Source organism: Lissotriton helveticus, chromosome 2_1 (genome assembly GCF_964261635.1).
Source record: "Lissotriton helveticus chromosome 2_1, aLisHel1.1, whole genome shotgun sequence".
Classification (NCBI taxonomy): Eukaryota; Metazoa; Chordata; class Amphibia; order Caudata; family Salamandridae; genus Lissotriton; species Lissotriton helveticus.
In genome coordinates this window covers 31,899,378-32,187,735 of record NC_136059.1, presented here as the reverse complement: position 1 = coordinate 32,187,735, position 288,358 = coordinate 31,899,378, and the positions used below count along the sequence as shown (strand labels likewise).

At 47.5% G+C, this 288,358-nt stretch overlaps 1 protein-coding gene across 1 annotated transcript; it reads right to left on the bottom strand.

Moving 5' to 3' along the window:
* Window positions 1-63,374: 63,374 nt before the first annotated feature.
* On the bottom strand, window positions 63,375-200,568 carry LOC144817684 (protein mab-21-like 3). The gene is made up of 5 exons (XM_078674429.1): window positions 199,972-200,568; window positions 140,116-140,344; window positions 136,793-136,943; window positions 92,204-92,450; window positions 63,375-63,562 (listed from the first exon to the last, which is right to left on the bottom strand). The coding sequence occupies exons 1-4, from the start codon at window positions 200,492-200,494 to the stop codon at window positions 92,214-92,216; spliced, it is 1,140 nt and encodes a 379-aa protein (XP_078530555.1). The 5' UTR covers window positions 200,495-200,568; the 3' UTR covers window positions 63,375-63,562; window positions 92,204-92,213.
* Between the last annotated feature and the right edge of the window lie 87,790 nt (window positions 200,569-288,358).

Here is a 288,358-nt window from a genome sequence, read left to right as displayed (position 1 = left end):
CACCCGCGCCAAAAATGAGGAAACGGGGGATCCCCACGCCGGGGAATCCCTCAAGATTACTACTATTTGGTATTCACAGAATGCACTTACTACTTTCAGGATTCACAGAGTGAACTTACTACTTTCGGGATTCACAGAATGAACTTACTACTTTCGGTATTCACAGAATAGATTTAAGACTACTAACTTTACGTCCGCATTCTGGCCCGAAGGCGGAGTTTCTGGCCCAGAGGTGGAGCTTCTGGCTTGGGGGCGGAGCTTGTGGCCCAGAGGCGGAGCTTGCGGCTTGGAGGCAGAGCTTCCGGCTCAGAGGTGGGGATTGCAAGCTTCGCCTCTGGGCCGTAAGCTCCACCCCCAAGCCAGAAACTCCGCCTCCGGGCCGGGAACTCCGCGTCCGGGCCGGAATTTCCTTCCTGAGTGCGGACGTAAAGTTAGTAGTCTTAAATCTATTCTGTGAATACCGAAAGTAGTAAATTCATTCTGTGAATCCCGAAAGTAGTACGTTCACTCTGTGAATCCCGAAAGAAGTAAGTGCATTCTGTGAATACCAAATAGTAGTAAGTTTAGGATTTATTCTTAAATTCATTTTGTGAATCGGGCCCTCAACACACTCCTCAAAAAATTGAACATAATTAACATATTAATACATTAATTATTAATAATTAACATTTAATTAAGTACTAATTAATATAAATGTACACTATTTACATATTTATCAATTAATTAAAACGTTTATTAATAACTTGTTAAATATTTAATAATAAATTAATTAACTTAATTAACAATTATAATTATTTACCATAAAATTAATAATACATTATTATCTTTTTTAAATTTAAACTAAATTACTTCCCACCCTATTCCCCTATAAACCCACAACCCGCTACAGAACTAATATACACAAAAATGCATTATCAATATTAATTATTAACCATAAATTATTAATTATAAAAGTATTTTTTTAAATTTAAAATAAATAAATAACTTCCCACCCTATTCCCCTATAAACCCACAACCTGCTACAAAATTATTATACACACAAATGAATTCCCAGTATTAATTATTAAACAATGAATTATTAATAAATTCATTATTATTATTTTTTTATTTAAATTAAGTTACTTCCCACCCTATTCCCCTATAAACCCACAACCCGCTACAGAACTAATATACGCAAAAATGTATTAACATAAAATTCATTATCTTAAAAAGATTGTAACATACATTAAAAAATTATTGTATACTTTTAACATATATACTAACATATAATACAATTTTAAAAAAATGATATAATGACATTCTGTATAATGACATTTGATATGACATTCGATATGACATTCGATATTACTTACCTATATGATGATATTATTTCCAACTATATTATATCTATTCTAGATTTTGTCCTCTCGATATTTTCGATTCGATATTGTGTCCTTTCGTTATTTTTGATTCTATATTTTGGGCGTTTACCCTATATAGAGAGCTAAAACGTGTGTAAGGAGATGCCTCTTTTTGTATGGTCACCCCAAAGTTCTTTGACTGATGCTGCTGGTTTTTTTGACTCTTGTGGGAGAGGTGTGGCGCCGCGGCCAGGGCGACTGACGCTGGAATCTGGGGATCAGGGTTCGATCCCCGGCTCCGGCGGCAGGTTAGCCCAGCACCATGCGACTCTGGGCAATAGCTTGCTTAATCTTCCCGACGGCCCCCAGCGCCTAGAGACCCTAACAGGTGATTGTGCGCTATACAAATGTGGATTATTATTATTATTATTATTGACTCTGAGCGTGATCTGAGGCCTGCTGTTCAGACCTCAGTGTCAGTTCCCTGATCCTAAAGTGTATGTCAGTTTAACTGTACCCAATTGGAAATTGCCAACTTACATGCAAGTCCCTAGTATATGGTATCCTTGTACCCATCGTATGTATGTTAGAGGAGTACCTCAGGGCTTTCAGCACTGGTTGTGATATCCTTGCAGTCCCCCAAGTAAAATGACCCCCCCGCCCCCCGTTTGCCACTGCAGACCGGTAGAGCAGTCATGTACTGCTTGCTCGTCTTTGCCATTGAGAGCAATGGCAAAAGCCACCACTTCCCCTGCAATTTGTGTAAGTCAACCCTATGAAAGACCTTCTGAGTCCTAAAGGCAGGGAGCAACATGTGACACAGTCAGGATCTGTACTTTACAAGTCCTGACAGAAAAACATGCAAAACTATAGTTGTTACTATGGTAAGACCTGACTTCTCAGCTGTGGGAACTCCAGAACGGTGCAACCAAAGTAGTCACTCCAAGTTATCATGATTGTAAGTAAATGGCTGGATCCTGTTCGAAAGGCGGCCGCATCAAGGGCAGAACCCAATATGTGTTTTGCACTTTCTCCTCAAAGAGCTGCACCCATGAGCTCCTTGTTCAACATGTCTGCCAGGGTTTTTTTGCGGTGAAAAGATGCATTCATATTCGTAGTGTTAAAAATTATGTCATCAAAAAAGCAGACAGAGGAAAGGAAGAAAACAAACAGCCGACACGTGTTTCGGTCATGACACCTAATTGACTGAGGGCTTACTCAAGGCAATGATTTATCCATATCCTACTTATCAAAGTCGATACGTGTCTGGTCTCGTCCCTGCGGTCCCGGTAAATGAAACTAAGGCGCAAGTCTCTACCAACATTTTTGATTATATAATTTTTAACACTACGAATATGAGTGCATCTTTTCTCCTCAAAAACCCTGACTCCAAGGTATCAAACAACTCGTTACATTAAGCCTGACTTATATCTCAAGTCGAATTTAATGTAACATGTTGTGGTGTGCACCTTTAGCAAACCTTCCACTTTGTTGTCTTTAAAAATCCTTACCTTTCTTGGGAACACATGGAGCCTACTGAACGAGACAGTTTTCTGCCCTCCTAGAGAGACGCGCCAATGACTCTCAGGAAGGGGATCAATGAGGGATTGCGGGCCTGGGAGGTGTAACATCCCTCCTGCACAAAGCTACTTGGGTGTTAGCCCCAAAAGGAAGCCTTCAAGGGTGAAGCCGCTTTTGAAGGGCAGGTACATAAAACCAGGGCTGAGGGCTGCCCCACTGTTAAGGAGACAGGCTGGCACATAAAGCTGAGAGGGGAAACCAATTGCCAAAATGGTTTCCCCTGGGGTGTATAGTTCACATCCCGGGGGTGGGTAAGGAGGTCTGAACACCGAGAGAGGGGTCTCGCCATCTTGAGAGTGGGCAGAATGGTGCATCGTGGGATAGCCAGATTCCACACTTCAAAGCAAGTGGTCACCTGGTGGGAAAGAACCTGGTAGGCCTTTGGGTACCAACCACATCTTGCCCTGAGGGCACTTTCCGAGCATAAAGAGGGCACCACTGGTAACCAGACTTCAGATCTAAACTGACTTGAAAGAAGGACCGAAGAATGACTGCTAGGCTACACAGAGGGACCCGCAAAGAGAGGCTGACCTGACAAGAACTGAACCTGCTGCACTTGGTGGCTAGCGGAGAGAGGGACTGTGCATTCCGTGTCCTGCTCAGGGAGAAGTTGTCTCCAGAACTCGGTCAAGCAAAGAGATCTCCAAGGGCCAGCCGACTAGCCTCCTGTTTGCAGCACAGGGACACAACAGCTGAAATCGCAAGATTGTACAAATTTGTACCACGGCCATCATGCAGCACCGAGGACCAAGACCCAAAGCACTCAGCAGCACCTGGAGTGCTACTAGATAGTTGCTGGGACCCTCAGAAGGAAAGTTATCAACCCAGGAAGCAATGGCCCGGTACTATTACAAGGGGCAACTGGACTTCGGCCGAACCAGAGAGGATTTTGTGGGATGTCAACCTACAAATAGGATCCCCTCACCATCTTTGTGGAACGAAGAATCTCTGCAAGAAGACCCCTGTCGACCACGTCACATTTACAACATCTTTAGAGCATCTTCACCATCCTTCAACTTTTGCATCAGGACCACTCCATAGGAATCCATTGCAACGTGGATAAAGTGCCTGGAATTCCTGAAGGGCCGCTTCTTCTGGGAAAATAATTCTTCTTGAGGACCTTGCTGGTCCCCTGACTAGCTGCCTGCCAGAGTTGTTCGGCACAAGTGATTGTAACTGACTACATTGGCACTTACCTCATATTTCTTTGAAAATGTTTCTAAGTGTCCGATTTGGTGACTTCACCAAGGCTTGTTTGCGGTTGAGTGAATTTGCTCTGATTTATTATTTCCAGTATAATCTATATCTTTGGATCCCTCCAGTGAATCTTTTTTGTTCTAGTGTCAACATTCTTAGAAAAATACAATCTATGTTTATAAATTGGTGTAAGATTTCTTGATTTTTTTCTTCAATTGTTTTGCTTTACACTTGTTCCTCTGTGTAAGTCTTGCTGCTCAGTGCCACGGCTCCCCAGGGTTGAGCTGAGGGTTTTACAGATGAAACCTACTGGACCTAAATGGGTTGGTGAGTGTATTACACAGTGAGTTTACATAGCTGCTACATATAAACACGCCATTTCCTCACAATGTGCACCGTCTCTAACCCTTCCTCACAGCGTTAGCAGCCAAAGGGTGCCGTCAGTCTGCACATGAACCCCTCTGTATGCAGAGCATGCGTCTGTTGACTCCCATCCAAACTTGCCAGCCCATCAAAGATGCAGGAGATGATATGAAGCCAGGGCTGATCTCTCAGAAGTCTCCAGGGCATTCTTGGGGCCACATGGTCTGCAGGATGTCTGCTGACATTCGGGGGCCCGTGTTCAGTGTCGCGAGAGGATGGGTTCAATGCAGAGTAGCGTCCTGGCCCCGGCGTTGACTGCCAAGGTTCATGGACTACTGTGAGGGTGAAGTGACTACTACTGGTCATATATCCACTCGTCACTGTGGATGCGGAGTCTTTTCTGTACAAGTCCTAAGCGTGTTCTGCTGTCTGGTCTTTGTGGCTATGACCTTTCACTTGGGGTATTATGAGGTTGTTGATCCCCTAAACCTCTGGAGTGGATGAGAACCATGCTTTAGTGAGGAAAAAGATTTAATGTGTGAGTCCAAAATCAGGCGTTTCCCTCGCGATGCTTCTGTATGTCCTCGGCAGTGTGATGTTTGGGGGGCACAGCTGGCCAGAGGTTGTGGGCAGACGGACCTTCCAAAGGTGCTGTGTTGGTGTTTCTGACTTTAAGAGTTGTCAGTTGTGAGAAACTATTGTCTACTAAGAAGGAAGGTCTAGCTGTAGGTGTTTGGGTCAGGGGGCTGAGTGGTGCTGTTGTTATCGCCATGCCAGTGGTTGGCAGCTGTGACTGTATGGGCGCTATAGATTATCTTTGGAACTGAGGGGCTTGCTTAAGAAGCACTTGTGCCGCCGATGCGTCACTTTTAAAATGGGAAAAAGTGACGTACTTGCGGCGCAAGGCCTTCATCAATAAGGCCCTAAATGCATACCGTCTTCGAGAATAGCGCATAGTTAGAGCTGGAAGAGAATCAGCGGTGCATATGGAATGAACTTGTAAAAAATAGGTCGATTCCGGGCTTCAAACGGCAACAGATTTAATAAAGGAATGAGTTTGACTGATAGTTTCCTCATGAGAATACTGAGTTAGTTACTGAAAGTTAACTATTGGAAGTTCATTCCTAGTGAATACAAAATTCAGAGCTTTAGGCAGTTTAATTCATTACCTTCATTTGAAAGGCCAGGTTGAATCTGCAAGCCCCACAGGATTCAATGTTTAGATCCATACTTCTTGTATTAATGTTAATGTTTCCAGTTGCTCCAAGTTAATCTTGGCTATAAATGGAGACAGCTTTATTTTTATTTTGAGCATTTTCAGTTGATCATCCAAGTGCTCTTATGCATAATGCAGTCCACAGACGTCACAGGTCCGCCGTGTCCTTTGAAGAAGCCCTTAAAGTGTGCTTTTGTCCTTGAAGTGCCAGCACCCCAACCTTTCTTGAAACCATAGTCTTAGCTCTTAGACTGTGCACAACATACATAGCGCCTCTAGGTTTGCAGGGTCCTCGCGTCTTTGACGCCTTTTCCTGCCGAATCTTGTCCGGTTGCGAAGATGAGTCATTGATGTCGGAAGCAGTGACATGAGGCCAGGCCCTAGCCCAGTTTTAGGTGCCAATCAATCAATCTGGGGTTTATAAAGCATACTACTCACCTGTGAGGGTCTCAAGGCACTGTGGGTGTTTGCATAAGCCATCAGCACACCATCACTGATACTAACTGGTCCATTGTAGCTGGTACTCACACCAGACGCCAGTAAGTACATTTAACTTTACCTCCGACCTATGGCACAGTGAGTGGGCAGTGTTGGCAGAGTACATTGAAGTCAATGATACTTGGGCCTCTCAGTTCAGATTTACATGAAGCCTTCCTTCAATTTGTTCATTATGTTTTAGCATGTTTGTTTCACCATGGTGCAAGGATACCTGCGTAGTGGGGAGTTTAGATTTGTGCAGGAAGGGGCACCTTCCTGCACAAAAACAATCACTACAGGCATTTTCCTCTTTCAATGCGTGCTGTGGAATGCAGCACGCATTGAAAGAGAAAAAAACTAGGAGAAATGAAAGCATTTCTCATCGTTGTGCCACACATTGACACGCATTTCCAGATTTACTATTCCTCGTGAATCTGGAAATGTGTCTCGTTTATGGGTGTTGCGCCGCAACACCCACAGCAACACCCATGGAACGCCCCTTCCAAGCAAAGTGATGCGTGTGAAGGTGCCGTATTTAAAAGGAGAGAAAAAGTCACGCAGGGTGGCTTTTCCTCTCCTTGTAAATATCAATCAGGCCATATAACTCTCACTCAGTTGCATTCTCAACCATGTGCAGCAAAGGGCGCTGCAGACCAACCTTTGTAAGCATTGACTGCACAGCCATGAGCAGGGATTGAGTAATAATTACAAAGTCCAGCACGTCTTCCGGTGATTTATTGATTCATTGAAGATACTTTGATTGGTGCTCGTCCTGGGGCATTGTGGATAATACAAGCTTCAAGCTTGTCTTCCAGGAAAACAAACAAGTACTTGAAAAAAGTGACATAATGGTGGTGCGGGGGGCTTGAAAATCTGCCCCCAAGACTGCAGTTCTTATTCAGAGGCTCTTGGTTGATCTCCTGTGAATATCTTTATCTTTAACAAGAGGCGAGACATAAAGATGACCTCTGACGCCAGCTTGTGAATTTAATCCTTGAGACCTAAATCAATCTTGTGCTCCTATATGAATGCAATTGCAATTACAAATGCAATCTTCATGAGTGTGGTGTAGAGATGTGTGCAGACGTCATCCAATCAAAGGGCGTATGAAATAATGTTGTGGGGTGAAGGCCTCATTAAATGTATTTTGAAGGACACAAGTGTGAGAAAAAAGCAAAGAAACAGAAACAGAAAAACCTTTATTTAGGCAAATGGCTTACATTATGAAGAAAGCCCTAACAAATGAGATAATGCAATAAAATGACTTCACTGCCTTTATCTTATAGTTGCACCTTCGCCGGTTCATCTCCCTGTGCCTTTCCATGGCCAGCGGCAGGGCACAGCAGTCTGCGAGCCCCGCGGTAGCCATGTTGTTCCTGCCTACATTTCACATGTTTTACTCGATCTTGCATTCCTTATAAGTGTTTGTTTTTTCCAGGATGTTCTTACTTTTTAATTCAGGGACCACATTCCTCGTATCTTCCCTCCCTCATTTCTTATTTACGGTAGACTCGTTATCCAGCGCCACAAGGTCAAACAATGGCAATAGCACAATGCAAATATCATCCCTCCACTGCAGATATAAAGGCAAAAGCAAATAAAACACTTTCAACGCCAACAGCTCTAACTCCCATGTTGTGAGTGTCACTAGATTTTTGTTTTCAAACTCCCGCTCTGAAAAAACAAAAATGTTCAAAGTTTAGTGAACGTTTTGGACCTTGAAAGGCAGCGCTGTGACGTCAGTTCCTTTCAAGGTCTAACGATGACCGCTGCATGGGGGGTCATCTCTAGATGTGGGGGGGTGGGGTCCATCAGTGAGGAGGAGATAAAGGCCTCCACCCCCTGAGGGATGGAGAACCGACCACCAAAGCCTCATCAGGACCCAGGCTCTCACTCAGATGCATTCTCAAACATGTGCAGCAGAGGGCGCTGCAGACCACCCTTTGTAAGCATTGACTGCACAGCCATGAGCAGGGATCTCACGATCCGCGCTCGCGCTCAAAATCATAAATATAACGCTCTAACCAAGATATTTTTTCTAAATCCTCATCTGCTTATTACTTCTTAAATAAACTCATTTAATAAATAAACCTCAACATTTTCATCGAAGTAAACTTGACTTCAAACTCGTGACTGTACTCTCATGAATACCTGAACTTACTCTCTTCACTATAATAATTTATTTAAACCCCTCTCAACACTTACCTTAATCTACTTTTTCTCCTTAAGCCTTATTAAAAAAAATATAAATGCTATCCTTAACATTTTAAATGCAAACTGTAACAGACAAATAGTTACATACTTCTCAAACACACACCCATAAATTAGGTTTCCAACATTCCTCTTCAATCATCATTAAAACTCTATATCAAAGAAATTATTTCCAAGAATACTTATCTGCTCAGAAGCAGCAAACAAGAGAGGAGGAAGATGATGGCCTCATGTTACTTATGTTTGTCAAAGTTATTCTTGATTGTGATGTTTTTAAAAGATTCCATGAGCTTTTAAAGGTGCTGCTCAGAAGTGGGAAATAAAATAATTATTCTTAATGCTAGCCTCCTGCCTTGACATAAAATTCATACTGGACAAGAAGCAAACAGTGCACACAGGTGACAGTGGGGTGCCAGGTACGGTGTCTCACAGAGGACAAGCACAGGGCGCACAGGTGAGAGGCAGCTTCCGTGGGGCGCACACTGGGACCTGTTTGTAGGGCAGGGACAGTGCCTCGCAGACACACGCAGGGACAGGCGGATTCAGACATAAGTGACAGGCAGCTTCAGTGGGGGTGCACACTGGGGCCCCCTTGGGGCCCCCTCTGTAAGGGGAGGGATGGTGTCTCACTGAGGACACACACAGTGCACACAGATGAGAGACAGCTTCAGTGGGGTGCACACAGGGGCCACTCTGAGAGCAGGGACGGTGTCTCACAGAGGACACCCACAGGGACAGGCAGCTTCAGGCATAAGTGACAGGCAGCTTCAGCTGGGGGTCCACACTGGGGCCCCTCTGAAAGGGGGGAGGGATGTTGTCTCACAGAGGACACACACAGTGCCAACAGGGACAGGCAGCTTCAGACATAGGTGACAGGTAGCTTCAGCGGGGGGTGCACACTGGGGCCCCTCTGTAAGGGGGGGATGTTGTTTCACAGAGGACACACACAGTGCCAACAGGGACAGGCAGCTTCAGACATAGGTGACAGGCAGCTTCAGTGGGGGGTGCACACTGGGGCCCCTCTGTAAGGGGGGGATGTTGTTTCACAGAGGACACACACAGTGCCAACAGGGACAGGCAGCTTCAGACATAGGTGACAGGTAGCTTCAGCGGGGGGTGCACACTGGGGCCCCTCTGTAAGGGGGGGATGTTGTTTCACAGAGGACACACACAGTGCCAACAGGGACAGGCAGCTTCAGACATAGGTGACAGGCAGCTTCAGTGGGGGGTGCACACTGGGGACCCTCAATAAGGGGAGGGAGTGTGTCTTGCAGAAGACATGCACAGACACTGCACACAGGTGACATGCGGATTCAGTGGGGAGCACACTTGAGCCGGACACAAGGGGGCCCGTCTGTGAGGGCAGGGACGGTGTCTCACAGAGGACACACACCATGCGCACAGGTGAGAGGCAGCTTCAATGGGGTGCGCACTGGGGCCCCTCTGTGAGAGCAGGGACGGTGTCTCACAGAGGACACAGACAGTGCGCACCGGGACGGTCAGCTTCAGTGGGGCGCACGCTGGGGCCTATCTCTGAACAAGGGACGGTGTCTCAAAGTACATGCACAGTGCACACAGATGACAGGCATGTTCAGTGGGGGGCACACTGGGGCCCTTCTGTGAGGAGAGGGACGGTGTCTCACAGAGGCATGTACAGTGCGCACAGGCGACAAGCAGCTTCAGAGGGGTGCAAGCTGGTGACCATCTGTGGGGCAGGGATAGTTGGCATAGGACCTGCGCCATTTTTGGACAACATAATCTTTGAGCGAGGTGCCTAGACTAATTCTGAGCACTCCCGCAGGAGACCAGCTAGCTCACAGTACCACCGTAAGCCCCCCTAAACATACCAGGCAGCGAATAGTTTCTGGCAACCACTGAACATGACAACCCTGACCCCTCAGGGATCGTGGTTATTTGTGCTCAGAGAAATATACAGAAAATACACAATGGGACGTTTTCAATATGTTGATTGAGCCAACGTTATTCCTGTATAGAATACAGTTGCTGTGATAATCTGTAGATAGAAGCAGATGAAAGTGATTACAATCACGAAAAGAGTAAACAGTAGAAACAGCTCTACCATAGTGCGAAAACAGTGTGTATATGCAGGCATATGAACAAGGCAGTAATCACGTGTACACCTACTATGCAAACCCTACTCTGAGTGTACATAGAGTGTGTAGATGTGAAGCGAAGAATCCTCCCAAGAGACGATTCAAAGCCATTACCTGGCAGGCGAGAATTTAGGACCCTGTCTTGGTCCCAAACTGGACACCCCTCACGAGGTGTCAGACCGCTGCGTGGTGAAGTCTCGGTGTCAGCTGAAGTGCCTCTTCTGCTAATCTTTCGGGATGCTCAATAGAAAGCATCCTGGTGATGTGCGTATAGATTAGCAATGTTATGGATATTTGTAGATAACCCTGTCGCCCCATGGATAAAGATAGAACGACATTTGTTCATAGTTCGAGGAAGGGCCTTGTAGATGGTGTTCGAGGTATCATGATAATGTAATGCGAAGCTAGATGTGTAACCCGAGTAGTTTCAGAAAAACGAATACAACCTAGTCTTACACGCAAATATGTGCAAAAAGTGACAACAGAAATGTCACTGAACAAAATTAGGACAAGGTAAGAAAAATAAAATGTGTAGCTCCGTTACTTGGGCCTAACCCGGGCACCCACTCTTTATACTAAGGGTCGATATATAAAAGCTATCTAAAACCCAATAGGCCATAATACATCTAAAATGGTCTAAAACCACTTTTAAAATCTTATAAAAGCAAGCATCCCTCTAAAATGTTCAAAAAGCCCTTAAAAGTCATTATACTATTTGAAATCCAAGCACACAGAAAGCCATGGTGCCTAGAAAAAGAAACCACTCTGTAATTTAACTGCATTTTGGGGACCTCACTAACCCTGAAGAGTCTAACAGAACTTTGGGGAACTCACTACCATGGACTAATTCAACTGCACTTTCAGGACCTCACAAACACTGCTTAATTTATCAGCACTTTGGAGAACTGACTACCAGTGGGTAACTTAACAACATGTGTAAACTTAAAACCGTTTGGGTAGATAATCCGTGAATTTCACAGCGTTGGAAAATGTCAAAATATTTGCAATTTAGCTGGAACATTGGAGAATTTAATACTACTGTGGATTGAAATGACTTTCAGGAATTTAACAGCATTAGGGAAGGACACAGAGGACTTGAAAATGTTAGAAGATTGTGGGATTTACCAGAGTTGCATGCAGTGTAATGTAATTTGGAAATTCGGGAACATACCAGAGCTTTGGGAATTGAATAGTATCAGCGAAATGTACAAAGAGAAGCATTTAACAGTATTAGGAATTTGAAAAGTATTGGGTAATCTAACTGCATGGTGGTATTTAACACATTTTAGAACTTAGGAAATGTATTTCATACAATATTTGAGAAAAATGGAATGTGTAAAATCGCTGTTCTAACGGTAATAAGGGAGCTTAGAAGCACTGGATAGTTGAATTAAACAGCACAGGCAAATGTATTAGTGTTTAGGAATGTAAGACTACTGGAGAATTTAACAGCTTTGAAAAATGTTGTACCGCTTTTGGCCGCCATAAGTGTGGCAGGGTTTGCTCAGACGTGAATCCCTTGCTCACTTTGCCACTGGATTCAAGCAAGCCCGGCTGAAGACGGCTGGAATGCCAGAAACCGGTCCTCGGAAGCTTGTTTCCGGTCCAGGGAAGACATGGCTTGGCAGTTCGGGCTGGACTGTTCCCATGAGGCACAGGGTCAGACTGATTTGCATATAGCCATGTCTGAACTGGGGTGGCAGAGTGGGCTAAAGAACAGTGATGGATTAAACCCAGATCCTTTGACTGGGTGTGAGTGTTTGATTGATTCAGATGCTCCGTCCATCACCACCCCCTTTTGTACCGCTTTTGGCCGCCATAAGTGTGGCAGGGTATGCTCAGACGTGAATCCCTTGCTCACTTTGCCACTGGATTCAAGCAAGCCGGGCTGAAGACGGCTGGAATGCCAGAAACCGGTCCTCGGAAGCTTGTTTCCGGTCCGGGGAAGACATGACTTGGCAGTTCGGGCTGGACTGTTCCCATGAGGCACAGGGTCAAACTGAATTGCATATAGCCATGTCTGAACTGGGGTGGCAGAGTGGGCTAAAGAACGGTGATGGATTAAACCCAGATCTTTTGACTGGGTGTGAGTGTTTGATTGATTCAGATGCTCCGTCCATCACCACCCCCTTTTGTACCGCTTTTGAAAAATTTTACAGCATTTGAAAATTCAACAGTACTGGGAATTTGAATACCAAATGGATACCTTAGTATTGTAGTAGGCAATCATAAGCAGCAAATATGTTTGGTTTCAGATATTACTAAGCAACTAAAACAAAACAACATGCAAGTCAAGCTGACCCACAAGGTGGGCCGCTGTTAGAAAGGCGCGAATGCACAATCTGATCAACTGAATAGTCCAGACTTAAGGTTGAGATATACTGGATACCAAAATGGCCATCTTCACAAATGGAATACCCACAAGGCCATGTCTCAGCCTGTTGACTTGTCTTGTCACCTCCCATTCTTAGATTACTCTCCCAAGCCACCAGGTATGGGGCGGCCACCTGTGCCAACAATGCTGAGCCATCTTCTGTGGTTATTCCCTCAGTAGTCTTGTTAAGACCACTGCATTATGTCCTTCAGCAAGATACTCTATTTCTCTTACCCCCTCTTCCCAACACATTTCCGTCTTCCCAAATGCATGGTCCTACCTGCTGCCCTTCCTAGCACCTCTAAACTGCAAATACAGCCATGTTGCTAGAGACAATATCTGACCCACCTCACAAGACCTGCTTTACTCATGGTCGTCAAGGCACCCCCTGCTTATGGAGACTACAGAAGAGACTTCTTTCAGACACATCAGGAGGTACCACACTCAACAATCTAGGCGGTTTCTTCATCACAGAGCCACGCCTCATCTTTCATGCATGTATCCGCTATGACATCCACAAAACGACCATGTGGTTCAGAACAATCACTCCACCTTCTACCACGTCCTTCCAATGCCTCTCCACCGAAAGAATGAAATGAAATGAATGAATGAAATGAATGAAATGAATGAAATGAAATGAATGAAATGAAAGTTAAACTTATATAGCGCGTAACTACCCTGAGGCCTCGCAGCGCTTTAACTAGAACCATTAAGGCGGCAGGGCAGGGCGCTAAGCTCTTGCAAACAAATGCGTTTTTAATAGCTTTCTAAAAGCTGTCAGGTTGTTATTTTCTCTCAAGACCAACGGAAGAGCGTTCCACAATCTTGCAGCATTGTGCGAAAAAGAGCGACCACCCCAGCGGGATTTTTTTACTTTTGTGGTGGTGGCCAGATGTAGCACACTGGAGCGGAGAGCTCTATTAGGGAAGTATGGAGTGACCAAAGGGAGCATGATGGATGGACCTGACTTACGAAGAGCCTTCTGAACCAGGCACATAGATTTAAATTGTATCCTGGACGCTACCGGGAGCCAATGCAACTTCTTCAGGGCAGGTTTGGCCGACTGCCAGCGAGGAATCTGAAAAAGTAGTCTGGCCGCACAATTTTGAGTAACCTGGAGTTTGGTAATTGTAGCAAGGGGGGCTCCAAGGTAAAGTGCATTGCCGTAATCCAGGCGTGAGAGAATCGGGGCCTGGACCATGACTCTCCTCGCCTGGGACGGCAATAGAGGGAGAACCTTCCGGAGCATTCTCATAAGTCCGAAGCACGTGGCAGAAGTCTTAGTAGCCTGAACAGTGAAGTCAAGTGAACTGTCTATCCAAACTCCCAGGCTCTTTATCTGGGGTTTGGGGGGAGGAGGGGGACCTAGACAGGAAGGCCAGATGGGGGTCAGGATGGTAGGGGATGTATGACGTTACAACGCATACTTTTACAATGCATACTTTTACAACACCTACCTTTACAACGCGGTTTTTACCACGCATACCATTACAACGCATAATGTTTTTAGGCGCTGGATAGTGAATAGTTTAATTTACTATTCCAACTCCAGTCCCCGTGGATAGTAGGGAAGGTTATTGGATAGTAAATTAACCTATTCCCTATCCTAGAGCGGCCCCCAGCGCAATGCGTTGTAATAGTTTGCGTTGTAAAAGTTGCGTTGTAATGGTAGTTCGTTGTAAAAGTTTCGTTGTAAAGGCTGTTTCCCGATGGTAGGTGAGGGATTACCCAACAACATGACTTCCGTCTTTTTCCAGTTTAATCTGAGACAGGAAAGTACCATCCATCTGGCGACAGCCTGAAGGCATGGGCTCAGAGTGCTAGACGACCCCTCAGCATTGTTCAAAGATACCACAAGCTGAGTGTCGTCTGCATAGGTGACAATACGGACGCCAAATGGATGGACAATCTGTGCAAGGGGCCTCATATAGACATTAAAAAGTGTGGGGCTCAGGGCAGAGCCCTGAGGCACCCCACAGCTGAGTCGCTGGTTGGCGGAGGTAGCTTTCCCTTCAAAAACTTGGAAGAAGCGTTCCTCTAGGAAGGAGGTGAGCCATAACAGTGCCGAGCCCGACACTCCCATGCCACTAAGACGGTGTAATAAGGTGGCATGGTTAACCGTGTGGAACGCGGCGCTGAGATCAAGTAATATGATGGCCGCTTTTCCTCCCTGGTCCAAAACTGTTCTGGCCTCCTGAGTCGCTGCTAATAGAGCTGTCTCTGTCCCATGTTGAGGACGGAATCCAGTTTGAGAGGCACATAACAAATCATTGGATTCAAGTGGAGAAGTGTGGCTCACTGGTTAGAGGAGGCAGACCCTGAAGCAGAGGTCAGACCGGGGACCAGGGTTAAATTCCCGGCTCGGCGGGGTCTTGAGCCCAAATATCCACGGACTTGATAATTCTCGTTTCGGTGCCTACTCGAATCACGGGTTCACACTCTGCAGCTCTGGGCATTAGCCTGCTTAATCTCCACTACGGCCCCCCCGCGGCGGGATGCCTGGCTTTAACCTTGGGGAAGCCAGGACGGGTTCCCAAGGCAAGCGCCGAGATGCCTACGGGTAATCGAGCGCTATATAAGAACGCATAATAATAATAATAATAATAATGTTCCACTAGGATGTTATTAATGTGCTTCTCCAGCAGCTTACTCATCCATGGCAACAGAGAGATGGGACGAAAATTAGCTAAATTATTCTGATCTAAATGAGGTTTTTTTAGTAAGGCCCTAACCATTGCACATTTCCAGGACTTTGGGATGGTGCTTGAGATGATAGAGGAATTTAAAACGTCCAAAATGGCTGGGCGAATTAACTCAATAGCCGAGGTAAGGACTTGTGGCGGTGCAGGGTCCTTGGGGGAGCCTGAGGTGACTTTAGAGATTATTTTGTCGAGCAAGACTGGGTCTATAAGGGTACATTTTTCTAAAATACAGGAAGGGGGTGTATTGGGGCTTGCTACTATCTCGGCCTCAAGCGTGGTCAGATCAGAAATAAAAGAGGAGTAAATGGTCTGAATTTTTTGATAAAAGAAGGTTGCTAGGTTATTGCAGCGAGCAAGTGCCCCATCTAGTGGCATTTGCTACCGGGGGCGGGGGGGTGATCAAAGACTTCGCTATCCGAAAGATTTCCTTAGGGGCATTGGCGGCTAAAGTAATTTTTGATTCATAAAACTGGACTTGAGTTGCTTTAATTTCAGTTTTATAGAGTCTGATGGCGGCTCTATAATCTGCCTTTTTTCCCTGTGTCCGATCTTGTCTCCAGATCCTTTCTAATTTGCGGCATGATAATTTCATATCCCTCAGTCTGGGGGTGTACCAGGGAGCTACTTATTGCCTTTTTATACAGTGAAGAGCTTCCTTCAGAAGAGCTCAATCAAGAGAGTTGCCAATCCAATTATCAAAATTGGCACTAGCTATATCGGGGTTAGAGGACCTCGGAAACTCGCATGCCGCAAGCATGGATTCCCACTTAATGGAGGGAAGTTTTGACCACTTCCTACCCAGGTGTCTTTTAGGTTCTTGTACAGGGGGGGAGCTCCCAGTGACCCAGTTAATGGGTAACAAGTGGTGATCCGTCCAGGGTAGAGGAATAGGGGGTTCAGTTTTTAGGGCATCAAGATTACTGAACACGTGGTCCAAGAGGTGACCTTTAACGTGTGTCGAGAGGAACCCCTTTTGAATCAGGTCAATTGCTCGAAGGCTGTTGGCTGCGGAGTCAAGTTGATCGTCTAAATGAAGGTTTAGGTCACCCAAGACGGTGAAGTTAGCCGATGTAATTGCTAAGTTAGCAGCTAAGTCTGCTAAGTTTGAGGTAAATTGACCTGACAATCCGGGTGGTCGGTAGATCAAAAGACCCGTGAAGGAATCTGTAGAAGATAGCTCTAATGAAAACAACAGGCTTTCGCAGGCTGGTATAGCTGTAGGTGTCAGACGGCATTTAAATCTTTCTCTGTAAATGATGGCCAGACCACCTCCTCTACCCTTATTACGATCGAGTCTCTTGATTGTGTATCCTTGTGGGGTTGCCCATACAGTAGCTGGATCAGCTTCTATATGGAGCCAAGTCTCCGTCAGGAAGAGTACGTCAGGGTTGTACTCCTCTATTAGAAGGACCAGCTCGGTGTGATGTTTGGGTAGTGATCTAAAATTGAGAAGGAACATCTTCCATGTCCTGTGGGTGGGGATTCTCTTTAACGTTTTTCCTGGTAGTTTCCAATTACAATATGCGCACTTACGTGAAGCATCAAAGGGGCGGGTGCGGTGCAGGCATTTGGGGTTAGGGACCTTTCTTAACTTATGCAGAACAACGGAGTTATACGTGATTAAATTCCTGGCCATTTTACCTGAAAACTTGGTTATAGGCACGATAGGCGTGGCTGGGCGCGGACTGGCTTCTCTTAGGCAACTCTTCGGCGCGATGAAGGCGCCCGCTTAACGCGTCCGCTGCGCGGAGAAGAAAGCCTCTAGTTATATAACTGAGCAGGGGAAGTGAGGAAGCCCGCCCCACTGGACCACCGACTAGCGTGCCTAGCTCCTCCTATGATGGCCGCTGGTGGTGTATGCAGCCTACAAGCCTACACGTCCCACAATGCCCCTGCGGCACTTAGTCTGCGGAACAGGTATGGGAACAGGAGGTAGTGTAGCGCAATACAATACCACCGGACAGAGGAGTGCAAGAAGGATCAGCAGGAATCGATAGCAGGAGATGATAGATCCAGAAAACACCCGGCTTCCGCCTCAGGTGTGGAAAATGAAAGGAAAGAAAGGTGCACAGAGCACGTAAACATGGACAGGTAAGAGCCTTCAAGCCAACATATGTGGGCCAAATATAGAAACCAGGAAGGGGAACACTGTAAAACAAGTATGCAGGCTGACACCACAGCGGTGAGGTAAGGCACAACCTACTGCTATCATGAAAATACTACCAAATGCTTGGAAAATTACATTTGCATTGTTTTACTGTATGTGGAACTCTTGAACTATCACTGATTAGGCATCCATGCTTTTGGGAGGAAATGTTAAGAATTCAGGTGATAAAAACTGGGAATGCACCAAAACTAAGCAAGCAAGGAGTCCAACCGTGTATGTGGGAAAATAAAACAACAAAGACTTGAAGAGGTGATAGCAAAACAGCCAATACCTTAATATTGAGGATAAGTGTGTTCCACAGTAAGCATTAGATAACTAAAAATTAATTAGTTAGTAACAGAAGAAGAAGGTAACAAAAGCAACTGATAAGTGTGAGAGAAGGTTAGTGAAGTGAAGCTGAGGCAAGAGAGCAGAAAGAACAACCTGAGGAGGAATAGGTAGTGGTGATAAACCATTGACGAGGTGCCAGAGTCAAATATTGGGTTTCGTATAACAGAAAAAGGGGTAAGGGAGAACTGAGGAACAGGTAATGCTCCGCGACATAGTACATAACTTAGAAACAAAGAAGATGATGTTTGAAATGGTGGATAGAATGTTGCACAATGGCAAAACATTCACCCCCAGTCACAGATCTGGGTTTAATCCATCATTATTTTGCTCACCAAGCCACTCCAGTTCAGACATGGCCATATGCAAATCAGTCTTCACCCTGTTCCTCAAGGGAACAGTCCAGCCTGAAATGGCAAAACACAATATTAGGAAAAGGTAATAAAAAACTGGTGTGAAATTATCATTGAAATGGATGCTATAGAATTTGGAACAATGACATGAAAGAGTTGTTAAAATAACTAAGGAGAGGGTGATAAGATTAACAAATGTTAAGCAGGCCGTGGGCGATGAAGCGACAGAATTGAAAGTGGAAGCAACTAAGGATGCCAGAATATATAAGAGTGCACGGGAGGCGGGGTTGTGGCAAGGATGAGGTGAGGATCTATGGAGGATCTATGCATATAACAATGTATTAATACAATTACCTAAAGTAGAGGTAAGGATGCAGTACTGGGATTGCAGGGCTCTGTGACAACATCTATGCACGGGATAAGAATGAACCGAGGATGGGAGTAAATCATGAGGGGTGTTCTGAAGATATTCTCCCAACAACTCATGGACATGATCACTTCCAATGCCGGTCGGCAGACCACTCAAGTCTACCTGGGGGACTTCAATCTCCACTGGAACGATCAGAAAGACACCGTGGTGAATAGCCTCAAATCGTTCCTCAATGCGCTTGACCTCAGCCAATTATGCGATAAACCAACACACGACAAAGGCGCGATTCTCGATCTCATCATTGCCAAAGAGAACGCTATTCAACTGGAGGCGATTCTACCCTGTGATTGGTCAGATCACCACATTATCACCTTCTTTATCAACAAAAAAGTTAAACCTAACCCTACTCAACCAATCAAATCCAAAATATGGAAAAGGGATCTGAAGAATCTTAACCCCTCAACCCTACCACCCCACATCGGCAACCTCCTCCTTCCCCCTTCAGGTGCCTCAGATGTTCAATCACTAACTGACCACTACCTTGACTCTATGAATACAATAGTCAATGAAGTCGCCCCTTTGCAACTGAAGAGAGTCTCTACCAAAATCTCTAACCCCTGGTATGATGACAGACTCAATGATGAGAGGCGTAATATGCGAATGGCAGAGCGCACCTGGAGATCGGACCCTTCAGCACTGCATCTCAAAAAGCTTAAGAACAAGAGAAATGTCTACTTTAGGAATATAAAGCGCACAAAGTCGGACTTCTTCAGCCGCCAGCTGGACCAAGCGAAGAACAGGCCAAGAAAACTGTTCGAGCTAATCCAGACCCAAACAAAGGCACAACCCACACAATCAAACAGCTCAACAAATGGCACCCCACACTGTGAAGCCTTCTCTGCTTTCTTTAAACTAAAGACTGACAACATAAGAAATGACCTCATCATGGATGTAAGCCGATACCCCAACCACACCAGAATGGCAGACACTCAACCTAAAAACAAGGCATCCTGGCAGTACTTCGACACCTATTCGGAAGAAGCAATACACAAACTGCTCTGCACCTTGAAGCCCTCTAATCACCTCACAGACCCTCTACCTGCTAATGCTGTAAAAGACTTTACCCCCTTGCTCCTCCCTCTCTGGACCAAGATCATCAACAGCTCTTTGCAGCAAGGCCACATTCCAGACTCCCTTAAGGTGGGGCAAGTCACGCCTATACTCAAGAAACCTACTGCTGATCCGTCTGACCTAAATAACTATCGGCCCATCACCAATATCCCCACCCTGGCCAAACTGCTGGAGAAATGTGTCCAACTCCAACTAACAAAACACATTGATCAATTTGACCTCCTCAACCCTCATCAATCAGGTTTCAGAGCGAAACATAGCACGGAAACAGCTATGACACACATAATTGATGACGCCCTCCAAATTCTGGATCGCAATGAGTCCTGCCTCCTCATCCTTCTTGACCTCTCGTCAGCATTTGACACGGTCAAACATGAGAACTTGCTGGAGCTGCTAAATACTCGAATGGGGCTATAGGGAACTGTTCTCAAGTGGTTTTCGTCCTTCCTTCACAATCGGTCTCAGAGGTTCAAGATCGACAATGTGCTATCTACACCTATGCCTGCAGATCTAGGTGTGCCACAAGGATCCACCCTCTCCCCTACACTGTTCAACCTCGTTATGGAACCGCTCGCCACCTTGCTTCAAGCATCCAATGTTCAATTCCATATGTACGCCGACGACACACAACTCTATCTAAAGTTACAATCCCCGGAAGATATCAAACATCTGAATTCCACGCTTATTAACACCCAATCTTGGCTGGCCAATAATCACCTCAAACTAAACGCGCTGAAAACTGAGTTCCTACTCATCTCACCCCCGGCGAAAACGTCCTCCACCCAAACCTGGCTCAACAACCTAACAGCACTCAATGTCCAACCTACCATCGTGGACTCGGCGAAATCCCTAGGCATCACACTCGACGCCAAGCTCAACATGCAGCAGCACGTCAGCAAAGCCACTAAAGCAGCCAATTTCCAAATTAACACACTGAGGAAAATTAAACCCTTCCTCCCGGCCAAAGACTTCCAAACTGCTGTACAAGCTTTAGTCATCCCTTGAATTGACTACGGAATTGCGGCCCTCAGCGGTCTCCCGCTATCCACAACAGCACCCTTAAGAGCCTCCCTGAACGCTGCCGCGAGACTCATTACTGGCTCTAGAAAGCATTCCCACATATCCCCAGACTTAAAGTCTCTAAAATGGCTGCCTTTTGAAGCCAGAATACAGCTAGAAATTGCAGTTATGACACACGCGGCCGTGCACCACAAGGCACCCAACTACCTCGCTCAAAAGCTGTCTATATCAGGAGGCTCGAGAACCAATAGGAGCACAAAAAATCTACTCCTGAAACCTCGTAGATTCCGGAAAGCGAAAACTTACAAGCGCTCCTTCTCAGGAATGGCACCCAGGATCTGGAATGCGCTCCCGCCTGAAACCAGGCTGATCTCCTCCACGGCACTCTTCAAGAAAGAGGTGAAAACCATCCTTCTGGCCAAGATCTCCTGATCGCCATAGATGTTGGTTCAGAGACTCCGCATTGTATCACTGCTCACCCTATCCCTTGGCACTACACTTTACCTGTAGAGTGGCACTACTACGCTACTCTCTTACTATCGACCAAGATATGATACACGTTGGTTTACTGATCCACCTGAACACCTCTGTATTGGGATCAATGACTTGTACTGTCCTATATTACTTCCCTACCTGATTGTATATGGATTGGTTTTATGTATGCTTTTTATTATCCATGTTATTACCATCTTATTGTTATTGTTATTGTCACCGTGTTATTGTTGCTTTACCCATGTTATCACCATGTTATTGACTTTTATACTGTTCCCAGTATCTCTGTTGACTCCTACTGCCCCTACACTGTCTTTGTGAAGCGCTCTGATATCTGTAAGGATCCTGTTCGCGCTATATAAAACTTTGAATAAATAAATAAATAAATAAGAAGGTAAGGCTTGTGGTGTGGAGACATTTGTTGCAGGCCAGGGTCCTGCAGTCCCACTCATGTCCTGTGTGGTCAATGAGAATTGGATGAGCTGGTCTAGATAAATTGTTTACACGCACAACATCTTTCTGATTGTTCTTGTTGTACTCCGCTGACTCCCTTTGCTATGACCCCCCTCTTCTGTCTGTGTATCCTTATCACTTTGAGCAGAAAGTGCTTGACGTTTTATCATTTCTTCCTTTTCAGTACCCAGCATCCTATTGACTTCCCCGACTGGTGTGAGGCCCATTTCGATGCCCGGACGTGCCAGATCTCAGTTGTACAGAAAGCTAACCCCAGCCTGCCCTGTGTTCACAGCATGGACTACGAATGGGGATCCGCTGACAGCCCAGATCCCACACTCGATGATGTCTTTGAGACCCGTTTGATGAGCTAGTGTCATGAAGATCCACCCGCCCACATGAGAAGGACCAGTGTCCAGGAAACCTTTCCTGCCTGCGCTCCCATCATACCACTCAGAGTGCAGCGCTGGCCCGAGGCCTGCCTGGGGCCAGGCAACCAGGGAAACCACTATCAAGTAAAGGACAGAGCAATACACATTAAGTTAATAATATTTACAACAAGAAGAGGGACTGGGGAAGAATATCTGGAACTAAGACATCAACATGATGTTCGGTGCGAGTGAGCGGGGGGGAATACACAAACATGGGTGCACCGATTGAGGCAGGAGTAACCATCAAAGGAATGCCATAGGGTAGACACATGTCCATCTGTCCAGCAAACGTCAATGGAATGTGCCTGTTTGTCATTGTTTCGTCAATAGAGCATGTCCAGTGAGCTGTAGCAGGACTTGAAGCGCCTGTCGTATCATCCGGTCAGCTGCAGACCCTACAACAAACAGAGCAGCTACCCACCCCTTGACAGAGATCACCTATTGTACAGTAATTGTTCATTATATATTGTCTGTTAGTGCGCCTTGTAGACATTTTGCAATAAAACAAAGAAACGTTTACAATTGTGAATACTAATTGACGTAAGCAAGGACATTTTTAACAAACTTTGAAATAAATTGAAGCAGTGTTATTAGCATTGAGAAACTTCATATTCCTCCACGACGTGTCACATAGCTCTGTGGCCACTCCAGGAAGCAAAATGTAGGTGCCCACTCCAGTCACCCCAACTTCACCCTCCCCTGATAACTCACCAACATATACAACATGTGAGCTGAGCATTGTACAAACCCCCTGGTTAACCACACAATTCAGCATTGTGCAAATGTGTACAAACAGATGAAAGAAATATAGAAGAGTTTGGGATAAAAGTATGTCAGGCCTGGTGGGGCTTACAAGTCGAAGAAAAGAAGGTTTTCAAAATGACATCACATCGGTGGCCACCTATTCAACCAAGGCGAATTTCCAACCAAGGCCAAGAAGCCACTGATTGACTGAGTTTCTCTAACTCCTGTGAATTGTTGCAACTACTGAGTTCCCCACTCCACCCTTAGACCCCATCTGCAACTGATTTCAACTCATAATTTGATTAATATCTACATCAAAGAACTGATTATGTAAAATATTGACTATGTAATCAAAGTTGTTGTTGTTTTTGAGCTTGTATAGCACACTGCTACCCGTCCACAGGTCTCCTGGCGCTGTATAACTCTGGGGAACCCGTCCTGGCTTTCCCTGTGGGATGGTCCCTTGCTGGGAGTCCCCAAGGTGGAGCCAGGCATCCCTGGAATTGGTGGGGCCGTGGTGGAGATTAGGCAAGCCAATGCCCAGAGTTGCCGAGTGGAACCCCTGATTAGAATAAGCACCGAAGCGAGAATTATCGAGTCCGCTGACCAAGGTCCACGACCCTGCCCCGTCGGGAATTGAACCCTGGTCCCGGGCCGTCTTCTGCCCTCGGGCCTGCCGCCTCTAACCTGTGAGCCACACCACTCCACAAGTTTATCATAAGGAAGTCTATCTTCGTTCTTCTTCTGCTTTTTTTGGTTGGTTGTGAGTTCTTCTGATCTCTGTAGGACTTCTAGAATGGTGCTTGCTGTCTTTCCATGGTCCGGATAAACCTAGAAAGAGCTGCTCCTTTCTGCCACTAATCCTTCTTCTAGGCTGAGTAACCATCCCCAGCTTGAGCCTCATAACTACAGTGTTTCCAATTCAACCTTTCAGAGCTTGAAAGGTCTTTTACCACTGACTTCCTATGGTACTTTTCAAAGTAGTTTGAAAGTTAACCGCACCCTTCCCCCGGGGTGGGTGGATTGTGGTTTCTGAAGATGCGTTGTCAGGGAGTCCAATGTAAAGCCAGGACCCCCTCATCTATGGGCTCAGGGACAGAACCAGAGTGATCTTCAGGGAGAGACTCTGAAGACAAAGTAATCATTCGTCGTTCAAGGGTGCCATGGATGCGGATGCCATGGTGAGACCTTAGCTTGCACCAGTCCTTCTGGGTCAGGAGACGAGAGGCAGACTCTAGGGCAAAGTGAGCAGCAGAACTCTGGGCTTTGCTTCCACATCTTCAAGCAAGTGAGGAATAATGGAGGTGGGACATGGAGGCCACCACCAGCTGCGCCATGTCTACAAGTGGCACCTGTGTATGCTCCCAGCGGAGCACTTACCAGATGGTAAAAGGGTGGCGGAGTACCTGCAGGTTTTGGGCAGTTAATCAATCAATCAATCATACCATTTGTAAAGCGCACTATCTACCCGTGGGTCTCATGGCACTGGGGGGAGGGGCGCTGCTATTGCTCGAAGAGCTAGGTCTTGAGGAGTCTTCTGAAGGGCAGCAGGTCTTGGGTCTGCCGTAGGTTGGTGGGGAGGGTGTTCCAGGTCTTGGCGGCGATGTGGGAGAACGATCTGTTGCTCTTCAGATGCGGGGGACTGTGGTGAGGGTGAAGTCGGCGGAGCGGAGCTGGCGATGGGGGTGTAGAAGCTGAGTTGTCTGTTGAGGTATGCTGGTCCAGTGTTACTGAGTGCCTTGTGTGCGTGGGTGAGGAGCTTGAAGGTTATCCTCTTGTTGACGGGGAGCCAGTGCAGGTCTCTCAGGTGGGGTGTGACGTGGCTGTGGCAAGGGATGTTAAGGATCAGGCGTGCAGAGGCGTTCTGAATGCTGAGGTTCCGTGACGATTTTACTCGTGTTTGTAACATTGTCGTAAATACGTAATTTTGGTATCAGTAGACCGCAAATGATCCATTTAGTATATCCTGGTGTTTTCGCTATGCTACGAGCAAGAGCACTCCTGTTACCAACACATTTGTGATTTACCCATGACATCCATCTTAGAACACGGAAGCCATTTTGTATTCCTTGCCCTCACATAGTCAATGGACACGCAATGACCTCTTTTTATTTAAGGATACGTAGGCCTTAACCGGCGATTCACCTTGCGAGTGACACGTGCACCTTAGGCCAGCAACGCTGTAGCAGCATGACTCGGCAAGAACTGCCTCCCCAGCCTAAGGCCAGTCCTGCTATACTGGTTCTTGTGTTCGTTGGCCTGATCATGATTAGGCGGCCGAAGCTGGTAACCGTGCCCATTTACGACCCACAAACATTTCTTATCCTGTCTTTCTATCTTCTGCACCTGGCTCTGCTCCTTTCCTTCTGGGCCTTTATTAGGGGGAGGTAACGAAATTTACGATGAGGCGGTCCGGGTCTTGAATGAAGAATTGACATGGGATTATGATGGACTAGTGGGAACCCCTCATTCGTAATGTTTTGACATCAGATACTGTTGACGATTCCTGTGCAACGCCAAATATTTATTGTTTAAGACACGAATGTTTAGAACTGTGGTAACATGTAAAGAATTTGCCTGAAGCCCAATATTTAGTATATAAGGAGCAACCCTCTTTGTACAAATTGAACAGGCTCCTAGATACTGCCCATGTGTAGTTTCTGTGACTTCTGTGTCCCTGCAGTAATAAACCTTTGGTCTTTGACGCCACCATCGAGAAGCCCGTGTTTCTGTTTGTTTGTGCACCGAGACAGGTGGAACTCCGGGGTCTTCGGGTGTTATCCCTGACACCTCTGGACGGAACCAAAAAGTCCAGAACTCCAATTGGCGCCCAACGTGGGGCGACGTCATTCGGTACCGGTCCAAAAGCCTGAAGAGTTCGAGGAGCTTCGTGTGAAGATTTCAGAGGGAGGCGCCCCACTTCATCGATCCCGGCATATCGCAAAAGTGGCCCCGACGTTCTCTTCCACGAGGGTTCCCGTTCAGACGGCTGCAGTGGTCCGTTGCCTTGACCGTCGCCCTGTCTTGGACCCGAGGTGCAGTCCTCAGTACGGCGAAACGTGACGGGTTTCTCCTTGGTGACGTCTTCAGTACCTCAGTTAAGTATTTTGTGAGGGTTGCTCCTATTTGGATAATCCTTTTAGTTCTCAGTTCAGTTCAGTTCTGTAAGGTTATCACTGGTTATTCTGGTTACGATAATCATTCTGTTCAGTTCAGGTATCGATACAATTGTCAGTTCTGGTAGGCCTAAAATTCTTGGTTCGAGTGCGCAATTTTTTATTTTGTGTTTTGTTTGTGTTGTGTTCCGGATTATAAAATGGTAAGTCGGAAAAATTGTATGTTGTCTTGTTTTAGTTGCAACAGTGATTCCCAGTTGGAGGACTCGTGTTTGGTTCCTCCGATTGGAACTCCCCTTTATGATCTATATTGCAAATTTGGTGTGGGCCTTATCTCTTATAACGAGATATGGATCCACTACACAGAGAAAGATGGTGTCCTTAGTTGGCCACTACATGGTAGTTTTGAACCTGAAGTTCTCGATAATCTAGAAAGAAGGTTGTTTAAGAATAAAGCCCGGCCGGCAATGTTTGATTCTTTTCGTTATTGGCGAAAAGAATCTAAACAGAGAGAAATTAAAAAGTTGAAGAAAGAACAGAAAGAGCAAGAGTTGACTTTAGAACAGTCTGCTAGGCAGCTGCAACTCAACGAGTCTGAGAAAGCGATGGAGGTGGCCGATAGAGAGCGTAATTTAGCGATAGACAAGTGCTATCCTGCTTTGCCATCGAGTACGGCTAAGATAGTAGAGGACCCTGAAAAGGATCCCCTGTTGTCTTACTTGTTACGATCACCCCCACCGTATGCACAGGGTGCTACGGCTCCACCTATACCGAATGTTCAATTACCGGTTGCTGGACAACCTGGTGTCCCTGTTCCCGCTCCCCTGACTCAAGTTCCTGTACCTCCTGTGGTCAATATTAATGTTCCTTCGACAACCCCTCTTCTAGGGTTGCCGGCTTCTTTACCTATGCCTGTGTCGCTTACACCTGCTACTTCACAAGCTATTTTGCCTGCTACTCCTACTGTTCCTGATCTATCTGTTCCAACTGCTACTCTATTTACTGCCTCTGCTAATATTATGACTCCGCTTTCTGTTCGTCGAAGAATCACTGATTCTGTCTCTAATATTCTATCTCCCTTCTATAAAACTCTGATTAAGACTCCTACCTCTGACTCTGTGCAGAGACGTAGTCAGCTTCCCAGTACTGAAGAAAGAGGAATATTAGATTCCACTGCTCTTAGATGGGTTTCGAAAGTTGGAAGATATAATGTACAAGATGTATTAGATACATTTATGCAATGGAACGAACCGACACAACGATATGTGTTCGATGAGATGTGTTTCCTTCTACGTGAGGAATTGGAAGAGGATGACCCTGAATCAAATCTAGGAGAATTAATTAATGTTCAGAAAGAGTTTGCTACAGGTATGATAGTTGGTCAAAATATAAAAGAAGCGATGGAACTGATTTTAAGTTATAGGAATGACCCATCCCTTCGTTCACCAAGAGAAGTAGAGAAACGTAGTACGAAACAAAATCGTCAATACCCAATGAGAGAGGTTCCACCAATTTGGCGTGAAGCTGTGCAAGCTAATGTAAACCTTGGTATTGCAGCCGCTCCGGCCCAATTCCAGAGAGTATGGATACATATTCCATGGAAGCGAGCTGAAGTATTAGCAGTAAAACAGGCCTTGCCAGATCCGCGTAAAAATCCTGCAGGATACTACAAAGAGTTGGCTCAAACAGTTGACGCTTGTGTATTGAATCTTGCTGACATAGATCTGCTATTTGGTAATGTAGTACCGCAACCAATTTGGGCTAAAATTCGTAAAGAGAATCATCCAGTTGCCCTAGGTGGTGATTGGGCAGCTATAATTGCAGCGGATGGTCAACAAATAGGTGGTTCCAAACCTGAACCTTTAATTGCTAATTTGCCTGGTAGAATAATCGATTTAATGAAAACCTTGATGCCAGCATTGCGCGTTAACTGGGACAAATTGTCCGCGTGCAAACAAAAGAAAGACGAAAGCGTCTCCGACTTTTTCACAAGATTCGAGGAGACTTTTGTGGATCATAGTGGTCAGGATATGAGCACAGAAGGAGGCCAGAGATTATTTGTTGATAAATTTGTGCACAATCTGTTGCCAGAACTTAGTAGTAAATTAAAGAATTCTGAAAGTGCGTGGGCTGTCTCTACGACTGCGCAAATACTTGCGACTGCTCAGTACTATGAAAATAGGGATAAAGAAGAGAAGGAAAAATCAGATAAAAAGACGAAAGATTTAAAAACTAAAGTACTTTTACAGCAAGCTTATCCGCCTCGCATGAATCAGACTAACATGCAGCAAGGGTCTAATCAAAGAACGGATTATAATTTTCAAAGGCCACAATACCAATGGAATCAATGTGCTTATTGCAAAATGGAAGGTCATTACAAAAATGAGTGTCCAGTTCGAACGCAAAATAATACTGCGGCAGCTCAGAGAGGTCGTGGTAGTTCTATGCAAAACTCTAGAGGTCGAGGACGAGGTGCTATGCCTCCACAGACAAGTGATCGCCCCTCTAATTATTTCGACCAGCGAAATGGACAATCTGCCCAACAGAATAGGTCTCCACAGTATCATGTTGAAGACTATTATGAAACTAGTGAGGAAGTTCAGCAAAGTGAATACTAGGACAGCCATGGACAAAGAGAGGGAGTAGTATCAGTACCAGTAGATCAGAGTGGGCCTTATGTCGCAGTAGCAACATCAGGTATAGTCGAACCGTTTCTGTTGGATACTGGTGCAGCAAAAAGTTCTATCATACATGCGAAACTCCCTGGCGCACCTTTGTCTGGCTCAACAAACGTTTCAGTAGGTTTTTCGGGCGCCCCTGTTCACAACCCTGTTTCTGGTCCTTTGTCTATTTCTGTTGGACCCCGTCAATTGAGAGCACCCCTGATTTTGACGACAGGTTGTAACGAAAATCTGCTTGGTTTAGACTTGTTAAAACGCCTGTACGCGACATTGTACTGTTCTCCAGCAGGAGTACAGCTTACGTTGGGTAAAAGAATAATCTCCCCGATGTACTTGTCGATGGATGCGCTCCCACCAGAGCTGCGTTTACTCCCTGATACTCTTTGGGCGACTGGTCCTAATGATGTAGGTCTATTGGAAATTCCACCCTATGTAATGACTTTGAAAGCAAATGTCAAACTTCCACGAATTCCACAATACAGAATCTCTAGTGAAGGTGAGCGTGCGCTCCTACTGATAGTACAAGACCTGATCAAGAAAGACGTTATAGAAGAAACTAGAGGTAATGTCTGTAATAGTCCTGTACTGCCTATTTTGAAACGAACTGACCCAACAAAGCCTCCAGTATATAGGTTCGTAATTGATCTTAGAGAGGTTAATAAAATTGTGATCCCACAGTTTCCTGTGGTACCAGACATTACTGCATTGTTAACGTTGATTCCTGCTACAGCAGCATGGTTTTCAGTTGTCGACTTGAAAAATGCCTTTTTCAGCATTCCGATAGCCGAGGAAAGCAGAGATATCTTCGGTTTCTCTCTAGGAGGACGAAGTTTCAGATTTAAACGCGCTCCACAAGGTTATTGTGAAAGCCCATCCATTTACAGTCAAGCATTAAAAAGCCAGTTAGATTCCTTCGTACTTCCTCGTGGTTCTGCTTTAGTACAGTATGTCGATGATCTTCTAGTGGCTGCCGATGACAAGGAAACTTGCAAAACAGCTACGATTTCTTTATTGCATCACTTGTCAGATTTGAATCACAAGGTGTCACCTTCAAAAATGCAATACTGCTGCCAAGAAGTGACCTACCTAGGTCATCTCTTGTCAAAGGAGGGAAGGAAGTTGACCCCAGAGAGAATAAAAGCAATTACACAGATGAATGTTCCTAGCACGCAGAGAGAAGTACGTGCCTTTTTAGGTATTACCTCATATTGTAGGCAATGGATCCCAAATTTTTCTCTTCTAGCAAGACCATTGGTAGCCTTGACTGGGAAAGGTGTTCCGAGTCCGGTACCATGGTCTGCTGAATGTCAGCAGAGTTTTTCTGAGTTACGAAATGCACTGTGTTCAGCACCTGTATTGGGTACACCCGACTACAGTAAGCCATTCACGCTCTATGTCCACGAGAGAGAAGGTTGTGCATTGAGTGTTTTGACGCAGAAATTTGGTGATAAACAACGCCCTTGTGCGTATTTCTCATCAACGTTAGATCCGGTAGCCAGAGCGTTGCCTAGTTGCTTGAGAGCTACAGCCGCAGCTGCAGCTTCCATTCGACAATCTGCTGGTTTAGTAATGAACAACATGCTAGTAGTTATGGTTCCTCATGCTGTGGATACACTCATGAACCGAACCAAGACGCAACACCTTACCAGTGCTAGATTATCAGGTTATGAACTGACACTGTTAGCTAGTCATATTCAGATCAAAAGATGCAATGTATTGAATCCAGCAACATTGTTGCCGACTAGCCAAGAGTCGAGTGATTCCGAACCACACGACTGTTGTTTCAAAACTGAGGAAGAAACAAAAGGACGAATCGATCTAAAAGACACTCCGTTATCAGATCCAGATGGCACGTTGTATGTTGATGGGTCTTGCTTCAAATTGGAGAATGGTGATGTGACTGCTGCTTATGCAGTAACAACTTTGAGTACGATTGTGGAGACTGCAAGAGTGAGTCAGAATTCTGCCCAGGCTGCAGAATTGATCGCGCTAACAAGAGCGTGCGTTTTAGCTAAGGGAAAGAGAGTGAATGTGTTCACAGATAGTCAGTACGCGTTCGGCGTGGCCCATAGTTTTGGCCGTTTGTGGAAAGAAAGAGGTTTCATTACGTCCCATGGGACTAAGATTCAACATGGTCAGCTAGTTAATGACTTGTTGGAATCTCTAACCTGGCCGACTGAAGTTGCGATTGTGAAATGCAGTGCTCATAAAGCAATCACGGATGATGTTGGTCGTGGGAATGCTTTTGCTGATGAGACTGCAAAACAGACAGCTAGAAATATGATGAGTAGAATGTATGTTGCAACGTCTGCAAGATGGATTTCTGAGTCTGGAATGTGTGAGAACACAGTGGAAAGCGTGAAGGAAATTCAGAAAGAGGCGACTGAGGAGGAAAAACTTGCATGGAGAGAGAGCACGGGTAAATTGGACTCGAGTGGGTGTTGGATTGATTTGTCGGAACAACAGCGTTGGATGTTGCCTGATGCGTATGTGCTTGCAGTAGTAACGATGGCACATGGAACAGCGCACATCAGTTCAAAAGGGATTTGTAAGATGTTGGCTCCGGTCTGGAAGAATGACGGGATTAGTAAGTGTGCAGAGAGAGTGGTGAGAAATTGTATGGTATGCTTGATGCATAATCCTGGCAAGGGAATCCCCACACCTGCAGGTCACTTCGCTCCTCCTTCCTGCCCCTTTGAGGTGATCCAGCTAGACTTCATTCACATGGATCGTTGCAATAATCTGAAATACGTCCTAGTGGTAGTTTGTGCTTTCTCCAGATGGATCGAAGCATACCCACTGAAGGACAATACTGCCTTATCCACTGCCAAAATTCTTCTTAAAGAATACTTCCCCAGATACGGAATGCCACGGATTGTATGGTCAGACAACGGAAGTGAGTTCGTAGGGAAAGTTATGCAGAGTGTGTGTGTCGGCCTAGGGATTAGACAGAAGTTTCATAGTGCGAATCATCCCCAGTCCGCGGGTTTAGTCGAGGGTTACAATGGCACCCTCAAACTGAAACTTGCTAAGATACAAGCATCCACAGGTTTGTCCTGGCCAGACGCATTGCCTTTGGCTTTGCTATCAACAAGAGCAACCGTACATTCTAGAGTAGGGCTTAGTCCTTATGAAATAGTTTTTGGCCGTCCTGCAAATGTTTGGGGGGTACCTAGACCGAAAGAATTTAAGCAGCTGGAATACCCAATGTTAATTGATTACCTTTTCGACTTGACTGCTAAATTGAGTCTTATTCACCAACAGGTTTTCGATGCATTGCCAAAGCCACCGGAGAGTCCAGGCCATCAGCTGAAACCGGGTGATCAGGTGGTCATCAGAAATTTTGCAAGAACAAAAAATCTTCAGCCCAGATTCATTGGCCCTTTCCAAGTCCTGCTAGCAACGAGAACTGCTATTCGTGTGGCCGGAAGGAAAAACTGGATCCATACGACACATGCTAAACGTGTGCCTCTGCCACTTCCTTACGACAACTGGGTAAAGAAAGGAATCGGTACCTCTGAAACGGAACAAATCCCCAGGTTCATACCTTTCAGCGATGCAGAACTGATCACGGATTCACCAAATTCTGACTCTCCTCCTGAAACTGCTCTTTTGAACCCTGAACATTTGTCATCCACACCCAATGAACATTTGCCATCTGCACCAAAAGAACATTTGCCATCTGCGAACGTGAACATTGCAACGTCAGCTGAAAATACATTGTTTCCAGATCAGACAGCTCCTGCAAAACTGAGATACAACTTACGTTCTCGCAATATGGACAAATAAAGCAGGAAACTGCCTATTTTCAGATTTGAATTTGCTATACATTGCCTCCAGCCAGGAAGTTTGCTAATACCTTGTATTGTTTCTTTTTATTTTAAAATTGCCTTGCCGTCTGGGTAGCCGTAGGGTCGTGGCTGTGTGCCTAGTTGAATCTGCGGGGGTCAGACACAAGGTCGATCTTTCTGTTAGTTCTGGGAACTCCCAGGGCTGATAGAGGCATTTTCATCTACGTACACATCATCAGTGGTCGCGAACGGTCGTAGAAGATGGAGCTTCCTGAGCTACAACGAGAAAATGTAATTTATGTTCGCAGAAATAGACTGTACAGAATACTTCACAGCAAATGCTTTCTAATGCAATGTGCAGTTACATTTTTAATTGTTTTGATAACGTTGGTGGGTGGAATCATCTTTGGTGTACATTTGATTTTTATGCCAGTAACTACAGTACCTCCCCTTGATCCTACTACTTCTACGGTTTCTTCTATGCATTCTTTTCACTCATTTCCTGAACACGAACAAGCTCGACGCTCAGAATTTATTAACAATACATTTGTACAGCTCTTGCATCAACACCAACTGATAGTTAATACTACAGACTGCTGGGTGTGTGGCTTGATACCTCACACTATGGATAAAGGCATTCCCTATCTAGTCTTGCCTTTCAGCTATAATGGATCATTTCAGGCCTTTCAGACCATTTTTTCATATGCCCTTGAAACCTATCCTCCGCGTCCACCACGGTCCACTAAATACAACTCAGCCAACAAAGCTTTAGTCCAGGGAATTATTGACATGATTAAAGACGTCAATAATACTCCATCTTATCCTAGAGATGAATTACGGGTGTATTTGAGTTGGAACTCTACAGAGTATCGCCTTAGTTTGGGAGAAAGCAAGCGTAAAAGCTCCACTTCAGTTTGGGTCGTGCCTCACCGAGGTCAGGTCTGTTTGCAAGGAAATGGGAGAAATCTGAGAGCTCAGCTAGGGAGGAGTGAGTGCGTTGAGACTTACGTATTTCCGTCTAACTCCTCCCCTGCCTTTCTGACTGCTAGGGGTACCTACTTCATCTGTCAGGACAGAGCATATACATGGCTGCCTGCTGACTTTTCAGGTTCATGTTATATTGCTCGATTGTTACCCCCGACATACACTGCTTCTTCAGATTATCACAAAACCAGAGTAGCAAGAGGTGTCTTCAGCAAGGAAGATACCGCTGGTCAAGAAGCTGGAGACTTTTTCAAAGGTTTCCTTCCGTTTTGGGGGCCTATGGCCAATAGTAGAAATCTTCGTCAACTAACACGGGTAGTTGAATCTACTATTACAGAAACTGCAGGTGCCCTTAGTAACTTAACAGCTGAGCTTCAGGCGGATCGTCTCATGACGTTGCAGAACCGTATGGTTCTAGACGTAATACTTGCAGATCGAGGTGGGGTATGCAGAATGATCCAATCGAGCTGCTGTGTCTTTATTCCAAATAATGCTCCAACAGTCTATGAAGCAATCTCTAAGCTACACAAGATTTCCGACTCTATACACGTAGACAAGGGAAACTGGTCCTTCATGGAGTGGTTTTGGACTCTGGTATCAGCGTGGGGATGGAAGGTTCTGATGGTCATTGGTGTCATCCTAGTATTTCTGTTCTCGTGCTGTCTTGTTATCCAATGTGGTCCCGCTCTGTGTAGTCTCTGTGCTGCAACCTGTTTCAGAAAACCACCTACATTAGGAGAAAAGGCACGAGACAGGATGATGACGCAACAACATGTTGCTGACCTAATGGGCATAGAATTAGACTCTGACTCTGATATAGACTGAGTAATTGCCTATGTAAGGGCAAAAGGAGGGTCTGAGGTTCCGTGACGATTTTACTCGTGTTTGTAACATTGTCGTAAATACGTAATTTTGGTATCAGTAGACCGCAAATGATCCATTTAGTATATCCTGGTGTTTTCGCTATGCTACGAGCAAGAGCACTCCTGTTACCAACACATTTGTGATTTACCCATGACATCCATCTTAGAACACGGAAGCCATTTTGTATTCCTTGCCCTCACATAGTCAATGGACACGCAATGACCTCTTTTTATTTAAGGATACGTAGGCCTTAACCGGCGATTCACCTTGCGAGTGACACGTGCACCTTAGGCCAGCAACGCTGTAGCAGCATGACTCGGCAAGAACTGCCTCCCCAGCCTAAGGCCAGTCCTGCTATACTGGTTCTTGTGTTCGTTGGCCTGATCATGATTAGGCGGCCGAAGCTGGTAACCGTGCCCATTTACGACCCACAAACATTTCTTATCCTGTCTTTCTATCTTCTGCACCTGGCTCTGCTCCTTTCCTTCTGGGCCTTTATTAGGGGGAGGTAACGAAATTTACGATGAGGCGGTCCGGGTCTTGAATGAAGAATTGACATGGGATTATGATGGACTAGTGGGAACCCCTCATTCGTAATGTTTTGACATCAGATACTGTTGACGATTCCTGTGCAACGCCAAATATTTATTGTTTAAGACACGAATGTTTAGAACTGTGGTAACATGTAAAGAATTTGCCTGAAGCCCAATATTTAGTATATAAGGAGCAACCCTCTTTGTACAAATTGAACAGGCTCCTAGATACTGCCCATGTGTAGTTTCTGTGACTTCTGTGTCCCTGCAGTAATAAACCTTTGGTCTTTGACGCCACCATCGAGAAGCCCGTGTTTCTGTTTGTTTGTGCACCGAGACAGGTGGAACTCCGGGGTCTTCGGGTGTTATCCCTGACACCTCTGGACGGAACCAAAAAGTCCAGAACTCCAATGCGTTGGCCGAGGCGCCTGCGTAGGGGACGTTTCCATAGTCCAATCTGCTGCTGATGAGGGCCTGGTTGACCGTTCTTCTCGTTTCGGTGGGGATCCACTTGTAGATCCTGCGAAGCATGCGGAGGGTGTTGAAGCAGTAGGAGGAGACGGCGTTGACCTGTTTAGTCATGGAGAGGGTGGAGTCAAAGATGACCCCTATATTGCGTGCTTGGCCGGTGGGTGTTGGAGCGGTTCCCAGTGCGGTCGGCCACCAGGAGTCATCCCAGGCCAAAGGGGTGGGTCCGAGGATGAGGACCTCTGTCTTGTCCAAATTCATCTTCAGTCGGCTGCTCCTCATCCATTCGACCACGGGCCTTCATTCCTTCGTGGAGGTTGGTTTTGGCGGTGTGGGGGTCTTTGGTGGAGGAGAGGATCAGCTGGGTGTTGTCGGCGTAGGAGATGATGTTGAGGTCATGTAGTCGGGTGACGTGGGCCAGTGGTGCCATGTAGATGTTGAACAGCGTTGGGCTAAGGGAAGAGCCCTGGCGTATGCCACAGATGATCTCGGTGGCTTCAGGGCGGAAGGGGGGAGGCGGATGTTCTGTGTTCTGCCGGAGAGGAAGGAGGTGGTCAAGTCCAGGGCCTTCTCATGGATCCCGGCGTCGTGGAGGCGTGTTTGTAGTGTGCGGTGGCTGACTGTGTCGAAGGCGGATGACAGGTCCAGAAGGATGAGGGCCTCTGTTTCTCCGTTGTCTAGCAGGGTCCTGATGTCATTGGTGATGGCGATGAGGGCAGTTTCGGTGCTGTGGTTGCTGCAGAACTCGGATTGGGAAGGGTCCAGGATTTTGTTCTCCTCGAGGTAGTGGGTCAGTTGTTTGTTCACGGTTTTCTCGATGACCTTCGACTGGAACAGGAGCAGGGAGATGGGCTGGAAGTTCTTGAGGTCCTTGGGGTCCACCTTGGGTTTTTTGAGTAATGCGGTGATCTCTGCATGTTTCCAGCCCTCTAGGAAGGTTGCTGTTTCGAAGGAGATTTTGATGATTTTCCGGAGGTATGGTGCGATGGCTGTGCTGGCTTTGTTGAAGATGTGGTGTGGGCATCTGTCTGACGGAGATCCGGAGTGGATGGAGTTCATGATCTTGGTGGTGTCGTTGTCGGTGATGTTGGTCCAGGTGAGCAGGCGGCTGGTGCGGATGGTGGTCATGGGGGCGGAGGTCTCGGTGGTTGTCGGGGCGGTCAAGGCATTGAAGCTGTCGTGAATGTTTGTGATCTTGCGGTGGAAGAAAATGGCCAGTGAGTCACACAGGTCTTGTGAAGGTGGGACATCGTTGGTGTTGGAGCTGGGATTGGAGAGTTCCTTCACGATGCTGAAGAGCTCTTGTGCTGTTGTGTGCATTGTTGTCTAGGTGGTCTTTGAAGGAGGCCCTTTTGGCAGATCTGATGAGGTGATGGTGTCTGTGGGTGGCGTTCTTGTGGGCTGCATAGCTGTCTTGTGTTTTTTCACGGATCCATTTCTTCTTCAGTTTTCGGCATATCTGCTTGGAGGCCTTAAGGTCTTCAGGGAACCAGATAGCTTTCTTGCTGGTGTGGCTAGGGAGTTGGTGCAATTATCGATCCACTGTCAGAGGTTGCGGGTGGCGGTGTAGGGGTCAGTGGAGTCAGCGGGTGGGCTCTGAGCGAGGGAGGAGGTTAGCTGGTCTTCGGTGACTTTGCTCCAGCAGTGGCGGGGCATCTGTTGGGTGATGTGGTGCATGGTGGGCTTCTTGAAGGTGAAGTGGATGCAGCGATGGTCGGTCCAGTGGAGTTCGGTGGTGTGGTTGAAGGAGACGTGGGGGCTTGCAGAGAAGATGGGGTGGAGCGTGTGGCCGGCTGAGTGGGTGGGTGTTGTGACGACTTGTCTGAGTCGGAGGTTGGCTAGGTTGTCGATCAGCGTGGTGGAATTGGTGTCGTTGTTGTTCTCGAGGTGGAAGTTCAGGTCACAGAGGAGGATGTAGTCCATGGAGGCGAGGGCGTGTGTGCTGACGAAGTCGGCGATAGAGTCGCTGAACTGAGGCCGGGGTCCGGGGAGTCTGTAGATCAGAGTTCCTCTGAGGATGGTGTTGGGATTGGTGTGGATCTGGAAGTGCCTGTGTTCGGCGGTGCTGATGGTGTCGTTGGTGTTGGTCGAGACTCTGAGAGTGTTCCTGTAGACGATGGCAATTCCTCCTTGTTAGACCTGGCATCATTGGCATGAGTCTCTCCTCCATTTTTTTCTGTTTGCCTCCTCTGTTTACGATGTTTTTGCTGGTATATTCTTTGGGCACTGTGCCACTGCTGATCAGTGCCACAGTGCAAGTGCTCCCTATGTGAAATTGATGTATTGATTTACTTCCATGTTTGGCTTATTTGGGTTACTGTCAGTCCCTAGTAGAGTGCACCAGGAGTGCCAGGGCTTGTAAATACAAATGCTGCTAGTGGGCTTGCAGCACATGTTGTGCCACCCACAAGAGCGGCCTAGTAAAAGTATGTCTGAAGGTCTGCCATTGCCAGACCACGTGCAGTCTGACTGTCACGAGGACTGAGCAAGTACACATACTTGCCAGTCCCTAAACCTTCCCTTAACTTCATGTTAGTCACCCCTATGGTAGGCCCACGGGCAGGGTGCATGGTAAGCATAAGGTAGGACAAGCCTGACAAGGTTGGCATGTCCTAATAGTGAATTACAGCCATAGTCGTTTTTCACTATTGTAAGGTAACCTGCTCTCCATCAGTTAGAATGGGCTGCCAGGATTATTAATGCTATAATCCTAGCAGGCTCAGGGAGCATGGTGCAATGTCGAGTTTGGTATCCCTGAACTCAGGGTTTAATAACGCATCCGTTTGTGTGGATGGTTTTTGGACTCTGTGTTTGAAAATAGCACTTTTAGAAAGTAGCTATTTTCTTGTCTAACTGTCTACCGGTCTCTGCTGGTTCTGGTGTGCGTGTGACAGGAGCTGGGTGGCTCCAGAGAGTCTGAATGAGTCAGTGTGGGATGAGTGGGGCATTTGCATTGAGAGTAGGGGAGAGTAGCTCTTGATAGCCTGCCCTGCCTGATACAATGTTGGCTCCGCCCCCCTGCCAGGCGACTGATGACTCTGTGCTTGCCTGGGACTTTCCTGGCCCGCCTCCTGCCGGGCAGCTGATGGCCCTGCCCCTGCCAGTGACAATGCTGGCTCCGCTCCTGCTGAGCGGCTGAGGACTCTGCCCTGCCCAGTGAATAGGCCAGGTGCTTCGGCCTGGCAACACCCACAACAAACCCAGGATGGGGGGAAGTTCCCCTGCATGGACAAAGGGATCAAAGCCAAAAAGGGGTATAAGAGAAGGACCCCTGAACCAAGAATTCAGATCACTTCTGACAAGGAAACCTGAACCAAGGACAAGAAGCCTGCTGATCTAAGGACTGCCTACCCCTTCTGCCAGAGTGCTGTTTGTTGGGGGAATCCTGCATTGCTTCTTTATTTTTGCCAAGGAACCAGGAGAGAGGAACTGTGTGTGTACTCTCACTCTTTGCTGAGAAAATCTCCAAGGGCTGGAAGAGTGCCAGTCTCCTGTTGAAGTCACAGGGCTAAAGGACTTCATCTGCTTAAAGTGCTATTTGTTGGAATTTGTGAATCCAGCACCTCTGAAAGAATCCAGCAATCTCGACGCCGACGGACGCCGCCGAATCCAGCTCGACATCGTGAGTAACGGCTCCAGTGTCCCGCTTCCTCGACGCCGGCCGCCGGGCCCGATCGACGCCAGCAGCAACGCCAGTGAGTAGTGAGTTCGGCTCCAGCTCCAATTGACCCCGTGTCTGCACCGCTGCTGATCGCATCGACTTCGAGCCCTCTCGACGCCGTGAGCGCTGCTCACTCTTGCAACATCGACATCGACGACGCCGTATCCTGCTTCATCCCGTGAGCGCTGCTCCCGCCTGACTTCGGTCGACGCCGCTGCAGATCGCCCGACTCCGAGGCCCGATCGACGCCGAAGACGCGACGCCGGACATCTCGACGCCGCTGATCTTTGAGTGCTTCACTTTTCCAAGGTACTGTGTTGTTGGGGTCTGTGCGACTCCGGGCTCGACGTAGCGCTCCTCGCGGTCGACGCCGAACCTTTGGATTAACGTTGCCTCGACGTCGTGTGACTCCCGTGTGGGTTACATTGTTGCCAAGAACTGTGTTTTAGAGAAGAAGAGTTGCTTTTGATACTAAAGACTTTTGTGCTAAGAAGAAACCGTGCTTGAACTATTATTTTTCCTTCCAAGAGTATTTATTAAGATTGTGGTATATTTTTGTCGTTATTTGGTCTTGTGCTAAACCTTATATAAAAATACTTATTTTTATAATACTACTGTGTCGTGTCCATTTGTAGTGTATTCACTTTATTACTGTATGTGGTCATAAATGCTTAACGCACTGCCTCTGAGATAAGCCTGTCTGCTTTGCCAAGCTACCAAGGGGGTGAGCAGGGGTTATCTAAGTGTGTGATCTCCTTGCCCTGACTAGAAGAGGTGTGTCCCTATTTGTCAGAAGTGTATACCTCTGCCAACTAGAGACAGCCGCTTCTAACATTGGTGGGATTTTGAACTTTGCATTTATGACCCATGTGCAGTGATTAGTGTGCGCTACATAGTGAAAGCAGACCATAGCGCAGCCACAATCTGTTTTGGTTGGATATTCTATTTTTGTTCTCCAATTTCCTGAAGCTTGATTTTTGAAACTGCCAGTTTTGACCATGAGTAATGCTGGAGGCACTACACCTGTTGTTGAGGAGGAGTTTGATAGGAGTAAGATAAACGACTATCCAGTAAGGAAGCTGAAATCCTTTTGCAAGCAGTTGAAAGTTCCTACCACAGGCATTTCAAAGAGAGCAGATTATCTCAAAGCATTGGAGGCCTGGTTAGCGGCCAGAGACCCCTCTGATCCGGTGGTGGTACCGACAGAGGAAGAGGAGGAGGAAGTGCCCGTGACTGGGCCTGTATCCCCTCCTGGCAGCAGTGTTTCCTCCAAAGGTCTTTCCCCTGAAGAAAGAGAAGAAAGGGCGAAGGAGCGAGCATACAACATGGAAATGGAAAAACTTAAGATAAATGGGCAGTTGGAATTAGAGAATGCAAGAGGCAGGAGAGAAGCTGATTTGGAGATCAAAAGATTAGAGTTTGAAAGAGAGAAGTTAGCTGTTGAGCGTGATACCAAGTTGAGGGAGTTGGAGCTCCAAGCTAAAAAGTTAGAATTGAATCCCTCTGGTGGCAGCATCCCATCTGTGCCTGCAGAAAGTAGGTTTTATTTTCCCAAAGATGTGATCAAAGATTTTCAGAAGAATGAGGATATTGGTCAATGGTTTAAAGCATATGAGTTAGCATTGTTGGCCCACCGGGTCCCTGAGAAGGATTGGGGAGCGGGGTTGTGGGGTCGCTTTGTGAATGAGGGAAGAGATACCCTGTTAGACATGCCTGTTGAGAATAGGACGTCTTATGCTCATATGAAAGATGCTTTAATGTTAAGGTATGGCCTAACCCCAGAAAAGTACAGACAGGCCTTTAGAGAATGTAAGAAGTTGCCTGGTACCACGTGGGTGGAGTATGTGTCATATTTTTGCAGAGCCATGGATGGTTGGGTAAAGGGCAGCAAAGTGGAAAGTTATGATGCTCTTTATGATTTGTTTGCTTGGGAGCACTTGTCTAATAACTGTTTTCCAGAGCTGCGCCAGCACCTTATTGATAGCAAGATATCTAACCCTAGAAAACTTGCTGAAGAGGCGGACCGCTGGGTCAGTACCAGGGTCCACAAGGGTCCAGTGGGAGACTCAGCCAAAGGTGGGCAGGGTCCCCAGCAGAAGAGTGGGGGGGACAAGGGTAAACAGAAAGAGTTCCAGAAAGGGCCCCAAAGTAATCCCCAAGGGAACCAAGGGAAGGGTTCCCAGCCTCCCCCAGATAAGAAATCAGAGGCCCGACAGGTAAACCTGGTCGTAGGGGCCCCATGACTTGCTTCGCTTGTAAGCAGGTGGGACACCGTTTTTATGATCCTCAGTGTCCCTTGAAGAACTCTAGTGCACCACCCGGTGCACAACCACGTGCCGCCCCCCGTCAGTTGGCTAGTGTAGCTCTGGGAGGGGAGGAGATGGTTGCCCATGGTGGGGAGGGTCCCGCAGAGATGTCCCTGGTCTCCCTAGGAGACATGGAATTGGTCCCGCCACCCCCTCTGCCTAGTAACACTAAGAAATATAGGCAGTGGGTGACCATTAATGGCCATAGAGTGGAAGCTCTCAGAGACACCGGAGCGAGTGTGACAGCTGTCAAGTGTCACTTGGTGTCCAGAGAGCAGGTTGTTCCCCACGCATTCTACCCTGTGATAGCTGCTGACAACTCCCAGAGAGAGTGTGAGGTAGCTCAAGTTTCCTTTGAATGGGGGGGAGTTTCAGGTACTCTTCAGGTTGCTGTGAGGCCCGCCATGCCTGTTGATTGTCTCCTGGGCAACGATTTAGAAGACTCCCCTTGGGCTAAGGTGGAGAGGGAGACACATTTGAAAATGTTGGGTGTGCCAGAGTGGGTGTGTGCAACCACTCGATCCATGACAGCAAGTAAGGGTGTTGATGGGGTTCTGGAGCCTGAAAATATGGCCCAGGACCCAGCTGTGAAGAGAAGAGGCAGGGGGCGCGGGAAACCGTCCCCCGTAGTTCCCGTGGTCCAGGAGGAGGCAGACCTCGAGGGGTATGCCCTGGAACCCACAGGTGAACAAGTTGCTGAACTGGGAGACCTGCCCGAGCTGACCCATTGGCAGCAGGATGGTGGTCCCTCCAGGGAGGAATTCTGTGCAGAACAGAAAGTGTGCCCTTCTCTTGTGGGTATGAGGCAGCAGGCCTCAGCCCAAACCTCAGGTGATCAGTCAGGGTCACATTTTGTTTACTGGGAGAACGACCTCCTGTATAGCGAGCCTAAGGCTGCTGAGCCTGGGTCAGCCCGTGTGCTGGTGGTACCCCAGCGCTTCAGAGCCTTCCTACTGGGTTTGGCTCATGATGTTCCTTTAGCTGGACATCTGGGGCAGGACAAGACCTATGACAGGCTTGTCACCCATTTCTATTGGCCTCAGATGCGAAGGGACACAGATGTCCATTGCAAGACCTGTCAGACTTGCCAGGCAAGTGGGAAAAGCGGGCGGAAGCAGAAGGCTCCCCTCCAACCTTTTCCCGTGGTCAGTACCCCCTTTGACCGGGTGGGGATTGACATTGTTGGGCCCCTGGACCCCAAGACAGCCCTGGGCAACAGGTTCATCCTGGTCTTGGTGGACCATGCCACACGGTACCCGGAAGCCATCCCTCTCAGAACAGTGACTGCCCCCGTGGTGGGACGGGCACTGATGGGTGTTTTTTCCCGAATGGGGTTCCCCAGAGAGGTGGTGTCAGACCGGGGCACCAACTTCATTTCCAACTATATGAAGTCTCTGTGGAAGGAGTGTGGGGTAACTTATAAGTTCACCACTCCTTACCACCCTCAAGGTAATGGGTTGGTTGAAAGGTTCAACCGTACCCTTAAAGGCATGATTATGGGTCTTGAAGAACCAATGAGGCGTAAATGGGACGTCCTCTTGCCATGCCTGTTGTTTGCTTACCGTGAGGTGCCACAGAAGTCTCTAGGGTTCAGCCCCTTTGAGCTTTTGTATGGTCACCCGGTAAGAGGACCTTTGAGTCTGGTCAAAGAAGGCTGGGAGCAATCTCCCAGGAAACCTCCCCAGGATGTATACAGTTACATGCTGGCCTTTAGGAACCAGACTAGGCGCTTCAGGGATCTTGCTCAGGCAAATATGGAGGCCAGCCAGGAGGAGATGAAGCGGTGGTACGACCAGAAGGCCACTCTGGTAGAGCTTCAGCCTGGACAGAAAGTTTGGGTCATGTCCCCTGTGGAACCTTGTGCGCTCAAGGACAGGTGGACTGGACCATTTGAGGTTGTGGAGAAAAAGAGCGATGTCACCTACATGGTGGATTTAAAGTCTCCCAGGAACCCCTTGCGGGTCCTGCATGTCAACCGTTTGAAGCCCCACTTAGAAAGGTCCGAAGTGGGCATGCTCCTAGCTACAGATGCTGGAATGGAGGAGGAGAGTGAGCCTCTTCCTGACCTCCTGTATGCAAAAGAGCAAGATGGGTCAGTGGATGGTGTTGTCCTCTCTGACACACTGACCCCTGAACAGCAGCAGGATTGTCGCCAATTGTTGGGACAATTCCCTGATCTGTTCTCCTTGATTCCTGGTGTCACTCAGTGGTGTGTCCATGATGTGGACACCGGGGACAGCACTCCTGTCAAGCACAAGGCTTACAGAGTGACTGACAAGGTCAGAGCATACATCAAGGAGGAGGTCTCCAAGATGTTTGCCTTAGGGGTGGTTGAGTCCTCTAGCAGTCCTTGGGCCAGCCCCGTGGTCTTGGTCCCAAAAGCTGCAGCGCCTGGTGCTTCACCGGAACTTCGGTTCTGTGTGGATTACCGAGGACTCAATTCAGTCACCAAGACTGACGCGCACCCCATCCCCAGAGCTGATGAGCTCATCGATCGGTTAGGGGCTGCCCGGTACCTTAGTACGTTTGATCTAACGTCTGGGTACTGGCAGATCGCCTTGACTGATGGGGCAAAAGAGAGGTCAGCATTCTCCACACCAGATGGGCACTACCAGTTCCGGGTTATGCCCTTTGGGATGAAGAATGCCCCTGCCACCTTCCAGAGGTTGGTCAACCAGGTCTTGGCTGGACTGGAGGATTTCAGTGCCGCCTACCTGGACGACATCGCAGTGTTCAGCGCCAGCTGGGAGGAACACTTGTGCCACCTCCAGGAAGTGTTGTTGGCCCTGCGCAGAGCAGGCCTCACAATCAAAGCCAGTAAGTGCCAGATTGGGCAGGGTTCAGTGGTGTACTTGGGGCACCAAGTAGGGAGCGGCAAGGTGGCCCCCCTACAACCCAAGATTGATACCATCCTGGCATGGGCACCGCCCAAAACCCAGACTCAGGTGAGAGCCTTCTTGGGTCTCACGGGTTACTACAGGAGGTTTGTCAAGGATTATGGTAACATTGTGCACCCCTTGACTTCGCTGACTTCCAGGAAGCAGCCACGACTTGTGAACTGGACTGACGCCTGTCAGACAGCCTTTGACACCCTGAAAACTGCAATGTGCACAGCACCCATACTCCAGGCACCCGACTTTTCTAAAGAATTTGTTGTCCAGACGGACGCTTCAGAGCATGGCGTGGGGGCTGTTCTAGCTCAGGTGAATGAAGAGGGCCGAGACTTACCTGTAGCCTTCATCAGCAGGAGGTTACTTCCCAGGGAACAGAGGTGGAGTGCGATAGAAAGAGAAGCATTTGCTGTGGTCTGGGCGCTAAAGAAGCTAAGACCCTACCTGTTTGGGACTCACTTCCGGGTGCAGACAGACCACAGGCCCCTCAGATGGTTGATGCAGATGAGGGGTGAGAATCCAAAGCTGTTGAGGTGGTCCATTTCCCTACAGGGTATGGACTTCACTGTGGAACACTGCCCTGGCACAGATCACGCCAATGCTGATGGTCTGTCCAGATTCTTCCGCCTTAGTGAGGAGGACTCCCTAGGGTAAGGGTAGTTCTCCCCACATTTCAGCTGGAGGGGACACGTGTTAGACCTGGCATCATTGGCATGAGTCTCTCCTCCATTTTTTTCTGTTTGCCTCCTCTGTTTACGATGTTTTTGCTGGTATATGCTTTGGGCACTGTGCCACTGCTGATCAGTGCCACAGTGCAAGTGCTCCCTATGTGAAATTGCTGTATTGATTTACTTCCATGTTTGGCTTATTTGGGTTACTGTCAGTCCCTAGTAGAGTGCACCAGGAGTGCCAGGGCTTGTAAATACAAATGCTGCTAGTGGGCTTGCAGCACATGTTGTGCCACCCACAAGAGCGGCCTAGTAAAAGTATGTCTGAAGGTCTGCCATTGCCAGACCACGTGCAGTCTGACTGTCACGAGGACTGAGCAAGTACACCTACTTGCCAGTCCCTAAACCTTCCCTTAACTTCATGTTAGTCACCCCTATGGTAGGCCCACAGGCAGGGTGCATGGTAAGCATAAGGTAGGACAAGCCTGACAAGGTTGGCATGTCCTAATAGTGAATTACAGCCATAGTCGTTTTTCACTATTGTAAGGTAACCTGCTCTCCATCAGTTAGAATGGGCTGCCAGGATTATTAATGCTATAATCCTAGCGGGCTCAGGGAGCATGGTGCAATGTCGAGTTTGGTATCCCTGAACTCAGGGTTTAATAACGCATCCGTTTGTGTGGATGGTTTTTGGACTCTGTGTTTGAAAATAGCACTTTTAGAAAGTAGCTATTTTCTTGTCTAACTGTCTACCGGTCTCTGCTGGTTCTGGTGTGCGTGTGACAGGAGCTGGGTGGCTCCAGAGAGTCTGAATGAGTCAGTGTGGGATGAGTGGGGCATTTGCATTGAGAGTAGGGGAGAGTAGCTCTTGATAGCCTGCCCTGCCTGATACAATGTTGGCTCCGCCCCCCTGCCAGGCGACTGATGACTCTGTGCTTGCCTGGGACTTTCCTGGCCCGCCTCCTGCCGGGCAGCTGATGGCCCTGCCCCTGCCAGTGACAATGCTGGCTCCGCTCCTGCTGAGCGGCTGAGGACTCTGCCCTGCCCAGTGAATAGGCCAGGTGCTTCGGCCTGGCAACACCCACAACAAACCCAGGATGGGGGGAAGTTCCCCTGCATGGACAAAGGGATCAAAGCCAAAAAGGGGTATAAGAGAAGGACCCCTGAACCAAGAATTCAGATCACTTCTGACAAGGAAACCTGAACCAAGGACAAGAAGCCTGCTGATCTAAGGACTGCCTACCCCTTCTGCCAGAGTGCTGTTTGTTGGGGGAATCCTGCATTGCTTCTTTATTTTTGCCAAGGAACCAGGAGAGAGGAACTGTGTGTGTACTCTCACTCTTTGCTGAGAAAATCTCCAAGGGCTGGAAGAGTGCCAGTCTCCTGTTGAAGTCACAGGGCTAAAGGACTTCATCTGCTTAAAGTGCTATTTGTTGGAATTTGTGAATCCAGCACCTCTGAAAGAATCCAGCAATCTCGACGCCGACGGACGCCGCCGAATCCAGCTCGACATCGTGAGTAACGGCTCCAGTGTCCCGCTTCCTCGACGCCGGCCGCCGGGCCCGATCGACGCCAGCAGCAACGCCAGTGAGTAGTGAGTTCGGCTCCAGCTCCAAGTGACCCCGTGTCTGCACCGCTGCTGATCGCATCGACTTCGAGCGCTCTCGACGCCGTGAGCGCTGCTCACTCTTGCAACATCGACATCGACGACGCCGTATCCTGCTTCATCCCGTGAGCGCTGCTCCCGCCTGACTTCGGTCGACGCCGCTGCAGATCGCCCGACTCCGAGGCCCGATCGACGCCGAAGACGCGACGCCGGACATCTCGACGCCGCTGATCCTCGAGTGCTTCACTTTTCCAAGGTACTGTGTTGTTGGGGTCTGTGCGACTCCGGGCTCGACGTAGCGCTCCTCGCGGTCGACGCCGAACCTTTGGATTAACGTTGCCTCGACGTCGTGTGACTCCCGTGTGGGTTACATTGTTGCCAAGAACTGTGTTTTAGAGAAGAAGAGTTGCTTTTGATACTAAAGACTTTTGTGCTAAGAAGAAACCGTGCTTGAACTATTATTTTTCCTTCCAAGAGTATTTATTAAGATTGTGGTATATTTTTGTCGTTATTTGGTCTTGTGCTAAACCTTATATAAAAATACTTATTTTTATAATACTACTGTGTCGTGTCCATTTGTAGTGTATTCACTTTATTACTGTATGTGGTCATAAATGCTTAACGCACTGCCTCTGAGATAAGCCTGTCTGCTTTGCCAAGCTACCAAGGGGGTGAGCAGGGGTTATCTAAGTGTGTGATCCCCTTGCCCTGACTAGAAGAGGTGTGTCCCTATTTGTCAGAAGTGTATACCTCTGCCAACTAGAGACAGCCGCTTCTAACACTCCTCTTACTCCGTTGGTTCCGTCCCTGCGGGTGATCTTGTAGCCTTCCGGTACAGCTATGGTGATGTTGTTTGCCGAGGAGGCGTTCATCCAGGTCTCTGTCAGGAAGGGGACGTCCGGGGAGGTAGAGTTGAGTAGGTCCCAGAGTTCAACGGCGTGTTTGCGGGCTTAGCGGGTGTTGAGGAGGATGCATCTGAGGTAGTTGGGTTCTTTCCTGATGGTGGCTTGGCGGGGCAGATGCCGGTGAGGCTGCAGTTCCGGCAGGGGAAAGTTCCGTGGGTGCGCTTCGGGGCGGCCAGATAGCTGGTGTGTGGTTGTTCGGTGTTGAGTGCGTGGAGGGTGCTGGCATCATAGGAGTGGTGGGCATCATGGCGGTGGCGGGGGCCAAGGGTTCTGGCACGGGGCGCAATCCAGGCACAGAAGGGCGCAGACGGGCTTGCCTGAGGCACGCCCGCTGCGAGCGCCAGCTGCGAGCGTCCGCTGCGTGGCCTCCATATAAGGGGAGTTGAGAGGGAGGCACAGCTGGGAGGCGGGAGCGGGGCGGCAAATGAGTAGCAGGTGGGCAGGGCCGCAGGGACGCAGCGGCGGAAAGAGCGGGAAAAGGGTGGGTGATGGACGGTGGGCAGGGGGAACAGAAGGCAAGTAGGGTACAGAATTAGCAGGGGGGAACAAGGAAGGAGAAAAAAACGGCATGTTACAACAGGGCAGATACAATCAAGGAAGGAGAAAGAACGGCACGTTACAACAGGGAGAGGAAAGAAGGCGGGTTACAGCAGGACAAGTACAGGTAAGCAGACTGCAGACCAATCAGTGCGGCAGAGTGGGCACCTGTACACCGAGGCAGTGCAGCGGCGTGGGGAGCGACCTGCCTGCGAGCAGGGTCAGAGGTTGAGTGTAAGCAGGGCTTGAGGAAGTACATAAAGGCAGAAGGACCGTGCCTGTGTCTGGGGCCCCCTCAGCAGCCCTCCCTAACTTCAACAGCATCCTTCCTCCACTGACCCGTGCCAAAGTCCAGCTCACCCACCTCCCAACCCCCCAGCAACGCTCTCCACTCAGGGGGTTCTAGAAGGCCTGGTTCCCCCAGAGCAAGCAGGGTCTAGATTCATTCTTACTTCAGCTGTGACAACCTTTTCTACAAGCGAATCCCTTTGCAGTGAGACCTGTTTCTGAAGTCCTGAATTCACTCAAAGTCAGTCCTGTGCAAAATGTATATTTTGCAAGAATGATGTGCAGCAACCTCTGAGTATCTTCAGCTTGAATCCCCTGATACTCTTAAAGCATTGCAAGCATTGACAGGATTCCTGGACTTTGCTCAGACACATCTTCCATCCTTTGCAGGGAGTACAGACCCTTTATACAACTGATTACTGCTCCCTTTCTGGCACAGATTGGATAGATTCTCAAAGATTGTGAGAGAGGCATGATAGCATCAGACATTTGCAAATACAAGACAATGCAATCAGTTTGGTTATAAGAATAGTCTCTAGCCAATCAGGGCTCAACCTGCCTTCTGTAATAAAGGACAAAGTCAAATGAAAACAAATCTGATATACTTCAGCAGACAGCAGTTCACTGCAGCAGAAACTATTCTCACTGCTGTCCAAAGTGAAATCAGTAAGAAGTCACCACTGCACAAGGAAAGAATGAACTGTAGAAGCGCATACGTAGATGCTGCCACCAAAGCATGCGGTCCCAGTGTTGTGTGTTACATGTGCGCAGGGTGCAATGCGCCACGCGTTAGACCATTTCAGATGTAGCATTTAAATATGGCCATGCACTGCAAATACAGGAGTGTTCACAATGGGGAACATCGTTTACAATGAAACTTTTACCCCGCACTACCATTACAACGCAGGAATTACAACAAAAGTCGTTACAACGACTTTCGCTGGAGGGCGCTATTAGATAGGAAATAGTTTAATTTTCTATCCAACACCTTCCCTACTATCCACGGGGACTGGAGTTGGAATAGAAAATTAAACTATTCCACTATCCAGCTGAGCTCGTCACGGCCACACCTGTTTTCATAGAACGTTCAGCACAGCAGGGGACTTAGCCCCGCGTGCGAGCGTTCTAACGGCTGTGACGAGCTGAGCTCGTCATGAGCACACGGGGATCGTGGCTCATGATGAGCTGAGCTTGTCATGAGCATGGGAGGGGTTAAAGACCAACCAATGCTCAAGCACAGATTAGCAGCCACTTAAATGGTTGATAATAAAGCGATATTGCCCTCCGCACACCCTCTAGAATTAAAAAATGAGCTTAACAAATATTTACTGTGGATCAGCATTGGTAACTCAAGAGATTCAGAATCAGACTTTTCAAAGACTGTTCCTTTGAATAAAAAAATGGCTGGAGAATTAAATAAAATTCAGCACGAAAAATGGAAGTCCCTCCCCAAATCACATGGGGACTTGAAAGAATAACCCCTCAAGGCTCAGTCAACATTTAAACCCCTTCTAGGCTGGACCTTTTGCTCTACAGATGAGGGTGTGTGGAAAAGTGCTTCACGGACTGAAGGACTGAGGTGGGGATGTCTGGAGAAGGGCATCCCCTGGAGGTGAAGAGGAGTAATTGCACCAGAAATGAATTTACTATCGGTTATTTATTTTAGAGGGACTGGAGGTCACATGTGTAATGTGAAGTGCTGATGTAAGGTGATGTCATAAGCAAAGTGGGGTTATGTTGTCAGACATTCCTGCTAGGGTGTCTGGCTGTATATGCGTAATCCAGTGATTTAATCTGTGATGCCTTTAGGGGCTGTAATTGCAATGCATTTTAATGATACAAAATGTTATGACTGTCGTGGTGAGCCTCAACAAGGCCTACCAGTGCTAGGGGTTCGCCCTTTTCTGCACAAGTCCTTAGACCAATAGGAAGAAGTTGGCATGGAAACTGGAATATAAAACAGAGTACTTTATTAACCTCATGAGGTGGAACTACATTCACACAACACCCTTCGGTAGTGTATGAAGTAGCACACTGAACCGAAGGAGCATGGTCCTTTTATACCCACACAGGGCTCAAAAGAAGGCGGTACAAGTACAAGAAGAAGGTTTTAGGTACATATAAGGTCTTACAGAAAATGTACAATCAGCAAGGGGGAGGAGCTAACATTTGCTAATTCTAGTAAACACATCCTGACAGTTACAGACTATAACAGCTGCAAAGACAGCTGCAAGCTCAACTGAGCATGTGCAAAGTAGAAGAGGCTAAATATACCTTGTCACTAGGCAGAATACAAGAGCAGACGACAGAAAGGTAGGACAGAGCACATGGTGAGCACGTGGTAGCACATGGCATACAAAATGGCCACTACATCCAAAAAGGCTTCAGATAGATGCTAACCCATATCGCTGCCAAATTACAACAGACGACCCTTTTAGCATTAGCTGAAGACATTTGTTCATTTGGGGTAATCTAGGATCATATCCTGTACATTGATGTTTATCATCTCAGTGACATCTTTATTTAACAATTGTTGTCTTTTCATTTCTGCAACATTTCTCTTAGTAGGTGTACAAGCAGTGATGCAAATGGAGCAAAGCATGGGGCCTCATTGTATACATGCACAGCATGTAAATAGTATCGCCAGCAGTATACAAAAAATAGTCAATAGTTTCCAGCCCCAAGTGACAAAGAGTGTCCAGAACCAGGTCTAAAAAGTCCATGTACCAGTCTCTGGGTGAATCGCTGCAGCAATCTTATGCAAATTTGATATTGCATCATATACCGAAGGTGAGTGATCCGGTATGAACACATAACAGCTGCTACCGATGATGCGACATCCACCACCTCGATCAGCCAAAATCACATCAAGAACCATACGAATTTGGAGTGCTACAATTCTTGCAACTTGTAGTTCTTTTGTAATGTTCCCAAGTGCCATTGCTGTCTGATTGGTAACAGCTTCCACAACACGAGTTAATCTCCTTATTTTTCTACTGTTCAATGCAGCACCCACAAAGAAAAACAAACCCAAATTAAAGTCGACATATTGTTACAAAGTGGTGTCAGGCTGATCAACCTCATCTGTACTTATGGTTCTTTTGTATCTGTTCTTGGAGATATCGTTGTACAGTTTCAAGTCTTGGTGATATGATGGAGGGGCCAGGAACACAGGTGGTAACAGAAATGATACATAACACACCCCAGACCATCCAATTGGGAATTAATAATATCCCTTATTACCACATAAAAAATACGTATTATGTGAGAACCTAAAACTACTATTATTAGCACCTTCAATAGTTAATGTCACAGTACACTCACTCCTTCCCACTGGAATTTTTCCAATACTTTCCATACATAAATCTGCTTTAGCTCTGGTCACAGAAATTACAAATGGTCCATTGTTCTTTAGAGTTCTAGTGTTGGTGAGTACATATGGTACAAAGTTATTATCCGGTCAATACTCCTCCCATTCCCATTTAGTTGCTTTAGCTTGCGGGTAACCATCTTCATTAGGGTAAGACGCTTTATTAAGATGATAGTTAATCCTTCCAACTGTCGCTTTCTTTGAAGCAATCAAAAGCGCAAACCAAGCATGACAAGAACCATTGTGGGAAAACGGAAGAGGAATAAAAGGTGTACCCCCTTTCTTTTGGTGAGTAGGTATCATCCCACACACCCAACAATCGGTGGTATTTGTGGCATTATGCGTATGATGCAACATCTGGATGAAGGTTTTATTTAGAAAGGATTGTCGATGCTTCTGCTCCTGGTAGGGAAGCGTAAAATAATGATGCTCAACTGGTGCAGGAGTAGTGACAATCAGCAATTGTCGAGCAGAAGCCACTTTCTCAACAAATCAAGTTATTGCTGCCATAGCCACCATAGCAACAACAAATCCTATGGCACAAATGAACTTCTTACTACAGATCTTCGCAACAGTTGATCTTTCGGCAGGCATGATTACTTCGTCCTTAAAAACAATCGCTGGAGCTCTTATCCCTGGGCAGCCGTTGATTTCTTCACGGAGGGCCAAGACCGGTGTCACTTCGCAGGACTGCCCCCCCCCCCTGCCACATCGGCACTCCGTTTCATCAACCCAGGGCGGTTGCTCAACCAGTCTTTTTCAGCACTGCAGATTCTTTCCTTGGTCTCAGTTGGTATCAAGATACTCCTGGAATCGTGTGATCCGGGAAGACTCCCTCAGATTAGTAAGGTGAGATAGCATTGCCCTTCACCGTTTCCAAGATCTCTCGATGATCAGTCAGCACAGCAGGTTCCACCAAGGCAGGCAACACTCGCCTACAGTGAGTGCTATAGACCCAGTTCTACCTGTTTGTCACTCGAACTGCTGTCCTTGTCGCTAGGAGCACCTGCTCCGGTACTGGCCACCTCGGCTCCAAGCTGTTCGACCTCTCGAAGACCTTGACCATCACATGGTCACCAGGACGGAGTTCGTGGGCCTCACCTGCAGATCTATCAGGAAGAGCTTCTCGAACCTGTTGATGAACAGAGATCAAACTGTCGGTTAACTGTGCCAAATAATCATTTATCAGAGCGCAAGGTACATCATGTACGGGGCTTGGCTTTGGGACTCCCCAAATGTTAATCGGTCTTCCAAATACCACTTCATATGGTGTAAGCCCAGATTGTGAATGTGGCACTGATCTTATGGACAACAATGGCAAGGGTAGTGCATCTGGCCATTTCAAAGACGTGGAAGCAAGTATTTTCGCTAACTTCAATTTCAACGTAGCGTTATACCTCTCCACCAATCCTGCTGATTATGTGTGGAAAACTGCATGGAATTTCTGTTTGATTCCTAATCCTTTCAGGACATGCTCAACAACTTGCCCAATAAAATGAGGTCCGTTGTCACTCCATAAAAGTTTGCCAACACCATATCTAGGGAAAAACTCTTTTAAAACACCTTCGTTGTAGTAAGAGCCGTATTATCCTTTGTAGGGTACGTATCTATCCATTTACTGAAGGCATATACCACCACTAGAACATACTTTAGGTTGTTACAGCGTTCAAGTTGGATGTAATCCATTTGCAAAACTTCAAAAGGTGCAATTGGTGTAGCAAACCCTCCTGTAGGAGTCTGTCTACCTTTTCCAGGATTATACTGCCAACAGATCAAACAGGATTGTACTATTCTTTTAGCTGTACCGGCAATCTCTAGATGCTCCCAGACTTGTGTGAGCAATTTAGTTATCGCTAGAGCTCAAACATGTGCCGGCCCGTGTGCCATTTGAACTATAGGCTGCAAATAAACAGGCAATTTCCACTTATTCATCTCTTTGTTGCGCCAACAGCCTTCATCGTCTAACATTCCTTCTTTAGACCATTGCTCAAGTTCTTCCACAGAGGCAGATCTCTGTATATCTAATTCTTCTTCTCTAGCATCATGCCATTGCTCAGCTTGTGATTTCACTACGTACATGGATATAGTGCTTCGTTGCATCGCAGTCTCACGAGCTACGCAATTTGCAAAGGCGTTGCCTTGTCCAGTCTTATCAATTACTTTCTTGTGTGCGCTATACTTAACAATAGCTATTTTCTTTGGATATGTAAGTGCAGTCAAAAGATTAGGCACCAGTTCCCCGTGCATTATCTGCATCCCATGGGATGTAAGAAAGCCTCTTTCCTTCCATAGTAGGCCAAAATCATGAGCCTCTCCAAAAGCATAGCGGCTGTCCATATAGATGTTCACACAAAAATCAGTGCTAAGTTCACACGCTTGTGTCAAAGCTATTAACTTAGCTGCTTCAGACGACTTCTGTGGTATACGAGCTGTCTCCACTACTGTCTCAAGTGTCGTGATTGCATATGCAGCTGAAGTCGTGCCATCTGGTAACTTCAAACAGGACCCATCAACCCACAGCTCCCCATCGACATCTGAAAGGGGCGTATCTTGCAAATCGACGCGACCCTTTGTCTGTTCCTCAGTAAGGAAGATACAATCATGAGACTCCTGTGACTGAGTTTGAGTCGCTGGATATGGCAACAAAGTAGCTGGGTTCAGTGTCGCACATCTCTTCAGTGTAATGTGAGGGGCTAACAGTGTCAACTTGTATCCTGGTAAACGGGCACTAGTCAAATGTTGCGTTCTAGTCTGATTCAAAAGGGCAGTGACCGCATGGGGTATTAGCACCAACAGTTTATGTGACAAAACTATCCCTTCACTCTGACGTATGGACACAGCTGTTGCTGCAACTGAATGGAAGCACCCAGGCAATGCACGAGCAACAGGGTCAAGAACCGCTGAAAAATACGCACATGGACGCTGCTTGTCACCGTGTGTCTGTACTAAAACTGACAATGCACACCCATCTTTCTCGTGTACATAGAGTGTAAAAACCTTTGTGTAATCTGGAGTGCCTAACACTGGTGCAGAACAAAGAGCTTGTCGTAGCTGACGAAAAGCATCCTGGCATTCATCTGTCCATGGAAGGGGCATTGGAGTGTCTTTAGTCAAAAGCGCTAGCAGGGGTTTAACAATGTTAAACCCCTGCAGGCTCCCTTGCCTGCCAACCTTTTATGTCATCTAACAGTTCAGAAGCAGGAGCAGCACTACGAACGGCTTTACGAGCAGCAGATCTGATGTCAGACGCACGCTCAGCGGTCAACATAGAAAGAGTTTCTCGTGCTTTGTCCTTGTCTGTAGGAGAGTCCTCATCTGACTCATAAGGAGCAGAAGGAAGGGTATACGGAGGTGGAGAATGATCTAATAAGAAAGAATCATCTTGGGGTTTATTAGGAATAGGATAAAAAGGTCTACGAACAGCGTATTGGCTATTTACCTGTAAATTACGCTCCCTATCTTCTCTCTCTTTAATTTCTTTATTTTTCATTTCGAATGCTTTCGCATGAATGCTCTTACGCTGTTCTTTTTCAATCATGGCTTGCTCACGCTTCATTCGCTCACGCACTTCTTTCTCCCACATTCGTACACAGTCAAACATATCTTATCTAGCCTTTTGCTTAAACATTCGTTGCTCGACATACTGAATCTTTCGCAAATCAAATGACCCATGCATAGGCCAACGCAACTCAGGAGCCTTACGAGTATATTTATTCCATAACGTGCTGTACATTAGAGAATAAATACCATACTTAATATACATATCCCTATTAGGCGTCCCCTCTAGGGGGGCCTGTTGTGCTTCATCGAGTCTCAAATTGGTACCTCTACAAAAGCAACACATCCAACGAAGTGTACTAGAAACAGGCATGCCAAAAATAGTGCAGAATATGCAGTATTATATCCAAAGTATCGCTTAAAGTACGCTTTGTATGGTGCGCCGTTCAAATCAATTCAAAGCAGAGAAAATTCTCCTCATTACCTGTCTATATAAATTGCAATTTATATATCAATCACATACAAATCCAAATTGGCCAATACAAATCCACAAAGCCACAGCAAGCGTCGCAAAATGACCTTACCAATCCCAGGCGTCAAACCAACAGCAAGTGTTGCATCAAAACAACGCTTATCAATCACTTGGTGCCAAAGATTCTAACTGCCAAGTTCTTGAATCGACCAAACGGTCACTGCACGGCGAATGACCAGAAGAAATCTCAGTCGAGGACCAGCACCACCTGGATGGTCAGATCAGAAAGAGAGGAAAAACGCCATGGTTTGCCAAGACGCGTGTTTTCTCGGGCAATGATCGTCCGTAGCGAGATTCCAATCCTTCGTTTCGACCACTCCTTTGGGCATCCGAGTCACCGATGAGCCCCATGTTGGGCGCTAATTTGTCGTGGTGAGCCTCAGCAAGGCCTACCAGTGCTAGGGGTTCGCCCTTCTCTGCACAAGTCCTTAGACCAATAGGAAGAAGTTGGCATGGAAATTGGAATATAAAACAGAGTACTTAATTAACCTCATGAGGTGGAACTACATTCACACAACACCCTTCGGTAGTGTATGGAGTAGCACACTGAACTGAAGGAGCATGGTCCTTTAATACCCACACAGGGGCTCAAAAGAAGGCGGTACAAGTACAAGAGGAAGGTTTTAGGTACATATAAGGTCCTACAGAAAATGTACAATCAACAAGTGGGACGAGCTAACAGTTGTTAATTCTAGTAAACACATCCTGACAGTTACAGACTATAACAGCTGCAAAGACAGCTGCAAGCTCAACTGAGCATGTGCACAGCAGAAGAGGCTAAATATACCTTGTCACTAGGCAGAATACAAGAGCAGTTGACAGAAAGGTAGGACAGAACACATAGTGAGCATGTGGTAGCACATGGCATACAAAATGGCTACTACATCCAAAATGGCTTCAGCTAGATGCTAACCCAGATTGCTGCCAAATTACAACATGAGTACTATCATTCTAAAGTGGTACTTAAACATGTATTCTTGCTGCTGCGCTTAGCTGAAGACCCCAGACTACTAGCCCTTAAAATGTAGAGGTGCATACTTCATGGTCTTTAGGAAATGCGCAGCCAGGGCTGTGTGTCACCAAGACAGTGTTACCTAATTTTAATGCTTGTTGAGATACTGGGGGGTGGGGTGCCACTGGGATGGTGCCAGTGCGCAGAGCCCTCCCTCCAGGTTATGTTCAACTAACTGCATTGGGGGCAAGATGAGGTGCATACATGGGATTGGTGGTTCAAGACCCCACCCCAGGGGGGTGGAGTTGTTATGTAATGTCACAAAGTAATTCCATCAGCTTACGTATATTTGTAAATTACTGCATAGTATTGAATAGTGTGTGTGTTTAATAAATGTACTCTAACTTTTATAAAGGAAAGTACAGACTGGACAATCAATGACTGAGTGTTATTTCTGCGCACTTGCACATGGCGATTACTAGCCCACATCACCTCCCTTGAGTAAGCCTCAGACTGCTCCGCAATGCTACCCTCTGAGAGTCAGGCGCTACAATTGGGTGTTTGGTTCCCAGTGAAAGACAAATGTATCATGTTATTTGTGCAGGCCTCACAGATGCTGCCTCGTTTTCCAACACCCATGCACAAGTGTTTCTGCTCCCGGTGGGGGCCACATAGGGGGTGCTTAATACTAATCTACCCCTTTGGAGGGAGAAAGCCCACTAGACACTAGCGTTTACTGACCATAAATGATGAATGGCGGAGGGAGAATTCTGCAGGTACCCACAACATCAAAATAGGTAATTTTTTTATGGCAAAAATGTGACCTTTCCTATCACGTGTGCGAGGCCAAGCCATGCAAGTGAATACTCTTTTTATCGTGAGAAGTATAAAACATAAAAGAACATTTGTTTTTATCAACTAGACTTTTTTTTCATTCCAAACTCAAGCCTGTGTGCAAGAAAGAATACATTATACCAAAGGCCCTCCTACTCATTCGATCGTATGGGTGGAGAAGTGTGGCTCAATGGTTAGAGCGGCACACCCTGATGCAGAAGGTCTGGTCCGGACCAGGGTTCAATCCCCGTCGCGGCAGGGTCTTGGGCTCAATATCCTCGGACCTGATAATTCTCGCCTCAGTGCCTATTCCAATCATGGAGTCCCACTCTGGGCAATAGCTTGCTTAATCTCCACAACGGCCCCCACAACGCTAAGGATGCCTGGCCTCCACCTTGGGGGTGCGCAGGAGTGGACACCTCACAGGGAAAGCCAGGATGGGTTCCACAGCGGTATTCGTACAAGCGCCTTGAGACCCTTGCGGGTGAGTAGTGCGCTATACAAGTATCAATTTACATTTTACATTTTATGGGTAACCTGAAATTCCGAGACCTACAAATAAGAACTATTTCCAAACTCATTATCTTGTGAACATTTCATAGGGTATCTTCATACCTACTTTCAAAGACTAACTTGTATTATATATAGTGTTGTCTGGTCAGTTCACAAAGAAAAATCATTACAAGCTACAGGTTAGTTGTTGGCTCCGGCTATCGTGTTATTGGACAACAATCACTATATGTTCCTGCGAACAGAAGGGTATAGTATTTTTGTAAGTCGGCCTTAAGGGCAAAAATGACATAAAAAGGCTCAGCATTGGGGTGGGAAAAGGCTCAGTAGTTAAGAGGCCATAAGAAGACGTTTTGCTATCGACCAGATGCTGCTTGGTACCTGCATGTATTGAACCATTCAATCAGGATTTATAAAGCGCTGCTAATCACCCGATAGGGTATCCAGGCACTCGCTGAATGCCACAGGGCCCAGATCCTGATATCAACAGAGGGAACACGGCAGAGCTCTCAATTTCAGATGCCCTTCGACACATCAGACTGACCGCGAGCCGCACTTTTACCGCTGACGCCTCTTCAACCACTCAAAGGTGCTGGAACCTTGATAAATATTTGCACCATTGCCTCTCTCAAGGCCAAAATCTTCTGCAGATTCAACAGGGGGCTTGGAAACTTAGGGACAGATTTATGAAGGCCTTGCGCCGCCGGTGCGTCATTTTTAACATGGGAAAAAGTGACGCACCGGCGGCGCAAGGCCTTCATAAATCTGCCCCTTAGGGTGAGTCAATTCAAGAGTCAGAACAGGCTTAGAGAAGAAGACACAGCCAGGGTCGCCCTCGCGGATGCAGACATCACCTCCCCTTCAACAGGAGCTTCTGGAAGGCGAGGAATCTTGTTTGTGGTTTTCTGCTTAATCTTGGAAAGTTTATCCTCTTCAGCTTCAACTGAAAAACATCCTCTTGGGGCAGGATCAGCCTTGTTGCTTTTGTTTGGCCTGTAAAATATGGAATGTGAGTCGTGTTTGACCCCAGACACCGCAGATAAGTGTCATGACGTGCAAATCAGTTTGGTATAGCGTTGGATATTGCAGCAAGGTGCCTTCCTGTGCTGCCCTACACCAAAATCCCATAAATGAGCGCCTCGGTCTTTAAGGTGGGTTATCATTAACCCAAGTGAAAGCACACCCATCGCTGTCATACCCAGGGCTTCAAGTGAGCCGGGTCCTGCCGGGGCTGATTATTGGGAATAAATAAAGAATGGTGATGGATTAAACCCAGATCAGTTGACTGGGGATGAGTGTTTGATTTGCTCAAACGCTCCGTCCATCATCCCCTTTTGTATCGCTTTGTACGCCCTAAGTGTGGCAGGGTATGCTCAGACGTGAGTCCCTTGCTCACTTGGCCACTGGATTCAAGATAGCCTGGCTGATGAGGATAATGAATCCGAAACCGGTCCCAGGATGCTTGTTTCCGGTCCATGGAAGACATGGCTTGGCAGTTCGGGCTGAACTGTTCCCATGAGGCACAGGGTCAGACTGATTTGTATATGGCCATGTCTGAACTGGGGTGGCCGAGTGAGCTAAAGAATGGTGATGGATTAAACCCAGATCAGTTGACTGGGGATGAGTGTTTGATTTGCTCAAACGCTCCGTCCATCATCCCCTTTTGTATCGCTTTATAGGGAATAAAAGCACTAGGTATTGAAAGAGGATCCTACCAGAACCGCCCTCTTGGACTCCCTCAGAGCAGAAAGAAAGTTAAATGAAAGGAAATGAGTGGAAAGCTTAGAAGCAGGGCTGCTGTTCTATTACAAGTACAGCAGACATGCAGGTTTGAAGGGTTGCTGGTTCTTCTGAGAGGTGTGGGTTCTGTGCTTTATAAGTCTGGCTGCCATACAAACAAGCACTGGTACTGTCCCTTTAAAGGCTGGCAGCCCTGCAGAGAAGGGCTGGTCATGTCCTGAGTACTACAGCATCCATGAGTGGCATCACCTTTCTGGCACTCAAGGGACCTGCCAAGCTTCCATCGAGGGGCACACTGGGAAAGCTCAGTGGGTGCAAACCTGTTTGTTTCTGTCTTTTGCTCACGAAAGACAGGGAAGGGTGGGAGGCTGTGGCATGTCGCTCTTGGTGGCCAATCGAAGGAGCTCTACCCAAAGGCTACAAACTAGCAAGATGGCACCTGGTAAGGTTCCACTTGTTGTTTGTCCCCCCTTGCTTTCACTCCACATTTGTTTTGTTCCCTCCCTCAGTCCGCGTTTCTGATAATAACAATCCCCATTTGTAACGCGCGGACATATCACCCCCTTAAGGGTTTCAAGGCACTTGAGTCCTTCAGGGAGATTAGTTGAGCTATTTCAGAGTCACATGATACTGAACGTAGCTGCTGCCAAAGCCAGGGATCGAACCGTGAGCCCCGCTAGGGACTCAGCCGCTCTGGCCGCTGTGCCACACCTCTCTTTCTGGTGCTGTGTTGTCTTATCTACGTTCCTGCTCCATGACCCTGAGGCACTTCATCCCCGCTGCTGCGGGCACTGACGGGTCTTTCTTGGCCTCAGGGTGGTTCCTGCTGCCTTCCTGGCTCGGTGCTGCTGCTGTCTCCTTTGAAGTGCCTGGTGAGCCCCAATGCCTCCCCTTCCTGTGTATGCGTCATGTCAAATCCTGGTGCACAGTTTGTTATTGTGCCTTTTATTCCTAAAGGGCTGAGCCAGACTTTGAGATCTCTTTTTTGAGGGCAGAGATGTTTAATTGCATGGGCAAAGCAGGGCCCGGCCCTAGCCTTTCAGGGGGCCCCTGATAGACCCACCTCTGTTCTGCAGAGTCTTGACTAATGACCTTGAATATAGCCTTATAGCCCGCCGTAGCGGGCTATACCGGCTATTAAAGGCCCGCTCCCGCGTTAAAGGCCTGAGCCGAAGGCGAGGGACTTTAACAAGGGGCGGGACTTTAATAGTCGGTATGGCCCTGCTACGAAGGGCTATAAGGCTATTATAAACATTCTGCCACTAGAGGGCAGAATTTTCTAACAAATAAAACAAAAGCCTTTTGAAGCTCAAGGGGATTTATATCCCCTCGAGCTCCGAGAGGCCTTTGTAAGAAATTGGAATGTTGCTCTGTGTGCCTTTACCGGCCGTAGAAGCCCAGAGCACTCCATTGTCTACAAAGGAGCTCCCAACATTCCAATGTTCTAATAATTCTTAACTCGTTTACTGCGGCGGCAATTCCGCCGCGGTGCGGGCGTTCTAAAGGGTGGGCAGGACTGCGTCGGCCAACGGTCGTTCGCAGCACAAGGGAGGGAGTGCTCCCGTCGGCCGTTGGCAGATAGGAGCACACAACGGGTTAAATAGACTGTTTTAAATACAGCTTTCCTTTAAATTATTTTTAATGTGGGTGATGTATGGGACTCACTTAAAGACATTTTCCAAAGAAATGTTGTGTTTATGTTTTATGCAACATCTATAATAAAAGTTTCTTGTAGATCATAGCTAGTGAGACGGAGGGGCCGGTGTAGAGTTTGGTGGTCGGTGGTCCATCCCACGGTATGTAGAAGTACTCTACTCCGACATCCACAGGGTTCTCCGCCAGTTGTCCGTCAGCCCTGTGGATAACTCTGAGCATCAGCACCAACGGCCATCAAAGTGGTTGCTGTTAATGTTGTAAAACTTTGACACACTGCTCCGCCTGCCCTTCAAACCTTTCAAGTGTTTTACTTTTTTCAACAAAAAAAACTCCCAAAGGTGGAGGCTGTTTTTGGAAAAAGTACAATTAATGGCCCCCACACCATGGGAGTTGTCTCCTATGGTGTGGGGGTCATCATTTGATTTTTATTGTCCCTGACTGCAGCTGAAAAACAGCAAAACAAAACAAATAACACCATTCACTCTACATCAGGTGAACGGTGTTATATGTGGACATCTGGGGGTCGATACTCTGTCGGAGGAGTATGTCAGTGACGTAGCTGGAGTAGGCTGACTTAACATCCCCATTCTGTAACTCAGGCGGCGGACCTTCAGTTTGGTGGAGAGGGCACTCAGTGCTGTTATGGGGGAGAATCCTCCCCCACAAACTGTAAGCAGCCCAGGAGTGCTCAGTACCTGGTAGGGATTTGACCACAGAGTTAAGTAAAGCCTAGAGGCCTGAGTCTCTGGGTTCTGGAGCTACTGATCCTGTCACGAGAGACAGAGGTATAGTCAGTGCTCGTGAGCCTGGCCAGGGTCTTCTATGAGCCCTGCCCGATCTCCCCTAAATGTATGCATCTCCCCAGCCTCCCCTCACTGCCTGCCCTGCTGCCAGCAGTCTTGACAGTCCAGACAGAACGTGTACATTTGTAAACATTCCAGGAAATAACAATGGGGCAGATTTACAAGCCCCTTGCGACACATTTACGACGCCATTGCGTCACTTCTGGGACGCAGCGGTGGCGTAAAACATGTGCCATGTTGCGCATTATTTACAAAGTGACGCATTTAGGGAGATGCGTCACGTTGTAAAGCCCTGCACTACATTAAACCTGCGTCAGATTTAATGTATGCAGGATGGGCGTTCCGTCATTAAATGCCTCGAGAAAGTGACGCAGTGAAATCAAGAAGATTTCATGGAGTCACTTTTCTGACGCCGCTGCGTCAAAACCCTGCACCTGCTTGAAGCAGGCGTAAGGCGTGATGCAGCATGTTAGGTATGGACAGCCCCTGAGCATTGCTGGAGTTGCGTCATGCTTGCAACACGACTCCATCAATGCGTGGCCTTAAGCCATCAGATGCGACACGCATCTGTCTATCCCTGCGCTACGGTGTTCTGCATTGTAAATGCGACGCATCCGTGGTGGCACAAGGGTGGAATTGCGTGTCGCATCTTTACTGGCGATCCCTGCTGATTTGCACGGATGCGCCAGTCCTTGTAATATGCCCCTTTGTATCCCTATCCACCGAACCACCCCTACAAGAGGTCAGGGTCCTACCCTCCAAAAAACAATTATTTCTTGTCTGGGAGGTTCCAACGATGCAAACCCGGGGGAGGTAAGGGCGTGTGGAGCAGGATTCTCCTCTTTCGCCCATGTCCAGAGGCGGGAAGTTTCAAACTTCAGCTCTACTTTGTTCTGTCCTGATTAGGTAATCTGCGCCTCGAGACCCATCTCAGGTCAGAGGGAGCTACACGTGTGTAGTCAGTTATGCTAGGGCCTGTAGACTGCCCTGCTACAGTCCTGACCGAGTTATCTTTACACTTTGAAGGTACCTTGCCTCTATTACTCATACTAAAAGGCAGTTTAACAGCTTTTACTTCATCACTGTTCGAAGAGACCACAATGAGGCAGTAAATGTATGCAATACTTTATTTTTTATCATTATACTTTGCCCATTGAATCTTTTTTTTATCAACATGGTCGCAATTTTATGTCAAGGCTTGATGACGTCCCAGATCTGGATCTCACGCTTCTTATTGGGTGATGTCTTCGTTCATTGGTCATCGATGACATCACATGGCATGACAGGCCGAAGGAGAGGGCGGAGCTGTGGATGGAAAGAGAACGACATTAGAGGTCATATACATGAGTGACATCACCATAAGCCAATGGGAGTGAGAGGGTGGGAGATGATAGACATCATACACGTGATACGTCACATCACCATAAGCCAATGGGAGTGAGAGGGTGGGAGATGATAGACATAGACATCATACATCATGCATGTGATACGTCAAATCAACGTAAGCCAATGGGAGTGAGAGGGTGGGAGATGATAGACATAGACATCATACATCATGCATGTGATACGTCACATCAACGTAAGCCAATGGGTGTGAGAGGGTGGGTGATGATAGACATAGACATCATACATCATGCATGTGATACGTCAAATCAACGTAAGCCAATGGGAGTGAGAGGGTGGGAGATGATAGACATAGACATCATACATCATGCATGTGATACGTCACATCAACGTAAGCCAATGGGAGTGAGAGGGTGGGAGATGATAGACATAGACATCATGCATGTGATACGTCACATCAACGTAAGCCAATGGGAGTGAGAGGGTGGGAGATGATAGACATAGACATCATGCATGTGATACGTCACATCAACGTAAGCCAATGGGAGTGAGAGGGTGGGTGATGATAGACATAGACATCATACATCATGCATGTGATACGTCAAATCAATGTAAGCCAATGGGAGTGAGAGGGTGGGTGATGAGTGTGGTACACACACAGGTGAGGGCGAAGAAAGAAAGTGACGCCCCTCCTCTATGTTCTGATCCCACTGAGTTGCAACAACTAAGGGCACCTGCATATTCGCGATGTGTTGTGTTATATTAGTTCTTTTGTTACTACATTATTGCACTTTTTAGCAGCCAAACCCCTCTTTTCAAGTATTTTCGACTCTTGGCGGCTTTGATGCCATGCACCATTTGCTCTTGCAGGAGAGTCTGGAAACCACAGTGGGGGTCTCCAACCAGAACCTTGGCTTGCCTGCTTCCTCCAGAATCATAGAAAGGGGTGAGTATAGTACAAGCCACTCCAAGGGATCCGACAAGTGGGAGTGGCCCTGCTTCAGGTCACTCAATCCCAAATATTAGTACAGCACTACAGGAATCAATACTATTTATCGCCGGCTATCGCTGGCAATTATCGCCATGCTATCGCTGTATCAACAACGCATAGCGCAATGGCGATAATTTTCCAGCGATAGCGTTTTTTTCCATGGAACATCGCTAGTTTTTCCGCGGATGTTCCTTGGAAAACGGCGATAACCTTGCTGATACGACCATGAGCTCGTATCAGCATATTCCACACCCAATGTTAAGTATACCTAAGTCAGCATTTTTGCAGACGTTAGTTTTAGGTGAAAACCGCGGTTTTCGCCTAAAACTAACGTCTGCAAAAATGCGTGGGCCTCCTTGTAAATATCACGATGTTCACATCAGCGATATTTTACAAGGAGTACTTCTCAGTGACGCCCACTTTTCATCTCATTAGAGATGCAAAGCGAGGCATCGGGAAAACGGGTGCTATCATGCGCTAATGTATGTTAGCATCCCCTTGTAGATCGGCCGCTGTCATTTTTTCAGCTTTTTTGGCTTTTAGAGCCAAAAAAGCTTCAAAATGGCCCTTAATAATATGCCCCTGAGTTTTTTAATAAACAGGAATTGTTCTTAGTTTACCAAGGAAAAATGTAAGATTTAGTTTTATATTTTTATCTGAATATATTGTATGTCTTTATGGCCATAGCTGAACCAAAGAAGTATTTACTGAGGTGCACAGAAACGTTTTATAAAACGAGGTTTTAGAATTACTGCCGCTTGACCCCGGGCTTTGAAGAGTACTGTCCAACTAAGTGAGTCGACTATAAACGACTTTTTTATTCTTTTTAATCTCGATGTAGATAAAGAGACACACACTCCTAGAGGAGATATCTTCCACCTGTACAAAACTGCTTTGAAGCATCTAAAAGCAGACTGTGTTTACATCAAACAATCACGAGTCCCAAGATTGAGTTAGATATGCATGGAGTAGACATCCAACTTGGCAGACACCTTTAGTCCAGTGTTTAGGATTTTGGAGGGTTTCTTTTGCTTCGAGCTCATTTCCCCCTCAGAGGACTTTATAAAATGCTTGAATGGACATTTATTGGTAATGGAAATGTGCACTTAGAATGGTGGCTATTTTTATGTACTGTATGTATGTATTGCTTTTGCACTTTTATGGTTATTTGACCGAAATAAAGTATTTTGATGACGATGATGAATATGCAGTACGATGGACTTCGATGCACATGGATTAAAAAGAAGTTTATTTTTATTGCAAAAAGCTGAGTAGGACAATTCTACCCTTTGTTAATAAACTACAATTAAGAGCATTTAAAGGAGCCGTGAAGGGGTGCCGCTTACTGTTTAAATGCAAGAGTAAATATCAAACATCTGAAACTGCAAGTAGCGAGTTCAGAAACCACAATGGCAGCAATGACGAAGCGCTACGCGAACCCCTTACAGGCGACAACAAAACGTGGCCCTGACGTTATTTGTTAAGTTGTGTCAGATAATCCTCACACTTACTCCTGTTGTGCAAATAATCGTTAAACATAAACTCAGACCCATCCTCTGATCTAAATCAGGGGCATTGTAGTAAGTGACCACACCACAATATAAGTTCAAATTGTTTATTGAGGTATGAAATCAACGACATCCATAACCCTGCCAGTCATGAACAACTGCAGGAGTGCAGCTTAGGATGTTGACAGTGAAAGGGTCATACCACAAGGGGCGGGAAAGAAGGGGGGGCGGAATATACCAACAACAGATTAGATATGTAATTACAACACATCTCCTACCCTATTAATGGAACTGAACAGGATGTTTTCTGTCACCACATTATTTAGTCTTTCTGCCACTCTGGTTTGTGTTCCCCCTTCCTGAGATCATGCTTGATCCTTGTGCTGTCCTTTTCCTGGCCATCCCTTCCCCCAACAGTGACACCTTTTGCGTCAGTTCCATTTGCATTGTCCCTCACAATGCGATCCATGCTCCATGCCTGACCATCATTAAGAACCACTACATTTTTCAATATTTTTGCAATTACTTTTCTCTCTGAGAACTTCGAGCAACCCGATTGTACTGATCTTGAAAGTTTGGCCTTTACTTTGTCTCCCACCTTCCATGTTCTGCCCAGCTTCCCTAGACCTTCATTGTGTTTCCTAACATACGCTTCCTGATATTTCCTTATTCTCTCTGCTACTGGTCTCTTGTCAACCTCTTCCTCATCCTTTCCCCTCAACCACAAAGGACTCATCTTGGTGTCTGGTTCTCTAACTTTAAGGGATTTGAATGGAGATATCCCAGTCATGCTGTGAGGAGTGACTCGGTATGGCCAGATCATGTCGTCCAGGGCTTTTCTCACATTAACTCCTGTACTACCATTCAACTGTATACACCCCTTAATCATGCGATTTACTCTCTCAATCATTCCGTTTGCTCTTGGACAATACAATGCAGTACGTTGATGGGTTATAGCAAAACTGTGTAAGAACTCACTCATTAATGACGAAACAAACTGAACCCCGTTGTTCGTCACCAATATTTGTGGTACCCCTTCAGTTCTGAAGGTTTCCTGGAAAAAGGCTATTACTGAACTGGTAGTCACATTTTCCACAATCTTAATTACCAACCACTTGGAATGATAATCTACTAAGGAGATGATGAATCTACCTCCAAAACCCTTTACTTCTAGAGGTCCTACTATCTCCATAACTATTTTTTCCCGCGGTGTAGTTGGTACTCTACTGCCGGTATGGGACCTTTCATGCTTTTTTTTGTTTTATCACTCATAGCACAATTGTTGCACCGTCTAATGTATCTCTCTACCATGGTGTCCATGCTTGGCCACCAGTAATGCACATGGACTTTGTTTTTTGTTAGGCTACAACCTAAGTGGCACTCATGAGCCAAACAAACAATCTTCTCTCTCATGTTCTCAGGTGGCACTAATTTCCTCCCTCTGTACATGTTCCCACCTTGGAAGTTTAATTCATGTCTGACCTCCCAAAATCCCTTTTCTTCCTCACCGAGTCCTAAACTTTTCTCTGGCCAACCACTAGCCACTAATACTTCCAATTTGGATAACACCACATCTTCCTCCATCGCTTTTTACCATTCTTTTCTATTAATTCCTTCTTTTATCTCTGCTACTACGTGTTCCTCAACATAGTCATCTTCTTTTTCATTACTCTCAATGGGTAGACGAGAAAAGCAATCTGCTGCCTCATTACATTTTCCTGCAATGTACACCATCCTGTCATTGAACCCTTCCAAGCCTAAAAACCATTTTGCTATTCGTGGAGTGGTTCTCTCCAGATTTTTTGTGCTGAAAGCATTTACTAATGGCTTGTGATCTGTGCGGATAGTGAAAGGCAATCCCGATACATAAACTCGGAAGTGTCTAACCGCCCAATAGCAAGCCAGAGCCTCCCTCTCAACTACTGAGTACCTTGATTCTGCTTCAGTGAGGGTTTTTGAAGCAAATGCGATAATCCTTTCTTCCCCTTCTACTCCCTGGCTGAGTGTAGCCCCAACTCCTTTTGTGCTAGCATCGGTAGTTATTACAGTGTTCCTTCCTGTATCAAATTGGGCAAGGAATGGTTCATTTATTATTTTGCACTTCAAATCTTCAAACGCCCCCCTACAGTCTTCGCTCCACTCAAATTTCACTACTTTTTTGAGTAGAGACCTCATGGGAGCAGTAATCTCTGCAAAATTCTTAATGAACTTGGAGTAGTACTCCGCCAGTCCGAGGAAAGATTTCACTTCTTCCTTTGAGCTGGGCTGGGGTGCAAATTTGATTGCCTCCACATGGTCAGATTTTGGCTTGATGCCATCCCTAGAAATCACGTGTCCCAGATACGTAACTGAAGTTGCCCCTACTTGGCACTTTGACTTCTGCAAGGTCAGTCCTGCATCTCTCAACCTCACTAACACTTCCCTCAACACTCTGTTGTGTTCTTCTGCATCTTTCCCATAGAGCAATAAGTCGTCCTGGAAACACAGAACTTGCTTCTGCCCTTCCAGGATGGCCTGCATCGCCCTTTGGAAGACCGCCGCAGCAGATGCCAACCCAAATGGCATTCTGCGGAATCTATAAGGCCCGAAAGGGGTGATAAAAGTGGTCAACGCCTTACTCAAAGGGTGAAGTTTTATCTGATGGTACGCCTGAGAAAGGTCTATCACCGTGAAGTATTCTGCCTCCTTGACCTGACTTATCATATCATTTATATTAGGCAAAGGGAATCGGTCCACCCATATGTTACTATTCAATTACCTTAGGTCAATGCAGCGCCTTATTTTGTTTGTATTTCCTTTTGCCGTTATCACGATAGGTGAAACCCATTTTGAGCTCTCTGCAGGTTCTATCACTTCCTGACTCAATAACTTTTCTAGTTCCTCCTTAAGCGGTTCTCTCGCTAAAAATGGAATTGTCCTGCACTTGTGCACCACCGGTTTTGCATTATCTTTGAGTCTTATTTTATGTTGATAATCTTTCAAACACCCGATATTTTCAGTGAAAACTTCTTTAAACTCTTCCACCACTTCTAAACCACACACACTTCTGTCTACTAGCATAACTGGCTCTTCTGCTGTTGGATCTAATTTCATCCCTAAGTCCTTCTGGTGTGCCCATCCTAGCAGGTTAGACCCCATCTTTACCACATAGACGTTCCCTACTGTGCTTCTTCCCTTGAAGGATATTTTCATGGCGACCATGCCTTCCAGCGGTATAGGGTCCCTGTTGTAACCTACCGGACATGCATCAGATTCTTCCAACCTTACCCCTTTTTTCTCAATTCTTTCCTTGTATGTCTTCAGATTGATAAAGGTAAAAGGTGAACAAGAATCTGCATAAACTTCTATCATTTCACCATTAAGATCTATATCACATTTGGGTAAATTAACCATTCTTACTAAGTTTTCATCCTTGTTATCTATGCATCGAACATATCTTCCCTCACTTACATCACTGTTGTTTACTAGATTCACAGCTTTCTTTGAAGTATCTTTACATACTCTTTCAAAATGTCCCTTCCTGTTACAATTTCTGCAAGTCGCTGTCCTTGCCAAACAGCGAATGCTGTTCGCTAAGTGTCCTGTGCTGCCACATCTGAAACATTTCAATCTGTTATCTTCATTGTGTTTCTCTCTGGCTTGTTCTTTGTAAAATTATTTTCTCTTTATATCCATTACAGCATAAACATCTCTATTATCCTCCTTCTTATCACCTATTTCATTTACTCTGCTCCCTTCATTTATGTTCATCTCTTTCACACATTCTGCTGTGTGTTCCACACTTTTTGCTATATCTATTGCATTTCTTAAATCTGGATTTCCCACCAACAATTTTTCCTGGATTTTCTTATGTTGGTACATCTCACCAACTGGTATCTTGTGAGTGACTCTGATAAATCATTACATTCACATGTATTAGCCAACTCTCTCAGACATGCAATGTATTTTCCAATTTTTTCATTTTTTCCTTGTACCCTTCCAAAAAATGTATGCCTTTCCAATACAACATTTATTTTGTCTGCAAATTGCAGTTCTAGTTTCTTTAGTCTTTTGTCATAAATATCCATATCCACTTCCTCTCCTACGCCCCCTTCCAGATCAGGTAGGCTGTCAAAAACTCACCTTCCTTCTGTTCGTAGATTTATCAGAAGTATATTCTGTCTCCTTATAGCTGAAAACCCGCTTGCGCCTATGGCAATCAGATATGACTCAAACCCCTTTCTCCAATCTTTCCATGGCAGCACCGGCTCTCCTTCCTCTGTTAGAAAAGGCGGCGGTTGATTCATGCTAGCAGCCGCCATCTCTATAATGACTTACTATGCTTAAAAGCAAAAGTGACCTGCTAAGAGGTACAATTACTACTCTGGTACACCTCCCTGCTTTTTAAACTGGCTATGTATTTCCCCTATCTTCTAATTTATCTATTTTCACTGCTGCGCATTTATCTAATTACAGTATGTTTGCTTTACTTTCACTCAAAACTCCTCACTTTTCACCTTTGTCACTCAACATTTCACTTTAGAGAATAATTAATATATTCCAAAAGTACAATCCTACTGTAGTACTTCCCTGTTTGTTAAAATAGTGCCTATATTCCTTGTGAGCATTTTCATACTATTGCATTTCAAACTGTAACCATTTTTTTCCTTCAATAATTTTTCCACAAAACAATCTCCTCACTTTACTCCAGTTTCAAAAATGCCAACTTTTATGTTATACTCCACACTTCCAAATCTCTTTGTCTGGAATGTGTGTTCACTTTTGTTCCATCTGCTTCCTTCGTCGACTTGCACTGCTTTCCAAGACTAGTTTTTGTTGAATCTGCCTTTAATATTCACGGACAGCTCTTTCCGTCGAATCTGCCGCTGACAGGAAACGATTTCCCCTCACCGCAATGCTCTCTCTCTCTCTCTCTCTCCTCAGAGCCGTTCCTTCGCTGCCTCACGCGCTTAAAAGATGTCTATGTCCGATTTTCTTTCAAGCCTTTATTCGCCGCATAGGTGTGTTGCGACGACCGTCGCCTCACAGATGAACAGCCGCTTGCTCCTGCTTACGCCGTCAGGTACGGTTCGCTTTATTCTTACTTTAAAAAACCACCCGTCAACTTCAGCTGATTAACCGCCTTGCGTTTGGCCTCCACGCCCCTTAATAGGCAAGCTGCCTAATCTCTTTCACCGCTCCACTTTGAAAGCTGCCTCACACTCACTCCGACATTTCAGAGGCACAGCTGCTTGTCATGTATTCTTTACGGATGTATGACGTTACAACGCATACTTTTACAACGCCTACTTTTACATCGCAAGTTTTACAACGCATACCATTACAACGCAAAATGCTTTTGGGCGCTGGATAGTGAATAGCTTAATTTACTATTCCAACTCCAGTCCCCGTGGATAGTAGGGAAGGTGTTGGATAGTACATTAAACCTATTCCCTATCCTAGAGCGCCCCCCAGCGCTATGCGTTGTAATGGTTTGCGTTGTAAAAGTTGCGTTGTAATGGTAGTTCGTTGTAAAAGTTTCATTGTAAAGGCTGTATACCACTCTTTACACTTCCTATCAGCATCGACCACCGATAGCTCCTGTGGCCTGTCACAATAATTACTTATCCTCAGTCCGCTAGGTATCCGTCACTGGGTATGTGCGCTTCTTCACATCTATGCGGAACCTTCACCACGCTTCAAAATTCCTCCTCCACGTAGTTTATTACTCAAATTACTTCTTCTGCTGTAATAAATGTCTAATTTCAGTCTACTCTTTACTCGTAAAAATCTTTTACTCACTCAGCGCTGAACTCTTCATCCTTATTCCTGCACTTCACTGGTCCTGGGTAACAAATGGAGGGGATGTCGTACGTTGGCCTCCTCCCAACGCTCGTCGCCAGTGTAGTAAGTGACCACACCACAATCTAAGTTCAAATTGTTTATTGAGGTATGAAATCAACGACATCCATAACCCTGCCAGTCATGATCAACTGCAGGAGTGCAGCTTAGAATGTTGACAGTGAATGGGTCATACCACAAGGGGCGGGGAAGAAGGGGGGGCGGAATATACCAACAACAGATTAGATATGTAATTACAACATACACGTTTTCACAAGAGTTTGACTGTCTCAAATGAAAAGTTAGATCATGGAGAAACAATTATTAACCTTCAAGTAGGTGAGATTTAGTTTCTCATTCGCTACCATTGGCAATTCTTTATGCCCATAAACCTCTGTGAAAAGGGGAAAAATGGAATTTCACTTTGCTTTTGAAAACTTTAGCAGTGTGTTTGATCCGGTGGAGCAGCAAAACAAACCCAGATCCCAGTTGCAAATCGCATAAAACAGGGATGTGTGTTGGCGCCCTTACTCTTTTCACTTTAGGTTTCTGACTTTTCACGTTTTATAACATATCTCAGCCCTTCCTTCCGAAATTGGGGAATCATTAAATTTCTGGACTAATGTACTCTGCTGACTTGGTGCTTGTAGAACGTGGGTGGGGTAGCAGAGACAGATGCATTAGCTAACTACTCAAACCCACAATCTATTGGATAACGACAATAAAACCAAAACTATGAACATGGGAACACGCGACTGTCAACTCTGGGAAGTGGTGATCCAATAACAAATGTCTTGAGGCAGTTAAAAGCTTTACTGACCTGCAATTCACAATGAATAACAACCTATCTTGGTCAAATCACCTCCAAATTCAATTAGCAAAAGCCAGTTCTGTTGGTTTGGATTTTGCTTTCTGGTCTTGGGGAAAAAAACTTGTAATGTTTTTAAAGAATCTGTAAACCTATAAAATGGGCCCAGTTGTGCTTCATGGAATTAAAGGACAATCAATGACTTCCATCACAAAGATGAACACATTGAGTCACAGGTGTGGGAGACCCAGAGACATGTCTTTGTTTGCGGTGCTCAACCCCAGCTGAAACTCTGAGATTAGAAATAAAAAAAGAGAGAAGTAAGATATCCAGCATTACCAAAGGGGACATCTCTCTAAGGCTGCATCACTTGTTAGGAAAAAGGTCATTTGGACCAAAATAGTAACAGATCAGGAGGATTTTTTTTTTTTTTCTAAGGTGCTTTATTTTTGTCTAAGATGTTACCATAGCAGATATTTACAAAGGAACTACCTCACCTAGTATAAAATTATAGTTGAAAATATATCTAAACAAATATATTTTTCTCATGGTGTAAATGTTAAAACGATATTTATTTTATTTTATTTTGAAAGTTTTATATAGCGCGAACAAGATCTTTGCAGATATCAGAGCGCTTTACAAAGCAGGGAATACCAAACCAGAGAATGAATACGTGAGGGAGCATAATAGTACAGGTAAATCAATAATGCAAGTAAATAGTCAGGTAAGTGATACAATAATACAGGTACAACACATATTCGTAGGGATCTAGCAGAATAATACAGGAAAAACACATAGTCGTCGGGATCGAGCTGGGTAATATAGATCGGTGCAGATACTTTACAGATCCAAGTTACAAGCTCAAGTGTATTTGGCCATGAGAAGAGCTTTTACTTCTTTCCTAAAAAGTGTGATGGAGGAGATGAGCCTTGTTTCAGGAGGGAGTGAGTTCCAGATCCTGGGTGCCATTCCTGAGAAAGAGCGCTTATACGTTTTTTCCTTCCTGAATCTTCGAGGTTTTAGCAGCAGATTGTTTGTGCCTCTAGTGTATCTAGAGCCGCCAGAGATTGACAGCTTCTGAGTGAGGTATCCGGGAGAGCTCAGGTGTACAGCCTTGTGTGTCATGCAGGCGATTTTCAGATGTATTCTGGCTTCAAAAGGCAGCCAGTTCAAGGATTTCAAGTCAGGGGAGATATGCGAGTGTTTTTTTGACCCAGTGATGAGTCTCGCTGCAGCGTTTAGAGAGGCTCTTAGTGGTGCAGTAGTGCTTAACGGGAGACCGCAGAGGGCGGTGCTACCGTATTCAATTCGCGGGATTACTAGTGCTTGTACTGCAGTTTGGAAGTCTTTGGCTGGTAGGAAGGGTTTACGTTTCCTCAGGGTGTTGATTTGGAAGTTCGCACCCTTAGTAGCCTTGCTGATATGATGCTGCATGTTGAGATTGGAGTCGAGAGTTATGCCTAGAGATTTTGCTGAGTCCACGAAGGTGGGTAGGACATTGAGTGCAGTTAGCTGTTTAAGCCAGGTTTGAGTGGTAGAGATCTTCGCAGGAGGTGAGATCAAAAGGTACTCTGTTTTCAGAGCATTGAGTTTGAGATGGTTATTGGCAAGCCAGGCTTGGGTGCTTCTGATCGTTGAGTTCAGGAGTAAAATGTCATTGGGAGATTGTAGTTTGAGATATAATTGGGTGTCATCTGCGTACATGTGAAAAAGTACATTGGATGCTTGTAACAAGGTGGTGAGGGGTTCCATAACTAGGTTTAACAAAGTTGGTGATAGGGAGGATCCTTGGGGGACACCTAATGAAACAGGTATTGCGAGGACATCAGGTTGTTACTCTTGAATTTCTGCGACCTGTTGTGTAAGAAGGACGTGAACAACTTGAGAACAGTCCCAGATAGACCCATTCTTGTGTTCAAAAGTTCGAGTAAGTTCTCATGTTTAACAGTGTCGAATGCTGATGAGAGATCAAGAAGGATGAGGAGGCAGGTATCATTTTGATCTAGTATTTGTAGAGCGTCATCAATTATGTGGGTCATAGCAGTTTCAGTACTGTGTCCTGCTCGGAAGCCTGATTGATGAGCGTTGAGGAGATCAAACTGATCAATGTGTTTAGTCAGCTGTAGTTGTGTGCATTTTTCCAATAGTTTGGCGAGAGTGGGAATATTGGTGATGGGACGGTAGTGGTTTAGGTCGGATGGGTCGGCAGTAGGTTTCTTTAGTAAAGGTGTGACTTGTCCAACTTTGAGGGAGTCAGGGATGAATCCTTGTTGGAGCAAGCTGTTGATAATTGTAGTCCACAGTGGAAAGAGCCATGGGGTGAAGTCTTTCAAAGCGTTGGCAGGGAGGGGATCCGTGAGGTGATTGGACGGTTTCAAGGTGCTGAGCAGTTTGCCTATTTCTTCTTCGGAGTAGGTGTCAAAGGATGACCATGTAGCATTGTTTTTTAGTTCCGTGGGTGTTATGCAGTTGGATGTGGTGTAGAGGCTTGCGTCAATGCTGAGATCACTCTTCATGTTGTCAGTTTTTTGGGTAAAGAAAGCGGCGAAGTCTTCACAGGAGGGTGCTTTGTCCAAAGAGCTGATAGGTTGGGGTTGTTCCTTGGCTTGTGTTCTGATTAGCTCAAATAGTTTTCTTGGTCGGTTTTTTGCTTGGTCGAGCTGGAGGCTGAAGAAGTTTGCTTTTGAGCGCTTTATTTTCCTGAAGTAGGCGTTTCTCTTTTTCTTCAGGGTTTTCAGGTGCAGTGCAGAGGGAGCTGTTCTCCAGGTGCGCTCTGCCATTCGCATGGCTCGTCTATCTTCATTGAGACTCCCGTCGTACCACGGATTGGATATTTTAGCGGAGACTCTTTTTAGCTGCATGGGAGCAGCCTCATTAATTATTGAGGTCATGGCGTTGAGATAGTGGTCAGTCAAGGATTGGACATCTGTAGCGCCCGTAGGAGGGAGCAGTAGGTTGCGGCTGTTCGGGGGTAGGGAGTCTGGGTTGAGTTTTTTCAGGTCTCTTTTCCATATTTTAGGTCTGGAGGATTGAGTCGTGTTGAGTTTGATTTTTTCATTGACAAAGAATGTGACGATATGATGGTCTGACCAGTCACAGGGTTGGATAGATTCAAGTTGAATAGCGTCCTCTTTGGCGATGATGAGGTCGAGGATAGACCCTTTCTCATGGGTCGGGCTGTTGCATAATTGTGTGAGGTCCAGGGCTTTGAGGAAATTTTTGAGACTATTTACCACCGCATCATTGTGATCGTTCCAGTGGAGGTTGAAGTCACCAAGGTATATTTGGGTGAGCTGTCGTCCGGCGTTAGTTGAAATCATGTCCATGATTTGTTGGGCGAAGGTGAGGTTGTCTCTGGGTGGGTGGTAAATACCGGGAAGAGAGCATATCGGTTTGCCTTCACTGCTAATATCTAGGCAAATGTATTCGCAGGAAGTTGAGGAGGGTAGGGAAGGTGCGGAGACTTTCAGAACAGAGAGGTTGTTCCTGTATATGCATGCAATTCCACCACCTATCTTGCCAGACCTGTCAAGACTAATGATGTGGTAGTTGGGGGGAGCCAGAATGTCCATTATAGGTGTAGAAGATTCGGTTAGCCAGGTTTCAGTCAAGATGATTAGGTCAAGGTCCAATGATAGGATGATATCGGCGATGGCGGAGGAGTGTCTAGAAGCCGATCTACAGTTGAGGAGAGTGCATTTGAGACGAGGTGTGTCAGGGGAGGTAGGGGGTACTAGAGAGAGGGGGACTTTTCTAAGGTTATTCGGGACGGAGATTCTGTTGTTCAGTGTGGGGGGTCTACGGGGTTTTGAGTGTATCGTGGGAATGGGGAGGTACGTGGCGGTTGTGTGGTTTAGGGGAGCTGGGCCGTAGGAGCGGAGGAGGGTGAGAATGTCGAGATCCGAAAGAGGGGTGCATGTGCGACGGGGGTGGTTGTTGCGATTGTGGGCAGGGATCGCGGTCCAATGTGGGCGGCGGGTGCGGTTGTTGCGATTGTGGGCATGGATCGCGGTCCTGTGTGAGGGGTGTAGCTTGGGAGCGTCATCGGGACGGGTGGGGAGCCAGTTGAGAGGGCGGGTGTTGGTGAGTGGGGTGTGTCTGGGGGGTGTGATGAGTAGCTCTTTGATGGTGTGAATGTCTTCTTTGATGGTGTGAAAGTCTTCTTTGAGCTGGAGGAGGGAGGACATAATCTATTTAGTCCTTCCATTGTGAAAATGGGGGAAATCCAGATTTACTTAAAACCAGGCCTTGGCCTAGATATTAGAAGTTTTTACATGAATTTTAAATATAGAAACCTTCCAATAGGTGAACATTTTTGGCTACCAATTAAAGACGGTAAAAGGACCTGGGCGGTCAATTATGTCATTCTGTAGCTAGGATTTGATTCATGTGCTTTGTCTCCGCCCAGGGTTAGTATTTTAACAAAATGTATGTATGATCCATATAGAGCTGGGGCTACCGTTTATTATGATCCATATAGAGCTGGGGCTACCGTTTATTTCTGACGTAATTAAGACTGAGCCCTTTCTCTTATGGCACAAGATTTGGACCACCACAGAGACAGCTTTTAACCGAGAAATAATTGTTGACACTCAAAAACTAGATGGGGCTAAACACATAAAATGGTTGTCATACGTTAAAAGGTTTTGCTTTGAAATTGGTCGCCCAGAGTATTTCACTGATCCTCTGAGCTTGGAGCATATTACCCGGAAAGCTTTGAGAAAGCTCCTAAGGGATCATCTAGAGGCAAAAAGGTGGACCATTCAAAAAACTCATAAAACTGTCTTGGATTTTCAAAGGATTACCTTGTCCCAGGGTCTACAATTATACCTTTTTTCTGACATCTCTTGCTTCTCCAGAATGCTCCTCTCTAGACTCAGATTGGGCTCTTTCTTTCGGCTTATTACTTTCCCCTCCTGCAATGAATGGTCCCGAAATTTGCCCCCTTGCCCATGCGATGACATTTCCCCCCAATCCAATATTCATTTTATATTGTTTTGTAAATATTACCTAGTCCCCAGAAAATCCTTATTGAGACCATTATTGAAGACCTGGGGTCTGCCGTCCTGTAAAGATGCTTTTGACCGATTACAACAACTGGAGAACAGGGACGTGATATTTACTATGGGAATATTTTGAAATTGCTGCTAAAATTCATAAATTTGTTAATTTAGGAATCTGTTACGATGGGACATATGGATTTGCATAAATATTTATTGTACTTGTATTGTTTTTATGGAAAATGTAACCCCTCTGTTCCTTGAAACTCATGCTTCTTTTCTGGATTTATATTTACTTTTTAACTTTTAATTATAAATTGATTAATGTAATGTACGCTTTTATGATATCCTTGTGATAATCGAATAAAGCTTATTTTGATTTGATTTGATAACAAAATGTATATTTAAAACTGATTTTTATAACAAAAAATGTTCAAACCTTTCTGAAGCTTTGATCGATTTGTCTACTCTAAAATAGTGAATATCTATTATCGATTGTATATATTTTTTACACCTTTTTTCCATACCCACAGGTTCCTTATGGAATAGACTTCCTTTCGACCCGCCTCTTTCACATGCCGCCGCCCCGCCGCACCAGCTGATCCTTTCCTTGCCGGCCCAGAGGAGGGGCCGTGATGAACTTCCACAGGCGCCGGAGCACCATTAAAACAAGGGAGGCGTCCCACAGGGCGAGACGAGCGGGGCGAGCCCCGGCTAGGCCCAGACGAAGACCATTCCAAGACAGGCCCATCATAGTCAGGCAGAGGCTGGGCTGAGCCACCCCCCTGAATTCTGCCTATGGAGATTTGCAAGGACACTATCTTCTGTTTGGTGTTACTATTTGTTCTAGAGGCCTAAGGACTATAGTTGTTTTTACTATTACTGACAAGACCCAAGCAATACTTGGGTATGGGCAAAAAGAAGGAAATTGTTGGTATCTCGAGCGCGCTACCACCACCACCACGCACTCGCTAGACTATCGATAACCATCTAACCCGGGCTGCGGACATGGTCCCAAACAAAATAAGATTGGTGGAGCGACACCTTTCACTCACTACAGTGGGAAATGCTCTACTCTCCCCTCAGCCTAACAATCAAAGTCCTTCCAGAGCCCCCTCGGTCGAGTACATCGGCCTAAATGAACATGTTCACACAGGGGAGATAGGCCAAGTTACCAATGTTACCAACCCGGCCTAAATTAACATGTTCACACAGGGAAGATAGGCCGAGTTACCAATGTTACCAACCCGGCCTAAATGAACATGTTTCACACGGGGGAGATAGGCCAAGTTACCAATGTTACCAACCCCGCCTAAATGAACATGTTCACACGGGGAGATAGGCCAAGTTACCAATGTTACCAACCCGGCCTAAATGAACATGTTCACACGGGGGAGATAGGCCAAGTTACCAATGTTACCAACCCCGCCTAAATGAACATGTTCACACGGGGAGATAGGCCAAGTTACCAATGTTACCAACCCGGCCTAAATGAACATGTTTCACACGGGGGAGATAGGCCAAGTTACCAATGTTACCAACCCCGCCTAAATGAACATGTTCACACGGGGAGATAGGCCAAGTTACCAATGTTACCAACCCGGCCTAAATGAACATGTTCACACAGGGGAGATAGGCCAAGTTACCAATGTTACCAACCCGGCCTAAATTAACATGTTCACACAGGGAAGATAGGCCGAGTTACCAATGTTACCAACCCGGCCTAAATGAACATGTTTCACACGGGGGAGATAGGCCAAGTTACCAATGTTACCAACCCCGCCTAAATGAACATGTTCACACGGGGAGATAGGCCAAGTTACCAATGTTACCAACCCGGCCTAAATGAACATGTTCACACGGGGGAGATAGGCCAAGTTACCAATGTTACCAACCCGGCCTAAATGAACATGTTCACACGGGGGAGATAGGCCAAGTTACCAATGTTACCAACCCGGCCTAAATGAACATGTTTCACACGGGGGAGATAGGCCAAGTTACCCATGTTACCAACCCGGCCTAAATGAACATGTTCACACGGGGGAGATAGATAGGCCAAGTTACCAATGTTACCAACCCGGCCTAAATGAATATGTTTCACACGGGGGAGATAGGCCCAGTTACTCATGTTACCAACCCGGCCTAAATGAACATGTTCACACGGGGGAGATAGGCCAAGTTACCAATGTTACCAACCCGGCCTAAATGAACATGTTCACATGGGGGAGATAGGCCAAGTCACCAATGTTACCAACCCGGCCTAAATGAACATGTTCAAAAGGGGGAGATAGGGAAAGTTACCAGTGTTACTAACCCGGCCTAAATGAACATGTTCACATGGGGGAGATAGGCCAAGTTACCAATGTTACCAACCCGGCCTAAATGAACATGTTCACACGGGGGAGATAGGCCGAGTTACCATTGTTACCAACCCGGCCTAAATGAACATGTTCACACGGGGGAGATAGGCCAAGTTACCAATGGTACCAACCCGGCCTAAATGAACATGTTCACACGGGGGAGATAGGCCAAGTTACCAATGTTACCAACCCGGCCTAAATGAACATGTTCACACGGGGGAGATAGGCCAAGTTACCAATGTTACCAACCCGGCCTAAATGAACATGTTCACACGGGGGAGATAGGCCAAGTTACCAATGTTACCAACCCGGCCTAAATGAACATGTTCACACAGTTAAGATAGGCCGAGTTACCAATGTTACCAACCCGGCCTAAATGAACATGTTCACACGGGGGAGATAGGCCAAGTTACCAATGTTACCACCCCGGCCTAAATGAACATGTTTCACACGGGGGAGATAGGCCAAGTTACCAATGTTACCAACCCGGCCTAAATGAACATGTTCACACGGGGGAGATAGGCCAAGTTACCAATGTTACCTCCCCGGCCTAAATGAACATGTTTCACACGGGGGAGATAGGCCAAGTTACCAATGTTACCAACCCGGCCTAAATGAACATGTTCACACGGGGGAGATAGGCCAAGTTACCAATGTTACCAACCCGGCCTAAATGAACATGTTCACACGGGGGATAGGCCAAGTTACCAATGTTACCAACCCGGCCTAAATGAACATGTTTCACACGGGGGAGATAGGCCAAGTTACCAATGTTACCAACCCAGCCTAAATGAACATGTTCACACGGGGGAGATAGATAGGCCAAGTTACCAATGTTACCAACCCGGCCTAAATGAATATGTTTCACACGGGGGAGATAGGCCCAGTTACTCATGTTACCAACCCGGCCTAAATGAACATGTTCACACGGGGGAGATAGATTTGCCAAGTTACCAATGGTACCAACCCAACCTAAATGCACATGTTCACATGGGGGAGATAGGCCAAGTCACCAATGTTACCAACCCGGCCTAAATGAACATGCTCAAAAGGGGGAGATAGGGCAAGTTACCAGTGTTACCAACCTGGCCTAAATGAACATGTTCACACGGGGGAGATAGGCCAAGTTACCAATGTTACCAACCCGGCCTAAATGAACATGTTCACATGGGGGAGATAGGCCAAGTTACCAATGTTACCAACCCGGCCAAGTTACCAATGTTACCAACCCGGCCTAAATGAACATGTTCACACGGGGGAGATAGGCCAAGTTACTAATGTTACCAACCCGGCCTAAATGAACATGTTCACACGGGGGATAGGCCAAGTTACCAATGTTACCAACCCGGCCTAAAAGAACATGTTCACACGGGGGAGATAGGCCAAGTTACCAATGTTACCAACCCGGCCTAAATGAACATGTTCACACGGAGGGATAGGCCAAGTTACCAATGTTACCAACCCGGCCTAAAAGAACATGTTCACACGGGGGAGATAGGCCAAGTCACCAATGTTACCAACCCGGCCTAAATGAACATGTTCACACGGGGGAGATAGGCCAAGTTACCAATGTTACCAACCCGGCCTAAATGAACATGTTCACACGGGGGAGATAGGCCAAGTTACCAATGTTACCAACCCGGCCTAAATGAACATGTTCACACGGGGGAGATGGGCCAAGTTACCAGTGTTACCAACCCGGCCTAAATGAACATGTTCACACGGGGGAGATGGGCCAAGTTACCAGTGTTACCAACCCGGCCTAAATGAACATGTTCACACGGGGGAGATGGGCCAAGTTACCAGTGTTACCAATATTGCAATGGCCTGTCCGCGAGGTGAGTTACATTTAGCAGCAATAGTAAAGGGAGCTCACTATAGCCCTATTGGTCTGGCGGGCAGCGACCAACATTGTGAACTGGACCCAGAGAGCAGCCCTGAACACAAACGCAGGAGAAAAATCACAAAAACCACAGTAAATAAACTTCCACTCGTAAAGGGCAAACTGGCACCCCAAAACAGGCATAGTAATGAGGAAGTGCTACCGTCAGCATCTTCTATTACTGAAGATACTTGGAATCAACTGAGTAGTCGTATAGGCGACTTATTGGATTCTAAATTACGACCCATTATTGATCGCCTAGCAATATTTGAAGACTAACTAGTGAAATTACCTGCCCCTAGGGCATTTACTTGCTCCCAGGAGAGCCAGTGCACCCTCATCAACTCCCCATATCAGATCTTCAACCACAGGGGGGGCAGTAAATCAAGCCTCTGTACCAGACATTAGTTTGGCTTGAAAAAATCTGCTCGGAGCAACAAAGTGTATTGCACAATGGATAAACAAGCTGTCAAACAACTGGAAATATGTAATTCGAGCTAATTTTCCCTTCCCATGATTGATCTACCCCACATCTGCTCCCTATGGTATAGTCCTGGCGAATGTTGCTAGACTTCCAGCTGAAAGCGTGGAAACCACTAGGGGTCTCTTAAATATAACTATTCAATGGTTGAATGCTAAAGTAACTGATTATTGGGATATATCTAAAGAGATACTGATGGCTAGACATGTGGGGGGAAGTGGCGGGAAGAGTAAAGTGTATAATGGTGATGATATTGTGGTTAATTTAGTAACCCCATGGTTGTAAAGTTTTAGAAAGGCGATCCCAGGGGAGGCAGAAGATGTCTGACTGACCACCCCGAGACCCACCTCTCCTTCTGGAGTTGGCCGAACGCCGTCGAGAGGCCTCCTTGGTGAGGCTCCTCTCCTAGAATCATAACAGCCGAGCAATCACACCACTACAAAGGGACACCACACAAGAGGGTAGATTCTCAGAGTCTTTATCAGCAATAAAGGTAGGTTCTCTCAGCATATGTACAAACGGATTGAGGGATCCTTAATGTCTCGGTAACTGTGGGAAGGGGGGTAGCGGGACAGTCTTAGTACCAGCCTGGCACGGGGATACCCTACGCACAGCTCTCAATCCTCGAGCTGGGGGGTTCCGCAAGGTCGAGCCGCGACGTCGTCAGCAGGGCTCCGAAGATGGTTCAGCGTGGTCGGGCCGCGACAGCGTCAGCAGGGCTTCGAGGATGGTTCAGCGAGGTCGGGCCGCGACAGCGTCAGCAGGGCTCCGATGTTCCATGAGGATTTCTTCTCAGCAAGTAGGGGGGCCGCGACCAGGTCAGCAGAGCTCCGAGGTTCCAGGGTTCAAAGTAGCGAGTTCTTCTCAGGGTCAGCCGCGATTCAATCAGCAGGGCTCTCGACTCCAGGATACAACTGCCAACCCATTCCAGAGCTTCCCCAGATATAGGTCTGGAGTCCTTTGATGTCCGGACCCTCGCGCCTGGGGGTCAGAGGGGCCGGGATGAGAGTGTCCAGACACCCAGCAGGGGGGTGGAGCCAGCGCCCAGGGAGGCCGGAGGGCGATCGAAACCAGGCGTCCGGGGATGGCTGGAGAGCCATCGAAACTCCCCTCCTCCTTGATCCGTCGAGTGGCCGCTTTACCACCTGGTCGGATCTTGGTGCCTCGATGTCGGGGCTTCGCTGGGGCCGCGGCTGAGGTCAGGCCGAGGCCACGTGGTCCTGACGTGGAGGGCCCAAGATGGAGTCGGGGCCTTAGATGGCGGCCCGGGGTAGGGGCCGGACCAGCAGAGTGGGGCGAGTAGGGGTCGCCGTGTTCCTGAGGGGGAGAGCCGGGGGTCGCCAGGAGTGGCAGCTCTCGTTGAAGGTTGGAGAGGGTAGCTGCAGGGGGGAAGACAGGAGTCGATGCCGTCCAGGGCCCGCCATACGGGAGGAGTGGGACCACGCCACGAGGCCGGGTCCAACACACGTCCCCCCCAGCTGAAGGCAGGCAGAGTCACCCATCTTCTTGGGGGTTCTCCTCACCGAGGCGGAAGAACCGGGACAGGCCGTCGGCGTTGGCGTGGTCGTGGCCGGGGCGATGTTCCACAGTGAAGTCCATCCCTTGTAGGGAGATGGACCATCGCAGCAACTTTGGGTTCTCTCCTCGCATCTGCATCAACCACCGCAAAGGCTGGTGGTCAGTTTGCACCCAGAAGTGGGTGCCGAAGAGATAGGGTCGGAGTTTCTTGAGGGCCCACACCACGGCGAAGGCCTCTCGTTCAATGGTGCTCCAGCGTTGCTCTCGGGCCAGCAGACGTCGGCTGATGAAGGCCACAGGTTGATCAACTCCTTCGGGGTTGATTTGGGATAGGACCGCCCCGACACCGTGCTCCGAGGCATCGGTTTGGACTACGAATTCCCAGCTGTAGTCGGGGGCTTGGAGCACGGGGGCGGTACACATCGCTGTCTTCGAGTCTCAAAGGCGGCCTGACACTCGGGTGTCCAGGGCACCTTCTGTGGCTGCTTCTTGGAAGTGAGTTCAGTGAGGGGGCCCACAATGCTCCCATAATTCTTCACGAAGCGCCGGTAATACCCAGTGAGCCCTAGGAAGGCTCTGACGGCTGTCTGGGTGACCGGGGGCTCCCAGGCCATGATGGCGTCGATCTTGGGTTGAAGGGGAGCCACATGGCCGCTCCCCACTTGGTGTCCCAGATAGGTCACGGACCCTTGGCCGATCTGGCACTTGCTTGCTTTTATGGTCAGTGCGGCCCGTCTGAGGGCTGTCAGTACCTCCCAGAGGTGCTTGAGGTGCTCGGCCCAGTGGAGGCTTTACACCGCAATATCGTCCAGATATGCAGCGCTGAATTCTTCTAGCCCTGCCAGTACCTTATTCACCAGCCTCTGGCAGGTTGCGGGGGCATTTTTCATCCCGAAGGGCATCACCCTGAAGTGGTAGTGGCCATCGGGGGTTGAGAAAGCGGAGCGCTCTTGGGCGCCCGGGGTGAGTCCGATCTGCCAGTAGCCGGAGGTTAGGTCGAATGTGCTCAGGTAGCGGGCCGCCCCCAGGCGGTCGATTAGTTCATCGGCCCGGGGAATGGGGTGGGCATTGGTCCGGGTGACGGCGTTCAGCCCCCGGTAGTCCACACAAAATCGCAGTTCGGGAGTGACGCCAGGGGCGGCGGCTTTTGGGACCAGGATGACGGGACTGGCCCATGGACTGTCAGAGGGTTCGACCACCCCCAGGGCCAGAATCTTGGAGACCTCCGATTGAATGCCGGTCCGAACTCGGTCGGGAACACGGTAGGCCCGGTGTCGTACAGGCGGGCTGTCCCCGGTGTCGACATCGTGGACGCACCACTGGGTGACTCCGGGGGTGAGAGAGAACAAGTCTGTGAATTGACCCAACAGCTTTTGGCAGTCCTGGCGCTGTTCCGGGGTCAGGGCGGAGGAGAGGGTGACCCCCTCTACGGAGCCGTCTTTCTCAGAGGTGCTCAGGAGGTCCGGTAGGGGCTCGGAGTTGTCTTCGGCCCCGCCATCAGTAGCCATCAGCAGGCTAAGTTCCGTTTGGACAAAGTGAGGCTTGAGCCTGTTGGTGTGGAGGACCCGGAGGGGGTTCCTGGGGGACTCCATGTCCACCAGGTAGGTGACAGGGCTCTTGCGCTCCACCACTTTGAAGGACCCAGTCCATTTGTCCTGGACGGCACAGGGTTCGACCGGGGACATGACCCAGACCTGTTGGCCCAGCTCGAACTCAATGGAAGAGGCGTTCTGGTCATACCAGCGTTTCATCTCCTCTTGGCTGGCCTCGAGGTTGGCCTCGTCAAGTTCCCGGAATTTCCGAGTCTGGTTTCGGAGGGTCAGGATGTACCGGTAGACGTCGGGGGAGCATCTCGGACTGCAACCTCCCAGCCTTCTTTGACCAGGCTGAGGGGACCCCGGACGGGGTGTCCGTACAATAGTTCGAAGGGGCTGAACCCCAGGGACTTCTGAGGGACCTCCCGATAGGCGAAGAGGAGGCAGGGCAGCAACACGTCCCATTGGCGTCGCAAGGGCTCTTCCAGGCCCATGATCATCCCCTTGAGGGTTCGATTGAAACGTTCCACCAGTCCATTCCCTTGGCGGTGGTAGGGGGTCGTAAACTTGTACGTGACCCCGCACTGTTGAAACAGGGACTTCATGTATCAGGAAATGAAGTTTGTACCTCGGTCACTGACAACCTCTTGGGGGAAGCCCACTCGGGAGAAGATCCCCATCAGCGCCAAGCCCACCACCGGGGCCGTCACGGTCCAGAGAGGGATGGCTTCGGGATAGCGGGTGGCATGGTCCACCAGGACGAGAATAAACTGATGACCTTGAGAGGTTCGGGGCTCCAGAGACCCCACAATGTCGATCCCCACCCGCTCGAATGGGGTGTTGATGACTGGGAAGCATTAAAGGGGGGCCTTGTGCTTCCCTCCGCTCTTCCCGCTGGCTTGGCAGGTTGGGCAAGTCCGGCAGTGATTGTTCACATCATTTCTCAATTTTGGCCAGTAAAAATGGGTCACCAGACGGCTGTAGGTTTTGTCCTGCCCCAGGTGCCCGGCGAGCGGCACATCGTGTGCCAGGTTCAGGAGGAAGTCTCTGAATTGGAGGGGGACCACCAGAACCCGGCTGGCCCCCAGTTCGGCAATCTTCTGTTCGCTGTAGAGGAGATCGTTGTCCCAATAGACCCCGATGGGTCTCCGCCGGCTTGAGCGGCGGCTTGCTGTCGGGTTCCCTCGAGGGAGGGACACGCTTTCTGTTCTTGACGGAACTGCTCTTGTGTGGGGCCACCCTCTTGGCACCATTGGGCTAGTTCCGGGAGGTCGCCGAGCTTGGCAATTTCTTCACGGGTGGGCCCCAGTGGGCCGGGCTCAGGGTCGGCGTCTTCGGGGACGGAGGGCGGCGGAGGCGCGGGCCACTCCGGTTCTTCGGTCGGGGTGGATTCAGTCGGGGCAGTGGCCCGGGCGGCCATGGATCAGGTGGCCGCACAGACCCACTCGGGAAGGCCTAGCATCCCCAGATGCTCTCTCCGCTCGACGTGGGCCCAGGGGGAACATTCTAGGTCGTTCCCGAGGAGGCAGTCCATGGGGGCATCGTCCCGGATGGTCACTTTCAGCATGCCCGACACCCCCCCCACTCGAAGGGGATTCGGGCCATCTGGCACAGGCTCTCTGCGTCTGCTGGTATGAAATAGTAGCCGTCGACGTTTCGACCCCAGAGTACACTGGTTGTGCTATAGGGATAACTAAGAAAAAAGTCATTACTATATATACAGACGTTGATACGTATTATTAAAATAGGGGGGGCGCTGATAAGCTCAATAATTGATATGAAGGGATAATATAATATTTTGTTTCCCTTCATATCAATTATTGAGCTTATCAGCGCCCCCCCTATTTTAATAATACGTATCAAAGTCTGTATATATAGTATTGACTTTTTTCTTACTTATCCCTATAGCACAACCAGTGTACTCTTGGGTTTTTGTTTGTCCTGATGAAGACCCCGTCGTAAGGTGTGACTTTCACCTACATGTGTAGTTTCTGGGGTCGAAACGTCAACGGCTACTATTTCATACCAGCAGACGCCACCATCATTTGAGTTATTAATTAGTAGCGTCTTGCGCATGGTTTTTTGTAAATTTTTGAATATTAGTTATTCTGCTCACTGGCTCAGGGATCTGAGACAAGTTGAATGATTGTATGATAAATTGTGATATTTTGCAATCGTATCTTGTTTCACTGGCACAATATCTTTCCACCCACACTTCCTTTCACCCCTTTCCCTCTCTACCCTGGGGCACTATGTTGTCTATATGGTTATTATGTATCAATACAATGTTTGAAGCCCATTGTGATTAAATGACAATGTACCTTATTATTGAAATTGTATTTTGATTCATTGTAAATAATAGTATATCTATTTTATGGGCTGCCAGCAGCTCGGCAAATTCGGTATTATGTTTAATTAAAGAGCGCCGTTCAGGAGCAGTCCTTGGAGGGACTTTAATAAAGCTGTTTGAGGATATAAGTCCTGTTGTGTACTTAAACCGCACTTTATTTCAGTAAAAAGAAAATCCATGTCACATGAAGGGCAGTTCTTAGACTCTTTCAGAGGATCAAGTTGAGGGCAGGAGTCTTTCAGCTGGCCAATAAGACTCAACAAAGTATCTCTAGTGTACTTTAGATAAGGTCCCAATAACCGTGGAGAATGAGCAGGGGGGCGGGTGGCCCTGGGCCAGGTCCAGGCGCGGACAGGCGCAGACGGGCTTGCCTTTGGCTTGCCTTCGGCGCGCCCGCTGCCCGCGTCTGTTCCGGCATGCTGCTTAAATAGCAGTAAGTCGAGCGTCTCTAGCACGCATCAGCTGTTCCTGACCCGGAAATGCTGGAAAGTGTGTTCGTTCGCTTAGCCCTCTGCAACAAACGGCACAAGCCGCCGCGGGACGGGGCGGGGACAAAAGGTCAGGCAGCTTATTTTCTAGAGACTGACATCATGATCTCACAGCATCAATTTGGTATGGCAGTGCTGGCGCATGTACACAGCCATTTAGCATCAAACGTGGGGTGCGCCAGGGATGTGTCCTAGCCCCAGTCCTATTTTTCCTTTACACTAACGATTTGGTATCTGTTGGGGCAGACGTTCCGTATGTGGCGAAGAAGGCTGTGCCCACACTATCCTATGATGACGATGCGGTCCTCCTGCAAATGACGGCCAACAGCCTCAAGAAGCTTATTTCTAGTTATGATAGCTTTATGAAAGACCTGGAGACCAACCTTGAGAAAACTTTCACCATCGTATGTGGCTCCAGAAATACGAAAACCTGTACCTTAAATACTGATGGTAAAATACTAGGTAGGGTCAGCACCTTTTCTTACCTGAGCATAGATTTCGATGACGAATGTACATGGTCAACTTGTACCAATAGTAGGATAACTCGTCACACCCAAGCTGTAGGTACCACTTCAGCGCTCGCAATGTACATTGACAAAAAACATATTGCCCCGATTTTAGATATTTATAATCAGAAATGCCTCCCAAATTTAACGTATGGAATGGGTATTTGGGGAGGCAGGGATGTTCATGCAATGCAGACGGAGGAGAATAGATTCTGTCGCCTCCCGCAACCTCACATTTCCCACTGCACCTGGAGCTAAGCATGGAGTATGTCGGAGATATCATCAATGTTGCCCCGTTAGCTCTCTGGTGCTCAATTCAGTATAACAACGAAGCCGCTCTTAATCGGGCAGTCATTAGAGATTGTTTATCCTGTGCCCACGGTCTGGCTATTCCATCGCAAAAATATATTAAAGATAGTTTTTTGGCCCTTGGTTGTGTCCAGATGTTCGAGCATCCAGAGTCCATCTAAAAAAAGGACAAAACATGGGTTCAGGATAGCTTTCGTAAGTATAAACTAGTGATGAGGGAATTAACAGAAGTTTCCAAACCTTTAGTCAGAGATAATTGTATTATCCAAATGTTACCAACAATCGCTCCATATTTATTATATGTGATCAACGTCCATGACGGCCTTCGTGTGGACTGATATTGACAACTCCTGCCGTAACTTATGGCAATTATATAAGATGTGGCCTCTCGTATAAAAAGTGTTTCCCTCGACTTTGGACAACAAAACAAAGCTAATCACGAGGATGGCAAAGTTTTTATAGACCTGAAAAATACAGAAAACAAGACATTTCTACTGAAGTCGCACAGAAGTTGAAAAAGTGAAGCCGTTTTGAGAATAGTTTTGAATAAATAAGTCAGTTATGATATGGGGAGTGAAAACCAATACGAATATCCCTTTGGATATTGACAGACCCCGCAACTTGTAGCAACGCTAGCTTGAGGATACCCTGCATCCACATGATAATCAAAAAATAGCGGTTTTGAGGTCCTGAGGAAGGTGGTACAAGTCCGCCGAAACGCGCGTCGACCTAGCGTGGAATCCCACATAACATTCTGTGGTTGCTACTCAGTCAGAGTTTCTTTCTCTGTCAAAACCTTACATACAGAAAGAATATTTAGTGGATAAATGGATAGTATGCAAGTGTTAGTATGAACGACTGTTGAGTGTGATTTAGGTGTGGGCATCAGGATAGTTTTTTACATTTTGTGGATAAAAACTTGAAACAAATATGTAAATGATGAATTATGTGTTAATTGTCCAAATGAATTTATAAAAAAGAAATGTTATAAATGTTATATAAAAAAAGCATCTAAAAAGGAAAAAAAGCTCTTTTTTGATATACTCTTTAAAAAAAGAAATAAAACTTGATAAATACAAATCTAAAAAATGTGTTATTAGCATATTTTGAAGGACATGAGATATTGATGTGAACTGAGACACAATGTATAAATTATGTAAGCCATAAGGGAAATTCTTTATTCATGTGTGTACATTTTCCCCTCTTTTCCCTGGCTTGAAGTAAATTTAGAGGGCGTCCCCATCTACATACTATTACAACGTCCATGAGAAAACACTGTTGGCTAGATTTAGGGTAGGTTCTGTTCACTAGTTAATATGTTTTCAATTAGGCTAGTATTCACCTGCCTCTATTGGAACCTGTCCTTGTGATGAGCAATCTAATCAAACTATTTCACACTTTGTCTTTTTCTGCCAATTTTATTTGCAATTTACTAAGGAAGTTTTTATCACCTTTGCTGCTTAGATACAAATTTTCTAAATCTAAAGCCGCTCTATTTGTTTTTTGCGACTCAATGACTGTAGCGTATGCTACGCAGTTGTTAGCTTTCTGAAATGCACTTTGGCCAAACGAAGGCATAGGCTGTTTTGATAAAACAAGCTTTTATATTTGTTTTTAATCAAGTATTGCCGGCTCCGTACTGCAAAATGTATTCTGTTTCTTACATTCCTCATTCTCTCACTATGCTGTTTTATCTGATTTGATGTTTTTGGAACCAATTTTTATGCACTGTCACTTTATCAAATGTGAATTAACAAATGACCACGTCTTTTTAACCATAGATGTTTCTTTTAACATGTTGTGTGTTTTATTGTATGATTATTATATTGTGTGTATCTTTTATGATCTGCCTCTGGAAGATCGAATAAGGGCAATTGAATTGAATTGAATTGAATTGAATTGAATTGACCTGCACCGGGTATTACATTTTTTGTTCCATTTCGCAAAGACCTGAAGATCTACCTTTTCTTCTGACATTAGTTTTTCCACTGGATTGTGGCCAGTGTTCTCTGAGCGCCAAAACATCTCTAGGTAATCACACACTTTATAAATACATTAACATAAAATAACATTACATATAAGGTTCCCAAAATTTAGTCTAAGATAAGACTACACATATGGGTGGGGGCCTAAAGAAAAGATAGAATTAGGGCTTAACCTATATCTTGGATGTATGTATACCCCGTTGCAACGGCGATGGAGTATACATAGCGCAAAGGTAATGATCTGCCAGCCAAATTCAAAAGCAGGTGGACCTTCGATTTAATCACGGCAGAGACTACTCCACCTCCACTATGGTTAAAACCCTCCAATGCCCATGCAGACCTCTAATTCCACCCACCAAATTTAGTTGGACGGAATCAGAGGTCAGTTTTCAGTGTCCGTCACCACCAGGAAACCACTAGCGATGAGGGGCAGTGAAAACTGATTAATGCTCCTCTTGAAATGGGAGCGCTCCCATGGCGAAAGGCGCATTTTATTTTATTATTTCCAATTTTCAGGATTTTCTTTTTGAATGTAGAAAAGAAAATAGTGTGGTGCAGGGCTCCGTAATGTTGACGGAGCCTTGCACCCAACTATAACAGCATTGACGGGAACCGCCATGATGACCATTCCAGCCAATGCTTTAGAAAGGATCACCAGCTTAGTGGTCACCTCCATCAGGGAGAGAGAGTAATTTACTCTGTCTCCCTGGTCTCCTTGATGGAGAGATGGCCCCCTGCTATAATATTAATTAGTCCCTTAATGTCAGACTTTGCGTTAACATTAATACAGAAATTGAGATTCCTAAAATCACATCGTTTTCATGCCACATAATGTTAATAGAAATAAAATCACACAGTAAATAGCCACATTTCCTCTGGTTTTAAGTAACAATAAACACCTTTCACCAGCACCAAGATGATGCTTAGGGCATGCGCAGTATAAAATAAATCCACCGGGTGCTCGGCTGAAGGGTCCACAATCCCAGCATCAGAAAAATTTCAAAAGAGGCGTGGGTGCATGTGGGATGAACACACCTCTGCTCAAAATGTGGTGGGGTTACCTGGGAATTATCATTTGAAATACTCCATTGGAGAAGTTTTGAACTTGATGACGTCATCGTGGAGCTCCTGGAGGCGGGGGCGGTGCTCCGGTTTGAACAGGTTGACTTTTGCACCCAGGAAGTAATGGGGTAGATTTCGTTGCCGGAGGTAAAACACAAGATAATTCACCAGCCTTTTGAAGCTCACCGTCAGGTCCTCCCAATCATTCTCTGAGGGGTGCTCCTCACAGGCCCAGAACAACACAGTCTGTAGGAACAAGCACGTTTACTGGTTAGTCCCTGAAAAGATACTCTAAACTACCTCATCATGCCATGTGCGAATCACTGCATTCAATGGTTTTTGTGGCATTTGATTATGGTAATTATTTAAGACGTTCCTATGTATCAGTGGTGGCTGGTGAGATTTTAAAGTGGTGAGGCGCAAAAGTTTGTGATAATTGCCCTGTGGTGAGTGAGCATAGTGAGTGAGCCTGACTGCCGTAAAGGAGGACCGGAAGTTTCCCCCCCCCCCACGGAAAAAAAAGAGTGGGCAAATGGTGCATTTTCAAGGAAATTTGAAAAAGGAAGAAGGTTAATAGAGCAATTGTGAAACTGTAATTATGACATCAATGAAGAGATTTCATATATCATATTGCAACACCTGTTCTTTGTGCACTGCTACGTGCTACCCGTGTATTTTTAAAAATCCCAGACTTCAGTCAGGCATGCAACTTTGAGGACAGCACCCCCCTTCTGATCATTGTGTCAGCCCCGTTGGGGCCACCCATGGAATCTGTCACCAGGCAGGCCCTGTGTTAGCTTCTGTCCTGACAAATGGCTTGAATTTTACTGCCTGCATTTGAAAGAGCCTGCTTACAGCAAACCAATGAGTTTATTTTGTAGGCAGCATGCGAGCCATTTGTCAGGCCATGAAGACAGCACACAGCAGGGCCAGCTTTAGCGTTGATGGTGCTGGGCGAGACAATGTTTGTTGGCGCCCCCCAATGACCAGATCCGCAACGGATACCCTCACTAGCACCCTTTAACCGTGCCCCTCAAGTCTCCATAACTACTCTCTCTCTGAGATGCAATTAATTAGTATTATAGTGCCACTCATACCAGTGTAGGATGTCAGAGCACTTTACACTGTGTGGCTCACTGGTTAGAGGAGGCAGACCTGGAAGCAGAGGTCAGCCTGGGACCAGGGTTCAATTCCCAAAGCGGCAGGGTCTTGAGTCCTAAAATGTCCATGGACTCGACAATTCTCGCTCCGGTGCCTACTCGATTCACGGGTTCACACTCTGCGACTCTGGGCAATAGCTTGCTTAATCTCCACAACGGCCCCTCGCGGCGGGATGCCTGGCTTTCACCTTGCGGATACCCTGCCGGGGTTATCTCACAGGGGAATACCAGGACGGGTTCCCTAAGCAAGCGCTTAGAAACCGCTTGGTGATTTGCGCTATATAAATTCCTGTACATTTACATTACGTCTCACACACATTACACAGAGACAATCAATCATACTTGTATAAATCAGTGTATAGGAAATGTTAAATTCGACAAAGGACTACAAGATGTAGAAGTCACATGTCATCTAAACTGCTAGACAATATATTTTAAGAGTGCTTGGTCTGCAGAAGCACAAACTCAGAATTTAAAATCTAACACCATGGTTGGGGTTCTCTTTAGTAATAAGAATTGATTCATATAGAAATGAACCCTTTATACAACATTAGGATCATGAAAGACTAGGGAAAATCACGACACTCTAAACTATACCATGCAGTTTGCATGCAGCTCTTTGATGACAGTTAATAACTCACTGTTCTATATTAAGGTTTTAACTTATAAACTGAAAGTCACAAAAGGATCTATCTGACAAAAGCAGTAACCCACTGACCTAGTTACATTATATGCACTGTGTGATCTGCATGGTACACGTTCTTTGCAGCAGGCACATTAACCCTCTGCACTACCTTTCCACGAGTCAAAACGTCCACTAGACAAAACTCTCCAGGAAAAACAATAATCACCACGGTTAATTTAAGATTTTTATTGTTGCCTAAAATTGCTGGAGGCAAGGAATGCACACAGGGCTGAGGGCAGTCCTCAGGAGGAGTCAGATGGGCTGTAAACTCTTGGTGATGGAAATTACAAGATAGCCCAAGTCAATTGTGACAAGCATTTGCAATGCAGTAGGTCTCGCATTTACACGAGTTTGAGCTATTGACATTGCAAATAACAATGCCTTTTTTTGTTTTTGTTTTAAAAACATAAATAAAAGGCATTGTTATTTACAATGCCAATAGCTGAAACTCTCGTAACTGCGAGACCTATTGCATTGCAAATGCTTGTTCTGGACTTGATGTAGCTTTCGCCTGACTGCGTGGACCGAATCAGGCGAAGTGTTGTTGCATTGCCCAGCAGGTTGACACCCTAGACTGAGACTTTAAAGAAAGCAGAGGTACATCTTCTGGTTTCAGCAGAACATTGAAGCAAGCCGCTGCACATCAGGAACGACGAGGGTCAGGTGAAAGTGACATCAAGTCCCAAAAGTATGCTGGGAAAAACAGCAGGCCTGCCCTTTAACTACTGCAGAAGAAATGTAGATGTTACATGCACAGCAAATGAAACGGCAGGCTCCCAGAAAACGGAACTAATAAGTTAAAATAAAAGCCCAATATGCCTTACGACTCTTCAAGTATTAAAAAAAGAAACCAGTGGAGTGGTGTGGCTCACTGGTTAGAGGCGGCAAACCCGGAAGCAGAGGACGGCCCGGGACCAGGGTTCAATTCCCAACGCGGCAGGGTCGTGGACCAGGGTCAGCGGACTCGATAATTCTCCCCGCAGTGCCTACTCTAACCAGGGATCACACTCGGCAACTCTGGGCATTAGCTTGCCTCATCTCCACAACGGCCCCCCATATACGCCGGCGATGCCTGGTTTCACCTTGGAGATACCCAGTAGGGACCATCTCACAGAGAAAGCCAGGACGGGTTCCCCAGCGGTCTACAGCGCAGAGATACCCCATGTGGGGTGATTCATGCGCTTTAAAAGACATCATTTTATTTATTTATTTATTTATTTTTAAAGTTTTATAGAGCGCGAACAAGATCCTTGCGGATATCAGAGCGCTTTCCAGTATTCAGAGTTGCATAGTACAAATTATCCAAGTGTAAAAGGAGGGGTAACATGAGCAAGGGACAATAGAATGAGTGCAAAAGTACAAAAACATTACATTACACATTACATTACATTAAAGCTTTGTATTATTTTTATAGGATTAGTAACTCCTTTAAAGCAGTTTTTCACCACTCAGATTTGCACATTCTGGTCATTTTGTGTGATGCACCTCGAACAGTGCTTCAACCCTACAAATGCTTCTACTGCATATGCTAAAATATTTACTTATGAGTGACAACCTTATTTTTCTTGTTTTCTTGGAAGATCATTGTTACCAGGTATATTTCAGTCCCACACTGGATTGTATTCTATATTACACTGAAGCTGGGCGATTTTTTTGGTATATTGTTGCACCTTTTATGTCATACATAGACTTACCTGTGCTTCTGGCCTGCACTACATTGGGTTAACATCTCATAAAGTCAAAGTCAGGATCCAAGAGCATGTAAGCACACTGAAGGCAGGAAAGCTAACTACCCATTTGGAACGCCACTTTCAAGAGCAACAACATAACTTCAGGGATGTGAGGTGGATGGTCCAAGAGAGAGTGATGGGGGATGGACACAATTTGTGACTGGACTGGCCAGTAGGGAAGCCCGTTGGATTTTTCAAGAAGGGGCGGACCAAGTAGGGCTCCATCCTTCTAAAGTCAATGACATGCGTATCAAGTTGTCAAATATTTGCATGTGGAGAGCCGAAGAAGTAGCAGAGACAGGAAGCAGTAAACAGAAAAGAAATTGACGACAAACTCATGAGTCTGTAACGGCCCGGGTGACCCTGCAAAGGATGTTGGGAAACAGTGTCCGTTTCTACTCAGAACACGGATTAAGCCTCCTTTGAATGAATCACCAGTGTCCCAAACTGGTTTCGGTCCTGCGTGACATTTTCTTTTCACGTGGAACAGGGTTACTCAAATCTGTTAGTCAGACAAGTAATCCCTCAACCAATCCCAAGCAATGGTCAACGGTGCACTTTACGGGAGCTCAAAATAAGAAAACTAGCTAATAGAGGCCTCGTATCCAATCCTAAACCTCTATACATGTTCGGAGGCCAACAGCCGAAACCTTCAGCCAATGAGCATACCAACAACACCCTTAGCCAATCATAAAGCGCCTCCGTATTTTCCATGGCGAATAGAATATAGTTATGCATATATTCCGAATAATGGATTAGTTGTGGCAGAAGAACACTCGCATCGAGGGAATGTAAATACCGTATTTACGCATGCATGGAAAAAAAGTGCCTGTAAATAAAGTTACCCGATTTTGGTCTCAAATAATGGACAGTCTCAGGAAATGTTCTAAAAATGCAGAGAATGTTTCGAATAGTTTTAGCAGTTTCTTTTCTTCGGCTATTAAATCAATTCTCATGTAAATATATCTAATGAGCCTAATTTAAGAAAGAGTAAATATAGATAAAATGAACTACAGCAGCCTACATGTTTAATGAATTATCAGGGCTGGCGTCACCTCAGAACTTGAGAATCCTACAGCAGCACGCGCATAGATAGACTAGTGGTGCGCGCGTACCACAGAGGAGCGGGGGGAGGGAGCACGGCAGCGAGGCTAACGTGGAGTGACGGCCACCGCCGCGCTGTGATTGGCCAGCACCCGCCCGGAAGAAGAAGGGACGTCCTCCCGTGGCCCGGGGCTCCCGTGGAGTGTGGAGAGCCCGGGGCCGCCAGCCGAAAGGAGACACAGCTTTGCGGGGCTCCCATGTACTGGAGGGAGCCCCGGCAGAGGAACCAGCAAGCATTGTTGGACAGCGGAGGGGGCGCGAGGCACATTGTCGGTGCCTGCCCCCACCGCGAGAGCCACAGACGTCCTGCCGCCGTCAGAGGAGCCCCCCCTTGCAGCCGGTGAGTGTTTAAAGGCGGGGGGGGAGAAACAGGCGCTCGCATCGTCTCCCGGGGGACCACTAACTAATCGGAGAGGTGCGACGGAGCCGGTGAGGCTCTTTAGGCGGGAGGGCACGATCACGCCCTTGCTGAGAGAGACAGGAGATGTTGAACGCTCGCGCGACCTGATCGGATTACGGCAGGCGGCGCGTGCAGATCTCTTGTCGCTCCCTGTACCTCCTTGTAAGCAAAAACGATTGCAATAGAGTCTTGCAGTGACGATCGCTTTGCGATCGGTTCGCAGGTGCGAGACCTAAAAAACGGTGGAAATGCGTGCAGGCTCGCCTCTCGCTCACATGTACATAAAATGTGCACAATAATAGTACATCAGTAAAACAGTTGTTTTATCGATCCTCACGGAGACATAGGGCCGCGTGACGTGCCTGGTGCTGCACCGGTCAGGGGTGATTTATGTCACTGGAACAAATTAACTATCAGCTTTGCACAACACTCTTTGTTGTGCAGCTGTGTAGCATGCGAATACAAACCAAAAGCATAAAACAAAACAAAACTTTACATGCAGAACCACGGATGCCGCTGGAATACACAACAGGCAGTTACTGAGAAATGGCCAGCGTACAACCTACTGTAAATTTAATTGGGAAGACATCCAGCTGCGGCCCGTGCAGTTAAGAGTGGTGGGTGGGATTTCGACAGACATTGAAAAGGGTAACTTAATTATTTATTTAATTTTCCCTCATTGTCGTCTGTCAAAATCCACCCCTCCCCCCACCCGGCCCCACCGCTCTTACCTGTACGGGCCGGGGCTGAAGACATCATATGCAGGGCACAAGTCCTATAAGAGAGAAGTGGGGGGACTGACCAAATAAGACAGTATGCAAATGACATCATGACATCACGACGTATCGCTATAAAAGAAATAAATAGCGCTTTTAAACTATTTGTGTAAATACTGGGACAGACCACCCCATCTGACAGTCTTACAGTGTCTGCATTTATATACAGGGACAGACCAAGGCAAAAGCTGCCTCTCTTAAGTACTTCTGAAGAGATTGCAAGCTGTGTGCCTTTGTTTCCCTTCCGTGGCATTTAAATTTACGTGGGAGGTTCCAGGCGGCCCCCAGTCAGCATACACAAACAAAAGGAGGCCAGATGGCCCCTTAAATTTGGCCCAGCTGGAGGTGAAAAGAGGCTCCCTTGCTGCCTGCATATTGCTGCTGGAATTGAAAGAAGCCAACGTACAGGCGCTGCTGAATGTGTCCTGGTGTCTTACACGGAATCAAAGAGAAGGCCCTTGACTGGACCACATCCTTCCTCTCCGGCAGAACCCAGAGCGTCCGCCTCACACCCTTCCGATCCAAAGCCACAGAAATCATCTGCGGTGTCCCCCAGGGCTCATTCCTCAGTCCGACACTGTTCAACATCTACATGGCCCCCCTCGCACAAGTGGCCCGCCATCACGACCTCAACATCATCTCTTACGCCGACGACACCCAGCTCATCCTCTCCCTCATCAAGGACCCACACACCGCCAAAAACAACCTCCACGAGCGAATGAAGGCCGTCGCCGACTGGATGAGGAGCAGCCGTCTGAAGCTGAACACGGACAAGACAGAGGTACTCATCCTCAGACCCACCCCCTCAGCCTGGGACGACTCCTGGTGGCCGACCACACTGGGAGCAGCACCAACACCCACCAACCATGCACGCAACCTAGGATTCATCCTCGACTCCTCCCTCTCCATGTCTAAACAGGTCAATGCCGTCAACTCCTCCTGCTACAACACCCTCCGCATGCTCCGCAAGATCTACAAGTGGATACCGACCGAAACAAGAAGAATGGTGACACAGGCCCTCGTCAGCAGCAGACTGGACTACGGCAACGCACTCTACGCAGGAATCCCAGCCAAACACCTACATCGACTACAACGCATCCAAAAGTCCCCCTCCACAGTCACATCACCCCCCACCTGAGAGACCTGCACTGGCTCCCCGCGGACAAGAGGTTCACCTTTAAGCTCCTCACCCAAGCACACAACGCCGGACCAGCCCACCTGAACAGCAGACTCAGCTTCTACACCCCCACCCGCCAGCTTCGCTCCGCCGGCCTCACCCTCGCCGCTGTTCCCCGCATCCAACGAACGACCTCCAGCGCCAGATCCTTCTCCTACCTCGCCGCCAAGACCTGGAACACCCTCCCTACCCACATACGGCAGGCCCAAGACCTACTCACCTTCAGAAGACTCCTCAAGACCTGGCTCTTCGAGCAGTAGCAGCACTCCCCTCAGCGCCTTGAGACCCTCACGGGTATGTAGCGCGCTCTACAAGTACTCTGATTGTACTACTATGATTGAAGTTCAACATATTTCAGTGGGGCCTAACTTCTTGGCCGGAGGGGAACGGCGTCCACCCTGTGAAAATAGGGGGTGGACGCCGTGTATCTGCGTGTACCCCCGACTCGTGCCCTGATCATATGACATACCTTAACATGCCTCAATGAGCTATAATTATTGGTAACATAGAAGGTACCAGCTGAGGATCAGTGCCAATTAAAATTGTAGCTCAGGGACGATTTAAAACAAAACCAAATCCTTCGACGTGAAGTGAATCATCGTTTACACACAGCTGGCTGGTCCTCGAACAAAGGCGAGGGAAGCTGGCGACAAAACCTTTTTCTGTAATGCAGGCAATTCAAACTTACCTGCTGTGGATGGAAGCACTTTTCAAATCAAGTGCATGCTGTAAGCCCGAAGCAAAACTAGGAATCAACAACCCCTGTGACTGTCTCTGTCCTTGCGGCATGAAAAGGGAAGAGAGACAGCCTCCTCCTATCCCCGCGCTACCTCAGTCACATGCACATACAGTCCACACCAGGGCAAAGGCCCTGTCTGAAAAACCAGACGCCTCTTAGCCAATCCAGATGCTGCTTTTGCTGTTACTATTATTATTAATAACAGGGGGTACCCGGTAAACCAAAAGGCATCTGGGTGAAAACACAGAATTACAAAAAAGGTGATGCCAAGGTATTTACTACAAAAAAAGTAAATTCTGAGAACAAAAACAGTCAATTATTTGTCGCTTTTGCTGTTACAGCTGCACTTGGATTGGCTAGGGCAGGCAACCTCAATGCTCATTACTGAGACTAGGGGCTGTGGCTTTGAGTCACCCTGGCCCACTAATAGGCACTAGAGAGACCTCTAGTGTGCATGTAGGATTGGCCGGAGAAAGGCAGCCGGCCAACTCAACATGCACACTTGGGCCCAGGTGCCTCTAACGAGTGTCTGCCAATAATGTTAAGCGAGCCCCACCTCCCTCAGGCCTGCCCAGGCTTAGGATCCGCATCGGCCGCGATTATGCAACCGACCAATGGCAAAAGATGACTGCCGTGGGCTGCGGGCAGAACGTAAACAGTAAATTTTTATAAATGGTACTTTACTCAGATTAATAGAGGGTTGGGGGGCCATAATAGAAGTAGGGCAAACCCCCAATGCTCTATAGGAGGCACTGCCCCAGATCATATGACGTGTCACCTTACAGGCTGCGAGTCGTACACATGTAACACACTCAAGTGTATCCACAAGATATCACACTTCGTATTCAACTGGAATAAATCAAAGGAAGGAAGAGCGAACACACGGAGGAAGTGAATAATATTCAGAAAAAATTGTATTTAGTGATGAAACAACAAATGTACATCTGGGGAGACGGATACAAAGAAATCAATTAAAGCAACAGTTATGAACAGAGGTATAAATGACATCTACTCATCAGTTCACAACAAAAACATCAACTCCTGGTAATTATGACAGACTACCAAATTAATCAATAAACAATGGTCGTATGTTGGTGACAACGCAACATTTCTGGAGATGATGGAGGTGTCGACGTTTCGGTCTAATATGCAGTCGTCATGAAGACCATCATCAGGACAGAATATTTCATTGCTGAAAAAACTCCCTACATTGAAACAATAAATCCAAGTTACTAACAATGTATGTTAAAAATCACTAAACTTATACATAACCAACATTCTGACAAAATGTAATTTTTTTTTTATAAAATAACTCCATGTGTCAGGCAGAGACCTGATGTCTAATTTATTCCAAGCATATTACCCCTTCCTGGTAATGCCTAGAAGAGACATTCATTCGACAGTTAATCATGAATTTAACTTATTGATTTTATGGGGGGGTCACAAGATCTATATAAAGATTCTCAAATCTTTATGAATTGTAAGAGAAAAATTATCTAGTATTTTGTCTTTAGAACATTGTTACAGTACACTAAAATATTTACATTTGTACAGTAATAAAAACAAAACACAGACAAGAAACAACTTATCATCCTACTGAATGTGGATACAGTCGTATAGCCAACACAGAGAATTGGTAAAACAACACGTTTGTCACCGGAAAATTTCCAAGAAGGTTTGTTTCTAATTTCGATGAAACAATAGATGTGGGGCAGAGGATCCAACAGATTGGTTAGAATCTAAAGGGATATATAACTGCTATTAATATGGTGTTATGAGTCGTAGGAGCAGCCTAATGAAACAGGCGTAGTTCTAAGCATACCTTCAATTTGGTATATGGAGGCCCCCTTTGATGAACGGTTCTTGGATAGCTGGTAGCTAAACGTACAGCGTAGCTCTGAAATTCTATAAAAATAGACATCACGTCTTAAAATGCTTATATTCAAGTAGCCTTTATCTATTGTACGGCAAGACATGACAAATAGTCTGTTTATATTAGCAGGAGTTATGCCAAGAATGTAACAACAATGTGAAGGCCTTGCTTGATAAAATAGCCCTCACCATCAAAGATTTTGAAGCTTTTAATTCTCAGAAAAAGACTACGAAACTTCAATTAGACATCAAGCGGTACAATAAAGAGAAGACCTACCCCTATCTTAACAAAGACTTCTACCAACCTCAAGGGAACCAACAAGGTCCTTTTCGTGGTCAACAGAAGAGAATTACCTTCATCTTCATTCAGAAGTCATCTGCGGCGTCCCGCAAGGATCATCACTCAGCCCCACCCTCTTCAACGTCTACATGAGCCCCCTCGCAACCATCGCACGTCAACACAACCTCAACATCATCTCCTACGCTGATGACACTCAGCTGATCCTCTCACTCACCAAAGACCCAATCTCCGCCAAAACCAACCTACATGAAGGGATGAAAGAAGTAGCTGAGTGGATGAAGCACAGCCGTCTAAAACTGAACTCGGACAAAACGGAAGTCCTTATCTTAGGCGCACCCCCTTCCGCCTGGGACGACTCTTGGTGGCCAACGGCCCTAGGAAAAGCCCCCATACCGAAGGACCACGCACGGAACCTGGGCATCATCCTGGACTCCTCGCTCTTGATGACCAGACAAGTCAACGCCGTCTCATCATCATGCTTCAACATCCTACGCATGCTCCAAAAAACTTTTCGCTGGATCCCCACCGAAACAAGAAAAACGGTCACCCACGCACTGGTTACAAGCCGTCTAGACTACGGAAACACCCTTTACGCCGGTACCACCGCAAAACTGCAGAAAAACCTCCAACGCATCCAAAATGCTTCTGTCAGACTCATACTAGACATCCCCCGCACAGACCATATTTCCGTTCACCTGAAAGACCTTCACTGGCTCCCCGTCAACAAGAGGATAACGTTCCGTCTCCTCACCCACGCACACAAAGCCATATACGAACTTGGACCTGATTGTCTCAACACGCGCCTTTCCTTTTACACCCCCACCCGCCAGCTGCGTTCGTCCAACCAAGCCCTCGCCCCTGTGCCGCGCATCCACAAAGCCACCATAGGGGAAAGATCCTTCTCCTACTTAGCGGCCAAAACCTGGAATTCCCTTCCCACCCACCTACGCCTCACTCAAAACCACCTAGCCTTCAGAAAACAGCTTAAGACCTGGATATTCGATAAGTAAACCACCCCCCCTTCCTCAAGCGCCTTGAGACCCTCGGGGTATGTAGTGCGCTATATAAATTCTGACTTGACTTGACTTGACTACCTTCTCAGGCACGGATTCAGACACTGACAGTAAAAGGGGCTCTGATTACCAACAAAGAGCAGGACAGGAGCAACCATCTACCTCCAGGCAGCCTTTTTTAGGACAGGGCCAGAGGGGACAAGGTCCACCATCACGAGGCCAGCAGAGACAATCACGCAGAGGATGGGGACGGAACAACTATACCCCGGGGTTCCGACGCACGAGGAACCAATATTACGAGTGGTAGAAGACAATGTAAGTTTACCTTTCTTCAACTTATCTAAACACACCTTAACCACCACTGAAATATCTGTCCTTTCACAAGGCCTATCTTTTGTCCCAACATATAAGAACGAATTATTTCTACCAAGTTAGAACTGTATAAGTTCTTTAGAGCCATTCGTCTCAAAAACTTTTTTGCCAACAAAACTAATATCCCATGCTTTGACGTGACTGGTCTACGTCCTAACTCAACCTTTTTTTCATCTAACAACTTGGTAGCCAAAGAAATCATTACTTTTGAGAATGTTGTGATGACCAAAATTGAACATCTATTCAGACATCCGAAATGGGTCCCCTATAATCTTAGTAAGGAACAACAACAGGCTTTATTCCATCTACAATCCCTCCCTGATACCATCATCAAACCAGCCGATAAAGGCGGGGGATAGTATTGTGGGATGAAGCAGCCTACAATTTGGAATTACAAAAACAACTTTCAGTTGAATCCAACTATCGTAGATTACCATGCAATCCAACTCCCAAATTAGAGAAAAGAATTCAAGATCTACCCAGGGCTGGCTTAAATGGGGGCTGGTTAAGTGAAAAAGAGGCAGCTTTCCTTATTAATAAGGCGCCCACGGTTCCGGCAATTTATATACTGCCAAAAGTTCACAAATATCAGACCTGTCCTCCTGGACGTCCCATCGTGTCAGCGTGTAATTCCATCTTGAAACCCCTGGCTCAATATGCAGATTTTTTCATCCGCCCTTTTGCCACAGAGAATAAGAACTATATCAGTATGTTTGCGGTCGTATTATATATAGGCTCTATTACATGTCTAACCTAGGCTTATACAAATGTGATTATGGTCTAACACATGCTTTTTTAATTTTGCTTGTTTTTTAATTTATTTAAAACAGTTCTTTGAAATATTGATTGTCTATTTCGTTTGTCATTTGAAATTTCCCGACTCTGTTTATCAATAATTCCATCACACACAATTGGCAATATCATTCCTTCAATATGTCCGTCAGGCTGACATATCCCATCACAAATCACTAGCAACTTGTTTGATACCTTATTTACCCTAGGGGCTCTTAGTAGGTGTTGGTACATTATACAACATTTATAGAACTATTTTGGTTTAGATACCGAGTAAGAACTCCCAAGTAGATTTTACGAAATAACTATATACTCATTCAAGATGGCGACCGTTGTTGTATGTAACTAACAACACAGTCCGGCCTCGATTTCTTGTCCGCCAAATCATTTCCGGTTCGGCGGGTTTAAATGCCACAACATGGTCCACCTTTGGCGATCCATGACCTGGCATGCCGAAGGAAGACGCTGCTTTCTCGATCGCGCAACTTGTTAGATTGAAGTAAGATAGCACCGCTATTCTGTAAAAAAAAAAAAGTTTTTTTTAAATAGCGGATATTGGTTCCATAGACTATGAGAATCGTGCTCGGTTTCCAAGTAGGTTGCCCAAACTGTCGGTTAGTTTGTTCTGTCCTCAATTTATCATAACTATTCAGGTTTACGATGCGCATCTTTGTCATCCCGTAACCACGTAGGATTGTGTTCCCTGTATGCCTTTCATGTTGTTACATTCTTGGCATAACTCCTGCTAATATAAACAGACTATTTGTCATGTCTTGCCGTACAATAGATAAAGGCTACTTGAATATAAGCATTTTAAGACGTGATGTCTATTTTTATAGAATTTCAGAGCTACGCTGTATGTTTAGCTACCAGCTATCCAAGAACCGTTCATCAAAGGGGGCCTCCATATACCAAATTGAAGGTATGCTTAGAACTACGCCTGTTTCATTAGGCTGCTCCTACGACTCATAACACCATATTAATAGCAGTTATATATCCCTTTAGATTCAAACCAATCTGTTGGATCCTCTGCCCCACATCTATTGTTTCATCGAAATTAGAAACAAACCTTCTTGGAAATTTCAGGTGAAAAACGTGTTGTTTTACCAATTCTCTGTGTTGGCTATACGACTGTATCCACATTCAGTAGGATGATAAGTTGTTTCTTGTCTATGTTTTGTTTTTATTACTGTACAAATGTAAATATTTTAGTGTACTGTAACAATGTTCTAAAGACAAAATACTAGATAATTATTCTCTTTCAATTCATAAAGATTTGAGAATCTTTATATAGATCTTGCGACCCCCCCATAAAATCAATAAGTTAAATTCATGATTAACTGTCGAATGAATGTCTCTTCTAGGCATTCCCAGGAAGGGGTAATATGCTTGGAATAAATTAGACATCAGGTCTCTGCCTGACACAAGGAGTTCTTTTATAAAAAAAATTTTTTAATTTTGTCAGAATGTTGGTTATGTATAAGTTTAGTGATTTTTAACATACATTGTTAGTAACTTGGATTTATTGTTTCAATGTAGGGAGTTTTTTCAGCAATGAAATATTCTGTCCTGATGATGGTCTTCATGACGACTGCATATTAGACCGAAACGTCGACACCTCCATCATCTCCAGAAATGTTGCGTTGTCACCAACATACGACCATTGTTTATTGATTAATTTGGTAGTCTGTCATAATTACCAGGAGTTGATGTTTTTGTTGTGAACTGATGAGTAGATGTCATTTATACGTCTGTTCATAACTGTTGCTTTAATTGATTTCCTTGTATCCGTCTCCCCAGATGTACATTTGTTGTTTCATCACTAAATACAATTTATTCTGAATATTATTCACTTCCTCCGTGTGTTCTCTCTTCCTTCCTTTGATTTATTCCAGTTGAATACGAAGTGTGATATCTTGTGGATACACTTGAGTGTGTTACATGTGTTAGACTCACAATTAAGATTTATTGTTTTCTTAAATAAGTCCCTTGTAGCATACTTTGACTTTAAATATCTAGTGCCCAGGCCTACAAGGGTTTATTGGGTTTCCCCTGCCTGTATCACCTTACAGGCTGGCCACATCCCTAAGGTGGGCCACCTGAAGTGGGCAGTCGAGGAAGGGTTACATCATCTTGCTTTTAGTGAAACTAGGAACTCTGGGTCAGGATTATGCCTACTCCTCACAGGAAGTGGTCATATGGGGGTGTAGTCACCCCAGAGGTAAGTAGTCCATTGGTACTATCCTACACTCCTCTAAACACCCCTGTTCCCCTGACACAAGAAAATAAGGTTTGTCTACTGGGAACTGGAGAGGACACAGGGAAAGCCGTCACCACAAGAGATGAGTACGGACCACGAACTTGGCATAAAACCCTGCCTAACTGCTGGACCCTCGACAACTGCAAAGACCCGGCTCGTCCAAAAGCTGTGCTCACTCTCCAATGCTTGGAGGACTGCCCAGCACTTCAGAAACTAGTTAACATCGCCCTTTGGGTGGAGGAGCCATCCACCTGCAGCTGCAGGCACCGGCCGCACTTGCCCTATATTCGACTTGCTGGCCATTGGGTCCACAGAGGGAGCATCTCGCCAGGAAGAATTCTTCACTGCTCCAGGAGGTCAAACCCAAGTCCCTCCAGAGTTTGGAGACACCAGGCCCTCCAAGACTCACTCAGCATCAATACCAAGGGTATTGGAGCTTTTGCCAGAACCAAGGCTTGTTGTGTGTCTAGTCTAGGCATCACTAATGCCACAACTGACCTACCAACGAAGGACTGCAGGACCAACAAGGCCAACACCAAGAGCTGCCCTGCTGCCCTGTTTTCGTCCCCTGTCCAGGTCACCCAAGCACTGTGATAGCCTCTAACTCCAGTGACCCCTTCCGGACAAAACACTCTGCACCCAAGCGCCACGGCCTAAGTTCACAGAGAACGACAGTGTCCACATTCCCCAGAGACCTTCATGAGCTGAGCCCCCCTTTGGGTTCAGCCGAACTTGTTCCTAAGTCCCCACTTGCAGCCTTTTTCATACAGATACCCTTCCATTGACTTTACCATGTAGAGCTCAAGGCTACCATTGTGCCCTGCACCTTTGTACCCGGACACACCAGGGCACCAAACTGGTGCTGGTTCTTTGTTCCTTGGACCCCAAACACCTTAAGTTCGGAAAGGTTCCCCTTGAAACCAATCGTAAGTGTATCTATGCAGTGTGTATGTTTCTCCCATATGATTACATTACCACTCACTCCTCAAAATCGTTATTCGACTGTATTTTCTGTTGCTACAAAAATCTATAACTCCGAAATATGACTCAGAGAGTAGTTATCTGATTTCAATGATTGTGGTGTCTATATTTATATAAAAATCTGTTATGTTTCTAAATTGGTCTAGGATTTTCTTCTTGAGTGCGTCTCATTTATTGACTCTGTGTGTACAACAAATGCTTAACACTACCCTCTGGTAAGTCTAAACTGCTCTACTATATTACCACAAAGGAGTGCATTTGGGATTATTAATTTAAGCCCTATAAACTAATAAGGGTCGTCTGGTCATTTTTCATGGTGCACCCTTGCATTGGCACTACCATATAAAAAGCCAGCTTCCTACAGAGAGACACTTATTTATTTATTTGAAAAGTTTTCTATAGTGCAGAATAACCCTGGAAGGGTATCAGAGTGCTTTACAAAAGTTACAACACGTAAAAGTTTAATACAAATAGCTACAAAGAGAGAGTAAGGAGTAGGGTGGGCAGATTTGACATCAAACAGTCTTCGAGGTCCAGGGGATTCAGGAGTGTGAAAGTCAGTGGTCCTGATGATCAAGTGTAGGTTCTGTTTGGCGAGCAAGTTGAATGAGGTGGTTGGGTAGAAATGTGTTAATTAAAAGCAGTTTAACTTCACTTTTGAAGGAGGTGCTCAAAGGGTTCATTCTAACTTTCAAGGGCAGGGCATTCCAGATTCTGGGTGCTACGCCAATCAATCAATCAGGGGTTTGGTGAAGCGCTCTACTCACCCATGAGGGTCTCAAGGCGCTGGGGGGGGGGGGGGTGGGGCATTTCCGGTCAGTCGAAAAGCCAGGTCTTGAGAGCCCGTATGAAGGTGTGCAGGGTTGGTGAGCTTCTCATTTCTACTGGGAGAGTGTTCCATGCTGTGGCCGCTGTGTAGGAAAAGGCTCTCTCTCCAGATCTGCTTCGGCAGATGCGGGGGACCTCTGCCAGGGCGAGGTCGGCTGAACAGAGGTTCCTTTTGGATGCGTGGAAGCTCATTCCGTTGTTGAGGTATTTGGGTCAGATGTGGTTGAGTGATTTGTAGGCGTGCGTGAGTAGTTTGTAGGCGACCCTCTTCTCGACTGGGAGCGAGTGGAGTTCTCCCAGGTGTGGGGTCATGTGTTCATGTCGCGGTATCCCTAAGATGAGCCTGGCGGCTGCGTTCTGGATGTTTTGGAGTTTGCATAGTAGGGATTTGTTGATTCCTGCGTAGAGGGCGTTGCCGTAGTCGAGCCTGCTGGTGATGAGTGCATGGGTGATGGTCTTTCTGCAGTCCAGGAGGATCCACTTGAAAATCTTATGAAGGATCCGGAGTCAGTTAAAACAGGTGGAGGAGATAGCGTTAATTTGGTGGTTCATGGAGAGGGAGAAGTCCAGGATTATGCTGAGGTTCCGAGCGTGGTCTGTAGGGGTGTGTGGGGGTCCGAGGGTGGAAGGCCACCATGAGTCGCTCCAGGTGGAGGGGTGGGGTCCGAAGATGAGAACCTCGGTCTTTTCTGAGTTGAGTTTGAGGCAGCTGTCCTTTATCCAGGTGGCCATGTTCCTCATTCCTTCCTAAAAACTGAGTCTGGTGTCTTCTGGGTTGGTGGTGAGGGAGAGGATGAGCTGGGTGTCATCAGTGTAGGACGCGATGCTGAGTCCGTGCTGTCTGACGATGGCGGTGATCGGGCCATGTAGATGTTGTATAGAGTAGGGCTCAGAGAGGTTCCTTGGGGAACTCCGCAGATGATGTGGGTGGGTTCGGAGAGAAAGGGGGGGAGATTGACTCTCTGTGTTCGGTTGGAGAGGAAGGAGCGGATCCAGTTGAGGGTGTTTCCATGAATTCTTGCATTATGGAGCCTGGTGGTAAGTGTGCGGTGTCAAAAGTTGCGGAGAGGTCCAGGAGGATGAGGGCTGCGGTGTGGCCCTGGTTGAGCAGCATACGGATGTCTCTTTAGAATGGGGGTTACCTGACCTGTTTTTACGCAGCTCAGAAGGGTTCCTTGCAGTAGGGAGGCTGTGGTATCCTTCATTGTGCTACTTGCTTGACTTTTAGAATGTTGTCTTAAGAATGGTATGATGTAGTTATGTTGATGTTCTATTTGGGGCCAGTAATGAGCGAGTTACTGCCTGCCTGTATCTTCTGTGGATGAAATCCTTTCTTCATGAGATACAAATAAAGAAACCTTTATTTCATCAATCTACTTCTCCTGGATTCCTTCTTCTTCACATTGGCGACGAGGACCGGATTGAAGACTTATCTTTCAACTATCAATATCTATGTTGCAGAAGATTAAAGTCTACTTTGAAAATCTCTCAAAAGGATCTCAACACCAAGCCTCATGTTAAGGTACTTTGCGCAACTTTAAACAACTTTAAACTTTACATAGGGCACTGAATAAGTTTTAAAAGAAGATTTTACATTCTTTTGATAATTTTCTTGCCCTTTCTTCGTGTTTTACTTTTCTTGCGCTTTTCAAATTTTTTTTTCATCTCTATGAACAGTGCCGACTTCTCCTGCGAGGCTTGTGAGACTTTGTTCTCTTGTTTATTTTATTAAGACACGGCAGAGCAATTTAAAGCTCATTAACCCCATAGAAGTGTTAGACATCTGAGCTCTAACAACTGAAAGCAAAAAAAAAAACGGCAAATGTTTCTGAGCTCTAGCAACTGAAAGCGGCAAAAGCGGCAAATGTTTCTTTAATTGGAGTGTTTGTATACACATTAGAAGATGTAGTGTAGTTCCTATTATCCCAATAGGCTCTGCGCATTGGAATAATACCTTTAATAGTATAGGCCTAGACCAGACGTTAACTAGGTCTACTACTGTCGATATTAGACTTAAAGTTTTGGGTTTGCCAGCTAGCTCAGAGTTCACTAGAAACTTTCTCGAATAGGCAAGGAGGAGTTGAACCTCCCTGGATAGACAAGAAGGGATTTAGTTTCTGACAACCATAGAACATGACAACTTTGCTCTCCCCTAATCAAGAGTGTATCTCTAGAGTCGTGTGAAAACAAAAGACAACTTATTTTACTCAGTCAGTACGTGCATTCTTAGTTTCACCAGATTGTAGAGAAAAGGAAGAGACGGGCGTGTTCAATAAAAGATGGTATTTATTGATCAGTCTCTTTTCTCATACAAGAGAAATGGATCGATATTATTGCAATACTTATGGTTAAGTAAAGTGCATACAATAAAAGCAGAAGTATAAAATAATACTGTAAAAACATTTATATAGTTTCTAAGCCATATGATGGTTTAAAATGAATAAAATAGATACATACACATATACATTTGACTAATCGTACTCAACTGATGTTTTCTAGCTACGCCTACCCCGTGTACCTGACCTAAGCCTAATACGTGGGCGGGAATAGAAAGTAGTAGTTTAAGTTAAGTTTGTTTTGCCAAGTGACTGACTCAAGAATTCTCTGCTAGGGGTTATTCAGTTCTGTACCTGGAATTTAGGATGAATGAGGGATGGTATCTCTCGTCTCTGGTCTCGATATTCCAGGCTGCCTGCGAGGGCTACCCGGAAGCGCCGGAGCTGGATTTCTCGGCAGGAGAAAGGCAGCGTGTGCTTCTCAGCGCGTCAGGAAGGCGGGGCTGCGCCAGCGGGGTCTGCTCTGCTCTGGGCTTCGGCAAGTCTGGCTGCTCCGATCTTGTCACCACCGCGTGTGTTTGCATAGGGCAATATCGGTAATATTTATACCTGTAAGGTGCCGAGATTGACGTAAGGATGGACATAGATACGTCAATAAGGATGTCATACGAGCTGGTCGTTAGCACATTCTTTTGCTGAAGTTCTCGGTGAAATCAAAACAATGGCCGCAGGGTTTTTCCCAGGTTGTCATAGGTTTGATTTGTTTTGAGAACTCCGTATGCCTTATCAGGGGCTGGAGGAATATCGCTTGTCTAATTAGATGGCAAGCGTTATGACCTAATCAGATAACACGTTCCTGTGCCGTAGTGTGGCTTAATCAGATAACGGTTTCTGCATCATGGGGGTTTTCTGCCTCATGGGATGGCTGCTAGTTAACTTGTTAACCAGAATAGGGTCAGGAATAGGGGGATCGATACAGAACCTATAGGAATACATCACATCCACTCCACGCTAACTATGGACATATTTACGAATCTAGGCATAGTAAAACATACTGTAGAGTATTGTGTATACCTTACCACCCCAAAATACATAAATGCAATATGAAATTATCTAATATACGGAAAAAACAGTCACATGTATTATATGCACTCAAACTGTAGAATAATGCTAAAGTAATCACGCATATCTATACATTATCACTAATTTGTATATGAGAATTTACACATGAAATGGCTCTTAATACAGAAAAAAGTTCGAGACCATTCCATCACAGAATAAAATAATTATGAACATACCAGCGGGCAGCTAATGTCTATAAAGTTTCTAAACATAGAAATTTTAGTTCTCTAAGAATAGTTCTTACTTTAAGCAGAAGATAAGTGTCCCAAAAAATATGTCAAAAATGTTTTGGGGCTGCTGAAAAAATTGCTGTCCGTGAACTGGAGGGAAAATTGTTCATGTTACTTTATTATCAAAGTTGAAGGCCAAATTCAGGGAACGCCGTGTGCGAGCTTGCTCAAAAGTCAGTGAGAACATCATATCATTTAGACTGTCGAAAAAGCTGTCAACAGCTTCCTGGGAGAGTTCCACTAACTCGGAAAAAGGTGTAACCATACATTCGTGCGCATGATTGTCTCCATTGACGTTTTGATTAGTATTGCTGACAGAAGGTCGTACCTGATCGATGCTGCTTTCATCTTGAACTTCACTACCCCTCAATCGTAGTGGTGAAGTTTCCACGAATGCCGTCATCAGGATTGGTAGCCGTTGAGGGGAGCACAAAGCATGAGCCATTATTGGACTCAACAATGTTTCTGCATCCATTGGCGCATCCGATTGTAGCGTCAGACAGGTGTCTAACACGCATTCTTCTCCGCATAGCAGGCACCTTAAGACAGGTAAAACACATCGATGCCACATTGGTCGAAATGAAAGAAACTAAGTCATGTTCAGGTCTCTAAGCCGGGATAGTCCCAGGATTTTTGATATCCGGTCCCGGTATCCAATGGCTCGGATTGTCTTCCCTTGTCGCAGGTGTTTTGTCTGTGACACGGTTTGCCATACGAAATATTAGGACCAAGAATAGGATTCCTGCAATTAGTCCTAAAATTGAGGGGAAGTCCGCCAAAAATCGAATGGACGAAATCTGGAAAAATACCCAGTATGGCTTTGAATGGTGTTAATGCCATCGAAAATACTGTCTTAAATACCTTTGAGACTCCATTGGTATCAGAAATATTTAAGATTTCATTCAGGATTTCTGCGAAATGTATGGGGGAATTAGTTGATAGCAATGAGTGAATCTCTGCAGTCGTCCTTGCGACTTGGAGATCATACGTTTCTTTTGATGACGTGAGCCTGGTCGGCGTCTGAAGAAGCACTGTTTTCATTCTGCTTAAAGTATCTATTCGAATAGAAGTAATTTTCAAGTTGGGCCATGCCCTTGCCTCCCTGTCTGGAAAGGAGCTGGGGAACAATAAGCGTCCACAGCACTTGACCTTCGCAGTTGTAGTTACGAGATAAGGAGTCCCGGGCATAAGACTACAACATCTGCGATCCACAATTAGAATGTAACTCCCATTGTAGAGTCTTTGAAAGAATGGTTCTATCTCTGTTGCAAGTGTGCCTAGCTGGTGACATGAACGGTTATTTGAGTTCCCTTCACAGGCTCCATGCAAACTAATTCCATTACACAGAAGTGTACCACTTAGTGACATTGCACAATTATTGCCACTAAGAAACACTTTCTGTCCTTTATTACTGACACATGCATGTGAATAGGGCAAGTTCCATGTTGTTTTAATGTACCCTTTTCCCAATTTTTCGTACATGTCAGCCTGTATATATTTTTGGCAGTATTGAAACCTGAAGGTTGATATTGGAATATTAATTATCCCATGTATTATCCATTCACTGACAGGTCGTTCTGACATTGTCACTGGTAATCTCTCGAGTTTCTCAATGCTCAGGATTGTATAATCAGCACCCTTCTGTGCCATACTGATTTGTTTATCAGTAAGGTTAAAGATATTGAATAGTGACGTTGTGTTGATTAAACGCCAAGGCACATAGCCTGAACGCAGATTTTGTAACGTCCAGCCAAGCTGTACAATAGAACGCAATTGAGACTGACCGTGTTGTAACAACAGTAAGTCTTGCGATAATATGTCGATTGCTGAAGACACAATGCTGTCCAGAGAAAAAATTCTGGAGGACAGAGTCATTAACCCATTGTCCACGACAGAAAGTGATTTTTCCAAATTAATACGGTCAATTTCCCGTATACTTTCTGCTGTTTCAATTTGAGTCACCTTCCAGGCCTCGTTGTAAGCTGCATATACAGAGGCTGCTATGAAACGTTTTTGACGCTGTTTGCGCGGTCCCATAATGAAATCACGCAAGTCAGCACCATCAGTAAGTAAAGTTAGGTGTTGCTTAATTTCTGCCAGTGTGGAAGTTTGTAGCCATTGAAGGCATAATTTGCCCACACTGTAGGTTGTTATTATCCCTGGGTGTTGTCTTTGGGAATATCTAGGGTCTGGCCTGGTCAATTTGAACCCCTGTGTTTTGTTCAGGAATCTGTCTTGACAGTTATTAGTATCTGTGGGCCAGATCAACCACTGTTTCCAATCAGGATGTGTTCTGTTTTGGTTTAATACATAGTTTACGTCTATCTCTTCATCTGTAGAGCTATTGCTGTTCATTGTTGGCTTTGGAATAGACGGTTTATTTAAGTCTTTGATTTTGGCTAGGCCAAGACAGGTAGTTTGTTGAATAGTGTCATTTAAAAATATAATTTGTTCTGGGATCATGCAGGCTCTAAACAATGATTCTATACCTTGTACTTGCCATTCTTTTGTACCCCAAACACTTTTCAATTCAACATTTTTGTCCCAATAATCAAAACCAAAAGTATTCATTTGTTCAAAAAATGAGTCTGAATATATCAATTTCGTGTTTGTAAGCATGGACTTTGTCCCTGTCTTATTTGACAATTTGAAATAAAATGTTTCAGCATTACTTGTGTTAAAACCTGAAAAGTATGAATATTTGTCATAAAAGGTTCTTGAGCTTCCTTTTGGAGGGGTTGCACAATGTTCCCATTGATTATAATTTAAAACATTTCTAGGTTGTGCCGATTTATGTAGAAAATGGTTACCATAGTGGTTGTAACAGTACATACTATCATAATTAGTCGAACCCTGCAAATAATCATGTTTGGTAAATTTAGCAGACATCACTAAGTCAGACATCATATTATTAACGCTTTCAAAGTCCCAATCATCAGCAAATGAGCTTGGTTTTACAAAGTCACTCAACGAGATCTTGATTTGGTGTGGATATTTCAGGATTTCAACTGGACCATAAATTTTGTAGTCAGTGTTGTCCCATGCTACCCCACCCGGTATAGGATTGGCTGTGAAGTTGACTGAAGAAAGTTCTCTTTTCTCGACGTGTGAAGATGTGTGTGGTTTGAGGATCAAGTTGATTTTCTGACTTGCTGTGTCCATTTTTGCATATTTTCCCTCAATGAAGCGTCCGAAAGTTAGTACCATGATGAGCCAAAGTATGAGGATAAATGCACCAAAACCCACCCAAAATTCGATCCATGGAGAAATCATATATGTTTCTTTCAGTTGTTTCAAAAGTTCTTTAGCTTTATCTTTAAAGGTTTTTGTTGATGGCTGTGTTTTTGATTCACTGAAGTCTTCAGAGGAATCATCGAAGTTTATGAAGTAGCCGGATGCAGTTCTGTCAATTGTTCCAATTGCTTCAGGATTACTGTTTCTTGCATATTCGTTTGTTACTTCATTGTAGGTTGGTGTGTCTCTGCTAAATGTTTTTATTTGGGTTTTCAGAGGTTTAAGTTCCATTGCATTGTTGCATAGTCCTTGTTGTTGTTCTGTAGGCGTTTCGAATGTGATTAGCCTCTTAGTTAGGACCTCTGTGTTTGTAGCAAACCTTGGTGTTCTACTACTTATCGGGAGTCCACTTGGCCTACTATTTGTTATCGGCCACATGATTGTGGTTTTACCAGGTCGATGGATACAACTCGGTTCTCCTTTTTACCAGCAAGCGGCGGTAGTACAACTGATCTTGTCCCGTTGATAGACAAGACAGGAACTGCTTTTCTGTAAGAAGGCCCAAATTCCTACTTTACCGCGATCTTTTCTCTGACTAGATCCCCGACTTTTGGAATCCAGACAGGTCTTGCTGCGACAGGTGGTGGTTCTTCAGTGGTTGTTGGCTCCTGTTTCAACTTTATGTTGCTCAGGTCTTTTCTTGTTTTGTTTAAGTCCTGCAAAATAGCCAAACGATCTTTGATATCAAAGCTTTTTTCCTTCACCACTGAAGTTTGACTGTCGAGATCTAAGACTAACATCCTAGTTCCAAACAATAATTCGTACGGACTGAATCCCTTCAGAGAATTTCTTGGCAGGTTATTTAGACTACGTTGGACACTTATTAGATGTTTGACCCACCCAGCTCCCGTACCTAATATCCTTTCCGTTATAGATTGCTTTCTGCCTTGGTTTTTTCTTTACACCATCCCGTATCCCTCAGGAAGGAAGTGAGAAGAATCCCGCTGTGCTATGCTCAATTGGCCATGTTTCCCCACAGGCTTGAGGGCTAATGTGAAAACATTGGTCAAGCGTAGCATGTTCCTAGCGTATATGCCATTTAGACTCGCAAATCTTTGTATAACAGTCCAGACGTCAGCCGAGTGCTGGGGATCTACATTATAAGTGTAAACTAGCCTGTATATGTTAATCGGACGCTTTGTTTTTTACTGTTTGTTCTTTCTGGAGTGCAACGCCACGGTAGTATACCGTTTCTCTCGCCACTGCGATCTCTGTTGCAGTTCGGGCATTTCTTTACAAAAATGTGATGCTGCAGGCTCATGCCTGGCCACCAGTACACTGATTGTAGTTCTTCCAGAGAATCTTTTATTTTGAGGTGTGCGAGACCCTCACCCATATGTGCGTCTGCTATTAACAACGTTCTCCTGTCCATGTTTGGAATTACTCTATCCCCCACTCCAGGGATTCGAGCAAAAGGGACGGAGTTTGCATCAATTATGTATGTATAATTGAGTGGATAGTTGATCGGTAGCGCTGAGCAGTCGCCTTTTGATGACGTTTTCACCGCCAGCACAGTTTCACCGTCAATGTATTTCAATGTACGCTTTTTTCTTTCTACGGAAGCCGATTTAGTTGCTACCGCTGTGGCTGTCTCAGCCAATGAATTCCCTGCAACGTGAACGCCATCACGTTGATGACTCAGTGTATGTATCACGTGAGTCTTTGGTAGTTCTTTTTGTAATAGAACTACTTGTTCCCAGAGCATTTTATGCTTGATTGTGCCTCCTTTTGCATCCTTAAAACCATTCTGAAGCCAGATCTGCAAGTATTCATTGTAAGACTGAACGCAATAATACGAATCGCACACTATGAGTGTGGGGAATTCTCGATCGGTATTTTCAAGCGCCATCTTGAATGCCAGTAGTTCAGCTCGCTGAGCTGTACAATCTCCTAGGGATTGTGTTTTAGTGATAGATGGTTTAAATTTCCCTTCGTGCCAGCGACCTTTAACAATCGCGCACGCAGCACTGTAAGCTTGTTTACCCCCCACTGCGGGTTGTGCTGATCCGTCTGTATATATTATACAGCCGTAATGTTCTAGAGGCAGAATTTCGGTCGGCGGAGGACATTCGAATTCATATTGGAGAAATTCTTGTGTTTTTAAGTTAGGATCAAATTCGTATGCCACATCTGTTGCAGCAAGAGAATTAGCCCATTGTATCCATCTCGGATGGAGCGCTTTAGCATTCGGAATGCTTGCTTTTGTTACAGCCTCTAGGGCTGGTATCGGTGTCACGATTATTATTCGTTTACCTTGTGCCAGGGCTCGTTCTTTTGCTATAGCTGTCTGTGTTGCAGTTAGAATTTTTTCCGTTGGGCTGAATTTCATTTCAGCTTTAGTGTACAAGTGTGATTTGAATGCAATTGGTACCTTTTCTCCCTCATTAGAGGTCAGGTATGTGAATCCGCATCTTCCTGGGATGACTCGAATCACAAGATTGCGTGTGTTATCATGTGTTTCTAATTTTGTTTTAATTAACATGTCTGTTTGTAAGGATCTCAGAATTTCTGTGTGTATCTGAGTCCAATTGGTTCTTTTAAAATCTGGTTTTATTAGATCATAAAGGGGTTTTACCCTTTCTGCGTAATTTGCAATGTATGTTCTTCCGAAATTTAGGAAGCCTAGAATTGACTGTAGGTTTTTTAGTGTTCTAGGTGCTTGGAGTACGGCACATTTCTCTAGGAAATTGTCAGCCAGGCTTTTGCCTTCACTTGATAATTCATATCCTAAGAACAGGACTGTTAGATGGGCAATTGTAGATTTTTTAAAGTTGAATTTGTAACCCTCTGCCGCGAACCCAAGTATTATGGTGTTCACTCTCTTCAAGTGAGTATCCAAGTCATCATCTGTTAGGTATATGTAGTCGACATACGATAATGCTTCGTCATCATATGTTTGTAGTAATTCTGTTACTCTCACTGAGAATACCCCTGGGCTGTTCTTGTACCCCTGGGCTAACCGACAAAATTGTTTTTGAGTGCCATTTATTGAGAACGCAGACAAATATCTGCTCTCTGGTGCTATGTTTTGACAAAAGAATCCATTAGAGATGTCTAATGTTGTTTTGTATTTTTTGCGCACTATGTTATTCATTAGTGCAGCACTATGCGAGTTTTGCACTGCAAAAGTTTTGCAACATGAGTTAAGGTGTCTGTAATCCAAAACTAGACGATATGAATTGTCTGGTTTGGAGACAGGAAACAAAGGGTTGTTCATTTGTGAGGTGCAAGTTTCAATCACCCCCTGGTATTCTAGTTGATCTAGGATTTCTTTTACCTGTTTTTTAGCTTCTTGCTTAATTGGGTACTGTCTTTGTGCAGTAGGTTGTGATTTTAACTGGATTTTGTGAGGAGGAGAGTCCTCATCCCATCCTACGTGATTTTTATATAAAACAGGAGCTTGCGCTACTGCCCACTTTCTAGCAAGTGTGTATTTTTTATGAATTGGGATATGATTTGAGAAGGCAGGCATAATTATTTCTTCGCCATGAGGGCAGTCCCTGACAAACTCTGGTGGCCAGTCTTTTTTAGCTAGAAGGATGTCATAGCCCTTGGAGAGATTATCCCAAAATAGTCCAATTATTTTTCTAGTCTTATCCCCCTCTATACGTAATGTTATTTCATATATTTTGTGAGGTTTGCTAACTCTGGTGTCTGCAGTTTCCACTTGAAGATATTCATTCGTGTCCACTGTCTCCAGATGATTCATAAGGACTTTGCGAGCTATGCTCACTTCTGCTGCGCTGTCTAGCATTGTCTGAGCCCATTCTCCGTTTTTCATTTGTGTCCTCAGAATTCTCGGCATTATTAACTATTTTAATGCTGGATACCTTCTTTTTTGGAAATTCTAATTTCTTTTTTAGATGAGCAGGTTCCTTGTCTTTGGACTTGACGTGCTCTTCTCTTTGTATTGATCGTCCTCTTCTTTCCGATTTCTGCGAGGAAGTCTGAAAAGATTGAGAGGGGCGGGTATCAATTTCTTGATATCTATCAGGCTTCTTTATATTATCCCTATTTCTAAGGTTATATCTTTTCCCAGAGGGATCACTTTGGGGTGATCTGTGTCTTTGGTTCGGAGATCTTTCTCTCCGCCGAGGAGACCTTCCTCTGGACTGGAATTTCTTTTCTTTAGGATTGGATTGTTTGTTTCCATCCCAGCTCTTTTTTTGTGATGTTGAATTATTATTAAAAAATATTTTTTCAGGACTTTCAATCAGTTGTGGTTTTACTGGTATTCCACCTAAACTATCTCTACCTAGTTCCTCATAGGATTTTTCTATAATTCTGGCAATTTCAGCTGGTTGTTCTGCTATATCTATTTCTTTTAACCTCTGGCGGATCGCCACGTTTGCTGCTTCTCCCTTTATGTTGGCTAATAATATAGCCGAGACCTGCTTGAAGTCTTTCAGTAGTTTCATACCAAGAGTTAAAGCGGGTTCTGGACCGTATTCATCTTGAATTTGTTTTAGCACATCTGGTATTACCGAGATGGATGGAACACCATGCGTTTTTGTGTAAATGGAAGCAAAGACTGTACCCCAAGTGTCACAGTCCTCCACGTGCGGTGCGATTCCCATTGGAAGACAGATAGTCAGAATCCTGTGTTTTTCTAACGGGGTGGTGTCTGGAAACACCGCCTCTATTTGGGTGATTTTTTGTGCTAACTAGAATGGTATTTGTTCCCGTTTAGCTGGTACTTTACCTAGGCAGGCCTGTATGTTCTGTGGTGTAATTTTATTTGTGTTCCCCTGTTGAGGGGTCAGCTGTGGAATTTTAATTGCTGGTTGGATTGTTGAAATCCGCATCACATATTGGACTAATTGTCTATGTAACTTTATTAATTGTTTTAGTTGTACTAACAGATCTACTGCAGACATTCTTTCGATGTCTGGATGTGGTGTGTATCCGGCTAGGACCGGCCACGTTGCTCCTGGTCTCCCTAAGGGACTGAGCCTGGTGATGTGATTATTATGTTTTAGGGCGCCATTAAACAAGAGCAGGTGCTCTTGAAATTTGAGTGGTACTTCCACCTCCTCGAAAGGAGTGTACTCATTAGGAGGTTCCTCTGTTTTGTAATAGTGGAAGTACTTTGTTACAGCATTTGCTGCTGGAAAGTTTATCCATGAATAGAATACCTCTGTCTGCCGATATTCGTGTGCCTCTATTACGAATATGACTGTGCCACCTCTAGGTGTCAGTCCATTTTCTATAAGTTTTAAAGTTATAGATTTTCTTATGTTTACCGGGATGATTATTATATCCGGGTCTGCTTCCTGCATGGTAGCATCAGCTGCTGCGAGTTCAGCTGCTATTCTAACTGTCTCTCTTTCATCATCACTGTCTACCATTTTTCCGACAGGAAGGTTATTTTTGTTTGTTTGCAGATCAGGTTCTTATGGAAACAAAGATTAGATGCACAATATTTTGGAACAGTGTATCCTTCAACGTTGACTAAACCAAAAACCATACATAGGAGTTCCCTCCTGCGAGGTCTGGCGGATATGACCTTTCACCCACTCCAGACGTCTTTGGAGTATTATGGGAAAAAAGGGGTCTGAGTTAAATAGTACGACTGAGTTACTCTAATGTCTTGCGTTAGTTTTATCGCCTTTCCAAACCGTTGGGCGCCATGTAGTGTAGTTCCTATTATCCCAATAGGCTCTGCGCATTGGAATAATACCTTCAATAGTATAGGCCTAGACCAGACGTTAACTAGGTCTACTACTGTCGATATTAGACTTAAAGTTTTGGGTTTGCCAGCTAGCTCAGAGTTCACTAGAAACTTTCTCGAATAGGCAAGGAGGAGTTGAACCTCCCTGGATAGACAAAAAGGGATTTAGTTTCTGACAACCATAGAACATGACAACTTTGCTCTCCCCTAATCAAGAGTGTATCTCTAGAGTCGTGTGAAAACAAAAGACAACTTATTTTACTCAGTCAGTACGTGCATTCTTAGTTTCACCAGATTGTAGAGAAAAGGAAGAGACGGGCGTGTTCAATAAAAGATGGTATTTATTGATCAGTCTCTTTTCTCATACAAGAGAAATGGATCGATATTATTGCAATACTTATGGTTAAGTAAAGTGCATACAATAAAAGCAGAAGTATAAAATAATACTGTAAAAACATTTATATGGTTTCTAAGCCATATGATGGTTTAAAATGAATAAAATAGATACATACACATATACATTTGACTAATCGTACTCAACTGATGTTTTCTAGCTACGCCTACCCCGTGTACCTGACCTAAGCCTAATACGTGGGCGGGAATAGAAAGTAGTAGTTTAAGTTAAGTTTGTTTTGCCAAGTGACTGACTCAAGAATTCTCTGCTAGGGGTTATTCAGTTCTGTACCTGGAATTTAGGATGAATGAGGGATGGTATCTCTCGTCTCTGGTCTCGATATTCCAGGCTGCCTGCGAGGGCTACCCGGAAGCGCCGGAGCTGGATTTCTCGGCAGGAGAAAGGCAGCGTGTGCTTCTCAGCGCGTCAGGAAGGCGGGGCTGCGCCAGCGGGGTCTGCTCTGCTCTGGGCTTCGGCAAGACTGGCTGCTCCGATCTCGTCACCACCGCGTGTGTTTGCATAGGGCAATATCGGTAATATTTATACCTGTAAGGTGCCGAGATTGACGTAAGGATGGACATAGATACGTCAATAAGGATGTCATATGAGCTGGTCGTTAGCACATTCCTTTGCTGAAGTTCTCGGTGAAATCAAAACAATGGCCGCAGGGGTTTTCCCAGGTTGTCATAGGTTTGATTTGTTTTGAGAACTCCGTATGCCTTATCAGGGGCTGGAGGAATATCGCTTGTCTAATTAGATGGCAAGCGCTATGACCTAATCAGATAACACGTTCCTGTGCCGTAGTGTGGCTTAATCAGATAACGGTTTCTGCATCATGGGGGTTTTCTGCCTCATGGGATGGCTGCTAGTTAACTTGTTAACCAGAATAGGGTCAGGAATAGGGGGATCGATACAGAACCTATAGGAATACATCACAAAGACTAGCGACTAGCGGCTGAATCGTTTTGATTAACAGTGAAACTTATATTCGTATTCTGCCTTGGAGTGTAACAAACTTGTAAGGATGCATCTTTCAAAAAATCATCCTTAACTACCTTCATTCACGTGTCCTCTGCTCTCGTGTTCAGTCACGCTCCAGACGCTGCAGCTCATGTCGTCATTGCGTTACTATACACTGTACACATGCTTCCAACAACGCTAGGTCAACGCTGCGTTCCATTTCTGCGTTCCAACTCCTCTGCATTGCACTCCAACTACGTCATATTCTCAGACCTTCTTCCTTGGCAACGCTTGTCTTTGCTTGACTACGCCGCATCGGAGTGAGGCCTACTTGGAGACGCTCCCCTTGCAGAGTTGCTTTTCTCCTGAAAGACTTGGATAGGAAAAGGAGTTGCTTTCCTCCTGACAGACTTGGATAAGAAAAGGACGTAAGAAGGTAGCAACATCTACTTTAAAATTCTCGTACATTTTGGACTTTTGGATTCTCAAAGTAGTTTTTATTTTGCCTTCACGTCGTGGGATTTGTAGCCTTTCATTTGTGTGTCTACGCTGATACACTCAGCTATACTAGTGTGTTTATTCTGATATTCTCAGTCCTTTTATAAGTTACTTATTGTAATACTGATGCTGAATATAATTCGTATGGCTTCTAATTATTATTTCCTTACAGGTCCATGGATGTAATCACTTTAATGTGTTCGTTCTTTGATTTACTTAGTAGTGTTTTGTTCTATTTTATTTCGCTAAGTTAGTCATCAGTTACTTGTACTGGAGTTATCCTCAAATTTTGTCTAGTTAATCTCATTACCCTGAAATTATATCATTTTGTTTTGTTTTCTCCTCACATTTTCTTTTACTTTCTTGAAAGAAATGCAGAACGTTACAGCTGCGCCTTTTTTCCTATCAAAACCAGGTGATCCACCTATTCGCTGGTCCAAATGGAAAAAAGTATTTCTAAATTATGCAAGGGTGTGTGGTACATCTCTCTCTGCTGAAAGGAAATCTGCACTTTTAATGCACTGTTTGGGCTCTGAGGGGCAGGAGGTATTTGAACATCTGCCTGAATTGACTACTGAGGAGGCAAACAATCTAAATGAATTTGAGATTAATTTAAAAAAACTAGACCAACATTACCTGCCAAAGGTAAGTACCATCTTAGAAAGGTACCACTTTGGGAGGCGCATGCAGAAAGATGATGAGTCAATAGAGACGTATGTCACGGCTTTACGCAAATTAGCTGCTACTTGTAAGTTCGATGACACTCTAGAGGTAAGAATACGTGATCAATTCATGTTAGGATGTTGTTTGGAGAAAGTTAAAGACGAGCTATGGCAGAAAGACGATCCAGATTTGAATGAGGTCATCACTATAGCCAAAAGATTAGAACATTCTCTTGCTTGTGTAAAAGTTTTTAAGAAAGAAAAGGAAACATCTGAAGATAAGGTCTTATTTGTTGAAAAAAAAAGTCTTTTGAAAAGCCAGACTCTAGAACAACACCTAAATCTACCAAGAAACTGTCTAACTTCACTCCTTCTTCTTCTAATTTCTCGAGACCTTCCACTAGTTCCAAACTGAAGTGCTTCCGTTGTAATGCCTCTGACCATCTAGCCAATGATAGTTCTTGCCCTGCTTTATCTTCAAAATGTAGTAAGTGCGGTAAGGTTGGGCATTACTCGAAGGCTTGCAGGTCTCAAATAAATAAGAAGAATAGGCGAGTAAAAGAAGTTTTAATTGATGAAGATTCTGATTCTGACTCTGATGAATTACATTGTGGGGAAATTTCCGTATCTGGTGAGAAAAAGTGTAAAGGTGCCATTGATGTGGTGCGTATTGATAATTGTGAAGTCAAGATGTTATTTGACTCTGGAGCAAAAATTACTTTAATACCCAAAACTTTCTTTGACAAAAATCTTCATGGAAAGGTGAAAGTCTTTAAGCCTGACATAAGGCCGCTAGCCTATGGGAGAAAACCTATTAAGCTTGTAAGTTATTTCAATGGTCAGATTGACTACAAGGGAAGGCTTACTGCAGGGAAAATTTACATCTCCTGTAGGGGGGATAGCATTCTAAGTTGGTTTCACCAAGCTGACTTACATGTCTCCTTAGCTCCTGGTGAGAATCCCTGCAGTATTCTGAGAGACATGGTACCTGACTCTAGTGTGCATAACCCAGTGTTAAGTAAGGCGTCTCCATCTGCAGCTAGCTGTGATGTGGTTGGAGAACAAGAGACCGCAAATTCAACTTCAGATGATGTATCCTGTCCTGATTGGCGTAACCAATTCAAAAATGTTTTTAGTGATAAACTAGGTTGTCTTTCTGGTTACATACATAATATTACCTTGAAGACAGATGCAGTTCCTGTTGCTTGTAAAGTGCGTAGCGTCCCTTTAGCCATGCAGGAACCTATGCGGTTAGAACTAGAGAAACTCTTAAATGATGGGATCATTGTGAAATCTGAGGCCAGTGAATGGGTTTCTCCCGTTGTTTTAGCGTGAAAACCCTCAGGCGAGATTCGTTTTTGTGTTGACCTTAGGGGTCTTAATAGGGAGGTTGTAGCGGATAGATATCCTCTTCCCAATATTAATACCATGTTAACTCAACTGGGGGATGCGTGTATGTTCTCCACTCTGGACCTTAGGGCTGCCTATCATCAGGTGAGGATTGATGAGTCATCCATGGGTCTCACAACCTTTATCACACCCTTTGGCACGTATAAGTTTACCCGCCTACCTTTTGGCTTAATCTCTGCGGCCTCTGTATTTCAGAGAGTAATGGAGGATGTATTAAAGGGCATTGCTGGTGTCAAAATATATCAAGACGATGTTCTTGTATTTGGTTCATCACAAGGTGAACATGATCTTAGGGTTAAATCTGTTCTGGAGCGTTTTGCTGACAGAGGATTGACTTTAAGGGAAAACAAATGTAGATTCAATTTGACTGAGATTGACTATTTAGGTCACTGTTTGACCCCTGATGGTGTGAAACCTAAAGAAAAGTTGGTAAAAACTATACACAGTCTGCCTTCACCAAAGTCTAGAGATGAGTTAGTTACTTTCCTAGGTATGGCAGAATATTATAATAAATTTGTGCCACACTTTGCAAACAAGACCCTTAATATGAGAGCTCTGTTAAAAAAAAGAGTAAAATTCACATGGTCTCAAGCGTGTCAAGAGGAATATGAACATGTCAAGCAAGATTTAAGTCTAGCTCCTTCTTTACAAAGTTTTGATGTGAATCATGATTCAGTCTTGGTCACAGATGCTAGTTCTCAAGGTTTGGGAGCTGTACTTAAACAAATTAAGGATGGGAAAGAGATTACCATCTTGTTTCTGTCTAGGTCTTTAGTTGGCCCAGAGTTGTCGTATTCGGTGATTGAAAAGGAGACTCTTTGTATCTATTGGGCAATTAGGAAATTAAAGAAATTCCTGTGGGGTAACTCGTTTGTGGTTCACACAGATCATAAACCATTGAAAGATGTTTTTTGTAAAAAAAAGTTGGATGCTATTTCTTCGCATATTTGTAGATGGGTTATCGCTCTTCAAGAATTTGAGTTTGAAGTGAGATATTTACCAGGTGTGGATAATAAGGTTGCAGATTGTCTCTCTAGATTGGTTTTGGAACAGGTTGCCCAAACTTCTTTGTCATCTGAGGATTCTTGGGAAGTGGATGAGTTCAAGGTGTGTGAAGTTGTTGAAGGTATTGTTCAAGAGAATGACTGGAGAGAGGCCATGAGTACTGACAGTGACTTACAAGAAGTTTGTGGTTTGATTAGTAAAGGGTGGCCATGTCTTAAGAATTTGAGTGTTAGTGCCAAAAGTTAATGGAATGTTAAGGACGAGCTGTCGTTAAAGGAGGGTTTGTTGTGGAGGGGCACTAGACTTATTCCACCTTCTCTTATAAGGGAAAAGATTCTTCACTTAGCTCACCAATGGCATCAAGGGATATCCAAGACAAAGGAGAGGATACGGTTACATTTCTGGTGCCCAGGAATTGATATTCTTGTGGAACGGATGATATGTGATTGTGTTGAATGTAATTCATTTGACAAGGTGTGTAAGACAAGAACACAGCCAATGGTTATTAGAGAAACGCCAGTACGATGTTGGCAGGACGTAGCCTTGGACATTCTGGGGCCAATTTCCTGTAGTAGTGGACAACGGTATGTATTAGTCTTGATTGATATGTTCTCGCGATGGCCAGAAATAAAAGTCACCCAGAATATTGAGACCAAGGACATAACCACATTTTTACAGGATGTATTTTGTAGGGAGGGGTTCCCTGAAACAATCCTTACAGATAATGGTGTACAGCTGGTTTCAAGGGAGATGGAAGATTTCCTGGTCAATAAGGGAATTAAGCATAAGCGTTGTTCACTTTACCATCCGGAATGTAACGGAATGGTGGAGAGGTTCAACCGAGTACTTAAGGAATCTATTCAGGTTTCTAAAGATCAAGGGACAGATTGGAAAACTAATCTGTTAGAAAGAGTAATGGTGTATAGGGTCACACCACATTCCACCACAGGCGAGATTCCTTTTGTACTATTCCGAGGTCGTACACCGAACACCTACATGTTTCAAACTTGGATGAGGAATCTAGGTGTAAAAACTGAGAATCATAACAAGAGCCAGGGCCTAAGTTTGTTGAAGCAGAAGGCCAAGTCCATGGTTAGGAAAGAGAATTTTGATAAAAGACCGGCTGTTGCTCATACTAAAGTGTGTGTTGGGGATCGGGTGAGAATTCGCCTTCCACTTAGATCCTCAGGGACAAAGTTCTCTTCTCCTTTTTATGTCACAAAACTCTTTCGTAATGCTGTAAAACTAAATGATGGAAGGGTATGGAATTTGAATCGTGTTGCTTCATTTTCAGGTTCAGATGCATATGGTAAGAGTTCAAACAATGGTGTTATTTCTGCTGGGTCGACTTTAACAAATAACAATGCTACCAATGCTGATGTTCATGCTGAGCCTGATGTTCCTGTCAGGAAGAGTACACGTTTGACCTGTGCTCCTGCAGCTCTTAGTGACTATGTTCTAAAATAACAATTTTGTGTTTCAGGGGAAGGTGTGTGGTATCCTTCATTGTGCTACTTGCTTGACTTTTAGAATGTTGTCTTTAGAATGGTATGATGTAGTTATGTTGATGTTCTATTTGGGGCCAGTAATGAGCGAGTTACTGCCTGCCTGTGTCTTCTGTGGATGAAATCCTTTCTTCATGAGATACAAATAAAGAAACCTTTATTCATCAATCTACTTCTCCTGGATTCCTTCTTCTTCACAGAGGCATTCACTATCTTTGTCCAGAGTGGGATTAGAGAGGTTTTGATCTCATTGAAGATATTGGCTGGAAGGGGGTCACAGAAGTGGTTAGATGGTTTAAGTGATGTTATGATCTTGAGAATGTCATTTTCGGTAAGAGATCTGAAGGTGTTATATGACGCTTTTTTTTAGGGGGAGTTCGTTTTAGTTAGGGGTTTGTTTAGTTGGAGGTTAGTGGGGGGTGGGGTGAGGTGTTTTATTGAGGTGGTCATTTGCTGTTAGGAGTTCATTCTCTATGTTTTTAGACTTTTCAAGGAAGTGGGAGGCAAATATGTTGCAGTTTGGTTGGGAGTTTGGTCCTAACGTGGAAGCATTGGTTTGTTGAGCGGATTGTTGCTTGATAATTTCAAAGAGTTTCCTTTGCTAAATTTTGGCCTAGTTTAGTTGTTTAGTTGCGCTGTGAAGAAAATTGCTTTAGAGGGCCTGGTGTGCTTGTTGTAGGTGCTTCTTTGAGATCTCAGTTGCTTAAGGTGCTCTAGCGATGGTGAGGATCTCTATGTCCGTTCAGTTAGTCTCAGGTTGAGTCTTTGGTCATTTAGGCACCCATTGAACCATGGTTTGGAGTCTTTCGAGGAGGTTCTTGTTAGCTGAAATGGCGCAACTGCGTCAAGAATGCTTGTCATTGAGTTGTTGTAGTGGTTAGTGAGGTCGAGGACCTCTGTCATATCTACTGGCGGTAATAGAATGTTGTTGCTGAGGCAGGTTCGGTCATGGGGGTTGATGTCACAGGTGTTCCTTTTCCATTGTTTGGGTTTCTTAAGTTGGTGTTTATGTGTTTTAGTTGGCTTGGTTATGAGGAAGGTGATGTAGTGGTGATCTGTCCAGTCAGAGGGTATGATCGATTCTAGTTTGATGGAATTTGGTCTAGCTATGACGAGGTCCAGTATTGAACCCTGGCTGTGAGTTGGGCTGTCACATATTTGGACCAGGTTAAGGTCAGTGAGTAAGGTTTTAAGGCTCTTGACTGAGGGGTCATTGAGATTGTTCCAGTGTAGGTTGAAGTCTCCAAGGAAGATGTGGGTGCAGTGTTGTCCTGTGTTGGAGGAGATGGTCTCCATAATTTGTCCAATTAATGAGTGATTGTTGTCCTAAGGGTGGTAAATCAGGTGTAATTTGCTTAGGTAGTAGCAGGAAGGGTGGTCTGTGGTTTGAGATTGGTTTACCTTGAGGTTAGTGAGATGTATATAAGCTATGCCACCCCCTGATCTTTTTGGTCTATCTGCCCTTATGATGTCATAGCCTGGAGGGATTAGAAAGTCAAGTATGGGTGTAGAATATGTCTTTAGCCATGTTTCTGTTAGGAGGATTAGGTCAATATCATTCGTAAGAATGAGGTCTGCTATGTCAGCTGCGTGATTTACGGCTGACCTGCAGTTTTGGAGCATGCACTTCAAGGGAGTTTTTTTTGTCCGTAGAGGTTGTCTCCATCAGGGGTACTATTTTGAGGTTGGCGTTATTTATCTCTCTCGAGTTTGGTCTTTGTTCTCTGTGTGGGTTTGATGCAATTGTTGAGATGGGGTTCAGATTATGTGGGAAGTCCTGATGTTTTGTCTCGTAAGTGAGGAGAAGGGCTTGGATGTCCTTTTCAGAGAAGGGAATCTTGGTCCTGGCCAGTCTAGATGAGGGGTTGTGGTGTGTGGAGCACAGTTTTAGTGCCTGGGGTGGGCGTAAAGGGGTGGATCTGTTGAGAGTCATACTTGGGGGTGTGGGAGTGGTGTGAATTGTTGATAATGTGTAATGGTTGAAGTTTCTCCTGTAGTTTTGAGGGTCCTCTTTTGTGTGAGATATCCGATGTGATGTTCATTAGATTCAGTAAGTCAGTTTTGAGTTGCTGGAGAGCCTGTGTGATGTCTCTAAGTCTGGCTTCAAGCTCAGCATAGTGGTCGGAGGGTGGAGTTTAGGTTGGGGGGTACTGAGGTGTCTGTTCTGTCTGAGTCTCTTTGTTGTGTAGGTCTATTGGAGGTGGAGGTGTGAGTGTGTTGGTTCTTTTGGGCTTGTGGTTAGGCCGTGTATGCAGGGAGGTGGTGGTGAAAACATTTTTGTCGATTTGACGCGCTATTGTCCTTCTCGAAGTGGTGGTCGAGCAAGGATTGGTATGGTGAGATTGTGTTGCCATGATACAAGCAGGTGGGGTGGTAGGGTTGGTAAAGTGTGGAATGACTTAACCCAGGTTACAGACGCAGATGAGAGCAGTACCAGTGTCCAGCTCAACAGAAGAAGCCCGCAGCAAGACTCCTGAGGCTTTGCTGAGCATTCCATTCTGCCTTCACAAAATGGTGCCAAGATTGTGTTCTTTTGGAAACACACTCTCCTAGCCCTTGGCCTTGTGCTTGAAATAGCTGACAAGCTATTCCAAACCGACAGCAAACCCTGTTGTACGGGAATAAATACGCCTCCAAAACTCAGGCTTATTCTTTATTCATCTGCTAGAACTAGCATAGCGCTTGGAGATAGCACAGTGAGACTGTAAGGGCTACAAATTGTGATGCTATGATTTTTAAATGTTTTTTTCTGTTATTGAAAAGCTTATTTGCTTCCTAGTATCTTCTGTGATGTTACCAATTATATGTGCACTAGGTCCCAGCATTTAAAAATAACTGTTTTAAAATAAATATGTTAAAATACATATTCTGCTTCTAGTGACGTCAAGTTTGTTAATTATTTATGAATTATAGCTAGGATTAACCACTGCTCCCTGTTAGTAACCCAAAACCACTGACACCACCTCACTTATGTCTTGGGTGTGGTTCTGCAGAGCTATAATAACCAGTTTTTCACATTCAGCGCTGGTGCATTGAACTAAGTTTACTTGTGTCACCGGTGGATGTGAAAACAAACCTTGTAGAGCTGAACCAAAGACTGTGGGCCTAATTTATGAAAAAGTGACACATCGCTGCAAGAAAACAGCGATGCGTCCCGTTTCATTGCGCCCTCCTTACGACACCAATGATGTGTCATATTTACAGTATGACGCATCATGTCGCAAGGAGTTACAGATACGCCAGTGTTTCTGATGTATCTGTAGGCGCAAAAATAACGCATTGCTGGAGTGTGTCACAAAAGTGACGCAACTCTAGCAATGGGTCATTACGCATGAGCAAGTCCCATGTGAAATCTACCTGCGTCAGTCTTACGCCTGCCATGAGGCAGACGTAAGATATTGACGCATTTGCATCCTAGAATTTGCGCAGTTAAATTTTACAGATTTCACTGCGTCACTTCTATGACCCTTTCTTGCGTCGGAACGCCCCGCTGCATACATTATACCTGGCGCAGGTATAATGGTGCGCAGGGGTTTACAACGTGACGCATGTACCAAGATGCATCACTTTGTAAATATGGTGCAACAAGGCAAATTTTTTACAGCGCTGGTGCGTCACAAAAAGTGACGCACCGGTGGTGCAAAAGTGACGTAAGGGCTCATAAATAAGCCCCTCAATTTATGCAACATTGGTGCCCAATGTGGAACTTTCTGATTATCTGAACTTTTTCGTTTTTTCTGATTGCAAAGTCAAAAGACAAATTTTACGCTTAAAAATAGATGTCTGAACCATCAGGTATAATTTTGGTGTTACCTCCTACTTGTCAATCAGGGAGCACTATTTGACAGAGGTTTGTTAAGCTCTCCACTGATTAAAGGTTATTCCCCATTTGACTTCTGAGTATGAATGTCATGTTTATTAAATCTGTTTGCTAACGTGGTACAAGTAACTTCTATTGCAATAGGAGTTAGTTAAGGGCACACAAACATATCTCTTTGCTAGATGTGTTCCTAAAAGGAAGAGAGGGTGAATACACATGCTGCATACCTCTTTGAAATATTTGTGGATACATTTGCTGCATTTCTCTCACAAATACTTTTACACAACTCATACTTCCGCAATAGGTATAACAACTGCTGGGTCTTTAAACTTTAATAGGCATTTCTTAACGCTGCATTTCACAGGGAGGAACGCCTCTGACAAAGGCAAATAATGTGGTACATCTCAGAGTTTATAGACTGTGATGACGACGAGGGGCGTAGAGGTAATGCCCCGATTACTTACCGGTAATCTTCATGTTACAGTACAGGAAGAGTGCCATGTGCCCTGCAGTGCACAGAATGTACATGTGCGTGTTAGTGAGAGAAGGGGCGTTCCCACAAGAAACGACAAAATAATGGCACCGGATCTAAAGCATCTTTAAAATGAAAAGAGTTCACTTTGACAGTAGACCTCATGATCTGTAATCAAATACTCTACCATGTAGTTATCCCTGTGTAATAAAAACATTGCAATAATATAAGACAGGGGACTTTGGGAGCATGTTGGATCAGCAAGGATTGCTACAGTGGTAGCTCCCCACCCTTCCTACAGCGGCAGCACCAGGGAGCGCTTGCAGCATGTGAGAACACGCAAGAGTATTTTTGAAATGATAACATTGGTGGTCTTGTGACTGACCCTCGAACAGTAATCTTATAATTGCCTTGTAGTACCTATCACTGAAGGAATCTACTTTGTATGTGGATGTGCTTCTTGTCAAAGGAAAAAATTCTGTCACTCGCAGTGAAGTTAGCCAATGACTGAAGTGGGCTGACCCAGTGGCCATGTTTATGCTGCCGTGGGCAGAAGAAAAACCTCCATGACACACCAACAGATCAATGTATGAAGAGGCCTGGACGAAAGCCCCTATCAGAAGGTATCTAACATATATAGATTTACTAAAATCAAAAGTCTTGTAATACCATACCGAAAAAATGAGACAACAAGTGTACACCAATGTGAAAGAGGAAGCAGGTGACCCCCCAGCACGTGCAGCTGAGGGGCCCTTCTTTCTTCAAGGAGTGAGAATCAGGGAAGGAGGTGACAGAAACATCACACTTATCCTTCCAAGACTGCTTTCCCTAACAGAAAGTGTATTTATCTGCGTGAACTTTAACACAGTCAACATTATTTATATTTCTGCCTCAGCACCATCACCCCATGTTTGCCCACAATTTGCTAGGAACTGGTACCATCAAGCCAGGGCCAGCATTATGACAACATGGCACCATAGAGCCATGGATGGTCACAATATATCAGGAATTACCTGCCTGGACCACAGATATGCCATGTGTTAGAATTGGGGGTCTCTGGTTGGCACAGGTATGTACTTGTGACAAGCAGGCACCCTCTCCTCTAAGTCAGGGCAAGGGACTTACTCCCAGAAATAACCCCTGCTCACCCTCTAGGCGGCGTGGCACGGGCAGACAAGGATAAACTCCGGGGTACACAGGGTTAAGCATTTAGTGCAACACACACAATAAATCATCAACCCACCACACAGGGAACAAGACTGTAGTTTTGTTAAAAATATATTCCTTTATATATAAACTCTCAAGCAGGCTTTTAAATACAGTCTTAATGATTTTAGGATGACTCCAGTTACTCTTAAAATGCCACAGTCAGTTCTTAATATTCCAATGTTCAGTCTTTCAAAAAGGGGTTGAATACCTCTAAAAACCACTTCCCTGTTCTCCAGGCACTGTCTTTAGGGGTAATGTACTGTACGTTCAAGGTCTGGGCCCTCCGGAACGCTCCTGTGCGCTCCGTACAATTACCGGCAAAAGGCCCTACTGAATCTCCCGCATCCCGCGTGAGACGTTGACGCTGCAAGCGAACCAAACTGGGTCTACGAGTCGTACCAGACTCGTGCGACTCGCTCTACGGCAGTTCTGAGCACACACGCCGCACGGACACTGCAGTCCGGAGCGCGGTGTACCGCCAGGCGTACTTGGGGCTGATTTGCGCCGAGCGAGGCGGGGCGAGTCGTTGGCTGGCTGTAAGACTCGCACCCCTCACAGCTCGGGCTTTTGGATAGCACGAAGGGCGGTGCGAGCCGTAGGCTTAAATGCGACTCACACCGGAGCTCCGATGCTGAAAAGAGGGGAAGCAGTGTGAGGCGGCGAACAAAGCCTCTCTGAGTTAGGCGCGTACTCCTCCTCTCCACGCGCCGCTGCTGTTCAAGAACGGCAGTGGCTGCGGACTTTAGGGCAGTTGACCTCGGGGAAGACGGGCACAAGGCGAGGTCCGTTCTTGCGGTGCAGACCACAGTTATGCAGGCGGCAGTCTAGGTGCTTGGGCCAGCGGGGCTGGTCTTTGCGGTGCAAACTGGGGCTTGTCAAGAAGCAGTTGCTTTGCTCGGCGGGACGGGGGTGCCCAGGGCCTTTCAGAGGGCACAGCGATTTCCTCACGGCGCGCTCAGCTTCTCCTTGGTAGAGCTGCAGGGAAGGTGCAACACTCACAGCAGCTTCTCTTTCCAGGGGGGGTAGCGCCCACTGTTCCTGGGGCGCAGTTCAGGGGGCAAGTTCACAAGCAAGCCCTTGGAGATTGTTCAAATGCACAAGTTGAATTAAAAAGTCTCTCAGTCTTTTCTTCCTCTCTCCTTCTTGCAGCAAGGCACCCACCACAGGCCAGTCTCTCAGGATTAGAGACAGTAGTCCTCCATGCAGCTTTCCCAGGTCCTTCTCTTCAAGCATAGTTTCTTCTTGGCGTAAACAGGATCTGATTTCTTAGGAGCAGGGCTCCTACCTTTATACTAAAAATCCTTTGTTCTTGCAGGCCAGGGGGGCCTTTGCCTAATCCAGCCAGTCTCTGAGCACTATGTTTTCCAGGCTCTGGTTTCTTCTTTCAGAGTGTGGGCAGGGACAGCAGACGCTTCGCAGGAGGTGGAGCCGGCATTGTGATGACAAGTACAGTCAGGAGCACTTTGTTGACAGTCTTCCCTCTTCCTGGACCAGGTGTCGGGCAGAGTCATCAGTCGCTCCCCAAGGGGCGGAGCCAGCATTGTGGTGGCAGAGCACAGCCCTATTCAGAGTCAAGGGGCACTTCCACCACCCACTCTGGTGTAATCCCTCTATTCACCACCTGTCACCCCCAGCCCTATCACTCACACAACCCAGACAGCAGATACACCTCCTGGCAGAGACGGGCTGAAATGGTTAGGCAAGCAAATGCTAACTTTCTAAAAGTAGCATTTGCAAACCCTCGATATTAAAATAAAGTTTACTAAAAGAAGTATTTTATTATTCTGAGTTCAGGCATACTAAATTCAACCTTCTACCATGTTCCCTGAGCCTGCTGGGATTATAGTGTGTAATAATTTCAGCAGCCCATTCTGGCCTATGAGAACAGGTAGCCTTACAATAGTGAAAAACGAAAATGGCTGTAATTCACTATTAGGACATGCCACACACATCAGGGCTTGTCCTACCTTATGCTTACAATGCACCCTGCCCTTGGGCCTACCATAGGGGTGACTAATATGAAGTAAAGGGAAGGTTTAGGGGCTGGCAAGTGTGTGCACTTGCGCAGTTAGCATAACAGTACCAGACTGCACGCTGGTCCTGCAATGGCAGACCTTAGACACATTTTACTCGGCCGCTTCTGTGGGTGGCACAACCAGTGCTGCAAGCCCACCAGCAGCAGTTGTATTTACAAGCCCTGGCACTCCTGGTGCACTTTACTGGGGTCTGACAGTAAACCAAATAAACCAATCATGGAAACCAATCACATATAGCAATGTACAGTAGGAAGAGCATATGCACTTTAGCACTGGTCAGCAGTGGTAAAGTGCCCAGAGTCATTAAACCAACAAAAACAGGTCAGAGAGAATATTGGAGGAAGGCAAAAAGTTCACGGATGACCCTGCCAAGAGGGCCAAGTCCAACACCATGGGTGGGCACCACCTTGACAACCACACCATCATTGTGCCAGAGAGAGAGAGATGGTTATTCCATGGATGGAGACGGTATGCCAGGAATTACCACTATTACGTAAGGTCCACCATCATGCCAGAGGCTGAAACCATAATAACATGGATGCCTGCAGTACCAATAATTAAGCAGGGGGAAAACATTGCTGTGAAAAGCCACAATTATATACGCTCCCAGATTTCATCAGGGTTTAAAATCATGCCATGGATAACATATGGTTTGCCAAGAGATACTTCTCTTATGAAGGGGCCAGCATTTTATCAAGTATAGTCAATTGGTAGAATGTCCCGGATTGACACATGACACCAAGAACTACAACCACTGTACCAGGGCCAGCATGTTATCAGGGGAGACATTATGCCATGGATGCTCACATGTTGCCAGGAAGTATCCCATAATGCAAGATCTGGCATTTTACCAGGTGTGGGCAAGCTGTGTCATTCCATGGGGGAATGCCCATGGCTTGCACTAGTTACAAGTAAGGTTCTTGGGTAGTTGGTGCAGCATGATAGGAGGGTCTAGGGAATTCTATAGTTTTAGTCATTTTCTAGTTTTAGCAACATCTGGGGGAAGTGGAATCCCCTCATTCAGTAAGGAGCAGGGAAAGGAAGTATTACAGCAGAAGTGGGAACGTCAGTCCATATATGCATGGATCGGTCACCTTCTAAAATAGAAATTTGGATTATAATCCTCCGATCTCTGGCCACAAATCCATATCCTCCCTTGGTCACAGTATGGCCCAATTATGAGATTTTCAGCCAATGATAAATCAGGTTTTTGAAGAGTGTATGTGACCCAAGGGGACTTAAGAGATGCTTTATAGCCCTGGGAGAGAACCAGCGACTGAAGGAGGATTATCTAATTACTGATAGACAAGGACAATTAGCTGCAAATGTGACTACGGTGACACCCACTGTAGATATAGAACCAGACTCTTGTGTACCAGTTTGTAACAAAATAAATGGAAACCAGAGCAAAATCATAAATCCGAGGTTTAAAACTGTACACAAGCAAGAAAAATATTGGAAGTCCCATGCCAAAAACAGATCCTGGGAGAACAACAACCAGGCTAAGGATCAGAGTCTGGAAATCTCTTGGGACAATCAGTGCATGCAAAGACCATAAACAGCCACAATCATGAGTTGTGTTACTCTTCAACAGAAATGAGTCAATTATGGTTTCTGTAATAGCAACTGAATGTGGCTGTGGAGCTGGCAGCACATCATCAAACTGAGATTGTTGCAGTCGCATGACAGGTCACTGTGATGGTCAGGTAATGACGAATATACGGCAAGTGGGGCATGGGGGAGAAAGGTACCATGATTTTGGCTGGTGCTCCTGTCTGATGTTAGTGTCTACGGATAAAAATGTACAAAGGAGATAAGTTTACTGCAGACTCACCTTCAGGTGATAGGACACCAGCACCTTCCCATACTTGGTCTTCCAGTGATCCTCTCGGACCTTCTTCAGGATACGAAGACTGTCACGCCGGCGACCTCCATCTTCATCAATCTTTTCAAGCAGCACTCGCTCAATTCGAGAGAAAGAGTATCTGACCAATGCAAGCAAAGCACATGAAGTTTTTGAAACACAAAGAGAGCAGTCCCGGGACAGATTACTTACATTGTACAAGGAGAGTGTTCAGACCTTTTAATATATCCTGAGAGGTTCAGGTCTTGCTCAATTTTTCCAAATCATCAACATTTTAATATCTTAGACATAACTCTTGCCCATCCAGCAACCCATTTGTAAAGCAGAGCCGCCCCTGTGCCCACTGTGAGATGTTGAAGATCCTTGTTAAACTCCTTTCACTTAGCCAACCCTCCCTGTTGGCTTACATGTCATTTTTCCACCCCTCCCCATCCAGTTTGCCATCTCTGTCCCAATCCCCCTTAATGAAACCCTTTTCATCTTCTGCGTCTTTTTCCAATCACAGCTCTAGTCTGTCTCTCCCTTGTATTTGCTCCTTCTGCACTTGCTCTGCCCCATGTTTCACCAATTTCGTGGTTTAAACTGCTATCGAAAGATTTGTGGCCCCAAGGTCAACGCAACGAGCACTGGGCCCCTTGGATCCTAATATCCTGTTGGTCACTCCAGGGTCCAACAGGGTTTTCCTCAAATAAACTGTTGTTTATAATACATCCACACACTCTATACCACTCTTGCAGGCTGCCGGGATCTGTGTGCCACCACATTTATGTGGCTAACACCCAGCTAGCATCCCCTCTATCTGGAGAGACGGGAATGGATGTCAGAGCATAAACAAGCTATAGAATATGTTCTAGTCTTGGACACATCACAACTATCCCTCACTCCTCCAAAACTGAGTTGGTGTTGGTTGGTTCTGTGCATGCTCTACTGACACTGAGTTCTTCATGTGTCCTCAAATTTCAAACCCTGGATGTGAAGTTCAGCCATCATTCAGATATGAAAACACAGGTGAAAACATTCATGAAACCCTGAAGGTAGAACATTCACTTGGGTCAGCTACAAAGGCCCCATAATGATGCTGCCAGGGCCATCTCATTGTCAGTAAGTTTCAGCACGTCTACGTGCCCTGCACTGGCTCATGGTGACATCTGGCATTGATTTTAGTGCATGTACAAGGCTCTTTGTTGTTGGAGCCTGCACAATCTTTAACTTGGATGTCTTGCTAGGCACCTAGGTGGAACCTTAGGCCAGCACACTTAGATAGGATTGGTAAACTATACAGCCTTTGGCAATGCACAGTAGAGCTGAAATTCCAGTACCTCAATATCTTCAGCTAAGGTTCTTGGTTTTGTTTGGTTGTTTGGTTTTGTTTGAGTGTGTCTCAGTTACCCTTCTCTTGTGTCCAACTACTTACTGCCTGTCTTTCTCTCGCTGTCCACTTGTCCCATCTGTTTGCTAGAGTTTATATACATTCTATTTGTTTATGTGAGCACCATTGTCCCTGAACACTCATTGTATGAACTAGGCATGCTTATTTGCTAAGTGAGAGTCATAAAGGACGTCTGCGCCCACATCACTCTCAAAAGTAACTTGCTGTCACTGATTAGGAGAGAGAGGGGCAGAATATGTGAAACACTCCTCAATGTGTGGTCAGCTCAGGGGCAGATTAGACGCTGGGGTTAGTAGCCCATTGTCCATTAGCCTCCACACCCCTAACACCCATAAATGTAGGTTTTAAGGGTCACCCCTGACACCAGAACCTCAGATCTGGTGAACCTGTTACAAAAGACAAAGAACAGACCCGTGACTGCTACTTCACAAAATAAAGGTGCTATAACCTGCACCAGGTACAACCATCGTGCAACTGTGCAACCACAAGTCATCCTTGACCAGAGAACAGCTGCAAATGAAAGGGGAACCACTCTGCAAGCCAAAGGCAGCTCCAGACCTCCCTTGGACTAGAGGTACTAGTCCCCTGCAGCCCAGAGGCAACTCGAACTCCCAGAACCAAAGAATCATGGGCCAGTGGGCCTGCCGAGGGACTGGCGAAAAGTCCAGTGTATTGTGGGAAATGTAGTCCTAACCTTCAGCAAGTTTCAACCGGCTACAATTTCCCACCTGAACTCAGGATGTCGAAATAATTGACAGCTGTGTTTGCTAGAACTAAGGCTTGTTAGTGGCCAGTCCAGCTACCGCCTACTTTGTTTGACGCTGTGCCTCGAGGGAACTTGACAGCATCCTCAACCTGTCGCCCCAGTGGCCCCTGTTGTTGAGAATTTGCATCCCCTTTCTCCTCAGCAACATCAAAGAGCAAATCCAGCCCCCACTGCCCTCCCGTTCCGCATAACAGACAGCCACAACAACACTGCACATGGGCCGAACTATCCAGGTAACAAATCTATGGACTGTCCAGGTCTGGTCCTAAGATCAGCCTCACCTTAACCTTCCAAGGGGTCCCATGAACTTGACCAGCAAGTGGCCGTTTGCCACTAGTCCATTTCTCTATTGACCGCAATGTCAAAGCTTTGCAAGAGTAAAGTGCACCGATTTATTTTTCGTTTAAAAATCCATAGCTTCCGTTATACTCATCCAATTACATTTATTTTTGAGTCTAAAATTATATTAAAATATGCTTTCTTTTTATAAATTGGTGTCGGATTTCTTTCGAGTTGTGTCAATGACGTATCATCCATGTTGGTACTCTGACATGGTTAACACATGAGATAGGGATTTATTATTGTGAATCCAAAGAACCTATTGGGGGTATCATGAAGGTATTACATAGAAAAGCCCCTGCAGCCTCACTGCATAATACCCCACTTTTCTACAGAGGTGCACACTTTACACAAAGCTTCCTCCAGGATAAGAAGGCTGAGGTGGTTTGGCCTGGAACGCCTCGTTCAGTAGAAGGTGTTTGAGAGAGAAAACCGGGGTCAGGCGGACAACAGGTATACCTGAAGTCCTACCAGATGTGCCCAAACCCCATTGTTAATCGGATATTCCCAATATTAAGCCACCTACATGTTTGATTGAGGAATGTTGCTTTTCCATCTAACTGCATGTGTGTCTTATGCATTAAGCACCAACAAAGCCATTAGGCTGGTAAGTTGTTAATGTGAGGGGGCGAGTGGAGTGAGGTGGACACTAGAGACCTATCTTTCTATGCAGTGGGGGGACCCTGCATCCTCTTCCTCCTCATGGAAATAGAACAATGGAGAACCACAGTCACGTCACAGGCCCCCATAAAGGCAAGTACCAGTTTCAAGTTATTCTTTGCCCAGTCCATCTCTTACCTCCAGAACAGTTTGTGCTTGGCCACCAGGTCCACGCCAGTCTCCTGGATCTCCTGGATCTTCTCTGCAGATGGCCAGGACTGTCCACAACGCGGCCATCTGATGCTCCACTGACTGAAGGGATTCTTGATGACCGGCACCAGGTCCACGCTGATCTCCTTCCTGTGGTAGGTCACCGTGAGTGTGAGTGCGGGTGTCCCCTGCTGCAGTGGCCGGACTGTCACTGAACCTACACAGCAGAAACATACAACCGGGGGCGTTAAGATACAATCGTTCAAAGATTTCAGATGCCATTAAGGGTCTACAAATATATCTACGCTTCACAAACTCCTCCTGCTACCGTAAATTTATACTTATGCACATAAACGTACCATCATGATATACATATATCTTCAAGGTACGCAGAGGTGGAGTGATGTATAGTAAATCTATGCTTACCAACGTAAAATTACTGTCATGATATGTGTATATCTATATCGTCACGCCCCCACCGTGCACAGTTTTCTCATCAATCACATCATTGTAAATGTTGCTGTGATATTATCGATGATGTCATAGAAGATGCCATGCGAAATGTAATATGTGCATAATTAGCAGTGCAGGGCGAAGGCGGGAGTTATAGTTAACTTTGGGCACGAGTTATAGTTATTTGAGATAATTATAATTGGAGAATTTCTGTCCTTTTTTTGTTTGAAATGTTACATTGTTACTTACTCTGGGGGAAAGATGGCCGCCGGCTGGCCGTAAGGGATAGTCGCACTCTCCCTCTCCTCCTGTGGCTATACTACTTTTTGATCCTCACCGGCGCTGTATCCTGAGTTGTGCATCAACAATGGCTAACAATGGCTAAATAGAAGGTAGCTTCATTAAATGGGTCAGCCCGAGATAGTAAAGGAGAAATGCGACGGCTTTAGCTGTATAAACTAAACCTGAAAGTCCAAAGGAAAATCACCCGGAGTGCTAGCGGCGGAGTTGAAGTCATAGGGACATTATTCTGTTATAGTTCTCTTTGGTGGTATTCTAAGCAGAAAATGGCCCCGAAACCTCAGCGGGCGGTGAAGGAGCTGAGAGTCTTGCTGGGGGAAAGAGAAAAGGAGAGCGAAAACGACAACGCGGTGCACAGTGACCCCGGTGCCCCAGCAGATAACTTGAGAGCAAAGTCCAGGCTAAAGATACAGGAACGGAAGGATGGTACACTTGGTGGGGAGAAAGGTGACAGAATACCAGAGAGCGTGGCTAAAAAAGAAAAAGAAAAGGAAAGCAAAAGCGCTTTTGACTAAGAAAGGCGCTTAGGATCGGTTGGCTGATCTGGAGCCAGCAACAGCGATTGAAGTGGTAAAAGAGACGGTTTTCCGTCAACCTACTTTGCTTGAAGTTTTCTCCGCGGGAACACCACTTCCTCCGAGAGCCGCTCAGGACCAGACATCTCTCCCGCCGCCGCCTCTCATCTGTGACGCGAGATCGGAGGCAGCCGGCAGCAGCAGCATCCAGGATGAGATCAGCAAGGCGAGCTGCGAGCAATCGGCAGTAACGGAGACGCAGGCCACGGGCTCGGCTTCAGGAGCCCAGAACACGAACGTTAGGGGTGTGTCGGCGGAAAGCTCAGCAGTGCCCACTCCCATGCAGAAACAACGTGCCCATCAGGACGAGTACCGGGGCCTCCAAGCAGGTCAGACCCTGACTGAAACACAGGTACAAGGGCAAACATGGGGGGATAGCGAAGATGCGAGGTCGCAGCCAGAAAATGTGGAACTTTTGAAAAAGGGAGAGGCTCGGGAGCATGCTCAGGTACGGGACCCTACAATTATCGACGTATTATTGACTGAGGTTGCACCCCATGGAGCAGGATCATTGAGTGGGCCTAGTATAAATGCACCTGCTGAGCTAGGGGCGAGTGGAAATACTGTTGAATCTTCCATGATTATGGGCTATGAGTTGTTAAGACATGACGCTGGCGGTGAGTCTGGGGTGAAGAGTCTACCTGACTTAAAGGGCCTAAGGGAAGGCAGGGCAGACAATGGAGAGGAGCATGCTACTGACGTTCTCTTTGCCCAAGGATTAAGTGTGCCAGGCTCACCTAGCGATGAATGTTTTTTCTCAGTCAATGATGAGGAAGGCGCCTCTGAAACGGATGTAGGTTCAGGATTAAGCGAAAGTGGTAGCATTGAATCAGATCCAGATGAGGCCTCCCTTTCACCGGAACAGCAAAATGGGAACTCAGGGCTAGAAATATCAGAAGCTGAACGGGTAACGGCACACAGGGCCCCCGTAGCGCCAAGAGGAGGTCACATATGAGAGTACAGAGCTCGCTAAGTCCAGCACAGAGGGAAGTGGCCAAGAGGCTAAACTGGGACTACTCTACTACATCACAAGTTTACCCCGAGGGCATAGGTGCCGGGTCTCACCAACTCGATCAATCACTTAGTCACAGCTCTAATCCTAAGCCTAATTCTAACTCTAGCGCTAACTTTGATTTGTTATTTGCAACCTTAAAACAAATGCAGAGTGAAGCAAGAGCTGAAGGCCGTAGAGCTAGACATGCTAATAAAAAAATACAGGGGTCTCTGCGAAAAGTCAATAAATTTTATGCAGATATGGCTGTTTTTTTTTTTTTGCAGGTCGAGGATAGGACTGGGAAGCTGGAGGATGAAGTTGCGAAGCTCCAGGTGGATAAACAGGAGCAGGAGAAAACAACATCAGATGTTCTGTGGAAGCTCAAAGACTTTGAGAACAGGCAAAGGCGAAATAATATAAGATTGCTTGGAGTGGATGAAGGAAAGGAAGGGCAGGACGCTCGAGCATTTGTGGTGGAACTGTTCAGAGGAGCATTCCCTGAAATCACTAATTGGGATTGGGAAGAAGAGGTACAACGGGCCCATCGGTTTCCCCTGGCCCAGAAAAAAGGGATCACAGCCGGCAAACCAAGGGCGATATTGGTATATGTCGGGAACTTTCTGGCAAGGGAGGAAATAATGAGCAAGGCAAAGCCAGGGGCTAAAAGAGTGTATAAAGATGTAACATTTTTTGCCCGGCCGGATTTCTGCCACACCACCGTTGAGAGAAGCTGGCCGATGAGACAATTAATAACTCCTTTCCGAAATGTTGGCTGTGAAGCTTATTTGATGTTCCCATCCCGTCTCAAAGTAGGAACCAATGGGCAGTTTAGGGTGTTTTATTCTGAAATACTGGCTTAGGAGTATCTTTCATAACTGAAGGAGAGTAGGGGCCAGAAAACCCAGTCAATGGTTCTAGTGCAATTTAATCGGAAGGCTCAGAAATAAGAGTTTCCTAGACCACTAGATGAATGAATGCTAGCACAAAAAGGTGATAAATGGCACAAAATCAGGATCAGCACACGAGAAATAGACAGTTAAGGAAAGGGGGAGGGGGGGGAGACATCCTGGGGCCCAGGCTGTCAAACATAGGTCAGGATTTACCTATTTGCTAGTAAGGGGGGGGTTCGTAAGGGTGGGGTGTCCGGGGAGGGGGAGGGGGGGAAAAGGGGGGCAGGGCACGACAGATTAAGACAGGCACGAGGGGAACAGGTTTGGTGTGGGTTTGGTTTATCATGTTTTACATAAAGGAAATGATGAAAATAATAACTGAACAGAAGTTAGAATCAGATGTAAATGCCATTTGGGAAGGGGAAGGGGAAGGAAATTTTCTTTGTTGGTCTCTTGACTACATCGTAGGTAATGCATCCAATACTACTTAATGGTTATTAGTATAGTAACTTGGAACGTTTGTGGCCTGAATGATTGTCAGAAAAGACAAAAGATTGCAATATCACTAAAGCGGATGAACGTGGATTTTATGTTGTTACAAGAAACTCATGTTATGGACTCGCAGGGGTACCTTTTGGATCAATTAGGCTTCCAGGTACTAGCGTACTCAAAACAAGGTTCAAAACACAGAGGTGTCGCTATATTATCTAAGAGTAGGAATTTGATCACTAGAAAGAAACTTGAAGATCAATGGGGTAGGTGGGCATTAATTGAATGTCTTTGGGAGGGAGAGTGGTTTACCCTAGGGGTAATTTATGGCTCAACGGAGGATGATCCGGAGATTCTTGAGTTTCTAGATGTGGAGTTAGCCGCTTGGGCTCCTCGAGTTATACTGGGGGGACTTTAATATTAACGGAGCGGATGGGTTAGGTGTAGGGCCCTTTGGGAGATATCAGGGGAGGGAAAAAAGAGTGCATCGAGCATTAGGACAATTGGTAATAAATAGCATGCTCTCAGATGTTTGGGGGAAAACAAGACCTAGTGACAAAGGATTCACATACGACTCTGCCCCTCATCAGGTGTGTGTGAGACTGGACTACTTTTTTGCCTCCAACTCATTGATCTCTTGCGTTAAGATTGAGAGACTCCCCCGAATACTGAGTGACCATAACCCTTTGATTTTAAGGTTAGATATAACAATTAGGGTCAGCAAGGAGAGAGTCTGGACTTTTGAGACAGGGCTCCCGCAGGACCAAAATTATATATTGCACATGGCTCGCTGGATTAAAGAGTTTTTTTAAAATTAACAGGGGCAGCGCGGCTACAGGGATAGTTTGGGACGCCTTCAATGCGGGAGCACGTGGTGAAACCTTAAGCTTCAATACCCATAAACGAAACCTGGAACAGTCTAGGAACAGAGATCTGACGAGGGCAGTGTTGGATGCGGAGGAAGATCTTCATCACTGTGTCTCAACAGGGGCTCTGCTGGACCAGGTCCTCCTAAAAATAGCAAAGGTAAAAATGGAGGCGGAAGAGGATATCGCAAATAAAGCAGCTAAGATCTTTCTGACCAAAAAGGAGAGATGCCATGAGTTCAGCGAAACAGTTGGCCGAACCCTAGCCGTAGGCACAAGGCAAAAGGTTGCCTCGGGAGAAGTAAGGGAAATCAGGGACTCTGCAGGTAGATTACACACAGATCCAGACGAGATAAGAGAGGTATTTAGGAAATTCTACGCAACACTATATGATGATCAGCAAGGACGAGACCCGGAGGAAATAGGGACATACTTAGAAGACATTCCAGTGGTGCGACTGACGGAGGTTGAATTGGAAGGATTGGAAAAATTGTTAGATTCAGAAGAGATTAAAATTGCTTCATGAAACCTCCCTTCTGGAAAAGCGTCAGGTCCTGACCAAATTCCTATGGAATTCTATAAGGTATTTTGGGATGTTCTTCGGGAGGACATGGTAACAACGATGCAGGAGGCACAGGTTGGGGACTCTATACCGGGGTCATGGGGAGGTGCTGACATAGTGATAATTTTAAAAAAGGGGAAGCTAGCCATTGAACCCGGTTCTTATAGGCCAATTACGCTTATGAACTCTGATACCAAAATATTCTCTAAGGCCCTAACAACAAGATTCGCACAAGTAATAGGTTCCCTTGTGAGTAGTAATCAACATGGGTTTATCCCGGGCAGGGGTACGACTCGTCACACGCGTAAGGTTATTACATTATTCGATGCCATGGAGGTAGCAGGAGACCCGATGGCGGTAATGCTATTAGATGCAGAAAAAGCTTTCGATCGGGTCTCCTGGGACTATCTGTGGCATATCTTAAGAAGAGCAGGCTTTGGTGGTGGTTACATTAAGGCAATCCAGGCATTATACAGGGACCCGAGAGCTGCAATTCGGATAAATGCAGGCTCAACTCGCCCTCTTCAAATAAGGAGAGGCACCAGACAGGGCTGTCCATGCTCCCCGCTTCTATTCTCGATGTACATGGACCCGTTGATACGAAGAATAGAGAGCTGTGAGAGTATTCCCCCATTGTACACGCCTATGGGTCAATGTAAATTGCTCGCATATGCCGATGACGTGGCAGTGATTACACCTAACCCCACAGAGGCTATAGTACAGGTTGAGATTGAGGCTAAGAGATTTGGTCAGGTCTCAGGATATGCATTGAACACTAGCAAAACGCAAATAATAAAAAACAATGTTGTTGAATGCTCTGATCATCGAGTGGTGCAGGCTGGAGTATACCTGGGGGTAACCATCTCGTCTGACTTAGATACCCGAGTGGAGAAAAATAGAACACCAATTTTGGCTAAAGTAAGGAAGGATTTGGATAGACTAGAGAATTTACATCTCTCAATTGTGGGACGCACCAACATTGTAAAGATTATGGTTTTACCCAAGTTTTTATATATTTTTAGAGTGATTCCATTGTTGTTTGTACTTAAATGGTTTAAGGGATCTGAGCATATGATAATTAGATTCATCTGGGGGGTGAATGGTCATTGCCAGATTTAAAACTTTATTACTGGGCAGCGGCATTACAAAATATGGCAGGTCTCCTAGGAGGGGCAGAAGCAGAAGGCCAGGACGAGTTCGGCACATTAGCAATTTACGGATTAGTTATGGGAGCAGAAGCAGAGAACTTGTTTTTGAAGTATACTGACTTTAGTTATTTTAAAAGGACACAATTTAAGACGATTTTGGCAGCTTATACCATTTGGAAAGCATTCGCAAAAAGCTTTGGACTAGGGAAATGTAATGCTTACACTAGGATAAGTGCGAATCCTACTTTCCCTGCAGATATATTTACGGGCTTGGTTTTTGGAGAATGGGGGAGGAAGGGGATAAGGATGATTGGTGATCTAAGGAACACACAAGGGGTATTGCAATTTTCGGAGTTGCAGACAAAGTATGGAATAGATCCGAGTCACTTCTTCAAATTTCTACAAGTGAGAAGCTATATTGAAACAAAGAGGGGGGGACCGGCAGGGTTTGGCAAAATCACAATTATGGATATCATACCAGCAGGCTCGCACTGCACGATCACGAGGTTATACTTGGAACTGATAAAAGTGAAACAGGGTGACACTGATAGGACGGCGGAGAAATGGGCGAACAAGCTCGCAATAGGAGAGGAATGTTTTCATATATCGTTAGAGTTGGGGCATAGTATCTTATGTTCTGCACCCCTCCAGGCGCAGCACTATAAAACTCTATTCCATCTATACTATACCCCTGCGAGAATTGCACAGTGGGGAGGGATTTCAGGAATTAGCTGCCCTAGATGTGGAAGTGCAGACGCTGATTTAGCACATATGTTTGCGACATGTACACATTTGCAATCAACTCAAAAAGATATAGAGAGATTCCTTAGTAGAGTGTTAGGTGGTAAAATTACTCTCTCCCCTTCGATAATTCTTCTTGGCGTCAACAATAATGATAGGCATATGAAGGGGGGATATTTTATATTTGTCGCAATGGCAGTGTTGAGACTATGTATCTCTTCAGCTTGGTTGGACGTTATACCTCCAACATATTATCAATGGTTAGCCAGGTTACTGTCGATATATAACCTGGAGACTGCAATATTTGCTAGAAAGGGGAAAAAAGGGAGAAAGCTGGGGGAGCGAATTTGGGACCCGATTAGGCAATGGAAAGAGGAATCTAGTCCGTAGACTTGGATCTATCATGATGTCCTTTTTTTTTCTTTTTTATCTCTTTTTACATTTCTTTTTCTTTTTTTTTTCTTTTTTCTCTTTCTTTTTCTATCCTCTCTTTTACTTCCATGTTTTCATAGAAAAGTCCTGCCTGATGTTTTATTATATTTCCCGTTATCTATATAGTAAGATAATAATGTAGAAGGGGATTTCTGTAACCAATATGTGCAAAACATTTGTTTGTTTGTTTGTATAACTTGATTTAAATGTCGAGCAAAAAAAAAAAAAAATGAAATGTTAAATTGTTACTGAGCATTTCACCTAACTATAACATTACATTAACCTTTGGTTTTTTCCAGTTAATTTCTAAAACTGTTTAAACAAATTCCAAAATGTGCAGCAAAATCTAAAAAAAAAGTTTTGGCCCCAGGCGGGGACCTTACCAGCAGGTCTAGGGTTCAGAGTATTCCTTCCTGCCCCATGTATTTTTTTGCGTTTATCTATTGATAGCATCCGGTCTCCCACGGAAGAATGCGATTTCCTCTTAGCTGCCAGATAAGCAGTGCACATGAAGCTGCCCTGCGGCTTTATGCTATGAGGTTGGTGGGGCTCACGTCCAGGGTGCACTTTGAGCAGTTTGTTTCGGTGGGTGCAGACCTCCAGCATGCTGTCAGTGTGGAGGTATTCTCAGTGGGAAAGTGAGCAGTTGGGTTCTCAGGTGTATGTTTAGTGGATAAACTATTGCCAAGGTGTAGGTTTAAGTAGTTGTGTTAAAGATTGCAGGGATTTGTTAGCATGAGCTGAAAGCCATTTTGTATTTTGGCAGCCATTTTAGTTAGCCATGTGCTGTTTCCCTCTTCAGAGCCTTGCACATGCTCAGAAGGGCCTAGCTAGTAGAATGCACCCACTTCTCTAGTATAACTTTCAGGCTATTTTTGCTGCTGTATGCAGAAGTAACTCTCCTCCCACTTTGTTGAGCAAGCAGATCTTGCATGCCCATATTAGGCATTTTGCATGCTTACATGACCCAGGACTGCCCCTTGGTCTTATGCTGACTATGTAACCCTAAGCATATATAAGGCCCCAGTAATCTGTACTCCTTAGACTGCCTCATTCAGTTGCTAAGGGTTCTGTGTGACGTAGTCTCCTTCATCTGAGGTGAATAAATGCATTCTTTTTATATTTCAGCTTCTGTACCAACTTCTTCTTTGTTGGTGTAAAAGGACCAGGTATCAGTCAGACCCATGAGAAGGTTTCTATGTTCTTCAAATGGCGCTCCAAGGTGGACCTCATTAGAGAAGTGGCTATCTAAGGGAGTGATCTTTGTTGGACCCTGCTCGGCCCAAGCACTGCAGGAGCGTAGCATGCACCAGTACCCTTCTCTTGTCCACCGTAAACCCACAAATGGATTATACTGTGAGTATTCCAGTGAACCCGAAAAGAGGGTGGTATAACACGAGACACCAAGTCTCCCACCCTGTAGAACGTCAGGACACGGCTCCCTCCTTCACGCCTCTGCACCTGGAGTCAACAAGGGAAAGAATATCTCTCAATATACATAACACAATATAGCCTCTATATCCATGACCATGTACCACCAAAACACCAAAAACATACACCCCCTCCTTACCAGTGGTAAGCGCAGGCTTGGCTTCGTGTAGGGACTGGTATCTCCAAAATTGCAAATAATGGCACTCCAAGGAGATAAAACCCAGTCAGGGGCACAAAGAACACAGTGTCCTGAATTCACTGAAGGTGCAAAGCTAAGCACCGTAAAAGGGGAAAAAAGAAAGGCTGGGAATGGATTCCGCTAACACCAGCTACAAAAAACCCCTTAAATAAGTAAAATAGGGCAAGGGATAAGAAAGAGACTAGCGACTCTCCTTCTAACACGCCAGCGTTTTGTATCAACAACAATAGTAGCGGAATGACCCAAAACGTCACTTCCGCGCGCCGAACGATGTAGACAGGCGCTTACGTGAAATTTGCCAGATGAAAACAAACAGCGCGTTAGACACCGCGCTGCCGGCAAAAGACAAAAGGTGAGAACGGGAGCCCCCGCTCACATCAAAATAAGATACACAAATGCTGGCAAACAACAAGGGAGGGGACAGAAAAAAGGGAATGGTACAAAAAATAAGGGAAGGGGAACTAACTTACTCTCTAACACAGCGGGGAAGGACAAGGAAACCAAACGAACAGAAATCCCCCACGAGCCCGTGGGAGACAATAAAGGAGCAAAGGGCAATGGGAACTCCTCAGCAAAGCACAGGAAACGAAGGAGCCGGATACCAAGGTCACAACGATGGCGATATCGAGCAATGAAAAAAGAGGTAGGACACAATTATATACCCATAGCCCAGGTCATGTGATGGTGGCCCATGGTCACAGAAACAGGACTAACTGCCGTTTCCTAACAGTACCCCCCCCTACGACCCTCCCCACGGGACGGGGCTTCAAGGGATGCTGCCTATGGAACAATCGGACCAGTCGAGGGGCATGAACCCCACCAGCTGGCTCCCAAGTCCTGTCCTCCTGTTTATATCCCTTCCAGTCAATCAAGTAAAAGAGGCGACCCCTAATCCGTTTAGAGTCGCAGATGGCATACACCTCAAATTCCTCCTAACCATCAATTGTCAATGGAGGTGGTGGGGGCAACTCCTGTGCAGAAGGTATGTAAGGTTTCAACAATGAAGCATGAAACACAGGGTGTACCCCATAGTCCTGTGGCAACTCAAGCTTCATTGCAACCGGGTTAATGACCTGGACTATTGGAAAGGGACCTACGTACCTGGGTTGCAATTTACGGGACCCTTGCAACCTCAGATTACGAGATGCCAACCACACCAAATCGCCCACCTTATATGGGGGAGCTGGGGCCCGATGTTTATCCGCTTGTGCCTTCATATCAGCCTTGGCCTCCACCAGACTCTCCCGGGCCAAGCCCCAGATATCACTCAATTGCCTACAAATCCCATCAATGGCTGGCATGCGTCCCGTGGGCTGAATGGCTACCGCCCTAGGGTGGTACCCAAGTGAACAATAGAATGGGGTCATGCCCAAAGCGGAGTGCAAGCTGTTGTTATATGCAAACTCAGCAATGGGCAGAGCCGTCACCCAATCACATGACAAGGAGGTAATCAGACATCTCAGGTACTGTTCCATTGTCTGATTAGTTCGCTCAGTCTGTCCATCAGACTGAGGATGGTATGCCGAGGACAAACGTATCTCTGTCTTCAGGACCAGACATAGTTCGGACCAAAAATGGGACACAAATTGTGCCCCCCGATCGGATATAATCACCTCTAGCAACCCATGTAAACGTACTACTGAAGACATAAAGACCACCGACATTTCCTTTGCTGTAGGGATTTTGCGGAGTGGTATGAAATGTGCCATTTTGGTGAATAAATCCACCGCCACCAATATAGCCGTATATCCAGAGTCTAATGGCAATTTAGTTACAAAATCCATACTTATGGTATGCCACGGGGATGGCGGTACCTCCAAAGGGCACAGAAGCCCTGAGGGCTTACAGTGCGATGGCTTGTTGATGGCACATACAGGGCATGACTTAACATATCCCTGAATGTCCTTTATCATGGAGTCCCACCAAAACCACCGCTCACACAGTTCTCTTGTCTTTCTCATCCCTGGATGTGCCACCAGTGCAGACGAATGGCACCACTCCAAAACCTCATCCCTTAAAGAAGGAGGGATTACCATCCTGTCCCCATGATACAACAACCCTTCCTTCTCTCTTACCTGGGGCACAGATAACAAAGGAGCTGGATCAAAAAGCTTCAATCGCTCTTTTACCAAACCAGGAAAATCATCCATATCTATGGCCCCCCCTATCCGCTTACTCTCTATCATGGCCCTGTTCTCCGTCACGGGTTCTTCCCCTTTGGGTTCACTATGTATCCGAGAAAGGGCATCGGATTTAACCTGTTGGGCCGCTGGCCTGTAGGTGATGACAAAATCGTATTCATTAAAGAATAACACCCACCGCATCTGACGAGGTGTCAATGCCCTAGCGGAACGGAAGAATTCAAGGTTTTTGTGATCTGTATAGATGGTGATAACGTGTCTGGCACCCCACAAATAGTGTCGCCATTCCTCGAATGCCAATTTTACAGCTAGCAATTCTCGTTCGGCGACTGTATAATTCCGTTCGGCGGGCAACAAAGTCTTTGAGAAAAAGGCGATTGGATGCATATGACCGGTAGATTCGTCACGCTGGGATAACACCCCACCCACAGCACACATGGATGCATCGGTTTCTACGAAGAACGGCAGGGCAGGATCAGGGTGCACCAATACGGGGGCTGAAGTGAAGTGCTCCAATAAAGACCGAAAAGCTTTCTGAGTCTCACTGGTCCACTCAAAAGGAACACCCTTCCTCAACAGACGAGTCATCGGTGACATTACCTCAGAAAAATGCGTAATGAATCGCCGATAGAAGTTGGCGAAACCCAGGAGCACCTGGATCTGTTTCACAGAGGTAGGCACAGGCCAGGTCACAATGGCCTGTATCTTCCCTGGATCCATTTGTATCCCCTTTGCTGAAATAATGAAACCAAGAAACTCTACCTCTTGGGTGTCAAACTGGCATTTCTCTAGCTTGGCATAAAGATGGTGCTCCCGGAGTGTCCGCAATACCTGAAGTACATGATCTGTATGCTCTGTTTTCAATTTCTCACCCTCTGAGGCGGAAGCCGGAGGTTCTTCCCCTCTATCCCTAATTTGCTGTGCTAATTTGCTGTGCTTGGATGTAACCATTGAGGACAAGCCTCACTTTTAATCGCGTCCCGAGTGACGCTCGTATTTTACCAGCGCTATTATTTTAAAGCGGAAATATTGTTGGTTCTTTACTCCCTACCTTCCTCTACCTCCTGGGCCGCTCTCAGCTGAGTGTCGACGCTGAGAGCTGGTCCCGGGGAGGCGAGGGTTCTTTGGCGGACATCTTGGGCGGGTAGGCGCGCCCCGCGCTCTAGTTGTTATAAAGGGGGCTTAGGTAGGACAGTCAGTTGTTTCAATTTCTCACCCTCTGAGGCGGAAGCCGGAGGTTCTTCCCCTCTATCCCTAATTTGCTGTGCTAATTTGCTGTGCTTGGATGTAACCATTGAGGACAAGCCTCACTTTTAATCGCGTCCCGAGTGACGCTCGTATTTTACCAGCGCTATTATTTTAAAGCGGAAATATTGTTGGTTCTTTACTCCCTACCTTCCTCTACCTCCTGGGCCGCTCTCAGCTGAGTGTCGACGCTGAGAGCTGGTCCCGGGGAGGCGAGGGTTCTTTGGCGGACATCTTGGGCGGGTAGGCGCGCCCCGCGCTCTAGTTGTTATAAAAGAGGTCCTCTGTAGCTACGCGCAGCGGACGCGGCAGCGGATGCGCCGGATGCTTGCCGGAGTCACGCCAGAGTCCAGCCCGTCTGCGCCCGTCCGCGCTAAGGACGCGCCGGACGGCTGGGCCCTGGACTCTGACAAAATGTCATCCCCCTACTGTAGCTATTCTCGTCAGGATATGTTGGCCCTGAAACCTGGTAAGAAAAGCTGTCATCATACCTACGATCCGGATGACTTCCTGCTCCCACCCTGCTGTGGCTGCTACCTTCCGTCTAGACCTCCCAACCCCGTTCCCATCTACCCTTCCTCTGAACTCCCCTCTTCATCTACCTCCAATTCAGTAGAGGTAGAGGGTATCTTGGTCAATGCCCGCTCTCTGATTAAGAACAGGGTTTTGTTCAAGGAAATGGTACTGGACAGAACGCCCACCTTAGTATTTGTGACCGAAACCTGGGCTAAGGACTCCTCTGAACCTGATCTAATAGAGGCCGTACCGGAAGGTTACTGCCTGGCCAGACTCGATAGGCAGAGACGAGTGGGAGGAGGGATAGCGATCCTTTATAAAGATCACCTTCAATGTCACACTGTACCCCTGACTGACTTCCCTGACAGTTTTCAAGCTTTTTACTTTTCAATAAAGGAAGAACAACGCCCTTTCTTTAATGGTATTCTAATCTATCGTCCCCCCGGCTCCAGAACACACTTCACGCATCACCTTCTCCAATCTCTTGAACCTTACTTTGGCCAAGATAATTTTTCCATCATGGGTGATTTTAATTACCACCTAGAACGGCACGATCTCTCTGACACCTCCTGTCTTACCGAGGCCCTACAATCATGTGGGCTTATGCAACGTGTCTCGGGAGCTACCCACCGTGCAGGACATACCCTGGATGGCATTTTTTCCAATGATCCTCGCTTGACCATCAAGGATCCGATTCATCTTTCCTGGTCTGACCACCTGGCGGTTCCTTTTCTCCTGAAACACCATAGGGTAAATTCCCTTAAACTAGCAAACCATACAACAGAGATTACTAGAAATTTCAGGAATATTAACAGCACCTCCCTCGAGCCCTGGGCTGCAAAGCTTGCCATCACCGGCCCACATAGTGTACAGACTGCAATCGCTCAATTTGAACAGGTCACGACCGAGGCCCTGAATCAATTGGCCCCAGAACAATCCCGACGCCGCGCTAGAAAGAGACCTTCTGCCCCCTGGTTCTCCGACTCCCTTAGGCTTCTTAGGCAAGACGTGAGGAGAATGGAGAGACTATGGCATGCTAGCTGGGACTTCAAAAACAAGGATGCGCATCGACTTCTGGTTAAAAAATATAAGGCGGAAATCTTGCAGGCTAAACAACAATATTTTGTGACTGCGACCTCCTCGCTTTCTTCCCCGAAGGAACTCTTTAAAACTGTTGACTCCCTGGTCAGACTGCAAGTCCCTGACCCTGTCATCCCTTCGCAGGACCTTTGTGATAAGATCGCCTCCTTTTTTCACTCTAAAATCCAGGATATTCACCTAGCCCTTGAGGAACAAAGAGCTGTTCTCAGCGCATCTATACCTAGTGTAGAGATGAGTCCAACTATCACCGAAATCTCCACTCCGTGCACCTTGGACACCTTTCCCTCGCTGGCCTTACAAGATCTTGAGCTTCTGTTAGCCAAGACTAAGTCTGGATCACCTTTGGATTCCTGCCCTCTGAAGGTCATTAAACAGTGTAGGGAGACCCTCTTACCTCCCTTGGTGGAGATAATGAATCTTGCCATCAGAGATGGTATCTTCCCAGCAGAGTGGAAGAAGGCGGTAGTGAAACCTCTGTTGAAAAAGGCCTCCTTGGATCCGGGGGTCTTAAAAAACTTCCGGCCTATCTCCCTGCTCCCCGCCCCTGCTAAGATGCTTGAGACACACCTCAACAAACAGCTTGCTGCCTTTGTTGAAAGCTCCGGATGCTTAGACTCCTCCCAGCATGGATTCAGAAAAGAATTTTGTACTGAGTCAGCCCTCACCATCGTACTTGACAAGATCCGTACTCCAGTAGATGAGGGCCAGACATCTCTCCTGGTCCTGCTAGATCTAACGGCGGCTTTCGACACCCTCTCCCCCTCGGTACTAACATCACGGCTGAGGGAGGTGGGGGTGAAGAATGCAGCTCTTGATCTCCTGACCTCCTTCCTCACGGGGAGGGAACAAAGAGTCAAGCTTGGGGATTTTCTATCTCCATCCCGTCCTGTGCTATGTGGGGTTCCTCAAGGGTCAGCCCTCAGCCCGACCCTCTTTAATATCTATGTTACCCCACTGGCCAAACTAATAAGATCTTTCGGGATGGAGGTAGTCTCGTACGCAGACGACACTCAAATCCTCGTCTCTCTACCCCATTCAGATGAACTAATCGCCTCCAAATTTAGATCTTGCATGGAGGCGGTTGGTAAATGGATGGTTCAGAACTCTCTGAAACTGAATGGGGAGAAAACTGAGGTGATGGTGTTTGGGGGTAAAGAAAACATCTGGTCAGCCAACTGGTGGCCTGACTCCCTTGGCACTTGCCCTTCCCCCACATCTTCTGCTAAAAATCTCGGGGTGATAATAGACCCTGCCCTTGACCTAGGCAGCCAGGTGAGCAGAACTGTTTCCACCTGTTGGGGCCTGATCCATACTCTCTGTAGGGTCAGGAAATATCTTTCTTTCCAGGCAAGAAAACAAATTGCTGTTGCTCTCATCGGCTCGCGTTTGGACTATTGCAATGCGCTGTATGCTGGACTTAATAAAGGACAGCTGCAGCGCCTGCAGGTAGTCCAAAACGCCATAGCCAGATTTGTCCTGGATATCCCCAGACGCTCTTCAGCCACTGCAGCCAGGAAAACACTGCACTGGCTACCGGTAGAACAGCGTATCCGGTTCAAGGTCCTGTGTATGACCTACAGAGCCATCGCTAAAAAGAGCGACACTGGAATCGGATCCATCATCTTCCACTATGTCCCCCGAAGAAACCTGCGTTCTTCTGGGAAACTGCTTCTAGCAGCCCCCCGTGTACGAAAAGCCAGGTGGGGCGGCAGAGCCTTTTCCACCCTTGCCCCTAAGTGGTGGAATGAACTTCCTTTGGATCTGAGATCCCTCCCGTCCCTACAGAATTTTCGCACCGCCTTAAAAACCCTTCTCTTCAAGCAAGCATATGTCTAAGGTCTTAATGTCTCCTTTTCTGGTCCTTCTTGACCTTTCGATAGGCGCCTTGATACCTTCGGGTTATTGTTCTGCGCATTACAAATTAATTTTCAATTCAATTCAATTCAATTCTGCCCTTATTTCAGAAAACACAAGAATATCGTCTAAATAGACGATAACTGTGCGATCCAGATATTCACTAAGCACCTCATTAATGAAGAACTGGAATGCCGCCGGCGCATTACATAAGCCGAACGGCATTACAGTATACTCATATAGACCATACTTGGTCCTAAAAGCCGTCTTCCACTCATCCCCGGGTCTCATCCTTATTAGGTGGTAGGCTCCCCGCAAATCCAATTTTGTAAATACGGTAGCCCTGCGGAGCTGATCTAACAACACGGAGATGAGTGGAAGAGGGTACCTATTCTTCACTGTGGCCGCATTCAAAATCCTATAGTCCACACATGCCCTGAGGGTCCCTTCCTTCTTAGGAATGAAGAAAATAGCCGATGACACAGGGGAGGAAGATGGACGAATGAACCTGAGTCTCAACATCTCATCGATGTACTCCTTCAAGTGTTCTTCTTCTGGTTCTGACAATGCGTACACCCGGCTACAAGGCAAGGAGACCTCCGGTACCAGGTCGATCTTACAATCATAAGCCCTGTTGGGGGGAAGTTCCTGGGCATTCGTCTTATCAAAGACGTCCTTAAACGCCAAGTACTGAGGAGGAACAGATCCCACATCCGTCACAGCGCAAACCAAGGGATCGATCTGTGCCCCTGCAACGGCGTAACAATGCTTCAAACAGTGCGCTGAATCTAACGTCACCAACCTCTGCACCCAATCAATCCTAGGATTATGCTTCTGCAGCCATGGTACCCCCAACACTAATCCAAATGAAGGGGCATCGATTAAATCGAAAACCACCATCTCGGAATGCCCATTCTCACATGATAGACCCAAAGGTGCAGTCCGACGGGTGATACACCCCGATGTCAGCTCAGTACCATCAATAGCCCTTACTGGCTCAGGTCGTTCCTTCAGCTGCCAAGGAACCCCCAGCTTCTCCGCCATAGTGATATCCATAAAATTGCCAGTGGCACCTGAATCCAACAATACTGAAACAGAAACACAATCCTGAGTCCGTAGCAATAACTGGGCGTTGATAACAAAATATCTAGGTGCTTGGTCTATAGATCCGACAACCTCATACTGTTGACCATGTCCTCCACCTACCCTACGATCTACCTGAACACAAGCCACCTTTTTGCTGAATCCCGCACCAGAGGGCTTCACAGGACATTCCCTAGCGAAATGACCCCCCTGACCACAATATAAGCACAAATTGTTCTCCCTCCTTCTCTTCTTCTCCTCTGGCGCCAAAGGACCCCGTACCCCGCCCAGTTCCATGGGCTCGGGTGCCACCTTGTTATCCCCTGCAGCCTTTATCTCCGCCTTTACGTAACTACCTCTGGATGCCTGAAACCTGCTACGCTCACCTCGCCTCTCGGACACCCTGTGGTTCAGTTTAACCACCAGATCTATAAATGCCGCACAATCTTCTGGTGGATCTACCACCTGGGATACGATGTCCTTTAGATCTTCACAGAGACCCTGATAAAATATTGAAGTTCTCTTTTCAGTGGGCCAATGGGTCTCGGATACCAGTCTGTTAAAAGAAGCAATATAGGACAACAAATCCTGTCTGCCCTGCCGGAGCTTCATTAGTTCAGCGTCACTAGCCTGCATGAACGCATGCTTGGCAAACAGTCCCCGCATCAGTTCTTTAAATGCGCTATAATTGTACAACACCCGATCATCGCTATCCACCAAAGGTATAGCCCATTGAGCCGCATTGCCAGCCAGGTAGGATATTGTAAAGGCCACTTTTGCGGAATCGTCAGGGAAGGCACTCGGTCTACACATGAAATGTAGCTGACACTGGGTCATAAACATCCCGAATTTCTCACTATCTCCCGTGAATCTCTCAGGGGGGGCTAACGGCACCGCTACCAGAGAAGACACTGTAACATTAATAGGGTTACTGGAGTTACTACCTCCCATTGTACCTTGACCAACCCCCCCACTGTACTGGAAGGTCGCAGGGTGAATAACGGGAGTGGCCCCCCTTTGGTGTGACTGTTCTCTGGCCCTGACAGCCACCAATTCCTGTTTCAAACCAGCGTTCTCTTGCTGTAGCTCCTGAACCTGTGTCTGTAATGTCTGTAATGCCCCCATGATATCCTGCATTGAAGGACCTCCTGAGCCATCCCCCACTGCGTTCCCATCCACGTCCATGCTCGCTCAGGCAGTGCTAAATACGTGGGCTCGATATTCTGTTGGACCCTGCTCGGCCCAAGCACTGCAGGAGCGTAGCATGCACCAGTCCCCTTCTCTTGTCCACCGAAAACCCACAAATGAATTATACTGTGAGTATTCCAGTGAACCCGAAAAGAGGGTGGTATAACACGAGACACCAAGTCTCCCACCCTGTAGAACGTCAGGACACGGCTCCCTCCTTCACGCCTCTGCACCTGGAGTCAACAAGGGAAAGAATATCTCTCAATATACATAACACAATATAGCCTCTAAATCCATGACCATGTACCACCAAAACACCAAAAACATACACCCCCTCCTTACCAGTGGTAAGCGCAGGCTTGGCTTCGTGTAGGGACTGGTATCTCCAAAATTGAAAATAATGGCACTCCAAGGAGATAAAACCCAGTCAGGGGCACAAAGAACACAGTGTCCTGAATTCACTGAAGGTGCAAAGCTAAGCACCGTAAAAGGGGAAAAAAGAAAGGCTGGGAATGGATTCCGCTAACACCAGCTACAAAAAACCCCTTAAATAAGTAAAATAGGGCAAGGGATAAGAAAGAGACTAGCGACTCTCCTTCTAACACGCCAGCGTTTTGTATCAACAACAATAGTAGCGGAATGACCCAAAACGTCACTTCCGCGCGCCGAACGATGTAGACAGGCGCTTACGTGAAATTTGCCAGATGAAAACAAACAGCGCGTTAGACACCGCGCTACAGGCAAAAGACAAAAGGTGAGAACGGGAGCCCCCGCTCACATCAAAATAAGATACACAAATGCTGGCAAACAACAAGGGAGGGGACAGAAAAAAGGGAATGGTACAAAAAATAAGGGAAGGGGAACTAACTTACTCTCTAACACAGCGGGGAAGGACAAGGAAACCAAACGAACAGAAATCCCCCACGAGCCCGTGGGAGACAATAAAGGAGCAAAGGGCAATGGGAACTCCTCAGCAAAGCACAGGAAATGAAGGAGCCGGATACCAAGGTCACAACGATGGCGATATCGAGCAATGAAAAAAGAGGTAGGACACAATTATATACCCATAGCCCAGGTCATGTGATGGTGGCCCATGGTCACAGAAACAGGACTAACTGCCGTTTCCTAACAATCTTGTCAGGAGACAGAAACTACTGAGGAGGACAGGACAGGATTCTTCTAAGGAGGTATTTTGTGCACAGAGATTCTGGGGATTATCTGTCTCTGCAGCTCAATATTTTTCTGATCTTCCTGATTTTGATTCTCCACATGATGTCACTCCTGACTGAGAACCTTTTTGGCGTGAGTATTCTAAAAACGACCGTTAGGTCAATCAGAACTTGACAGTTAGAATTTGGACACCAAGTGATTAGTAAGGGTTGTTTTGATGCAACACTTGCTGTTGGTTTTTGATGCCTTGGATTGGTAAGGTAGTTTAGTAATGCTTACTATGGCTTTTGATTTGAATGATTGGCCAATATTTGTATTTGTATGTATGTAATATATAAATTGCAATTTATGTAGGTAGGTAATGAGGAACATTTTCACTGTTTTGAATTGATTTGAACGGCACACAGTACAAGAGTACCTTAAGTGCTACTTTGGTTATAATATTTGCATATGTTGCAATATTTTTGGCATGCCTGTTTCAAGCACACATCGAAGAATGTGTTGCTTTTTGGAGGTACCATAGTGAGATGTGAATTAAATTAGCAAGCTCCTCTGAGGAGATACCTAAATAGGTTTAGGTATAAAAACATATTTCTTTCTTGGTGACTCTGTACCCCAATGGAATTATAATATGACAATAATACAAACAAGGATCCTTTTCTGCTTACGTTTATAAATGGAGATATGCAGAGCGAATTTTTGGTGTCCTGCCAGCCAAAGCTAGTGAATTGAGTGTATTTTGGTTCTTGGAAATAAAACAGTCTGGTGGGCTGTTTTTTTGCAGTCATTTGGAATACTATTGAGAAGCTCTTCTTGTAAATATGACTTACAACTAGTATTTACAAATGGTTTGGTTTAAGTACAGTCTGTGGGCTGTCCTTTGTTTCTGTCCTAAGTGTTGATATGTGGGTTAATCATGTGTTTAAATGTCTATGTGGTTCGTGGTTTCACATTAGTGGTACTTCTGTGCGTAAATAGCGATTGCGCTATTTGTGAAATAATGGCTAGCCTTAAGCAAGCTGTATTGTGTGTTTTAAGTGTTTGACCCCCCTTCTGTATATGTCTGGAATGAGCTCAATGTGTTTGTTTGTGTTTTCTTGCTGCCATCAGTCTGTTATGCAAAATGTCATTTAATTAATATTAAATACAAATTAAATAAAAATCCAGAAATGAACCATATGATATGCTAAATATCTGGATGTTACTATTAAATTGATAGAGTAAGCAACTTTGCACATGTACAAACTGCCAATGCTTAAAAGCTCAAATTAGAATTCACATTGAATAGGAATAAAATAGGCCTCAAAAACGAAATTGTGTGTTGTGCAATAAATAAACAATTATAAAATGTTACAACATTTTCCTTAGATACATTGTATTAGATATTAACAGGCAAACACATCCTCTGAGTACATTTTTGCTGAACTAAACACATTAAAGAACATGCATTGAAATGCCTCAGTTTTAAATAGACTGTCATCGTGCTTACATTTCAACACTAAAAAAAGCTTTCCAACAGCTGTGTTTTAACTGCCGCTGAGCAACAGCTGTTGTTTTGATTGTAGGCCACCGAGAGACAGGGCTGTTGACTCAGCTAAGTGGAAACACAGTGTAAAAATCCTGCATTTCAGACTGCTGTTTTAAAAAGTTACAAAAATCAGGTTCATTATTTTAGATAACAGGAAAACATTTAAAGTAGGGATTTCCTTTCTTAGCACCTTCGGTGCTCATGACAAGCTGAGCCCGTCATGAGCCACGGCGCTCCGGTGCTCATGACGAGCTCAGCTCGTTATGAGCCGTGGAAAGCTCAGGTGCGGGGAGAATTCCCCCGCAGTGCTGAGCGTTCCAAGGAAGCCAATGCACCTGTGACGAGCTCAGCTCGTCATGAGCACCGGAGCGACGTAGCTCATGATGAGCTGAGCTCGTCATGAGCATGTGGGCGCTATGCGCGCCCCCTCACCCCCAGCACAGCGGGGGAATAACCCCCGCAGCGAAGGGGTTAATGCCTTTTTACATAAGCACATTCTTGGTTCTGATGTTAAATAATGACTGTCGTTTTAAAAAGTGGCGCAAAACTTTTCATGTTTCAAGTTAGGCTTCTGTGCTTAGGCTCATAAATGAATGTGTCTAAATATGATAGGCAACTCTTTGCTGGGGCTTTGTGTTGCTGACCTGACTGGGCGCTTTCACCAGCGGAACTTTGGCCGGACTGTGCCTTGCTGTCCTGCGGTCGCGGCACCCGCTCCACGGCTGCTGCTTGACCCCGGACCCGCCCACACCGCTGCGGGACTGCGAGGCGAACCAACACACCTGCAGCCTCTTCCTGCAGCGGCTACGCCCCCCCCCGCCTGGCTCCTGAACTTAATCTCGCAGCATACGCTGCGCGGGTGCTACTCTTTGCTGGGGCTTTGTGTTGCTGACCTGACTGGGCGCTTTCACCAGCGGAACTTTGGCCGGACTGTGCCTTGCTGTCCTGCGGTCGCGGCACCCGCTCCACGGCTGCTGCTTGACCCCGGACCCGCCCACACCGCCCACACCGCTGCGGGACTGCAAGGCGAACCAACACACCTGCAGCCTCTTCCCGCAGCGGCAACGCCCCCCCGCCTGGCTCCTGAACTTAATCTCGCAGCATACGCTGCGCGGGTGCTACTCTTTGCTGGGGCTTTGTGTTGCTGACCTGACTGGGCGCTTTCACCAGCGGAACTTTGGCCGGACTGTGCCTCGCTGTCCTGCGGTCGCGGCACCCGCTCCACGGCTGCTGCTAGACCCCGGACCCGCCCACACCGCCCACACCGCTGCAGGACTGCGAGGCGAACCAACACACCTGCAGCCTCTTCCCGCAGCGGCAACGCCCCCCCGCCTGGCTCCTGAACTTAATCTCGCAGCATACGCTGCGCGGGTGCTACTCTTTGCTGGGGCTTTGTGTTGCTGACCTGACTGGGCGCTTTCACCAGCGGAACTTTGGCCGGACTGTGCCTTGCTGTCCTGCGGTCGGGGCACCCGCTCCACAGCTGCTGCTTGACCCCGGACCCGCCCACACCGCTGCGGGACTACACCTGCAGCCTCTTCCCGCAGCGGCAACGCCCACCCGCCTGGAAGGATAAAAATAGTGTAACCGTCACGCGCAGCGGGACGCGCGCGGGACGGAGCTCGGGGCGAAGACCGGGCAAAGAGCGGGCCGGTTGAGGCCGTTAGAGACCGGGAGTGACTGGACTGGCCCACACCCCTTGGCCCTAACCTTGTATCCTAGCCGTAACGGCTGCTGAACCTCTTGCAGATTAAAGCACCATGTCATCCCGTGAGTACAGAAGTAGGGCAGCTAAGGGCAAGCTGAAAAATGGGACATTAGATGACATAGGGCCCGATGTAGGTAAATCCCATTTACCGATTTTGAAATACCGAATCCTACCGAATCGGTATTCAAAAATCGGTAAATGGGATGTAGGTCCCAACATCTGGAATCGTTACCGAATCCTTAACAATTCTTTAATTACCGATTCGGTAAATACCGAATCGGTAATGCCCATTCATTCCTATGGGCTTTGAAGCCCATAGGAATGATTAGGCATTACCGATTCGGTATTTACCGAATCGGTAATTAAAGAATTCACAAGGGTGCAGGGGGTGTCACTTTGACACCCTCTAGCACCCCCAAAACGGTCATGTGTGCAATGTGGCACACAGACATGCCCTAAGGGCACGTCTGTCTGTCACATGGCACATGTGTACATGCACAGATGTGCATGTACACAGGAATCGTTTTTTTACCATGGATTTGTATTCCATGGTAAAATACCGATTCTGTAGGCCATGTGCTGATGGAACATTGGCTACCTACATTGCATTTTCGGTAGTTCTACCGAATCGTCATCATTACCGAATCGGTAAATATTACCGATTGGGTAACTTTACCGATTCGGAAATGATAACGATTCGGTAAAATTACCGAAAATGTGCCCCTACATCTCGATATCCCTTTACCGATCGGAAACGGCCGAAAATCGGTATTTTCGGCCGATTCCGATCGGTAAAGGGCTACCTACATCGGGCCCTTTATCACTAGGACTAATATTGCTATTGATACGGAGATTAACAAAATGCAGCACAGAGTATCTACTGAACTAGATGCAGCAAGAAGGATATCCCAGGAGCTGGCCGCGGCCAAAAAATCTTCCCTAGGGCACTTTGCCTTTGCTAAAACACCCGATCGTCCAATTGGCCCACTTCCCACTCTGATTGTGACACAGGCAGATATTCACCAGCCACTAGTAGCTACGTCATCCTTACCCAAGTTGGGGTCCCCACCTGCATCCACCGCCATTTTAAGACTTTCAACGGGTGGGGTAGTTAGGCTGGACACAGTGGGTGATGGGGTCCCTTTAGAGACGGCACCAATTCTTAAACCTATGGCAATGGGTGGGGGGAATTTCCACACCCCACAAAAGGGGCCAAACCAGAAAAGAAAGCGTAATAATATTTCTGCCTACTCAAGGAAAAAGGCCAAGGTAGCAAAGGCCCAGTTACCCACTCAGGCATTACCCCAGGTACTCCCAGAACCCCTTCCAATGAGCAATACATGCCCTTCTGAACTCAGAATAGAACTCAGCTCCACACAACTGGTGGGTAAACATGATAATGATAACCCTGTGACAGAAAGCGAGAACGGTGGGGTTCCACTCTGTACTATAAAAGGGAAGGATGTGGAATTCCTAACAATTGTGTGGGAAACATTAAAAAAACTTTTAACCCCCCTTGAAGCAAGACTTTCGCGCATAGAAACCCAGCTGCTGGAGACTTAAAAAAGCATCCTGAACCAAGCAACCCTTAGTATGCATGACAATAAACTAACTTGCCCACTGGCCACTACCAACACCCCATCACTACCTGTCGCCACAACACTATCTGTTGCTATTCCATCTGTTGCCCCGAAGGTTAAACCCATTCCAAAACCTCGACATAAGGCTATTATAGATACTTCCGCTAACAGGGTAGCGGCGGATACTAACCAGCCGGCGGCTCACCTTGCACCACTTCCGGCATTTATGGTGGGTCACCCTGTATTACCTCCCACAGTTACGGCTATCCCGAGGGCCACAGATTATAACACCAACCATCCCACTACCCAGAGAGTAAACGCTAACAAAAAAAATCTCTACAGGGGCTACGTTGATCTTCCCCCTGATGTAAGACCTTATGTAGTTGTGTTAACAGGGGTGCCGGAACTGCCATACCACCAGCAGGAAGACTTTGGATCATTAAAGAACAAAGTAATCCAATGGCTCAACGTCAATAGGCCAATACCGAACCACCTGAGGAGTAAAATCCTCATGGTGCGTCGGGTCCCGTGGATAGGCACTTCGCACAAGTCTATTACTGGCGACTGTGTAATTGTTTCATTTGAAAATCCCAACACTGCGCAGTCTATTCACTCCTGGAATAACATCAGTGTAAACTCGCCCATAGCATCGAGACCCCTCACTTACTTTTATCCACCACGCTTACATTCTAATACAGGAGGGAATTGGAGCTGGATCCCGGAGAGAAAAGGTGTGCGGGCGGGTTACCCAACTACTGGCCAGACACATACAGTGGGTGGACTGGGGCACCTACCCACAATAGATTTGGGTGCCTCGAGGAAGTGGATTGACTCTCACATAGGTCCATTAACATTCCATCAGTGGCAGACTTACTCTGTCGCTCTGTCTACCCCCTGGGCCGACCTGCTTCTCCCTCATTAAAACTCCAATTGGGAGACTATAATCAAACCGCAGGTGAAACTAGGTACAAAGATAGGGCTTCCGCTGAATATCTTGCGGGCACCACAATAACCAAGTCAATTAATGTCAAAATTAACAACACAGATAAAGCCAAAGTAGATCAAATTAATAAGGACAATCCCCCTCCTGAGGTCACGCCGAAAATATGGTCAGCGGTAACGGATGGACTGCCCTTCTCTCAGCACGGCCAGTCCGGGATACGCAAGTGTTCTCCGGTAGCTAGTGCCACTGATAAGCTGGTGGCGCTTGGCGTAGTATCCATACTCTCTTGGAACGTCGCCGGGCTGGCCAACAAACTAGATTCCCCTGAGTGGGCGGAACTAATTGAAGGGCATGACATATGCCTGTTCCAAGAAACATGGGCCAGGGAAAAACAATCCCGTACAGGATATGCTTCCTTTGAGATTCTGGCAAAATGGGGTGGAAAGGGACGACCATCTGGGGGGCTTCTGATCTGGGTGGGATCCCATCTTGGCTGTAGGGCTACAAAACTCGAAACTAACTCAGCAGACTTCCAGTGCGTAGCGTTGGAGTGGCCATGTGGGGCAAGTGTAACACTGATTAATGTATACTCAAGAGAGGTAGGGATAGCAGGCTCCTCGGGAACAATCGAGGACTTAGCGTTGTTCCTTGATTCCGCCACTCTTTGCTCCTCACTAATAGTTGGCGGAGACTTTAACACTCAGTATGAGCCCCTCCCGGATCATCTGGCAGGCCTAACAAGTGAAGAGGATGATCTTTGGGATATCCCCACCTTGGTGGGTCCCCCTGTAAAGGCTTGGACACCACTTGCCACACAAATAACATCTCTTACGCTCTGCCACTCCCTGAGGGCCTGCAATGGGCGGATTAAAGGGGACATCCCACCAAAACACACTTTCAATAGACCTGGTTATGAGTCACGTATAGACTACATCCTGGTCTTAGCGAAGGACTGGGCTAAAGTGAGGGACTTTGGGATAGTTCCCAGGTCTGACAGTGACCATAACGTACTCTCACTGAGATTTGCGATCCAGGGATCGCCCACGGGTCAGGCAGAAGAAAACTTAGTATTCCCAGCTGACCTAGTTTTAACTAGCAACAGACGTAGAATTAAATGGCTAAAACTCTTGGAGAACCCCTCTAACATCCAAAGGTTGTATGCGGCAGTGGTTCCTGCCCTAGAAAAGGTCGAGGTTCTTAGGTATCAGCCAGTCAATGACACTGAGCCCTCTGCTCTAGAAAAAGCCGAGGCATCTATCATCTTGCTAGCCAATTCTGCAGAGTTCACTGCGCTAGGGGCTATTCACTCTGAGCTATGCTCTAATATGGTAGAAGTACTGAACCCGGTGACCAGGCTGAAGAAGCCCAAGAAGAAAAGAGCCTCATGATTCAATGCTTCTTGCAGGAGAGCAAAGGCCGCCCTACTAGAGTCCCTTAAAATACGAGAAACTCCCAGCAAGATCAGGGAAAAGAGGTTAGCTTATAAGTCCACCCTATGCAACGCCAAAATAGAATGGGATGAGGGAAATTGGTCTGAAATGATAACTGCCCTGACACTGCGAGATGCCCGAAAATTTTGGCAAATCGTTAAGCACGGCTCAGCTGAACCTCTAGCGGCAGTAGAAGCAAATATAGCACCCGCCGTTTGGGAGGACCACTTTAATACCCTGTATAAATCACATAATCCGGACCAACTGCTGACTTCATCAGAAGTTATAATGGACCAATCTAATGAAACTGTAGCTCCCATGGATGGATTCACTCTGGCAGAAGTTAGTATGGCAATCATGGGCCTGGCTGCTGAAAAGGCGCCAGGTCTAGATAGACTGCCAGGGGACCTATATAAACATGAAGTCAAAATCTGGGCCCCGTACCTTAGTGTGCTGTTCAACGCGATTTTGAATGGCATGACGATCCCCCCAACTTGGCTGGGGGCAGAGATAGTCCCAATTTTTAAGAAGGGATCACCTCTGCTCCCAGTCAACTACAGGCCAATAAGCCTGATAGACGTCTCACAAAAGCTATTCGCCAGGTTGCTGTTGGACCGTCTGTTGGAATGGATGACGGAATATGATATTCTGAGTCCCTTCCAAGCGGGCTTTAGGAAGAAGGTCTCAACTATAGATCAGGTCTTTCGGCTCGTCCTCATTTTCTGGAAAACGGTGCAGTTGGAGGGTGGCAGCCTCTACACTGTATTCGTGGACCTGAGGGCGGCCTTCAACCTGGTCCCCCGCAAAAAGCTCTGGGAGGTGTTGGCCAAACTGGGGGTCCCTGAGGGCTTGCTGGAGATGATTGTTCGGCTCCGCACTGCCAATTTTGCAAAGGTGAGGTGCGGTAAGGAGGGAGCTTTGTCGAATAGGTTCCCCGTTGACAGGGGGGTAAGACAGGGTTGTGTGCTCGCACCGACCCTGTTTTGCCTCTACGTCAATGGGGTTATCTCTCACCTGAATGGGGTTGTTAACTCCGATGCTCCAAAGCTGGCGGTTAACAGGGTGCCGGCGATCATGTTCGCCAATGACACCCTGTTGCTTTCAAAGTCTGCAATGGGCATCCAGCGTGTCCTTGACGGCTTTGCGGACTTCTGTGGGGAACATGGTCTAGAAATTAACACCCTAAAGACCAAATTCATGGTGTTTAACCCCCCACAGAAATTTCGCTCTAGCCCTAAAATCGGACAGAGCAGATTAGAAAGGGTGAGAACTTTTGAGTACCTTGGAGTTATGCTAAATGAGAGACTATCCTGGAGCACGCCCCAGGAGAAAGCACTCCTCAAATTGATTCAGTATTCGGGGGGTACCATGAAGCTTCTGGGTAAAAACAAGTCATCCATTCGGCCTGTTGGTCCTCCCATACAGATCTATAAGGCACAGGCAAGGGGGGCAGCCATGTATGGGTGTGAGCTCTGGGGCCATGCAGTACCCCCAGACCTGGTAAAAGAGGAGAATAAATTCATTCGGAGGGTTGTAGCACTTCCCCCCAGTACGCCTCTTGTCCCTCTAAGGCTAGATCTAGGGATGCGACCCCTAGATGAAGAACTGGCTTTTCGACCCTTGGCTTATTGGCGCAGGTTGTGGGCAATTCCCGAACTGATCAGCTATAGACAGGGACTCCAGGAGGTGCTCGCCATGCCCAATGCAGGGAAAATTAAATGGTTGAAATTTATTAAATCAGAGCTGGAGGGCCTGGGCCTCCCAAAGTTGTGGTCTGATCCTCTATGCACTTGTCCACTTGTTCCTAAAAGGACACTAGCAAAGGTATACCATGATAGTAAATTAATGGCACTCCTACACCGTCAAAATTCCGGGTTACTAACGGAGTCATTTCTAATTATTAAGGACACCTACAGCTTTGAGCCAGTTCTAGATAAATTGTATCCTCCCTTGCTTAGGAAACTTTATCTGCAATGGAGGCATGGGTCCCTCCCACTTCGAACACTCACAAGCAAGTGGAGAGAACAATCAGATAGTGTGTGCCCAGCTTGTAGAATGTCCCATGAGTCCGAACTCCATATACTCTTTTTTTGCCCGGTCTACCATGAGATTCGCAAGAAATGGATAGTCCCTCTATGCAGAAACTTGGGATTTGGAGAGTGTTTAGCTGCCTTTAGAGTTCTGAAATCAGATCTGTCGGACCACATCGTTTTTGCAGTGGCCAAATACCTGGGTGCCATTTGGTTTCTGAGAAGAAAATGCCTTAAGGCCGGCCACTGACTCTAACGTACCAAGAATGTGACATTTGTACTACGAAACTCTGTTTTTAACGGTCATGGGTGACCCTATAAAGTAGGGGGCGTGGTTTGGCGCCGACTGGGATGGCGGCGTGAGCCCGGAGCTCCGTCCCAGATCCCGTACTTCTCCTGTTTACACCCGCTATAGGGCCGACGAAACGTTCTGGGCTTTCGCCTTCCGCAGCGGACTGCTGGGGTCGGGCATTCCGGGACTGGATTCTGCCCCGCTGCGGTGCGGGGAGACAGAGCGGAGCTCCGAAGGCGCTGTGCCTTGGGTCTAAAGATGGCGGCGGCGACGTTGTTCTGGCCTTAAAGGACGGGGCTCGCCCGAGCAGCCCAGCCGCGGGGCAATCGGGTGGCCGCTGGTCGCGGACTTTAGGAAGGCGCCCTGCCGGCAATTTGTGGAGCGGGGGATGTCTGCGCTGTGATGAGCGCTCCGAGGACCTGAGGCTGGCGAGCTGGTGGCCCCTCCCCCCACTGCTGCCCTGGTGAAGTCGGGAGGCCGGCTGCCCTCACGGCTCCTCACGGCACCGAACGGAGAGGTGAGGGACACGGATGGCTTTGCAGTCGGGGAGCGCCGGCGCTGTGCAGCGGGCCCCGGAGTGAAGGCCGTCCCGACGCTAGCAGAGCCTGAGGATAAGGTGGAGCGCAGGGGGCCGAGGGAAGGGCTTCACACGCTGGTACGGCGCTGACCGGGCTACATAATATCCCTACTGAAGGGAGCGCTCTGCCTGGGTGCTCCTTTACAGCAAGAGATGATGATGGAGTGGGGCGCTCTGTCTGGGTGATCGTCAGCGGAGGCGGCGCTGCGCGGCTGGGGGGCCCTGCCCGGTCTGACAAAGGGGCTTGGACTGTGGACCCTGCGGGAGTGGAGGCGCGGCGACTTCCTGTCCCCCGGCTGGACTTTCAGCATCGGCCTGCAACTGAGAACTGGGCAGCTGGGGAGCGTCGGCGTGGGAGTGGACGTAGTGGGACCCCTACAGAGGTGGATTAATCCTGGCAGAGCACGTGATCTCAGGTCATTTTCTTCACTACTGCGCCTTCACACGAGTCGGAGAAGGGGGCGCCCCCACCTGGCGCTTGCCCAGTACTAACAAGGAGGGGTACCACTGCCTGAGGACTGGTATAGATTGAACAGCTCGCCCTGGGGGCTGTGGTGAACGCCTGTGTGTTGCTCCAGATGGCGGATGTGGATGGCGACGTGGCGGCGGGACGGACTCAGATTTTGACGGCTGGGCCAGATATGGCTGGCGCCCTCCAGGAGAGTCCGGCGGCGTCAGCGCAGGAACGTAGACTGAATGCGCGTCTGGATGATATATTGGAGGCGATTGCGGCGACCAAGGAGTCATTGCACCAGGACATTGGGCAGGTGGCTACGGGGCTGGGTCTCCTGCGGGCGGATCACGCCAAACTCTCTGACAGAGTGAAAGACAACGAACTGCTGCTCCAGGAGCTAAAGCCTGCGGTGGTCACTGCAGAACATAAACTGTCCGATGTCATGTCCCGGTTGGCCGCACTGGAGAGACGAGCGGAAGATTCCGAAAGTCGCAACCGCCGGAACAACGTGCGGGTGGTGGGCTTGCCGGAAAAAATTGAAGGGGGCGATGCAGTGGCGTATTTGGAGAACTGGTTCAGATCTACCGTCGCTCCTGAAGGCTTATCTCCGTTCTTCTCAATAGAAAGGGCGCATAGGGTTCCGTCTCGTCCGCCCCAGCAGGGGCGTCCCCCTAGACCGGTGGTGGCCAGGCTCTTGCATTTCAAGGACCGTGACTTGTTGATCCAGAGGGCAAGATCGGCGGGACCCTTCCAGGTGGAGAACAGTCAAGTCACACTCTTCCCAGACTATACACAAGAAGTTCAGAGGAACAGAGCAACGTTCCTGGCGGTCAAGAAGGAGCTCCGGGAGGAGGGTATCCAATACTCGTTGCTCTTCCCAGCCCGGCTGAGAGTGATCATGGACGACACGACCCACTTTTTCCAATCTCCTGACGAGGCCTGGTCGTGGCTGGAATCGTACAGGGCGGGGACTGACCGACAGCACAAAGGAGAGAAGGTGAAGACGAGACCGGTCCAGATTCGCAAGTCGCAGCGGATCCGTAAACGAGACAGGCTCAAACAGGCGATGAGAGAGGACCTGTTGGCGGCAGAACGGAGGGGAGCATTGGCTGCCACGGCATCCATCACGGGCTCGCAGCAAGGAGAGATGGGAGAGGATTCGGAATCGGAAGGCGGAGGACGCAAATCGGGTGGAGAACTTTCGGAAGCCGACAGTACTGCAGGACCGACGGTCACGCCTCAAACGGCGGATGGCCTGTTTAATGACTGATATGGGGGTCTGATGATGGTTCTTCACTGCTGTATGGTTATCCTGCGGGTCGGCGTTTAGCAGGTACTCTGTTGTGATTTTCTCATGGGGTCATGGGCCTGGGGTGCGGGGCGGCCCGTCACAGGTTGGAGCTGGACTTTCCCTCTATTGCCCTTAAGGCTTTCTGTGGAGACTACCACAGATTAGTGTAATGAGTGTGATGTTATGCGTTTGGATGGGGGCTGGAGCAGTGCTGTTAGGTCCTGTCCTGGGGAGTGGGGTTGGGGAAGTTTGTTGGGGTGTTTGGGGGGGAGGGTATGGCTGCTGTGTTGTGGTGGGCTGGTTGACCATGGAGGGGTGGAGGAGAGTCTGCAGCGCTGGGATCATTACCTGATGTAAAGTGTCTCACATGGAATGTTCGGGGTCTTAGAACAATGTCGAAGAGGTACAAAGTGCATGCCTACCTGGTGAGGAGGGGGATTCAAATTGCCATGCTGCAGGAAACTCATTTGACTAAACTAGAGTGTGAGGCATTGCAGAAAAGGTGGCGCGGCCAAGTATTTGGAACCTCTTATTCGGCGTTTGCGAGGGGGGTACTCATATGGGTCAGGGCGGGGGTTCCCTTTCAGGTTGCGGAGCAGGTGGTGGACCCTGGAGGCAGGTTTGTGGCGGTGAGGGGGAGGCTGCAGGGCACTGAGGTGGTCTTATGTAGCGTGTATGCCCCCAATGTGGATCAAGCCCGTTATTTTGATGTTCTCTCGGGCTCCTTGGCCCACTTTTTGGCGGGCCCCATTTTCCTAGGGGGCGACTTTAATTCCATCGCAGACGTAGTGTGGGATAGATCCCATCCACCATTGGCTGACTCCCCGGTGCATAAGCTGTCGGAACGAAGGAGAGACTGGCAGGACAGGTGGGGTCTGCTAGATGTGTGGAGAACACAGCACCCGAACGATAGGGATTACTCCTTTCATTCGACACTGCACGCCCTACATGTCAGAATTGATTCTATGCTATGTAGCGCCCCCGTAGCTGCCATGGTAACTCATACTGAATATCTTGCTAGGACCATTTCAGACCACAATCCCCTGTTGATAGGGGTCAGATGGCAGAGAGCGAGATCTGCGATTCCGACCTGGAGGCTGCGGCCGGACGCGCTAGAGGACTTGGTGTTTGGGGAGAGGGTTGGCCAAGGTATATCGCTCTATTTTGGAGAGAATGAGGGCTCGACTGCCACTAGGTCAATAGAATGGGATGCGATGAAGGTGGTGGTGCGTGGGGTGTGCGTGGGAACCTTCTCGAATGTCCGGACGACTGTCCTGGAGGATCTGGAGAAAGCGGAAGGTGCGCTGAGAACGATTGAGCGGAGTAGGCCTGAATGCCCGGATTTGCAGGGACGACTAGTGGAAGCGAAGGAAGTGGTGGCGAGAGAGACGGAGAGACTGAGATGTTATGATTATAAATTGTACCTCTTGAAAGTCCATGCGGAGCGGGATAAGGTGGGCACTCTGCTGGCGAGGCTTGCTAACCCGGTGCCGAAGAGTGGCCCGATTATGGGCATTAGAACCGACACGGGGGAAGTGGTCCATTCTCAAGAGGCCATTCTGGAGCGTTTTCGATCGTATTATGCGGGCCTGTATGATACTCAGCTAGAGGCGGGTCCAGCGACCATAGATGATTACTTGCGCGCGGTGCGACTCCCGGTACTTGACGAGGAGCCAGCGAACGATCTGGGCGGCCCGATTTCATTAATGGAGATCCGCGGGGCTATTAAGCAGATGGCTAGGAACAAGACGCCGGGGGTAGATGGCCTGCCTGTCGAGTTTTATGCGACCTATGTGGAGGTACTGGCGCCCAGATTGCTAGCAGTGTACTCGGAGGCGATGACGCTGGGGAGCCTTCCCGTATCCATGAGGGAGGCGCTGGTGATCCCGCTTCTGAAACCGGGTAGGGAGGAACTGGAGGTGACGTCGTACAGACCCCTCTCCATGCTGACGGTAGACTACAAAATCTTGAGCCGCATTTTGGCCACCAGATTGCTCCCTCATATGACCAGGCTGGTGCACAATGACCAGGCAGGGTTCATCCCTACAAGGAACACGGCCATTAACACTCGCAGGTTGATCGGTATACTGCAGGATGCCCTGGGTTCGGACGGTGCGTCGGCTGTTTTATCGGTGGATATTGAAAAGGCTTTTGACAGCCTTGAATGGTGTTACCTGGATGGGGTACTGGAGAGGTTCGGACTCGGTGGGGGGTTTGGGCGCTGGACGAAGGTTCTATATTCCTTGGCCACAGCTAGAGTGCGAGTGGGATCGCTCATATCGACTGCCTACCCGGTACGCAGAGGAACTAGGCAGGGATGCTCGCTCTCTCCCCTTCTGTTCGCCCTCGCGATGGAACCACTGGCGGCATTAGCCAGGACGGGGAACTCCTTTATGGGAGTCCGCTGCGGGGAGGATACTCACTACATCTCATTGTATGCCGATGACCTGCTGCTGTATTTGGAGGATACCAATGAGGCCTTAAGCGGTGCTGTGGGGCTGCTCTCCTCCTTCGGCGAATTGTCGGGACTTAGGGTGAACTGGGATAAGACATGTGTCTTCCCGTTGCGAGCGGATACCCAGTGCCCCCCCCTTCCGGTAAATGTGCTCTGGGCAGATAGGTGCTTTACGTATCTGGGGGTCCGAATCTATCATGATGCGGCAAGCCTCCTGGAGGGCAATATTGGGCGATGCATCAGGGGATTACGCGGATGTATGTCCTTTTGGGCATCTCTCCCTTTGTCGGTGCTAGGGCGAGTGGCATTGCTGAAAATGGTGGCACTCCCTCGACTGTTATATTATTTCAGAACCTTGCCTATTTGGATCCCGCAGCGGATCTTCCGAGAACTGCGGTCGATGATTACTGAGTTCCTCTGGGGGCATGGCAGGCGTAGGGTGGCGTTGCACACCATGTTTCGACCCAAACTTGAGGGAGGGATGGCTGTGCCGGACTTTGAGTTATACTACCTGGCGGCCCAGCTTCAAATTCTGACACAGAACGTGGCTAGGGAGTTTAGAGGTCCTGAACGGCTCCGAGGGCTGGGTGTCCAAAGACATGTCCTTTCCTATATTGTTATGCAACAGAGGTTGGTGTTGAGCGAGCTCACCCTAGCAGAAAAAACCCTCCGGCTATGCTGGAACAGGAGCCTGAGGCGGGCGCGAGCAGTGAGGCCATATGCCCCGGAGATCCCTATAGGGATGCTGACGGCGCTGCCACATGGGGGGGACTGGTCTCCGCTGGCGGGCTGGGAGGAGCTGGGTTTGCATGTTGTGGGTGACTTGTTTATGGAAGGAGTGCTGGCCCCGTTTGCGGTGCTTCGGGAGCAATTTGGCCTTCCTGATGGGGATTACCTCCTGCATGCGGCGGTATCCGCAGCAATGCAGAAGCACTGGAAGAGAGGATTGGCGGAACCGGACACGACCACGGCCTGTCAGTACGTGATGATGGCCGCGGGTACGATTAAGGCGGTGACGTGCCTTCAATCACGGATGCTGCACGACGGGCTGGAGCCGCTTACTTTGTTGAAAGCCAGGTGGGAGACCAGTGTAGGCAAGCCTATTCCGGACACTGAATGGGGCCACATCTTGAAACGAACGTGGAAAGGTAGCAGGAATGCTAGGTTCCAACAAATACATTTCTTCCTTATACATAGAGCATACCTGACCCCGGGGAAGCTCCGCCGGCACTTCCAGGTGCAGGACGCGGCATGCCCGCGGTGCTCGGCGCCGGAGGCTGAACTGGACCACATGATGTGGGGTTGCCCGAAGTTGAATACGTATTGGCCTGAGGTGGGCGCCCTTCTGAATGCGGTCACGGATAGGGAGGTGGAATTTGATATGGCGGCGTGCCTTTTACTGTGGTTCCCTCACACAGCGAAAACGAAAGTCACGAGCAAGTTCATTGATCTGGGGCTTATGTTAGCGCAGAGGGAGATCACGTGGCGCTGGAAAACTAAGGAAGGGCCTGTGCTGGGGAGGTGGACGACTGAGCTGTTGAAGTGGTCGAGGTGCGAGAGTGTATTGAGGATGCGACAGGCCACCAGATTGGGGAATGAGAAGGGCATAGAGGCGGCTAGAGCCTGGGAGACGATTTTGCAGGCTCTGAGTGATTACTTGACAGACGATACTGAGGAGGGATCCTCGGAACCGAGTTCCTAGAGACTAGACACACGAACATTTAACCATTGATGCTGACACATCCACCTGTCCGACACACATCACCGCCACCCACATCAGCAGTAGCCAGGGGAGGGAGGGAGTAGTGGTGTTCGTGGACTGCCATATCGGAGATAGGAGGTAGACGTCCTGAGTATGACACGGGTGAGTCCTCTCACTGATACAAAGGCGGCACCAGGCTTGGTGCACTCAGTAAGCTTCGGGGTGATCAGTGTGGTAAGCACGACCCTCTAGGGGATATTTGGGGGGGGGGGGTAGTTGTAGTTGTAGCTGTGCGGATTTAAAATGCGGAAACAGGATTATGTTTGTAACCAATCGCCCCTATGCACCATACTGGGAACCTTGTTGGACATTGACCTTGCGCCGCCCGGCCTCCGGGATGTGGGCTGATGGGCTGTGTAAATGCCAGGAAACATGTGGTGCCTTGTGTGGCGGGGGGACTGATGGTTGCTTCTCTCGATGTTTTGTTCCTAACTTCTGCAATAAAAATATACTTTCAAAAAAAAAAAAAATGGGTGACCCTATAAAGTATACATTTTATCTTTTAAATACTTTTATGGATGTTATAAATGTCTTTTATGGTGAAAATTTTTACCGAAATAAAGATTTATGAAATGAAATGATAGGCAAGGGATGCAGCTTGCTTTTCATATGTGGAATTACCAAAATGATTGGTTTTATTATTAAAATAAATATATATGAAAAAAATATTTTAAAAATAAGTGCTTTTAAATTCGTTTTTTAATATTTATAAAGCGTAATACTCACACTTTGACCTCCTAGCATTAAGATTAAATGTACGTTGTGTAATACCGCATAATGAGGAAATTTGCATATGAAATATCAGTCTGCGCAGGCGTAAAAAACAAATTTTTATGAGGGTTTAAATGATATATTTCTGATGCCCAATCTCTGGAATTTGTAGAGAACATTCTGAGGATGACTATTATGCAAAAAAAGTATAGAATATTCATTTTTAAGTGCCCCAAATATCAGAGTCGAAATTGGGTAAAATTCACTAATTTAAAAACAAATTCTGCCATTCTGAGCAGCTTTTCAACTGCCTTAGGCTTCAGAAAATGCATACATTTAGGTATAATACAAACAGCTGACTTCTATATTGTTAGACAAGTATACTGCACACTGCTTAAAACTGAAAATAAATATAAACAAACCAGCAGAAGTTATTTTCTTAACTCTAAACTGACAAACAGGGGAATGGGTCAGCTTTCCGTCTCTAGGGTGACTTTGAATTGGGACAGCTGCATGGAAACCCTTGAATACAGAATCAGACAGCTGGGAAGGGTTAAATGTCAGTTCTATATTTAGAAGCCTAGCATGGCTCACATAGCAAGGTCTGCTTTGACATTTTGACTTCTAAAACTTTTTGAAAGAGGACAGGGGAGAAAAGGAGAAGTTTTACTTTTTTGGCAAAAGCAAGTACTTTATGTACTCATATGATAGAAAACTTTATGTTATATGGTATATGTGAACTTTAATTTAATTTAATTTAATTTAATTGCGGGTTTCTAAAGCGCTAGAATCGACTCCCGAAGGAGTATCTCTGCGCTGTAGACCGCTGGGGAACCCGTCCTGGCTTTCCCTGTGAGATGGTCCCTACTGGGTACTCCAAGGTGAAACCAGGCATCCCCGGCGTATGTGGGGGGCCGTTGTGGAGATGAGGCAAGCTAATGCCCAGAGTTGCCGAGTGTGATTCCTAGTTAGAGTAGGCACCGAGGCAAGAATTATCGAGTCCGTTGACCCTGGTCCAAGACCCTGCCGCGTCGGGAATCGAACCCTGGTCCCGGGCTGTCCTCTGCTCCCAGGTCTGCCGCCTCTAACCAGTGAGCCACAACATAAAAGATATGCTGTGCCATATTTATATACAGCACTAATGCTTTTAGCCTGAGAATTACTGTAAAAAAAGCTAAGGCAATGACATTTAGTTTGAATAAATTTGCCCTCATGTTACATTTGTACATTTGCTAAAAGGATTGGTGTTTGGGTATTCATGTTTTTAGCTTCAACGTACTATTTACCTCCTATAACTTTGTTTATGCCCAGTTGCTACAAATAGGGGTTGATAGTGTTGACAGAAGTGAAACCTGTTTCAGGTTTCCTACTTTCAAAATGGGGGAAGGAGGCTATCTCCTCTACAAATTAAGGCTAGGTAATATGTATGTTGCTCTCTCTTTTTCTCATTTATTTGTAGCCTGTCTAAGCTGTCTGTGAAATAGCAATCAGACATTTAATTGGCTATTCAGTAATACTGTTTTAAACATTGTTAGCATTAATAAAATTAATAAGTATATATGTTATGTTACTGCTGTTTGATGAAATTATGACAGGATCAGTAGTCTAGATTGTTGCTCCCTTATTTTGATATTTAAGGGGAACTAGATGTGGGTAGTTTTTGTTCTACAAGTCGTAGGTGATAACACCATTATTGTATGTTATTCCATGCTACATAGTTTTGCAAGGGCAGTGCTAGTTTTTTATTAGCTAGTCTGTGTGAATAAACTGACAGTCCTTATTAGAGCTGATGTTGCATAGTTTGGGTCATGAAAAGTAGACCATATCAAAGATGCCCATGTGATCCTTAGCAAAAAAATGTTTTGATGGAAATATTGTTTTATAGATAAGAACTCCTGTTAAATTAGCAGTTTTAGACTTTCCTGTTGCTCCTATACCATGAGAGCATGGTCCTAAGCGTACAATGTAGGTGCTTTTATTAAGAGGAATCATTTTAGAAGTGTCTGCAGTCCTGTACAAGTAATGTAAAGTTTATGAGCAAAAGTGTAGAACATTTCCTTTTTTGAGGGTTTTCAGATTAGTACACAGGAATACACAAATGTAAGGATTTAGGGTACGTCTGTGTTGTTTTTCTCGCTTCCTCACAATTTAGTAAATGAACACAGACTTCCTTGGCTGCTTGGGATTGGGTGATGTATTACTCTTGTCATTTCACCAAAGAGTTCCTTTTATACCTGCCAATAGGTCCAGGCTGTTGTTTTTTTTACTCTCACATAGATAGATGGAAGTGGTTCTTGGGTGCCTTGCTAATATACGGGGCGTCCCAAGACTAGGAAGTATTGTGAGACTATCCTCTCTGTTGATAGACTCTTTCTGTGCCTTGTCTAAAGACCTTTTGTTCAATAGATATTTGCTGCCTTGCAACCATTGCCAGAGGGGCCCGGACATCAGATGCAGCCTGGGGAGTCAGCGTCAGTACCAGTCCAGCTTGAAGCCAAAGTGAAGGTAACCAGCACAGGCATTGCTGGCAACTAGGACCTCCGTGACGGCGGAAGCCCTGGAATGAAGTGTGTACCCCTGCCACTGTCTTGGGCGAAAAATGGGGTCACAAATCAGAAAGGAGAAATCGTGGATCAAGTTTTTGATGCCCAGCTGAGAGTCACAGACCGACCAGAATGGTGAGGAGGCTTTGCTTGAGGCGACCCCTTTTGAAACAAGGGTTGCTTCAGAGATACTAGCACCAGGCCTCTGAATCCTGGTCTCAAAGTGAATGCAAGTTTGCTCCTTTGTTTGTTGGTTAAGAGATACCTGGGTACACTAGATGCAATGTGTGGCCCCAATGAATGAGCAGTGCGCCAGCAGAGCAATACAAAAGTTAGTGAAGGACTTGAATTTAGGGTACAGGTGCTGTATCTCTGGTGCCTGTTAGATTGAAGTGAAGAAAACTGGTGCACTGCCTGAGACACTGGACACGATCGCTAAGAGCATTTGCCCTGGTGGGTGACTGCCCTATCCTGAAAGAAGAAATGTTTCCCTTGAAACTGGGCTGTGATTCTTGAGTTGCGAGTTGTGCAGCTCCACCATGGAAACAACAAGAGCCTGCCGGTGAGGCTCAAACGGACACAGGGAGAAGACTACCCTCTGGCTTGGTTTTACAGCGGCTTCAATTTCCCCAAGAACTTTTTCTTTTTCTTGTTAATAATGTACCCCTTGGGTGGAGGAGCTACGCTACGAATCAAGATGGCTGCGTAAGCTCCCGGCTCCTCCGACCTCCGCCAGCAGCTCGATTATCCTGTCTTCAATCCTGACCTTACACCTGATTTCCTTGTTTATGAAGGTCTACTGCTTCCAAAGGTGCAATCCCGAGATTTCTACCTCATCGGCTGACGAAGATACGCCGTGTTTCCATTCTCGGCCTAACAACGTGTGGAAGCCGGGGCCTTGATTTCTAGACTACCCGAGTCAGAGTTGAACAACATCAGCCGTGAGACCTGGACTGAGCCCGGTCTCCCGAAGAGTGCCTGAATTGTTGACTTTTTGTGACGATCCTTTGAACGATCTACACCCGGGACACGCCAGCGTGCCACGCCGGCTGCTGTGGTGGGGGCCCGGTGCCCGGAGACCTTGCTGCCCCCTCGGGGTCGACGGGCTGGGGTCCTCTCTGATGGCGAAGGTGTGTTCTGTAAGACGAGGAGCGCCCATTATTTGATATCAGATTTGCGTGGCCTGCGACTCCGGAGCAGCCGGCCTCCGGGGTTCAAGTCCGGCTCTGTCGCCTATTGAGAGGAGATGGAGCGGACGGAGGGCACGCCATCGCTACAGGCCGTTGTGGCCGCCATTGGGGCGCTCCATTCGCACACAGTCGCTGTGTTCCGGACACTGATGGTGAAAGTGGACGGTATCCTGGAACCTGAGGACGACACCTCGTTTAGTTTCCAGCTAGAGATGGTACCAGCGGTGCATTGCACATCAGAGGTCGAGGTCCCCGTGCATAACCCGGAATTCATGAACCTTGACGGTCCCCTATTACCGGCAAGCCAGCCCGTGCTTCTCGCTAGCGTCTTTTGCCTGACCCTGCTGCCGCCCAACCCATCTATAGACGGTCTTCCGTGTGGCTACGAGTTCCTTGGTGATGGTTTCGGACACTCGCTGTTCTTGGACGCCTTTCCTCGTTCGAGCCGTGAACTTTTATCCTGTATTCGATCCTCCTGTGCTGCCAAGAACTTTTATGGACGCTTTGCCTTTTCCATCAAAATGGCGGCTCGAGTGGCAAAGACTCTTCTGACGGACCGTACTGGCCAGGGCTGAACTTTCCTGCTGGGATCCGATATAATAGCTTTTCGCAATGCCGGGGTTGTGCCTATATTGTGATGGGAATTGGGTGGTTGTTGTTTATCCTCCCCTGACTGGTTTGTATAATTGCTAAATATTGATTTTACCATGTCTCGTGGTGGTCGCTGTTGGCGGGGGGTATGGGAGACCGGGAGTGTGTTTGCTTTCTCCTCCTCCGCTTTCTCTTTTCCCCTTCCTTTAGGGTAGTTCTTGGGCGACAGGCACGCTGCTAGTGGGGTTAGGCCGTAGCCATTGCAAGGGTGCAGGGTGGGGGGTTAGAGGTGGGGTTTTTTATTTTGCCTTTCTTTTGTTCTATGGCCCCTTTTGTCTTTCTTTTTCCTTCTACGAGAGATGGGCTGTTTCTTTTTCACGAATTGTTTATTGTCCGGGTGTCTTCGCTGGCTTAATTATCCTGTAACATTGTGGACGAGGTCGCGCGGGTGGGATTGCCTTTGATTGATTATTAGATTGCTTATTTCCTTTTTCCGTTATGTGTACCCGTGATGGGCCTTTTACTTCCTACGGGGATTATTGTTTGTATATTTCCCCCGCCTGGCCCTGTTCTGTATTTCACTGCGAAACACCTGATGTTTGTGTTGCCTATTCTTGTCTTACTGTTAAAATAAAAAAATATATTAAAAAAAAATAATGTACCCCTTTAGTCGTCCCATTTTTGAGGAGGAGCAGCCCTTTGCAGCTCTTCGTCCTAATTCCTATGGCCCTCTGTGGTCCTCCTGGTCCCAAATATAATTGATGTTCTAACCCTCATAAAAGGAAAATGTAAAAGTCATTTGGAAAATGTTTTTATTAGAGATGTCCTGTTAGTTATTCTGAAACTGAAATTGATGGTCACTGAAATGCATAGGAGCCCAGAAAATGTTTTTACTAGATGGTTCTAGGATTTGCTTAGGACTAGGAAAAATTATAATTCTGTTTGTAATAGTGGTCATTACTCTCTCCTGCTATCTGAATGTTAATTATGACCCGATGCTATGTTCCCTTTGTTTTCCTGCTTATACCTCATATATACCCGCTTAATGAAATGTTTAGAATGGAAAATGCCCACCTAGCAATGAATTAGGATATTGATAAATTTATGAAAATTAATTTGCAAATATTTTCTGCGTTCCTACTGTCTTTAGCTCATGCTAAAAGGACTATCTGTTAAAGATTGCAGGGATTTGTTAGCATGACCTGAAAGCCATTTTGTATTTTGGCAGACGTTTAAGTTAGCCTTGTTCTCGCCATGCGCTATTTCCCTCTTCAGAGCCTTGCATATGCTCAGAAGGGCCTAGCTAGTAGAATGCACCTGCTCCTATAGTATAACTGTCAGGCTATTTTTGCTGCTCTATGGAGAAGTAACTCTCCTCCCACTTTGTTCAGAAAGCAGATCTTGCATGCCCATATTAGGCATTTTGCATGCTTACATGAGCCAGGACTGCTCCTTGGTCTTATGCTGACTATGTGACCCTAAGCATATATAAGGCCCCAGATACAGTCTTGCACAATCCCATCATTTCAGAATTGAAGCATTGCCCTAGGTATATCTGTGCATAAAGGAATGCCAAACAAGAATCCAGAGGACCACAGAGCAAGTGCACTCTGTTGTGAGCTTAATATATGCAGGCGTAAGTAACAATAGTCGCCGCCAGTTCAAACGTGCATCACCTCCTTCAAGATAGTAGGTCTTTCTTTAAGTGATCTCAGCGCCGCGTTTGATACTGTCTCTCATCAGATCTTACTAAGCAGGCTGGAGGAGGCGGGGGTAGTGGGCCTTGCTTTGGATTGGTTTAACTCCTTTCTTGCTGACAGGACGTTCCAGGTTACTTCGCCCCCTTTTCTTTCGCATGTCCATTTTAGCAAGCAGGGGGTTCTTCAGGGCTCTGCCTTGAGCCCCTGCTTGTTTAACATCTATGTCCAGCCTCTGGCAAGAGTGGCGCATGAAGCCGGCTTGACCTTAGTGTCATATGCCGACGACACGCAATTGGTGGTTGCCCTCTCGGATGGCGGAGTCTGTGGTCCGGTGCAGTTTCGTACTGGACTCGAGGCAATTTCGGAGTGGATGACCTCGAATTGTCTTCAATTAAATGCTAGCAAATCAGAAGTATTGCTGGTTGGCAACAACAAGGACCTTTGGAGCTCACAGTGGTGGCCTACTTCTATGGGCAACGCGCCAACTCCCAAGCCAGTCGTAAAAAATCTGGGGATCTGGCTTGATTCTACTCTGGGTTTTCAGGATCACACTAAAAAGGTGGCTGGCATTTATTTTGGTCTACTACGTGGCTTTAGGCCCATTTTGGGATTCTTTGATTCTGCCACTCGCCAACTGATAGTTCAGGCCACCATTGTCTCACGCATAGATTATGCGAATTCTCTCTTGTTAAGGGCCAACAAGGCGGACGTTCTCCGCCTGCAGAGAGTCCAAAACGCAGCGGCACGGGTCCTGCTTAGGCTCCCTAGATTCTGTTCCGTGTCAGGTGCCATCAGGCAACTTCAGTGGTTGCCTTTTCAAAAAAGGATTGAATTTAAAGCACTCTGTCTTACTTTTAAGATTTTAAAATTTTCTTCTCCTGAGATTCTATCAAATGTAATGACTCCTTATGTTCCCAACCGCCAACTTCACTCCTCGGGGCAGTTGTTGGCTGTGGTTCCCCGTGTGAAGCTGGCCAGAGCCGGGGGGCAGTCTTTCTGCCTTTTGGCGGCTAGGCTGTGGAATTCCATCCCTGCCTATGTCCGCCATTTGGATGGTCTGTTCCCCTTCCGTAAGGCCATCAAAACCTTCTTGTTTCCTGCCTAGACTGTGCCGCTGCCTTTGTTCTGCCTTTTGCTTCTAGCGCCGGGACGCACCTTTGCTGGGGCAGCTGCGCGCTTTATAAAATTACGTTATTATTATTATTTTTATTATTATAGTGTGAAGTAGGCCCCATACAGGACCTTAATGGAACAATCACCTAGGCTAACCTTGCCAGTGCAAACAATTATGATTTGGGAGGGATTGAGCGCTGCACTCGGGGGCATTCCTTGCTTTAGACAGACGAAAGCATTAGGAATATTACATACCCGGTATGGGACCGTCTTTTACCCTTTGTCACAGGTGCAGCTCCCAGCAGGTTCACCTAGCCTTTCGGCCTCTTGAGGTCGATAATATGACTACCATTAAGTTGAGTATCAACAGACATCTGTTATTCAGAGCCAGCAGCCCTTTCAGGGTGACGGTGCACTGTTATGTTATGTTATGTTATTAATGGGTCTTGTTTAGCGCAACGGCTACTCCGAAGGAGTGTCCCGGCGCTTTATGCTCCAGACCCAGAAAGGAGACTAAAAAAGAACATAACAGTTAGCAGAACAACAAAAGAGAAGGGGGAACAAAACTCTACCCAGCAAATAACCAAGTCTTAAGACCCTTCCTAAAAGCCAGCAAATTGGATGTGAGTCGTAAGGACAATGGTAAGGAATTCCATAGCTGAGGGGCCAGAAATCTGAAAGATCGCCCTCCCAGACGTGCCTTCTTAATACGTGGGACTACAGCAAGTGCTAAAGACTCTGATCGTAGGGAACGTGTCGGCTGATAAAAGTTCAGCCTCTTCTGTAAATATTTTGCACCCGTGGCGTGCAGTGCTTTGTGGGCTAATGTCAAGGCCTTGAACATTATCCTCTTCCGTATCGGAAGCCAATGGAGGGATTGTAGCAGGTTAGAGGCACTGGCTCGGCGATGTAGGCCGAAAATTGCTCGTGCGGCGGCATTCTGGGTCACCTGCATACGATGTAAAAGGTATTCTGGATGAACCAGATACAAAATGTTGGCATAATCCAATCTGGGTCCAATGAGGGCCTCAACAGTTATTCTCCGATGCTCCACAGACAGCAAAGGGAAAAACTTTCGGAGCATCCTGAGGATCCCCAAACAGGTCCCAGTCAAGGTTGCCACCTGGGATTTAAGCGTGAGCCCGTTGTCGATTTTAATTCCCAAGTTCTTGGCCCATTTAGAAGACTGGGCTGGCGGGAACTTGTCAGCAGGCCACCAACCATGCCAATCCGGTTCCACAGGGCATCCGAAGAAAAGTATCTCGGATTTATCCGAGTTGCACTTGAGGCTGTTCAGATGGAACCAATTGAAAACAGCCCCAAGGCACTCACGGATACTTTCCCCATCGAATTCTTCGCTCTTGTAACAGGTGAAAAGAAGCTGGGTGTCGTCAGCGTATGAGACTATCCGGGCCCCATAGGACTCCACCAGATCCGCCAGAGGGGTCATGAGGATGTTAAATAGGGTAGGACTCAAGACTGAGCCCTGAGGAACTCCGACTCCCAATGGCGGCATTTCGGCAGAACCGGGTGGGGCCCAGACAGTTTGTCGGTGGTTGGCCAAGAAGGAACGAAACCAGCTGAGCACCGTCCCCCCCAGACCGATGTCCTGTAGTCTAGTGAGGAGATCCTCATGGGGGACGGTGTCGAACGCCGCCGACAAGTCTAACATGACTAACATCACCCTGCCTCCATCATCCTGCACCTCCTTCACAATCTCAGAAACTTCCAGGAGCGCCGTCTCGGTGCTTAAGTTGGATCGAAAGCCCGATTGCGACGCATGGAGCAGTTCATTCGACTCCAGGAAGTTAGAGAGCACGCTATGGACGTGCTTCTCGAGGATTTTAGTAAGTGCAGGGAGGAGCGAAATTGGTCGATAGTTGGACGGGGCTTCCGGGGCAAGGTTGGACTTTTTAAGGAGAGGAATCACCATGGCCTGTTTCCAGGATTGAGACAGGATCCCCTGACTCAAGGAAAGGTTGAGAATGGGATTAACTAGGGGATTAATAACATCCGCCATTCTAGCTAGGAATTTAGCCGGGCAGGGATCACACGGCGATCCTGATTTGAGATTCCTCATCAGATCTAAAGATGAGGGGATCGTGAGAGGCGGAAAGTTCAACAAAACCGGACCAGGGATCGTCTGGTGGACTATCTCATTCGGCAGCATAGGAGGAGCAGCTGTTGGTCTCGGAGAAAAAGAGTCCTGAATCTGCCTAATTTTAGTTGTAAAAAAATTAGCAATAGTGTCAGCCCAGGTCTCATCCGGAATCTCCTGATCTATAGTCGCACGCGGGGTCGTAAATTCTCGTACAATCGAAAAGATCTCCTTACAGGAGTTGGCTGCTTCCTCAATTTTTTTAGAAAAGTAGTCCTTCTTACCCTGTAGGATTAAGCCATGATAGGATTTCATCACAGTTTTGTAGGTTCGTTTTGCCTCATCATCGTATTGGGCTCTCCAGGCCCGTTCGGCGACTTTGCATTGTCTCCGGGAAAGGGCCAACTCTGCCGAGAACCAAGGGGCCGTAGAGCGTTTAGTATCAGATCTAGGCGGCTGTAGAGGAGCCAACTCGTTCAATCTAGCTGAAAGCCAGGACTGCAGGGTGTCCAGATCATGCTCCAGATCACCCGTATACGAGGGAGGATGGTTCACCAGGGCCTGAGCTAACAAATCAGGAGTCACCCGATGATACGCCCTGTAGCTACTACCCAGCTGACTCGAGGCCCTGGCAGATGGTTTCTCCGTACTAGATATTTGGAAATGGGCAAGAAGATGGTCAGACCACAGTACCGGCATGAGAGCAGTAACCGCAATTGGGGAGGTAGAAAAGATCTGGTCTAATGTGTGGCCTTTGTCATGTGTCGGGCCAGAAAGGTAAGGGAGCAAACCAGGAGCAGACGTGATATCGAACAGCTTATTGACATCCTGGTCCCTCTGATCTTCCATGTGGAAGTTAAAATCTCCCGCCAATATGCACTGCTCCGACCTCAGGACAAGGACCGACAGGACCTGCTGGAGATCCTCAAAAAAGGAACCCACAGGGCCCGAGGGTCTATATACTACAAGACCCTTCACCATTTGTTGAGGTGTTAAGGACAGGGTAAAGGCAAGGGATTCAGCACCCATGATGGTTTCCGTGCACAAAAGTGCACACGAAAGAGATTTTTTCACAACCAGGGCAACTCCTCCCCCCCTTCCCTTAATTCTGTCTTGTCTATAGATGTTATACTCAGATGGAATGGCTGCCACAATGTCCGGGTGGGAGGACTCATTGAGTCAAGTCTCGGTGAGCATAAGACAAGAGGGGTCATTCGTAGAGAGCAGATCGAAAATCTCCTGAGTGTGTCTGTGCAGTGACCTGGTGTTAAGGAGTAAGCAAAGATGTTTAATGCTACAGCCCTTCACATGGGTAGTGTGAGGGAGAACGCTGGTAAGATGCCAATTACAAACTGGGCATTTGTGTTTGCCCCTGTAGCGACCAGGAAAAACTGAATAACACGACCTATTGCCAAAGCGTAGGGAATGGAGCTCCTTGGATGTATATGACAGCATAGTGCTGCAGGGGGTTGGAAGTGCCGACCAAGAGAACCTGCCACACCACACGCCTCAGGGACGCTGACGGGCGCAGACGGGCAGGACTCTGGCACGACTCCGGCGCAGATCCGGCGCGTCCGCAGAACGCGTCCGCTGCGCGGAGAGAGGGAGGAACTATTTATAGCGCTACTAGAGCGCGAGGGCGGAGAGTCCTACCCCCAAGATGTCAGCCAAAGTCAGATCCCAGCCCTCGGCGTCAATACTCAGCCGAGGGCGGTCTGAAACCCCAAGCAAGGGGGAGGGAACAGGCGAAGCGCTTACAAGCGCTGGGAAGTCTGAGGCAAGGCAGCAGCACGCTTACAGCACAAGCGCGATCCTAAGCTGCAGAGAAATTCAATTAAAAGTGACTAACACGAAAGTCAACACACTCGATTTAAAATTGCCAAAGGAAAGAGAGGAGACCTCCCGGCTTTCCGCCTCAGGAGGGAAAAGGTTAGGTAGCAGATGTTAATGTAATGTAATGTAATGTATGTGCACTCAAAGACACATACATACAGGTTTCTTAGGCAAAGCCACAGGTTTATGCTTTAATTGGATAGAGTCAGAGATCTGAAGGGCCAGTTTTATGCAGCACGTGGATCATAAATTGGTTAAAACATTAAGGGCCATATGTATCAACAACCTGATTTGCGATTCTCAAGTAGCGATTTTTTAGAAATCGCTATTTGAGAATCGCAAATAGGGATGTATGTACAAAATTGCAAATTTTTTGCGATTTCTTAGTATTCCTTAATTGTGATTAGCTAATTGCGAATCACAATTAAGGAATACTTTCCCATTCATTTCTATGGGCCAGAGGCCCATAGAAATGAATGGGAAGTCATTCTCCATTTGCGATTCGCAATTTGAGAATCGTAAATTGAGAATAATTTTAAGGGTGCAGGGGTGTCCAAAGGACACCCTGTTGCACCCCTGAAATTAGCATGGGTGCACGTGTGGCGCACATACATGACCTAAGGGCATGTATGTGCTTCACATTGCACTTTGAAAAATGCAAACAAGTGAATTTTTCAAGGAATTCGCAAATTACCACCAACTTGAAGTTGGTGGTAATTTGCGGTTCCTTAAGGTAAATTTGCATTTTTTTTTTGCTTCTTACATTGCATTTAAGGAATCGCAAAATTTGCGATTCCTTAAATGCAATCGCAAAATAAGGAATCGCTAATTTTGCGATTCCTTATTTTGCACGCAGTTTTCTTTCATACATACCATTTAGCACTAATGCGTTCGCAAACGCCGAAATTCTGCGAATTTCGACGTTTTCGAACGCATTAGTGCTTGATACATATGGCCCTAAGTCTGGTTCTTTGAAGGCAATTATTAGTCCCACCACCCACCTCAAGATCACACAGACTCCGAACAAAATGTACTTTCAACAGGCCTGGGCAAACAAATGTAATGCCTTTATTCGCAGCTTCAGCCAGCTGATATCATTGAGAGTTTCAGGGGTGATGGGGTTGTACCTCCAGGAACAGGTTCCCAGTTCAGGAGCAGAGGGAAGCAGTTTTTGGGACAGGTCAGCATACCTCAAAGGTATATCTGTGGGTTTAATGCATGAGTATCTCTGGTCTTATGGCTGAGTAGAGCCATCTCACTTAATCTCACTTAGAGGATGTCCATGTTAAAACTTTGTGCTCATGATGGTTCTCATGACCCAGGGGGTTTATTGTATCGTTTCAAGGGGAAGAGATATAAGTTAGATGCTTCATTGTCTACAAAGTAGCACATTAAGGCGGCGGTGTATAAGTCAAGTTGCAGCTCGGAGACTTCCCTCATTAACGTTAGCGGCTGCTCACATGGTTAGCAGTAAGCAGCCTGGGAAGTCAGGAGCCAAACACCACCTATAAACTGAACAGGCTAAATTCCTGTAAGATAAGAGTGATACATGGCAAGTACACGAGGACTCCCTTGCTTAATGTCACATAGTTCTAAGCTCATTGGATAGTTGCGCCTTTACATATCATTGTAGGATAGTCACCGTGGTTGAACAGGCTATTGGGTATGCCTTGCCAGGACATTGACACACACTTCACACGAACGGGAGCCTCCATAAAGGGTAAATGCTGAAAACACGGACTGGGGTACGTTTGGCTCAAGCCTCTTCTTCACCGAGTTGCAGGACATCATGTTGTTGCCAGTTGTATTTGAGTGACAGGCAAGTGCAGTAAGGGATTTGTATTAGGTAACTAGGTTACTTACAGGGAGGCAGACGAGTCCCAGCGGACCCACAAAAGGTGTGTTGCGTCAAAACATGAAACTGGGAATCTTGGTTCCGACATTATCATTGTATTTATAATACGCAAGACTCTCTGACTATGCGGGGTAAAAATGTTCCAACATGAAATCCGAACCCAGCTTGTATTTGATGGAGGTCAGTCAATTCCGGGGAAAACTAAGTGAACTAGGTCTATCGCTGGTTCAGGCACCAAGGGTCACAGCTGGTTAGCAGGTGGTATGCACCTGAGATCGGACTGCAGTTAAGCAAGCCTGGTGGGCTGAGTACATTGCTACGCCAAGAAAGGGTGCAGTGACAGCAATAGTGGGCACAATACATACAGTCCCTCAAACCAAATTTGACGCCATTATTGTGTTCGCCTTGGATTAGCAATCAAAAAGGTCTGTGCAAATGTCCTGTCAAACTCAGCAAAGTATGTGCAATCTGGAACCGAGGGCATGTTACAGGTTGCTTCAGTTAAGCAAAAAATCCTCTGCCCATGTCCCATGGGAAGAAAAGGACTTGAGAGACCCCTGTAGTCACACTTGCCTCAAGGTGTGTCCCTCGCGATGCTCCTATGTGATGTCCACATTGCTTCCCCGCATGGCAAGTCCTTTTCTTCCCATGGGACAACCCTACCCCTAATCCGGGGTTTTGAAGTCTCATAGTAGAGTCTGACAAAGGTCAACCTACTTAAGTGGATTCATCTTAGTCTCTTACAGACGAGATAGGAGCCCATTTTGTCACGTCCTGATGAATGCCATGGACCCTCCTGGCCACGATGGCAGAAACATCGACACTGATGGGGATGGACACTAAACCCCCAAGTCCCCTCTATTAGTTTTAATACTGAGCAAATACTGTGCAATTAAAATGTTCATGTAGTATTTGTAATCAATTTTTAACCCCTTCCATGCTGCCGTCGGCCATTGGCTGATGGCAGCACTACCTCGCTTGTGCTGCCGTTGGCCAATGGCCGACGGGCCCCACTCGCTTTGCAGAAGTGCCGCACTTACACAAAACGGGCGGCGCAGCCAAAGGGTTAACACCACTCACTAACTTTCCTAGCACGGGCCCCTCTTAGTTGTGGAAGTGCCTCCCTGTCTGCAGGTGAAGGCCCGCTCTCTATCCAACGCGGTCTTTAGAGAGAGAGGACTGCCAATGATGAAGCATGACACCTGGCGGTATGTGAGGTCAGTCCTTACATTTTTTTTGGAGTTTGCCGACACCACATACGGAATAGGCATCGTGTGCCGCTACCTTCTTTAGGAAAATACACCGAGCCAAGGTAGCTTCTCAAGTCAAGTCAAGTTAAGATTTGTATAAAGCACTACTCACCCAGAGGGTCTCAAGGCGCTTGAGGGAGGGGGGTACGTTAGTTGTTTTCTGAAGAGAGGTGGTTGTGTGTAAGGCGGAGGTGGGTGGGGAGGGAATTCCAGGTTTTGGCCGCTATGTAGGAGAAAGATCTTCCTCCCATGGTGGATCTTTGGATGCGTGGAATCGCGGCGAGGGCTTGATTGGACGATCATAGTTGGCGGATGGGGGTGTAAAAGTTCAGGCGCGTGTTGAGGTATTTGGGTCCTAGGTCACAGAGGGCTTTGTGTGCGTGGGTGAGGAGACGGTGAGGAGTGGAGGTCTCTCAAGTGACCAGATATGTGATTGTGGCAGGAGATGTCTAGGATGAGTCTGGCGGATGCGTTCTGAATGCGTTGGAGTTTTCTCTGTAATTTAGCTGTGGTTCCGGCGTAGAGGGTGTTTCCGTAGTCCAGTCGGCTAGTGACAAGTGCTTGGGTGACCGTCTTTCTTGTTTCGGTGGGGATCCAGCGGAAGATCTTTTTGAGCATACGTAGGATGTTAAAGCATGATGATGAGATGGCGTTGACTTGTTTGGTCATCGAGAGGGAGGAGTCCAGGATGAAGCCCAGGTTGCGTGCGTGGTCCGTTGGTTTGGGTGCGCTGCCCAGGGCCGGTGGCCACCATGAGTCGTCCCAAGCAGAGGGGGATGATCCTAGGATGAGGACTTCCGTCTTGTCTGAGTTCAGTTTTAGATGGCTGTTCTTCATCCACTCGGCTACGTCTTTCATCCCTTCGTGTAGGTTGGTTTTGGCGGTGTTTGGGTCTTTGGTGAGGGAGAGGATCAGCTGGGTGTCGTCTGCAAAGGAGATGATGTTGAGGTTGTGTTGGCGCGCGATGGATGCGAGGAGGCTCATGTAGACGTTGAAGAGGTTGGGGCTGAGTGATGATCCTTGTGGTACGCCGCAGATGACTTCAGTGGCCTCTGATTTGAAAGGGGGGAGGCGGACTCTTTGGGTTCTTCCGTCGAGGAACGAGATGCTCCAGTCCAATGCTTTTCCTAGTATCCCGACGTTGCTGAGGCGTTGAATAAGGGTGCTATGACAGACCGTGTCGAACGCTGCGGAGAGGTCCAGTAGGATGAGGGCAGCTGTTTCTCCGTTGTCAAGTAGTGTTCGAATGTCGCCTGTGGCTGGGATGAGGGCGGTCTCGGTGCTGTGTTTGGCTCGGAAGCCGGACTGTGATGGGTCGAGGGAGCCGTTAGACTCGAGGAAGGCGGCGAGCTGACTGTTGACGGTTTTCTCAATGACTTTGGCAGGGAATGGGAGGAGCGAAATGGGGCAGTAATTCTTAAGTTCGGTGGGGTCTGCTGTGGGTTTCTTCTGGAGGGCGCTGAGTTCCGCATGTTTCCAGCTTTCCGGGAAGGTAGCGGTGTTGAGGGAGCAGTTGATGATATCTCGGAGATGGGGTGCGATGATGGAGTCGGCTTTGTTGAAGATGTGGTGGGGGCATGGGTCGGTTGGCGATCCGGAGTGGATGGAGTTCATCAAGCTGATGGTGTCTTCAGTGCTGATTGGGTTCCAGGCGTAAAGGATGGTGGTGGGGGGCTTTGATTCTGAGGTAAGGAGGGTGGACTGGTCGCCGAAGCTGTTATGTATGTCAGCGATTTTGCTGTGGAAGAACGAGGCTAGAGAGTCGCAGAGGTCTTGAGAGGGAGTGATGTCGTTGGTGCCGGCGGTGGGGTTAGTAAACTCTTTGACGATGTTGAAGAGTTCTTTGCTGTTGTGGGCGTTGTTGTCTAGTCGATCCTTGAATGCTGATTTCTTGGTGGATCGGATCAGCTGGTGGTGTTTGCGGGTGGCGTTCTTGAGGGCGGTCATGTTGTCTGTGGTTGGGTTTTTTCGCCATGCTTTCTCGAGGGTGCGGCAGATCTTTTTGGATTTCTTAAGGTCGTCATTGAACCAGGGGGCTTTTTTGCTACCAGGCTTGTTTTGATGGTTTTTCAAGGGTGCTAATTCGTCAGGGGTGTGGGTGATCCATTGTGTGAGGTTGATGGCTGCTTGATTTGGGTCCAATGATTTGGCGGGAAGGTTTTGGTATAGCGATGTGGTGAGTTGGTCGGTGGTAATTTTGTTCCAGTTTCTACGGGGGATTTGTTGTGGGTGGTGGTGGGTCGTGGTTTTTCTGTATTTGAAGTAAACGCAGCTGTGGTCCGTCCAATTGAGTACTGTGGCGTGATTGAAGGAGATGTGCTTGCTGGAGGAGAAAATTGGGTCGAGCGTGTGTCCGGCGTAGTGGGTGGGGGTGTCGACGAGTTGTTTGAGTCCAAGATTGGCGAGGATGTCCAGAAGGGTGGTGGTGTTGCTGTTGTTGTTCTTTTCCAGGTGGAAGTATTATTATTATTATTATTATTCTGAGTTTTGTATAGCGCCTGGTTACCAAATAGGCATCCCAGCGCTCGCCAGATAATAACACTACCAAAGAATAATGCAGGGTTTAAGCAGAAAACAGAAACGTCTTTAAAAGTTTGCGGAACCGGAGAAGACTAGCTTCCGAACGAAGTTGTAGGGGCAGTGAATTCCACAAAGTGGCCACATTTATCGAAAACCTTCTGCCACCAGTTCTAGCCCTCTTCACCCTCCCGACCTGAAGAAGATGTTGATGGTCGGAGCGAAGAGAGCGAGGAGCCTTGTAAGGCTGGACCATCTCCCCCAGAATAGGTGGGCCTACCCCATGCAGAACTTTATGGGCTATACAGAGTGATTTGAATTTCACCCTGTCCCTAACAGGGAGCCAATGCAGAGCCCTCAGCGCCGGGCGAGCAGACTGACGCCTGGGGAGACCCGTCAAGAGCCTGGCGGCAGCATTCTGCACTTGCTGCAGTTTGTTCAGGGTAGATTCAGGTGCACCCAGGAATAACGCGTTGCTGAAATCCAGCCGCGAGATGATCAATCCCTGGATGAGAAGCCTCCTAGTGGACGCTGGGAGCAAAGGTAAGATCTTCCGGGCTGAGCGGAGCAGGCCAAAACACACGCCAGCAGTCTTTTTAGCATGCGTTTTAAACGAAAGGCCCCGCTCCAGCCACACCCCCAAGCTCTTGATCTCCTGCTTGGGGGTGGGTACCGGTCCCAGACAGTCAGGCCAGCTGCTGGGGGACAAAGATGGAGAGGAGTTCCCCAGCAGCATGAGTTCCGTCTTGGAGCCGTTCAACTTTAGCGCTGAGCTGCACATCCACGTGTAGATCTTCTCCAGACACGAGTGCAGCCGGTCGGGATGATGCGCCGACTGGGAAAGGCCAACCACCAGCTGAGTATCATCAGCGTAGCTGATGATTTTAATACCCAGCGGCAGTACCACACTCTCCAGGGGGGCCATGTAAATGTTGAATAAGGTAGGGCTCAATGAAGAGCCCTGTGGCACACCGCACTGGAGAGGGGTTGTAGATGATTTTTCATGGCCTTCCCACACCTCAAATGTCCGACCTTCCAAGAAGGAAGCAAACCATTTGAGAGCCACACCGGTGACCCCCACCCCCGACAGCCGTTGGAGAAGCACCTGATGGTCCACGGTGTCAAAAGCAGCACTGAGGTCCAGGAGGATCACTGCCACTGATTCCCCCCGAATCCAAAATGCTCCTTGCATTCTCCAAGACCGCCAACAGGGCGGTGTCAGTCCCCTGACCGGGACGAAAACCCGTTTGGGAATCGCCCAGGAGGGAGTTAGCTTCCAGGAAGTCCGACAGGCGACTGTTTACCAACTTCTCAGCCACCTTACTAATACCCGACAGCAAGGAGATCGGCCTAAAGTTGGCGAGGTCGGCGGGATCCAGGTTAGGCTTTTTCAAAAGAGCCTTAACCACCGCCCCTTTCCAACTGGGGGGGACTATCCCTTGAGTGAGGGACAAGTTTATAAGGTCCGTCACTGGGCCGCCGATGGTAGAAGCCACCTGTTTAAGATATTTAATAGGTGCTGGGTCTTTCGGGGAACCACTCTTCATGGTCCTCAAAACCGAGAGAGCTTCCTCCGTAGTGACCGGACCGAGAGAGGCCAGCTCCACTGATCGCATCCTAAGTTGGGAACTGAAGTTATCATCCAAGGAAGAAGCCTCCCCCTGGCGGGGAAGGGAAGCCAGTATGTTGTCGATTTTGGATTTAAAAAAGGAGGCCAATTCTATGCATTTTTTGCGTGGGTCCTCGTGGATGACCTGAGGTTCGGGGATATTCAGTAGTTCCTTTATGACCCTGAACGACTCTTTGGAAGAGTTGGCCGCAGAGCCTATTCTCTCTTCAAAGAATCCCGATTTTGCCACCCGAATAGCAGATTTATAACTGCTCAGAGCCGCACGATATTGTTTCCGGCTCGTTTCACTCCAGTCTCTTCTCCAGGACCGCTCTAGCCTCTTGCATCCCTTCCTCAGGGTCCTCAATTCAGACGAATACCAAGGCGCCGAACCCACTCTCTTCCCCCTCGTAAGTTGTTTCTTTTTTGGAAGGAGGGTGTCCAACGAGTCCGAGAGCCAGATGTAAAAATTGGCATCAGCACTGATCGGGTTGACTCCCCGAGGGGGTAGCGTAGCCTCCAGGTGTGCCGCCCAGGAATCAACTATGAGCCTCGACCAGGCTCTTTCCAAGATTTGAACCCTTGGGGCCACCGCTACTGGACTATCAAATTGCCACTTTGCGGACACCAAAAAATGGTCTGTCCAAGGCAGGGCAAGAGCCGGAGATGAATTGAGATAGTCCAGATTTGAAAGTATGGGATCTAGCAAGTGGCCCTTCTCATGGGTCGCGCCCGAGTTGGCCAAATTGATTCCAAAAGATTTGAGGTCCTCGAGAAGATCTACACGCACGACATTGGTGGGGTCATCAAGATGGATATTGAGGTCCCCGAGAAGGACAAAATTGGCAGATGAGGAAGCAAGAAGTGCGGTAGTTTCTAGGAGAGAGTTAGGGAAATTTCCCAAGGGTCCAGGAGGGCGATACATCAGCAAGCCTACCAAGGACACTGTAGGTGAAAGACGAAGGGAAAACTGACAGCTCTCACAATCAGTCACCCCTCCGATCTGAATCTTACAAGCCAGCGTGTCTCTGAAAAGGATAGCAATGCCTCCTCCTCTCCCTATAGGTCTATCAAGGTGGGATATAAGAAAACCTGGAGGGAGTGCTCTGACCATATCAGGGCCGGAGCTGGATGAGAGCCAAGTCTCGGTAAGAAACAACACATCGAGCTCGTGATCCAAGATGAGTGAATTAATTTCAATGGCATGACTCGGCAAGGACCGGCAGTTTAATAGAGCCATGGAAAGGGCGGATTTCCCCGCCACTAAATTCTGGCCGGACAGACAGGCTCTACACGGTAGGAAAGGAAAGGTTCCCTCCTGTGCAAAACAACAACTGGTAGGGTGGGGCGAACGATAGGAGATAAGAACATCCCTCCCATATCGTAACCTGTTGGTAGGAGGCGCCAGAGGAACGGGCATGATGACAGGCCCTAGGCCCGTCTGGGCCCGGACGGGCACAGACGGGCTGAACTCTGGCGTAACTCCGGCGTCAATTCGGCGTCCCCGCTGCGCGGAACCGCTGCGCGTTGACATGGCTACCTATATACTGAACCAGCAAGGTAGAGAAAGGACTGATGCACGCTGCTCCCACTCACCAAAGATGGCCGCCTCGAGACAGGGCGAAGGACCCGCAAAGAGCGGTGAGTTGTACCAATTAGGGTGCAAGTAGAGATGACAGAGATGAGGGTATGTGGGCCAGGCAATTTTAAAATCAAGGAATAAGTGCCCAAAATTAAAATAAACTCAAATACAAAAACGGGAGAGTAAAAACGAACAGACTGCTACTGCACACACACTACTCGTAAATAGCGCCACACGCTGGTCAAGGAAGTTAAAGACTCCTAGTAGAATGTAGTCCTTGGAGGGGAGGGCGTGTGGGCTGATGAAGTCAGTGATGTCTTTGCTGAATTGTGTGCGGGGTCCTGGTGGTCTGTAGATGAGGGTGCCTCTGAGTGTGGTCTTAGGGTCGGTGTGAATCTGGAAGTGAAGGTGTTCGGCGGCTGCGAGGTTGTCGTCGGAACTGGTGGTGATGTGGATGGTGTTCTTATGGACGATGGCAATGCCTCCTCCTGTTTGGTTGATGCGGTCCTTTCGGATGATCTTGTAGCCGTCCGGGATGGCTATGGCGATGTCGGGCGCTGATGAGGCGTTCATCCAGGTTTCTGCAAGAAAGGCGACGTCCGGCTTTGTGGTGTCTAGTAGGTTCCATAGTTCAGTGGCGTGTTTGTGGACCGAGCGGGTGTTGAGCAGGATGCACTTCAGGTGGATGGTATCGGAGCTCTGTTTGGCGTGAGTGTATTTGGCGTGGGTCCTGATGCTGTCGAACTTGCAGGAGTGGCAGGTGAAGGGTCCATGGGTGTGTCCTGGGGCGGCTTGGTGGCAGTCTGGGAGACGGCCGGAGTTGAGTGCTGAGAGGGTATCGGCGTCATACGTTATGCGGCTGGAGTGGATTTTGCGGGGACCAGGGGGTCTGGCGCTGGGCGCGGTCCTGGCGCGGACGGGCTTACCTTTGGCGCGCCTTCGGCGCGCATGGGGCGCGTCCGCTGCGCGTGAACACTGCGCGAAAGTTGCTTTGACATAAGTAGATAGTGGAGGGGGCGGAGCGAGGGAGGAGCAGCTGGGAGGCGGGAGTGGGGTGGAGAGACGGGCTAGGAGGCACAACAACAAAATGGCTGTAACAACAAAAGCGAAACAGGACGAGATTGGGGCACAATGTGGTATATCGCTATGGGCAGTGTCACCGGCACAATCAGGCACTAATTAATATTACCAAGCAATGCGAGCAATGCGAGCAGTGGAGCGCTACGATACTAAATAGGCACAACTAATTTTCAAAGCAATGCGAGCAATGCACAATTACTTCTAGGCAGCAGTGAGGAATATAGCGCTACGATACCCAAGAGACCAGGGAGCGTGAGGAGCGACCGCTTCTGAACGAGTCAGGACGGTCACAGCGCTTTACCAGACGGGACGATCCTTAACTCTCAGTGGGAGGGAGGAGCAGCTGGGAGGCGGGAGCTTCTGGTTGTGTGTTACATGTCACCTGTAGGCCAGCTTACCTTGACTGCCCCGTAGCCTCTGGTTCCCTCCCTTTTTTTTTTAATAATAGGGTTATTGTGCGTATATCGGATACAAATGAAGACATGGCCGTACTAAGAAGGGACTTACAAGCCTCGTAATGAATTAGAAGACAGCATTGACAAAGAACAAACACACAAGGCAATGAAAAATAGGGGCGGGGGGAGTGGGCGAAGCTTCCCTCCGTACTCAACTACCCCAGCTCTTCGCACAGCAGCGCTTGCGCACTCGACCTAATAAAGGTGACCAGATTTAGAGCCCAGCACTGTCAGTGACAGTCGGATCAACTGGATACATCTATTGCTCCTGGGGGTGCTCTAACACTAAGTAAAACAAAGTCCCTTTTCCATGAGCGAAATGGGACATGGGGAAGGATACAAGTAATGAGGCGCTGCTCCAGGGGTGAACGACCCAGAAAAAGGCGGGACAAAGAGCAAAATAACAATATAGAAGGCAGAGTTTAAAAAAGACACTGACAGGATAACGTTAAAAGCAGTGGGCGGGGCTGAAGCCCACAAAGAAGTGAATACCAAAGTACATACAAGAGGCCTGGAGCGCTCGACCTAAAGACTAAAGCTCACCCGCCCTCTGGCTTCTCCAGGCCGAGCACTATTAACAAACCCACGGTGGTAAATTAGGTGTGGGCTGAGGGGCTGAGAGCCCTTCTCAAGGAACAGCCACAATCCTTGTCAGGGAGATGGGAAAAAACGTCATTACAAGAACCTGTGTTTAAGCCGCTGGTGGCCTGGCACCAAAGCAGTCAGCACTTTAAAGTATGTGTGCAACACTTTAACAGTAATAAAATGAAAACACAAGACATGTAAAAATAGTAGGCATTGCAATATCGCACCCATCCCGACAGGTGCCTGCAAGCCTGCCGACCTCAAGAATTACCGCCCCATCTCGCTCCTCCCGTTTCCAGCCAAAGTCATCGAGAAGACCGTCAACAAACAGATGGCCGCCTTCCTCGAGACGAACGGATCCCTCGACCCCTCACAGTCCGGCTTCCGAGCCAACCACAGCACCGAGACCGCCCTCATCGCCGCCACCGATGACATCCGAGCCCTGATGGACAATGGAGAAACAGCGGCCCTCATCCTCCTAGACCTCTCCGCGGCATTCGACACGGTCTGCCACCGCACCCTAGTACGGCGCCTCAGCAACATCGGAATCCAGGACAAGGCGCTGGAATGGATCATCTCCTTCCTCGACGGAAGAACACAGAGAGTCCGCCTACCACCGTACAAGTCAGAGGCCTCCGACGTCATCTGCGGCGTCCCCCAAGGATCATCTCTGAGCCCCACCCTCTTCAACGTCTACATGAGCCCCCTCGCGGCCATCGTACGCAAACACAACCTCAGCATAATCTCCTACGCCGACGACACCCAGCTGATCCTCTCCCTGACCCACGACCCCGCCGCCGCCAGAGCCAACCTGCACGAAGGGATGAAAGAGGTAGCCGAGTGGATGACGACCAGCCGCCTGAAGCTGAACTCGGACAAGACGGAGGTCCTCATCCTGGGCTCCTCACCCTCCGCCTGGGACGACTCCTGGTGGCCTCCCGCCCTGGGCACCGCACCCAAACCGACAGACCATGCACGAAACCTGGGCTTCATCCTGGACTCCTCCCTCTCCATGACCAGGCAAGTCAACAACGTCTCCTCGGCGTGCTTCAACATCCTACGCATGCTACGGAAGATCTTCTGGTGGATCCCCACCGAGACCAGGAAGACCGTCACCCAGGCCCTCGTCACCAGCCGACTGGACTACGGCAACGCCCTCTACGCCGGTACCACCGCCAAGCTCCAGAAGAGACTCCAGCGGATCCAGAACGCCTCAGCCAGACTCATCCTCGACATCCCACGAACCAGCCACATCTCCGGACATCTGAGAGACCTTCACTGGCTCCCCGTCAACAAAAGAATCACCTTCCGCCTCCTCACCCACGCACACAAAGCCCTACACGACCAAGGCCCGAGCTACCTCAACAGTCGAGTCAACTTCTACGCTCCGAAACGCCACCTCCGATCAGCCAACCACGCCCTCGCCGCCGTCCCCCGCATCCGAAGAGCGACGACAGGAGGAAGGTCCTTCTCCTACCTGGCCGCCAAGACCTGGAACTCCCTCCCGACCGACCTGCGCCTGACCCAAGACCACCTCTCCTTCAGGAAGAAGCTGAAGACCTGGCTGTTCGAGCAGTAGCAGCACCCCCCCCCCCCCCCCCCCCCAGCGCCTTGAGACCCTACGGGTATGTAGCGCGCTCTATAAGTGCCACTGATTGATTGATTGATTGATTTTACGCATGGTTTTACATCTTAGGCACTTACCGGCCCCGGAGCTGCTGACGTCACGGACTAGCGCTTTGAAGCTCTGCATCACTAGGTCAGGGATCAGCCTGCTCTGGCAGACTAAGCGAAAATCACAAGGAAACCATTGCTGCTGCTGGACGTGAGTGAGCCAGTCCTGCAGGCCCGCGGCCCCCGCTCCACCGCACCATTCGTTGCTGCTGACGAGCACCGGCTGAAATGAAGCATCGGGGGGCTGCTCACTCCTCCCCCACAGGGAGGACGCCGGGACCGTGCAGAGGGCCGGGAGCCCGAGCAGAGGCACCAGCAGGTCGAACTCGTCGGGCGCGGACACCTTCAGCCCCTCGATGTAGCTGCCGGATCTCAGCGCGACCGAGGAGAACCTGTGATCCTGGGCATGCACCTCCTGCAGGAGGGGCTCCACCGCCGCCAGCACCCCCCTCAGGGCCCGGGAGGTGTCCTCCCTGCGGATCAGGACTTGTCCCTCCAGGAAGGTCTTCAGAGTCCCGGGGTCCAGGGGGCCCCATCCCACTTGCGCGCTCATGGCCAGGATTGGCACAGACACTAGTAGACACCTCTCTTCTCGGCCCTTGCAGCAGTGGAAGAGGACGCTCAGCCTCAGCACCGCCTCTTATAGCGACTCCCACACTTTCACTTTCATTTCCGGGAGGGAGACTCGGAAGGAACAGAAGAGACGCCGCGGCTGAGCCCACGCCCGAGGCTGGGGTGGGCACGTGGGGCACCGCTGCCAGGGGTTCGGACTGCCTATGTGTGATGTTTGAATGATTTAAGTGTACTTAGGAGCGGCATTCTGCTGACGAATGTGTTTCACGACGAGCGACTGTTTCTCGCCAGCAAACTTAGGCAAAGAAGTGCCCATAAAAAGCAAAATATCAGAAAGTATCACCTTTGAGCAATAGGGTCCGTTTTAACGTCATTAAAAGCGCCTGAAGCTGCCCGAGCCAACCCAGCGCCTGAAGTAACCTGCCAGTCCAGTGCATCCTGACTCCATTGACAGCATCAGCATCAGGTCTCCAGCATCAGAAACAGCTAGCCAGACCCAGTGCATCCTGACTCCATTGACAGCATCAGCATCAGGTGTCCAGCATCAGAAACAGCTAGCCCGACCCAGTGCATCCTGACTCCATTGACAGCATCAGCATCAGGTCTCCAGCATTAGAAACAGCTAGCCCGACCCAGTGCATCCTGACTCCATTGACAGCATCAGCATCAGGTCTCCGGCATCAGAAACAGCTAGCCCGACCCAGTGCATCCTGACTCCATTGACAGCATCAGCATCAGGTCTCCAGCATCAGAAACAGCTAGCCAGACCCAGTGCATCCTGACTCCATTGACAGCATCAGGTCTCCGGCATCAGAAACAGCTAGCCAGACCCAGTGCATCCTGACTCCATTGACAGCATCAGCATCAGGTGTCCAGCATCAGAAACAGCTAGCCCGACCCAGTGCATCCTGACTCCATTGACAGCATCAGCATCAGGTCTCCAGCATTAGAAACAGCTAGCCCGACCCAGTGCATCCTGACTCCATTGACAGCATCAGCATCAGGTCTCCGGCATCAGAAACAGCTAGCCCGACCCAGTGCATCCTGACTCCATTGACAGCATCAGCATCAGGTCTCCAGCATCAGAAACAGCTAGCCAGACCCAGTGCATCCTGACTCCATTGACAGCATCAGGTCTCCGGCATCAGAAACAGCTAGCCAGACCCAGTGCATCCTGACTCCATTGACAGCATCAGCATCAGGTCTCCTGCATCAGAAACAGCTAGCCAGACCCAGTACATCCTGACTCCATTGACAGCATCAGCATCAGGTCTCCGGCATCAGAAACAGCTAGCCAGACCCAGTGCATCCTGACTCCATTGACAGCATCAGCATCAGGTCTCCGGCATCAGAAACAGCTAGCCAGACCCAGTGCATCCTGACTCCACTGACAGCATCAGCATCAGGTCTCCAGCATTAGAAACAGCTAGCCCGACCCAGTGCATCCTGACTCCATTGACAGCATCAGCATCAGGTCTCCGGCATCAGAAACAGCTAGCCCGACCCAGTGCATCCTGACTCCATTGACAGCATCAGCATCAGGTCTCCAGCATCAGAAACAGCTAGCCAGACCCAGTGCATCCTGACTCCATTGACAGCATCAACATCAGGTCTCCAGCATCAGAAACAGCTAGCCCGACCCAGTGCTCAAACCCTACACAGTTCCAGCAGCTCTCCCCCTGCTCAATGCACTCTGACCCTTCGCATCCCTGAGTCAGCCCATCCTGTTCGAAGCAATTCTAGACACATTCACCAGAACCGCTGTGGCCCTGCCAAGCCCATTCTAGCCCCATTAACCCCCAACAGAACCAGCCTGGCCCTGTCCAGTCCCCATCCCAGACTGACCATCCCAGCCTGACCATGCCAGCCTGACCATCCCAGCCTGACCATCCCAGCCTGACCATCCCAGCCTGACCATCCCAGCCTAACCATGCCAGCCTGACCATCCCAGCCTAACCATGCCAGCTTGACCATCCCAGCCTAACCATGCCAGCCTGACCATGCCAGCCTAACCATCCCAGCCTAACCATGCCAGCCTGACCATGCCAGCCTAACCATCCCAGCCTAACCATGTGCCAGCCTGACCATCCCAGCCTGACCATCCCAGCCTGACCATCCCAGCCTGACCATGCCGGCCTGACCATCCCAGCCTAACCATGCCAGCCTGACCATCCCAGCCTGACCATCCCAGCCTAACCATGCCAGCCTGACCATCCCAGCCTGACCATCCCAGCCTAACCATGCCAGCTTGACCATCCCAGCCTAACCATGCCAGCCTGACCATGCCAGCCTAACCATCCCAGCCTAACCATGTGCCAGCCTAACCATCCCAGCCTGACCATCCCAGCCTGACCATCCCAGCCTGACCATGCCAGCCTGACCATCCCAGCCTGACCATCCCAGCCTGACCATGTGCCAGCCTGAACATGCCAGCCTGACCATCCCAGCCTAACCATGCCGGCCTGACCATCCCAGCCTAACCATGCCAGCCTGACCATCCCAGCCTGACCATCCCAGCCTAACCATGCCAGCCTGACCATGCCAGCCTCACCATGCCAGCCTAACCATCCCAGCCTAACCATGCCAGCCTGACCATGCCAGCCTGACCATGCCAGCCTGAAAATCCCAGCCTGACCATCCTAGCCTGACCATCCCAGCCTGACCATCCCAGCCTGACCATCCTAGCCTGACCATCCCAGCCTAACCATGCCAGCCTGACCATCCCAGCCTGACCATCCCAGCCTAACCATGCCAGCCTGACCATCCCAGCCTAACCATGCAAGCCTGACTATGCCAGCCTGACCATGCCAGCCTAACCATCCCAGCCTGACCATCCCAGCCTAACCATGCCAGCCTGACCATCCCAGCCTAACCATGCCAGCCTGACCATGCCAGCCTAACCATCCCAGCCTGCCATGTGCCAGCCTGAACATGCCAGCCTGACCATCCCAGCCTAACCATGCCGGCCTGACCATCCCAGCCTAACCATGCCAGCCTGACCATCCCAGCCTGACCATCCCAGCCTAACCATGCCAGCCTGACCATCCCAGCCTGACCATCCCAGCCTAACCATCCCAGCCTGACCATCCCAGCCTAACCATGCCAGCCTGACCATGCCAGCCTGACCATCCCAGCCTAACCATGCCAGCCTGACCATCCCAGCCTAACCATGCAAGCCTGACTATGCCAGCCTGACCATGCCAGCCTAACCATCCCAGCCTGACCATCCCAGCCTAACCATGCCAGCCTGACCATCCCAGCCTAACCATGCCAGCCTGACCATGCCAGCCTAACCATGCCAGCCTGACCATGCCAGCCTGACCATCCCAGCCTAACCATCCCAGCCTAACTATGCCAGCCTGACCATCCCAGCCTAACCATGCCAGCCTGACCATCCCAGCCTGACCATCCCAGCCTGACCATGTGCCAGCCTGAACCTGCCAGCCTGACCATCCCAGCCTAACCATGCCGGCCTGACCATCCCAGCCTAACCATGCAAGCCTGACTATGCCAGCCTGACCATGCCAGCCTAACCATCCCAGCCTAACCATGCCAGCCTGACCATCCCAGCCTGACCATCCCAGCCTAACCATGCCAGCCTGACCATGACAGCCTGACCATGCCAGCCTAACAATCCCAGCCTGACCATCCCAGCCTAACCATGCCAGCCTGACCATCCCAGCCTACCCAAGCCAGCCTCACCATGTCAGCCTGACCATGCCAGCCTGACCATGCCAGCCATACATAAAATAATCATGCCTCAAAATTCAGCCATTGGCTGAATATTGCTCCTAAGAAGCCCTCTATACGTCCGTTGCTGCATACCTTTCAAGATTTCTAGTCTGGGATGTGATGCCCTTACCACGACTTTTTTGAATGACCCCTTGCGTGTCAATAGAACGGCGACTACTGTATGCCGCTTGAAGTAATTCCATTTGAACCCCCACTCTTGGCGGCGTCCCCCACCCTAACAGATTTCCACTAAACGTCAGGCCTGGCCCCTTTCAATAACAACACAGTGCCGGTACCAGATCCGTTGCCCCTCTCTTCACATCCTCCGTCCTGATGAAGACCCTCTAGCAAGGTTTATAGTATTCCTGCATCCATTTGGGTCGAAACGTCGACACTTCCTCCTGTGTTCAGCCTCTTCCCTGACTTATCATTTGTGATTCTACTGAATTTTGAGGCATGATTATTTTATGTATTGCTTTTCCATTGTGTTCAATCTGACATTGTACTGATGCATTTGGGTCTTAGTGACCGCTTCATGTAACTCCCTTACCCTCACCATTCCATCACAACTTATTTTTATTTATTTATTTTATTTGCATGTTTGTATGGCGCAGTGAATCGACTCCCGGACGAGTATCTCCGCGCCTTTGGCAGCAACTAAAGAACAGCAACTCATCATAATTTACTTCAAAGCCCTAAACCAACTAATAATTAAAAAGGAACGTTTTGAGTTTCCTCCTAAAAGGGAAATGTTCCCTGCATACTCTGATTTCCATCGGGAGTTGGTTCCACAACTTAGGGCCAGCTACAGATAGGGCCCTACCCCCCTTTCTAGCCTTCATGGCCCTAGGAACACATAGCAATTCCTGAGCTCCTGATCTCAAGGATCTTGATGGGACATAACTTCCTCCCCCTTCTATCCCAACCTTTAGGGGCATTATATGTGATTTACTATGTACCAATTTTTTAAGATTTATTTCTTACGATACAAGTTGTGATTAAAAACAATGTTGTTATAAATGTCTTTTTTATTCACTTATGTGATTTTACTGTTGAGTCAAATTGTTTGTTCATCTGGGACCACTTTGTTTGTATCACTGAAACAGGAATGGCCACTCTAGGCTATCAAAAGCCTTTTCGATATCTTCTGATAGGACCACTGTGCTAGGCGCCGAACTGCGGTCCCCCTCCAAAATACAAAGCAGTCGCTTTACATTGATAGTTGTGTTTTGTGTGGGGATGAAGCCTGCCTGGTCCGGATGAACCAGTTGCTTCACGTACGGGAGAAGCCGGGCCGCAAGGATCCTGCTCAAAATGTTGTAGTCAGTGGTCAACATTGATAGTGGGCGATGTGCCGACATATCCGATGGTTCTCTCCCAGGCATCAACAACGGGACAATAAAAGCCTGCTGTGTGGTTGCGGGTAGTTTCCACACCTTTGGCGCCTCCCGATACATCGTCAGCAGTCATGGAGCTAAGCAATCAACTTGCGCAGAGTAAAGTTCTATTGGTAGGCCATCCACCTCAAGTGTTTTACTATGCGCCGTATGCTTAATTGCGCTTCGAACTTCTCAGAGCGTAATCTCTTGCCCCAGTATGTCTTCGTGCTCCTTCTCTAATTTAGGCAGGGATAATTCAGAGAAGAACTCCCCTGCGTCACCCCCATCCTTTCGTAGCTTGCTGCTATAGAGCTCAGTATAGTAATTCAGAAAAAAAACATTTATCCCCTGCTATGTATACACCATTTCACTCGTCGGACCCATCAGTCCCAGTATAGGTGATCCCCGGAGATTCGAATTGGCCAACCACGCCAGCAGCGTGCCTGTCTTATCTCCTTCTACATGTACCCTCGCCTGATATGACTTATAGTCAAAGGAGAGCAGCCTTTCTACTTGAACCGCCACTGCCTCTCTAGCCTCCAGGACCTCTCCCTGTACATCTAAATACTCAGGTCTAGCCCTCTCAGCCCTGCACAACCTGCGTTTTGCCTCCTCTATGTCATTTAATAGCGTTTTCCTCACCCCCACCATCTTGGCAATGCATAGACCCCGAACTACCACCTTAAAGGCATCCCACTCAGGTGCCACTGTAGTCGCAGTGCCCTCATTCTCTGTAAAATACTGTCTTATTCCCGTTTTAAGGTCTTCACAAAGGATGGATCTTCCAATGCTTCCGGCCGCAGCCGCCAGGTCGGTATCACAGTTCGCTCTCAGACCGATATCTTCTAATGTTAGAAACGGGACCTCTGGCTGGCCAAGGCTTGCGCCAAGGTCAGTCAGAGACCACCATTTCCAAGGTCAGGGCAAGGGAGTCACACACCAAGATAACCCCCGCTCACCCTCTAGGTAACGTGGCGCGAGCAGCAAGGCTAATCTCAGAGGCGATGTGTAAAGCGTTTGCGCGCGCACCCCAGCGACAACAACCAAAGGCCCACCACAAAGGAAACTCCACACAAGGTTATATCAAAAATAGCCTTTGTATTATAATAATAAGAACACATTAGATAACACACACACTTTACAATGTGCCAACAGGCACGGGCAAGATTTACAAGGGATTATGTACAGGACAGGGCCACCTGGACCACTGTCAGGGGTATGCACTTTTTAGAAATAACACTTGTAGGTATAACACTTTAGCACATCAACATACAATGACTGTAACACAGAAATAGTAAATGTAGCATACAACCAGTAACTACTGGTAAAGGGAAAATACCTCCTACGCCACCCTAAACACTGTAGGGAAATCACGCAGGGAACTAGGACCTTATCATCAGGACCTATGGAAGGAAAACCTATCACCTAAGCAAGTCACATTTAGCGAAGGGAAGGAAACCTAAAATAATCACCTAGGCAAGTAACATTTAGCAAAGGCAATAAAACATCAACATTACTCTAAGCAGGTCACTTTTAGCAAAGGGAAATAAAAGAACAAGGCATTACCTAAGCAGGTCACTTTTAGCAAAGGTAATGACACAAACAATCCTCTAAGCAGGTCACTTTTAGCAAAGGGGATAAAACATAAAGAATTACCTAAGCAGGTCACTTTTAGCAAAGGTAAAAACAAACATTCCTCTAAGCAGGTCACTTTTAGCAAAGGGGAATAAAAGAACAAAGAATCACCTGAGCAGGTCACTTTTAGCAAAGGTAATAACAAACAATTGCACATGAAACATTAAAACACATTCAGAGGTGCAGGTAGAACATTTGCGCAGAAATCAAATTAGCACGTGAATCATAAATTGCGCAGGGTGCTTGTAGCACAACACTAGAATTGTCCCCCAGGCCAACTGGCCTCGCAAGGGCTGGAATGCCCTGAGTCTCAATGTCAGGGAAGCTGCGCAGGCAGCACAGCACACAAGCCTAAACGTAGCAACTGTCCACTAAGTGCTGGACAGTTGTGGGTCACAGGTAGGCAAACGTTGGAGCCACGTGGGCTCAAGAACAAAGGTGGGGAGACACAGCGTGGGAGCCTCGGGGCTACAACCAACTAGCTGCCTGTGTCCCTCTAGAGCCTCTCAGGGCTCGCAAGGCAAATAGGCAAATAGAGCTTCAGCGCTCTCCAAATAATGACAATGCCCCAGAGCCTCTCTCAGGGCTCTAACTACGATGTGGGCAATGAGCCTCGCTGGGCTCTTAAACAAGTGAACTGGCACCTGGAAGCCTCGTGGCTCCCACAGAACAAATGGGGGGGCGTTGGAGTCCCTCACGGGGGACTCTGCACTCAAGAAAAATGCCCCCAGAGCCTCGTGGCTCTAACACAACTACGGGCGCGAGGTCGCGCTATGGGGGAGGGGCGGACACCGACAATGTGTCCCGACGCCCCTCTCCCCTTTCAGGCACTCACCAGGTGTCTCGCTGGGCCTGCAGGGCAGAGGAGCACTCTTCTGCCGGTCTCCTTGTGGGCCCCTCTTCACTCGTCCCGGGGCTCTCCCTTCGATCGGGAGCCTCGGGCAGCACGCGCCGGCTGCTCCTCTCGCGCTCCCGCCTGGACCCGTCTCCACAGCACGCCGCCTGACTTCCGCCGGGGCCGCCAATGGCAGCGCGGCCCTGGGGGTCAGGAGGCGGGACTTCCGGGTCGCTGCAGGCAGCGCGGCGGCCCGGCAGGGGCAACACACACTCCTGGGCAATGCCGGGTGGGCACCGGCTCAAAAATAAAATGAACACCACGGGGCAATGCCGGGTGGCACCGGCCTTAAATAAAAATATAAAGCGAGGTGGCACTCGCTACGCCGAAAATCGGCAAATCGGCTCCAATGCCGGGTGGGCACCGGCAATGTGGATCAAGCGCCCCAAACGCTCGGGGAGCAAAGGAGAAGCGCCCTCAGTGCTTCAAGGCAATAAAAGCGCGCCTAGCGCTATAAATCAAAATCAGAGCGCCTCCAGGCACAGCAAAGCTCCAGAAAGGTCTGGAGGCAGGCAGAGGGGCAAGGCAGGGCCAGAGCCAGCACACTGGGTCTCCAGGCAGGGAGACAAGCCAAGTGGCGGTCCTCCTGGCCCCAGCAGCAGCAACAGCCCCCTCTGGCAAGGATCCACAAGTAGAACAACTTCTGTGGGGACACAGCCCCATTTTTATACAGCGAAATCCTTTGTTAGGAGGTGCAGGGTGGGGGGAAACCAGTTGCAGCTGGCTTGGGAGTACCCTTGATGGCCCAACCACCCCTTTCATTCACTGGGGAGGCTTGGGTCATTAGACAAACCACAGGGGGGCGGAGCCAGCATTGTGTGGGGAAAAACCCAGCCCATCCAGGACACAGATCTACTCCTCCCACACATCACTCATGCTGATCTCACACTCACCACCGGGCAGACCCATCCAGACTTCCTGGAGCCTGGCATGCCAGCCAGCTCCAGCCAATCACGCTCCAGTATCCTCACTGCACACATACATCAATGTCCAGAAGTAGCACTTCCCTTCTAGACACATACATGCCGCAGACACCATCTTGCAGCATTCACTCTCACGAGTTCATACATACTAAACTCGAGCCTGCACTCCCCACACATCAGGAACTATCATGGACACACACTTCCTCCATGCATTCCTATGGGAGGGCAGGCCAGCCATACTACACGCACGCACTTTACTCTGGGACACAGGGAAAAAGTGCGCCAAGACCCAAAAATCACTACACAGGGTCACAAACAAAGGCAAAAAGATTAGGGGTGAACCTGCCCTAAGGCCCAAGTCTAACACCTCAAAATTCAGCCATTGGCTGATTATTGCTCCTAAGAAGCCCTCTATATGTCCGTTGCTGCATACCTTTCAAGATTTCTAGTCTGGGATGCGATGCCCTTACCACGACTTTTTTGAATGACCCCTTGCGTGTCAATAGAACGGCGACTACTGTATGCCGCTTGAAGTAATTCCATTTGAACCCCCACTCTTGGCGGCGTCCCCCACCCTAACAGATTTCCACTAAACGTCAGGCCTGGCCCCTTTCAATAACAACACAGTGCCGGTACCAGATCCGTTGCCCCTCTCTTCACATCCCCCGTCCTGATGAAGACCCTCTAGCAAGGTTTATAGTATTCCTGCATCCATTTGGGTCGAAACGTCGACACTTCCTCCTGTGTTCAGCCTCTTCCCTGACTTATCATTTGTGATTCTACTGAATTTTGAGGCATGATTATTTTATGTATTGCTTTTCCATTGTGTTCAATCTGACATTGTACTGATGCATTTGGGTCTTAGTGACCGCTTCATGTAACTCCCTTACCCTCACCATTCCATCACAACTTATTTTTATTTATTTATTTTATTTGCATGTTTGTATGGCGCAGTGAATCGACTCCCGGACGAGTATCTCCGCGCCTTTGGCAGCAACTAAAGAACAGCAACTCATCATAATTTACTTCAAAGCCCTAAACCAACTAATAATTAAAAAGGAACGTTTTGAGTTTCCTCCTAAAAGGGAAATGTTCCCTGCATACTCTGATTTCCATCGGGAGTTGGTTCCACAACTTAGGGCCAGCTACAGATAGGGCCCTACCCCCCTTTCTAGCCTTCATGGCCCTAGGAACACATAGCAATTCCTGAGCTCCTGATCTCAAGGATCTTGATGGGACATAACTTCCTCCCCCTTCTATCCCAACCTTTAGGGGCATTATATGTGATTTACTATGTACCAATTTTTTAAGATTTATTTCTTACGATACAAGTTGTGATTAAAAACAATGTTGTTATAAATGTCTTTGTATTCACTTATGTGATTTTACTGTTGAGTCAAATTGTTTGTTCATCTGGGACCACTTTGTTTGTATCACTGAAACAGGAATGGCCACTCTAGGCTATCAAAAGCCTTTTCGATATCTTCTGATAGGACCACTGTGCTAGGCGCCGAACTGCGGTCCCCCTCCAAAATACAAAGCAGTCGCTTTACATTGATAGTTGTGTTTTGTGTGGGGATGAAGCCTGCCTGGTCCGGATGAACCAGTTGCTTCACGTACGGGAGAAGCCGGGCCGCAAGGATCCTGCTCAAAATGTTGTAGTCAGTGGTCAACATTGATAGTGGGCGATGTGCCGACATATCCGATGGTTCTCTCCCAGGCATCAACAACGGGACAATAAAAGCCTGCTGTGTGGTTGCGGGTAGTTTCCACACCTTTGGCGCCTCCCGATACATCGTCAGCAGTCATGGAGCTAAGCAATCAACTTGCGCAGAGTAAAGTTCTATTGGTAGGCCATCCACCTCAAGTGTTTTACTATGCGCCGTATGCTTAATTGCGCTTCGAACTTCTCAGAGCGTAATCTCTTGCCCCAGTATGTCTTTGTGCTCCTTCTCTAATTTAGGCAGGGATAATTCAGAGAAGAACTCCCCTGCGTCACCCCCATCCTTTCGTAGCTTGCTGCTATAGAGCTCAGTATAGTAATTCAGAAAAAAACCATTTATCCCCTGCTATGTATACACCATTTCACTCGTCGGACCCATCAGTCCCAGTATAGGTGATCCCCGGAGATTCGAATTGGCCAACCACGCCAGCAGCGTGCCTGTCTTATCTCCTTCTACATGTACCCTCGCCTGATATGACTTATAGTCAAAGGAGAGCAGCCTTTCTACTTGAACCGCCACTGCCTCTCTAGCCTCCAGGACCTCTCCCTGTACATCTAAATACTCAGGTCTAGCCCTCTCAGCCCTGCACAACCTGCGTTTTGCCTCCTCTATGTCATTTAGCGTTTTCCTCACCCCCACCATCTTGGCAATGCATAGACCCCGAACTACCACCTTAAAGGCATCCCACTCAGGTGCCACTGTAGTCGAAGTGCCCTCATTCTCTGTAAAATACTGTCTTATTCCCGTTTTAAGGTCTTCACAAAGGATGGATCTTCCACTGCTTCCCGCCGCAGCCGCCAGGTCGATATCACAGTTCGCTCTCGGACCCATCGTATCTGCACTAGTAGAGGGTAATGATCCGACACTTTTCTAGTTAAATAGTTACTGTGGATTACCTTGGCATGTACATCAGAGGTGCATAATATCGCATCAAGCTGCACATGTAGTTCATGGAGGCCAGAATAGTAGGAGTAATCCTGCTCCTCTAAAAGATGTGCACGCCACGTGTCTACCAGCCCCCAATTATCCTGCCATGCGCGTCTATCCTAGGATAGTCTATGTATGGGGGCTTCGGGGAGTGGGGAGTGAGATCTATCCATCTCTACATCCTCAATTGAGTTAAAGTCCCCTCCCATCAATATCAAGCCAGCTAGATATGGGGCTAATCTCCTTGATAAATGACCAAAGAAAGAGATCTGATCCACGTTAGGTGCGTATATACTACTCAGCATCACATCAACACCATTTAGGCGACCCGCCACCACCACAAACCTCCCCTCTGGATCCACCAGTTGTTGTGTCAGTTGGAATGGCACTCTCGCTCTGACCCATATCAATGCTCCCCTGGCAAAAGACGAGTAGGTTGTATAAAACAATTGCCCCCTCCACCTACGTTTCAATGCTAGCCCCTCAGTTCGATAAATATGTGTCTCCTGGAGAAAGGCTATATCAGTCCCCCGTCGTATTAGATAAGCATGCACTCTATGGCGTCGTTGCATGGTGTGGAGCCGTCGCACATTCTAGGTAACACATTTCAAGTCAAGTAACGACCTCATGCTGTAACCAATTCCTGCTGTAACCAATTCCGCCTAAGTTGCTGCTCCCCATATTGGTACACACCGTTGGGTCTAACTACCTCAACCAAACCCCAAACCCCCCCCAACGACCCTACCCCAGGACAGGCACTACAACACTAGTACCCATCCAAACTGCTACCCTAAAAGTTCCTTTAGTAAAAACAAAGGAGCCACACCCACACAAAATTAGGGGAGTGGCCTAGAGCCTCAGAAGGTCGACCTCCTATTCCTCCATCAGCGTACTCCGTACCCCCCAAGTAAATTAGTCGGCCCCTTCCAAGGCAACTATTGAGCGGGACCTTATCAACCTGTTCTCAGCTGACCGTAGTAATCACTCTAACCATCAAGCCTCACCTTTAGCTGGCCCATTGAGGGATGGCCAATGATCAGCAGCAATTCCCTCCCCCATTTTGCACCCCTACAAGACAATTCATGATGTCAAGCATCCACCATCTCATCTGCTGTCCCAGCCGTCACATGTGACAAGCGAACACTCCCTGTCTCCGACTCTGCAGTGTCCGATTTTAGCGATCCCTTCTTCGATGCTGAAACCATCGATGTTTCTAGTCCTTGTTCTTGCGATATGGCCGCGACTGCCTGCAAAGCGGCTGTACGTTCTGTTTCGGTGTGCGTCACCGTGGGTTTTGGAGCCGCATGGCGGCGCTTTCTTGCTTGCCTCATACCGCGCAGGCCCGGTCCCTCCATATGTGGGTTTGTGTCATGCCCGCTTCCCCTCTGCCTGCTCTATATGACTCCAACCATGTCCAGGACTCCTCCGGACTATCCTGAAAATAAGCTAGACTAAAGCAGCTGCTGGGGAGCTAGGTGGTCTAAAGGAATTTTATGATGGACTCTATATGAGCATAGTATTGTGGACCTTGTTCTCAAGGAATCACGTGAACTTTTGTGTTTTTTTGAATTTGGATATATCCGTATCACGAACGAATTTGATCATTTCTTTATCCTTTTTAAAAACTTTGGCACTTTCCCTCACTTCACCCCCCTCCCTGTTGTGTATGTGGGCACATAGATAAGAATTTTTGTAATGTGTTATTGATGAAATGCAACCAATGAATGGTTAGAATGCAAAATTTGAAATAAATCTTTTTGCATTGATTTATCTGTTTTGTAAAGGTTTATTTAAAATTGTGAATTTTGTTGCTTTGTCTGGGACCCCTTCCCTATATACCACTGAATTACCCAGGTCCCTTGACTTTATTGGGTTTAACCCTTTGTGTTTAACACATATCCTGAAAATAAGTCTTGCCATCCAAGGCTATCCTGAGGTGTGCCGGGAACATCAGGGAATACTGGTGACCCTCTTCATGGAGCGCTTTTTTGACCTCCAAGAATGAAGCTCTGCGGTGCTAAACTTCAAGCGAATAGTCCGGGAACAACGTCACCTTGCTATTGCCCACCTTGTAGGGGACCATGGTTCGTGCTCTCTGAAGCAGGAGGTCCCTGTCTTGTAATGGAGTAGTCTAGCCACCACTGGTCTAGGCGGCCTTCCAGGAGCTAGTGGATAGACCTTCAGGTGCAACCTCCGTTCTCAACCATGCTTCCAGATAGTCCACCACAGTGGTCCCCTCCACTCCTTCTGGCAGCCCCACCACTCGGATGTTCTTCCTTCGATTCCTCCCTTCGGCATCTTCTGCTCTCCGTTCCAGGGTTTGCAGGTGATTCTGGACATCCATCATCCGTGCTGCCATCGCCTTTTGGGCAGATTCCAGGGTCTCTAGTGTGCCTTCCGTCTGTTTCACCCTGTCCACAAGTTTAGCATGATCAGCTCAGAGCAATCCAATCCCTTGTGCCACATGTGCAATGTCCAGCTGGATCGCTTTCCTGGTGTCAGTAATGGCCTTAAGTATTTGGTCCTGTGGTTATAATGGCCCTTCCTGCTTTTCAGACGGGCCCGTATCTTCTTCCAGCTCTGGGGTCGCCCCCGTCTGCGACCCCTGAGCTTCCCTATTAGTGATTGAAGGGTAAGTTCCAGCACCCAAATGAACCTTCCTGCAAATTCCAAGGGTGTGCTTGCCCAACGTCAATATTAAGCTTGTGCATCCAACATTAAAGGCCACTCAGATCAACTCAGTGCCTCCCTCTCAGCGTGTAGGTTTCCGCCCTGCTGACTTCTCTCACTAGCACCCCCATCTGCTGTTCACTCGATGCTCCAGTTCTCTTTTGATTTTACTCACCGCCACAGGTCAGACTCAAGACAGTGCTCCCCTGGGAATCCGGGCCTCTCCTGGTGACAATATTTCCACCCGCAGAAGTTAGGGGGAGGATTTAGGGTTCTGTATCACCGTTATGGCCCTGTCCAGGATCTTCCCTATTATACAGTCTCCGCTGCCCTGCCCTCGTCGTTGTAGCGCAGCTGTCTCCCACTCATTTCCACTTGAAAAGTCTCAATCGGAGTATATCCTCAATCCCCTCCTCATGGTCCTCTATCGAGCAGTTCCAATGTGCCCTCCTTTTGCTGGAGGCCTGGGCCCAAAACTACTAAGCGAGATCGGCACCACAGCATCCGCTTTCCTACTGCTTCAAGACCACCCCTCTGCACATTCCGATCAATTATTTTGACCCCACGATCCTGCTTACACTGAGAGGGCTCTCTTCTCCCCAATTATTATTCTTGGCCCGCTCTCCCCGGTATGTGCACTTATTTACAGTTTCTGGTGCCTTCCTCACAGCCCGCTACCACGTTTGTATCCATCCAGGGCTAATTCCGCCTCTCTCTAGTGCGTTCACCCGCACCACTCAGTCTGTGAGGCACAGCGGGCTCTTTCAGTCGCTAATGAGCCCAAAATGGTGGCCTGCCCCTCCACTCCGCAGTCTATCAGTTCTCACCTCTGGTAAAGGCATGCCTGCGATGTTAAATGGGATAGAATTCCCTCTTAGCGCTCCCAGCCCTGTGTCCTCTTCATGCCCACAGGCGCTGCGTCGCTCTCCGGCAGCTGCCCTCCCACGTTCGCACCTCCAGCTCTCTCCGGTTAGCAGCCGGGCGAGCCTCCCTGACATCTCTCCGCCATACACCACCGCCGAGTTTATGCAGTTTGCCGGCCCCTCAATGCAGGCATGTGCTGCTTCCTCGTGAGCTCTTCCACTTCAGGCGTTCAAGACGGCTGATCGCCCCTCCGGTCTGCCAAGCACTCTGAGCCAAACTTTTATACCTGGCGTCCTAGCACCTCGATCGGTACCTTCATTCCTCGCGTCTCTGCCTGGGCACCTCCTCACTCAGCAGACTCGTCTGGTGCTTGTCCCTGTCCTATAGACGCAGCGGTCTGCGCCTGCAGCTGGCCCTTCTGCCGCGCTTCGGCTACATGCAACCCCGGTCCTCCAGAGCCCTTGATCTTTATGATGGCAGCTGTGCCCACGGCGATTTCCGTTGCTCTCGCTGCAAGCTGCGAAGCCGCCTCACAATGCCTCCTCTGATTTTTCCTCCTTCGCTATGGCCGCCATCTTGCGCCTCCCTCTAGCCCTCCAGCCGCTTTGTCTATTCTGTGGTTAGCGGGGCATACATTTCTCTGTCAGTGCTGTGGTGGCCCCCTGCCCCCTTCCAATACCTTTCTAGGCGTTTAGGGGCTCTTTCAATTGTCCCACATCAGGATAATTGCCGGGGTTGGTGCGGAACTCTGTGTTCATGCGTCTTCCCTCATCTGCTCCTTGGCCACACCCCTCAACACATAACTTATCATTATGAGGAAAAGCAGGATACTCAACCGAATGAGAAATCATTTTTGTTCTTCTTGAGATGATGAATGAAACAATTAATCAAGAAGGGATACGAGGGGAAAAAAGGCTATCTAGGGCAGTATGTATGTGCACAGGTTTCCAAATGGAGGATTAAGAATAAGAGACCCAACCATTTGCCCTGATGAAATTGCCAATGACAAGGCAATGAAACATGTTGGTCCAATTACAACATCAAATGGTATCAATTTAACCCTTTTTTAAAAACAGTGCAGTTTGGCAGCACCAGAATAAAATTGATTCAGCCAGCCAAACCTCACTATTTTATATATTTTTATGTTTTGTTGGTGTTGGGTGTAGGTACTTGTTAGTTCTGAACACATGTCTCTATCCTACTAGGTAGTGTATTTGTACACTCCCTTTCTGTTTCTCTATCTTGTTTTGTGCACATCTTCTTTTGCACATTTTCATCCTCCCTGCAAGGAAAGTAACCGATGATGAGAAGTGGGTAAACCGGCCATTCATAGACCGGGAACCCCCTCGGGTGTCACGTCCGTGAGGTGCTTTCCTTGCTTTCACACATATTTTCTTTATGTGTTGTACCGTGTGCACAGTGTTGTTGGTATGTTTGAATGCATGTCAGGACCTGTAACACAGCACTGACCTGATTTGGCCACTTGGTGTGTGAACGGGAGGTATGACCCCGTAAGTTACTGAGTCTGAGATTCACTACATGCAGGCTAAGAGGGCTTTTTGATGATGAATGAAACACCCTGGGGAAATAAAATCTTTCCTGCCAGATCTAAAGCATGTACATCAGAAACTCTGCGACAGGAAATAAGACATAACAACATAGTGAGTTTTTCTGATAATTGTTTTAAAGATACATTTTTATTTTACGGCCACGATTCTAACAATGAGAGAACATTAAATATATCCCATAACGTAGAATATCTGGATCGCGGTGGACGAGCGACTCTGATACATTTAATTACCTTACACACCAATGATTGCATCCCCACTGGTTTCCCATCAATGTAATCATGTCCGGCCAATAAAGCCAATCTGAAATTATTCACTGATCTGTAAGAAAGACCTGATTCAGCACATTCAGACAAGAAATTCAAGATCTCCTTCAAATCAGATCCCACAGGATCCACCTGTCGTTGAAGGCACCAACCCATCCATCGCTTGAGGGGGGATGGAGCCCAAGCCAGCTGTATAAACTTACCAGGCACCGATGAAACACCCTCAATTCCTTCATGTCTCCTGAAAGCATCCAAACCATGAGAGTTAGCTGATTCTGGAGGACCAGAGGATGCGGGTAGCCCACTGGGTCATGGAGTAGCATCGGAAAAACGTGCAGTTGAAATGGCAGTTCTACTGACAACTCCAACAAAGTCGGAAACCACGATTGTGTCTTCCATAATGGTGTGACTAATACCAAAGAGGTTGAATTTAGAAGAACAACGGCGGACTCCTGGTGCCGCACTAGCCTTGGGCAGCGTACTCGAAGTGAGTTTAAGGTTAAATAGAGTGGAGAGTGTGCACTGTCGTCTCCTGCACCTGCCGTTGGGGGGTGCAACCCGCAAAGTCCGGGAACAAATGTAAAATGAGCAATGGAGTGGTGCACTTCCCAAGTTTTATAATGTCCAATAGGGAAGCCAAATCAGTGTCTTCTTTGGAAGGAACTTTATTCAGGTGCATCAAACATGATAAGCAAACATCAGCCAACGCGTTTTGTTCATGTTTCGAACTTCGTCAGGGCTGGAATTAAAACATAGATGACAATCATAAGTGCTGTGAACGATATGCAGTAACATATAAAATAAACAATTTGAACAACACACAATGTCTATATTCACAAATGGACCAATTAGATAAAAAAGACAAAGGGTACTATTTATAATACATTTAAATTCATACAATGATCATTAGAACACCCATTAGAACTCCGAGGAAATAAATTCATCGTGCCCCACCTGTGCTAAGGTGGGAAAAGAAACCATTAATAATGGCAGGGGTAAAATTTGATGTCTGTTGGTTCGATTCATACTAAGGCATGGATTCCTATCCAAAGAAAATGCAACACGGGTGGTGGGGAAAAGCACTCAATATTCTATTAGGTACCGGTTTGTATCCCAAATTGCAAATATGGAGTATAGCTTGAATACATGATGCCCAGAAAACGGAAGTTATACGGAATATATATATGAACTGTGTTTAGCTTGCAGAACAAAGAAAGGCCATGGTGGTCTGTTCTATGTAGACCTGTTAATAGAAGTATGTGTACCATATACGCAGGGATTTCTTTAAACAGGTCATCATAATCATTTGTGTATATGATCATGCTGATACAGTGACTTGAAGAAAAGCAACAAGTTTCTAACACTCAGAGCCTGAAGTAGCCAAAGCGCGGAGAAAAACCAAAGGTGGTGATGGACGGAGCGTTGACAATACAAACACTCACCCCCAGTCAACTGATCTGGGTTTAATCCATCACCGTTCTTTAGCCCACTCCGCCACCCCAGTTCAGACATGGCCATATGCAAATCAGTCTGACCCTGTGCCTCATGGGAACAGTCCAGCCCGAACTACCAAGCCAAGTCTTCCCTGGACCGGAAACAAGCTTCCGAGGACCGGTTTCTGGCATTACAGCCGTCTTCAGCCGGGCTTGCTTGAATCCAGTGGCAAAGTGAGCAAGGGACTCGCGTCTGAGCATACCCTGCCAGCTTAGGGAGAGCAAAGAAAAACCAAAGGTGGTGATGGACGGAGCGTTGACAATACAAACACTCACCCCCAGTCAACTGATCTGGGTTTAATCCATCACCGTTCTTTAGCCCACTCTGCCACCCCAGTTCAGACATGGCCATATGCAAATCAGTCTGACCCTGTGCCTAATGGGAACAGTCCAGCCCGAACTGCCAAGCCATGTCTTCCCTGGACCGGAATCAAGCATCCCGGGACCGGTTTCTGGCATTACAGCCGTCTTCAGCCCAGCTTGCTTGACTCCAGTGGCAAAGTGAGCAAGGGACTCACGTCTGAGCATACCCTCCCAACTTATGGCGAACAAAGAAAAACCAAAGGTGGTGATGGACGGAGCGTTGACAATACAAACACTCACCCCCAGTCAACTGATCTGGGTTTAATCCATCACCGTTCTTTAGCCCACTCTGCCACCCCAGTTCAGACATGGCCATATGCAAATCAGTCTGACCCTGTGCCTCATGGGAACAGTCCAGCCCGAACTGCCAAGCCATGTCTTCCCTGGACCGGAATCAAGCATCCCGGGACCGGTTTCTGGCATTCCAGCCGTCTTCAGCCCGGCTTGCTTGACTCCAGTGGCAAAGTGAGCAAGGGACTCCCGTCTGAGCATACCCTGCCACACTTATGGCGGCCAAAAGCAGTGCAAAAGGGAGTGGTGATGGACAGAGCATCTGAATCAATAAAACACTCACCCCCAGTCAACTGATCTGGGTTTAATCCATCACCGTTCTTTAGCTCACTCCGCCACGTAGCCAAAGCGCGACCTGTCAGGCTGAGTACATACCGTATATGATGTGTCTTGGACAGCGTGCGCATGTCAGTGAAAAAGGGTCCAAGATCGTCATAAGCAAATGTGCAATCAGCGAACCTGTGTGGCCTCCATATTAAGGGCTCGCGTTCAGATTGCGGGATACCATATAAAGAAAAAAATATAAAGAATTTATAAATCACGATAAATATAAATACAATATGGCAAGTGTGCTATAAATCTGCCATGATGCAAGAGAACAATCAACAAGCCATATTGAGGACTTACATTCAATGCTCCGAATCCCAAATAAGCAAAAAATGGAATGAGGAATGGATAAAAGAAAATAAGTATGTAGAAACTTTGTAATAGTATAGATAAAATAAGCGAAATCAGCCATATTGGTAGGGTGGGTCAGAAACACAAACAAGCATGGGGGGAAGTTAGTCCAGATGCACACGGATAATACTGGTAAGGATATATATGTGTCAGGGGGAGAGACACACGAAATATTATAACCATAGTCTTGGGTAATAATCACGCATTTATAGAAAAAAAATATTCCAGCATAGTATATAACTCGCAAAGGGAACTGCAGCATCACGATTGTCTGAAAGTACCATCTTTTCCAGAACACTGACCACTGGACTTTCATCTCGACCGGATCCCTTAACAGACAAAATGACTGAAACGGAAAATCTTACATAACTTGTTTTCAAGCTACATTCCATGTTTACTTCCTTGGAAAAGAATGTGTCCCAGCGATGAGGAGCAGCTGGGCGCTCTATAGCACCATGTGACCCCCGTTTCCTCCCCACACAACTCCCACTATTAGAACTATTGCTGCCGGAAGCAAACATCTCCCGTCAGGAAAACAAAGCAAACAGAGTCCTTCTAAGATGCGAATCTCTGGGCGGCCCCTGGAGAGCTGAGCTGTGCCACACAACGTCACGCTTAGCAAGACCCGACCTAAGGGCGCGTGCAGCTCTTTGCAAGCTCCCCCCCCCTGCCCCCAGCCCTCAGCCGTCCCCCTCTGCACCCAGCCCCCAACCCTCCAGATGCATGCAGAGCAAATGCAGCTCTAATAGTTAGGCATTCCTCTCTTCTTTTTGCAGAAATGTATATATATATATACATACACACACACGCACACACACAATCATACACAGAATAGTTCAAGCAAATGCACTCTTTTTTTTCTTTGATTTTTTTTCACACAACTCTGATGCTGACCAGAAATAAATATATGAATACCTCTGCTGTGTGTTAGGAAAACTGTTGCTGAAATGTACTTTGATTTTAACCTTTACGCATCTAGGGCCTCATTTATGAGAAATGACGCATCACTGCGTGAAAGCAGCGATGCGTCACTTCTTAGTGCGCACTCCTTGCGACATGATTGATGCGTCATATTTAATGTAAGTCGCATCATGGCGCAAGGAGTTACAGATACGTCAGTATTTCCGACGTATCTGTAAGCGCAAAAGTGACGCATTGCTGGAGTGTGTCACAAAAGTGACGCAACTCCAGCAATGCGTCCTTTCACATGGGGCAAGCCCCATGTGAAAGGGCCTGCGTCAGTCTTACGCCTGCTGTGAGGCAGGCGCAAGATTTTGACGCAACAGCGTCCTAGAAGTGACGCAGTGAAATCTCATAGATTTCACTGCGTCACTATTACGAGGCTTTTTGCGGGGGGACGCCCCCTCTGCTTACATTATATCTGATGCAGGTATAATGTGGCGCAGGGGTTTACAAAGTGACGCATCTGCTTAGATGCGTCACTTTGTAAATAGTGCGCAACAGGAGGCATGTTTTACGCTGCCGATGCGTCACAAAAAGTGACGCATCGGAAGCGCAAAACTGACGCAAGGCCTCATAAATGAGGCCCCTAGAAAATAATACACAGCTGCAGCAGTGCGAATAAGCAATTGACGAGCACAACGAGAACAGGGGCCATGCCGCATAATGTGAGCGCTGTGGTTGAATCACGATACATTTTTGTCTGGCGCAGTTCTATGTCTTTGTAGTAAACATACATGCCAAAACACCCGATTGCGGCGGGAGAACCCCGATTTCTGAAACCCAAACACCTTTATTTTACCCGTCTCCCGCATGAAATTGCCTCTGCTTCAATAAAAGTCAATAGGGAATTAATTCCCCTGATTTTTCTGCAACCTCTCACTTTTCGAATCTAAAATGTTGGCACATATGGTAGTAATTAAGCAAAGGCGCAGCGGCGGGTGCAGCCCCCTTTTACCATCATATTACAAAAGCAGATTTCTGGATGTAGCAACGTGAGACAAGAATGTTTGTGAATATCTGTTGGGTGTCACTTATTGTGGTGGACGTATGTTTTTACTTTAGAGATCACAACACCGGCCGTCAATGCACGCTTTCATCAGGCGCACACACACACACACACACGCACACTTGCAACAGCCACACACACACACATCACCAGCCATCACTGCACAATTTCACCCGGCACACACAGAAAACAACACCAGGCATCACGACAAGATTTAAACAGGCATACACACCACCGCCCGTCTGTGCACAGTTTCACCATGAACACACACACAACATCAGACATCACTGCACGCTTTCACCAGGCATACACAACACCGGCCGTCAATGCACGCTTTCATCATGCGCACGCACACACACGTGCACACTTGCAACAGGCACACACACACACATCACCAGCCATCAGTGCACAATTTCACCCGACACACACTGATACACCACCAGCCATCACTGCACGATTTGAACAGGCATACACACCACCGCCAGTCAGTGCACATTCACACCATGCACACACACACACCAACAGACATCAGTGCACCCATTCACCAGGCATAGACACCACCGGACGTCATGGCATGCTTTCGGCAGACACAGACACCATCAGTGATCTGTGCATGCATTCAACGGACATACACATCACCGGACTTGGGTGCACACTGCACTGTCTCTCCCTCACTTTGTTTGTCTTCTACCTTAGACATTCCTCTACTTGCCCCCTACCTCCCGGGTTACTCCATTTTTTGATGCCCTCTTCTACTCGCCTTGCTTCACCGGCAAAAAAAAACGTTGTAGCCAAACCCAGGGTATCTTTCACTTTGTTTGCGTGGCTCATGTGTGCGAGAGCCTCAGAGAAAGGCCACAAAAGTTCTTCCCTATACTTTTCAGATCATAAGTACAAAGTGTGTCGCATGACTTGGATTTTGCAATATATGTGTTTATTATTACATGTAAAGATATGACACAAGTTTGATGCTTTTGTTAATTTACATACTTTATCTTTACTGCGCGCAAACACGCCGGCTACAGCCTCTCTGTCACTCTGCTGCACGTTCTTTATTCCACCCCCCACCTCACTCTCATGCACGCTCTTCGCACTATTCTGTGGACCAGCTTTTTTTTTTCAGACGGAATGGGGGCGCCGTCTGGTGAGGATACCACACCAGGATACTGGAGTGCTTTAAGCACAACAAAACACAACGGTAGGGGAGGACCTAGGGGAAGTTTAAAGACCAAGCTCTGGATACTATCCCCAGAAGAACTAATAAACAACAAAGGTACCAGAGGGTCTTGAAATGAAAATGCCCATAAGTAAAGAAAGACTAACCAAGGAACCACAATTTCACACAGATAGTGTCACAGAGAGCTCTCCAAGGATGAAGAAAAATACCCATCAGTCACCATTCGGATCCGCCCTTCATCATTTGGGATTTTATCCGTACCACCCGTCAGAGGTTGTTAATGCTCTACTGGGAGGTCAACCCGGTGGTAGGGGGTGCCTTCCAACAGTGTTAGAGACGACAGTGTGGAGTACCACTAGATGTTAGTAAGTGGCCAAAAAAGTGGGACTGGGGTGTGCAGTGCCAAAAAGGTGTGGGAAAAAAAGAAACCAAGAAAAAGTGTGTTTAAAATTGGTTTTGAAAAAGCACTTAACAAAAGTTTATTCCAAGTGTGCTTGCCATACCAATGTTAAAAACAATGTAACCTTAAGCTGACTATTTATGAAGACAGCCTATGGTAAGTGTGGTCATGTGGTCGACTAGTTTCAGCAATGAAGGGACTATTACGTCCTTGCTTTCATCAGGACCAATTTACAATAAAACTACTGCACCAACATAAGAATGTGAGACAAAACATAGAACTAACACCCATGAAAACATAAACAAGTGTACACAGTCACCTGAATGCTTTGGGTGCCCTTACAGTCTGTGCACGTCACTAAATCTGTAAGGCAGGCTGGCCTCACCCCAGGACGCCGGCCAGGAGTACCGACGGTTAGAGCGGTGCTTCATTTTTCCCTGAGCCTCTGCCAGGTGGGGTGAGGCCAGCCTGCCTTACAGATTTAGTGACGTGCACAGACTGTAAGGGCACCCAAAGCATTCAGGTGACTGTGTACACTTGTTTATGTTTTCATGGGTGTTAGTTCTATGTTTTGTCTCACATTCTTATGTTGGTGCAGTAGTTTTATTGTAAATTGGTCCTGATGAAAGCAAGGACGTAATAGTCCCTTCATTGCTGAAACTAGTCGACCACATGACCACACTTACCATAGGCTGTCTTCATAAATAGTCAGCTTAAGGTTACATTGTTTTTAACATTGGTATGGCAAGCACACTTGGAATAAACTTTTGTTAAGTGCTTTTTCAAAACCAATTTTAAACACACTTTTTCTTGGTTTCTTTTTTTCCCACACCTTTTTGGCACTGCACACCCCAGTCCCACTTTTTTGGCCACTTACTAACATCTAGTGGTACTCCACACTGTCGTCTCTAACACTGTTGGAAGGCACCCCCTACCACCGGGTTGACCTCCCAGTAGAGCATTAACAACCTCTGACGGGTGGTACGGATAAAATCCCAAATGATGAAGGGCGGATCCGAATGGTGACTGATGGGTATTTTTCTTCATCCTTGGAGAGCTCTCTGTGACACTATCTGTGTGAAATTGTGGTTCCTTGGTTAGTCTTTCTTTACTTATGGGCATTTTCAATTCAAGACCCTCTGGTACCTTTGTTGTTTATTAGTGCTTTAAGCACAGCCATAAAGATTCTTATCTGTTGGCGGGCATCCCCTGTGAAATGCAAATCGGAGCTTAAGGAAACGAAAACAACGGCGTATCCACAGTCACATCATAAGTAGCAAGTGTGGCGCCCGGCTGGGACTTTGCTCTTTTCGGTATTGCATATCGATATATGATACAAGTTACATGCTTTTGGGAGTTTTATTTTACTAAAAGCTAACACGCAGACGACAACCTATCTCACTTATTCGTCCATTCCAACACCCCCCCCCCTCCCTCTCATGCACGCTCTTCGCTCTCCAAATACAATACGCAGGCCACATACTCCTTGGTCTCATTTTTTTTTCTTATTTAACACTAAAAATATTCATTTGGCCACAGATTCCTCTATAAATTTTAGGGAGAAACATGCTAACACGCACACCACAGCCTACCGATCACTCAGCTGCACGTTCGTCCAGTCCACCTCACCCCCTCCCTCTCAGGCACGGTCTTTGTTCGCCAACCACAAGACTCAGGCCACAGACTTCATTACTTGCGTGCAATTCTTTTCGGTGATACAAGTCGACATTTAATACAACACTCACACCCTCACACATACTCTGCCTCCTCCCTCACACGCTCCCTCCCTCACACGCTGCCTCACTCACACGCACATGCTCCCTCCCTCACATGCTCCCTCCCTCACACATACTCTGCCTCCTCCCTCACACACTCCCTCCCTCACACGCTCCCTCCCTCACACGCTCCCTCACTCACACGCTCCCTCCCTCACACGCTCCCTCCCTCACACATACTCTGCCTCCTCCCTCACATGCTCCCTCTCTTACACGCTCCCTCCCTCACACATACTCTTCCTCCTCCCTCACACGCTCCCTCCCTCACACATACTCCCTCCCTCACACGCTCCTTCACACACTCCCTCCCTCACACATACTCTGCACCCTCCCTCACACATACTCTGCACCCTCCCTCAAACGCTCCCTCCCTCACATGCTCCCTCCCTCACACATACTCTGCCTCCTCCCTCACACGCTCCCTCACTCACACATGCTCCCTCACTCACACATGCTTCCTCCCTCACACATGCTCCCTCCCTCACACGCTCCCTCCCTCACACGCTCCCTCCCTCACACGCTCCCTCCCTCCCTCACAAATACTCTGCCTCCTCCCTCACATGCTCCCTCCCTTACACGCTCCCTCCCTCACACATACTCTGCCTAATCCCTTACACGCTCCCTCCCTCACACATACTCTGCCTCCTCCCTCACACGCTCCCTCCCTCACATGTGCCCTCCCTCACAAGCTCCTTCACACACTCCCTCCCTCACACATACTCTGCACCCTCCCTCACACATACTCTGCCTCCTCCCTCACACGCTCCCTCTCTCACACATGCTCCCTCACTCACACATGCTTCCTCCCTCACACATGCTCCCTCCCTCACACATGCTCCCTCCCTCACACATGCTCCCTCCCTCACACATACTCCCTCCCTCACACATGCTCCCTGCCTCACACATGCTCCCTGCCTCACACATGCACTCTCCCTCACACATGCACTCTTCCTCACACACCACCAGCCATCAGTGCACACTTGCAACAGGCACACACATACACATCACCAGCCATCAGTGCACAATTCCACCCGACACACACAGATACACCACCAGCCATCACTGCACGATTTAAACAGCCATACACACCAGCACCAGTCACTGCACATTCACACCATGCACACACACACACCAACAGACATCAGTGCACGCTTTCACCAGGCATACACAACACCGGCCGTCAATGCACGCTTTCATCAGGCGCGCACACACACACACACACACACACACACACACACTTGCAACAGCCACACACACACACATCAACAGCCATCAGTGCACAATTTCACCCGGCACACACAGAAAACACCATAAGGCATCACGGCAAGATTTAAACAGGCATACACACCACCGCCCGTCAGTGCACAGTTTCACCATGAACAGACACACAACACCAGACATCAGTGCACGCTTTCACCAGGCATACACAACACCGGCCGTCAATGCACACTTTCATCAGGCCCACACACCCACACGCACACTTGCACCAGGCATACACACACACATCACCAGCCATCAGTGCACAATTTCACCCCGCATACACAGAGACACCACCAGGCATCACTGTACGATTTAAACAGGCATATACACCAGGCATACACAATCACCATCCACAGACCTCCCAGCAATCACCATCCACAGACCTCCCAGCAATCACCATCCACAGACCGCCCCAGCCATCACCATCCACAGACCCTCCCAGCCATCACAATCCACAGACCTCCCAGCAATCACCATCCACAGACCGCCCCAGCCATCACCATCCACAGACCTCCCAGCAATCATCATCCACAGACCTCCCAGCAATCACCATCCACAGACCTCCCAGCAATCACCATCCACAGACCTCCCAGCAATCACCATCCACTGACCCTCCCAGCTATCAGCATCCACAGACCGCCCAGCTATCACCATCCACAGACCGCCCAGCCATCACTATCCACAGACCCTCCCAGCTATCACCATCCACAGACCCTCCCAGCTATCACCATCCACAGACCGCCCACACAGACCGCCCCAGCCATCACCATCCACAGACCCTCCCAGCCATCACCATCCACAGACCGCCCCAGCCATCACCATCCACAGACCCTCCCAGCCATCACCATCCACAGACATCCCAGCATTCACCATCCACAGACCTCCCAGCAATCACCATCCACAGACCTCCCAGCAATCACCATCCACAGACCTCCCAGCAATCACCATCCACAGACCGCCCAGCCATCACCATGCACAGACCGCCCAGCCATCACCATCCACAGACCTCCCAGCAATCACCATCCACTGACTCTCCCAGCTATCAGCATTCACAGACCGCCCATCCATCACCATCCACAGACCTCCCATCCATCACCATCCACAGACCCTCCCAGCTATCACCATCCACAGACCACCCAGCCATCACCATCCACTGACCCTCCCAGCTATCACCATCCACAGACCGCCCAGCCATCACCATCCACAGACCTCCCATCAATCACCATCCACAGACCCTCCCAGCTATCACCATCCACAGACCACCCAGCCATCACCATCCACAGACCTCCCAGCAATCACCATCCACAGACCTCCCAGCAATCACCATCCACAGACCTCCAAGCAATCACCATCCACAGACCTCCCAGCAATCACCATCCACAGACCGCCCCAGCCATCACCATCCACAGACCCTCCCAGCCATCACAATCCACAGACATCCCAGCAATCACCATCCACAGACCGCCCCAGCCATCACCATCCACAGACCTCCCAGCAATCACCATCCACAGACCTCCCAGCAATCACCATCCACACACCTCCCAGCAATCACCATCCACAGACCACCCCAGCCATTACCATCCACAGACCCTCCCAGCCATCACCATCCACAGACCTCCCAGCAATCCCCATCCACAGACCGCCCCCGCCATCACTATCCACAGACCTCCCAGCAATCACCATCCACAGACCCTCCCAGCCAGGTCTGCTGCACCGCCATCCACAGACCTCTAGACCACCAGCCCCTACAATACCATCCACAGACCCACTCACAGCCAGGAAGACTGGACCACCATCCACATGCCCCCCCTTTATCTATCTATTGCCCTCACTCTATCTATCTATCGCCCTCACTCTATCTATCGCCCTCACTATCTATCTATCGCCCTCACTCTATCTATCACTCTATCTATCTATCTATCTATCTATCTATCTATCTATCTATCTATTGCCCTCACTCTATCCATCTGTCGCCCTCACTCTATCTATCACCCTCACTCTATCGCCCTCACTCTATCGCCCTCACTCTATCTATCACTCTATCACTCTATCTATCTATCTATCTATCTATCTATCTATCTATCTATCTATCTATCTATCTATCTTTTGCCCTCACTCTATCCATCTGTCGCCCTCACTCTATCTATCACCCTCACTCTATCGCTCTCACTCTATCGCCCTCACTCTATCTATCACTCTATCTATCTATCTATCTATCTATCTATCTATCTATCTATCTATCTATCTATCTATCTATCTATCTATCTATCTATCTATCTATCTATCTATCTATCTATCTATCTATCTTGCCCTCACTCTATCCATCTGTCGCCCTCACTCTATCTATCGCCCTCACTCTATCTATCGCCCTCACTCTATCTATCGCCCTCACTCTATCTATCGCCCTCACTCTATCGCCCTCACTCTATTGCCCTCACTCTATCTATCGCCCTCACTCTGTCTATCTATCGCCATCACTCTATCACTCTATCTATCTATCTATCTATCTATCTATCTATCTATCTATCTATCTATCTATCTATCTATCTATCTATCTATCTATCTATCTATCTATCTATCTATCTATCTATCTATCTATCTATCTATCTTTTGCCCTCACTCTATCTATCTGTCGCCCTCACTCTATCTATCGCCCTCACTCTATCTATCTATCACCCTCCCTCTATCTATCGCCCTCCCTCTATCTATCGCCCTCACTCTATCTATCGCCCTCACTCTATCTATCGCCCTCACTCTGTCTATCTATCGCCATAACTCTATCACTCTATCTATCTATCTATCTATCTATCTATCTATCTATCTATCTATCTATCTATCTATCTATCTATCTATCTATCTATCTATCTATCTATCTATCTATCTATCTATCTATCTATCTATCTAGCTATCTATCTATCTTTTGCCCTCACTCTATCTATTTATCGCCCTCACTCTATCTATCACCCTTACTCTATCTATCGCCCTCACTCTATCTATTTATCGCCCTCACTCTATCTATCGCCCTTACTCTATCGCATCACCACAGAATCACTCAGGGGCACCACAACATCACTCAGGGGCACCACAACATCACTATGCGCTACCACAGCATCACTGAACGCCACAGCATCACTCGTCACCACCACAACATCACTCAGCGCCACCACAGCATCAATCTGTGCAACCATTCAACAACAACTGGTTTAAATATGTTCTCTCAATGTTTCAAGCTTTATTACAAATGTCACAAAAAGATGTTAATATTTCACTTCTGTTCTTGGATTTTCGTTACAATAAAAAACACTGAACATAATCTTCACAAAAGTTATTTACAAAAGTTAAAGCTATTGCCATTATAAATTACAATAACTTTTATGTAAGTATTAGTTATTTTTTTTAAATTAAAGGCCATTGTTATTTGTAATATAAATACATCTAAGTCACGTAAATACAACATATATTGCATTACAAATACTATAGGTGTCACATTTGCGAAAGTTAAAACCATTGGCATTGTAAATGACAAAGCTATTAATTTCGCTATTTTCAAAACCAACACATAAATAAAAGATTTGGCATTTACAATACCAATAGTTCAAACTTTCCTAATACGAGACCTATTGCATTGCAAATGCTTGTTTAATAAGGTATATATTGCATCGGCACTGAATTTAGTAATGCATTTTTTTCTGGTTGGGAGGACTTTTTTTATTTTGAAGCCTCTGTTACACTGCGACTTTAAGCTTTTATTTTTCTGCTTTTGTTTTTTTTTGCTTCTTAGTGCATTATTCTTTTGACTCCCTCTGACTCACTTCTCTCATCTCCATCGCTGTTTCTTTCACTCTCCTAGCCTGCTTTTCTACTCCTGTCTTCCACACCCTTTGTAGGTCGAAGCCTACTGTCTGGTTTGCTAAAACCATCTAGGGGACATTCAGAAAGCTACCCAGGAATGCCTTCTGCCCCTTGCTTACCAATGGCTTTATGGTCTGGAACTCACATTTGCTTGTTTTAATCTAATTTGGTTCTGATCCTTTTATTTTAACCGCATAGTTTTATTGTGATGCATATGTATCCTCTCAACGTCTACAGATAAATGCTATCATTTGGCGGTATGCTAAAATCTAACATCGCATATGTGCTGTTCAGTTGACTTCATTTGTGTGTGCTTTTAGTACACCGCTTGTGGGTGCGGTATTAATGGATTTTGAGAGCACCAACGAATCTGATTCCAACCACAGTAGATAAATATCAAAACTTGGTGGGCGCAGTTTCATATGAGGATTTCCAGAAGTAGCCCACAACATTTTTAAAGTGTATACGCCACAGTGCATCCGTCATTGTTAATAATATATACCCTGTGCTAATTGTAGTGCACTATCAGCCAATCACAAGGTTGCCCTGATGCACGTGTGATCTGCTGCAGGCTGGAAACATTAGTTTTGAGAACCATGGGGCAGATTTATGATGACTGGCGCATCCCCAGGACTGCAATTTGTGCAGAACGCGGCTGCACGTTTTGTATTGGCCCTTCCTAAGGTGGCTTCGGCGACTAAAGCCAGGAAAGATCTTCACTGGCTTCCAGTGCAGCACAGAATTTCTTTTAAAATTCTTTGCATGACTTACAGAGCATTGGCGGAGGGATCAATGAGTGGGATTAGTTCCTTGCTCGCTCGCTATGTCCCAGTTAGAGGCCTTCGATCCGCTGAATTGCTCCAACTTGTCGTGCCAAGGGTCAGGCTGGCAAGATGGGGAGCTAGGGCCTTTTCAGTGGTGGCCCCTCAGCTCTGGAATTCGATTCCCATTGAGCTTAAGAGGTTGCCATCTATTGAGTTGTTCAAAAAGGAGCTAAAGACATGGTTCTTTAGGAAGTCTTATCTCTAACTGAACGTTTCCCTGGAGTGATAAGCTGTGTTTTGATGTTAGGCGCCTTGACGCCCATGGGGCAAAGTATGCGCAGAATAAAAACATTTTCATTCATTTTCATTCATTCATATTGCGCCGCTGCTCCGCCACCCATGGTGCGCCGCATTTACAATGCGGCGCACCATGGGGCAAAAACGGCACAGATGCGTGACGCATCTGTGCCGTAAAGGTGGCGCATTGCTGGAGTTGCGTCGCAAGCGTGACGCAGCTCCAGCAAGGCTCGGGGGGTGCCCCATCTGACCAATGCTGCGTCACGACATACGCCTGCTTCAAGCAGGCGCAGGGTTTTGACGCTGCATTGGCCTGAAAGTGACTGAGTGAAATCTTATAGATTTCACTCAGCCACTTTTGCGAGGCGTACCTGCCCCGGAACGCCCACCCTGCGCCGGAACGCCCACAAGTGGCACAGGGCTTTACAACGTGACGCATCTGCCTAGATGCGTCACGTTGTAAATGGGTCGTAGGGATGCGCCACGTTTACGCCGCAGTTGCGTGACGCAAACGTGACGCATTACCAACATAAATCTGCCCCCATGTGTCCAACCCCACCCTACCCCCATCCACCCATTGTTACTTTCAATTCCCCTCATCCTCTCAACTTTGCTTTAAGTTCTCTCCCACCCTCTCTTAGTTGCTTCAATCGACCCCCAACCCCTCCGCCTCCCCTCCTGTTGTTGCTTTTAATTCCCAAATGCCACCAGGAAGAAGAATCGGGTAGGACAGGCAAGAATGTATTCCTGAATCAGACTGCATGACCCAGTGTGTGGTAATTGTATAGCTATTCAATTCCTAGTGGCACAGCACCCAGGATAATGTGCGGCCTGGCTAAACACGTGTACGGTCCCAAAGGCGAGACCTATTGGCTATGCCAATGCTTGTTTATGTTGTGACGGTTAAGCATGGTAAATAGTGTATGTGAGGTGGTGAGGGAGAGTTGCCAGCCACAGGATTACAGCAGGGGATTACAGAGTGGTTAGGCTGATTGACGTATGCATGTGGCTAGGGCGAGGATGGGGCGGGGCCTATTTTCTGCCCGCTTCGTGCAGGTGTACTCCATGCTTTTAAATAAACTGAATGCGCTGAGTTTTAATGTCATTACATAACTTGTCGTGATTATGCCCGTCAGGCCGATTGTTGGGCCGGAGGTACGTTAAACGCTCCTCTGCATAAGTATCTACATCTTTCAGACACAGGGGCACCCCTGTCCATGTTTAAGGCTCTCCAAAGTCCCGAGCATCTTTGTAATCAGCAATTTATATACATTTGGAATACATCCTGGCGGAACATATGGAGGATTTCAATTTCCCTCCTGCTGGGCTTGGGTTACGTAGAAGTAAGCTTTGGTTTACAATTTACCACACAGCGGGGCATATTGCTGGATTACATCGCCGTGTTAGCGACGTATTAACAACGTTTTGCTAACAGGCGATGTAATTCCAGCGATAGAGGGCGATTCACAGGAATAGCGCGTGGAATCCAGCGATGATTTCACAGCGCTTATGTACAGCGTGCTGATAGGCAGGTGTGGACTCAGCCTGACAATCCACCTCCCATTGTCAAGATGCTTAGTCAGGTTTTAATCAGGCGTTAAATACCAGCGATAATCGCGGTTAGCGCGACTTTTATTATCGCTTCGGGGGTCTGCTGCATGGCTTGGTAACATTGCGAAGCCGTGTTAGCGAGCATTCCCATGTCGTTTAGCTCAGGAACGCCTACTTTGCAGGTCATTAGCGATATTGATCGCTGATATGCAAAGTCGCAACGAAACACGCGCTAACTCTTGTTAGCGTGTCCTTGATGATATTGAGATAAAAAAAATTGCCGCTTTGTCAGCACTATGTGCATCTGCGGTAGCCTTTCCTTACTTTAGGAAACTGGGATCCAATGCCCGGGTTCTGTCTTCCTTTGTCGCGGCCACGAGCCCAATGTTGGGAAAGTTCATTTTTACTCTTATTGCTGTGCTTGGAGGCTTTGTTGGTGGTGCACCATTTATTGGAATGAAAGGATTTATTAGGGAATTGTCGCAATTCCCATAAATCAACAATTTATATGATTTTGAGTACGGTGGTTAGGGCACATCAGGCAGCCTGCAAATGTTATTCACACAGATGATTACATTTTTAGGTCTCGCGACCTATCGATGCGCACATGCGCATCGAGCGGAGCGAGAATTCAAGTGGCGAAAATTCTCGTGAAACCACCAGCTTTTTCCTGGCGTTTTCATGCAGTTCATGTGAACCACGTGTTCAAACATGAACGCGCATCAGCCTCCCTCCATTTGCCGCACAGCACATCAAAGGGCTTCGCCCAGCGTGCGCTCTGCGGCTTCTCGGCTTCTCCTCCCCTAATTACGCCGCACACAGCCTTCCTTGCATTTCTCCTCCCCCTCCCCAGCCAGCTTCCCCCAGGCCGTGTTCCCTCATCCCTCGCACCCCCTCCTCCTTCAGCTTTTTATCGAACAGGTTTTCTCAAGCTTTGGAAAAATAAACATGCGTGTGATTAAATGTAGCATTCTGAAAGGCCCGAGTTCTGAGAGCGACATAAATCCTTGTCTCGCACGTTTCAAGCACAGATCACGTTTCAGCCTCTGAAAAAGTCCACATCACAAGATCAAGCACAACTATAGCTTCCTTGACAACGCAAACAGGCAGGCTTTCCCGCCGAGGAGATGCTGTAAACGTTCACTAACAAATGACCTATGAGCGTTCACTAAGTTGGATACATAAAGTGCAGGGAAGATAGCATCAGCGCAGGCATTTCCGTGCCCGGAGCGGCGGCTGCTGGCCCACCTGGGAACTTTTATTTTGGGGCCGATTTTATGTCCCTGTCGGACGCTGCTCTCGTTTCTCCAATGAAAGTTGAGTTCATTATTTCTACATCGATGGTGAGACCACACGTCTTGAAAGGCAGAACGACGTTCAGCTGTCTCTCTGGACTGGAGTTTAAAGCAGGGGCTTGTGTTCAGCTCTTGAGCCTCAGCTCTCCGATGCGTTATTGGGGTACCTTTGCCTCACCCACTGTGCGCTGCTGGCTCCTACTATCAGCAGCTGTTGCCTATAGTACTCTGCATGATGGAGAATTTAACCCAGTGAACCACAAGCACTAGTGCACGCAAAAGGATGCTGTAAACTGCTGTTGTATTAATTCGAGCAAAGGCGTTCTACTCCTGTGCAACTCGGAGAGATACACATTAAAAGAAATATTTCTTAAACTGGAGTATAAACAAATCACCGCCAGGCCCTTCCCGCAATCCTAAACTGTCCTGTTCTTGCTAAATGCACAGACCTGACAAAGCGCTGAGAAGCAGCTGCAAGGAGATACCTAGCGCTATCTAAACACCCACATAAATAGGCTTGCAAACAAAGCAGCTACATTCCATTTAGAAACCTGGTACCTACAGGAGACCTACAGATGAGACGCGGCAGTGATGAAAAGTGACCACAGAAACAAGCATTGGCATTGCCAATAGGTCTCGCTTGTGGGACCTTATAAGTATTTAGTTTTGCAGCACAATATCCGATTATGCAACAAGGATATTGTGCTGCAAAACTAAATACTTATAAGGTCCCACAAGCGAGACCTATTGGCAATGCCAATGCTTGTTTAGTTTGTAGTTTGCATTTGTTACATTCACAACTTTGGGTTTCAATGCAGATTAAGGTTTTGTCCTGCACATTACCACAGTGAGGCATTCTAATTCTCCCGCACACTGCCTGTGTCCTTGGGTCCCCCAGTTCATGGTCGCCCCAATATAAGCAGCACAGAAGGATACATTTATGGCTTTGCATGACAATGATCCTATTGCCTAATTTTCCCAGGTGGCCCTCAGCGCAAAGGTTTCCCGATTCCGTTTAGATGGCGTTAGAGTGTTGTTGTGGTCCCCAGGCCTGGGGTTTTACACCACATCCCTACCACGAACTGAGGGAGGCCTACCATTCTTTTAGGATTCCACACGTCATTGTGTAACTCTTTCAATGTTGGAACAAGGTGAGGTCAATTTACAGGATGCTTCTGATCAACTTTGCTCCAATGGTGAGCTAGCAGTGGTTGCTACTATCACGAGCAGGAAAGGGTGACATTCCATCTACTACGACAGAGGTCGGGCAGGAAATAACAACGCAAAGAGAGCTGTGCCGTGGAATGTCTTTGAAACTGTGTTGTGCAATTGGCTACAAGGGCCCTTAAGAGGAACATCTAGTGGCACCATCTAGAAACAGGTACTAAGTTCACCTCGTTGGCAAGTCTAGCGTTGAAAGAAAGTTGACGCAACCCAGTTAAGTTTCAGTCAGGGCTTTAAGTGTCCCGGGTCTCACCGGGTCTGAGCACCGGCAATTTTTTACGGCGGCCTCAAAACGGGTCTCTATCGGACTCTGTTTTGTACCGTGGCACAGGAGGTCCGTGTTTTTCGAGCGTTATAGGGGAAGGGAAATCCTTTAAACAGAGTCATTTTCTCTCTGGATTTCTCTTCACTTTTCGGAACTCAGGAGCAGCAACACTGTCGTGGAGTCACCAGTGTTTTAAGTGGAAGCTTTTTCAATATTATTTACAAGCCACAGTTGCTGCTTATTTATCTTATGCAACTAATAACCATTGACAAAGCCAATAGTCCTGACTTGTTGTAGGTATAATGTTACTTGTTGTATCACACATCTGGATGCAATGACAGAAACAACAAAATACCAGTCGGGCGCACACTCTGCTAAGCACAAACTTTTAGCTTATGTGTTTTTAAGCCACGCCCTTAATTACATTGACCACGCCCCCTTGAGAGACCCCCCAGTTTTTTCATCCCACTTAAAGCCCTGGGTTCAGTGCGAGGCTTCAGATGGATGGGCAATTTCAATTCTAAATCACTACACCAGTCAGCTGCGTGACTCAGGCAGGCAGACGATTGGCTAAGATGTTTGAGCAGATCTGGGAGAGCAGATCAACGAAACTAATAGTGGAATTAAGAGCAGCTGTACACAGCAATGCTGATAGTTAGATTTCCCATAGAATTCTGGGTTGAGAAGCTTCAGGGACAAGGCACAGACCTTTCAGATGCACTGACAAGATGACAGTCCCCTTAAGGGAGACAGTAGAGCAACATCTGGTATAGCATCCCAGCTGCATAACCCCTGCATGGCTTCAGCGAGAGAGGCACGCTACAGAAGCAATGGTCAATAGACCCCCTGTAGAGGAAATAAAAATGAATGAATAGATCAACAGAAAGAGATTGGTGTACTAAAGGCCCTCAGGGTACCATCTCAAAATCTAAGGAAGTAGGTGTTTGTCGTTTTCCAGACACCCAGTAAGGGAGGTCTGTAATGGTTTTCTATTCATTGTTAATTTGTCTACTCTTGGAGACTCGTAGGCTCTGACAATTTTCCATTTTGGAGCGACAACTGCTGGTTAAAGCAAGGATAAGCACGGTAAGATTTTAATTTCACGACTTGCAAATAGCTAAGGTGCCAAAGCTGTGTTTAGTCGGCACGCTCTCAGGGGCATATTATCAAGGGTGGCGACAGGCAATTATCGCCGCTTTAGTGGCCGTTTTCGGCCGCTAAGCGGTGATAATTCTATCGCCCTATTAGCAAGCTGTCGCTAACTGATGTTAGCGACAGCTTTTAGGCGATAGCAAGCGGTTTGGGGCCCGCTTTGCATGTCAGCGATGTTTATCGCTAATGACATGCAAAGTGCAAAGTGCATACACAACAGCTTCGGCGCACCAACCACGCACACAACCACCGAACCAACGCCCCCCACTGTGAGAAGTTGGCCTGATATATGATGCTCACTAGTTCTAGTGATCACCTTGTATCAGTCCAAACAACCCTTATGGTGATTGGTTGTAAGTCAACCTTATAGACCAGCTATCCTAGTGGTAGCGTGGACAAAGCAGTCTTAGGCTAAACTCTTTTGGCATGTGAAGCCAGCTGTTTTACCACATATAACCCCTTGAATACCAAATGAAAGGACACCAAACAGGTAGTTATGAAAATAAACAAGATATTTATCAACTAACAAACACCTCTGAACTCTTTATGAGATCAGAGGGCTAAGCACATGACAAGACTCTTAAGAAAAATACGTTAAGTTGCACAATTACAATGTTGCCCTAGGGGCACGACAAACCATATACTAAGTAAGTGGAATGTGAAGGTCGATAAAAGGAATGGAGCTGTCCAGAGGCTGTAGGTTCGCTGGGACTATGCATTTCTAACTTTAGGTAAGTAATAGGAGACCCACAGAGCGTGTGTGCAGAGTGTGAACCCACACGCGGGATGCGTAACAACGTCTATGGACAGTACAGTTCAAGAAAAAGGTGAGTACGGACAATCCTGACTAGATAGGACTAAAACGACTGTGGAACTGGACACTAGGAGAGTCAATCTACCCTTGAGCACCGAAATGCTCTTGTTACCTCACCCACGGGCTGCGGGTGCATAGGTGCGAAGTCGTGTCGGGTTCTCGCGTTGAAGTCTATGGAGCCTGAAAGAAAAGATGCTGCAGGCGACCAGGATGAAGATGTCCGGAGCGATCCAAGGGTGGATCGTGGAAGATGAAGACCTGAAAGCAGAGGGGACAATGTTCACAGTCACTAGCCAGTGACCGGTGTGGAACCAGGAAGGAACCAGATGTTGTTGTCGCGATCAGGTGAAGAGTGGACGCTTTACTCTGCAGGCACGTGGACCAGGTGGTGTCTTCGACGACCAGGATGGAGGCACGAGCTGTCCCACGCAGGCTCTCGCTGTCGGCGGTGTCGGAGTCCGGATTGGACTTAACAGGCCTTGGCAAAGGCAACCCACGCGGTGAGTGGAAAAGGCGTCTGGTGCGGACCAGGAGGGTCCAGGGTGCTCCTCTTTTAGAAGGGAGCAAGGGCCATTCTGGAGCAACCAGCCCAGCGGTGTTGATTTCTTGGGTCGTCGTCTAGGAGGCCACAAGCCAGCCGGCAAGTGGACAGACAACGCGTCGAGCAGGAACCAAGCAGAAGGGCCCCACGCAGATCTCGTGGATGCTGGAGGGCTGGGCTTCGGTGCAGGCGCTGCTCGGGGCTGGGGCTTCTCAGTCCCCAAAGCACTTGGTCGAGTTTACCTCGGGAGTTGTGCTGAAAGCGAAGTGCAGTTTCTTTCAAGATGGCCGGTCCCACGTGTCTCGTCACACCCACGGGTCTCAGCTCGGCTGCAGATGTAGGTAGAGGTCGGAGAGGTCTGGGAATCCGGGTCTCGTCGGGCTCTGAAGTCTGGATCCTCAGGGGAAGACGACAAAGTGAAGCCGCTGGATGCTTGATTGTGCCTGCAGTTGCAGGATGGACACTCCTTGCCCACAAGGGAGATTTCTTCAGTCTTCTGTGGAGCAGAACGTCCAAGTCCAGAGTTTCTTCTTGTAAAGTTGTTCAGGATAATCTAATTTGGAATGGGACCAGCTCCTACCTTTATCCTGCTAAAGGGGGCTGTACTATCGACTAGATCCCTCCTATGGGTGGGACCAGGGAGGGGGGTGGTTACGCCCCCTATCCTTTGTCCGGTTTCGCGCCAGAGCTGGGGCTGGGGTGCCCCAGCAACTGGTTTGAACCGGTGTATGCACAGGGCACCTTGTGTGCCCCAGGCATGTCTCATTCCTTTCAGGCCTCCCTACCTCAATACACAAAATCCTGTCTGGGGTGGTGCTAGCACCTCCCAAGGCAGGAAACCCTTTGTCCAGGCCTCCCTCGCTGGAAGGACTCCCAGCAGCAGGAGGTAAGACTTGTGTCTGTGGTGGCAGCATCCATTTTGTGATGCTGAGATTTCGCTTAACTTTAACCGGGGTTCACAGTTACGTGCATGTCGTATCCCTCTAGAAGGGTGGAATGCTACCCCCGTTGCCAGAATTGGCGAGGGGATAGTATTCCAATTCGTATGACACCTTACACGACATGTTTTGATAATGCTATACCAAAGTTAGCATATAACCGCGAGGATTATAATGCACTTAAGAGTATATGGTATAGCGTTATCATGGAACAGCTATTAGGACTTGGTTCCACAAGCTGCAGACAGGCTCAGCTCATGCTAGAGCACCATCTCACATAATTCCAAGCACTCTGCCTTCAGGATTGATAAGGCCTGCCATAGGAGTGACTGATAGGAATCTATGTGTCCATTTTAAGGTTAGATATAGGTATACTATATCTAAAGCTAAGGGTGTTTACACCACCTTGCCCCAGCTGTTTTATCAGCCAGTTGTGTCTGTTTAGTGGGCCAGCCAGGGGTGGCATAATACATGCTTCAGCCCCTGGAAGGTCTTGGGTACACTTATGCCCTGGGTACCTATGGTACATAGTACAAGGACTTACAATAGTGACCCAGTACCAATTGGTAAATGCACCTAAAGTACATGTGTGTCAATTTAGAGAGAGAACAGCTAGGCTGTGGGTCTGATTAGCAGGCCCACAGCCAGGGAAAGTCATAAACCAGTGAAGCAAAAAGCAAAAATCTGGGGTGACCATAGGATTGCAGACCCTACTCTCCTACATAACCCCCCCAAACTTAGGGACATTAAACTAACCTTGACCAGGTGAGTCTTCCTGTTCTAAGTGGAAATACCTGGAGAGACCATCTGTATTGCCATGGTCAGTCCCTGGTCTGTGCTCCTCTGTAAAGTCCATCCCCTGTAGGGAAATGGACCACCTAAGAAGTTTGGGATTTTCACCCTTCATCTGATTTAGCCATAAGAGGGGCTTATGGTCGGTCTGAATCTTGAAGTGAGTTCCAAACAAGTATGGCCTCAACTTCTTCAGGGCCCAAACCACAGCAAAGGCCTCCCTCTCAGTAGCTGACCAAAGTTTCTCTCTAGGGGTCAGCCTTCTGCTTATAAAAGCAATGGGCTAGTCATGACTAAGCATGGGCGTAAAATCCGTTCCGCTCGCGGATTTTGCGGATTTTCGGTAAATTCGCAATCCGCGAACTCTCGCGAACTTGCCGAAAATTCGTAAAATCCGTGCGAAGCGGATTTTTTGCTTGGTCGCACTTGCCAACTACAATACTATACAATTTCGCGGGAGTAAATACTTGCGAACACGTAGATGCGGCGGGCAGCGACAATCTCGCAATTGCGAGATTGGAAAATTTGCAATTTCGCACAAGAAATCCACCAGCAGGCAGCATAATCCTTGAAAATTATGTTTTTTATCAGAATAACTCCTCAGGTTGACATTTGCCTGCACTTTTTCTTTGCAAGGAGTCTATTTTGGGGGGTGGGGGGTGGGAGGAAGGAAGTGCCCCACAGTCTCCAACTTCCTGTTCCTGTCCACCAGGCTCCTCCCAGTGCTTTCTTCATGTGTTGGTCACTTTGATTTGGATCTTGACCTGAAAGGATTACTTTTGTGGATGCTGCTGGATATTTGGATTTTTGCAAAACTGAAAGCACTCAGCAGGTGCAAAAGTTCAATCTTATCATTAGTAACCATTCCCTGTAGTGCTTCCTGAGGGGCCCCTTCAGAGTTCATTTGCCAACTTGCAACTATTCTATGACCCTGCTCTGACCCTCACAGCAGGCTCAGAGAATAGCTACAAGTATACAACAAAGGTCCTGTTAAAAAAATTCACTGCAACAGAAAGCAATTACAGACAAAACTGAAAGCACTCAGCAGGTGCAAAAGTTCAATCTTATCATTAGTAACCATTCCCTGTAGTGCTTCCTGAGGGGCCCCTTCAGAGTTCAGCAAATTACAGATAAGGAAGCAGGTGCCAGCCAGACTGGAAGTTTAAATTCAGTGACACATTAATCAACCCCAAATTAATTCATGTCAGTTGAAGCAGGGCAGGTGTGCTTGCTTTTTTTCACCCCCATAATCTACAGTGATAAACCACCCAGAGGGTGGCAGTGATGTACCAGAGGGTGGCATGGGTGTACCAGAGGGTGGCAGTGGTGAAACAGAGGGTGCTGTGAACCTGTGATGATGAACCAGATGTAGAAACAACATAGTCGCGGCCGTTGCGAGCCGACAAGTAAGTTCGCAATTGCGAACTGGTACAGAACCCTCGCCAACTGGCAGAAATCCTTGCGAACACAAAAAAAAATAAAAAATCCGCAAGTTCGCGAGAGTTCGCGGATTTTGCGGATTGCGAATCCGTAAATACGCAAGTTCGCGGATTGCCAATTCGCAAAATCCGCCCATGCTTAGTCATGACTATCAATATTCAGTTGAGATAGAACAGCTCCCACACCCAACTCAGAAGCATCTGTTTGGACAATGAAGGTTTTGGAGTAGTCAGGACTCTTGAGAATAGGTGCAGTACACATGGCTTCAGGTTATCGAATGCCTTTTGACAGCTAACTGTCCACTGAACTTTCTTTGGCATTTTCTTACTTGTCAGGTCATTAATTGGAGTCACAATGGTACCATAATTTCTGACAAATTTCCTATAGTAACCAGACAGGCCCAAGAAAGCTCTGACCTGTGTCTGGGTGGTTGGAGGAGCCCAGTCCTTTATGGCCTGTATCTTGCTCTCCAGTGGTTGAATCTGGCCTCCACCTACAAGGTGGCCCAGGTACGCAACCTGACTCTGCCCTATCTGGCACTTAGTGGCCTTGATAGTGAGTCCTGCCTTCTGCAGGGCTTCCAAAACTTTCCTCAGGTGGATCAGGTGATCCTCCCAGGTGGAGCTGAAGACAGCAATATCATCTAGATATGCTGCACAAAAGTCATCCAACCCAGAGAGAACTTGGTTCACCAACCTTTGAAAAGTGGCAGGTGCATTTTTCAATCCAAAGGGCATCACCACAAATTGGTAATGACCTCCTGGGGTAGAAAATGCTGTTTTGGCCTTGGCTTCCATAGCTAACCTGATTTGCCAATAACCAGCTGTTAGGTCAAATGTACTCAAGAATTTAGCAGAAGCCAATTTGTCTATGAGCTCACCTGCCCTAGGGATTGGATGGGCATCTGTTTTAGTAACAGCATTGAGGCCCCTGTAATCTACGCAAAACCTCATCTCTCTCTTACCATCCTGGGTGTGAGGTTTAGGCACTAGAACTACAGGAGTAGCCCAAGGGCTCTCTGAGGGCTCAATGACTCCCAATTCTAACATCTTTTGTACTTCTTTCTTTATGCAGTCCCTGACGTGGTCAGGTTGCCTGTAAATTTTACTCTTGACAGGCAGACTGTCACCAGTGTCCACCTCATGGGTGCACCAGTTTGTCTGACTGGGTGTCAGTGAGAACATTTGCCTGAAGGATTGAAGAACTTGTTTACAATCCAACTGTTGATGCTCAGAGAGGCTGTCAGAAAAGACCACACCATCTACTGACCCATCATCAGGGTTTTGAGTGAGCAGGTCTGGGAGAGGGTCACTCTCTTCCTCCTGTCCCTCATCTGTGGCCATGAGCAAGCCCATGTCCTCCCTGTCGACAAATGCCTTGAGCCTGTTTACATGAAGCACCCTGTGGGGGCTTCTGGGAGTTCCAAGGTCCACCAGGTAGGTGACCTCTCCCTTTTGCTCAATGATTGCATGGGGTCCAGACCATTTTCTTGGAGAGCTGCTGGGGCCACTGGCTCCAACACCCATACCTTCTGTCCTTGGTGATACACTTTCAGGACAGCCTTTTGGTCATGCCAAGCTTTTTGGAGTTCTTGGCTGGCCTCCAGGTTTTTAGATGCCTTCTCCATGTACTCTGCCATCCTGGAGCGGTGACCAAGTACATAGTCCACTGTGTCTAGTTTAGGCTTTTTAAGAGGTAACTCCCATCCTTCCTTTACCAGACATAGGGGTCCTCTTACAGGATGCCCAAACAGAAGCTCAAAAGGGCTGTAGCCAACCCCCTTCTGTGGGACCTCTCTGTAAGCAAACAAGAGGCAGGGTAAAAGGATGTCCCATTTTCGCCTAAGCTTTTCAGGTAACCCTTTTATCATCCTTTTTAGGGTCTTGTTGAATCTCTCCACAAGCCTAGTGCACTGTGGGTGATAGGGTGTGTTAAATTTGTAATTTACACCACACTCCTTCCACATTGCAGTCAAGTATCCTGACATGAAGTTTGCACCTCTGTCAGAGACAACCTCCTTAGGAAACCCCACTCTGGAGAAAACTCCAAGTAGGGCCCTTGCCACAACAGGAGCTGTAGTGGTCCTAAGGGGAATAGCTTCTGGATACCTGGTGGCATGATCCACTACCACCAGTATGAATCTGTGCCCAGATGCTGTTGGGGGGTCCATTGGTCCAACAATGTCAATCCCCACTCTTTCAAAGGGTACCCCCACAACAGGTAGTGGTATAAGGGGGGCCTTTGTTGTGCCACCTGATTTGCCACTGGCTTGACAGGTGACACATGAGCGACAAAACTCTTTTGTGTCTTCAGACATATGAGGCCAATGAAAGTGAGGGGCAAGTCTGTCCCAAGTCTTATTCTGGCCTAAGTGTCCTGCAAGGGGAATCTCATGGGCTAAGGTGAGAAGGAAACCTCTAAGAGACAAGGGGATGACCAGCCTCCTGGTAGCACCAGGTTTGGGGTCTCTTGCCTCAGAGTATAGGAGTCCTTCATCCCAGTATATTTTGTGGGCACCTGTAGCGTTCCCTGCAGCCTCAGCAGCAGCCTGCTGTCTGAGGGGTTCAAGGGAGGAACAGTCTAACTGTGCCTGCCTCAAGTCTGCCCTGGAAGGTACCCCTGTCCCAAGAAACTCAACCTGATCAGGTTCCAGTTCTTCTAGGACAGTTCCTTCTGGGGTCTCTGGGTCAGCCTCCTGAGAGGGCTGATCCTCAACCTGAGGCAGGGGGGAAGGCACTGCCTTAACCCTACTGCTCTTCCTCTTGGGTAGTGTCTGGTCCATTGTTCCAAGATCCAGCACTTGTTCAGCTGGGCATTTCTTGGCCTGTGACCTGGTCACTGCAAGGACATGTGAGGATAACCTTAACATGTCTACATGAGTCCTGTACTCCACATCTGACCACATGGAGGATTCCAAATCATTGCCCAAAAGACAATCCACTGGGAGGTCTGAACTAACTACAACCCGTTTGAGGCAAGTTACCCCTCCCCAGGAGAAGTTAACAACTGCCATACTGTGATTGGTAGTGACGTTGCTAGCATTGGTCACTAGGTAGTCCGAACCTAGCATGATCTGATTAGGGTCCACAAAGGCTGGTGTCACCATTGTGACACTGGCACATGTGTCCCTATAGGCCTGAGCCATTTTTCCATTGATTAAAGACATTTGCCTGTACTTGCCCAGAGTACTGGGACTTACAGTAGGGGTCATATCCATGTCCCCAGTACAAACAAGAACAGCCTGGGTTGGTACTCTGACTAAGTCAGAGCCCACCTCAGTTCCCAGGGTTAACCCAAACTATAGCTTTGGGGGGTGCACTACCACTACTAACTGTACTAGGGGGTGCAGGTGCCTTAGGGGCAGTAGTGGTAGGAGCTGTGCCTTTCTTGGTGCTCTCACTAAACCAGTGAGAATTACTTTTACAGTATTGGCACCATGGTTTTCTTTGACCTTCTTTCTTCTTCTTTTGGGAATTCTGGGACCCACCCTCCTTAGATTGTTGGGGCCCTGTTGAAGACTTCTGGTCATTTTGTGTATTCTGATTACCTCCCTTTTGGTCTGCTTTCTTTTGGCCACCACCCTGGTTCTGGTTCTGCTGCTTAACCCTGGTTCTGACCCATCTGTCTGCCTTCTTTCCCAATGCTTGGGGAGAGGTCAGATCTGAGTCAATCAGGTGCTGATACAACAACTGGTTCTGACAGTTACTTAAGATTTGTTCTCTCATAATAAGATTATACAACCCTGTGTAATCAGTAGCTTTACTACCCAGTAGCCAGCCTTCCAAAGCCTTAGTGGCACAATCGATAAAATCAGTCCAATCCTGAGCCTGAGTTTTCTGGGTATCTCTGAACATCAACCTGTACTGTTCAGTTGTTAGGCCAAACCCATCAATCAGTGCATTTTTCAGGACTTGGTAATCTTCAGCATCCTCAGCTCTAACAGTGAGGAGCTTATCTCTGACTTTACCTTCAAAGGAGAGCCACAATATAGCTGCCCACTGACTCTGGGGTACCTGCTGTACTTTGCAGGCCCTCTCCAGAGCAGTCATCCATTTGTGGATGTCATCTCCTGTTTTAAAGGAGGGCACTATTTTACTCAGGTGTCTATTATCAAAACTCCTGTCTTTATCCTTAGGGATATTGCTGCCACCAGTGGGTGTTACCCCACTCAACTGTTGCTCTCTTTCAAAGGCAAGTTTCTCTTTGGCCAGGGCTTCTTCTTCCCTTTGGATCCTCAGATTAACTTCCTTCATCCTAGCCAGGTGCTCCTCTCTCTGAGGGGAAGTCATCCTCCTCAGAGCAGAGGCCTGAGAGCCATGGGAATGAACTGATCTATGGGAGTCTCTGGAGGGAGACCTATCTCTTCTATACGCAAGGTTAAGCCTGCCTGTGGTTAGGTTTGGGCCTCTCCCAGACCCTTCCCCATGAAGGCTTAAGTTGGCCCTAGTAAGTCTGCTGACTAAAGTGGGGCCAGGTTCTACCTCTTCCTCAGAGTCACCCTCATCTTCCTCACCATCTACATCCTCTGTTTCAGGGAGGTTAGAGTCTTGGTTATCTACTAAGGGGGGTATGCTTCCCTCTGCTGGGTCTGAAGGGCCTGGATTAGAAGCCCTTCTGGCATCATAGGTCTCTAAGAGACCTAACAGAAAAGGAAGTGTAGGGTTAGACCCCTGTTTTAATTTCCTGGAGGTACACAATTGTCTCATCTCCTGGAAATTAAGAGCTGCATATCTGGAAAGGACCTGTGGAGGGTCACTAACCACAAGGGGAGTCACTGAGGGCTCTCCTGTGGTAGACATGCTTTCTAGTGAGGTGTGGTGTGTGCACCTACCGACACTATGTGTTTTCCTACTGATCCCTTGCTAAGAGTTGTAGTCAGGGTGTGCTAGGCCCTTTCTACTACAACAGCTGGTTCAGTAGAACTCAGAGTATTTCTAAGATTTGTTATATGTACCTATGGTACCTTATGTGATCTTTCAAATGATATCTCAAGATTATATTTGGTAAAAACAACAGCAAGCTCAAATCCCAACCGCTGCACACCAATGTGAGAAGTTGGCCTGATATATGATGCTCACTAGTTCTAGTGATCACCTTGTATCAGTCCAAACAACCCTTATGGTGATTGGTTGTAAGTCAACCTTATAGACCAGCTATCCTAGTGGTAGCGTGGACAAAGCAGTCTTAGGCTAAACTCTTTTGGCATGTGAAGCCAGCTGTTTTACCACATATAACCCCTTGAATACCAAATGAAAGGACACCACACAGGTAGTTATGAAAATAAACAAGGTATTTATTAACTAACAAACACCTCTGAACTCTTTATGAGATCAGAGGGCTAAGCACATAACAAGACTCTTAAGAAAAATACGTTAAGTTGCACAATTACAATGTTGCCCTAGAGGCACGACAAACCATATACTAAGTAAGTGGAATGTGAAGGTCGATAAAAGGAATGGAGCTGTCCAGAGGCTGTAGGTTCACTGGGACTACGCTATTCTAACTTTAGGTAAGTAATAGGAGACCCACAGAGCGCTTTTGCAGAGTGTGAACCCACATGCGGGATGCGTAAAAACGTCTATGGACAGTACAGTTCAAGAAAAAGGTGAGTACGGACAATCCTGACGAGATAGGACTAAAACGACTGTGGAACTGGACACTAGGAGAGTCAATCTACCCTTGAGCACCGAAATGCTCTTGTTACCTCACCCACGGGCTGCGGGTGCATAGGTGCGAAGTCGTGTCGGGTTCTCGCGTTGAAGTCTATGGAGCCTGAAAGAAAAGATGCTGCAGGCGACCAGGATAAAGATGTCCGGAGCGATCCAAGGGTGGATCGTGGAAGATGAAGACCTGAAAGCAGAGGGGACAATGTTCACAGTCACTAGCCAGTGACCGGTGTGGAACCAGGAAGGAACCAGATGTCGTCGTCGCGATCAGGTGAAGAGTGGACGTTTGACTCTGCAGCCACGTGGACCAGGTGGTGTCTTCAATGACCAGGATGGAGGCACGAGCTGTCCCATGCAGGCTCTCGCTGTCGGCGGTGTCGGAGTCCGTATTGGACTTAACAGGCCTTGGCAAAGGCAACCAACGCAGTGAGTGGAAAAGGTGTCTGGTGCGGACCAGGAGGGTCAGGGGTGCTCCTCTTTTGGAAGGGAGGAAGGGCCATTCTGGAGCAACCAGACCAGTGGTGTTGATTTCTTGGGTCGTCGTCTAGGAGGCCACAAGCCAGCCGGCAAGTGGACAGACAACGTGTCGAGCAGGAACCAAGCAGAAGGGCCCCACGCAAATCTCGTGGATGCTGGAGGGCTGGGCTTCGGTGCAGGGGCTGCTCGGGGCTGGGGCTTCTCAGTCCCCAAAGCACTTGGTCGAGTTTACCTCGGGAGTCGTGCTGAAAGCGAAGTGCAGTTTCTTTCAAGATGGCCGGTCCCACGTGTCTCGTCACACCCACGGGTCTCAGCTCGGCTGCAGATGTGGGTAGAGGTCGGAAAGGTCTGGGAATCTGGGTCTCGTCGGGCTCCTAAGTCTGGATCCTCAGGGGAAGACAACAAAGTGAAGCCGCTGGATGCTTGATGGTGCCTGCAGTTGCAGGGTGGACACTCCTTGCCCACACGGGAGATTTCTTCAGTCTTCTGTGGAGCAGAACGTCGAAGTCCAGAGTTTCTTCTTGTAAAGTTGTTCAGGGTAATCTAATTTGGAATGGGACCAGCTCCTACCTTAATCCTGCTAAAGGGGGCTGTACTATCGACTAGGTCCCTCCTATGGGTGGGACCAGGAAGGGGGGTGGTTACACCCCCTATCCTTTGTCCGGTTTCGCGCCAGAGCTGGGGCTGGGGTGCCCCAGCAACTGGTTTGAACCGGTGTATGCACAGGGCACCTTGTGTGCCCCAGGCATGTCTCATTCCTTTCAGGCCTCCCTACCTCAATACACAAAGTCCTGTCTGGGGTGGTGCTAGCACCTCCCAAGGCAGGAAACCCTTTGTCCAGGCCTCCCTCGCTGGAAGGACTCCCAGCAGCAGGAGGTCAGACTTGTGTCTGTGGTGGCAGCATCCATTTTGTGATGCTGAGGCTTCGCTTAACTTTAACCGGGGTTCACAGTTACGTGCATGTCGTATCCCTCTAGAAGGGTGGAATTCTACCCCCAGCACCAGAATTGGCAAGGGGGTAGTATTCCAATTCGTATGACACCTTACACGACATGTTTTGATAATGCTATAACAAAGTTAGCATATAACCGTGAGGATTATAATACACTTAAGAGTATATGGTATAGCGTTATCATGGAACAGGTATTAGGAATTGGTTCCGCAAGCTGCAGACAGGCTCAGCTCATGCTAGAGCACCATCTCACATAATTCCAAGCACTCTGCCTTTAGGTTTGATAAGACCTGCCATAGGAGTGACTGATAGGAATCTATGTGTCCATTTTAAGGTTAGATATATGTATACTATATCTAAAGCAAAGGGTGTTTACACCACCTTGCCCCAGCTGTGTTATCAGCCAGTTGTGTCTGTTTAGTGGGCCAGCCAGGGGTGGCATAATACATGCTTCAGCCCCTGGGAGGTCTTGGGTACACTTATGCCCTGGGTACCTATGGTACATAGTACAAGGACTTACAATAGTGACCCAGTACCAATTGGTAAATGCTCCTAAAGTACATGTGTGTCAATTTAGAGAGAGAACAGCTAGGTTGTGGGTCTGATTAGCAGGCCCACAGCCAGGGAAAGTCGTAAACCAGTGAAGCAAAAAGCAAAAATCTGGGGTGACCATAGGATTGCAGACCCTACTCTCCTACACCCACCACCACCCTCTGCAACTGGACCCCGGTCAGCACCGAAGACACCACTCGCACGATGAACACCATCCACTCCGGATCACCAACCGACCCCTGCCCCCACCACGTCTTCAACAAGGCCGACTCCATCATCGCACCCCAACTCCGGGACATCATCAACATCTCCTTCAACACCGCAACCTTCCCGGAGAGCTGGAAGCATGCCGAGCTCAGCGCCCTCTTGAAGAAACCAACAGCGGACCCCACCGACCTCAAGAATTCCGCTCCATCTCGCTCCTCCCTTTTCCTGCCAAAGTCATCAAGAAGACCGTCAACAGACAGCTCGCCGCCTTCCTCGAGACGAACGAATCCCTCGACCCCTCGCAGTCCGGTTTCCGAGCCAACAACAGCACCGAGACCGCCCTGATCGCAGCCACCGATGACATCAGATCCCTGCTCGACAACGGGGAAACAGCGGCCCTCATCCTCCTGGACCTCTCTGCAGCATTCAACACTGTCTGCCACCGCACCCTAGTACAGCGCCTCAGCAACATCGGAATCCAAGAGAAGGCACTGGAGTGGATCATCTCGCTCTACGCCGGAAGAACCCAGAGAGTCCGCCTCCCCCCGTTCAGATCCGAGGCCACCGAAGTCATCTGCGGCGTACCAGAAGGATCATCACTCAGCCCCACCCTCTTCAACGTCTACATGAGCCTCCTCGCAGCCATCGCACGCCAACACAACCTCAACATCATCTCCTACGCCGACGACACCCAGCTGATCCTCTCCCTCACCAACGACCCCGCCACCGCCAGAGCCAGCCTACACGAAGGGATGAAAGACGTCGCCGAGTGGATGAAGAACAGCCACCTGAAACTGAACTCAGACAAGACGGAAGTCCTCATCCTGGGATCGTCGCCCTCCGCCTGGGACGACTCCTGGTGGCCCCCTGCCCTGGGCACCACTCCCAAGCCAATGGACCACGCACGCAACCTGGGCTTCATCCTGGACGCCTCCCTCTCGATGACCAGACAAGTCAACGCCGTCTCATCATCGTGCTTCAACACCCTGCGCATGCTCCGTAAGATCTTCCGATGGATCCCCCCCGAAACCAGGAAGACGGTCACTCAGGCGCTCGTCACCAGCCGACTGGACTACGGAAACACCCTCTACGCCGGAACCACAGCCAAACTACAGAAAAGACTCCAACGCATCCAGAACGCCTCCGCAAGACTCGTCCTGGACATCCCCCGACACAACCACATCTCCAGCCACCTGAGAGACCTTCACTGGCTCCCCGTCAGCATGAGGATCACGTTCAGACTCCTCACCCACGCACACAAGGCTCTCCACGACCTGACTTTCTACACGCCCACCCATCAGTTACGATCGACCAGCCTCTTCCTCCCGCCATACCACGCATTCGCAGAGCCACCGCCGGAGGAAGATCCTTCTCCTACCTGGCGGCCAAGACATGGAACTCCCTCCCCATCCACCTTCAGCTGACCCAGGACCATCACTCCTTCAGGAAGCAACTCAAGACCTGGCTTTTCGAGCAGTAACGAACCCCTCCCCCCCAGCGCCTTGAGACCCCACCGGGTGAGCAGTGCGCTATACAAATTCTGTGATTGATTGATTGATAGATTGAAGTTGGCGTACCCAACCAGATAGCGACTGAAAGCAGTCGCTAACATCCTTATCGCCTATTAGCAAGGCGGACGCAGCGATGGAAATATTCCCGCTATCGCCAAAAACCAATGCCTGCTCAGACCAGTTCTTAGCCATGTTATCCAATGGGAGGTGGATAACATGGCTAAGAGCATTTTGTCGCTAATGCGTGAATATCGCTGTATTCTGAGCGGTATTCACGCATTTCGCCGCTATCACTGGATATTTTAGCACAATTTACCAAGGCCTGTTGACTCCAATTCTGGATCCGACACCGCTGACAGCGAGAGCCTGCATGGGACAGCTCGTGCCTCCATCCTGGTCATCGAAGACACCTCCTGGTCCATGTGGCTGCAGAGTCAAGCGTCCACTCTTCACCTGATCGCGACGACGCCATCTGGTTCCTTCCTGGTTCCACACCGGTCACTGGCTAGTGACTTTGAACATTGTCCCCTCTGCTTTCAGGTCTTCATCTTCCTCGATCCACCCGTGGATCTCTCCGGACATCTTCCTCCTGGTCGCCTGCAGCATCTTTTCTTTCAGGCTCCATAGACTTCGACGCGGAAACCCGACACACTTTGACACCTATGCACCCGCAGCCCGTGGGTGAGGTAACAAGAGCTTCTCGGTGCTCAAGGGTTGATTGACTTTCCTAGTGTCCAGGTATCCTGTCGTTTTAGTCGTAACTAGTAGGAACTGTCTTTTACTTACCTTTTCGTAATTTGTTCTGCCCATTGACTTTGTTCCGCATCTCGCGTGTGAGTTCACACTCTGCACACGCGTCCCATGGGCCTCCTGCTACTTACCTAAGGTTAGGGTAGTGTAGTCCCAGCGATCCTACAGCCTCTGGGCAGCTCCATTTCCTTTATCGATTTCCTTAACCCATTTACTTAGTATATGGTTTGTCGTGCCCCTGGAGCACCATTGTAATTTGTGCAACTTATTGTATTTTTCTAAAGAGTATTGTTATGTGCTTAGCCCTCTGATCTCATAAAGAGTTCAGAGGTGTTTGTTATTAATACATATACTGTTTATTTTCATAACAACCTGTGTGGTGTCCTTTCATCAGGTATTCAAGGGGTTATATGTGGTAAAACAGCTGGCTTCACATGCCAAAAGAGTTTAGCCTAAGACTGCTTTGTCCATGCTACCATTAGGATAGCTGGTCTATAAGGTTGACTTACAACCAATCACCATAAGTGTTGTTTGGACTGATACAAGGTGATCACTAGAACTTGTATCAGGCCAACTTCTCAAAACTGGGACACCCAGCATTTATATCTGATAATCTACCACACGATGGTGCTGTCTATCCATTTGTAAGCAGAGGACATCAGCAACGGTGTTTTAGAACTAGAACAGCCATAACAAAATATAATGCCAGTTTGCCCGGATGTACGTCGTTACAACGCATGCTTTTACAACGCATGCCTTTAGGACGGAAGTTTTACAACGCAAGTCGTTACAATGACTTGCGTTGGGGGGCGCTGGATAGTGAATAGTTTAATTTACTATTCCAACTCCAGTCCCCGTGGATAGTAGGGAAGGTGTTGGATAGTAAATTAAACTATTTCCTATCCTAGAGCGCCCCCTAGCGCAAGTCGTTGTAATGACTTGCGTTGTAATGGTTGCGTCGTAAAGGTACTGCGTTGTAAACGTTGCGTTGTAAATGCTGTTCCCCGTTTGCCCAAGCCACTCAGAACGCAGATGCGGTGCGGCGAATGGAGAGGGTAGGAGCGCGCCATATCCACAAAGATACATATCTCTCTCACTGGCTGGGTGCACAGTGTTCTGCCTCGCGCCAACGCGGGCGTTGAAGGCAGGTTTGTTTTTGTGCAGGAAGAGAGAAGGCGGCATGGAGCCCACTCAGAAAGAGGAATCAACGAGGAGAAGGGAAGATATTTCTCCTTGTTGCTCCTCTATCAGGAATACATACAATTGGGACGTATTTCCAGGTTTATTACTCTTAGTAAATCTGTGAGAGCAGCAAAAATGGGGTGAGTGCGTAGGAACACCCCCTCTCCACGCATGTAACGCCTTCCCTGCACAGAGTCATGCAAGGCAGCGACCTGTCCTGCTGGCGCTGCTGTGGGTTTACCAAACCATGCGGGACCCTGCAAGGTGCAAGAAGAACCGGTGATGCATGGAATGCTGAACCGATCTAACATTCAGCTCCAGTCACAGATCTGGTTTAAATCCATCATTCTGCTGCTCCCCACGCCACCCCAGTTAAGATCCAGCCAGATGCAAATCAGTCTTGACCCTGTGCCTCATGGGAACAGTCCAGCCCGAAGTGATAGGCCAGGTCCTCCCTGGACTGGAAACAAGCTTCCTGGGACCGGTTTCGGGGTAACACCCCTCATCAGCCAGAAGAGCTTGAATCTGGCGTCAAAGCAAGCACAGTACCCATGTCTGGACATACCCTGCCAACTTAGGGCGACAAAGGCAAAAAGAACATGTGATGGACAGAGTGCTGAACCAATCAAACATTCACCTCCCAGCACTCTGTGTCCCAGCTCTTACCGGGCTGGAGGTGGTCTGCCACTCAGCGTCCTTCTGCTTCCCTCCCACTGCCATCACTTTGAGGATGTGCTCCAGTGCGCTGCTGTGCTTCCCGCCTTGCTGTGGACAGTGGTCTGCATAGAGTCGCGTCCCTCCAGACCCTGTGTCCACGAATCCCCCAGAGCTGCGGTCGGTGCGGAGTGAGGACGGCTGTGCACACTGGTGACAGAACCTCCTCCCCCTGTCCCTTCTCTCTCTGCTCGGCTCTTCTGATGAGCTCCTTCCTACAGGATCCAGATTCTTTAAAAAAAAAAGTCACGCATTTACACTATATGCTTTTGCCTAGATTTAGTGTGAATTTTGGATTCAGCATCACAAGAATACTCATAAATGTAAACATGTACCCACTCGTAAATGTATCAGGAGCATTGATCCTCTTAGACCTCCCTGTACAGCACCAACGACCCCCGCCTGAGAGAGAGACCACCCCACGGTGGCAACACAACTGCAGTCTTAGATTGGACGAGCTCCTGTTTCTCTCACAGATCTTAGAGAGTTCCCGGCCGCCCTTCGCGCCAGGTCCAGAGGTATCAGAGGAGGAGTCCCCATGGCTATTTCCTGCATCATGTCCAGTTCAATGTGTATAAGAAGCATTGGTGGGATCTCTTAATAATGAACATGTCCACGTTTACATATATGTGGGCGAAACCGAGCTCGAGAGCTGCCTGAGGACCACCATTCATGGTTCTGCCAGCGCCTGTGGAGACACCACCAGCACCTGCGGAGACACCACCAGCGCCTGTGGAGACACCACCAGCACCTGTGGAGACCACACCGGCACCTGTGGATACAGAGCCAGCACCAGTGGAGACACCGCCGGTGCCTGTGGAAACACCGCCAGCACCTGCGGAGACCCCGCCAGTGCCTGTGGAGACACCGCCAGCGCCTGTGGAGACACCACTGGCACCTGTGGAGACACCTCCAGCACCTGTGGAGACACCACTGGCACCTGTGGAGACACCGCCAGCGCCTGTGGAGACACCACTGGCCCCTTTGGAGACCACACCGGCACCTGTGGAGACATCGCCGGTGGAGACACCGCCGGTGCCTGTGGAATCACCACCGGTGCCTGTGGAGACACCGTCGGTGCCAGTGGAGACACTGCCAGCGCCTGTGGAGACAGCGTCTGTGAAGCCACCGCCTGTTGAGACACTGCCAGCACCTGTGGAGACACTGCCAGCGCCTGTGGAGACACCACAGGTGCCTGTGGAGACACCCCCTGCACCTGTGGAGTCACCGCCAACGCCTGTGGAGACACCACCAGCGGCTGTGGAGACACCCCCAGCACCTGCGGAGACACTGTCAGTGCTTGTGGAGACACCAACAGCGCCTGTGGAGCCAGCGCCTGTGGGGACGCCACCAGTGCCTGTGGAGACACCGCCGGTGCCTGTGGAATCACCACCGGTGCCTGTGGAGACACCGTTGGTGCCAGTGGAGACACTGCCAGCGCCTGTGGAGACAGCGTCTGTGAAGCCACCGCCTGTTGAGACACTGCCAGCACCTGTGGAGACACTGCCAGCGCCTGTGGAGACACCACCTGCACCTGTGGAGTCACCGCCAACGCCTGTGGAGACACCACCAGCGGCTGTGGAGACACCCCCAGCACCTGCGGAGACACTGTCAGTGCTTGTGGAGACACCAACAGCGCCTGTGGGGACGCCACCAGTGCCTGTGGAGACACCGTCAGCTCCTGTGGACACACCGTCAAGGCCTGTCGAGATCGCCAGCGCCTGTCAAGACACTGCTGGCACCTGTAGAGACACCGCCAGCGCCTGTGGAAACATCGCCGATGCCTGCGGAGACACCACCGGTGCTTATGGAGACACCGACAGCACCTGTGGAGACACCGCCAGCACCTGTGGAGACACCACCAGCGCCTGTGGAGACACCGCCAGCGCCTGTGGAGACACCAATAGCACCTGTGGAGACACCGCCAGAACCTGTGGAGACACCACTGGTATCTGTGGAGACCACACCGGCACCTGTGGAGACACCGACAGCACCTGTGGAGACACCGCCAGCGCCTGTGGAGACACCTCCAGCAGCTGTGGAGACACCTCCAGCACCTGTGGAGACACCACTGGCACCTTTGGAGACCACACCGGCACCTGTGGAGACATCGCCGGTGGAGACACCGCCGGTGCCTGTGGAATCACCACCGGTGCCTGTGGAGACACCGTCGGTGCCAGTGGAGACACTGCCAGCGCCTGTGGAGACAGCGTCTGTGAAGCCACCGCCTGTTGAGACACTGCCAGCACCTGTGGAGACACTGCCAGCGCCTGTGGAGACACCACAGGTGCCTGTGGAGACACCCCCTGCACCTGTGGAGTCACCGCCAACGCCTGTGGAGACACCACCAGCGGCTGTGGAGACACCCCCAGCACCTGCGGAGACACTGTCAGTGCTTGTGGAGACACCAACAGCGCCTGTGGAGCCAGCGCCTGTGGGGACGCCACCAGTGCCTGTGGAGACACCGCCGGTGCCTGTGGAATCACCACCGGTGCCTGTGGAGACACCGTTGGTGCCAGTGGAGACACTGCCAGCGCCTGTGGAGACAGCGTCTGTGAAGCCACCGCCTGTTGAGACACTGCCAGCACCTGTGGAGACACTGCCAGCGCCTGTGGAGACACCACCTGCACCTGTGGAGTCACCGCCAACGCCTGTGGAGACACCACCAGCGGCTGTGGAGACACCCCCAGCACCTGCGGAGACACTGTCAGTGCTTGTGGAGACACCAACAGCGCCTGTGGGGACGCCACCAGTGCCTGTGGAGACACCGTCAGCTCCTGTGGACACACCGTCAAGGCCTGTCGAGATCGCCAGCGCCTGTCAAGACACTGCTGGCACCTGTAGAGACACCGCCAGCGCCTGTGGAAACATCGCCGATGCCTGCGGAGACACCACCGGTGCTTATGGAGACACCGACAGCACCTGTGGAGACACCGCCAGCACCTGTGGAGACACCACCAGCGCCTGTGGAGACACCGCCAGCGCCTGTGGAGACACCAATAGCACCTGTGGAGACACCGCCAGAACCTGTGGAGACACCACTGGTATCTGTGGAGACCACACCGGCACCTGTGGAGACACCGACAGCACCTGTGGAGACACCGCCAGCGCCTGTGGAGACACCTCCAGCAGCTGTGGAGACACCTCCAGCACCTGTGGAGACACCACTGGCACCTTTGGAGACCACACCGGCACCTGTGGAGACATCGCCGGTGGAGACACCGCCGGTGCCTGTGGAATCACCACCGGTGCCTGTGGAGACACCGTCGGTGCCAGTGGAGACACTGCCAGCGCCTGTGGAGACAGCGTCTGTGAAGCCACCGCCTGTTGAGACACTGCCAGCACCTGTGGAGACACTGCCAGCGCCTGTGGAGACACCACAGGTGCCTGTGGAGACACCCCCTGCACCTGTGGAGTCACCGCCAACGCCTGTGGAGACACCACCAGCGGCTGTGGAGACACCCCCAGCACCTGCGGAGACACTGTCAGTGCTTGTGGAGACACCAACAGCGCCTGTGGAGCCAGCGCCTGTGGGGACGCCACCAGTGCCTGTGGAGACACCGCCGGTGCCTGTGGAATCACCACCGGTGCCTGTGGAGACACCGTTGGTGCCAGTGGAGACACTGCCAGCGCCTGTGGAGACAGCGTCTGTGAAGCCACCGCCTGTTGAGACACTGCCAGCACCTGTGGAGACACTGCCAGCGCCTGTGGAGACACCACCTGCACCTGTGGAGTCACCGCCAACGCCTGTGGAGACACCACCAGCGGCTGTGGAGACACCCCCAGCACCTGCGGAGACACTGTCAGTGCTTGTGGAGACACCAACAGCGCCTGTGGGGACGCCACCAGTGCCTGTGGAGACACCGTCAGCTCCTGTGGACACACCGTCAAGGCCTGTCGAGATCGCCAGCGCCTGTCAAGACACTGCTGGCACCTGTAGAGACACCGCCAGCGCCTGTGGAAACATCGCCGATGCCTGCGGAGACACCACCGGTGCTTATGGAGACACCGACAGCACCTGTGGAGACACCGCCAGCACCTGTGGAGACACCACCAGCGCCTGTGGAGACACCGCCAGCGCCTGTGGAGACACCAATAGCACCTGTGGAGACACCGCCAGAACCTGTGGAGACACCACTGGTATCTGTGGAGACCACACCGGCACCTGTGGAGACACCGACAGCACCTGTGGAGACACCGCCAGCGCCTGTGGAGACACCTCCAGCAGCTGTGGAGACACCTCCAGCACCTGTGGAGACACCACTGGCACCTTTGGAGACCACACCGGCACCTGTGGAGACATCGCCGGTGGAGACACCGCCGGTGCCTGTGGAATCACCACCGGTGCCTGTGGAGACACCGTCGGTACAGTGGAGACACTGCCAGCGCCTGTGGAGACAGCGTCTGTGAAGCCACCGCCTGTGGAGACACCACCTGCACCTGTGGAGTCACCGCCAACGCCTGTGGAGACACCACCAGCGGCTGTGGAGACACTGTCAGTGCCTGTGGAGCCAGCGCCTGTGGGGACGCCACCAGTGCCTGTGGAGACACCGCCAGCGCCTATGGAAACATCGCCGATGCCTGCGGAGACACCACCAGCACCTGTGGAGACACCGCCAACGCCTGTGGAGACCACATTTCATACTGGAGCCCCAGATCTCTCTGCGGAGCCCACACTACAAGCTAGAAGGGTGAACCGTTATCCTACCTGACTCATGCGGGCCGAATCACAGAAGTAACTTAAGACAAAACCCTAAACTTACTACCTTTGGTATTCACAGAAGGCATTTAGTTGTAGTAAAGTTAGGATTTTGTCTTAAGTTTTGGCCTTAAGACAAAATCCTAACTTAAAACCAAAACCCAACTTCAGAAAAAATCCTAAATTAAGGCAAACTAGTAACTTTACTACTACTAAATGCCTTCTGTGAATACCAGAAGTAGTAAGTTTAGGATTCTGTCTGAGATTAGTTCTGTGAATCGGCCCCCATGGTCACTGGGGTTGTCTCAAGGACTGATTATTTTGTATCTACTACAGAGTTGCACCTCTAAAACTATTTTCTGTCTTCCACAAAGCACAAAAGGACACAGATCTGCCTGGAATTCGGGCTGCTCCTGTGAGATAAAGCCACCAATTGAAAGATGCAGATCAGGGTTCTTGGAAAGAAGTTTCAAAGCCCATAATTCACATTTACAATGGCCTGAACCAATGTCTGGGCTGGCGATCGCCCTTTTCAGAGTCGGACAGGCCGATAGGGCAACCAGGCAGGACCCCAGGGGCTGGCCTGAGTGGTCACTGTGTTAGCCAGTTTTTAGCTGGTTGTGGGCTTGTGTTTTATGGTTGGTGGCCAGGTTTTACTGCTGAGTTCCCTGATATTAAAACAAACATTGACTGCAGCAAGCTCAAAGCCATTCCTTACCTTACAAAGCAATCACACAGGGGTCTTTGCAAGTTCTAAATCCTCTTTTTGGTTTCTGTGTCTTTATTTCTATCAGATTGTATCACGTTTTCCACAATCTCAAAAGTATTCTTTTGCTCTTCCGTAACTGGTTTCTAAACATGTTTTTGTTAAAGGTCATATTATTTTTTAAGTTCAAGAAGATTTTATTGAGCAAAAGCAAGGTGTCAATACAAGGTGCATAAACAGGTCAAAAGTAAACAGCAAATAAGTAAGTAAAATCAAACATGAGACACGTATTTTTTTTTGTTGTTGTTTTTTTTGGTTTCTGTGTCTTTATTTCTATCAGATTTTATCACAAGTTCTAAAACCTCTAATATGAAAACATCGTCCACTTTTTTATGTATCTTATTCACTAATGGGGGCCACTTTTATATTGGTGCTCGGTTCAATTGCCTGCCCCAGTCCGAGAGTGGCCCTTGGCCTTCAAAGGTCTTGAAATTGCAGCAAAATGGGTAAAAACCAAGAAACTCCGCTTTCATAGCTGCTAGGACACTGCAGCTGTCTGGCCGAAGAGGCTGAAATGCCAGAAACCGGTCCCCGGTAGCTTGTCTCCTTTCTGGTGAAGAATTGGCTTGGTAGTTTGGTCTGCCCTGTTCCCATGATGCACTGGGCCAGGGACAGACTAATTTGCATATAGCCAGGTTCTGAGCTGGGATGGGGCAGTGAGATAAATAACGGTGATGGATCAAGCCCTGATCTTTGGACTGGGTAAGAGTGGTCTGCTTAATTCAGACACTCTGTTCATCACCACCCCCTTTTCTGTATCGTTTTTGGCCACTATAGGTGTGGCAGGGTATACTCAGACATGAGTCCCTTTCTCACTGCTCCATCAGGATTCAAGCAAGCCGGGCCGAAGAGGCTGAAATGCCAGAAACCGGTCCCCGGTAGCTTGTCTCCTTTCTGGTGAAGAATTGGCTTGGTAGTTTGGTCTGCCCTGTTCCCATGATGCACTGGGCCAGGGACAGACTAATTTGCATATAGCCAGGTTCTGAGCTGGGATGGGGCAGTGAGATAAATAACGGTGATGGATCAAGCCCTGATCTTTGGACTGGGTAAGAGTGGTCTGCTTAATTCAGACACTCTGTTCATCACCACCCCCTTTTCTGTATCGTTTTTGGCCACTATAGGTGTGGCAGGGTATACTCAGACATGAGTCCCTTTCTCACTGCTCCATCAGGATTCAAGCAAGCCGGGCCGAAGAGGCTGAAATGCCAGAAACCGGTCCCCGGTAGCTTGTCTCCTTTCTGGTGAAGAATTGGCTTGGTAGTTTGGTCTGCCCTGTTCCCATGATGCACTGGGCCAGGGACAGACTAATTTGCATATAGCCAGGTTCTGAGCTGGGATGGGGCAGTGAGATAAATAACGGTGATGGATCAAGCCCTGATCTTTGGACTGGGTAAGAGTGGTCTGCTTAATTCAGACACTCTGTTCATCACCACCCCCTTTTCTGTATCGTTTTTGGCCACTATAGGTGTGGCAGGGTATACTCAGACATGAGTCCCTTTCTCACTGCTCAATCAGGATTCAAGCAAGCCGGGCCGAAGAGGCTGAAAGGCCAGAAACCGGTCCCGGGTAGCTTGTCTCCTTTCTGGTGAAGAATTGGCTTGGTAGTTTGGTCTGCCCTGTTCCCATGATGCACTGGGCCAGGGACAGACTAATTTGCATACATAGATTCCAAAATGCTTGGGTGCGAGGATGGACTGGAGGACCCCACTCGAGACAGACGCAGGACCAGAGAAGGATTTGGCAATTTGACCATTTTTGAGATCTGTGGCAGACAAGAGTCTGTCCAGCTCTGGAACTCTTGTCTTAACAGGGCACAGGTGTTGTATCCTCGTGCTTGTAAATGATTATTCCGCCGCATGCACTGGAATGTGGAATCCTATGCCTAGGCATTCCTGTGATTCCAGTGCAGCGGTTGGCGTGGGCTCGACAGATGATCTTATCAGCTCCTCAATAAAAATCATATTAATACCAATTTCTGTGGAGACTACTCGTTCTTATCCTGGATACTTCACTGGCGACTTAGTGGAAACGGACCTACGCGACTTAATGAGCCCACAGCCCCGGTACCTCCGGACCAAGATTACCGTTGACATCGTCGTATGCTAAAAATCCTCCATCAGCTTAGCGGAGCGCTCGTCATGAACTCATGGACACTTCACTGAAAATCCCGCTCTTCCCTGGGCAAGCGGTGAGACTATTTTCAATTTTATCCTCTTTTTATAACTATACGCTCGACTTCTCTGTGCGCGAGTTGACCCATGCGCACTGTCACGCGCTCAGAACACTAATCTGCGCGAGGAAACAGAGCTCTGCATTCCAACCTGGCAGCGTCAGCACAAGCAAGCTGCGTCAACACGGGGACATTGTTAGGCTGATTAGACATTCGCTTTTGTGACGTCACAAAGCCCTTCTTCAAGGAAATTCTAATTTTAATCCTACAAAAGACTAGAAATATGTCACAATGAGTCTCTCTCTCTAAAAAAAAAAAAAAAAAAAATTTTTTTATTCAAGAACTTCTGCCACAGTCGTTTGTGACATCATTGTCTCTAGCTACCAAAACACATTATATTACCATATAAATAGTATTTCACCATTTCTATTCATTTTCCATAATTCAGTGCCGGCATTCATGGAGGGTTTCAATGCTCCTCCTCCATTTTTGGCGAGTCCTGGTGAACCACCCTTGGAATGGAAACAGTGGCGTGAAGGTTTTGAAGCATATCTAGAAGCCATTGGGGGTGAGAATTATACCGACAAACGCAAACTCGCCATCCTTAAACATTCACTTGGCGCAGAAGGAAGACAGGTTCTTTCTCATCTTCCTCCCCTGACTTTAGACAATTCCTCCGAAGAAGAAGCCGACGTTTATGAAAATGCAATTATGCAGCTTGATAGACAGTTTATCAAAAAGGTCAATGAAGTCGTAGCACGTCATAAATTTCTCAGTAGACAACAACTTCCCATTGAACCAATTGATTCATTTGTCAAGGATTTAAGGATTTTGGCTGCCAAGTGCAACTATCAACAATTCCATGATCAAATGGTAAGAGACCAGCTTGTACATAACGTTTCTGATGTGAAACTCCAAGAGAAATTGCTCGATGCAAAAGATTTATCACTCTCTAAGGCACTTGACATTGCACACCGATTTGAAGATATGAAATTGGGCATCAAAGAATTATCTGATAAAAAGCCTAAAGAATCTTCTTTGGAAAATCCCAATATCTCTGTTGATCAAAATGTCAAGAAAAATCCATCTGAATCTCCTTCCAACAAACCGATGTTTCCTTCTACCTCACATCAAAATTTCAGAAAAGATGTGGTTTGTTTCAAATGTGGTTTTCCAGGCCACGTGGCAACAGACAAGAGATGTCCCGCCATAGGACAATTTTGCAACTACTGTAAGTCTAGAGGTCATTTCGCAAGAATGTGCAAAAGTCGCAACAGATCAAAATATTCTAATCATAATTCTAGACGTCCCAGATTCTCGGAGATCCAACCGGTGGACATTGATGACGACGAATACGATGATGTTTGCACCATCTACGAAGTTGGAGAAGAAAAAAAAGACTCACCTTTCTGCATGCTCCAAATTGGATCCAAATCTATAAAAGTCATGGCAGACTCTGGTGCTAAGTACACATTAATTGGGGATGATGTGTTGTTAAAAGAATTTCCAGATGTCATATCTTTATTTCCCTCTGACATAAAATTAAGGGGATATGGTAAAAAACCCATTGAAGTATTTGGGTACTTTCCCTCCACTTTGTCATTTAAGGGCAAATCAATACATGCTAAAGTATATGTTGCCAAAGATGGGTCATGCTTATTGGGTTGGCCACAACAAAGAGAATTGATGATGAAACTAGATCCCAATCATCCTGATCAAGTTTTGGGATATTCTGATTTCATTAATTCTGTTGATGTAACCTCTGACGACAAATGGGAAACTATTTTTCCACAGGTCTTTTCCCCCAATTTGGGTTTGCTTAAAAATTTTAAACACAAAATCATTCTTAAACATAATGCCATTCCCAAGGTACACAAAGTACGCAACATACCTTACGAGAGTCTGTTAAAAAAGAACTTCAGAGATTATGCGATTTAGATGTAATCGAGGAAATCGAATCCTCTGAGTGGCTTTCGCCTGTAGTCGTTGCCCACAAACCCAATGGGAAAATTCGTCTTTGTGTGGATATGCGCGATTTAAATTCCAATGTGTGGGTTGATAGACATCCTCTACCCAATATTGGAGAGATGTTCTCTAAACTTAAGGATGCATCTATCTTCACCACATTGGATTTATCTAACGCATACCATCAGATAGCTCTTCATGATGATAGTAAGCATCTGACTTCGTTCATAACCACTGAGGGTGCATACAGATATAAAAGGATGCCCTTCGGGTTAGTGTCCGCATCCTCAGTGTTTCAGCGAGTAATGCGCAACATGTTTAAGAATGTCTCTAATGTATTATATTTTCAGGACGACATTTTGGTTTTTGGCAAAGACGAATGTGAACATTCTGAAATTTTGTTTAAAGTCCTGTCCATTTTACAAGACAATGGTCTTACCCTGACCAAGGAAAAGTGCAAATTTGGAAAAAACTCTGTAGATTATCTGGGCCATTCCATCAGTAAAGAGGGCATCTCTCCCAAACTTAGTTTAATTAAGGCGATAGAAAATGCACCTGAACCTGTTAACAAGGATCAGCTCAGATCCTTTCTCGGCTTAGCCGAGTATTATGCCAGGTTCATCCCTGCTTTCTCTGATAAAACTTCTCACTTACGTAGATTGATGAAAAACCAACAACAATTTATTTGGGATGACAATTGCAAATGTCAATTTAATTTTATAAAATTTTTTATTATTTCTGCTCCCGCCTTATCCCCGTTTGACACCAATTGTAAATCATTTATTGTCACAGATGCAAGCAACGTAGGCATTAGAGCGGTTCTGATGCAGAAGCAAAACGGTGGTCTGGTCACAATTGCTTTTGCATTAAGACCGTTACGGGGTGCTGAAACAAAATATTCCACTCTTGAAAAAGAAGCATTAGCTTGCTGGTGGGGAATTGAGTACTTTCGCAGATATGTATACGGCACAGATTTTGTTGTACGCTCTGACCATCGTCCCCTTGTAGATCTTTTTACGACCAAAGGATGTAGTAAAGCCACTTCCAGAATTGCAAGGTGGCAGTACAAGTTACAAGATTTTCATTTCTCTGTTGAATATATTCCCGGTGCAAAGAATGTTCTTGCTGACTTTCTTTCTAGATTACCTGTAGAAGATGATAATCATGTTGCTCCTGATGATGATCCTGACAAAGTGGTATCAATTTGCGAAGTCTCCAATGGGTGCATCCGTGAAGATGATTGGGTTTTGGCTTGTAGTAATGATCGTGATTACTTAGATGTCCTGTCTTTTGTCAAAAATGGTTGGCCTTCCAAGAACAGTTTATCCCCCAATGTCTTGCCGTACTTCCATGTAGCTCAAGAATTATCCATCCAGGGTGAAATGTTATTGAGGGGTTTGCTTTTGGTTGTGCCACACAGTTTAAGGAATACCATTCTAGACATGGCACATGAGGGTCACCCGGGCATGTCCAGCATGAAGAGGAGAATAAGGAGTGAATTTTGGTGGCCTGGGGTCGACAGGTTGATTGAGGAAACAGTAAGATCATGCGTTGAATGTTGTGTAAGTGATAAATCACAGAAACCCATAAAATATCAACATGATTCTGTCTCGAGACCTTCAAAACCCTGGGAATGCGTTTCGGTAGATATTGCTGGTCCAATGTCTTTAGGTCATAGTCCGGTTTATGCTATAGTGTTAATAGACCAGTTCTCCAGTTGGCCAGAGGTGAAATTTGTACCCCATGTATCTGCTAGGGTAGTTATCGATTTTTTAAAATCAGTCTTTGAAAAAGAAAGTTTCCCTACTTCCATCCTATCTGATAATGGCACACAGTTCACCTCTACAGAGATGAAAACTTTTTGCAGCAACCATGGTATATTACACAAACGTTCTTCAGTATATTATCCTCAAGGTAACGGCATGGTAGAAAGGTGGATCAGGGTGCTCAAGGAGGGTTTACAACTTGCTGTATGCAATGGTGAGAATTGCTACGAGGCTGTTAGGAAACTTTTGTGGAGTTATCGGAATACTCCTAAGTCCGATGGTGATCTGTCTCCTTTTGAAAAAATGAGGGGGAGGAAGGGTGTATGTAACTTAAGCCAACCCTGGATGTGGGATCTAGTAGATGGTAAACGGGTCAGACGCTGTGTTCCGGTGGTGTCTGCTATTTCCAACAATCCATGCAAGGTTGGTGATTGGGTACGGGTGAGAAAGTCTGGTTTTCTTAGATCTGGTGTATCACATTTCTCTGACCCGTTATTAGTAGTTAGAGTAGGTAGGCAAGTTGTGGAGTTGTCTGACGGAAATGTTTGGAGCCTCTCCAAGGTTGTCAGAGTTCCGTCTCACCTTAGTAGTTCCCTCCCTCCAAATCAACCTGCTTTCTCTCATCCTCATCCACCAGTTCCCACCCACACCCGTGGTATGAGTTTTCCCCGTCTGAGGAGACCTCCTGCTTGGCACAAAGACTACAATGTTGGTGTATGATTTTCTACCATCAAACTGTTACATAATTTCTTTCATTAATAGCTAGTCATCAAACTGTTATCTAATTTTCTTTCATTGTTTGCTTGTATGAATTTTTGTTGTGGTTAATTCTTTTCTTTTCTAGAAAGGAGGATGTGTTGTATCCTCGTGCTTGTAAATGATTATTCCGCCGCATGCACTGGAATGTGGAATCCTATGCCTAGGCATTCCGGTGATTCCAGTGCAGCGGTTGGCGTGGGCTCGACAGATGATCTTATCAGCTCCTCAATAAAAATCATATTAATACCAATTTCTGTGGAGACTACTCGTTCTTATCCTGGATACTTCAACAGGGTTGTGTCTCTGGCCAGGTACCAGACCCCTCGGGGGAGGATGCACCCATTTTGATGCACGGCTACTGCATGGCTCGTGCAAGCCCAGCAACGTCTAGCGGGGTCCAAGTGCATGGCTGCTAGTCTAAGTTACCCATATTGGGATTGAAGAGCAATCGATGGGGTTCGAGGAGCAATGACAAGACAGCCAAAGGCTTTACTGAAGGAGATGCTGTACTCTAAGAGGTACAAGAAAAGCCTGTCTGAGCAGATATGAGGAGAGGAAGCTAGACATGTGGGCTACAACAGGTGGGTCTGGAGTAACCGGCAGAACTGCAGCCATATCATGCAACCTTCATTCAACACTTCATGCACCCTTCGATCCACCCACTGTCATCTGTCCACGTGCACGTCTACTCACACACATCCACCCAGGCTCATCTATCCCCCATACGTCTACTCACTCATATCCACCCACTGTCATCTGTCCACGTGCACGTCTACTCACACATATCCACCCACTGTCATCTGTCCACGTGCACATCTACTCACACATATCCACCCACTGTCATCTGTCCACGTGCACGTCTACTCAAACATATCCACCCAGACACCTATCCAGCTGCGTCTACTCAAACATATCCACCCAGACACCTATCCAGCTGCGTCTACTCAAACATATCCACCCAGACGCTTCTGTTCTGCAGCCTCCTAACCAAGTACCTCAACGAGAGTGGGGCGCTAGAGGGCGCGCTTGCGGAATGGCTGCCTAGTCCTGCAGCTCCCGCTCCTTGGACACTGATCCTATATTGATCCTACGCCACGGGGTGCCGTGTTACCCCCAGAGGTCCGGATCCTGCATCAAGAAGGTGCTCCCTACACTCGTCCGAAGTTTGGAGCGGCTGCGAGCCTCGGAGCCGGAGATACGGGCTCCCGAAAACTGCCCGACACCCGCCTTGGAGCTCACTGAGGAGGGCGCCCGGCTACTGCGGCTACGCAACCCCGGGGCCTGCCACGAGGCGCCCAGGCCGCACGGAGACCTTGCCTGCCTCACCCCTCTGAGCCGGTACACCGTGAATGCTGAGCGGGTGAGCGGATACTACGATCCTGTGGTTGGTCTCCTCCAGGGCACAGCCTCACCGGCACAGCGTGCGAACTGCTCCTACCGAGACGCCTGCGGCCACGGCGTTGCCGGCCCTCCGGCCCGCCGTGCCTATCCCCAGTGTCGCTGCGGACCCGGATTTGCGCTACGCTACCCGCCAGCTTCAGCCGCCGGCTTCAACGGCCAGGGAACGAGGCAGCTACATCTGCGCAAGGACCCCTTGCCGCTCACGGCACTGATTGTCCATAAGGCGCTACGAGACCTTCGAGAGCTGTGGTGATACCCAGTGAGCTGCATTGCGCCCAATAACGGCTGGTGGGGCGCGCTCTCTGGCATCGACCCGAAGACTCGGTACGAAGACTGGTGCTTCAACACACACGTTACCTGACAGGTACTTGGGACTGCAGCTGGGGGCACGGCGGGCGGCTGCTGCCGTTATACACTTGTCGGGCACGTGCTGCTACTGGTAGCACTGCCCATGCTGCGTGACGCTGCTGAACTCCGGCTCTAAGGCCTCCTGACGTGCAGCTGGCTGCTTGCCGCCCGCTTGGTTCCTACTACCTTTTCTACGCTAACTGGACCCTCACCTGCCTAGGGGCGCTGCTATGGGGCGAACTGACACTCGTCAGCCTAAACTGAGCTTTGACAACTCTCGCAAGGGCAGCACATCGACGCAAATGCACAAGGGTCCCAGCGAGCCGCCCCCGCAACCTGCCCCACCTGTTGCCCCTGCGGCGGACATTACAAACCTGCTACAGGAAATGCGGCAGGGATTCGCTACCGTGGTGGAGAAGGTGGACGGCGTCACGGCCCGACTGGACGCCTTGGTCCATAAAGTGGACCGCCATGAGGAGCGCCTAACAACTGCGGAACAAAGAATCTCCGACAATACTGACGCCGCCGCGTCCCACACGACGCAGTTGGCGAGAATGGATAACCTCCTCCGCATAATTGCGGCAAAGAATGAGGACTTGGAAGCACGAAGCCGCCGGAACAACATTCGCATTACCAATGTGCCGGAATCCACTGCCACAGGCAGGATGGAGCTCTATGTGGAGAAATTGCTCAAGGGCTCAATCGGGGAGGATGCCTTCTCATCTCAGTTCATAGTGGAGAGGGCCCATCGATCGCTGGCGCCTATGCCCCAACCTGGCCTGCCACCGAGACCTATAATCGCTCGGCTGCTGAATTACCGTGATCGCGACACGGCCCTTCGAGCAGCCCGGACACAGAGATCGCTGAGGTTTGAGGGCATCACCTTTTCCATCTATCCTGATTTTACGCCGATGGTTCAAGATGAGCGGCGCAAGTTCCTTCCAATAAAAAAGAAACTGCGAGAAGCCCAGATTGACTATGCACTTTTGTATCCGGCAAAGCTGAGGGTTACTCACCAGGGCCAGCAACGCTTCTTTACCAACCCGCAGAAGGCCGAGGATTACCTTAAGACCATCCGGAGAGCACGCAGGGACGACCAGGCGCCTGAGGACGACCTAGTGAATGCTGAACTGCCTCCAGAACGCCAAGAGGACTGATTGCCTTTCGGAACTTTGACCTCAAATGATAACGTACTTGTCTGCTGGTCGGCGTTGCTTCACCGTGTGGAAGATGGGAAGAAACACGAGAATCGGACTTACTGGACATCACACCCCCCGTGGTAACGTATACCAAGGACCACTCTCTTGGCCCTAGCCTCCACCGAGGGCGGTACAGACTGGAGCTACGGGCCGGATAGTGGCAGCGCGCACCTTCAGATGGTCCCCTATTGGGTGTTCCCCGCTGACCTATTGTCTGTTTGGCTATTTGCCGCTCTGAAGTTGGGGGGGAGGGGGATGAGGGGGGGCAGATTTTGGGGGATTACTGGCTGCTGGCATGTTTGGGATGCTGGGGTGGGTGGGGGGGGATTGGAATTCGTGAGGTTGCCGTTGCATAAACTGTGTATATATGTACTGATCTGGTGTGGGATTTGGCACTTCGGGTGCGGGTGTGGATTCATGCTTTGGCCCACTTGGGCGCCTACTTCTTTATTGTCACTGTGCTCATGGCTGCTGTGAACTCGATTGCGCGATTGACATGTCTTTCATGGAATGTTCGGGGGTTAAACGATGCTCGGAAATGCAGGAATGTTATTGCCTACTTGACTAGACATCATATACAAGTAGCTATGCTGCAAGAGACACACGTGCCCGCGCGCAGGAACGCTCCGTTTGGACTGAAATGGGCAGGGACCCGCGCATTTTCCTCCTATTCGTCTTATGCCAGGGGTGTGGCGATTCTTATCGCCCGCGGTGTACCTTTCCACCTCATTGGGGAGGAAGCGGACAGAGAGGGAAGATATGTCTTGTTGTGGGGGAGGGTGGGACATGACATTTATCTATTTGTCTCAATGTATGCACCGAATATTGACTCACCTGTTTTTTTTCCACACTGTGGGGCAAAATTGTTTCCATTGGGGCACGACATGTCGTCTGGGGTGGTGATTTTAATTTGGCACTGGTGCCCTCACTAGATAGGGCAGATGGTGTTCATTCCTACAAGCCCCGAGCTAGAGAAGTTTTGGAGGGAGTGGTGGAGGAGGGTGGATTGTTTGACGCCTGGCGACAGCTACATCCCCACGGACGGGAAGGCACGCACTTTACACATCACACCGGGACCTGGGCACGCTTGGATTACTTTTTGGTAACCCGGGGCATCGCTGGGGAACTGTTAGAAGTTGACCATTTGCCCAGAACCTATTCAGATCACAGCCCTGTTAGACTGCAGTTCCGTACTCCTGGGTGGGACAATCCAAGACCGCAGTGGAGGCTAAGCCCAACCACGCTGCTTGATGAGCTTTTTCGCACGGAGTTGGGTGAGGAGATCAGGGACTTCTTCCCTAGAAACAAGGGCTCAGTGGAATCCGTGGAACACATATGGGAGGCTTTCAAGGTCACTATAAGGGGCTTCTGCATTTCTAAGAGCCATGGGGTCCTGAGGGATATTCTACGCACCATTACCGCATTGGAAAGAGAGCTGCGCACACTAGAGCTCCAAATGGTGGCAGGGGATGACCCGCACCTACAGATAGCCTTTAGGGACACACTATCCAAGTATGAGGAGGAGGCTGCCAGGGAGGCGAAATACCGGGGCAAACACTGGGTGGCCCGGAAGTACTGTGAGGGGGATAGGCCTGGTAAGGTACTGGCTTCACTCACGCGCACGCCAAGAGAAGGCAACACCATATTGGAGCTTACTGATGGGACTGGCACTGTCACTAGAGAATCGGATGAAATACTGACTGCATTCATGTCACACTATTCAACACTATATACTTCCAAGGCAGAGGTGGATGCTCCATACGCTGACTATATGAACGATGTAGCACTGTGCTGGCTCAGTGATGGCGATAGGGAGTTCCTTGCTGCGCCTTTCGAGCTTGAGGAGGTCCGCGAGGCCATTATGTCCCTCCAGAATGGGAAAGCCCCAGGGCTCGATGGCATCCCAGCCGAATTCTACAAAGCTTATATTGATATTATGGCACCCGTGCTTAGCGAAGTATTCACTGAATCATTAGCTGATGGGGTATTACCCCGATCTATGCGCGAAGTGGTTATCACCTCTCTTTTGAAGCCTGGCAAGGACCCTACTTCCTGTGACTCTTACCGTCCACTCTCCCTTCTAAATTGTGATGTGAAGATTCTTGCCAAGGTTCTCGCCACGAGACTCTCACTGCTCATGACTAGAATTGTTCTGCCCGACCAATCTGGCTTCGTGGCTGGTAGATCCACTTCCCATAATCTCCGCACCCTTTTTTCTCTACTTCGCTCAGTCCATCCTGCTGTCCCAGTGGCGGCTGTCTTCCTCGACGCCACCAAGGCATTCGACTCTGTCGAATGGCCCTACCTCTTCTCGGTCCTGGAACGCATGGGGTTCCCTAAAATGTTCTTAGCCTGGGTGCGCCTCCTCTACACGGACCCCACGGCGAGAGTACTAATAAATGGGAAGCTCTCATCACCCATCCACCTCACGAGAGGCACCCGCCAGGGGTGCCCGCTCTCACCCCTATTGTTCGCTATTGCGGTCGAACCACTGGCATGTCGCTTGCGCCAATTACATCGAGAGGGAGCGTTTCAATGCTTGCAGCGGCAAATCGATGTGTCCCTCTATGCGGATGACATCACGCTATATGTCAAGTTCCCGGAGCTGCACCTTAACCCCCTACTCCGTGAGTTCGTCCTTTTCGGAGGGCTATCAGGTGTTCATATTAACTGGTCAAAATCACAATTTTTTCCCCTTACGGATGCGGTCGGTGATTTCCCACTAGATTACCCGTTGGAGTGGTGCCGAGGCGATCTTCGCTACTTGGGGATCCGTGTGGCACGGGATAAAGATGAGACACTTCGCTCCAATTATGGAGTGGCCATAACCAAATTGGCCGCCTCCGTCGACAGGTGGATCACTTTGCCACTGTCCATGGCTGGCAGGGCCTCCCTCATAAAGATGGTGATATTGCCCCGCTTTTTGTACTTTTTCCTAAATATCCCCTACTACCCTGGCGCTTATTTCTTCAGGACACTCCGCGCTGAACTGCGCAGACTCTTTTGGGGTGGCAAATCTCCCCGACTAAAATGGTCCACGTTGACCCTTCCCTATGACCAAGGCGGCTTCGACATCCCTGATTTCGAAGCGTACTACCTGTGCGCACAAGCGCATTTTGCCTACCACTGGATGGCTCCTACCCCCTTCATGCCTCACATAGCAGTGGAAGATTGGATAGCACACCCACTCCCATTGAACGGCCTGATACACTGTCCCGAGACTTCCATCTCCACGGCGCATACCTCGATCTCCTGCACGCTAGACGCGTGGCGACGCATCGCCCGGCGACTCCTCTGTGCGCTGCCCTACTCCCCTAAACTTCCTCTAGCCTATCACCCAAAACTTGCCTTACTATCGGAACTGGGGTTTCGACAGCTCTGTAACAAACTCCATATCACCTATTGGGGTGATCTGTTCCACAACGGACTTTTCAAAACAGCGGACCTTTTTTTCCGAACGCAAGCCCACACGCCCCTTGAACTCTTTTACTATATTCGTCTGCGCGCGGGGATGCGGGACGTCCTTCCAGATTACCCTGCTGAACCTGCGACCTTACCGCCACTACACCATCTCTTGGAATCACAGAATGGGGCCCATTTGGTCTCTGGGCTCTACCGCCAATATCGCGGAGTGGCTCCCCTACCGGTCTCTGCTGCCCGACTGCGCTGGTCAGCGGAACTTGACGCCGAGGTTTCGGACGACCAATGGGAATACTGCTGCACGTTGACTTCCCGCATTTCTGCCAGCTGCAGGTTGAAAATAATACATTATAAATACCTGCAGAGGGTTTACTACACACCGGTCCGGAAATACAGATTCGGGCTGGCCGATAATGACCGCTGTGAACGATGTCGAGCAGAACATGCTGACTTTCTCCACTTGGCATGGTCCTGCCCCCGGATTGCTGACTACTGGCGACAGGTCATTGAGGCTGTTGCGCAGATGGTGGATGGGGTGATTCCTGAGGACCCTCTGGTGGCCATCCTTGGTTACACAAAGCATATATCTACGGGATGCAGAAAATTCGCCGACATAGCATTCCTCCTGGCCAAGCGACGTGTCGCTTGTCGCTGGGGCAGAGGCAGGGCGCCCAAATTCAAAGATTGGCTAACTGACCTAACATATTGCCAGGATCAGCACACCACTTTTTCTGAATTATTGCCTCTCACGAGTAGGCCTAGGAACGTTTGGGACCCGCTGGTGCACTACCTGCTTAAACGTTCGGATGATGATACACTATCGGGCGATGAGCCCACCATATCCCAATCACAATAACACATTTGACTACCTGTTTGATGCCTGGCTAAGGACGACACATGCTGCTCTCCCCCATTTGAAGGACCCCTGTGCCCCTGCTGTCTCCTCGTAGAGTATGCGACCCTAGTCTCCACGGCACTGCCCCCCCTCGCCCCCCTTCCTATGCCTATGTTCCCCCCCAGACGCGTTGTCGAGGGTCCCCTCTCCATCCGGAGAGTACTATCCTGCATACCACTTGAAGCTCTGCACTGTCACCCCACGAACTGCCGCTAACCTAGCAATTTGAGCCTGGGACATGCATCACCCTGCGCACTGGCACCTGACAAGGCCACCACGCTACACCACTACCATACATTATTATCGCACGGCACTGCACCACCGTTAACACGTAACCTCGTTGAGAAGTTGGGGGTTTCCTGTTTTTTTTAATTTTTTTTTATTTTATTTCTTCTTCTTTTTTTCTTGGTTCTTGTTTTAATTGTTACAAAATATAGGAGTGGGATACTCTTCTCGCTCACACAAAACATGTTCGACTGCAACACATCCTTCCTGGGCCTGCTCCACCGGACGGTGCTATGACGATATTTCTTTCTGTGTTGTGCCGCCGGGCCCCCGGGATGCCGGCTTCTAGGCTGTGTAAATGTTGCTCCATTATTGCTGCCGGCCTCCGGGTTGTGGGCGCCCCAAGCTGTGTATCCTACTGTACTCTTATCAATAAAGCAGTTTTGAACACCCAAAAAAAAAAAAAAAAAAAAAAAAACATATCCACCCAGACACCTATCCAGCTGCGTCTACTCAAACATATCCACCCAGACACCTATCCAGCTGCGTCTACTCAAACATATCCACCCAGACACCTATCCAGCTGCGTCTACTCAAACATATCCACTCACTGTCATCTGACCACTGGCACGTCTACTCAAACATATCCACCCAGACACCTATCCACCAATTCACACATATCCACCTATCTTCTCATGTATGTTTTCCTTTCAAACATATATTAATTCCTGTACATACATCTAACTGTGCATGCATCAGTCCTCCCCTCTCAATACTGCAATCATCTACCCTTACCCAAGCACATACCAATAGATTCTCATCAAAGCATTCATTCATCATCCACTTTGAACCACTCAGCACTCTGCCAATACTTCCATTCAATTAGTAATCAGCAAAATTGGACACTTGTTACACTGCTCGACTTTCAGTTCAGTGCAAATAAGGAAGCCCTCAGAGAAGTCAATGTATACTTGGAAGTAGCGGTATATTCGTTTCATCCGCCCCACATTGACATTCACGCAGTTATCATAGGGTTATTCCTGTTAGTGTGTACTGCTAGCCTCATCCAGAGGCACCTCCAGTCTCGAGTGCAGTGTCCAGAGACAAAAGGACTTTCTCAAAAAACAAGGTTGGTTAAAAAATGAAAAAGAGTGCCCGGAATTTTTTTTAATATTGGGCAAACTTACATTATTAAAAAGTTGTGAATACTCATTGGTAGACCGAGTTACAGGGCTATATGGTATTATTAGGTTGGAGTTGTCGACATGTTTCAGCTCTATTTGGCCAGGCGGTCTGTAGAGCTTTCGTCAGGACTTACAAAGGGTAGGGACAAACAGTATTTACAAACACATATAAAACTACTCACACGAATTGTGCGGTAATCCCAATCTCAATGCACTGATTTGAGTATTATGTTCTTCACGATCTATGGAAGAATATACATGTAGAGCTCTTTTTAGCTAAGTGCAGTGATTCATAGAAAAGGGTAAGTGCAGTAACATAACTAGTAATTATATTCATACTAGTGTTAGTCATGAAGGGTTTTTCATGAGGATAAGCGTTAAGGTTCAGGAAATGGATTCATTTACACGGAAAATCGCTCATGAGTGATGGATAAGAAAGGTGGTTTTTAGCTATGAATGCATATTCACGTGTTGGTGCAAGCGCTTATTAATCTCGTCATTCAATTTTTATTGTATCACTATTTGGCAAAATGCTCTCTCAACCTCGCAGCGTATGCCATGTTAAGTACTGATCATTCATACGCAAGGTTGCCCTTTCATTTATTCGTTAAGTATGCTCGCTCTGAAATCTAGTAAATATTCTTGTGGCTCTCGTCAGGGTCAGGTTGGTGTCAGGTCTCATCTTTACCATTATTTTATCAGAAGGAGCACTCTACGCCTTTGCATTATAGACGACAAGTAACTGGATTGAAACACAGGCCGACTATTACGGCATAGTGGAGTTCTTACCTGTCGTGATTACGAACTCTGCTTCCTGCGGGGGTACCTTCAGATGCTACAGAGCTAAAGCAGAACAGGAACCACGATCAGGGCAGAGCAAATTATACTGCTTACCTAAGGAGAAGAAATCGGGGGAAAGGACATCGCCATTACCCGCATGGAGTCCTTCCTCCTGCCTTGTGCTGACTCTGCCCCCGGAGTACTGGGAGCAGGGTTGTAGTTTCTTTTTAAAGGAGATTGGGCGCCTCAGAATTGGAGGCATTCCAACAGCGTCATGCTGACTTCGCCGATAGGGCGCGGTAGTCGGGATTGTAGTTCCTTTTTGAAGGCGATTGCGCATCACGGGATTGAGGGCATAGTGGTGAAGTCCGTTATTTTCATGATAAGAATACAAATCCCCAGGAATTAAAAGGGGCAGTCGTTGATTGTTATTTTGATTGCCACATTAAATGGTAGAGTACTCAAATCCTAGAATAGCTCGTAGTTGCTAGTTATTCGAGCGTTTAGGAGATATAGAGGGGTGATTGATCATATCTCGCTGAACGGAATGTTGATAGTTCACTTGGCAAAGTGGTGCCAGGCTATATTGTCATTTAACCCAGTGTCAAAGGTACGCAAGCGGTCCACCCATCTTTGCTCCTTTTCATACAAGATCTTTTCTGCATTGCCAGATTTGTTGGTCAGCATTTCAATAACTGTCCATTGCATTTCTTCATGTGTGTGATTCTTTTCTATGTAATGGGCGCACAGCTTAGTGGTATTCTTTTTCAGCCTGATGTTGCTCTTGTGCTCTCCTATCCTGAGTTTAACTTTGCGGCAGGTCATCCCGATATATCTCTTTTGACACGGGCACTGAATCATGTAAATAACATGAGATGAATTACAGTTTGTGAACTGTTTCTGGGTCCATACAAAATCATTTCTCAATTGCAGACTTTTTGTGGCTGTTGTTGTTTTACAGGCTATGCACGTTCCACACGGGAAGTGTCCTGAGAGGGGAGTCATATTAACACTGTTCGTTATAGGTGCTGGAACTGTAGACCTGGGACGTGTATGCACAAGGGTGTCCTTGAGATTTTTGGTCCTTCTATTTGCGAACCTTGGTCTGGGCCAATCGAACTGTCCAGTATTAACAATGTGCCAGTTCTTCTTAATTAGCTTTTGGATGGCGTATGTTGCTGGATTGTAAGTGGTCACACACGTGGTTAGATCTTTCACTGGTTCTTTTGGATATGTTTGCAAAAGGCACTCACGAGGTTGGTTGTCAGCCCTCTTCTTGCATTTTTTAATGACTTTTTCAGTGTAGTCCCTCATTTGCAGTTTTTTGCCCAAATCCGCTGCTTGTATCTGATAATCGCAATTTTTGCTGCAATTTCTTTTGAGGCGGAGGAATTGGCTAAAAGGCAAATTGTCTCTTAGGGGCTTGGGGTGATGGCTCTTGTGGGACAACAAACTGTTTTTCGCCGTTGGCTTTGTAAAAGTTTTGGTTTGCAGGATACTGTTGTCATTGAATATTGTTAAATCCAGAAAATCCAGATGGTTGTTGCTGAAAGTATATGTAAATTTCAACCATGGGTCCAAGGTGTTGAGCCATGTCATGAATTCTGCCAGATCTCGATTGGTGTTCCATATTAAGAAGATGTCATCGATGTATCTCTTCCAGTATATGATACTGGAAGAGAACGTGTTGGTTTCATTGAAAACCAGCTCTGTTTCGAAATGGCTGACGTAGAGTCCTGCCACCGAAGGCGCGAAGGCGCTGCCCATGGAGGTACCATGGCGTTGCAGGTACAGTTGGTCGTTGTACCTGAAGAAGTTCTCTTTAAGTGCCAGTTTGCAGCACTCCAGTATGAAGTGTCTTGGTGTATTGTACTGCCATGTTGCTGAGTACAGGACATCCTCTAGCATCTGTAGAGTGGTATCTTGGGGCAGACTGGTGAAGAGGGATTCCACATCTAGACCTACTAGGAGCATTGTAGCAGAATCGAAAGGCATGTTCTCAATTTGTATCAAGAGATCCTTTGTGTCTTTCAGGTATGAACACGTTTTCTGAACAAGGGGTTTTAAAAATTCGTCTGCGAATTTCGACAAGGGCTCTAGCACAGATCCGATTCCGGACACTATCGGGCCCCCCGGAGGCGGTGTCCTGTTTTTGTGGGTTTTTGGGAGTGAATAGAAGTAGGGGGTGACTGGCTCCCTAACCATTAGAAATTCTGCTTCTTTTTTAGATATCCATCCCTTAGTTTCAGCCTCATACACCATGATAGATATGGTGTTCTGCAGTCTTTCAGTAGGATCCATTAAAATTCTCTGGTAGAATCTGGTGTCGGAGAGGAGGGCAAGGCATTGTTGGTGGTATCCTGATTGCGAGAGGATTACTGTGCCTCCCCCCTTATCCGCGGGTTTTATCACCAGGTCCGCATTTTTGCTGAGGTCTTCCATTGCTAGTCGTTCTGTCTTCGTTAGATTTTGAAAAGCTTTTATACTAGTCGGGTCCAGATTGTCTATTCCCTTTAGGAGTGCTTGCTCGAAAGCTAGGAGTTCCGGTGGTATGGAGGATGCAGGGGGGTTGAAAGTTGATTTCTTACGGAGGGTAGTGTCTCCCTCAGATTGTTTCCCGATGGAATTTGAGAAGAAAGCCTTGAGCTTCAAGGTTCTACAAAATTCAGCCAGTTCACTTTTGATTTTAAAAGTGTCTATTTTTGGGGTAGGAACAAACCCCAGTCCCTTGTTCAAGACTGATATCTGGTCACTGGTAAGTTCTACCTCCGAGAGGTTCACAATTAGTGAGTGTTCTTGCTGGTGGTTGGTTGTGCTGCTGCCATGCTCCGGGTTTGTATGTTTCTTTGCTGGTCTTGCCAGGTCAGAGACTTTCTTTTTCCTCGGGGCTGGGGCGGCCTCTGGATAAAAAAGGCGGTTGTTCTTGTGGTAGTTGGTTATGTTGTCCCTGCATTTGTTGGTCCATTAGTTGGGGCATTTGTTGCATCCCTTGCATTCCTTGATGAAATGGATCTCCCCAACCTCCATAGTGTGGAACATAAGGTTGGTAATATGGTATATTGTAGGTTGGGTGGTAAGGGCGTTGCCATCTATTCCCTCTTCTCGGGCGTTGGTGCCGGAAGTTGCTTCGACCTCTGGTCGGATTGTAGTCATCTGAGCTGTTGAAGGAATTATTTGATGAGTTTTTTCCAGTGGATTCATTATCTGAGTTTGTTTCTGCAAAGATAAAATCCTCTTTTATATAAGGGTGCATCTTTTCTTGGCTGAATTTCTTGATGTCTTTAGCAAGTTTCTGTAACTTGTTCTGCATCAGGTACTCCTGTGTTTCCTCCATTTCCTTTGTTATTTCGTCAAGTCTTTTTTTGTAGACTTGTGGGTTGATGCCCTTTTTCAGTTCGTTTTCACAGGCTTCTATTTCTAGCAATAATGCTTCCGAAAGGCGTCTCGCAGTCTTAATGATTAAGACTAAATAGTCTAGGGTACATTTCCATGAAATGGAAGACCAGTCTTTTCGAAAAGCCAAATCGTGAAGAAAAATGCGGGGTGCATTACCGACCCATAGGCCTCTGGGCGCTATTTTGGACCTTAAATACTCGGTCATAATGATGCCGTGGATCGCAGTTCTAATTTGGTTCCTCTTTTTTTCTGATAAGGTATCCCAATCATCCGTCTGGCTTAGGGCTTCTGTTAGGTCTGTGTTATTGATCAGTGGTTGCGCCGCTAGTAATTCGTCTATTTCACTTGCATCATAGCTCAGTCCCACGATTCCTTCCATGGTTGAAATCTTGTGTAAAAAACTTATGGAAAAGTTTTTTAGGATCGCGCAGCTGTGCGCTGCTTATATACGTATTTAATCAACAGGGAGGGATGAGGAATTAGAGTGTCCGTTTCTTTCCCCAGAATAATCAATTAGTAATCAGCAAAATTGGACACTTGTTACACTGCTCGACTTTCAGTTCAGTGCAAATAAGGAAGCCCTCAGAGAAGTCAATGTATACTTGGAAGTAGCGGTATATTCGTTTCATCCGCCCCACATTGACATTCACGCAGTTATCATAGGGTTATTCCTGTTAGTGTGTACTGCTAGCCTCATCCAGAGGCACCTCCAGTCTCGAGTGCAGTGTCCAGAGACAAAAGGACTTTCCCAAAAAACAAGGTTGGTTAAAAAATGAAAAAGAGTGCCCGGAAATTTTTTTAATATTGGGCAAACTTACATTATTAAAAAGTTGTGAATACTCATTGGTAGACCGAGTTACAGGGCTATATGGTATTATTAGGTTGGAGTTGTCGACATGTTTCAGCTCTATTTGGCCAGGCGGTCTGTAGAGCTTTCGTCAGGACTTACAAAGGGTAGGGACAAACAGTATTTACAAACACATATAAAACTACTCACACGAATTGTGCGGTAATCCCAATCTCAATGCATTGATTTGAGTATTATGTTCTTCACGATCTATGGAAGAATATACATGTAGAGCTCTTTTTAGCTAAGTGCAGTGATTCATAGAAAAGGGTAAGTGCAGTAACATAACTAGTAATTATATTCATACTAGTGTTAGTCATGAAGGGTTTTTCATGAGGATAAGCGTTAAGGTTCAGGAAATGGATTCATTTACACTGAAAATCGCTCGTGAGTGATGGAAAAGAAAGGTGGTTTTTAGCTATGAATGCATATTCACGTGTTGGTGCAAGAGCTTATTAATCTCGTCATTCGATTTTTATTGTATCACTATTTGGCAAAATGCTCTCTCAACCTCGCAGCGTATGCCATGTTAAGTACTGATCATTCATACGCAAGGTTGCCCTTTCATTTATTCGTTAAGTATGCTCGCTCTGAAATCTAGTAAATATTCTTGTGGCTCTCGTCAGGGTCAGGTTGGTGTCAGGTCTCATCTTTACCATTATTTTATCAGAAGGAGCGCTCTACGCCTTTGCATTATAGACGACAAGTAACTGGATTGAAACACAGGCCGACTATTACGGCATAGTGGAGTTCTTACCTGTCGTGATTACGAACTCTGCTTCCTGCGGGGGTACCTTCAGATGCTACAGAGCTAAAGCAGAACAGGAACCACGATCAGGGCAGAGCAAATTATACTGCTTACCTAAGGAGAAGAAATCGGGGGAAAGGACATCGCCATTACCCGCATGGAGTCCTTCCTCCTGCCTTGTGCTGACTCTGCCCCCGGAGTCCTGGGAGCAGGGTTGTAGTTTCTTTTTAAAGGAGATTGGGCGCCTCAGAATTGGAGGCATTCCGACAGCGTCATGCCGACTTCGCGGATAGGGCGCGGTAGTCGGGATTGTAGTTCCTTTTTGAAGGCGATTGCGCATCACGGGATTGAGGGCATAGTGGTGAAGTCCGTTATTTTCATGATAAGAATACAAATCCCCAGGAATTAAAAGGGGCAGTCGTTGATTGTTATTTTGATTGCCACATTAAATGGTAGAGTACTCAAATCCTAGAATAGCTCGTAGTTGCTAGTTATTCGAGCGTTTAGGAGATATAGAGGGGTGATTGATCATATCTCGCTGAACGGAATGTTGATAGTTCACTTGGCAAAGTGGTGCCAGGCTATATTGTCATTTAACCCAGTGTCAAAGGTACGCAAGCGGTCCACCCATCTTTGCTCCTTTTCATACAAGATCTTTTCTGCATTGCCAGATTTGTTGGTCAGCATTTCAATAACTGTCCATTGCATTTCTTCATGTGTGTGATTCTTTTCTATGTAATGGGCGCACAGCTTAGTGGTATTCTTTTTCAGCCTGATGTTGCTCTTGTGCTCTCCTATCCTGAGTTTAACTTTGCGGCAGGTCATCCCGATATATCTCTTTTGACACGGGCACTGAATCATGTAAATAACATGAGATGAATTACAGTTTGTGAACTGTTTCTGGGTCCATACAAAATCATTTCTCAATTGCAGACTTTTTGTGGCTGTTGTTGTTTTACAGGCTACGCACGTTCCACACGGGAAGTGTCCTGAGAAGGGAGTCATATTAACAATTCCTCCGCCTCAAAAGAAATTGCAGCAAAAATTGCGATTATCAGATACAAGCAGCGGACTTGGGCAAAAAACTGCAAATGAGGGACTACACTGAAAAAGTCATTAAAAAATGCAAGAAGAGGGCTGACAACCAACCTCGTGAGTGCCTTTTGCAAACATATCCAAAAGAACCAGTGAAAGATCTAACCACGTGTGTGACCACTTACAATCCAGCAACATACGCCATCCAAAAGCTAATTAAGAAGAACTGGCACATTGTTAATACTGGACAGTTCGATTGGCCCAGACCAAGGTTCGCAAATAGAAGGACCAAAAATCTCAAGGACACCCTTGTGCATACACGTCCCAGGTCTACAGTTCCAGCACCTATAACGAACAGTGTTAATATGACTCCCCTCTCAGGACACTTCCCGTGTGGAACGTGCGTAGCCTGTAAAACAACAACAGCCACAAAAAGTCTGCAATTGAGAAATGATTTTGTATGGACCCAGAAACAGTTCACAAACTGTAATTCATCTCATGTTATTTACATGACTCAGTGCCCGTGTCAAAAGAGATATATCGGGATGACCTGCCGCAAAGTTAAACTCAGGATAGGAGAGCACAAGAGCAACATCAGGCTGAAAAAGAATACCACTAAGCTGTGCGCCCATTACATAGAAAAGAATCACACACATGAAGAAATGCAATGGACAGTTATTGAAATGCTGACCAACAAATCTGGCAATGCAGAAAAGATCTTGTATGAAAAGGAGCAAAGATGGGTGGACCGCTTGCGTACCTTTGACACTGGGTTAAATGACAATATAGCCTGGCACCACTTTGCCAAGTGAACTATCAACATTCCGTTCAGCGAGATATGATCAATCACCCCTCTATATCTCCTAAACGCTCGAATAACTAGCAACTACGAGCTATTCTAGGATTTGAGTACTCTACCATTTAATGTGGCAATCAAAATAACAATCAACGACTGCCCCTTTTAATTCCTGGGGATTTGTATTCTTATCATGAAAATAACGGACTTCACCACTATGCCCTCAATCCCGTGATGCGCAATCGCCTTCAAAAAGGAACTACAATCCCGACTACCGCGCCCTATCCGCGAAGTCAGCATGACGCTGTCGGAATGCCTCCAATTCTGAGGCGCCCAATCTCCTTTAAAAAGAAACTACAACCCTGCTCCCAGTACTCCGGGGGCAGAGTCAGCACAAGGCAGGAGGAAGGACTCCATGCGGGTAATGGCGATGTCCTTTCCCCCGATTTCTTCTCCTTAGGTAAGCAGTATAATTTGCTCTGCCCTGATCGTGGTTCCTGTTCTGCTTTAGCTCTGTAGCATCTGAAGGTACCCCCGCAGGAAGCAGAGTTCGTAATCACGACAGGTAAGAACTCCACTATGCCGTAATAGTCGGCCTGTGTTTCAATCCAGTTACTTGTCGTCTATAATGCAAAGGCGTAGAGCGCTCCTTCTGATAAAATAATGGTAAAGATGAGACCTGACACCAACCTGACCCTGACGAGAGCCACAAGAATATTTACTAGATTTCAGAGCGAGCATACTTAACGAATAAATGAAAGGGCAACCTTGCGTATGAATGATCAGTACTTAACATGGCATACGCTGCGAGGTTGAGAGAGCATTTTGCCAAATAGTGATACAATAAAAATCGAATGACGAGATTAATAAGCACTTGCACCAACACGTGAATATGCATTCATAGCTAAAAACCACCTTTCTTTTCCATCACTCACGAGCGATTTTCAGTGTAAATGAATCCATTTCCTGAACCTTAACGCTTATCCTCATGAAAAACCCTTCATGACTAACACTAGTATGAATATAATTACTAGTTATGTTACTGCACTTACCCTTTTCTATGAATCACTGCACTTAGCTAAAAAGAGCTCTACATGTATATTCTTCCATAGATCGTGAAGAACATAATACTCAAATCAATGCATTGAGATTGGGATTACCGCACAATTCGTGTGAGTAGTTTTATATGTGTTTGTAAATACTGTTTGTCCCTACCCTTTGTAAGTCCTGACGAAAGCTCTACAGACCGCCTGGCCAAATAGAGCTGAAACATGTCGACAACTCCAACCTAATAATACCATATAGCCCTGTAACTCGGTCTACCAATGAGTATTCACAACTTTTTAATAATGTAAGTTTGCCCAATATTAAAAAAATTTCCGGGCACTCTTTTTCATTTTTTAACCAACCTTGTTTTTAGGGAAAGTCCTTTTGTCTCTGAACACTGCACTCGAGACTGGAGGTGCCTCTGGATGAGGCTAGCAGTACACACTAACAGGAATAACCCTATGATAACTGCGTGAATGTCAATGTGGGGCGGATGAAACGAATATACCGCTACTTCCAAGTATACATTGACTTCTCTGAGGGCTTCCTTATTTGCACTGAACTGAAAGTCGAGCAGTGTAACAAGTGTCCAATTTTGCTGATTACTAATTGATTATTCTGGGGAAAGAAACGGACACTCTAATTCCTCATCCCTCCCTGTTGATTAAATACGTATATAAGCAGCGCACAGCTGCGGGATCCTAAAAAACTTTTCCATAAGTTTTTTACACAAGATTTCAACCATGGAAGGAATCGTGGGACTGAGCTATGATGCAAGTGAAATAGACGAATTACTAGCGGCGCAACCACTGATCAATAACACAGACCTAACAGAAGCCCTAAGCCAGACGGATGATTGGGATACCTTATCAGAAAAAAAGAGGAACCAAATTAGAACTGCGATCCACGGCATCATTATGACCGAGTATTTAAGGTCCAAAATAGCGCCCAGAGGCCTATGGGTCGGTAATGCACCCCGCATTTTTCTTCACGATTTGGCTTTTCGAAAAGACTGGTCTTCCATTTCATGGAAATGTACCCTAGACTATTTAGTCTTAATCATTAAGACTGCGAGACGCCTTTCGGAAGCATTATTGCTAGAAATAGAAGCCTGTGAAAACGAACTGAAAAAGGGCATCAACCCACAAGTCTACAAAAAAAGACTTGACGAAATAACAAAGGAAATGGAGGAAACACAGGAGTACCTGATGCAGAACAAGTTACAGAAACTTGCTAAAGACATCAAGAAATTCAGCCAAGAAAAGATGCACCCTTATATAAAAGAGGATTTTATCTTTGCAGAAACAAACTCAGATAATGAATCCACTGGAAAAAACTCATCAAATAATTCCTTCAACAGCTCAGATGACTACAATCCGACCAGAGGTCGAAGCAACTTCCGGCACCAACGCCCGAGAAGAGGGAATAGATGGCAACGCCCTTACGTCCCAACCTACAATATACCATATTACCAACCTTATCTTCCACACTATGGAGGTTGGGGAGATCCATTTCATCAAGGAATGCAAGGGATGCAACAAATGCCCCAACTAATGGACCAACAAATGCAGGGACAACATAACCAACTACCACAAGAACAACCGCCTTTTTTATCCAGAGGCCGCCCCCAGCCCCGAGGAAAAAGAAAGTCTCTGACCTGGCAAGACCAGCAAAGAAACGTACAAACCCGGAGCATGGCAGCAGCACAACCAACCACCAGCAAGAACACTCACTAATTGTGAACCTCTCGGAGGTAGAACTTACCAGTGACCAGATATCAGTCTTGAACAAGGGACTGGGGTTTGTTCCTACCCCAAAAATAGACACTTTTAAAATCAAAAGTGAACTGGCTGAATTTTGTAGAACCTTGAAGCTCAAGGCTTTCTTCTCAAATTCCATCGGGAAACAATCTGAGGGAGACACTACCCTCCGTAAGAAATCAACTTTCAACCCCCCTGCATCCTCCATACCACCGGAACTCCTAGCTTTCGAGCAAGCACTCCTAAAGGGAATAGACAATCTGGACCCGACTAGTATAAAAGCTTTTCAAAATCTAACGAAGACAGAACGACTAGCAATGGAAGACCTCAGCAAAAATGCGGACCTGGTGATAAAACCCGCGGATAAGGGGGGAGGCACAGTAATCCTCTCGCAATCAGGATACCACCAACAATGCCTTGCCCTCCTCTCCGACACCAGATTCTACCAGAGAATTTTAATGGATCCTACTGAAAGACTGCAGAACACCATATCTATCATGGTGTATGAGGCTGAAACTAAGGGATGGATATCTAAAAAAGAAGCAGAATTTCTAATGGTTAGGGAGCCAGTCACCCCCTACTTCTATTCACTCCCAAAAACCCACAAAAACAGGACACCGCCTCCGGGGCGCCCGATAGTGTCCGGAATCGGATCTGTGCTAGAGCCCTTGTCGAAATTCGCAGACGAATTTTTAAAACCCCTTGTTCAGAAAACGTGTTCATACCTGAAAGACACAAAGGATCTCTTGATACAAATTGAGAACATGCCTTTCGATTCTGCTACAATGCTCCTAGTAGGTCTAGATGTGGAATCCCTCTTCACCAGTCTGCCCCAAGATACCACTCTACAGATGCTAGAGGATGTCCTGTACTCAGCAACATGGCAGTACAATACACCAAGACACTTCATACTGGAGTGCTGCAAACTGGCACTTAAAGAGAACTTCTTCAGGTACAACGACCAACTGTACCTGCAATGCCATGGTACCTCCATGGGCAGCGCCTTCGCGCCTTCGGTGGCAGGACTCTACGTCAGCCATTTCGAAACATAGCTGGTTTTCAATGAAACCAACACGTTCTCTTCCAGTATCATATACTGGAAGAGATACATCGATGACATCTTCTTAATATGGAACACCAATCGAGATCTGGCAGAATTCATGACATGGCTCAACACCTTGGACCCATGGTTGAAATATACATATACTTTCAGCAACAACCATCTGGATTTTCTGGATTTAACAATATTCAATGACAACAGTATCCTGCAAACCAAAACTTTTACAAAGCCAACGGCGAAAAACAGTTTGTTGTCCCACAAGAGCCATCACCCCAAGCCCCTAAGAGACAATTTGCCTTTTAGCCAATTCCTCCGCCTCAAAAGAAATTGCAGCAAAAATTGCGATTATCAGATACAAGCAGCGGACTTGGGCAAAAAACTGCAAATGAGGGACTACACTGAAAAAGTCATTACAAAATGCAAGAAGAGGGCTGACAACCAACCTCGTGAGTGCCTTTTGCAAACATATCCAAAAGAACCAGTGAAAGATCTAACCACGTGTGTGACCACTTACAATCCAGCAACATACGCCATCCAAAAGCTAATTAAGAAGAACTGGCACATTGTTAATACTGGACAGTTCGATTGGCCCAGACCAAGGTTCGCAAATAGAAGGACCAAAAATCTCAAGGACACCCTTGTGCATACACGTCCCAGGTCTACAGTTCCAGCACCTATAACGAACAGTGTTAATATGACTCCCCTCTCAGGACACTTCCCGTGTGGAACGTGCGTAGCCTGTAAAACAACAACAGCCACAAAAAGTCTGCAATTGAGAAATGATTTTGTATGGACCCAGAAACAGTTCACAAACTGTAATTCATCTCATGTTATTTACATGATTCAGTGCCCGTGTCAAAAGAGATATATCGGGATGACCTGCCGCAAAGTTAAACTTAGGATAGGAGAGCACAAGAGCAACATCAGGCTGAAAAAGAATACCACTAAGCTGTGCGCCCATTACATAGAAAAGAATCACACACATGAAGAAATGCAATGGACAGTTATTGAAATGCTGACCAACAAATCTGGCAATGCAGAAAAGATCTTGTATGAAAAGGAGCAAAGATGGGTGGACCGCTTGCGTACCTTTGACACTGGGTTAAATGACAATATAGCCTGGCACCACTTTGCCAAATGAACTATCAACATTCCGTTCAGCGAGATATGATCAATCACCCCTCTATCTCCTAAACGCTCGAATAACTAGCAACTACGAGCTATTCTAGGATTTGAGTACTCTACCATTTAATGTGGCAATCAAAATAACAATCAACGACTGCCCCTTTTAATTCCTGGGGATTTGTATTCTTATCATGAAAATAACGGACTTCACCACTATGCCCTCAATCCCGTGATGCGCAATCGCCTTCAAAAAGGAACTACAATCCCGACTACCGCGCCCTATCCGCGAAGTCAGCATGACGCTGTCGGAATGCCTCCAATTCTGAGGCGCCCAATCTCCTTTAAAAAGAAACTACAACCCTGCTCGCAGTACTCCGGGGGCAGAGTCAGCACAAGGCAGGAGGAAGGACTCCATGCGGGTAATGGCGATGTCCTTTCCCCCGATTTCTTCTCCTTAGGTAAGCAGTATAATTTGCTCTGCCCTGATCGTGGTTCCTGTTCTGCTTTAGCTCTGTAGCATCTGAAGGTACCCCCGCAGGAAGCAGAGTTCGTAATCACGACAGATAAGAACTCCACTATGCCGTAATAGTCGGCCTGTGTTTCAATCCAGTTACTTGTCGTCTATAATGCAAAGGCGTAGAGCGCTCCTTCTGATAAAATAATGGTAAAGATGAGACCTGACACCAACCTGACCCTGACGAGAGCCACAAGAATATTTACTAGATTTCAGAGCGAGCATACTTAACGAATAAATGAAAGGGCAACCTTGCGTATGAATGATCAGTACTTAACATGGCATACGCTGCGAGGTTGAGAGAGCATTTTGCCAAATAGTGATACAATAAAAATCGAATGACGAGATTAATAAGCGCTTGCACCAACACGTGAATATGCATTCATAGCTAAAAACCACCTTTCTTTTCCATCACTCACAAGCGATTTTCAGTGTAAATGAATCCATTTCCTGAACCTTAACGCTTATCCTCATGAAAAACCCTTCATGACTAACACTAGTATGAATATAATTACTAGTTATGTTACTGCACTTACCCTTTTCTATGAATCACTGCACTTAGCTAAAAAGAGCTCTACATGTATATTCTTCCATAGATCGTGAAGAACATAATACTCAAATCAATGCATTGAGATTGGGATTACCGCACAATTCGTGTGAGTAGTTTTATATGTGTTTGTAAATACTGTTTGTCCCTACCCTTTGTAAGTCCTGACGAAAGCTCTACAGACCGCCTGGCCAAATAGAGCTGAAACATGTCGACAACTCCAACCTAATAATACCATATAGCCCTGTAACTCGGTCTACCAATGAGTATTCACAACTTTTTAATAATGTAAGTTTGCCCAATATTAAAAAAAATTCTGGGCACTCTTTTTCATTTTTTAACCAACCTTGTTTTTTGGGAAAGTCCTTTTGTCTCTGGACACTGCACTCGAGACTGGAGGTGCCTCTGGATGAGGCTAGCAGTACACACTAACAGGAATAACCCTATGATAACTGCGTGAATGTCAA

Coding starts and splice junctions, on each gene's coding strand:
- LOC144817684 (XM_078674429.1), bottom strand. CDS start 200,494: ATGAGCGCGCAAGTGGGATGGGGCCCCCTGGACCCCGGGACTCTGAAG. Junction 136,944..140,115: donor AAGCACAAACTGTTCTGGAG/GTAAGAGATGGA, acceptor TGCATTGGTCAG/ATACTCTTTCTCTCGAATTG. Junction 92,451..136,792: donor TGGTGTCCTATCACCTGAAG/GTGAGTCTGCAG, acceptor TTGTTCCTACAG/ACTGTGTTGTTCTGGGCCTG.